The sequence below is a fragment of the Amphiprion ocellaris genome, chromosome 3 (assembly GCF_022539595.1).
Source record: "Amphiprion ocellaris isolate individual 3 ecotype Okinawa chromosome 3, ASM2253959v1, whole genome shotgun sequence".
In the NCBI taxonomy this organism is placed as follows: Eukaryota; Metazoa; Chordata; class Actinopteri; family Pomacentridae; genus Amphiprion; species Amphiprion ocellaris.
In genome coordinates, this window is record NC_072768.1 from 1,525,022 (window position 1) to 1,813,379 (window position 288,358).

The window sequence follows — 288,358 nt, forward strand, 5'->3', positions numbered from 1 at the left end:
AGGAAGCTCTGGACCTGCAGGTAACGGAGAAGAAGAAACAAGAAGAAGCAGCAAGGAGAGAACAAAATGCTTACGGTGAGTTCCCTAATAGGATGAGTTCTCTATGTTGAACATGCATTATTGGACATTATGAGAAATGATTTGATATATGATGTTCTCCAAACAGATGCTGAATTACTCCGTAATGGAAAAGCAGCTAATATTCGCTATAAAAACCAAGTGAAGGAGAAGCGTGCTCTGGAAAAGGCCACCGTCGACTTCAGGCTCCACAACCAGCAGCCTTGGAGGCAGCAGGAGTTTGATCTGAATGACCCGGACCTCTGCAGAAAAACAGATCCAGGAGATGCACAGATGATTCTCCCCGGACTGGTGGGCGAAGACCTGGAGAGTCAGAGCAGACTGCAGAGACAGCAGGAGCAGCTGAGAGAGTGGCTGATCCAGCAGCAGGCCGAGCAGGCAGCAAGAAGACGAGAAGAAAAGCTGGAAGGTAAATTCTGTCGTTTACAATACAGGACACCGTCTGCACAAATGAACCTCACTTTATCTTCTCCTGCTGGAGTTTAGAGCAGCACTATGAGAAACACAGAGTGGAGATGGACAACATAGCTGTGCAGCTTCAAAACCTGGAGATGGAGAGGAGAGAGGCAGAAACCATCGCTTGTAAAGATTACAACCTGGCCAAGGTGGGTCATTCTGGACTCAGACACCTTGAATGACGCTAACCCTGGTGTCGTCCTGCGGGTCAAAATGACCCGTTTTAAAGTTTGAAAATGTGGGAAAAAAATGTATTTTCACAGTGAAACTTCTGATGTCCACATTTTCAACATTTTTGGGAAATCTTTGAACATTTTTTGGTGGAAAAAAAGAAATGTTGAAAATGTTTCTTAAGAACATTCACATAAAAATCAACCAAAATCCAGTGAAATTCGCAGGATTTTGGTTGATTTTTTTGTGAATGTTCTTAAAGACAATATTAGAAGTTTTTTGGGGGACCAACACAATGCTAGGCAGGTGGTCATGATGTTCAGCCTGATCCGTTTGATGATGTGTCTCTAACTGTTCTCTGTGCATCTGCAGAGGACTGAGTTGGAGAAGAAGCAGGAAGAGGAACGCTACGAACGAATCCGCATGGACTCGGCTCGTGCAGCTCTGCTTCTAGAGAGGCAGCAGGCGAGACTGAACAAGCAGCTGAGGAAACATCTGGACAACACCAACGTCCAGCTGGCCCAAACACACCAAAAGCAGTCAGTAACGGTTAGAAAACACGGCGTCTTATTGAATTATTAACTTCTACACACTGTAAATTGTCCCACTCTGTTTTAAGGAAGCCGGACATAGAAAGAGGAAGAATTGATGACAGCTTCTTCTCCCAGTTCAACACCTGCAGCAGATGATGGACGACACACTGCACTGATACACGATAGGATAATAAAGAAACTGAACCACACAGAAAATCAACAGTTGTCTTTGTCATGTTTAGTTCACATTTAAATATGTCTATGAGCACACAGAATAGATGTTTCAAAAAAATAACCCTTTGTTTTTGTGCTGTTGTCTTATTAAACACCCATGATAGCTAAAAATCTAAGTCACATCCAAGTAAACGTCCTGTAAAACTGTAAAAATCCCTCAATCACAGCAGTTTAACCCTCGTGTCGTCCTGCGGGTCAAATTGACCCGTTTTAAAGTTTGAAAATGTGGAAAAAAATATATTTTCACAGTGAAACTTCTAATGTCCACATTTTCAACATTTCTGGGAAATCTTTGAACATTTTTTGGTGGAAAAAAAAATGTGAAAAATGTTTCTTAAGAACATTCACAAAAAATCAACCAAAATCCAGCGAATTTCCCTGGATTTTGGTTGATTTTTATGGGAATGTTCTTAAAGAAAATATTAGAAATTTTACTGATATATATGGAATCACTTTAGATATTTTTAGGATTTTTTGGGAAGATTTTTACTCATTTTTTGAAAATATTTACAAGAATTTTCTTGCCAAATTTGAGGGATTTTTTAAAATAAAACTTTTAAGGGAAACTTTTAAGGAATTATTGGAATTTTCTTCCTGAAGGTTGCAAATTTTCAGAATTTTTTTTTGCTGAATTATTATTTTATTTTTTTCAGACACGGAAACAATATTTTGCCTGTAAATGAGGACAACAGGAGGGTTAAAACACACAGGATTTAAGAGCCATTTTAACAAGCTGCCTGTTACACTAACAAGCACAAAGAGAAGTTAAAAGCATTTATTACATCAACCACAGCAGGGCACTGTTGGTGTCTTTTATAGGCAGCATGAACAAATCTGAATCATAAAGTGCAAATTCTTAAAGATCCTGAATAAAACTACACACAGTAAGCCTTTGATGCCTTTCATATGTGCAGTTTGGGTAACGGTTGGCACATTTAACTATTTCGCAGTGACCGTTGTATCTGCAGTTTATTTTAACTCCATTGTGAGAGTGTAGTTCCCATATTCCCTCCAACTAACCCTGTTATTCTATATTTGAGCTGACCTCAAACCGTCTCAGCAACTGTGTGTTTATTTTTCACATTTTAATTTAGAATCCAGCTGACTAGTCTTTCCTTTCTCAGAAGTGAAGACTGCTCTACGATTGCAGCATTGTTAAGTTTGAAAGCTTTAGTCTCTGTCTAAAAGGCATTTTCAGAGACAAACGTATTCCACTTCGTCTGCCACTGAGCCAGAGCTTCCTCTTGTTGCTGTGGAGTCAAAGAGCTGTACCTGAAAGACAAACGAGGAAATGTGAGAGGAACCTGATGACCAACAGCTTGTGGGTACAAACTATTCAGATGTCATCAATCACACCTCGGCTCACCTGATGGAGTTTATGGCCAGCTGTTTAAGGGAGCCTAAATGGGATCTGATGCCTCCAAAACCCACAAAAGCTTCGTAGAAGTCGTAAGAGAGGCCAGAGGCTCCGAACATGGCCGGATCATCAGAGCTGATGACCACTGGGTGATCTTCTGACATCAGTCCAGCTGCTGGATGGTTCCGCAAATCTTTCACCAACTTCATCACCTGAATTAAGACACACGAGAGGAGAAATCTGTTCACAAGACGCAAAATGATCGAACGTATAGCCAGAGCTGGAAAACATGGTTATTTTTATACCTGGTTGGAGATGGGACACACTTCCAGAGCAACCCCTCTCCTCCTGGACAGGTCTCTGGCCAGCGGGTGGCGAGGTAGAGCAAACCCATGTCCTATACGTGACGTGTTAAAGAGAAGAGCATCCAACAAGTTCTGATCCACCTCAGTGCCCTGGAGATCTGGAGAGGCAAACAACATTTATGTTATTTAAAACAGCGAGTCTCTGCCTGAGTTCAAGCCTCAGTGAAAATGAAATTCATTTAGTTTTGCAGCAGTTTAGATTCCTGAATATGATGCAGATACGCTGAGAATTCTCTGACTGATGGAATACTTTGCATTGTTGTTCATTGTTGTTCATTCAGGGCTGTCAGTAACGATAAAATACATGCACGACTCTGTAACTAATGACATCGTCGACCACCATAATCCCCAAACTCGACATTTCTCCTTAGAGCAGGGGAGTCAAACTCATGTTAGTTCAGGTTCCACATTCAGTCCAGTGTGATCTCCAGTGGACCGGACCAGTAAAACCATCATAATAACCTCTAAATAACTCCAAATCTTCGCTTTTTTTCAGTGCAAAAAAAATGTTGGGAAAATATTCACATTTAAGAAATTATCTTTTTACAAAACATCATGAACATCCTGAAATTTCTCAAGAAAAATAAATTAAATTACAGCAACATTCAGCCTCAGTTTATCATTTCCACATTACAACTTCCAGATCACAGAGTGTCTACAAAGGAACACAACATTTAGTCACAGCTATCTGGAACTGGATGATGTAGTATTTTACTTTATGATCAATATGACAGAAGTCAGACAAAAAAAGACACAAAACAACAACAAGAAGACAAAATATTACACAAAGGAGACACAAAACGACAAAAATGAGACAAAACGACAAAAATGAGACAGAAAACGCTGAAAATGAGACACAAAACAACAAAAATGAGACACAAAAACAACAAAAACATGAAACAAAGGACTAAAGTCAGACAATGAAATACAAAAAATAACAAAAAAAGACAAAATAATACACAAATGAGACACAAAATGACAAAAATGAGACACAAAACAACAAAAATGAGCCACAAAACAAAAAAAATGAGACACAAAACAACAAAAATGAGACACAAAACGACAAAAATGAGACACAAAATGATGAAACAACAATCTAGTATTTTATTTTATGATCAAAACTTGTCATGGTCTAGAAATGATTTTAAATTTATCCATCCATCCATCCATTATCTATACACCTCTTAATGCTCACTAGGGTCATGGGGGGGTGGAGTCTATCCCAGCTGACTCAGGTGAAGGCAGGGGACACCCTAGACAGGTCACCAGTCTGTCACAGGGCTACATACAGAGACAAACAATCACTCTCACATTCACACCTACGGGCAATTTAGAATGATCAATTAACCTCAGCATATTTTTGGACTGTGGGAGGAAGCTGGAGTACCCGGAGAGAACCCACGCATGCACAGGGAGAACATGCAAACTCCATGCAGAAAGATCCCGGGAAAGCCGGGACGTGAACCAGGGATCTTCTAGCTGCAAGGTGAAAGTGCTAACCACTACGCCACTGTGCAGCCCCCTATTTTAAATTTATACTTTTACTAATTTACCATCTGCAGTTAATGTCTTCTCTGGAATTTTTACACTTTAAGGGCCGGATTGGACCCTCTGGAGGACAGGATTGGAATCTCTGGAGGGCGGCTTTTGGTCCGCGGGCTGCATGTGGGACATCTCTGCTTTAGAGTGTGTAATTTAAAAAAGTATCCAAACACTTAGATGGAGTTTTCTAAAATGTTTAAAATGTTTATCAATAATGATGTGGAAACTTGCTTTAAACAGAACACACACACAGTTTGGGATAACTTCCTCTTGAAGTGTTTGTTAATATACATAAAAACAGCTTATTTTTGTGACGTGGGGATCAGGATGGATTCTGAGGACCTTGATGAACTCACTCGTTTCTCCAGCATGAAAAAAGAACGGCATCGGAACTCCTCTCTCTGCAGGCAGCGACAAGGCTTCTCTGAAATCCCACAGCGGCTTTCCACTGTCCTCCCGACCCACCTGGACATGCACAGAGAAAGGAAGCGCTTCAGTCAACAAATACAGGAGCTATGATTTCATAGCAACCACCCAGACGTGAAACAGTTTTTACTATGTGTACCAAAGGTGGAATTAGTGGAAATGATTCCCACTGCTACATCTTTTACTGCAGTTTAACAGTAATCACAGAATAAATGCTGTTGCCTCTTACCATGTCAAAACCAGCCATGATATCTGGGAAGTCCTTCTGCAGCTTCATAGCCTCCTCAACAGCTCCAGTCATCACCGACGCGTTTACTCCCCTGAGGAGACAGTATAGAGGGTGATAAATGAGTGAAGCATGAATGGTAAAATCCATATCAAAAGCAGTCAGAGCAGTCACCTGTGGATTGAAAAGATGACTCTCACTCCAAAGAAGTCTGGGTGGTTTGCTTTGAACTCCCTGCTGATGTCCTGGTAGGTCCTCAGAGTAAAGGCTGAGTCATGAGTGCTGCCGTCCAACTCGTATATCTGGGCAGCAAATAAGAAATCTCTTTAACCCTCCTGTTGTCTTCACTTACAGGCACCAAAAAAAATATTGTTTCCTTGTCTGACAAAAATCCAAAAATCCAGCAAAAAAAATTCCCCAAATTTCTGAAAATTTGCAAACCTTCAGGAAGAAAATTCCAATAATTCCTTAAAAGTTTTCCTTAAAATTTTTATTTTAAAAAAAAAAATTCTTGTGAATATTTTCAAAAAGTTAGTAAAAATCTTCCAAAAAAATCCTAAAAATATCCAGAGTGATTCCATATATATCAGTAAAACTTCTAATATTTTCTTAAGAACATTCACATAAAAATCAACTGGTTGATTTTTTTTTTGTGAAAGTTCTTAAGAAACATTTTTAACATTTCTTTTTTTCCACTAAAAAATGTTCAAAGATTTCCCAAAAGTGTTGAAAATGTGGACATCAGAAGTTTCACTGTGAAAATAGATTTTTTTTCCCCACATTTTCAAACTTTAAAACGAGTCAATTTGACCCACAGGACGACACGAGGGTTAATTAACATACAAATGAATGCAGTGGACACAATAAACACAGGAGAGAAAACATAAACAGTTAATGTAGACATTATTGTACCTCTGCAAGTAGAACCCGCAGCTCCACATACATGACGTTGTCCATGTAGAACTCGCTGAGGCCTTGGTAGAAATATTCTCTGAACACAGGAGCATACATGACCAGACCCCACAGCGCCAGGAACTTCTGTTCAAATGCTTCCCAGACCACATCCTGACTGGGATACACCGCCTCTGGTTCCTGGTCGGTGTAGAGCGTCAGGTTGTTCCTTATGCTGAGAGCAAATATGAAGAAGAAGACACATGGAACTGGTCATAATTAACAGCCTGTCTGTTTACACCAGGGGAGTCAAACTCATCTTAGTCCAGGTTCCACATTCAGTCCAGTCTGATCTCCAGTGGACCGGACCAGTAAAACCACAGCATAATAACCTATAAATAACCACAACTCCTAATGTTTTCTTTTGTTTCAGTGCAAAAAGGTACATTCTGAAAATGTTCACATTTAAGGAATTATCTTTTTGCAAAACATCATGAACAACCTGAAATTTCTTAATTAAAATAAACATTCAGCCTCAGTTTATCATTTCCACATTACAACTTCCAGATCACAGAGTGTCTACAAAGGAACACAACATTTACTCATCTGGAACTGAACCAGAGAGGATTTTACTTTATGATCAAAAGGACAAAGTGAGACAAAAACGACAAAAACAAGACAAAATATTACAAAAATGAGACGCAAAATGACAAAGAAGAGACACAAAACGCCAAAAAATGAGACAAATGACCCGAAACAAAAAAAGTGAGAAAAAATTAGACAAAAAAGTTACAAAGCAACAAAAGACAAAAAATTACACAAATAACACAAAAAAATTGACAAAAAAGTCTAACTGATGTCACACAGCAGGAGATTGCATTAGAACACCCCACTTATTAATCATATTCTTTAGATCACCACCGTCGCACACTTTAGATGCTGTCCTTCATTTGCTGTAGAAGATCAGCCTGAACTAGACATTTTTTTCCCAGTTTGCTGTTTGTTGTCAGTCGTTGGGCAAAGTTGAAATATTTTAAACCAATCATAGTCCTTTAGTTTACATCAGGAGGTCAAACTCATCTTAGTTCAGGTTCCACATTCAGCCCAATTTCATCTCCAGTGGACCGGACCAGTAAAATCACAGCATAATAACCTAGAAATAACCACAACTCAAATTTTTCCTTTGTTTAGTGCAAAAATTCATTCGAAAAATGTTCACATTTAAGGAATTATCTTTTTGCAAAACATCATGAACATCCTGAAATTTCTGAAGAAAAATAAGTTCAATTGCAGCAACATTCAGCCTCAGTTTATCATTTCCACATTACGACTTCCAGATCACACAGTGTCAACAAAGGAACACAACATTTAGTCACAGCTATCTGGAACTGATGATGTAGGATTTGACTTTATGATCAAAACGACAAGCCAGACAAAAAACAACAAAAACAAGACAAAATATCACAAAAATGAGATGCAAAATGACAACAAAATGAGACAAACGACACGAAACAAGGCAAAAGAGACAAAAAAATCTGACAAAAAAGTTACAAAGCGACAAAAACGAGACAAAAATTACACAAATGACAGAAATGAGACCAAAAATGACAAAAGCAAGGAACAAAATGACAAAAACATTAGACAAACAACAAAAGTCAGACAAAAAACAACAAAAACAAGACAAAATATTACAAAAATGAGACACAAAATGACAAAAGAACTAAATGCACCACTTTCAGAGATTAAACCCAGAATAAACAGCCTAAATTCAGGCAGTTTTGCACATTTTGCAGGCACACAACCACAAAAAAGAATTTTTGAAAGCCCAAAATTTGTGCTTCAGAAGCGTTGTTTCATCCTTTGTGACTCCATTTCCCAGAATTCCCTCCTGTAGTGAGTGTTTGAGTTCTGTGAATGAAATGCTAACAGGATGTCATGCACAAATGCAGACGAAACTAAACAATTTTCCATATTTTCAAAGAATAAAGAGCCTAGAGGTGTGATTACATGAAATAAATCTCAGTGTTTGAGTGGTTTGTTTTCTTTTCTCCAACATTATCTGAATAAAATCCTGCTACGGAGATAAAGTCACCTGTTGTCCAGCTCTGTGACGTTGACCATCTTGGCTCTGAGGTGTTTCAGCTGGATCCAGGGAGAACATCTCTGCAGAGGTTTTGGCAGCTGAGACGAGAAGATGAATCTGATGGAACGGTTGTCAGTGATGCACATGTAGCAGTACGGCCGATACGTCACGTTCTTCACCAGCCACTCTACGTCCACTATGGCTAAGTCATGAAGGTGGAGCGCTCCACCTGAAACAGTGAATTACAGAAACAGAAAGAAATAAGAACTGAGAACTTTGTTTAAATCTGTTTATGGGTTCATTCATTATTTGGAAAAATTTCCTGAATGAAGAAATCCCAACTATGTGATTTTCATTATCTTTTGAAACACTCTATGTTAGAAATTCATCATTGCTGGGATTGGGTCCTTAAATCTGTTACATATGAGAGTCTGAATCCATATTTTTCAGACTGTTATCACTACTTGTACGTTCATGATACAAATGCTCAGTCATAGTGTTGGCTGCTTACTTCCCATCCATTTTTACAAATTATTTATTAAACAGACAAAAAATGGTTTGGTCCGTTTGGTTGTAGCCATGACATTTATACTAGCACGGTTAAGTTTAGTAATTTACAATACCGCAAATTCCTGCTTTATTATTATATAAGTTATTCTCTGTAAGTAATAACACTATATGGTCTCACATTCTTATGTATTACAGTCAAGTAAAGCAGTTTTTTATATCATTTTTATAGGGTTTAATGTTCAATATATAAATTACTCAGGTATAGTCACACCTTTAATTACCCTACAGGACCTTTGCTGTGATGTGCAGTCTTCTTGGGTCAGGTAATGTATGAAAATGTCAATTTTATCTTGTTTCTGCTACGTGTCTGTGATCTTATTTATGTGATGAATAAGCTTCCTAATTTGACGTTTGTTTGTCTTCAGTATTAAACACACATGATCAAACACTATATAGACACATTAACAAAGTAAAAAGCTTCATTTTTACTAGAGGGGTGTTTAAAATCATGGCTTTCCACATTTTACATTATGAATGCAATAATTTTATTTCAAATAATGAATTCTCTACTGTGAGTCTTACAACAACAATTGATTTCATGAGGAATTCAACAGGCTACCTATTAAATGCACACTCTGAGGTATGAAATGACCATAGCAGATATATTTTGTATATCTGTGAGTGACTGCGTACCTTTAGGCATCTTCTGCAGCAGACTGAAGATGGGACTGCCCTTGATGAGGTCCCTGGCCTTGAAGAAGTGCATGGCAGGAGGAAAGTCCTCTTTTGCTGTCTCCTCCTGCTTCATTTTAAACAGAAGGGCGTCCAGCCGCTGCTCGGCGTCGCTCAGCACCACCTGCCCACCTGTCTGCATGGAGGCCTCCAGGTGAATGAGGGCATCTCTCTGCCTGGGGTCTGGGATGGACAGGCAGCTGGTCAAGCAGCACAGGAGTAAGCAAACCACATGGGGGCGCTGTAGAGGGACTGCCATGGCCAGGAGAGGGTCTGGGGTTTACAGGGTGTACAGTCTGGAGCTGGATAGGAGAGAAAACATGACAGTAGTTAAGGCAGAGCTCACTGGGACAAGGGGAAATGTGTAATATAATCATATGTAACAGAGTCAGAGGGGTATATGTAGAATCTTATGTGATAGTGACAGAGGGGTTAGTGTAGTACAGCAAGTTCACATCTAAGGGATTACCTTTTTACAAAACATCATGAAGAAATTAAGGAATTTATAAAGAAAAATGAATTCAATTTCAACAACATTATTCCTCAGTTTATCATTTCCACATTACAACTTCCAGATTGCAGAGTGTCTACAAAGGAACACAACATTTAGTCACAGCTGTCTGGACCTGATGATATCGTATTTTACTTTATGATCAAAATTACAAAAGTCAGGCAAAAAAAAAAAAAGACAAAAACAAAACAAAATAATATAAAAATGAGAAACAAAACAACAAAAATGAGACACAGTGACAAAAAAGAGACACAAAACACGAAAACGTGACACAAACGATAAAAGTCAGACTCTAAAAGACAAAAAACAAAAACAAGACAAAATATTACAAAAATGAGACAAAAAATGACAAGAATGAGACAAAATGACAAAAATGAGACACAAAATGACAAAAATGAGACCCAAACCGACAAAAAATGAGACACAAAACAACGAAAACATGACACAAACGACAAAAGTCAGACAAAAGACAAGAAACAACAAAATCAAGACAAAATATTACAAAAATGGGACAAAAAATGACAAAAATGAGACACAAAATGTCAAAAGAACAATCTAGCATTTTACTTTATGATCTAAACAACTTGTGGTCTAGAAATGATTTTAAAATTATAATTTTACTAATTTACAATCAGCAGTTAATATTTTCTCTGGAATTTTTACACTTTGAGGACCGGATTGGACCCTCTGGAGGACCGCTTTTGACCCGCAGGCCGCATGTTGGACACCCCTGATTTATGGTTTTATGTTATTTGTAATTTCTTTATTGTTGATCTGCCAATGGGACTTCTATAATCTCTCGTATTTATGTGTAAATATACATTAATACGAATAGCACCATTTAAAAAAGTAAAAATAAACATGAACTGGGAAGTCAGAGCAGCTTGTTTGGAGAACTGAAAACTGTTGTTCCGCATCAGCTCATGTAAAAATAAAGCGTCAACATCTGCTGCAAAAAGACATAAAAAGGAGCAGAGGTTTGTTCCACACACAGCCCCATAGAAAGCATTAGAGTAACTGTGTGTTTACTCATTCGTTTGAGAAGTAAACAGACTAACAAGACAAACAAATGGCTTTAGTTACCTTATTTTAATCGTAGCTGTCTCGTCTTATAGGTGGAAAACGTCTTAACCGTGAGCTAGTATAGCTGCTGTCTCTAACGGCTAGAAACTGGCGGAAGGTTTAGTCTAATAACCGACTTTACTATACTCTACTGTACCAGGGCGGATTGTAAACAAATCTACGTTTACACAGCGCATGCGCAGTCCGGAGCGTCGAGGACGTCTAGCGGAAGTTGGTGATGAATTTCCGCCACCTGTTGGACGGAAGAGGACGTTACTGACGGTCTAGTTCATTTGTACAGGGAGATATCAGTCCGTGGATTTGATTTTAAAAATTTTAAGTTGTGTACTTGTTGCTGATGAAGCGGACGTGTAAAAATATGTTTACCTACCTCCGATCTCTGACAAAGGAGGTGATTGGTCGGCGGTATCTGTTCTGCCTGGCAACCCACCTCTGATTGGTGGAAAAAACTACAAGGAAGGCAGGTTCGAATCAGAGCGCTTAAATTTTTATATTCTTATAAATAAGTAATAATTAACATTCACTTTTTAATTATATTTTGTCGTTAACTATCATAGGATAACGTTATTTCTTTTACACGACAACTCAAAGTAAAGATGGTTTTACCATCTGTCAGATGGGTCACCTGATAAAAAAGGACACGTCAGATGACGCTCTGAAGAAGACTGCAGTTGCAGTTGAAACATGTCAGCTAAGAGCACGCCACAGAAACCACCTCACATTCAATCTCCGATGCAGAGACGAGGACACAACACAGAAAAGCCTCAACATCGGACACTGAAAAAACGCACAAACCTCACAGTACATGACATTATCACACTACTCCGGGTCGTTGCCACATCCACCTATTTTCAGTTCAAAGGAATTATTTACAGTCAAAAACAAGGTTTTGCAATGGGAGATCCACTATCTGCAATAATGAGTAATTTTTTCATGGAGGACCTAGAAACGAAATCCATCCACACAGCACCCACACACTGCAGACCCACACTCTGGAAACGATATGTTGATGACATCCTGGAAATAATAAAATCTGGACACACACAAGAACTTACTGATCATCTGAACAACACGGACGACACAGGAAATATACAATTCACGCACGAAGAAGAAATAAACCGGACCATTTCATTTTTGGACTTAAACATACACCACAGAGAAGACGGCAGCATTAAGATCACAGTTTACAGGAAACCTACACACACAGACCAGTACCTCGTCTGGACATCAGAACATCCACAGCTCACAATCTATCAGTAGCTCGAACACTTTATGAACGGACCAGCAGCATAACAGATGATAAAGACAGACAGGAGGAGGAAAAACACATCAAGAACGCACTCATACACTGCCAATACCCGATATGGGCCATCAACAAAGGAAAACAACAAGCTAAAAACAAAGTAAAAAGATCAAAAGGAAACACAAACAAAACGCACACAGCAACCGGACAATAAAAATAAAGACATAATCACCATCCCATATATCCGTGGGATAACAGAACCCACAGAGCGCATAATGAAAAAACACATCAACACAGCAGTAAAACCACATACAAAACTCCAGCAGCTATTAGTCCATCCCAAAGACAAAATAGAACCAGACAAGAAATGCAATATCATTTATGAAATTCCATGCAAATCTTGCGAGAAAACATACATTGGAGAAACAGGCAGAACATTCAACACAAGATGAAAAGAACACCAGACAGAATGTGAAAAGGAAACAACTGGACGACTCACAAGAACACAAAAAGAAAAGGCCGAAGAAGAAAACAAAAAATCAGCCATCACGGATCACTGCAAAAGAAATAATCTTATCATGGACTGGGACAGGGGGAGGATTGTAACATCGGAGACCAACAAACATAAACGATGGATCAAGGAGGCCATCGAGATCAGGAAGCAGGCGAGCTGCTCCATGAACCGGGACGAGGGGGACTACACCCTCTAATACCTGGGACTCCATCCTCCAGAGACCACCTGACGGCGGGGGGCGTGGCCTATCTGACAGATTCTTCTAAATATCTTCAAAATATTCACATATACACTTCAGAAACAAACTACAAGTTTCTGTGTCTGTAGCTCCACACACACACACTCCCCTGCTTCAAATGACAGACTACATAACAGGATGTAAACAAGGGCAAGAAGCAACATCAGGTAAATAAAAAGGTAGAATTTGTCTCCATAATGTTGTCAGATACTTATCATAGCAATCTGAGCTGGTTAGTCACAAAATAAACACTTTTACTGACATAGTTTTGATGCAAGAAAGATCCCCACACAACCCCGTTCAAACTTAGTTTTAGTTCCTATCACTGAGTTGTAGCGCTGGACTACCTACCTTAAAGGTACCGAGGAGCCGGCTACAAGCATGGAGAGCAAAGCTTAAACAAAACAAAAACAAGAGGCCCATGGGCCTTGACAGTCACCTGAATTTTTGATGTAGTCAGTTTTGCTGTTTATGGAAAAAAAATATATGAATCCACATTTTGAATGGGGTGCCATGTAACTAAATCAATTTAGATTTAACAAAGTTTGCGATTTTACGATTTTCATACAGCTACAATCATGTAAGAATGCATTTATTGTGATTAACTTATGAAGTTCAGCAGTCTATATCATCGTATCACACATTCTCTTTTTAAAACTGCCTATCAGTAAATTTTAAAACATTTGAACTGCCAGTAAGTTTTGAATGATGTACTAAACGTTGAATGAAAAAGGTTCTGCAATGTTGTGGAAAAAAGGGATGTTTACTTCTGTTTAAAATTAATACCAGTAAATCTAGTCAATGATTAATATTATCTAAACATGTTAATTTTCTTACATCACACATCCTGATGATCTCTGAAGTATCCTCCGAGAAAAAACGTGGGAGACCAAGAAGGGCAGCCGTCCTCCTATTCTGATTTGTGTCCTACATAAAGTTAGACAAAAGTGAGCTCATGCAATATTAGAGTTCTTATGGAAGTTCACATTGACAAATGCCCATTATACATACCTCTTTATCAAGGTGCTGCATAACACTTTGAAAGGTCAACCTCCTGCCTGATGAAATGGCTTCTTTATACAACTGCAAGAGAAAAAAAGGATAATGTGAATCAGTTTTTAACCTATCTGCATCATCTTATGATATATTGTGTGAGTGAGAAAGAGATATTTTGGGTCCTTCTGCATGAAACTGCATTCATGTTATTAAGTATTTCTACAAAGAACCAAAAAATCTAGTCCATTAAAAAAAAGACAGGTATTGGATGTAACAAATATTTGATATTATCAGATAAGTCGTATAGAATTCCAATATTTCAATCAATAAAAATGAATAAAATTAATTTCCTCAAATTTCCCTTTTACAAGCTTCCAAATTAAAACAAAATAAAAAATACTCCACTGTTTTGTTTAATGTGACAGTGAAAATAATCTATTTGGGACAAATCTGAGGGTGTCACCATGAGCTTAATGAAGCTGTGACTAAGAGTTTTTTTAATACCATTTTCTGACCTTTTATGGAATAATCAATTTAATAACCACCAGATTAAATGAAAAATAAAATTACCTGTAGATTGTAGGGTCATTAGTAAAAGTAGAAAAAGATAAACTAGACAAGTCACACAATTCAGACAGTGCTGCACCCTGACAGAGATCTTCATCCCCAGAGCAGCTGAGGGAGAGGAGCTCCGATGTGATAGAGCGAGCAAGAGGATGAAAGAGAGGGAGACAATGCACACAGTCAAGGCAAAGTAGTGCCGGTTGTGTTCTGGTATGCCCGTGAAAGCTGAGTCACGTGGTGGAAAAAAAAGCTGTCTTTTTTTTGTCTGACTTTTGTCTCATATTTTTGTCATTTTGTTTCTCATTTTTGTTGTTTTGTGATTCCTTTTTGTCTCGCTTGTGTTGTTTGTCTATTTTTTTGTCATTTTGTTTCTCGCTTTTGTCATTTTTTGTCTCAGTTTTGTTGTTTGTCCATGTTTTTGGTGCTTTGTCTCCTTGTTGTTGTGTTTCATGTCTTGTCTCATTTTTTGTTTTTGTCGTTTTGTCTTATTTTTGTAATATTTTGTTGTTTTTGTCTCGTTTTTGTCATTTTGAGTCTCGTTTTTTTGTCATATCTTGTCTTGTTTTTGTTGTTTTTTGTCTGACTTTTATCGTTTTTAAGTAAAATCCTCTATGGTTCAGTTCCAGATGACTAAATGTTGTGTTCCTTTGTAGACACTGTGATCTGGAAGTTGTAATGTGGAAATGATAAAGTGAGGAATAATATTGTTCAAAATCAATTCATTTTCTTAAGAAATTTCAGGTTGTTCATAATGTTTTGTAAAAAGATAATTCCTTACATATGAACATTTTCAGAATCTACTTATTTTTTTTGCACTAAAACAAAGGCAAAACGTGGAGTTGTGGTTATTTAAAGGTTATTATGGCACACTTCAGATCAAATTGGGGTGGATGTGGCCCTGAGCTAAAATGAGTTTGACACCCCTGCTATAAACCTTATTTTGGGGCAAAGATTCCAAACTTCCTCTGTGTTTCTTTTTTTTTTTTAATATCAAATTTGACTGGTGAGTTTTCTGTCCCGGTGACCACTGAGGTTGCAGTTATCGCTCTCTCTCTCTCTCCGTTCATTCAGACAGCAGCTTGATCTCGTTAGCGTGGAATAGCTGCCTGGGGTGTTACCCAGATTACCTGCCTAGAACGACTCTGAATAGACCATTAAGAGACCCTGGTGGTTGAATTGTTGCATAAAAATCTCACCGCACTTCACCTGATTTATTTCTAAACAACGTCTTTTCTGTCCTCTGCAGCCGAGAAACCGCTGTTTGTTCTTCATCATCCTCTGGTTTTCTGGCTTTGCCTCACCTCACCTCCCTTTCTGCCGTCACCCAGCCAAACTCTCCACTCCCCCCTGTGGATAATTTCTTTGCTTGGGAGATGGCAGACATCATTAATAAGGACGAGTCATTAACAACGTAATTAAGGAGGGTGGGTCATCTGTACAAAAGGAGTCTCTGCAGCAGAGCATGGGAATGGACACAAAACACCAGACACACACACTTCCAGCCTGTTTGTCATGCTAGTCTCATGTTGTACCGTTAAAGGTGGGGCTCACTGATGAAAGACACACAGAACAAACAGTTGAACTTGGTCCTGAGTGGGGCTCTGAGCGTCCGAGGGGAGGAGGAGTGATTATGGTATTGATTGAATACCAACTGACTGACTGCCTCTGTCACACACACGCATCAGTGTGCATCACCAGAGCGTGTTAAACTGGACAAAAACACTTCGAAATGGAAGCAGAAAATCCACAAAATGAAGCTGAACATTCTTTAAGCACACACACACACACATAAACAAACAGACCTTCAGCTCATCCTGGACAAGTCCCACATCGATTACTGCTGACCTGACACCTTCATCTGAGCTAAGAGGCCCAAGATGACTGCTCTGGGGGTCACTGCCAGCTGCCAAGATTTAAAATGGTGCACAGCCAATCAGCGCTGGGTCCGCCTTGCCAAATATCTTTCCAACTTTACTGAACTGTGGCCCCGAGAAGCCGTGGTGGGCGTCCTTTATTTTCATTTCTGAAAGGTGGCAACCCTAGACAAAACATCAATAGGATGTAAAGCAAAACAAACAAACCAGCCATTTCCCCCAAAATGAAATGAAGGTCTATATAATCAAAGGAAAACCTGTGTATAAAACTTTAACATTCACCTGTAAAAGGAATACAAACATGTGAGAACTTGGTCAGAGACAGAGAGAAGGCTTTCTTTTCTTTTAGCCATTCTCCCCACAGCTTGAAGAGAGTTACAGGTTAAGAAGATGTAACAAAATAGTTTAAGCAACACTAAGTAGTTTTTGTTTTACACAACAGTACACTTAACAAGGCTCAAATTAATCACTTTCAATGTTCACAGAGAGTTGTTTATGACCAGTTATAGTCCCTCTGGTCATTAATTAAACCACTAAAAACTCACCTCTGTGTGTCAAAGTTAGGTAGTTATACAATGAAAGGAATAACTGTGTGTATAAAACAAGAAAATACAAACGTTTTGACTTCTTGGACTTATTTTTCTCCCCACAGCTTTAAGAGAGTTACAGATTAAGATGTAATAGAGTAGTTTCAGTAACATGAGGTTTCACTACAAGATTTAAGATGGTTTCTCTAATCCCGTGTCTTGTTTTCTGTATTTTAAAATGAAGTTACACAACATCCCACTTAATTAGGCTTAATTAAAGTCCTGTAATTATAGTCCACGCCTCATCTGCATTTTCTCTACTGCCAATTCTGAACAAAAGATCCAGAACAAAAGAATATATTAGTTGTTCTTGCGAGGAGCCCCTTGAATGAAGCCTGAAGAAGGAGTTGCTGCCTCCTGTTGGACTGACGTCACATCTCTGACTGCTGGAGGCTTGGTCTTCTAGAGGACGAGCACTGATTGGAAGTGACGGCACGAAGCTCTGATAGATTAATGCATTATCTGTCACGGGTCCTCTTGTTTAGTCTGTTTACATTTCATTACTGTTGGCCTTTCAGTTCCTTTAACGGATTAAAGATACGATAGATACAATAGACAGACAGACTTTCTAGGTAGACTCTAGATAGATTCTAGATAGATTCTAGACAGACAGATTCTAGGTAGATTCTAGATAGATCTAGATAGATTCTAGATGGGCAGATAGATTCTACGTAGACAGATTTTAGATAGATTCTAGATAGACTCAGATTCTGGATAGATTGATTCTAGGTACACTCTAGATAGATTCTAGAGACAGACACTTTATTAATCTTGAGGGAAATTCAAGAATGACCGCAACAAGCAGTGAAAATTCACTTTTCTGCTGTTATAGTGAGAAATAACGCTACAGTCACCTAAAGATGGGCATTATTACGATTAGACAAACTGTTGTTTGAGTAAAGTTATTTATTTCTAAGAAATGTACAGTATAGAAAATACTCCATTCCATTTCCAAAATATTCTATGTCAGTCAGTCAGATAAGAACTTGTAAACGTCACTTAAAAATGAAAGGGACAGGTCTTTTTTCCGATGCCACCATGCTACTGAGGTAAAAGACAACTGCTTAAAAACATTAAAAAATCAACATCGAGAGAAAAAGAAACAAACCACATTTATATTAAAACAAGTCCAAAAATGTACAAAAATTCTCAGAAGAGCAAATAAATATGATTCACATTTAATCACGCCTAAATGGTTTTCACTAGTGCAGAGATGACAGCAGAGTGAGAGTTGAACGCACAACTTCCAAACGCCTGGTGCCGAATCTACACACCAGAAACACACACACACAGACACACACACCTGTACACCATACGACAACATCGCAACCTCACAGACCTTTAAAAACAGCGTTGTCCTTCGTACAGAGACAGCGGATGAACACACTACCTCCTCTGTCAGGATCACTAAACATCCAGACGATTCCCTATTTGAACACAACAGCTCGTCATCCAGAACAAGTCCTGTGTGACACATTTACAAAACCGTCTCACAGCTTCTACGGTTTTCCTATTCCATCTTCCCTTCTCAAATATTCCACTACGATGCCTTACGTAGCTCAGACTAAGGACAGAGTAATGCTGCCAAACTGAACCCAACAGGCAGGATGTGATCTGTACAAGTTAAAGAGTCCCACATCAGAAATAAGACAACATCGTCCATCATACTTCAGAGACATTTAAAAAAAACAACAAAAAAAAACAAAGAGAATGAAAGTACAATTTCAGCTCCGGCAGACAGTGTTGAACTGACGGCTGAATAATCACATCTAGAAATCTGAAACTAAAGATGGTAAAGTATCATAAGGCCATGAGTTCGACCAGAGACAGGAAGTGGTGGGAATCTGTAGACGCCACAGACCGGCTCAGTGAGGTAGATTCATTTTTTATTTTTTTGCCATCGCTAAACTGCGCTAGTGGGCTCACAGACAAAAAGACGAAACCTCCGTAGGTCACAGCAGTTGTGAGAAAATACAAAAAAAACATGAAGAGAGCCACGGTGGTTAACTGGGATGGCATCAAATGAACAGGAATGTACAAAAACAAATCAGATCCAGTCCACATTCTGAACAAAAACCAAGAACAGGCTGGCGGCCCTGATCTAGACCCTTAAAGATTCAGCTACTTCATGAGGTGGAGAAATCTGCCATTTCCTTTATGCTGCTCCTTCTTCAAATAATTCAGAACAATACCCGTATATAGAAACTGTACACCCTGAGGAAACCTTTAGGAGGAAGCACTCAAAGAAGCGACCATGCAAACGGAAGGAACCGAGAACTAAAGCTACAGAACTTGTGGGTGGAATCAACGAACGTCGCACTCAAAAAACCAAGGAGGACTTCATGTGTTTCTTCTGAGAAGTTTCGATTACCCTCGTCTGAGGTAAGTCTCTGCGGTGAAAGGTTGTAACTAATATATAGACTTCTTTTAAATACATATATGCATCAACAGGCAAAGACTAAAATAAGACTATCCAAGGCCACTCAATTCCAGGATGTCCAGACCAACTAAACCCATAGTGCACAACAGAGAATCAGGTAGGGACGCTACCAGCACCATCCTGCCGAACCCACTCTGCTGGTCAGAGACATTCTTATACATGAAGGCAGCTTTAAACATGCATATATTGTGTGTTCACTCCAGAAGAGTCGGGCTGGAAACGGACAGTTACTGGGCTGGATGGATGATCAGTGTTTGTCTTGTTGCAGTTATCATCTACACATTCACTCATACATTCACAATGGAAACCAAGGCAACTGCAGGGGGTCTGAGAGTCGACTGGGTCAGGGTGACGGCCTCATCGTACCTCCTTTTCTACACCTGAGTTTAAAGATATGGTTGGAATAGGAAATAGTAAAAACAAACAAACAAAATAAAACACAGTCCCTCTCCTCTCCATCGCAGTCCTGTCAGGATCTCCATCAGATTGTTGACGTGGAAGAGGGCTGTCCAGTGTTCTTGAAGGCAACGTCTCCTGTGTTTGGCAGGTTGACTTAGTGGTTAAAAGGGTCCCTCCTGCTGTAGGATCAGAGTACAAACACTCAACTGAAGTGTCCTTGAGCGAGTCAGTGGATCACACGGAGCTGTTGGTCAGCCGCTGAGAGGAGGACTGTTCTGCGGGGCTCAATAACATTTCACAGTTTAATTATCGTGTTAAAAACCAGCTGCCTAGTTGGATCTTCAAGTCCACTGGTGAGCAAAGGTTTAGTGCAGCGTAAGAACATCAGCGAGAGATGTTTGTGGATTAGAATGTCCCCGTCAGAGTCCTCCGGTTTGGCTCACTGCTCAGTCCGGGTGCTAATAGATGATGTCTGAAAGGAGAAAGAGAGTTAAACCACAGGAGCCAACAGTATCACCATGTTCTTAGGATTAGATACTGAAGGCACAAATATTTAAGGAAGAACGGAAGTTTCTAGAAGCCGAGAGACAAAGTTTGAACATTAAATGTGACGCAGGATGCTTTTTTCCCCTCACTTTGATCAAACAGGGGGGTCACAATCCCGGTTTACTTCCAGGACCGCCTGGAGCAGCCATCATCTGCTGCCTGGAAACGCACAATGAAAACACGTTATACAAGAGATGCAAGTGCAGCAATTTCATTACTGATTCCACTGCCATTTATTTTAACTCGACATAAAACAGAAAGTTGTAAAAGCCCACTGCTCTTCAAAATGTATGTTTTAATATTCAAACTGATGCAACGGTGAAAAGAAGCAAATCCTTATATTTATGAACCCTAAAGCTACCTGAGACTTATATCGCTTTTCCACTACGGCTCGACTACTCGGTTTTTGAGTTTTTGGGGGGGAAATTTTGGAACATTTTTGGTGGAAAAAAAGAAATGTTAAAAAAATGTTTCTTTAGAACATTCACCGCTTTTCAACTAGCACCGACTCGGCTCGAATCTACTGGGTTTGTGGGGTTTTCTATCAGGACTAGTACCTGGAACCAGCTAGTATTTTAGTTCCTACTGGGCCAGAGTTCCCAGCGAGCTGAGTGGATCCGATAATGTGACATCTACAGAGTGCAGGCCACTGATTGGACAGGGAGTGACGACACACCAGACCTGTACCGTGGGCGAATGAAGACACTTTTCTGTCTTTGGTGATGGACCAAAGAATACAGAGAGAGCTGGACGGTGCGACTCACAACCAGAAAGTTTATCAGGAGGTCTCTGAGCGGACGGCCGTCCACGGATACAGCAGGACAATGAAGCAGTGTCGGGAGAAGCTGAAAAAGCTCAAAAGTGACTATCGGTCCATGAAGGACCACAACGGCCGGAGTGGGTCAAACTGGAGGTGCTGGAAGTGGTTTAGCCAAATGGACGACCAGCGAGCAACAGGAGGGAGAGTGGCCTCGACTCCATCACTGCTGGATTATTGGAGACCATGTTGGAGGACGGTGAGTGTTTTGTGACCACCCACGATGAGGTGAAACTCAACTGTAATGGAAAATGATCTAAACCGAGTCGAGCCGAGCCGAATAGGTGCTAGCGGAAAAGCACCTATAATGAACATTCTTACCCTGGGTGTAGGAAACGTTCTGGTGGAAGGCCCCTCTGCTGGATCATCATGCCCTGGAAGTGTCCTCCAGGCCGGGGGTGTCTGTACATGGCCATGCGTGTCTGACCCGGGGAGTACGGCAGCTGCTGGGGCCGCTGCAGCGCCTCCATCAGGTGTGGGTGAGGTCTCTGGGTGGCGTAGCGCCCTGGATCTGGGTACGCCTGGCTGGGGTAAGGGGGTCTGTTTCCACAGCCCTGAGGCATCATATGTGGTGGAGGAACGCCGCCCTGCTGCATCCCTGGGTGCAGCGCTCGTGGGTCATACATGAAACCTGACGTCATGTGTGGCTGGGTGCTCCTACGGCGGGCGGCAGCATTGTGACTGTCCAGGTCCAGGATCTCTTTAGGGCTGTCAGGTTGCTCTGTGCTCTCGCTGTGAGCCGGCTTGGCTGGGCTGCCTCCTCCAGCCTGCTCCCTGCTCTCACACTTCCCCTCCTCGGTGCCCCCAGGGTGTGGTCCTACATCATGGACAGGTCCAGGAGACACCAAACCAGTCCCACTAGAGCCTTCAGAGCCCAGAGGCGACAGACTGCTCTCCTTTGACGGACCGTTGGCTCTGGCGCTGGCTACAGGGAGGTAAGCATTGGGTGGCATCGGCTGCTGAGGCTGGTAATGAGACCGATGCCACTCCTCTGGGGGGTAAGACCCTCTACCGTTGGCCTGGTTGTGGACCTGTGCTTGGGGATGGGGCTGGGGGTAGTAACTCTGCTGCTGGTACTGATGAGGCGGGTACATATTGCCGTGAACCTGAGGGTGCTGTTGGCCGGGGATGTGGTAGGAGTAGCTCCCTCCCTGCTGGTGGTAGTTGGGGTGGGGAGCAGGATTGTGCAGAGCGTTTATGCCTTGGTTGTGATATGGGTGGTGGGCAGTTGGAGGCATGGGCCTGCTCATGTTTGTTTGGTTGTAGTGTGGATGTGGAGGGTTTCCCATGCCGTACGGACCCATAGCTCCATTCACCTGGCCCTGGGAGTGAGGAGGCACGGCTGGGTTGTGACCTTGTGGTGGCCCTCTTTGGGACTGCATACCCAGATTATTACCCACGAGCTGGGTTTGATGGTGATTGGGGCTAAAAGCCTGATGTTTATAGATAATATTCGGCTGCCCAGATGTCACCACAGTGTGCTGCGGAGAAACGGCAGTGCCTTCTGAGTCTGGCCTGCTGGTTGGCTCACTAGGTCTCTGATCGCCGTGGTCTGCTGGGCTCGGCTGGGAGGGTAACAGTGGGGCAGGGTGACTGGGTGGCAGAGAGGTGAGAGGGGCTGGCTGGGGGGGTTCAGACTGAGATCCTTGAGTGGCACCATGTGGCGTCCCGTGCATGGGGCTGTTCTGTGTGGGGCATTGTGGCGAGATGCTGGGGGGGTTGTGGTGAGGAGGTAGCAGGGAGGCGTGTTGTGTGTTCTGGGTCACCGGCCGGGGAGAGCTCTGTGGGAGGCTTTGAGGGGGGGTACCACCTGAATGAGGGTGCTCGTGTTTGTGGGTGTTCTGCTGGTGTTCACTCTGAGCTTTCTGCATTTGTTTTAAGTTGTTCTCTGATATTTGCTGAGTGGAACTCTGAGATGCTGCGACATGCAGAGGTGATGCATTCTGGGGAGGGAGTGTGGGGCTCGGGGCGTTCCGCTGTGGGCTGTTTGGTGTGTGCTGAGGGGGGTCAGTGGAGGTGGGGTTACTGGTACTGAGATGGGATGAAACAGCAACAGCCATATTCTGCTGAGGAGGACAGCAGCTGGCAGATTGTTGCTGGAGATCAACTTCCTGTCTGTGACTCTCTGGTCTAGAAGGATTCTCCTGTGACCTTCCCGGGTTCGGGGGTTTTTGCATTCTATCTTCCGGCCCGCTGTAAGGTCCTGGCAGGCTAGGGACGGATGGGCGCTCTTGGTTAAATGGAAAAATGTTTTTGTGTGTCTTGGCTTCATCAGAAGGGTTGCTTGCAGACATTTTGTTCTCTGAAGTTATGCCTGTTAGTAAAGAATAAGGAAACAAGTTAGTGTGTAAGAATGCTGTAAGGGAGGTCATTCACAGACAGTAAAAAGAGTCGGGAGAAGATCAAGAAAGAATTGAAGTTTCTGTCATTCATGCTACTTATCCAACTGATCAACTGAACATCACAAAAGCCATGAATTAAAAAAAGGACCCATGTTCAGTTCTCTCTGAACCTGAACTGATGGCTGCCGTCGCTTCTGCAAGAAATTTAATTGAACTGATGAATATTCAATTTGCCACTTACTGTGAGAGACAATTAAAATTTAAGCGTGAAAAGCACTCGACATAGAGAAGGAGATAGCATGGGGGCTGTTCTAGCAAACAAACTGAGACACAAGAGTCTAGAACAGGGGTGTCAAACATGAGGCCCGCGGGCCAAAAGCGGCCCTCCAGAGGGTCCAATCCGGTCCTCAAAGTGTAAAAATTCCAGAGAAGACATTAACTGCAGATTGTAAATTAGTAAAACTAGAAATTTAAAATCGTTTCTGGACCATGACAAGTTGTTTTGATCATAAAGTAAAATATTAGATTGTTCATTGTTCTTCTGTTATTTTGTGTCTCGTTTTTGTGATATTTTGTCATTTTTGTCTTTTTTTTCGTCTTACTTTTGTTGTTTGTCTCATGTTTTTGTCGTTTTGTTTCATGCTTTAGTCGTTTTGTGTCTCATTTTTTGTCTCTTGTTTTTTTGTGTCATTTGTCTCATGTTTTTATCATTTTGATTCTCGCTTTTGTCATTTTTGTCATATTTTGTCTAGCTTTTTTGCCTTATTTTTGTCATTCTGTGTTTTGATGTATTCATTGTTTTTTGTCTTGTTTTTGTTCTTTTGTGCCTTTTTTTGTCTCACTTGTGTCGTTTGTCCATTTTGTTGTCGCTTTGTGTCTCGACATTTGAGGTTGTTCATAATGTTTTGCAAAAAGTTGACTCATTACATGTGGACATTTTCAGAACGTACTTTTTTGTACTAAACCAAAGGAAAGATTTGGATTAGTATGCTCTGATTTTACTGGTGTGGCCCACTTACAATCAAATTGGGCTGAATGTGGCCCCTTAACTAAAAGGAGCTTGACACCCCTGATCTAAAAAGAACATTTATGCAGAAAAAGGTCAGCCTGCGTTTGAGTTCTGTCATGCAGAAATCAGACGACTGGTGAAATGGTGCAGGAGAAGGTCAGGTCTACCTTTGGGGTACGAGTCTGTCTGTGGCGAAGGCTGGCTGTCTGGGCCTTTGTCTCTGGCAGGACGCAGCAGCTGAACCTCCAGGGCAGGGGGAGGCTGTTGAGAGGGGTGAGCTGGGATGCTGCCAATTCCTGATGGGGGCCCAGGCTGCCTAAAGTTGCCTATGTGCTGACCGGCAGGGGGTCCAGAAGAGGCTGACAGCTGCTGCAGGGCCAGCATCTCTGGGCTCTCCAGCATGGAAGCCAAGCGTGCCCTGCCCGAGGAGTCCGGGTGGGGCACAGGGGGATGTAAGGACATGGGCCCCTGGGAGCTGGCTGCTGCAGACATTTGATATTGGGCATTAGAAGGATGGTGGGGGTACCCAGCAGCTTCCGGCCATGGTTTATGGTTCATTGGAGGGGGGATTCCACCGTAGCTGAAGTTGCGTTGATTCACCATGTTGGGATCTTGCATGCGCATGCCGTTATGCCTCTCCTGACCCTGATGGTTCATCCCGGTCCACATGTTGGACAGGCCCATACCAGGGGGCCTCATGCCTGGGTAGTTGTGCTGGGGTGGCCCCTCTGGTCCTGCGAATCTGTTGCCCATAGGATGCATGGTGTGGCCCTCTGGACGGTGGTGGGACGGGTACATGCTGGCTTCAGGAGGAGGTCCAGGCTGGAGGCCCATGGGACGCGGGCCCAAGGACGGGCCGTGAGTCGGACCAACGTACGGGTGCTGCTGGGGAGGCTGCTGCTGGTTAGGATCCATCGGATACCTGGGGCCCATGTGATGCTGGGAAAATAAAGAAGAGTAAGGTTTGATGTTTTGATCAGTACACCTGTACAACAGAATTAACCCTCCTGTTGTCCTCATTTATGGGCACCAAAAAAATATTGTTTCCTTGTCTGAAAAAAAAAAAATCCAAAAATGCAGTAAAAAAATTCTTGTCAAAAATGAGTAAAAATCTTCCAAAAAAATCCTAAAAATATCTTAAGTGATTTCATATATATCAGTAAGACTTCTAATATTTTCTTTAAGAACATTCACATAAAAATCAACCAAAATCCAGCAAATGTTGCTGGATTTTGGTTGATTTTTATGTGAATGTTCTTCAGAAACAATTCAGTTTAACATTCCTTTTTTTCCACCAAAAAATGTTCAAACATTTCCCAAAAACGTTGAAAATGTGAACATCAGAAGTTTCACTGTGAAAATCTATTTTTTCCGCCACATTTTGAAACTTTAAAATGGGTCAATTTTGACCCCCAGGACGACACGAGGGTTAAATTTAAGAAAGTTTAATGTAAGTAAGTACAATATATTTATATATCACCTTTCACAGATACAAAATCACAAGGCGCTTTTAAGCAATAATAAAACAAAAACAACAATGCTAAAGGTATTAAACTGTTAAAACGGGAGCAGCAGCTAAAATAAAGTGCATCAAAACATTAAATAAAGCAGTTACAGGTCAACCAAAAGCCTGTCGGAATAAAAATGCTTCCAGCTGCTTCAAAAAAACTCCACAGGAGTCGACCGATCTCAGCTACAGAGGAAGAACATCCACAGGTTTGGTTCTAGAGCTTGGTAAGTTCAGTCACTGCGGGTTTTATACTTGGAACGAGGGACAGCAAGTAACTTTTGTTGGCCCGACCTGAGAGCTCTATTCGGGGCATACGGCTGAAGGAGGTCGGAGATACGATATGGTGATTGGCCACGTAAAGCCTTCAAAGTTATCACCAGTATTTCAAAATGTTCGCCTACATTAAAATGTGTCCTACATACCTGCATGCTGAAGCTGTGAGGCAAGCGGTTCAAGTTGGGGTCTCCGTGTCTGGAAATGTGGACTGGGTAGGCGAAGCGGGGATCCATGGCCATTCTCTGGGCGTACATATGTGGTCCATGTGGACCGGGAGGAGCAGCCGGATGACGGAGCTGATAAGATAACAGTATTTCAGATGCAAATCAAAAGAAAAACATCAACCCTCCTGTTGTCCTCATTTACAGGTACCAAAAAATAGTTTCCTTGTATGCAAAAAATCCTAACATTCAGCAAAAAAAATTCTCCAAATTTCAGAAAATTTGCAAAACCTTCAGGAAGGAAATTCCAATAATTCCTTAAAAGTTTCCCTTAAATGTCTTATTTTTGAAAAATCCCTCAAATTTGGCAAGAAAATTCTTGTCAATATTTTCAAAAAATGGTAAAAATCTTTAAAAAAAAAAAAAATCCTAAAAATATCTAAAGTGATTCCATATATATCAATAAAACTTCTCATATTTTCTTTAAGAACATTCAGAAAAAAATCAACCAAAATCCAGTGAAATTCGCTGGATTTTGGTTGATTTTTTTCTGAATGTTCTTAAGAAACATTTTTAACATTTCTTTTTTTCCACCAAAAAAATGTTCAAAGATTTCCCAAAAATGTTGAAAATGTGGACATCAGAAGTTTCACTGTGAAAATATTTTTTTTCCACATTTTCAACCTTTAAAACGGGTCAATTTTGACCCACAGGACGACACGAGGGTTAAGCTGCTGATGAAGTGACAAATTAGACTCACAGGTTTTTGGAAATGCAGAGTAAAGTTGTCCAGTAGATACCTGTTGCCCTGGGTGGTACAGTCCCCTGATGTCTCGTTCATGTAGGTGGTGCTGGCCTAGATTCATATGGGGGTGAGGGGGTCCCTTAGCCCAGTGAGGGGGGAGCGGGGGTCTCGTCATCTTGTTGTCCTCTTCCTCTGAGGGTGTGCTGCCTTTGCCTCCTAGGGAGTTCCGCTTACGTTGGACTTGTTCAGTGGCTCTGATCAAACTGTCGGGTCCTAAATGTTTGCTGCCACGGTTACGCTTTTTGTCCTTGCGCTCCTTGTCCTCTCGGCTGATGTGGAACTCCTCGTCTGTGTCGCCGTCCTCTGAAGGAAAGTGTTTCAATATTGCCCGGCTAAAACACCGTTCTAGAGACTCCGCCATGATGGTGTACTCTGAGGATAGAGGGACAGAAGTTATTACGAACTGCCACATCTTGTACAGTCACACACATAAATCACATACCTGTAGAACATAACAGCTTTCATCTATATGCAGTCACTTCCTTCTTCTACACACAAATGCAGACCAACACACATGCCACATAGAGTACACAACCACTCCTCAGATCTCAGCCCAGTGCTGCCACACTACAACAACTCTAAATCTTACCAAGTCTATTCGTCTTATTTTTAGTCAAAATGTCTCGTCCCACGTGATTTAAGATAAATTCACTTAACAAGAGACATTTCAGCAGATGGAGGGACTTGTTTTAAGACAATGCATCTTAAATATCTTGTTAAGTCAAACAATCTTGAAATTATCTTGTTTTGAGTTGAATTTTACAAGAAAACTCAAAATAAGTTTAACCCTTGTGTCGTCCTGCGGGTCAAAATTGACCCATTTTAAAGTTTGAAAATGTGGAGAAAAAAAATTGACAGTGAAACTGCTCATGTCCACATTTTCAACAATTTTCTGAGTGTGAATGTTCTTAAAGAAAATATTAGAAGTTTTACTGATATATATGTATTCACTTTAGATATTTTTAGGATTTTTGGAAGATTTTTACAAATTTTTTGAAAATATTTACAAGAATTTTCTTGCCAAATTTGGGGGATTTTTTTTTTTTTTTTTTTTTAAATAAAATTTTTAAGGGAAACTTTTAAGGAATTATTGGAATTTTCTTCCTGAAGGTTTTGCAAATTTTCAGAAATTTGGGGAATTTTTTTGCTGAATTTTTGGGATTTTTTTCTGACAAGAAAACTATATTTTTTGGTGCCCGTAAATGAGGACAACAGGAGGGTTAATACATCTCAAATTAGGAGGTTACATGAAAGCAAAAATCTATTTTTGAGTGAAAAACTGCTATTTTTTTTAGCATGTCTGGCTTATTTTAAGACACCTAAGCTTGACAATCCTGGTAAAATATAGATTAAAATAAGTTCTCCAGCTAATTTTAAGATCTCAGTATTCTAAATATCATATCTTATTTCAAGAAATCTTACCAAGCCATTTTTCACTTGTTCTATCGTCAGATTTTTTCACTTATTTCAAGGTAAAAGTTCCTTGAAATAAGTTTGTTTTCTTGTTTTGAGAGGAGCATTTTTTCCAGTGCAAATGACCAGGTCAGAGGGCGTCGGTTGACCCCTGCTCCTCCAACCCCTTCCTTCTCCTCCTCCTGCTCCACCCTGGGCCTCCTCACCACTCTCCTCCCCCTTGTCCCTGGGGAGAGTATTCAGTTGGATGGATGGCTCCAGACAGGGGGCTTAGGGGCTGGAATGTTTCTCTGGCACTGCAGGGCTCGGAGCCCCCTGAGCACTGGAGCACAACTCAATCACTCCCCATTAATCACTGTCAAGGCTGCCCTGGCCCCGGCCCCAACACTGCACCGAGTCCGGCCCCCTTTCTTTAGCGGTCTCTCCCACTGTCACCCCCTGCCTCTCACCCCAGAGATGCATATATGCACTTCTTTCTCACAACACACATGTACCGAAATGAATTCGGATGCATTCGTCTTGTACAGAGACCAAGCTGGTAACGGGGGAATTGTGGGGTGTTTGTGAAACTGTTTTGCTCACCGCTGTCTTCTCCGTTGTATTCCATGCAATTTTTAAACATGAGCTTCACGTCGGAACAAAACTCTTCCTTTGCAACGTACTCGCCGTCATTGAGCTTCTTCTCAATAGTGGACAGGTCCATTGGAGTCTGAGGGGGATTGGAAGAACAGGAAAAGTAAAACAATACACACAAAACACACATAAAATAAATCCAGCGTCACATTATCAGTGAGAACAATGACAGAATTTTGTACCTGGATGATCTCGTGGTAATTGGGGGCGTAGGACTCATCAACTGGCTCTAAGAAAGGCCAAGCATCTTTATGGGCTTTCAAGGCTTCCAGCACTGAAGAATGGCGATCAGATCAGACATCAGAACAGACACGAATGCAGACTGACACAAAGCAACAGGTTTCAGTAACCGTACTGTGAGCGTACCTTTATACAGAGCAGTGTAGTCGTCATCAATTTCATAGCTGAAATGTCAAACACAGGACGTGTTACAATAAAGCAACCTACAGTGATTCAAGTAGAAAGCTGCTCTAGAGTTAACTGTAAACAGAATCCTACAATTCTTTATTCTTGCGTGTTCTGTGGACAGGAGAAGACGGCTCTAGATTGAGGAGTTCAGGCGGCAGGTCTTTTCCTTGAGACAACAACCAGGCCTTTTCCTCTCGCATCTTTCGCCTCTTTGCTCGCTCTGGGAGAAAAGGATGAACACAAGGAACAATTAGAAACACAAACAATTTAAAAAAACACCAGAATTTGGAATCTGCATTAACTTTTGTGTCGTTCTTTGGGTCAAAATTGACCCATTTTAAAGTTTGAAAATCGGGGAAAAAAATAAAATATTTGCCATATATGCCATATTTTCACAGTGAAACTTCTGATGTCCACTCTGGGGGTCAGGCGTATAGGTTCTGTAAAGCATCTTGAGACAATTTGACTGTAATTGGCGCTATATAAATAAAATTGAATTGAATTGAATTTTCATCATTTTTGGGAAATCTTTGAACATTTTTGGTGGAAAAAAAAGAAATGTTAAAAATGTTTCTTAAGAACATTCACATAAAAAAATCAACCAAAATCCAGCAAATTTCACTGGATTTTGGTTGATTTTTATGTGAATGTTCTTAAAGAAAATATTAGAAGTTTTACTGATATATATGGAATCACTTTAGATATTTTTAGGATTTTTTGGAAGGTTTTTACTCATTTTTTGAAAATATTTACAAGAATTTTCTTGCCAAATTTGGGTTGTTTTTTTTTTAAATAAAACTTTTAAGGGAAACTTTTAAGGAATTATTGGAATTTTCTTCCTAAAGGTTTTGCAAATTTTCAGAAATTTGGGGAATTTTTTTTAACTGAATTTTTGATTTTTTTCAGACAAGGAAACTATATTTTTTGGTGCCCATAAATGAGGACAACAGGAGGATTAAAACAATGCTTTGATTGCCTTTTAAAGCTTTGAAGCTACAGTTTAAACTGAACTTGCTGCCTATTGAGGCTGTCAGGGAGTCAATGGAAACCAGGCGTTGGCCATCGGAGACGGCAGCAGCTCAGATAAGCAGAAGGAGAGCGATTCATTGGCCGTCGTTTCTTAGGCCCAGTTGATCAAAAGAGCAGAACCGAGTACAGAGAGTGCATATGTATCACTGCTTTATCTTTCAACATGAAAGGCAGAGAGGCCTGCCAGCCCCCCTGCCGTGTGGATTAAAGATGTTTGAGGGAGGATTCCACATATGCAATCCACACAGAGAGTAGGCCAGGTCCTGCTGTTCATCTATAATACATTAATGAGGCTCCTCCACTGAAGCACAATCAGCAGTTCATTAACCCTTGACAGATGACATCAGAGGGAGGGAGAAGAAGAGAAGTGATCCTGTGATTAAAGGCCCTGAACATTCCCTCTCACAGTCTCTGTGTACGATACATAAATCACAAGGCTTTGAGTGCAGCTATGCTACTGCAGATTTCTCAGCCGTCAAGAGCCAAACTACACCAATGAAGATGTGAAAGACTGTGTGTGGGGTGCCCTTGACAATCCTTTCTGATAAAACCTCCTACCTGCTGCTGACAGATCGCTGATGACAGAACGTGAAATTATTGCTGCTTCTCGATATTTGGCTTCATTTATATTTTGTAACCTTTCTGCATAAAGTACCACCAAGCCTGCTCTAGGGCCACCCTCTGGGTTATTATTTAGATTTGAAAATAAGTTGAACAGCATCCCATTTGCTTCTCCGTTCGAGTATTCATCCATGTTACCCTCCACAGCTTTGATCTTCTCCATCTTCTCTCGCTGTCGTTCCTCCTGCAGAAGCCGTTCCTCCTCTCGCCGCTGCTCGGCCAGCAGGACCTGTCTGTCCAGCTCTTCGTCCTTCCTCTTGTCCTCATCTGTTACAGACTTGACATTGTCCTGGAAGCAAATACACAAGTCTATTAATCTGTCCTGGTCTCATTTTAGGTATCTCATGAGATCTTCCACAGACAACACAAGGAATAATGTAGAGAAGCAACACAGAGAAGAGATATTTTAAATCAAAAATCACTCCTCTGGGTGAAAAATAACCAACTAAAAACAGGAAACTGTTTAAGCTTTAAGTATTGTTCAGTCAGTCAGTGGAGATTGTGTCTGTCTTGTTTCAAAAAGCATGAATGCAGACACACACACCTCTTCCTCAGGTTTGATGTGATTTTCAGAGAACCGTTGAGATGTGCGAACTGGGGTTGGGTCAAGCAACTTCTGTTTCTGCTCCCGTTCCTAAACAGAGAAAAAAAGGAGAGAGAAGTTAAGTTTGTCAGTGATTCTTCAGCCTGTTCTATGTTATTCTGTAATCGAGACGTAAGCAAAAAAGGAAATTGTGTAATATTTGGAAACACCTGATTGAATTAGTCCTTGTTTTTTCATTTCTGTCACCTTCAATCACAACTTCTACTCCTTATTATTTCATAATGACATCTGTATGAACATATGCCTCTAGTTTATATCGTCAAGCATTTCTGTGAAACTTCAAGGCAGATAGACGACCACCACACATCAGGTAAGAACACTGAAAGGCCCCTGGGTGTTGTGGAGGAGCAGTGAGCACTGAGAGGTCACTGGTTCTGCTCTCCCCTCCCCCAAACCGATATCTCTCCTACCTCTGCCTCAGGGTGACAGCCAAGCTTGGCCAAGGAAATAAATCATCAACAGAAAATCACACTGAGCGTCCTGTATGATCCAATTAAATATGTGTAATAATTATCTTGTGTTGGTGTGAAGGCATGTTGTGCGAGTTTGACAATAGAACTTCCTTCAACTTTTAAACATGGAGCTTTCAATCCTGAAAATAGTCAAACATATGCATGTAAATACACCTCAATGATCTACCAGCAGGTAAAGCAGCCAGTAAGGGAGGAAACACCAGCCATCAGAGAGCTTCGAGCAGGTCCTTTGAAAGCCTGTCTAAATCAGGGACTGGCCTCTGCAGCTCATGTCAGAGTTTATCTGGGAAGCAGGACTGTGAAGACCTGCCAGCCTGGCAAAGCTAACAGCACTGAGGAGTGTCACAGTCATGCTTCTGGACATCAATAAAACAACTAGAGAGACCTGAAACCATCTACTATGAGAAGCCTCTGTGTGTGTGTGTGTGTGTGTGTGTGTGTGTGTGTGTGTGTGTGTGTGTGTGTGTGTGTGTGTGTGTGTGTGTGTGTGTGTGTGTGTGTGTGTGTGTGTGCAGGTGAGGCAGCATAAGAAGAGGGAAGATGTGGGGATTGAGAGGCAATGAAAGGAAAGAGAAGGACTCAGAGGAGATAAAAGACAAAGGAAAGACAGATGTTCAAGATCTGATCTATGGTATAAAGCCCTCCACAACTCCATCTCTGCCTTAGTGGGAAACACTGACGTATCCCCAGGCTCAGTCCTCCCTACGTTACGACCAGCACTAAATTCCCACCACCATCCACTACACACAAGATAAAGTGCCGCCGGTGTTGCTGCTCAGAGAGGCTGACAGAATCCTGCAGCGCAGCAGAGCTGTCAGTCAACAGGCTCCATCCTGCCTCAAGGTGAGCTCCTGCCAGCTGTCAGCGCCCCGTGAAATGGTTGGTGACAGCAGCTCGAGACACGTGGAAAAAAGATTGGAGAAAATGTACACACTGTATTTGGCATGCTTGTATGAGAACACCAATGTAAAGACTGGAATTTATGTCCACACATATGCGACTCTAAAAGGGAGACGGCGACAAAATAGACTGAGCAAAACACGACAACAGTTTCAGACACTTGTCTCATACGATCAAATGGTCCACTGCTCAGGCTGTGAATAAACTAAATTAGTGCTCAAATAATTTACCCATTAACTAATGAACCAATTGACAGAATATTAATAACAATTTTGATCAAAGTAATTCATCAGGAAAATGGTTTAACATTTGCTAGTTTTCTGCATTACTGCAAATTGAATTGATCTTTGAGATTTGGATGACTGATAGTATTTGCTTTGTCTTTTACTTCATAAATGTAGTTGATGTAAACCAGGAGTGTCCAACATGCGACCCGCGGGCCAAAAGCGGCCCTCCAGAGGGTCCAATCCGGCTCTCAAAGTGGAAAAATTCCAAAGAAGACATTAACAGCAGATTGTAAACTAGTAAAACTATAAATTTAAAATCATTTCTAGACCATGACAAGTTGTTTGGAACATAAAGTAAAATACTAGATTGTTCTTTTGCCATTTTGTGTCTCATTTATGGAATACTTTGTCTCGTTTTCGGCGTTTTGTGTTTCCTTTTTGTGTCGCTTGTGTTTTTTGTCATTTTGTGTTTGCTTTTGTCATTTTCGGTCTCGGTTGTGTCATTTGTGTAATTCTTTTGTCTCGTTTTTGTTGTTTGTCCATTTTTTTGTCGCTTTGTAACATTTTTGTCTGACTTTTTTGTCTCTCTTGCCTTGTTTCGTGTCGTTTGTCTCATTTTGTTGTCATTTTGCATCTCATTTTTGTGATATTTTGTCTTGTTTTTGTTGTTTTTTGTCTGGCTTGTCGTTTTGATCATAAAGTCAAATCCTACATCATCAGTTCCAGATAGCTGTGACTAAATGTTGTGTTCCTTTGTTGACACTGTGTGATCTGGAAGTCGTAATGCGGAAATGATAAACTGAGGCTGAATGTTGCTGCAATTGAACTTATTTTTCTTCAGAAATTTCAGGATGTTCATGATGTTTTGCAAAAAGATAATTCCTTAAATGTGAACATTTTTCGAATGAATTTTTGCACTAAACAAAGGAAAAATTTGAGTTGTGGTTATTTCTAGGTTATTATGCTGTGATTTTACTGGTCCGGTCCACTGGAGATGAAATTGGGCTGAATGTGGAACCTGAACTAAGATGAGTTTGACCTCCTGATGTAAACTAAAGGACTATGATTGGTTTAAAATATTTCAACTTTGCCCAACGACTGACAACAAACAGCAAACTGGAAAAAAAATGTCTAGTTCAGGCTGATCTTCTACAGCAAATGAAGGACAGCATCTAAAGTGTGCGACGGTGGTGATCTAAAGAATATGATTAATAAGTGGGGTGTTCTAATGCAATCTCCTGCTGTGTGACATCAGTTAAACGTATTGGCATACAAGGAGAACATTAGTGGAATGTGTTTCCCTTTAACCGAGCCTGTTCTCTGAGCTGATTCTAATTAATCAGAGCTTTTCCCACACTGTAATCATGTTTGATAGAGATCATAAGAGATCAAGAGAGCTGTCGTTACATAGATTTGTCTCTTAAAGTTACAGCACTATAGTGGAATATCAAGCTTTCGCAAACGTCTCTATAATACTCCTGTACTGATCAACCAGATCATCTACCATCTGTACGGGAGCTTTCACTATGACTAACCACCAGACTGCTCTACTATTATGTAAAGAGAGACGTTATACCAGGGCAGTCAAACTCATCCTAGTTCAGGTTCCACATTCAGCCCAGTTTGATCTCCAGTGGGTCGGACCAGTAAAATCACAGCATAATGACCTATAAATAATTACAATTCCAAATTTTTCATTTGTTTTAGTGCAAAAAAGCACATTCTAAAAATGTTCACATTTAAGGAATTATCTTTCTACAAAATATTATGAACCTGACATCAAAAAAGAGACAAAAAATTAGACAAAAAACTTATAAAGCCACCAGAAAAACGGACAAACAACACAAAAACAAAACAAGAAATGACAAAAGATAAAAAAACACAAGCGAGAGAAAAAGAAAACACAAAATGACAAAAATGAAAAGCAAAACAACAAAAACATGACAAAATGACAGAAGTCAGACAAAAAAAGACAAAAAAACAACAAAAACAGGACAAAATGTTACAGAAACGAGCCACGTGCATTTTTTTGTCATTTTGTGTCTCGCTTTTGTAATATTTTGTCTTGTTTTTGTCTTTTTTTTGTCGTTTTGATCATAAAGTAAAATATTATATCATTCAGTTCCAGATGACTAAATGTTGTGTTCCTTTTTAGACACTCTGTGATCGGGAAGTTTTAATGTGGAAATGATAAACTGAGGCTGAATGTTGTTGAAATTGAATTTATTTTTCTTCAGAAATTTCAGGTTGTTCAAGATCTTTTGCAAAAAGATAATTCCTTAAATGTGAACATTTTTGCACTAAACAAAAAGGAAGCAAGAGGAGCTGTGGTTATTTCTAGGTTATTATGCTGTGATTTTACTGGTCCTGTCCACTGGAGATCAGATTGGCCTGAATGTGGAACCTAAACTGGGATGACTTTGACACTCCTGGTCTACAATCTTCCTGAAGTTAACCCTTCAAAAGTCTGACGACAGGTTTGACAGGCATACTATCTTTAAACACAAAAACACCATTTATCTGAGGTAGAAACTGTAAAAACAGAAAAATTAACTTTATTTTCATCCTCGCAGCAGTGATTAAGGTACTCATCTGTTCCATTGGAAAGCTTAACCAAATCTAAGCTTAAATTTTGATTTTTTAATCAAAATTTCTTTATTCTACATGTCTGTCTCATTTAAAACAAAACAAAAAAAAAATCATAAACCATTTGCCCAAACCAGATTCTGTAAAAAAAACAAAACAAAACAGGAAATTCTGTGCTCCTCTGCACAACCACGATGCCATTAGTGACTCACCTTTTATTCCCCATCACTGATGACACTTGTAGGCACTTGCTGATTCAAATTTTTCCTCCATTTTTGTAAGATAAACAATCAAAGAAATTCGACTTTAAAGACATTTCTAGTTCTCTATATTTCTGGTCATTGTTGTGTGGTTTCATAACACTATATTTCAGTGAAAAATAAGCCAATGGTGAATAAAAATCTGATTCTTATAAAAAAATGCCCAGAAACTATTTGGGGTGCAGAGGGTTAAAGGACTGATGCCAGCTTCTGTGCCAAGCCGGTGCACAGAATTAAGGGCAGGCAGAGAACAGCTTTCCTTCTCTCCACCTGTCCTGTAGCTGGCACAGTTAAGACTCCACCATCCTAAAAACAACCACCGTAGGAGGACAGTGACCTGTGCCGGAACATAGAAGTAGCTGAACAGACAGCAGAGAGGACCACTGGGTGATTTACAGGACAGATTTTAGCTTAAGGTGAGGTTAAAATTATAAAGAAAGCACTTCTTGGCCATTTATTGGCAAATAAAAAAACAAAAACATTAGTCAGCAATCAGATTTACATGAATTTGTATCTTTAGCTGTTGGTTGGACTTTCTGTTTTTGATCTTACGCTTTTACATGTGACACATTTTGTTGAAACCGTCTCACACAAAGCGGCGTCAATCAATGTCAGGCAGTGTATAAATGCCTTGATATTATAGAGTCTGCATCGTGTCAACAGATAGAAGAGACCCACACTGCAACAACTCTAAATCTTACCAAGTCTATTTGTCTTATTTTTAGTCAAAATGTCTCGTCCCACATGATTTAAGATAAATTCACTTAACAAGAGACATTTCAGCAGATGGAGGGACTTGTTTTAAGACAATGCATCTTAAATATCTTGTTAAGTCAAACAATCTTGAAATTATCTTGTTTTGAGTTGAATTTTACAAGAAAACTCAAAATAAGTTTAGCCCTCGTGTCGTCCTGCGGGTCAAATTGACCCGTTTTAGAGTTTGAAAATGTGGAAAAATATAAATATTTTCACAGTGAAATTTCTGATGTCCACATTTTCAACATTTTTGGGAAATCTTTGAATATTTTTTGGTGGAAAAAAAAAGAAATGTTAAAAATGTTGGAAGTTTTACTGATATATATGGAATCACTTTAGATATTTTTAGGATTTTTTTTGGAAGATTTTCACTCATTTTTTGAAAATATTTACAAGAATTTTCTTGCCAAAGTTGGGGGATTTTTTTTTTTTTTTTTTTTAAATAAAACTTTTAAGGAATTATTGGAATTTTCTTCCTGAAGGTTTTGCAAATTTTCAGAAATTTGGGGAATTTTTTTGCTGATTTGTTGGATTTTTTTCAGACAAGGAAACTATATTTTTTGGTGCTGTAAATGTAGACAACAGGAGGGTTAACACAACTCAGATTAGGAGGTTACATGAAAGCAAAAATCTACTTTTGAGTGAAAAACTGCTTTTTTTTTTTTTTTTTTTAGCATATCTGGCTTATTTTAAGACACCTAAGCTTGACAATCCTGGTAAAATAGAGCTTAAAATAAGTTTTCCCAGCTAATTTTGAGATCTCAAGATTCTAAATATCATATCTTATTTCAAGAAATTTGACCAAGCCATTGTTCACTTGTTCTATTGGCAGATTTTTTCACTTATTTCAAGGCAAAAGTTCCTTGCAGTAAGTTTTTTTTTCTTGTTTTGAGATGAGCATTTTTTTCCAGTGCAGTAGACATTGTGAACTGCTGTAGGGGACTGAGGTGGTGAGTGTCTAACCTTGTGCTCAATCATGCTGCTGATCTCAGGCAGGAAGTTCTGGCTGATGACTCGGTAGAGGTGGCGGTCCTGTGGAGAGGTTTTGTCCTTGATGCTTTCTGCCAGACTGACCCACTGTTCTTCTGTGTCACACACCAGGGACCAAGCGCCTCGCTTACGGCCTGCTAGAAGCACAGAGGAGACACACTGGATCACTGACTCTGGGGCAAATTTGTCGACACAATTAAGTGAGAGTAAAAGAAATGGTGGTCATAACTTAAGTAAGGGACGAATACGAAGTCAGCGTGAAGATGACAACGCTCATATTCATGCAGTCCTCTCACCTGTGATCGGGGGAAGGTCCTCCAGGCCATTTTCTGTCAGCACTTCTGACACTTCATTTTCCACCTCACTGAAAGGAAAATAAAACTACAAATAAATCCAAATTTTTCCTACAAAACAAAAATCCTATTACATCTTCAATGCCTGTAGACACCACAGTCCTATTATCACACTTGTTTTATGGCTCTTATCCAGGTTGTTTTCTCCTCACTAGATCCTTGCTGGTATTGGATCCACTCTCAGATCTACGTCACTTTGGATAAAAGAGTATGTCAAATGAAGTTGTAGAATTATATCATGACCAGAACTGTTTTAAATATAAGAGCAACTGTCCTGCATTTTATAAATGAATACTAGATTGTTCATTTGTCATTTTGTGTCTCATTTATGTAATATTTAGTCTTGTTTTTGTTGATTTTTGTGTGACTTTTGTCGTTTGTCCCATGGTTTGTCTCGCTTGTGTTGTCATTTCGTGTTTCGCTTTTGTCATCTGTACAATTTTTTTGTCTCATTTTTGTTGTTTGTCCATTTTTTGTCGCTTTGTAACTTTTTGTCTGATTTTTTGGTCTCTCTTTTGTCTTCTTTTGTGTCGTTTGTCTCATTTTTTTGTTGTTTTACGTCTCATTTTTGTAATATTTTGTCTTGGTTTTGTTGTTTTTTGTCTTTTTTTGTCTGAATTTTGTCATTTTGATCATAAATTCAAATACTATATCATTCAGTTCCAGATAGCTGTGGCTAAATGTTTTCTGCGTTTATAGATCCTCTGTGATCTGGAAGTTGTAACATGTAAATGATAAACTGAGGCATAATACTGCTGAAATTGAATTTATTTTTCTTCGGAAATTTCAGAATGATCATGATGTTTTGTCAAAAGATAATTCCTTAAATGTGAATGTTTTCAGAAATATTTTTTTTGCACTAAAACAAAGGGAAAATTTGGAGTTGTGGTTATTTATAGGTTATTATGCTGTGAACACTGAACTGCTGTAGGGGACTGAGGTAGTGAGTGTCGGACCTTGTGCTCAATCATGCTGCTGATCTCAGACAGGACATTTTAAATATAAGAGCAACTGTCCTGTACTTTATGAATGAATTTACATGATGCTTCCATAACTGCTTTTTGGAATTAATTATAAATCCCACACACACATGGCATCAGAATATGTGCCCAAGAAATATTTCAAACAGTCACTACATTTCGGATTCAGTTGTGGGCTACAAGCAACTCAGCAAAGAACAAATAACACGTATCTTCAAATCCTGATTCTGTATTATTTTCTAGAATGTTGCAGCTTTTATAACTTTTTTTTGTTTCAGTATATAAATATACAAACGTTAACTAACATCCACGCAGCCAAAGACCACATGGCAGTTAAACGCATGCTTTCTTTTGACACATCCCGTACATCTGCGCAACACATGCATGGCTGTGCATCAGTATTTCACTACATTACCCCGTTGGCACCGACAACAAACAGCTTTTTTCACCTTAGCTGAGGGTCCTCTAACTTTCTCTTCTTTGGTGGTCTCCCCCTCTTCTTTTTCTCCGGTAATGTTAGTTCAGTTGTTTCACTGTTGAACAGAATAAAACAGCTTTTAAAAAATATAGCCTTTTAACACAAGTAATTAGCAGTAGAAGATCTGTATAATTAAGCTCTATAATGAACCCTTAACAGGCCTGTAAACATGAGCTGAGCTCCTACTGCAATTACAGCCTCACCGCATGCATGAGTTAACTGCAGAAAACATCACGACATTCATTCTTGGTGTAGATGCACATCAGCCAGTGGTGTTTACCTGAGCTTCTCTGCTTTCCTCTTGACCGGCTCCTCTTTGTACATACGAGTGCCGTAGAAGTACCAGTAGAGGGCCCCATTTCCATCTTGCCCCAGGGGTTCCACCCTCAGGCTATCTGCATCCAAGCCCTGAAAGAGGTGGGGGCAGGGACATAACATTCTTCAATCATACATGGTACCGTGTTTCTAAAATCATCAGTCATTAGTGCATGAAGTCATTTTGAGTTTCCACAGCTGTGAATAAAACACAGACATGAAGCACTTATGGTTTCTTACTGAATGCATGCATGAGTTCAAGCAAATAAATTATTTAGAAGAATGTTATCTTATGTAAAAGTTGCATGGAGGTTAACACTAATTGCACTTTAGTTTACAGCAGCACATGTATTTACCGCTATTTTCTAAGCTACAATTTAAAAAAAAAAACATAATTTTGATCATGCTTTAACCCTCCTGTTGTCCTCATTTACGGGCACCAAAAAATACAGTTTCCTTGTCTGAAAAAAAATCCAAAAATTCAGTAAAAAAATTCCCCAAAATTCTGAAAATTTGCAAAACCTTCAGGAGGAAAATTCCAATAATTCCTTAAAAGTTTCCCTTAAAAGTTTTATTTAAAAAAAAAAAAAAAAAAAAAAAATTTGGCAAGAAAATTCTTTCAAATATTTTCAAAAAATGAGTAATAATCGTCCAAAAAATCCTAAAAGAGAGTGATTCCATATATATTATATATATATATATATATATATATATATATATATATATATATATATATATATATATATATATATATATATATATATATATATATACATATTTTCTTAAGAACATTCACCAAAAAAATCAACCAAAATCCATTGAAATTCACTGGATTTTGGTTGATTTTTTTTGTGAATGTTCTTAAGAAACATTTTTAGCATTTCTATTATTCCCCAAAAAAATGTTCAAAGATTTCCCAAAAATGTTGAAAATGTGGACATCAGAAGTTTCACTGTGAAAATATATATATTTTTTCCCACATTTTCCAACTTTAAAACGAGTCAATTTGACCCACAGGCCGACACGAGGGTTAAAAGGCAACAACCAGTTTTAGGTGACCTCAGTCGCTTTGATCTAGAAAGAACCATCACGGTTTGAATTCAAACACATCCTGATGACAGCACACGTGCACACAGCGTGGTAACACTGACTAACGGAGCTTCAGCAGTTTCAGTGGAAACCCTGAACCGTTACCCACAACTGCCTGGTTTCGATTTCAAGCCACAAAAAAACAAAAGTTGACACTGAGCAAAATGCTTAAAAACTTTAACTGCTGATTTCCGTAAGTGTTGTACCTTAAGCAGGTCAAAGACGTCGGCAGCATCCAGACGGTAGTCACAAAGTCTGTGCAGCAGCTCCACCTGAGTGCGAGGTGGGAGATTCTCAAAGGGCCCCTCTCGAAGTGGGTTGGGCTTCCCTTCTTCTAGCTCCCACCGGTAGCTGATGATGTCGTCTAGGTAACTGCTGAACGCCTGGGGGCTTCACAGGAAAAGCAATCACACCGTCACCGTCTGTGTCTTTATCAATAAAATCATCAGCTATTCTGGCACAAGATAACCAACTGATTCACCCCTAATAATGTCTTTAAATATTAAGAGAGACTAAATGGGTTATGTCAGGGGTGTCCAACATGTGGCCCGCGGGCCAAAAGCGGTCCTCCAGAGGGTCCAATCCTGTCCTCCAGAGGCGCCAATCTGGCCCTCAAAGTATAAAAATTCCAGAGAAGACATTAACTGCAGATTGTAAATTAGTAAAACTATAAATTTAAAATCATTTCTAGACCATGACAAGTTGTTTGGATCATAAAGTAAAATACTAGATTGCTCATCGTTCTTTTGTCGTTTTGTCTCATTTTTGTAGTATTTTGTCGTGTTTTTGTTGTTTGTTGTCTGACTTTTGTTGTTTGTCTCATGTTTTTGTTGTTTTATAGTTTTGTGTTTCCTTTTTGTCTCATTTTGTCAGTTTGCATTTGCTTTGTTCATTGTTTTGTGCATTGTCATTTTGTGTTTTTTTTGTCTCGCTTGTGTTGTCTACTTTTTTGCTGTTTTGTTTCTCACTTTTGTCAGTTTTTTGTCTCATTTTTGTCATTTGTCCATTTTTTTGTCTCTTTGTAACTTTTTGTCTAATTTTTTGTCTCTTTTTTGGTTTCGTGTCATTTTGTTTCTGTTTTTTGTCGTTTTGTGTCTCATTTTTGTAATATTTTGTCTTATTTTTGTTGTTTTTTGTCCGACTTTTATCATTTTGATTATAAACTAAAATACTATGTTGTCCAGTTCCAGATGACTAAATGTTTTGTGTTTTTGTAGACACTCTGTCCTGTAAGCTGTAACGTGTAAATGATAAACTGAGGCATAATATTGCTGAAATTGAATTTATTTTTCTTAAAAAACTTCAGGTTGTTCATGAAGCTTTGTTCTTTACTTCCTTTTTTTCACAGAGATATGCCAATGAGGATAAAAGCAACATATTCAACTGCAAATGCTTTGTGACATTTAAAGCCAATAACACACGTTTTAATGTAAATCTGAATAATTTTATTTTAGGAAACAAGTGAGGTTCAAACTGTCACAGCGGTTGGAAACACGGAGGTGGGGCTGGAAAAAAAGAAGCAGCTTCTTTGAATGGGAGTTGGGTTGTATCTCTGCTATGAGCCGGTAAATAAATGTTGGTTCCGGTTCAGGTCTAGCTGATTAATCTGAACCTTTCAGTTCCAACTCAGATGAACAGAACAAGGGCGAGGGGCAGGGGTGAGCATCTATGCAACAGCGCAGAGAAAGAAAGACAGAAAAAATGGCTTATCTTGAAAGAGCAGTGTGCACTTTTCACACAGCTGCAGGCTACCCCCTCCTCACTACCCCGTCCCTCTCCTCCTTTCTGCCCCTGGTTTTCTCCAGCATCCTCCCTCCCTCCGTTGCCCCGCTCCGGCAGAGCGTTTAACGCGTGCGGATGAAAAGGGCAGCTCTGTGAAAGGCCAGCGCTGAGCAGCCACCCCCAGGATGCCAGCGCCTGTCCAGTCCAATAAAGCCGCCTGTCCTGCTGCTACTGGCTGCCTGCTTGGAAAACTGGATCACTCCTGCCTCTAAGCTTACCAGTGCACTGTACCACTATACTACTTTCTAATGACGGGCTACAGTAGGAGGTGCACAGCGGGGGAAACCCCACAACATATCGATTACATTTGTGGATTTGAATAGCAGCCTCTTCTATATACTCACTTTCTCCCATCATTTGATTGTGGAGGAGAGAAAAGTTTCAGTGGCTAATCTGCTTTCATATGCTGCGGTGGCAGTCGAGCACGATTTCACCACAGCACCTTTCACAACCATACGGTGAGTAAGTTCTGACTCCTCAGTCAGTTATCATAGCACTGACTCACACTTCCATGGAAGGCTCCTGGGCGCTATGACTAATCTGAAGGAAATGGAAATACTTCATTTGCCTTGACAGGAACAAAATTAACTTTAAAATGTTAATTGATTATCTTCCACTGTGCCTCAGATATTTGATTAAAAACTGGAGGAGATGCTTCCATTGCCTCCTACAGTTGTTTTAGGGTTGCTAAAATCAAATTTTCCCACATTAAGCAAGAATAAGATGGCCTATATTACCTTGCTCAGTGTCTTTCAGGATGAACTGTACCTCAAAATATTAAAATCTACCATATTATTGTTATCACTTCTTTAACTGGATGTACCACAGAGTAGTGCTGGGTATAATTCTGCATATCTTTGATAAAAATATTAACTTTGACAGTTAAATAGAGCAATATTACAGAGAAAAAGAAGTGTAAAAGTCCCTTTCTGGTGTTTTAAAGGGAAAAAAGGTTTCATATGACTGAAACATCAAAAGATTCGCAGCTTTAAGTGAGAAGAGTTCAATGAACTCATCCCAAGTTATCTTCTTTCAGCTAACCTTCTGACCATAAGCTTTTAGGATTACATGACGATCGAGTCACTATTTAGTGCTGAAACCTTTGGCCAAAGAAAAACTGCTTACTGTACTTAACCTGACCCCAAAACTCTGAACTTTGTGTGTCTCTAAATGACTGGAATCCAGTGAGTTGTGATATTTTATATGACTTGTAAATGTGTTTCCACTTTAGTAAAGCTTCCTCTTCTACCATGACTCAAAACCTGACATGACCTGGTAACTTTTGGCATTATGTTAGATTTTTTTGTCCATTTTATACTTACGTGATGTCAGTGCGCTGGTAACATCCCTGCAACAGGCAAGCAATGAGGTCCCCCAGGAAGTCCAAGTCCTGTTCTGACAGGGCTTTCTCCAGCTCCTATCGAAAATGTGGACATCAGAAGTCTCACTGTGAAAATATTTTTTTTTTCTCCACATTTTCAAACTTCAAAACAGGTCAATTTTGACCCACAGGACGACACGAGGGCTAATAAACAAGAGACAGAATAGCAGCACAGAAGGTACCAATAGACAAGAAAACACGTTACTGAATGTTGTCACAGATCAGCTGCACAATGATGGAACCAGGTAAGTTTCAACGAACAACAACTATATGACATGTTCCAGCTGCAAGTGAAGAAAAACACTCCAATATATCAGTGAGTTCTCAGCATACATGACTGAAAGTGTTGGTGTCAGTGTAAGGTAAGCTGGCAAAGGTGGGCAGCAGGAGGGATGATTGGAATTTCCAACTCATCTCATTAAGGCTTCTTGGTTTGCCAGCGGTTGTTGGACTATAGCTAAGGTTCAAGTTCAGCTATGACCCCTCTCCTGCCTGGCATTGTGTTTCCGCCATTGAGGCTTTATGAAGCGGCAGTAACTGGCAAAGCAAACTCTAAAAGACCTGAAAGCAACCAAGGAAGGACGGCAGGCAGCAGGGGCCGAGAGCTGCGACACAACCATGATCCCTCCTTTCCTCCGCTGGCCAACCGAGACACGACTTTCCAGCAAGCACTGCTCTCTCCGACGACACCCGAAGGCTCTGGAGTCGAGCAGGATGGGAGAGACGGATAGAGAAAGACAAAGCGAAGGGGGCAGAAATGCAAATGCAACTTGCCCCATCAGCCAAGTGTCCATTTCCATTAAAGGTCCCTTTTGCAGGATGCAAAGCGAACCCTTCAGGCCAGGGGTGTTGAAATCATCATCACCCAATTTAATCTCAAGTGGGTCGGACCAGTAAAATCAGACCATAATAACCAGTAAGTAACGACAACTCCAAATGTTTCCTTTGTTTTAGTGCAAAAAAGTACTTTCTGAAAATGTTCACATTTAAGGAATTATCTTTTTACAAAACATCATGAACAACCTGAAATTTCTAAAGAAAAATAAGTTCAACTTCAACGACATTCAGCCTCAGTTCATCATTTACACATTACAAATTCCAGATCACAGAGTGTCTACAAAGGAACACAACATTTAGTCACAGCTATCTGGAACTGAACCATATAGTATTTCACTTTATGATTGACAACAACAAAAGTAAGACAAAAAAAGACAAAATAACAACAAAAACATGGCAAACCATAACAAAAATGAGACACAAACCGATAAAAAAATTAGAGAAATGACACGAAACAAAACAAGAGACAAAAAAATTAGACAATAAATTACAAAGCGACAAAAAATGGACAAACGACGCAAGCGAGACAAAAAAACACAAGACGACAAAACTAAGACAAAAACACAAGCAAGACAAAAAGGAAACACAAAATGACAAACAAAATGACAAAAACATGAGACAAAAGTCAGACAAAAAAAAGAACAAAAACAACAAAAACAAGACAAAATATTACAAAAATGAGACACAAAATGACAAAAGAACAATGAACAATCTAGTATTTTACTTTATGATCAAAACAACTTGTCATGGTCTAGAAATGATTTTAAATTTATAGTTTTGCTAATTTATAATCTGCAGTTAATGTCTTCTCTGGAATTTTTACACTTTGAGGGCCGGATTGGACCCTCTGGAGGGCCGGTTTGGCCCGCGGGCCACATGTTTGACACCCCAGCTTTAGGCTGGAGCCCAACCTGTCACTCCTCAGAAAAAAGAACATGACTGTTTGCAGCTGATCACTCCCCAGCCTTCCTGGTGACTGCTCTCTAACAACAGACTTTTTCTCTGTGTCACGCTGCCTCTCATTCACAAGTACCACTGCACTAGTCCCATTGGTATTCTCTACTCCCAACTTCAAGAAAAAAAAAACTGAAATAATCAGAGGCATGTTCGACAATTCTGCGCTCACTCATTCCTTCTTACTCTGCCTCTCTCTGGAGAAACCTAGCCGAGCTCAGAGGTCACTAAAGGTCAGCGTACACACCTCCCGGCCACGGAGAGTGACGGAAGCCAGGAGCCGACAAGTCAGCACGATGAGAACCAGAAGAGGAGGAGGAGGGGAGGACCAGAGAGGAGGTTGGGGAAAAAGTTGAAAAACAGGATAAGATAAATGTTTCTGCTTGAGGTTAGAAAAGAAAAGAGCATGAAGGACAAACAAAAAACAACTTCGGCCTCAGGCTACGATCGACACATACCAGGAGAATGAGTCTGATGACAGCAGATAAAAATCCTTCAAGCCTCATGACTCCAAAGAAAAATGATTTATAACGTTAAAAGCGCACTAATGACAATTTAAAAGTCTAAACATCAACACGCTCAAAACATAACAGACTGTGGATGTCAAGAGAAATTGAACAACAAGAGGACCTAAGGTTAGGAAATGTGTTGTGCAAGTATGCCTGAGTGCCAAGAGAAAACCGAAAGATATTTTAAATCTTGAGGTAAAGATGCAAACACCTAAAGGAAACTTAAACAACATTACAGACACAGTTTAACCTTGTTGGTGGTGAATGCATCACTGGCATCCTGCATCACAAAAAAATGGAAGAAGGATCAATTTCTTGTCAAGACCTGCGCCACTGTTTCACAACCTCAAGGTATCAGCTGAAAGGGTGAGACCTTCAGGTAACATAACAGACATCCCAAACTGAAAAGAGTACAGACAGGTTAATTTACAAACTAATGAAGCAGTGTCAAACTCATTTTAGTTCAGGGGCCACATTCAGCCCAGTTTGGACCAGTAAAATGACAACGTAATAACCTATAAATAACTAAAAAATTTTCCTTTGTTTTAGTGCAAAAAAGTACATTCTGAAAATGTTCTCATTCAAGGAATTATCTTTTTTATAAAACATTATTAACAACCTCCAAGTTCTTAAGAAAAATAAATGAAATTTCAACAACATTCAGCCTCAGTTTATCATTTCCACATTACAACTTCCAGATCACAGAGTGTCTACAAAGGAACACAATATTTAGTCATCTGGAACTGAACCAGAGAGGATTTTACTTTATGATCAAAATGACAAGTCAGATGAAAAAAGACAAAAAAAAACCACCAAAAACAAGACAAAATATTACAGAAATGAGACACAAAACGACAAAAACGTGAGACAAACGATAAAAGTCAGACACTAAAAGACAAAAAAACAACAAAAACGACAAAATTTTACAAAAATGAGACACAAAACGACAAAAAAGACACAAAACGACAAAAGAACAATGAACAATCTGGTATTTTACTTTATGATCAAAACAACTTGTCATGGTCTAGAAATGATTTTAAATTTATAGTTTTACTAATTTAAAATCTGCAGTTAATGTCTTCTCTGGAGTTTCTACATTTTGAGGGCCAGATTGGACCCTCTGGAGGACCGCTTTTGGCCCGCGGGCCGCATGTTGGACACCCCTGAACTAATGCTATCAGGAGTGCTTTTAGGGACACTGGCTTTATGCAGCGTTTTCTCAAATCAAGAAAAATTGCAGGACATATCTGCCTAAATTATCAAGCCTAGACAAGAGACACAGACTTTTAACAACAAAGAGACTGACTAAAGGCTTAAATGTTGCTCAAGCTAGCACATGACTCACGGTCTCATCCCATGTACGTATGTTCTCCAGTTGGCCTAGACGTAAGCGCTGAACATTAAAAGGATAGAAAAACGCTGCATGGATCCCTGCCTACGAGTGCATGTGCATAGGATGCAGGCTGGAGATCCTGTGTCACGTTCCCATCCACTTCCAGGTCCCCTGTCAGGCCGTCTGTGGGCCAGAATGAGCCCATCCATCAGAGACAAACTGCACTTTGATCACACTCAGAAAAAGCTTGGGGCCACGGCTGGGGAAAGGGTGAACAGTCGAGTACAGCGCAGCAGAGAGGATGGCTCTCTGCAGCCCCTGGATTAACACCACCCTTCCCCAACTTTGAAGTACCACACAGCATCTCAGATGGCAAAGGGAAAGGGAATTAATGTGGTGTACGTGCCCTTTCTTCAGCCATCCCTCAGTAACCCGGTGCTAACAAACACTCAGCGTGATGGAGGCCTGCGAGGGACTCTCTGCTGCAGCTGCTAGTGTCCTGTGGAAACCTTTCCCCTCAATAAAAACACACATGGAAAAAGCAGTGGCAAAACTACGTGGGCACAGCTCACAACCTTTGTCAACAACGGACAAAAACACACACGTTTACCGACATCGAGCAGAATAAACACGGTGCAGTACTTCGGCTGCTTGACATTAATGATCAATGAGACTCAACGATAAGAGAGCTGGATAAGTGATAAGCTATAAAGAGTGTAAATCACACAGCTGAAATGTCAGATTTATCACTGAGCTACCACTGCGAACAAAACAGGCTATTCGTTTCACACACTGGGACAAAGATTGGAGGGTGAGTCAAGGCTTAGTCAAAAGGTGTGTCATCACTTCAGCCCCTCAGTAGGCCCGGCTCGCAATCAGCAATTCACCCTGAAGGTATTCGCCACTTCTCTCACCAGACTCCCCTGCTGTTTCTCTCACTGGCTTAACCTCTTATTCCTCTCTTCCACACCATTTTCCTCCCCCTGCCCTGCTGCCCAGTGTCTGTGAGGGCCTCTGAGGCATTCTATTATTCCCCTGACAACACCCTTGCTCCACTCTCCACCCCACTCTTTCCCTTTCTTCGTCTTCCTTATCTCTGCTCTCCCTCCACACGTTGCCTCCACTCCAGCCAGTTGTTGGCGTCACTGTAGCTGAGGACTACAGGTTTCTTAAAGCGAGGCAGAATATAAATGGGAGTGAATGTCTGTTTTAAAAGGGAAACTATTGCCATCCAGAGAAGCATTTTAGCTGTTTCAGATCTAATTTCCATGCATACTAATACACCTAAAAAGGCCTATCACATGATCATTCATTTGCAGAGGGCGTTACAGCCGTCGATGTAAACATGAAGCAGAATTTTGGCTGCAAGTTTACCCTAACTGGTTGTCTATAATGAAATATGAGTTTGTTTTCTTTTTGGAAAATGCTTATCAGGGAACGAATGTAGTGACAACAGGTGATTTTGAAGTAAACTTTTGAAAAAGTCACAAAAAATGAAAAGAAAAAAGTCAACTAAAGAAGTGGAAACAGCGACAAGTGCCAATCAAACCTCAATTCTGACTCTCCTCCAAGGCTTTGTTAAACGCAGGTCATAGGGCTGGAAATAATTTAATGATGCTGATGTTTAAATGTCACTTAACCAGCTCCCCGTAGAGAGAGAAAAGATAATGACAGAGAAAAAATAAAGTGAAAACATGCACAGCAATGGAAAGAAATAAAAGACTTGAAAGTAAAACCTAATTTCTAATTAGTACCAATCCCTAGTAACTCTGTGATTATGTGGTATAGCAATAAAATGTGTAACGATAGAGTGGAGTCATTTGGTAAAGGTGTGAGATTAACCAGCCACAGCCGACCATCTTAAAAAACATAAACCTTCATTCTGGGCAACTCTGCTCTAGGACGGGCCTGGATTGAATGTGATGTATGAGACTCAGGGTGGTAAATGTTACGGGACACAAAGAAAGGAACCATCAAGGCTAAACTGAAGTTAAAAAAAAAAACTGCTAACAGCCTTCAGTGCAGAGCAGAGCATGTGCATTTCCAGATAAACGTGAAATGTGCTTTTCTCAGTGGACAGTAATGGGCTCATAGTGTGTCCCAAACCATATCTGCAGAGAGAGAAAAACTGAGATAAAATGTTGGTCTGGCCAATAGAAGATGCGGGAGAAAGACCGAGAGAGGTTGTGATAAGATGTGCAGCAGCAGATTCAGATTCTGTAGTATCAGGGGGCCGGCCTCTCTGGCTACCCTCACAGCAGACACTTTCCATGCCACTGCCGTTAACAGCTCCTCCGGGGTCTGTATCACCAACAGTTGGAGGACGAGTGCCTGGCTCGCTGGAGGGGGAAGGGAGGCCTGTTTGTTGTGTAAAGGCTCCTCTCTCTTCCTCTCCTATGCTTCTTTCTTTATTTCTTCCTTCCCCACCCCCCTCCCACTTTCAGCTCACACATGGTTCCTCCAGGAGCCATCATCTGACAACACCCTCCACCCCCACACGTAACCACCTCCTGCCACATGACAAACACGCACACGCAGTCGTAACACCACAGGAAAACGCCCTCGCATCCTCAGGATGTACGCTTTGTCTGATTTGAGGAAAGCATCGACATCTTTGAGCTGTTGCCAGACGCATCTGACTGATGCATCAAAACAAGAACTTGTCAGCTGGTTTGCCTGTGTAGTCGCTCCCGATTTACAGATTGTCTGTTGGAGCCACAGTGAAAAGTTGTGTCCTCCACACCTGCATTCCCACCCCAGCAGTTGGACACATTCAAATAATCAGAGCCTCCAGGCAAGGGCACGATTTGTTCATGAAAATATGTGAACAGAAAGCACAACTACAGGTTGTTCTACATTAGCTGAACAACAATGTGGGCAACGGAGACTAAATATAGCTCTTACACTACACTACTGTCAGGTCAGTTTCAACTTTCAGCTGAGTTTTATTATAGTGCCAATGTCAGGGCCAGGTGGGACAGGTGGCCGGGCTGTAACGGAGGAGAGACTGTGGGGGAGGTGATGGATGGACGTTGGACAGGTCCTTCCAGAGTCGAGCACTCTCCCGACAGATGGAGACCCTTTGCCTTGGACTACCTCGCTGTCTATGTGGGTGAGGATCATTACAGGAGATGGGGGGCCACCCAGTACAGTCTCTCTGACTTCCACTGCCAGCTTTGAGGAAACCACATCATCAACTTCCTCGTATAAAACTGAGCTTCCTGCTTCAGCTGACATCCCAGTGGACTCGTGTATACAGACACACACACACAAACCAGCTCTGAAAAAACCTAACCTGTGCCAGATGCATTTTTTAAGGATTTTGAAATAGCAGTGTCAGCGTGTCTGGCGTCAAATGGTGATGGGCTGTAGATCTTGTACTGTGTTTAAATGCCACATTTAACAGAGGATGTGAAATGACAGAGCGCTGGGTATTGTTGGCCCGGGTTCTTTGAAGTCAGCCTGATGTGTCAAGGTCCTAGCTTCCAAGGCCCTCCAGCCTTGTTCACACCGACATTAGCCCCCGCATGAAAAAACTCATCCCCCTAATTCATCTGAATGAGGCCACTTTGTAGATGCAACAAAGGTGTTAATGCGGAGGGCTCCAGCAGGAAAAAAGCAGATTTTAGCCAGAACACAAAACAACATCTGGTCTAATTAATCCAGATGCACCTTCTTAGGGAGCTAATACCACTGCCGTTTACCTGTCATTCATTACAATGACAGATAAAATGATTGTGGTGTTGATAACCTGTGCTTAGGAAAATGATAAGCAGTCAGACTCCTGTATCTGTCACCACAACCGGCTTTTCTGGATTGCACTGGTAATTGAAACAACAAGCCCAAACCAACATAACCTGTTGCAATTTTCTACACAGGACGGTTTGAGCGTAAACGCACCCCCAGCCTACAGTGTCATAGGTGTGAAAGCAACAGGTGAGGAATAGCTACACTTAGAATGTGTCTTCCAGATATCTAGGTTTCAGCATGTGGCCTCCCTCCAATAATCCATGCAGTCAGTAAAACCTCACAGACAAACACACCTCCTCTGCACACGATCATGCCAGCTTTTTCCCTCTAAAAAAAATTCAACTCAAAGTTTTGGAGTAGAATTCCCAAATCTCCCTCCATCTTTTCATAGTTTTTTTTTTCTTGGCCTACTCTCTGCTTTCTACAGGAACCAAAAGCAACACGTTTCAGAATAAATTCTTCTTTTTTACCATCTCCCTCTATGGTGTTACATCACACACAGACAAAAACATCTGCCAAAACAACACAACAGAAGCTCTCTCTAGGCATGCTAACATATTACAGTTAGAACAGCTAACCCCACTGGATTAGATCTGGTTTGGTGAAGTTCTCCTCACACTTTTCATGTCTGCTTCACAACCAGCTGCAAAGATGCAGAGTGAGAATGCAAAACTGAAGGGATGCCGCCCCAGACTGGAGACAGAGAGAGGGAACCATGGGGAGCTGCAACAATGGAGCTGGCAGGAAAAAAACAGTGTATATGCCCCTCTACCTCCCCCTCTGTGCACACACTCCCCATGTGAAACCATCTGATGCATGTACTACTGCTCTCACTTGTCAATCACAGCTGGGGGAGGGGCAGCAACCCCTTACAAAGCCCCCCGTCACAGTGCATGCAAGACAGGGTATTAAAAAAGACATGCAGAAAGGTTCTTGATCTCTGAGCAGCACTCGGAGAGTGTGAAAAAGTTCTGAAGGTATTATGTATGGCCTGATGTGGAAGGGAAGGTGTCAGAGGTTGGTGTCTGTGAGGCTGTAAGAAGGGCTGAGCCGGGGATGTGTCAGTGGGTGGGACAGCGGGGGGAATAAAGGACCAAACAGTATAGATGTAGGATGAGAACGGATCGTTGTTGATGTGTGGGTTCTACAATCTCTTCTCTAGAATTTTCAAAGGAGGTAAAGCCGTCTAAGGTTGAAGATAAACATTATCAGTGATTTGTGCTAATGACTGTGCAAATATCATCACAAATGCTTTCCTTTTCTTACTGAAAAAAATCACTGCATCCCTCTTTTCCATTTGTTTTTGCTGGTAATATCCTGTCACACATCTTCCCCATAGCCATCCTTGGCCCTCACATCAAAGCCTCCTCTTAGAGGCCAGACTGGCACCATAAATTTAGTGAATGCTATCTGCAGTTATAAGGCACATGAAGAGAGAATCAGGAGGCTGTGTGCTTGTGTGAAGTTGGGCCATGATGGAGCAACACTTAAGCCTTGATCCTATTCCCCCTGTTAATCCATTTGCTTTCTAGACAACAGAAACAAGGACATGCTCACAGGCAGCATGCTCTCACTTATTTACCAGATCTAATAGGACTAAATCTTCTTTTGCAATTGCACTGGGGGTGTTTACGGAAAAAAATAGGAGCCCCCCTCCCCAGAAGGGCTGCTGCAGCAGCAGCTAGCACCCAGTCAGAGTGAAGAGCCTCCACCCTCCAGGGGGAAGGGAAAGAAAGAACTACCATCTGGGGTTTAGTCATGGTGATGCCAGGGGCTGGGGCACAGTGACAGGGAGACTACTGGGGCTCTAGAAGGGGACCAGTGATGGCAGAGGGGACAGGACTTGTGGAGACGTAGATGCTAGTCCGTGGACATATCAAACACAACGGGACCACTATGTAGATGGGAGTTTGGCAGTTAATGACAGGCAAAAAGATGGTTGCAATCATTCAGAAGTAGCAAAAAGAATTATTATTAAAGACATCTTCAATGCACTCCCAAATTGGTGTTTTAAATTAGTGTGGCTGATTAGACATCTAGTCAGGTGGAAGTTGGGAACACATGATGCGATCAACTCTATTACAATGATGGTGGTGTAAATGGTCCTACTCTTGTGAATCAGAACTAACAGGAAAGTGAGAGAGTTGCCAATCAAATACAAGATACGCACATCCACACAGTTTAAAAAGCAGATCTAATTGGGCAACAAAAAACACCCATGTGGGAGGACAAGGGTTGTGTGAGATGTTCAAACGTTCAGGCTACACTGAGGATCAGTGCTTATCCACAACTTTACATAGTTGCACAGTCAGAACAAGGTATGGCTGTGATTAAATCAGCAAAACTCACAAACAGGAATCAAGAGATACTTAAAAGTTTGAAAATTGCCATTTAAGATGGGTGGTATAGAGAAGAACATATTGGATCTCAATGTAAAACAGCAAAAGTGGAGACAGAGGCCAGTTTTCATCTTTGAAGTTAAGACTGATTTGTGGTCTCTTAGAACTAGAATTTCTTCAGAAGGACTTTCTGAACACATAAAGAAATATTTTTATAATCGTTCAAAACTGCCACACTGTAAGGTAATTTGAAAAGACTGCCATGAGGACACGAGACCATCTGAAATGGGAATAACATTGCTCATTTATGGACAGGGAGACATCTATAGAGTCACATACAGGTAAATACTAAAAAAAACGTTTTGAATGAAGAATACAATGTCTTGCTCCTCTTTCATCTCTGCACAGCTGATCAAATGTTGGTTTGACTTTTCACTTAGACATAAAAGTGTGTTCAGCAGGAGCAAAAAGAGAATGTCAAACAAGCAATCAGCAAAACAACAGTTCAACTCTTTCCCCACATCATGAGTATTGCAACAACCACACACACAAAAAGAGCTTCTGATTCCAACACAGGAAAGGACAACGATATCATTTTTATTCATCATTAATCAGGTCATCAGCAATGGAAACCATGTAGAGATAAGAAAATAAATAATCCACTTGAGTAATTACAAATTCATAATTTCAGTTGTTAACTTTGCCAAACAACGACATCACGTGGAAAATTAAGTCTTCACTGGTGCTACCTGAAAATAACAACTAAGCATCCATGGTGTGTGCAGCTTTCATTGTTTATATCTGCAAGGCATTAGGCTCAGTCAAAAACAACAAAAACACAAAGCAAAAATGATTAATTCACAAGAGACAGAAATAATAACATCTATCATGTAACAGAAATTGAAACTTATCTTTATCGTTGTTGGTAGCGACTGCATAAAAAAATAGCAATACGTAAATTTCGCAGGATAGATGATTCATAATAAACACGGCAACAGAAGTGAAACACATACTGAAAGTTTTGCAAAGTCTCAATAAACATCAAGCACCATCATGTCTGATGTAGGTAGAAAGCCCATAGTGGCAGCACTTGGGACCAGTGGGTGCCAGGAAGAAAATCCTTTCTGTCTTCTGTGACATGACTTAAATCAGAACTGCAGTAAAAGGATGGCTGCTATCACCCAGCTGTTCCCAGTTTACGTTTCCCATTTTTAACCTGTTAATTCATGATCATATTCATCACATCATTCAAAGCGGTTGACTTTTCTCAAATAAAACGGACGAGAAAACTGTTGTTCTTTAAATAAAACTCAAGGTGCAACTTAGCAACCTAGCCACACTGTAGGGTATGCTATCCTTTCTAGGGCACAGCATGTGTTTTTAGGCGCCAATCATGATTTACCATGACTACTGTCTTAATTTAACATGTTAGCATGCTAACGGTTTCAAAGTCAAGGCGCTGTACAGTTGAGGGTGACGGCAATGTCATGGGCTTTGCACGTAAGTACATATAAAAAGGTTTATCTGGTTGTATCAGAGTCACTGGGTAGTCATCCAATAGTTGCTCAGATACTTGAGGACTGACTTAAACCAACCAGCACTACTACCTAGAAAGCCACAGGGCCAACATAGCTAAGAGGCCATTTCAGTTTAAGCTCAGGGATTATTCTCAAACAGGATCAAACAGAGTTCCTCAGGTGTACAGTAAAGCAGCAAGTATAGCCTGTCTCAACAGGTGCCTCTTGCAAACGCTCTCATTAGCAGATTTCATCTTCGCATTTGACAGCAAAAATTCAGCCTCCAAAGACTTCAAGATTCGCGGGTTTTGTTGGCCCGGTTTTGTGCAATTTCTGTTTTTCTATTATCAATCTGTCTGTCAGTGATAAGATTCTGTTAGAGCAGCTTTCACACAAGCAGCTGTACTACAGCAAAACACAAAAAGGCTCTGGAATACAAACCGCGCCACAGTCTCATCACTAGTTCAGTAATAAACATCTCCGTTTCAGCTGGATGATGACAAGCAGCTGATGAAGATGCATGGAATAAATGCATGACGATGAGCCATGCGGGCTACCAGCTGAGCACAAACAACCGAGAAGAAGACAGGAACAGAGGTCCTTGGCATGAAGGGCTGACGTCTGGCAATAAGGGGGACACCAATGAGGATGGAGCAACAGAAGCCTGCAGTGTCTGTTGGCTGTGGGATTTCAGGCATCATTTCACAGACACGTAGCCAAGAAACCAAACGTAAGCCACAGAGACAAAAAGCCAACAAAGGGGATAGCCATGTTGACCCTGGGCCGCCTTCTTGCAGATCACTCTCTCATGCTAACATCCTCTCGCTTCCTCGCTTGCTTGCTCTCCATCTCTAGGACACTTTTCTCCACTTCCCTCCCACTCATTCTTTCGCTGCTACATATAAGCTCTCTGCTTTCCCAGCCTGCTGCCTGCACCCCGAGGAAAGTGGAAACCAGTGACAGTGAAGTGTATCAGCCCAGGAACAATGTGAAGGGGCTGTTTTGTAAGGCTAGCCAAGAAGACCGGGGCTAGACTCCATTATCACTGACCAGCACCGTAGAAATGAAAGAGCTGCCACAAGGGTACCACAGCAGCACTGCCGGACTGGATCACCGAGTCCGTCAATATCTCCGGTAGCAGTTTAACCCGCCTCTAAACGCTGTGGTCGGAAATGTGGCATTCATTACTGAATCATCCATTACTGGGAAAAGAAACAGGTGTTTCAAGAACACTATTAAGTTATGGTCTGTCAGACACATCTTTTCGACATCAGATTCACACACACTTCAAGCCATAATAGGTCAAGTGTCGAGGAAAGGCACTTTACTTCCCCTTTCAGCTCTAATTTCTCAACTATTTGTGACACTTTTCATGTGTGCAATCCAACACGATACTGCTGATGTCTCCTTGTAGGTATCATCTGATTGGATCTAAACAACTGGCTGAAAAAAAGAGCAAAATGGAGAAGTCACTGCAGACAGATCAAGAGAGAAGAAGTGTGCACATACACAGCCATAGAGCTGGAACTGAAACTTTGATGTGGTAAAAACTTAATTTGATTCTCATGTTTATCAGTGACATGTATCTATGACTGGCACCGTAGGCGTGTCATTTAACAATGCACACGTGGGGAAAAACCTCCAAAAGCTTAAACACAAACTCTGTCTGATTGTTTTTTTTAATGTAATTAAGCAGGCAGTAAGACCTCAGACTACTCACTCCTGAACTTTGCGACTAATCCTGTGGAGGCATGCATCCACACACCCTTCTTACTCATCTTCCAGAGCTGACCCCATAGGGCAAAACCAGAATAGATGTTTAACAGGGAAATCCACAGAAACTCTAACATGCAGACGTACATGAGGCCCTCAGATGCCACAACGCTGACCCTAACTCCCTAAGCCAGGGGTGTCAAACATGCGGCCCGTGGGTCAAAACCGACTCTCAAAGTGTAAAAATTCCACAGAAGACATTAACTGCAGATTGTTTTAAATTTATAGTTTTACTAATTTACAACCATGACAAGTTGTTTTGATCATACAGCAAAATACTAGATTGCTCATTGATCTTATGCCATTTTGTGTCTCATTTTTGTCGTTTTTTTGTCATTTTTGTAATATTTTGTCTTGTTTTTGTTGCATTTGTCTTTTATTGTCTGATTGTTGTCGTTTCTCTTATGTTTTCGTTGTCTCATTTTTGTCGTTTTGTGTATCATTTTCATTACATTTTGTCTTGTTTTGTTGTTTTTTGTCTTTTATTGTCTGATTTTTGTCATTTGTCTTATGTTTTCGTTGTCTCATTTTTGTCATTTTGTGTATCATTTTTGTCACATTTTGTCTTGTTTTTGTTGTTTTTTGTCATTTTTTGTCTGACTTGTCGTTTGTCTCATGTTTTCATTGTTTTGTGTCTCATTTTTGTCGTTTTGTGTATCATTTTCATCATATTTTGTCTTGTTTTTGTTGTTTTTTGTCTTTTATTGTCAGATTTTTGCCATTTGTCTCATGTTTTTGTTGTTTTGTGTCTCATTTTCATCATTTTGTGGCTCATTTTTGTCAATTTGTCTCATTTTTGTAATATTTTGTCTTATTTTTGTATTTTTTTTTGTCTGACTTGATCATACAGTAAAATCTTATATCATTCAGTTCCAGATGACTAAATGTTGTGTTCCTTTGTCGACACTGTGATCTGTAAGTTGTAATGTGGAAATGATAAACTGAGGAATAATGTTGTTGAAATTGAATTGATTTTTCTCAAGAAATTTCAGGTTGTTCATAATGTTTTGTACAAAAAGATAATTCCTTAAATGTGAACATTTTCAGAACATACTTTTTTTTTGCACTAAAACTATGGGAAAAATTGGAATTATTTATAGGTTATTATGCTGTGATTTTACTGGTCTGGCCCACTTGAGATCAAATTGGGCTGAATGTGGAACCTGAACTAAGATGAGTTTGACACCCCTGATATAAACACACAACACGGCAAGGATGGACAGAAGATGACAGCAGTCAATTTAAAATGCTGTCCATGAATAAAAACAGATGTAATGTCAGAGTTAAGATGGTAAAGAACAGAATCGGGTGAAATCACTCGACACCCTCCTACTCTGTCATGACCAATGACAGCCACTTCCTGGCCCTCTTTCACCCCCTGATTCTTAGGTAATTCAACCTACACATCCAGAGATAGAATTGCAACTGGAACTGACTGTCCTTACCCTACCAATCTTTCACAAAACCCAGTCTTAGAAGAACGAAAACTTCAAGTTGGCGAAATTTTTCAGAGGTCAAATCTAGATTGGCAATTACACTTATGTAGCCTTAATTGGCTCTTCAGTGTTTTTACCAACTGTAACAATACAAGTCAAGACAAAGTCAGCACCCAAAATGCTTCCTACATGAGAGTGCCCTGGCCAGCTTTTCTTGTTGCTGCTATGTGGCATTAAGCAAAACAAACATGTCTGCCCGACAGTTTCCTCTTATTTCTAAAACACAGACTCATTGGAAAGGAAACAGGCTCGATCCAAATGCCCAGACTCCAGAAGTCTGTGTGAATATTTTAGTTTACAAGACCAAAGTATCAATGAGGCAGGACAAAATCAACTGATTTCTTAATATCATTACATCCAAAATGCAGAGAGAGGTTCACTGTTGGTATCTGCAGTGTAATGGCAGACTATTTGATTAAAGTACCCTGCATTGGCTAATTTTATTTTTACCTTCCTCACCCTGGCACCTGATCCGAAGCCTGCTTTACATATCAAATAGTAAGGTGTAGAAAAGCAGTGCTCTCTCCACTCTACACACCTGTTGCTAGGGTGAGAGGTGGCATACGTTTCATAAAAAGCACAGTGTCCAAAATCATATTCAACATAATGTAAAATACACAGTCTGAAAGACCACATTTTAAAGTTACATTCGGGTGTCATAACAGCTCAGTACAACACAAGGGAGCACACAATTTAAGATGACCTAAACCTACTAAGCATCACTCCATTCAAGTGGCAAAACATTTTTAGATGTACATTAAAAAAAATCCAAAAGAAGAATTCACACAACAAATCTCAGCATTGTCCAGATTTACACCTATTTAAATTCAAAGTCTCCAAAGAAACACAACTACTTCAGTAACCCCAACACCAGACAAAAGCTCCCTACTTTATTCAACACAAATATTCTAGGGATAAAAACAGATGAAAGAGAGCAAGAAAAACACTTCTACAAACCGAGGAGACGGTGATCACACATATCAAATACTGAAAACTTTAGCTTGTGAAAATGTACTACCTTCAACACTGATTTATCCAAAATTTGTGATACAAACTAAATCTAAAATCTTGGTATTGAGGATCATTTGTTCTTTCACACGGATCTATAGCTGTGGTTCATTCAAAGGATTCCACTGACTAAAGTAAAGGGATTTCAACAAATACTCAGCAGGTTCTTGACTCACGCGTTGCATGGTCATCAAAATATTATCGCCTTTCAAGCCTATGAGGACGTAGAAACCAGATCCAAAGATGCAAAGCAACCATTTTGTAAACATTCAGAATCATCCAGTGGACAAACAAAATGCACATGAGATGGTTTCTGATACCACAAATATGCAGCAATAAGAGAGGAACTCACAACCATATGATCTACTTCCATTAATACTAGTTTCATGTGAAATGGAGGTTTCGGTAGACTACTAAGTTGCTAAAGTAGAACATTTCTTTCCTCTTTAAACACCTGTGCTTTCCACTGGCTTTCAATGAAAACAGTGGGCTACTATTATAAATCAGAATCAGCTTTATTTCCAAGTGGGTTCTCACAAAGGAGTAATCTGATGGAGTGTTTTGGTGCGTAAAATTAAACACTAACGTGGAAAAGGTAGGATTAAGATTTTAAAAAGCAGGTGTTGTAAGTCAGTGTTTCATGACAAAAAAGGAGGAGCAAGTGTAGCAATCCATGGAATTATAAAAGTCATAAAAACTAATAAATATTTCTCAGTATATGATATGGTAATAAAGGCTACTGCAGCTAATTATATTGAGAACCAAAGGAGTTATGACCTTGAACACTCCTGTGTCTGATTAAGATGTCAAAGTATAAGACGACTACATCAATCTCAATATTTCCTCCAGATCTAGATGAGGGCTGTAGCCCCACAAGTGATCTGCGTAGTGATGCGGTTAAATGGGAATATATCATTCACTCTGAGTTACAGCAGCACGACCCCCATGTTAAAACGAAATGCTCAAACCGTGTTAAACATTTAGCTTTAAATCACTTTAAATGCGTTGAAATGTGCAAATACTGTATACATTTAGTATTTCTATAGATTTTAAAATTAGAAGTGTTTTTATAGTACTCCTTTAATGATAATGTCACTAACCTGCCTGTCTTGTCTTTTTGTTATTTGTGTTGTTGTACGTATACTGCTAAACATTTGAATTTCCCTCAGGATTAATAAAGTATCTATCTATCTATCTATCTACCTACCTATCTATCTATCTATCTATCTATCTATCTATCTATCTATCTATAGTCTGTCTATCTATCTATCTATACTCTGTGTATTTATCTATAGTCTATTTACTGTATATCTATCTATCTATCTAGCTATCTATAGTACATCTATCTATGCAGAATCTACCTATCTATAGTCTATCTATAGTATATCTATCTATCTATCTATCTATCTATCTATCTATCTATCTATCTATCTATCTATCTATCTATCTATCTATCTATCCATTTATCGTTTGCAGAAGCATTTAAAAAAGTAAAAATCAAGAACCCATCAAGCCCATGCAACCAGATAAGTCATTGTTAATTTTAAACGTGATACCAATTTCATGCAAATCCAGCTCCACGCTCAGAAGAAAAGCAACAGCACAACACCCTGAACTTTCCTGTAAACTAGGCGCAACGCGATCCCCCATCTGGCTCGCACTTCGTTTAACAACAAAGCGATGCCTACGTGTTTCTCTGGGGAAGGGGGTGGGGATGAAGGCTGACTGATGAGACTGTTGATGCGTGTTGTTGACCTCACCGCTTTCTTTTAAGTGCAATCATTCCTCGACAGATCAAACCTTCTCCATTAATCCCGATCTGAACCTTGCATAGACGCACGTCGGACTTTAGCTCTAACTGAACTCTGAATACATATCAAGGCACTAGGGGGGGTCGAATCGAGTGATAAAGTTGAATTATGTAATCGCACTGTAATAAATTTCGCATATTGAGTGACAGAACAGAGAGCGGGAGGCCGATTTTACCTACTGTAGGGGAATTAATATGGTAAACAAGCGCTCAAAGCCTCGCCTCTTGCAACAAAATGGGACTTGGGCGAGCAAACAATGCCTGAACAGCATCTGCGTCCCTATGGCTACCCCAGCCAGATGGCTTGCAAGACAATAAACTCACAGCTCACGCCATGAACTTAACTTTATCCAGCAGAAAAACACTGCAGCACACTCCAATTCAAGTCGGGGTTTGACTTTAAGTAAAAAAAATAATTTCTAGTCATGGAAATATAATTTATAAATCAGACATTCACGTTTTGTAGCATTTGGATCGTAATATGTGGTTTAAATGAGCTGGAATAAGACATAAACATGAGCCCAAATGAAAACAAACGAGGGGGCACATGGCTGGAAAGGACCTGTAGGTGAAATCACACAGCATCCCTGGATATACAGAAACACGCGTGGATAAAACCCACTCCACGAACACTACATCCAGCTCTTGGGACATTTCTCAACTTTGAGGAACTAGCAGTTAGAGCTAGCCTTTAGCTTTAGCTCGTTAGCTAACCGGATCGCCTTAGTAACGTTAACCGACGAGAAGTTCACTAAGCTGGTTAACCCAACGGCTCGCTCCACCGAAGGCGCACGACACAAAAAGCTGACACAAACAACTTTTCATTTCCGTAATGAAACACACCCGTGTCGTTGAAAGTGAGCTTTAAGTTGATTTACCTCTATTTCAAAGTCCGGGAGGTTGAACGCCGTCCTGAACAGCGAGCAGAAGTGGGCTATGGCGGGGACTTCCCACCAACACTGGACCTCTTCCACAGAAACTACACATCCCTGGGACATTTTCGGGCTGGCGTTTACGTCTCACATCAGAAAGTGGTTTCTTCAGCGACTTATGGTGCCTCCGTGACATTACAAATAGGAGAAAAGTTGCAGCGGCCGTCCCGTTGGTTCCGTTGCCATTGCGACCCGCGGAGCGCTTCAATCTGTTTCAATCAGAGCCGCACCGGAGCTGAACAGATGGGAAGGGCGACACCACCGCAGCGCGGATAGGGGAGGACGGTTACTTCGTTTTATTTATTAACTTATATGTTAGCATAAATACTAACTATAAGATCTATTGTGTCAATTTCTTTATATAATGATTGTACTTGTCGAACATCTGCAGTATGACTTGTCTGTTTGTTACAATAGTAAGAGCCTAAAGCCATTAGCACCCCTCCGACCTGATAATGCGACCCCCGTTTAAAGGGAATGATAGTGAATGATAAAAACTAAAACGTTGAACCAGGTGAGATACAGGTAACTTTTTTACTTTAAAAAAACTTCATTCAGTGTCAAATTAGTGTGTGCATCGACAAAGTATTAGTTCTTATTTATTGACATATTGTCTGGTCTTGTTTTTGTCGTTTTTTTTGTCTCGTTTTTGTCATTTTGTGTCTCATTTTTGTCGTTTTTTGCCTTGTTTTTGATATTGTGTCTCATTTTTGTCATTATGTGCTTCGTTTTTGTCATTTTGCGTCTCATTTTTGTCGTTTTTTGTCTTGTTTTTGTCATTATTTGTCTAATTTTTTGTCATTATGTGTGTAATTTTTGTCGTTTTTTGCCTGGTTTTTGTCATTTTTCGTCTTGTTTTTGTCATTATGTGTCTTGTTTTTGTCATTTTGTGTCTCGTTTTGGTCATTTCTCGTCTTGTTTATGTCATTTGGTGTCTCCTTTTTGCCGTTTTTTGTCTGGTTTTTGTCATTTCTCATCTTGTTTTTGTCAGTTTGTGTCTAATTTTTGTCATTGTATGTCTCTGTCGTTTTTTGTCTCGTTTTTGTCATTTCTCATCTTGTTTTTGTCATTTTGTGTCGTTTTTGTCATTTTTCCTCCATTGCTTTATTACTATTATCAACTATTGTGAATAAACAAAAATATGGCGTGGGAAGGTACCACACTTTTACTTACTCACAACATTCATTTGAGGTTTACTAAGTTCATCACTATCAGTGCCTTATCAGGTCCATTTAGTAAACAAGGCTGCAGAGGGAGTCTGGATCTACAACACAGGAGCTCCCCCAGTCGTTCTATCTGAATAGTGCATGCTCTGAGACAGCAATGTGTAACAGAGACAGTGAGGGTCACTATTTTCAGAGGTAGATGCAGGTGCACGTGTTTTTTTATAAAATCATATTTTGTTATTTTTGTAAAATTGTCCTAGAGCATACTGCATCAGATTGTATTTGTTAAATGTTAACCAATAGTTGTGCAAAACGTCTAATGTTTGCCCTGAGGGTGGCACTAGAGGAAAGGTCATGGGCCATAGACTGAAATACCAACTTTAAGTTTTTAGAAGCATCAGTAAATGGTACATGCTTGACATTAAACTGTTAATCATGGATTGGGAAAAAAAGTCCTCCTGTACTCCTCCCATATGTTGACACATACACATACTCACATATATACATATTTCAAATAATAATATACAGTATATATGGGGGAATTCAGTGGAAAGTTTTTACCAAAAACCCACAAAACATTTCCCACAAAGTAACAGAGTTGCAATCAAAGTTTATTTTCATTATTGGTTATTTACTGGATTAATTGATTAGTTGTTTGGTCTGTAAAATGTCCACAAATAGTGAAAATATGTCAGTTACTGGCTTCTCAATCATCTCAAGCCATCATCTGTCCTCAACCCAAAGGTATTAAACTTACTGAAGACACAGAGAATAAAGAAATCAGCAAACATTCAAATTTAAGCATATAGAATTAGAAAATGTTGTTTTAGATAATTAAAACATCTCAGTAATTTCCTTTATTTCACTCCATATTTTTTTCATTTTTTTATTTTTATTTAGTTTTTTTTGTTGAAGCTTTAGAAATATCTGATAGTCTTAAAAGAAAATAAAGCACATTATAATTTATTTGTTTAACTGACAGTGGTCTTTCATTTAATAAAAAAGACGGCTAATCAGTTACTTGTTGCAGCTCTAAAGCATATCCTCTAATCTACATGCTGTCCTTGTCAATCCATCAGTCAAACTCTCAAAGCTTCCTCTCATTGTTTGAAAGAAGAAGCCGTTCCAAGGCAACACGCTTCTGATGATGCATCAGTGCAATGGAAGTAAGTTTACTAGTTTTTAAAAGACTTGCAGCAGCTGCTCTCTTATCAAATTCCCACTTGTATAATACAGATGAGTGACAAATAAAATAATAATAAGAATGAAATAAATAGAAATTTTAAAAAAACACCAGTAAATTTTCAAGGGTTACTGCATGCAGCCGCAACAGATTAGACGTTCTGAGATATTTTGCTGTAGACCCAAACAGACCAAATGACCGTCCAACATCACTAAAAGCACGGCCATTTGCTAGTGGGGCTTAAGAGCAGCTGAACTGACTGAGATTTGTTGCTGATTAGAGAGGAAACCTGAAAACTTGTAGCCCTTCGAGGTCTAAGGTGGTCCGGGAAGTGGTGGTCAGCCGTCACTGGGCTGTTAGGGAGATGACAGGTTACTCTCTAGGTCTCTAGGGCAGATTTATATTATATAAAAGCTGTGAAGGTGCTGGGAAACAGAGCACTCCAGTGGCTCTTTAGTGGAATACTGATTAATTCAGAGAGGCTTAATGACATAACTCAAACAGAGTGTCATCATCAGTAGTGAGTCAGGTAGAAACTTTGGGATTTATAGGGGCTTATTAATCTACATTTTTAAGTTAACCCTGTAAAACAACAAAGCAATGTGCAGGAATTCTTCTCAATGATTTCAAGTTGCAGTTTTGTCAGTCTTATTAATATATTTGTCTTTAAAACAAATTCATTTTCTTAATTCAAATTCCAAATAACTAGACGACCACTAAAAGGTAAAATACTCTTCAGAGAAGGAGATGGAGCAGATCTAGGCTGTCCGTTGTGTATCGACACGCCACAACCTGGAGGACGGTGAATGACCTGATTATATACCTACTGTGTTTAATTCACACACATAGTAATATAGTATTAATGTTCAAATTATTGAATTATTGTGTCACATTCAAATATCTGGACACTTGTACTTTGATGCTTTGGCAAAAGTCCTTTGAACTGAATTGAGCATTTCTAATACAAATGTACAAATTTTCTGATAAAACATCCATATTTTCACATTTTAAAAACAGAACCATAACTTGGGAGTATTTTGTACTGTGATGTTGCTTCATTTACTTCATCAGCGTACTGCTTCTACCACATCAAGACAACCTGATTACCACGTTCCTGATTTTAGCTGTTACCAGAACCACTTACTCCATAGCTCTAATGATACAGACGTTTTTCACAGCATGTTTACTTAACCCCAGGGATGTCCAATATCAGCTTTTTTGCAGATAACTGATATGCCGATATTGTCCAACTCTCGATTTCCAATTCCAATATCAATCGATAGTAATATCTGTGGGCTATTTAACTAATTCTAAGTAACATCACATATCTGATGTGGTGGAATTAACACATCATGCCTGATTTAATGTGATGCAATGAAGGCTTTCAGATGTAAACACTGTCTGTGCAAAATAAGAAAACTACTTCAACTTAAGTTATGGAAAAAATGACATATTTACGCAATTAAAAAAAAAAATTGTCTCAAACAACAGTTCACACTTTCCCTCCATGAGTCTGGAATAATCCAGGCATTATTTTATCGGTTGTCATGATAGGCAAAAAACCCCAATAATGATATTATATTTTTATGCCAATATGTCTCTGATATTATCGGACATCCCTACTTATAACAGTGAGGAAAGAGCAGCTCAGCTCCATAAAGTGTCCCAGGAAGACATGACGGTGGAGCAGGAAGCACAAAAGCTGAACATGAATACACCTGGTCATTATCTACTAGGACAAGTAAAAAGGCCGTTAAAAAGGTCTTTTGTAATGCAACGGAGAGATCCATTAACCAAACAGCATCTGAGCAAACAGACTCAAGCTGGTCTGGTTGTGGATTCTGTCTTTTATTAAACCTTACGCTGCTCCCACATTTAACTGATAATTTTCCTACTTTGGATACTTTAGTATTTGAGCTCTGAACCACACATATTTCACGCATTAACCCTCCTGTTGTCCTCATTTACAGACACCAAAAAATATTGTTTCCTTGTCTGAAAAAAATCCAAAAATTCAGCAAAAAAATTCCCCAAATTTCTGAAAATTTGCAAAACCTTCAGGAAGAAAATTCCAATCATTCCTTAAAAGTTTCCTTTAAAAGTTTTATTTTTAAAAAAATCCCCAAATTTGGCAAGAAAATTCTTGTAAATATTTTCACAAAATGAGTAAAAATCTTCAAAAAAAAATCCTAAAAATATCTAAAATGATTACATATATATCAGTAAAACTTCTAATATTTTCTTTAAGAGCATTCACAAAAAAAAATCAGGATGACATGAGGGTTAAATATGAATTCTAAAGAGTTTATTAGAGCATTTTATCCTCTGAGAAAAGTTTTGGTTTTTCTGTGCTTGGTGCAAACATTAGCAATGCTCTTTTTAGCTGCTGACCCTTCTGGTTATATTATTATTAGGCCACAAAATAACAAATAAATTTTCTTTTATTACTGCAGCATACGGTGTAACCACAAGTGACCTATAAAATATGATCTAGATGACAGTTTTTCTGTGCTGATGAGTGAAACTGCCATTGATAATAATTGTTTTTCCATTAAAAAGGAATCAATACATCCATCGATGCTCATGAAAGAATAGTTTAAGGGCATCGGGCGGTTGCCGTGGCGGTCACATGCACTTTTTGTTAACGTCCTTATATAATTTCTGTCCTTTAGTTACCGTTTTGTGTTGCATATTTCTCAATAATAAAGTTATAAATAGCAATAATGACATTGGATAGTAGTAATTGTAAGTCTGTGAACATTTGGAGGGATTATGTAAGAGCAGGACTGTTGAATAGAAGGCTCATTACTGATGACCTCCTTTGTTTCTGTTCATGATCTATAGACATATGTATTCATAGAAGCAGCACACACTGAGTTATAATTGTGTTTGTCTCTATTATGTGTGTTGTCTCTCTGCAGCTCCACAAGCATGAGTTTATGTTGGCTTGTGTTAGTGCAGAGCCGGGTTGCTGGGGCTGTACAGAGTCACCACGAGAGGGAGGGACTTAGGCTGCGGGACAATGCTGGTGTTTGTGCAACGGCCCCTGAGTGGCGGCTGGCTCTCTCAGATCGCTCTCGCTTGACTACCATTGCTGCACGCATTGTTGAGGTGAAAGGAAAGTGGACAGCTTGATCCCGGTGTGGGATGCGTCGGCAGAGGTAAGACCCACGTTCCCCGCCGCTTCGTCTCTGGGATGGGAGAAAATTTCAGTTTTTCTGAAAGCTGTCTCCTGGGGTTTTGTCCTGTGTGAAGTAGCTGTGTCCTCTGAGTGCAGTTCCAGGGGGAAGCTGGAGGTTCGCTCGGGGTGAGGTACCCTCGTCTGTGTTTTGGCAGGGTCACTACTGTGCGTGAATGGAGCTGAAAGAAAGTTTCACAGAAAGAGGCTCAGTGAAAGGCATGTGTAGAATGTGACCAGACTCCAGCCGTGGAAAAGAGTTCAGACATAGGAAGGAAAAAAACTATCTTGGAGATGAAATTTTTCAAGTGATGTGAAATTACCTTAAAATATACAAAGTCCAAGCCAAGACGAGAGGATGAGAATGATTGTTTCCTCAGTGGGGAAGACAGGCGAGGATAGAGTGAAGGTTTACAGCGGTAAAAATAGAGACGGAATGGAGGTGGAGAGATTAAGAGAGAGATTAATTAGGGAGCTGAGGGAAGGGGGAAGTCAGGAGGGGAAAAGGCAGAAAAAAGAATGCAACAAAGTAAAGGAAAGCAGTCGCTGTGAACCCAGATAAGGTTTAACAGCTTTTATATTATATGTAAGACACACTTCTTAGGCTAGACTACAAACTATTGTACTTCCAGAAATAAAAAAAAACCTGTCAGACATTTCTTCTAAACCACCCTTTAAATCTCCCTTTCAGTCTTTTCTAAATGCTGGATTTGAGATGTGTGAAACAGAATACCGGTAAGCCCCTCATTTTCAGTTCTGCCCTCCTCGCTAGATCAAATACCCTTAACCCTTTTAGCTGACAGATTAAAGAGACTCAAGATGTTCTGTCTCAGTGTGGTAGTCCTAGGATATGCTGCTATTCACATTTATGAATGACCAAGTCTGGATTTCATGGTGACTGACATTCAGTGTGAGGTGTGCCGATCCTCCATCCTCCTGCTACGACAAAAAGCCGCAGTAAATGTCTGCTCAGCTGGGACAGCAGGAAAAAAAGTCACATAGAATAGAGAAAGGTTTGTCTTTAGAAGTGTTTAATCCACGTTTACTGCGTGTGTTTTGTTCTTCCAGACAGTGGGAGGGAGATGGGGTTTTGATGTGAAGGACAATAAAGCAGAAAGGCTGGAAAGAGGACTCAGATCCAGCTCTGGAGGTTTGGAGAGGGTGTCCACCCCTGCAGTACCAGGGAGGAGGAGGAGAATAACGCTTCCTACCACATTAAAAGAAGCCGTGAGCTGTGTTTGCAGCGTGGGTGGGCAGGTGAGGGCTGAGCTGTGGTGACAACTTTGGGCTGAAGTCTGGTACAGAAGAGGAAGAGGAGGAGGAAGAGGGTCTGGGCGTGAAGCCCAAACACAAGCAGGATGGGAGAGAAGAAAGTTAGGTGAGTATCCTTCTCCTGTTTTTTCGGTTTAACCCTGTTGTCCTGCGGGTCAAATTGACCCATTTAAAATTTGAAAAAGTGGGGGGAAAAAAAGATTTTCACAGTGAAAACTTCCACATTTTCAACATTTTTTGGGAAATTTTCGAACATTTTTTGGTGGAAAAAAAAGAAATGTGAACAAAATGTCAAAAAAAAATCAACCAAAATCCAGCGAATTTCGATGGATTTTGGTAGATTTTTATGTTAATGTTCTTAAAGAAAATATTAGAAGTTTTACTGATATATATGGAATCACTTTAGATATTTTTAGGATTTTTTTGGACGATTTTTACTCATTTTTTGAAAATATTTAGAAGAATGTTCTTGAAATTTTATTTTTTCTAAAATAAGGGAAATTTCTAAGGAATTATTGAAATTTTCTTCCTGAAGCTTTTGCAAATTTAAAATTTGAAAATGTGGAAGAAAATATATTTTCACAGTGAAACTTCTGATGTCCACATTTTCAACATTTTTGGGAAATCTTTCAACATTTTTTGGTGGAAAAAAAGAAATGTTAAAAATGTTTCATTAAGAACATTCACAAAAAATCTACTAAAATCCAGCGAATTTCACTGGATTTTGGTTGATTTTTTTGTGAATGTTCTTAAAGAAAATATTAGAAGTTTTACTGATATATTTGTAATCACTTTAGATATTTTTAGGATTTTTTTGGAAGATTTTTACTCATTTTTTGAAAATATTGACAAGAATTTTCTTGGAATTTAAAAAAAAAACAAAACATTAAGGAATTATTGGAATTTTCTTCCTGAAGGTTTTGCAAATTTTCAGAAACTTCGGGAATTTTTTTGCTGAATTTTTGGATTTTTTTTCAGACAAGGAAACAATATTTTTTGGTGCCCGTAAATGAAGACAACAGGAGGGTTAATTAAAATATTGGAAGCAGCAGCTGAGTTAACGTTGGTCTCTTTCCTTCTCTTTGTGTGTATTTGTGTATATTTGTATGTCTGCTTGAGGGGAATCCTCCACTTTATCTGCGTCTTCGTCCATGAATGGACGCGTGGTTTGCGTGGCTTATCCTGGTGGCTGTGTGTAAACGGGTCTGTTCGTGTCTTTGTTGATCCCTTCGCAGTCTCCCTGCTAAGCTGATTAATGGGGGCGTGGCGGGCCTGGTCGGTGTGACATGTGTGTTTCCTATTGACCTGGCCAAGACCCGCCTGCAGAACCAGCAGGGCATCCAAGTCTACAAGGGAATGTGAGTGGGACTCCCCTGGTCAGAGTTAATAGGCTACTATGGTCCATCTGCACACTGTAAAAAAAAAAGAAAAAAAAAGTTGTTTTTACGGTAAAATTCTGGCAGCTAGAATGCTACCGTAAAATTACAGGAAAACATTTTCTACATGTATGATAAAGAAACATATTGATATTGTTGATTTTAGGGCTAAAATGTGCTTCGTTTCATATTTTATTGTTAAAAAAAAAAAAAAGTTTAACCTTTAGAAATTTGAAAATTTACAGAAATATTACAGCATTTTTCCATCATCAGTACATTTCATGTATTTAACATTTAATATGTGTATTCTTAGCAAAAAGTGCAGTTAAAGCTGTCATAAATATTAAAGTAAATATGTCCATTATTAACACAAAAGTAACAAATTGTATTTTTTACATGTAATAAATGCAGAAATGTTATGTGCTATAAATAGCAGCATGTTTCCAGTACAATATGTACATTTAGCTGGAAAAGACTGTATTCTTCTCAAGAAATAAATGCAAAAATTACAGTATTATTAAACATATTACTGCATTTTTCCATTAAAAACTGTACAGAAGTTGAGAAATGTATTTTTCAAGAGAAAAAAAATCTAAAAAACAAACTTTTCTCCTGATTATTTACAGTGATTCAGTGTTATATAAACTGTGTCAAACTGTTTTAGAGTTTACAGATCTTTACCGTCATGGTTTGACAGTTATTCACCCTAAAATTACAAACATTTTTTACAGTGTAGCAAAGGTTTTCCAGCAGATGTGTTTTTTTTTTGTTTTGGTGCTATGTTTTACTTTTTATTACTGAGAAAAGGCCTCTAAAATGCTGGAAAACAAAGATTCAGCATCTAAATATACGCAAGAACAACGTCAAAGTTGTCCAGATGTCTGCTTCTGGTTAACAGCTCTCTCTAATCTGAGCTAAACATTAGACGATGTTATTTAGATCACCACATCTTGCATATTTTCCCCCTGAATCTCAGAGGGTGGAGCAGCAGCAGCAAAACATTCATCCATATTTGGGTCTTTGCTTATGTGAGTTTGTTTTGATCGACTACCATCCAAATTGTGGACTTTCCTCACTAATTTATTCAACTTTCAGACAAACAGCAGCTTTTACTTTACATTATGTCACCCCAGTTTGGGACAAAGTGGAGCTCCGGGATGAAAAATCAGATCCGTGTCCTTAAACGACACGCTGACCCTGAGTTTTTAGCTGCTCACATCTGGAGGGCATCAGGACCGCTGGCTGGCTGGGCGAGGACGTCCTGTGTTCAGCAGGCTGCGGTTTTCCACTATGAGTCAGCGATGGAAAAACAGCCTGGATAACTCCGTCCTTTCAAGGCCCAGTTACAGTGCTACTTATTGTTTTATTGCTCTTTGCAAAGAGAAAAACAGAACTTCAACATAACTGTTATCACTGTTATTGATAAAACGAGTCTCTATCCTATTTGTTGTGGGGACAGAATAGATCAGAGGAGTCAAACTCATCTTAGTTCAGGTTTCACATTCAGCCCAGTTTGATCTCCAGTGGACCAGACCAGCAAAATAACAGCATAATAACCTATAAAAAAAAACCCCACAACTCCTAATGTTTCACATTTAAGGAACTATATTTTTACAAAACATCATGAACAACCTGGAATTTCCTAAGAAAAATAAGTTAAATTTCACCAAAATTCAGCCTCAGTTTATCATTTCCACATTACAACTTCCAGATCACAGATTGTCTACAAAGGAACACAATATTTAGTCGTCGAACTGAACCATAGAGGATTTTACTTTATCATCAAAACGACAAAAGTCAGACAAAAAAAGACAAAAACAGCAAAAACAAGACAAAATATTACAAAAATGAGACGCAAAAGGACAAAAGCGAGAAGCAAAATTACAAAAAAATGAGACAAACAACGTGAAACAAAACAAAAAGACAAAAATTTGACAACGAAGTTACAAAGCGACAAAAAAATGGACAAATGACAAAAATGTGACAAAAAATTGCATAAATGACACAAATGAGACAAAAAATGACAAAAGAGATCAAGAAAACAACAAAAAATAGACAAAGTAAACAAGTGAGACAAAAAAACACAAAACGACAAAAACGATGCTCAAAACAATGAATAAAGCAAAATGCAAAATGACAAAAACGACACAGAAAATACAAGTGAGACAAAAAGGAAACAAAACAACAAAAACATGAGACGAATGACAAAAGTCAGACAAAAAAAAAGACAAAAACCAACAAAAACAAGACAAAATATTACCAAAATGAGACACAAAACAACAAAGGAACAATGAACAATCTAGTGTTTTATTTTATGATCAAAACAACTTGTCATGGTCTAGAAATGATTTTAAATTTATAGTTTTACTAATTTACAATCTGCAATTAATGTCTTCTCTGGAATTTTTACACTTTGAGGGCCGGATTGGACCCTCTGGAGGACCGCTTTTGGCCCACGGGCCTCATGTTGGACACCCCTAGAATAGAGGGTCATGGGTTATGACTCTAAGGATGGGAAATATTACAACTAATCTGACATAAATGCATCTCCATAGAGTTACTGGTGAATTATATGAATACTGAACGTCTACTGTTAATTCACACAGTGTTATTTGAACTGTTTTTTGTTGTTTTCTTCAAAGGCTCGACTGTCTGGCAAAGACTGTCCGCTCAGAGGGCTATTTTGGATGCTACAGAGGTATTTTTTCATTTCTAATCCCCGTGACAAACAACACTTTCCGCTGTAATCTCGCCACCGACACTCCTAAATCTGTTTATCATGATAACTAGCATTTCCTGGTGGTTCTCCCTGGGTGTTGAGCTGTAAGCTGCTGTTTCGGTTTGTTCTATTTCTGGACCTTATTGGAGTCGATGGTGTCACCGTCATTAGCCTGCTTGTCTCCATCAGGTGCAGCAGTGAACCTCACGCTAGTCACACCAGAAAAAGCTATTAAACTGGCCGCAAACGATGTCTTCAGACAGAAGCTCTCCAAGGATGGGTAATTATTAATCTCATTCCTTCACTGGTACTTTATAAAATGCACCTACATTAACCCTCTGAACCCCCAAACACACCTGTTTCTGTAAAAGGAAAGCTATCTTTAACCTTCCTGTTATCCTCATTTACGGGCACCAAAAAATATTGTTTCCTTGTCTGAAAAAAATCCAAACATTCAGCAAAAAATTCCCCAAATTTCAGAAAATTTGCAAAACCTTCAGGAAGAAAATTCCAATAATTCCTTAAAAGTTTTATTTAAAAAAATCCCCCAAATTTGGCAAGAAAGTTCTTGTAAATATTTTCAAAAAATGAATAAAAATCTTCCAAAAAAATCCTAAAAATATCTAAAGTGATTCCATATATATCAGTAAAACTTCTAATATTTTTAACATTTCTCTTTTTCCACCAAAAAATATTCAAAGATTTCCCCAAAATGTTGAAAATGTGGACATCAGAAGTTTCACTGTGAAAATATATTTTTTTCCACATTTTCAAACTTTAAAACAGGTCAATTTGACCCGCAGGATGACATGAGGGTTAACAAAAATAACAGTAAGATTCATCAGATTTTCAGTTTTCTGATCGTTAATAACTTACTCATTTGTGACTTTCCCATCAGTGTGAAAACAAACCAAATCTAGGCAGCATAATATATTTAATCAAACTCTGCCACCTGATTATGTAAACACAAAAGACTACAACTATAAAACCATTAGTGACTCAACTGTGACCAACATTCAAAGACTGTGACTTCGATTTAGAAAATATTTGCCTGACCCGGGCTGAACTGCAGGCTGTGTTTACCCAGAGCAGATAAGAGAGCAAGAAAAGAAAATATAAGAAGTAAAATACATACTATTTATGGGCAAGCTTGTGTGAAAACATTGATTCCAGGTTTTGAATTTCTGTAAAATAAATAATCAAGGAAATCCAGAAGTGTAGAAATCATCTGTATTTGAGTTTTTCTTTAAAAAAAAAAAAAAAAAAAAAAAATTTAAAAAAAAAGATTTATGGTATTATAACTTTATTATAATGCCATAAAGACATTTCTAAGCGCTCTCTACTTCTAGTCTTGGTTGTTCTGTTTCCATAGAGGTGCAGGACTTTGTATTGCTAAAAAATGTACTTAGTCCACAGGAAAACTGTTTGGTGTTGAAAGAATTAACCCTCCTGTTGTCTTCATTTACGGGCAGCAAAAAATATTGTTCCTTCGTCTGCAAAAAATCCAAAAATTCAGCAAAAAAATTCCCCAAATTTCTGAAAATTTGCAAAACCTTCAGGAAGAAAATTCCAATAATTCCTTAAAAGTTTCCCTTAAAAGTTTTATGAAAAAAAAAATCCCCAAATTTGGCAAGAAATAAAAATTTTAAAAAAAAAATGTAAATACTTTCAAAAAATAAATAAAAATCTTCCAAAAAAATCCTAAAAATATCTAAATTGATTCCATATATATCAGTAAAACGAGATTTTTTTTCTGAATGTTCTTAAAGAAACATTTTTTTAACATTTCCTTTTTTCCACCAAAAAACGTTCAAAAAATTCCCCAAAATGTTGAAAATGTGGAAGTTTTCACTGTGAAAATGTACGGTTTTCCACATTTTCAAACTTTAAAACGGGTCAATTTTGACCCGCAGGGCTACAGGAAGGTTAAATAATCTGAAGCTGCAGTAAACAGCCTATCTCTCCATATATTACGTTAATTTGTGCAGTATGAAACAAACTGGTCTTTAGGTTTTAACTTCAAATACTGAGTCATAATACCCTAATTTGTCCAAACTCCTGTCAGGAATTAACTGAATCACCACCATTACAAACATAAAACACTGATCATCTCGAGCTGCTGTATTTGCTCTTATAAATTCCTATAAACTCCTATAAATTCCCTGCACCTGCTTCTGTAATTCTGTCACTGACTCTATTCTGCCTCCAGGCATTTGCCCCTGTGGGGGGAGGTGCTGGCCGGCTGTGGGGCCGGGACCTGTCAGGTGGTGGTGACCACGCCCATGGAGATGCTGAAGATCCAGCTGCAAGACGCAGGACGGCTGGGTGAGCTGTTTACTGGTTTTAATGCTATTACCAGGGAGCGCCGTGGGAATATTTCAATGGATACATTGCACTGAAATCCAATAATCGACCGCGGAAATTAAATTGGAAGCTCTGTCATGTATTAGTAGGAAGGTTTATTTGTTATAACCAAGGTGGGCGGATTCTCAGTCATCCAGGAGCTTTTCTTTAGTTCTTGAAGTTATTTTACTTCTTACCCAACAGAAAGACTCCTGATCAGTCAGACAGAACTGAAAAAGCCTCTTGGATGAGAGCAACCAAAAAAAGAAGTCCAGTTGTCTTCTACTAAAGCTCTCAGCATAACGGTGTTCAGGCAGTTATTTCAGGTTAACAACACCAGATCCTTATCTAAATAAATGGTGAGAGTATTAACTTCAAATTCAATTATGTGGACATAAAAACTGCATGTTTAAGCCCCCTGTTGTCCTCATTTACGGACATCAAAAAATATTGTTTCCTTGTCTGGAAAAAAATCTAAAAATTCAGCAAAAAAATTCCCCAAATTTCTGAACATTTGCAAAACCTTCAGGAAGAAAATTCCAATAATTCCTTAAAATTTTCCTGAAAGTTTTAGAAAAATTCCCCAAATTTGACAAGAGAATTCTTGTAAATATTTTTAAAAAATGAGTAAAAATCTTCCAAAAAATCCTAAAAATATCTAAAGTGATTCCATATATATCAGTAAAACTTCTAATATTTTCTTTAAGAACATTCACAAAAAATCAACCAAAATCCAGCGAATTTCACTGGATTTTGGTTGATTTTTTTGTGAATTTTCTTAAAAAACATTTTTTTCACCAAAAAATGTTCAAAGATTTCCCAAAAATGTTGAAAATGTGGACATCAGAAGTTTCACTGTGAAAATATATTTTTTTCCACATTTTCAAACTTTAAAACAGGTCAATTATGACCCACAGGACGACACGATGTTAAAATTACCAGTCAAAGTTTGATGACTTTGCCTCTAAATAAGATTTAAAATGTTTTACAGGTGATTCTTCTGCTACACAGGTGCTAATTTCATGACATGAGTGGAGAGTTTCTCCCATATGGGTTGTTAAAGGTCATATGTCTCTGTCATGGAATGTTTTTGCATAAATAAGGCAAAGTGTTCACATATTGTCTACACATGTGATCCATGACATGCATCATAGCTGGGATGTGATAGGCTGGCTGTAAACAGTAAACATTTACAGGACTACATCAGCCTCCTTCTAACCTGACAGTCCATGTTTTCATCCTTCAGCTGCTCAGAGGCCTGTTCCTGCTCCAGCTCAGGCTGCTGCTCCGGGGCCGGCTCCATCGCTGGTGGCCCCCCCACCACCGGCCCGGTCGGCCCCTCCACAGCGGCCCTCAGCCACGGGCATCACAGTGGAGCTGCTGAAGACCCGGGGCCTGGCTGGGCTCTACCGGGGGGCAGGAGCCACCTTAATGAGGTAAACAAAGGAGGAAACTGTCACCCACTCACTCACAGTAAATGCCACTGAACTAGACTCTATAACTCACCTGTAACTCTGTAAGACCCCCCAAAAAAGAGCAAAAAATAATAAAACATCCAAAAAAATAAAAAATAAAAATAAATATATATATATATATATATATATATATATATATATATATATATATATATATATATATATTAGTAAGTAATAAAAAAAATAAAACTGATGTATTTTTGCAATAATGGGTTTTACAGGGTTAATCTGTATGTTTATAGTTACTTTTACTATTTTACAACTTATGAAAAAACACATAAATGCGCTAGGAACCCATAATATCATTCCATTTATATTACAGAGCAGCGTTTCGTAAAGCATATTGCCAGTATTCGCCATCATTTTTAACTGTTTTAAACAATGCCAGACATACTTCTTATCCAGTTTTTCTTCTCTGGTGTGTATTACATCTCATTGTCTGACATATGTTGACTACCTTCATCTTTAAATACCATGCAGTACGCTCTGTCTCTCCTTCCACTCCACTCTACTGTCATCACTGCTTTAATGAGCTGACTTTAGATTGCATAACTTCTGTTGTCGTATTTCCTAACACGTCTACTAATCAACACTGATCAATAGATTCCTGCAGCTATGTCTGGCTGCTGTGCTGGAGTTGAATGGGTCCATGTCTCACACCCTCTTCCTGTCCCTGCCTTTCTCATCACCACCTCCTTTAGTCCCTATTAACTCCCAACAACCTGATTTCATTCTCTCAAACTAACCTGTAATACAGTCTTTCACTTCCTCTTCATTTAATGCAGGGGTGTCAAACTCATTTTAGTTCAGGGCCACATTCATCCCAATTTGATCTGAAGTGGGCTGGACCAGTAAAACCATAACATAATAACAGATAAAGGTTATCAAACTATAAACAAATCTTCCCTTTGTTTTAGTGCAAAAAAGCGTGTTCTGAAAATGTTCACATTTAAGGAATTACCTTTTTACGAAAAATTATTCCTCAGTTTATCATTTCCACATTACAACTTCCAGATCACAGTGTCTACAAAGGAACACAACATTTAGTCACATCTGGAACTGAATGATATAGCATTTTACTTTACGATCAAAATGACAGAAGTCAGACAAAAAAAAACAAACAAAAAAAACAGGACAAAAATATTACAAAAATGAGACATAAAATGACAAAAAAACAATGAACAATCTAGTATTTTACTTTACGATCAAAACAACTTGTCATGGTCTAGAAATGATTTCAAATTTATAGTTTTACTAATTTACAATCTGCAGTTAATGTCTTCTCTGGAATTTTTACCCTTTGAGGGCCGGATTGGACCCTCTGGAGGACCACTTTTGGCCCGGTTTTGACACCCCTGATTTAACATAACTGTTTCTTTCCAAACATATTTCCAGGGATGTCCCCTTCTCGATGATCTACTTCCCGCTGTTTGCCAACCTGAACGCTCTGGGCCGGGACAGTGCAGACGGCCAGGCTGCTGTTCAGGCCCAGGCTCCGTTCTGGCAGTCGTTTGTGGCAGGATGCTCAGCCGGATCAGTGGCAGCGGTGGCCGTTACACCACTGGATGGTGAGTAGAAGGAGAGAGGGAGTGAGAGGGTAGAACAGCTGGGATGTAATATATATAATGATATATGTGTGTGTGTATATATATATATATATATATATATATATATATATATATATATATATATATATATATATATGTGTATATACATATTTTTTGCTCATTTTTGCTAATATATATGTGTGTGTGTGTATATACTCATTTTTTCTATATTTAGGTTTACATATATATCTATATCTCTCTATATAAATCTCTATAAATAGATCTCTCTCTCCCTCTCTTTATGTATGTTTATATATATAAATTAGCAAAAAGATATATATGTATATATATTTATTTTTTGCAAATTTATATATATATGAATATATATATATATATATATATATATATATATATATATATATATATACACACATATATATATATATATATATATATATATATATATATATATAAAAACTGACGTTGCATTTCTGCAACAGTGGGTTTTACGGGGTTAATAACCTTAACATGGTTGTATAAGAAAAGTTTGTGCCTTATCACCTGAAGTAGGGCTGATTTTTACTCCATTATTACACCTTATATATTAGACACTAAATAATTTGCTAAATAGTGAGCAGTAGACTGTAATTTGTGACTCGTACATCAACGCTGCATCATCGAGGACAGCTCTAGTTCCACATGACTGTTAGATAATCTTTGTTTATAAAGTGTTCCATTGTGCACTTGTTGGTAGGAAATATGGCACATGATATGTCACGTCTTATTGCTCTACACAGTGCATGAATCCCCACACTCACAGTTCAGACATTAAAGTAAAACAGCAGATAATATAGGAATACAGGACAGGAATTAATTCCAGAAACAGCAGTTAGGTGTGAGTGACGTTACTGAGTTAATTGCTGGTGATAATTTCCTGCTGCATATTAGCATTAGACTGCAACACAGTGCCTGCAGATTGTTCGAACTGATTCTCATTCGTTACCGTGTTGTTGTAATGAGAGTGCATCTTTGTTTTAAACACCAACACAGTAATAAAGACTCGTCTGCAGACGTTGCAAAAAGGTGAAGGAGAAGACACATACAGAGGAATTATTGACTGCACGAGGTAAGACTACAGCCTATAATAAAACATTTCATATTCATTAAAGAGTCTGGTAACACTTCCTGTCATTCATGTGTGCACTATGCAGGCGCATCATGACGCGAGAGGGTCCATCAGCCTTCCTGAAGGGTGCAACGTGTCGTGCTTTAGTCATCGCTCCTCTCTTTGGCATCGCGCAGGGTGTCTACTTTCTCGGGGTGGGGGAGACGGTGCTGGGTTTGTTGGGATAGCGGCGCTCAGTGTTGTGGTTGTGTTGTTTCTGTACACATAATACACTGCTTTAATCTGCAGCGAATGAACGACACAACCAGGTACAAAGAGAAATATGACCATGATCCCCGAACCAAAGGAAGAGCAATGGGCTACATTATGAAGAGGCTCTATTTACTAACATGTGGACTGGTGGGTTCACACTAATCACGGTTCTAGAGATTTTTACATGCTGTCAGCAGGGTTCTGTAGGTTAAACAAGATCCTGTCTATGTGTGGCTAATCTGAGGATGTATGTCCCAAGATGCTGTCAGTTCATTCACCTAAGGCAGGGGTGTCAAATTCATCTTAGTTCAGGTTCCACATTCAGCCCAATCTGATCTGAAATGGGCCGGACCAGTAAAATCACAGCATAATAACCTATAAATAACTCCAAATCTTCTCTTTGTTTTAGTGCAATAAAGTACGCTCTGATAACGTTCATATTTAAGGAATTATAGTTTTACAAAACATCATGAACAACCTTAAATTTGGTAAGAAAAATGAATTAAATTTCAGCAACATTCAGTCTCAGTTTATCATTTCCACATTACAACGTCCAGATCACAGAGTGTCTACAAGGGAACACAACATTTAGTCACAGCTATCTGGAACTGAATTATGTAGTATTTTACTTTTTGATCAAAATGACAAAAGTCAGAGAAAAAAGACACAAAACAACAACACAAAATACTACAAAAATGAGACAAAACATAAAAAATGAGACAACACAATGAAAATGAGACATAAAACAATGAAAACAAACGACAAAACTCAGACAATAAAATACAAAAAACAACAAAAACAAGACAATACAAAAATGAGAGAAAAATTAGACACAAATGAGACACAAAATGACAAAAATGAGACACAAAACAATGAAAACATGAGACAAATGACAAAAGTCAGAGTAAAAGACAAAAAAACAACAAAAACAAGACAAAATAATACAAAAATGAGACACAAAATGACAAAAGAACAATGAGAAATCTAGTATTTTAGTTTATGATCAAAACAACTTGTCGTGGCCTAGAAATGATTTTAAATTTATAGTTTTACTAATTTACAATCTGTAGTTAATGTCTTCTCTGTAATTTTACACTTTGAGGGTGGGATTGGACCCTCTGGAGGACCACTTTTGGCCCGCGGGCCGTATGTTGGACACCCCTGACCTGAGGGATAATATTCTGTCTGGTTGTTACTAAGAAAGAACGATTGCATGTTTATTTTTTGGTTGTTTTTTTTGAGGCTGCTAACTAAAATGCCTACCAGTCGGACCTTTCTTTGGTCTGTGCATCATCCTATGGAAGCAGACTTTCTTTCAAGCCCAATCACTCAGATGTGAACGTCTTCTTTAGAAAAGGAGCTTGACATCCTTCTGCCTGCTCGGTTATGCATTCCTCCCACTCCGTTCTGGAGGTGGAAGTTGTAATCTGGGATTCCTGTGCCGGACTGGGAGGCGCTGCCTTTCAGTATCTATAAGGTCATTAGTTAATCTGAAGGTAATGCTTTAATCCCTGTATTAGCATACAATATACCCTCACATACAGCTCACTTCCTGCTTAAAGGCCACACAGGTTAGACTGCTACACCTCTATCTCTTCTCTGCAGCCTGCCAGGATTTACAGGAAACCTTCTGGCTGGTTTTACTGCTTAGTTCCAGTTAAAAATACGTTGCTTCAAACGATGTACGCACAATAACTGAAGGAAATGCAATTAAAGCCTTATCATTGCTGATAGTTTCTAAAGCATCAAACTGTAAGTCTTAAACGGATTCAGCGGATTTGGTGGTGTTGAATTGTTGTTTTGGTACTTGAGTCCAGTTTAGCGATGACAATTATAACCGTTAGACCCGTGGAGGAAGGAGGAAGTACGGCAGCTCATCTTGCCAACTGTTTGTCATTGGGTAGCACTAAAAAGCTTCTTTTTTTTTTTAACATTTTTAATGCAAGATACACTTGGATGTGGTTAGCAGACCTAGGCTACTACATTTTCCTCACCGTAGAGTGAACCTAGCCTGAGTAAACTGTTTGTTTACAAGCTGTAAATAAAGGTAAATCATACATGCTGATTTCTATGTGTCACATACGTTTATTTCATTTGGGTTTTAATGTGTTAATTGCATCCCCGTCCACCCACACTAAACACACACAACAAGCAGAAGTTATGCTTGTCATGTTGTCACCGTCACTGTTATGGAATCACAGGCGTACCATAATAAAAGAAAAATCTGTTTAAAAAAAGAAAATAAATGTGTAAATATAAAGAGGAATAAGTAAAAAAAATTCTATAAAAAATCTATTAAAAATAAGGAAATAAAGGTGTAAATATAAAGAGGACTAATAAAAAAATAATTAAAAAATATGGAAATATAAAAGGTAAATTTTGTCTTTGTGTTTCCCCTTTCCCTTTGTTTACCTTTATATTTCCAGATTTTTAAATTAATAATTTTTAAATGTATTCCTCTTTATATTTACATTTATTTCCTAATTTTTCAACAGATTTTTAAAAAATGTATTCCTCTTTATATTTACATATTTTTTCATTTTTAAAGATTTTTAAAATTTATTCCTCTTTGTATTTACACATTTATGTATTAACGTATATATTTTTTATTTATTCCTCTTCATATTCACACATTTATTTCCTTTTTTCAGATTTTATTTATTTATTCCTCTTTGTATTCACACATTTCCTTATTTTTTTAACATATTTATTTTTTCTTTTATTTATTCCTCTTTATTTTTACACATTTATTTCCTCATTTTTTTGACAGACTTATTTATTTTTATTTATTTATTCCTCTTTATATTTACACATTTATTTCTTTATTTTTAAAACAGATTTATCCTTTATTATGGCACTCCTGTGATTCCGTAAGTTGTAGGCTGTTGTCTGCAAAACTGTAGACAAAGTACGCGTGAATATCTTTGGTGATTTAATGATGCAGCTTGGAGGAAAGCATATTTCCAATTAAACATAAAGCAGTTCTTTAGGCAAACCCCAGGAGAGGTGAAATAGAGACCATTTAAACTTAATTAAAAGTGTTGAATTATTACTGAGTCCATCAGAGAATAAAAAAAATAATTTGTCCATGGCATCCTATCAGGGCTTTCTCTGACTGGTAGGTGCTTCTGCAGACTGTTTCTCACTGTGGAGATGGTCTGTGGTCACCTTAGATATTCCACCTGAGTCTTCTCTGCTCTTCTCAGATCCACCGTTAATCCGTGAACTTACGGTTGGGGTTGGCGCCAAACAAGTTCACTCTAATTTCAGGCATCATCTGTGAGGGGTGAAGGCAGGACACAAATGATTACGTAGAAGGAAGTAAAAGCAAAACATATTGACATGGTACTGAAGTAAACTAGTGGAAAAACGCAGATATTTTCATATTGCTTCACTTCTCCTCATGATCATTAACAAATAACAAATTTAATGTTTACATTCTTCTTTGCACATTTCCATGGATTACTGCTGTCTTCACAAAGCTCTTTACATCTGAAGGTTTGGGCCGAACATTGGTGAGAAAACAGAGAATGGCTCAGAGTCTTTAACCCTCCTGTTGTCTTCATTTACAAAAAAAATATTGTTTCCTTGTCTGAAAAAAATCCAAAAATTCAGCAAAAAAATCCCCCAAATTTCAGAAAATTTGCAAAACTGTCAGGAAGAAAATTCCAATAATTCCTGAAAAGTTTCCCTTGAAAATTTTATTTATTAAAAAAAAAAAAAAAAAAAAAAAAATCACTCAAATTTGGGAAGAAAATTCTTGTAAATATTTGCAAAAAATGATTAAAAATCTTCCAAAAAAATCCTAAAAATATCTAAAGTGATTCTATATATATCAGTAAAACTTCTAATATTTTCTTAAAGAACATTCACAAAAAAAATCAAGCAAAATCCAGCGAAATTCGCTGGATTTTACTTGATTTTTTGTGAATGTTCTTAAGAAACATTTTTTAACATTTCTTCTTTTTTTCCACCAAAAAATATTCAAAGATTTCCCAAAAATGTTGAAAATGTGGACATCAGAAGATTCACTGTGAAAATATATTTTTTCTCCACATTTTCAAACTTTAAAATGGGTCAATTTTGACCCGCAGGACGACACGAGGGTTAAGTCTGTCCTCTGTTGACCTCAGCCTCAACGTTACCTCAAAAAACCTTCCGGTTACCTCAAAAAACCTTCCCGATACCTCAAAAAACCTTCCTGTTACCTCGATGCACGACGCTACATTGGTCAAGTGCTAATGCTTAACAAAAGGAAGAATGAATGACAATGACTTTTTCTTTATGCACACACATGAAGCTTTTTGAAACAACATTCAAATATTTTCTACATGCCTATTCAGTGATAATGTTTTAGGAATACATAGCTCAAAACAAACAGAATAAAGTCTACCTTCTTACAAAAGCAAAACATAAATGATTGCAACTAAAACACAGTTCATCTTCCTGACTTACCTGGAAATCAGGATCACTTTTTCCTGAACTAACAGGATTACTCAGTTGATTATTCAAAATGTCAAATATAGCTAATAAATGTGCAGCGAGGCAGTCCGGCCTGAATTATGTGAGTCATTTTTTCCTCTTGAAACTCTCCAACCTCCAGTTAGCCTGTGCTGCCCCCCACAGACCAAAAGTAGAAACTGCATTCAGTGAGTTAAGGGTCATAAATAAATCATTTGGATGTTAGATGTTATTTAAGTTACTCTACCTGTTGTGCCATGAGTTCTAGCCTGCTCTCCAAAGTGTTGGAAACCTTAATCTTCCCATTATCGTTATAAACTTCAACACCCCCGCAGCTGTTGGAAAAAAAGGAAACATGGACTATAATGTCAGCTTAAGTGTTTCTTTTCTTTAATGTCTTCATGTAACACATTTAAAATGAAAGATGGTAAGCTAAAATTAAAGTATATTAAACCAACTCACATGCCAGAAGGAAGAAAACGTTCCTGATCGATTCTAACGATGATGTTACTTTTCACGGCCTCTTTGTAAATAGGAATGTTCTTATCAACTGCAGCCTGTCGGGTCAGAAAACACAAACGTATCGGTTATCGTGCTTTTCTACATAAACTACTACAATAACGACAACACTACTAAACTTCACCTGAACTATTTCCACATCCTGCTGTCGGCAACGAATGGTGACTTTCGGTTCCAGCAGCTGGTAGAATCCCTGAAAAGTGGAAAAAAGGGGAAAAATTGTGAAAACACAGAGAAAAAACAGAGCAAATCAACCTGTATCCACCCTTTGGTGAAGGTTTTACCTGAAGCACCAGACCTTCCAACAGTCTGGAGTACTGAGCAGGGTCCTTAGCAACCTCTGCAAGTCTTAGACGGGCCTCATTTAATAGATCCTGAGACGAGAAGGCAGAAAACAGAATCCAGATTAATTCAAAGTCACACACTTTCTGCTAATGCACACTGTCCAGGTACTGTAAAGTCTGACATAGTTCTGTGTGATCTATGGTGAGAAGTTAATCTAATTTTTCTCGGATTTGAGGACCATAAATGAACATAAATGAACATAAATGAATATATATATATATATATATATATATATATATATATATATATATATATATATATATATATATATATATATATATATATATATATACTGAATTTATATGCATGAAATTTCAGCATAACAACCAACACGTGATATTCAAGTTTGTGTATGACGTGTGCGTTGATCTCTCACCGTAATCATGTCGTCTCGGGCCTTCAGCACCTTCAGCCTCGCTTGGTTCATCAGGTTGGACATCTGGCTGTGAAGAGTGCATTATTAGAATTACTAGAATTATTAATTTCAGTCATTTTTCAACCAAAAACAGTTAAAATCAGAGTACAGGGCTTTTACGTATAAACTAACAGTGAATTTAGACAATGCTGATTAAAGCCAGGCAGATCTCTGTATTTTGAAGCATTTCGTCGTATGGGAATGAAGGGAACAACTGAAACAATAGAGATGGGATAGAACACCGTATATGTTGTAGATCTACCAACATATATACACCCACAGGAACTCTATGGAGACACAACAGCAGCCTTTTCCATTTTCAATGACCAATAATTAAACATTTCTTTTCTGCTGGATCCATTCAAGCATTATAATCTGACATAAACTATTCTGTCCGAGTCTTCACTACATCCCATACCCGCCGGAGCTCCACTTTACAACACTTTACAGGACCCAGTTTCAGGTCCTAAATAACAAACAAACGGTATAAATCTGAGACGGCAGATCTGAAACGACACAAGACATTTCATAATTTAAAACACAAAAAACTGTGTGATGCTACAGAGCTTTGGTCAGATATTTTAAGTAGGAATTGTTGAGCAATAAGACAACTGAGGAGCTGAGGCATCCCAGTGTTGGAATATCTAAATAAAGGCACTTTATGGGTGATGGGAAGCAAAAAAGTATGCTGGTGAAAAAAACCTAAAAAGCGTCCAAGAAAAGTTTCTGATGTTCCACATAAAGAAAGCTGAAGGATTACACAGGGTTTCTGCAGAAATCAACCAGTCTAATTTAATGCTTTTTAATGCCATTTTAATGCTACACTGTAAAAATTTTAATGCAACGACCGTGAACTCAATAAATTACACGGGTTTGTTTTTTTGTAAAAGATGATTTTAATATGAAAACTGTCCCTACATTTCACTATTTCTGAATCCGGAAACCACCCCTGACCACCAACGGGCTGCAGTCATTCTCTGAATTCCACCTTTTTGAGCCATTGTTGCTGGAATTAGGTCAACAAGACACAAAATGACAAAAACAAAACATAAAACGACAGAAACGAGACCAAAATGACAAAAACAAGATGCAAAGTGACAAAAACGAGAGACAAAACGACAAAAAAAAAAAAAAAAAAACACTTCTGACCACCAACAGCCTGTAGTCATTCTCTGAATTCCATATTTTCTAGACATTTTTGCTGGAATTTGCATTTCCCAGCTCTCCTCCACCTGGTCCAGTCTGCCGGACACTTTAAAAACATGCAGTTTTTGGCAATTGTACCCGACTAGCTGGAACACTTATCGCAATAGTTCAGCATGTTTATGCAGATGCACATATCTGACGAATCGCAGTCTATAATTATATATTATTATAGTCAAATATTTTCTTGAAAATTGCAGAAAGAATTTTTAATGCCACTGAGAATCAAATTTAATGATTTTTAATGCCATTTAAGGTCTTAATTTTCGCAAAATCAACTTAATGGCCATTAATGCTTTTTAATGCCCTGCAGAAACCGTGTTACAGTTTGAAAGAGAAAGCGATTGACATGGAGAACAAACACAGATTACAACTGGTGTGGCTTTTGTTACAACTTGGCTCCAAAAGCCGCAACAAAACCAGGAGACAACAATGGTGTGGTGACTAAAAAACTGTTCATTGCCACGCAAAACAACCAATTGGGCATTAAAAACCCAAACCAATACCCAGAATCATGCTACTGGAGCCCCACACAGCAGCAGCTCCTGTCAGAGAGCTTGAATGGAAGTGGGAGAGGTTAAGTGCAGCTGAGCCACTAGATCGCAGGTGTGGCTCAATCAGGTGACGACTGGAACAGGCACACCTGGTGTCCAGGTGGAGGGTCGTCACACTATTCTAAAGAGAAAGGACTGAGAAAAGACGAGGATGCCGCCTTAAAGAGGCTGACAGTTGCAAAATATTTGGAGTAGGCTATTGCATTTATGTTATAGTTTGTGTAATTACAATCACTGTCAGAAGGGGGGAGACAAAAACTCTGCACTGCAGGCTTAAACTGTGACAGATGTTCTGATTCCTGCTTTTCAAATACGAGGATTTCCTGCTTTTCTTTAACAAATATTACTGTAAACTGAACAGATTTGTGTTTAACACAGCATATGAAGCTGTCATGATTGAATCTGACAGTTTTATAAAATGTGTCACGGACTAAACAAACAAAAAAAACGCATAATATCAGGAAACAATACCCAAAGTAGTTTGTTTCATGTCTAGAAAGGACTACGTTTATCTAAGCAGCTTGTATTTTAGTTCATCCACTCAATCTATCCACTAGCTGCAATATATTCAGAATCTCAATGAATCTCCTCTTATGTATACTGAACGTGCAACCCTTCTTTCTCACTTCTTGTCTATGTGAATGTGAATTAGAAGACTATTGGATAACTATTGTTAGTCTCTATTTAGTTAATCTAAACCAACTAAATATGACTCAAAGGAAGTGAAACAATAATTTTATGTAAATTATAAACATGTTGAGTTATCTGTTCTACATTAACATTGAGTTCTTTCTTTATACAGCTGACAAGAACATGATAATTTTTAAGATATACATCAAAAAAGAAGTAAATTATTATCATTTACAAACACTTCAGGCTCCTGTGTAAAGAGGTACAGACAATTTTCCCTGACAAACACTCACATTTTCTTATGTTGTTCAATCTGCTTCTCCTTCTTCTCATAGTACTCCATGATTTTCACCCTCTGTGTCTGCACCAGACGGCCTTTCTCAATGTTAAACTCTTCCTCCGCCTGGAAAAACAAGATCCATTTACTGGCCAGTGAGGCGTAAATCACAAGACTAAGTGACAGACAGGTTTCAATTACCTTAGCATCAATTTCCTCCACTTTCTCACTGGCCTCTTGCTCGATGAAGGCCATCATGTGCTTTATCTGCAACAAGAGCCAGAAAAAAAAGCAGCTTGTTCAAACCTGTATGTCTGGCAAAGTTCAGCATTTATGTTTATCCACTCACTACAGGTTTGTACATGCAATTCACAACATAAAACCTTACTAAAACCAAGATTTTTTAGTTTAACAAAGACTTTAAATGATCTCATTTACTCCTAAAATAAACTTGGTGTGTATATATCAGATATGCAATTCACAAAATATAATTTCACTAAAACCAAGATTTTTTAGCTTTACAAAGACTTTAAATGATCTCATTTACTCCTAAAACACTAACTTGTGTATTTATATGTCAGATATGCAATTCACAAAACAGAATGTCACTAAAACCAAGGTTTTTTTAAGTTTTACAAAGACTTTAAATGAGCTAAATTTCTCCTAAAACACTAACTTGTTGTGTATTTATGACAGATATGCAATTTACAAAATAAAATCTTACTAAAACCAAGATTTCTTTAGCTTTACAAAGATTTTAAATGATCTCATTTGTTCCTAAAAGTTGTTGTGTATTTATGTCAGGGACTAATAGTTGCTTATATTTCCGACAGTTATTTCAACTTTAAACACATAATAATGGAAAACAACCGCTAAAATAACTTAAACCAGAAGGAAATAAATAGAAACATTACTTCAGAATAATCTCAAGTAAAAGTAAAAGTTTGTGATAAATTAGCCACACGTTGCGGTAGTTCAAGTTTTAGCCCGTTAGCTGCAGTTAGTTGTGTTTACATTAAGTTTATAACGGCTAAACTTAGCCTAGCTTCTTTTACTTTACCTGTTTCTGGACGTCAGCGTCGGTGAGCGCCATGTCGCTTTCTTTTAACTAAGTTTTCTTCCTTTAAACTGTAAATTAAAGTCTTCTTTTCGACCACTTTTGTAGCTCAGTGTGACAGGAGTCGTTGAGTTCTCTTCTGTTTCTAGTCGAGCTAGCTACACAAGACGAAGCACAACTTCCGGTTAAAACTTTCAAATTACGACAAGCGCTCAATATGTCGAATATTTAAAAAAAAAAAAAAAAAAAAGCTCAGGTAAGGAAACTGGGCCAATCCGACCTGAATTTTTTTTTTTTTTTTTCGATTTGTTTTTTCCTGTTCTTTGTTTATTTTTTCAGGTATTGATCCTGGACAGGAAGCCTCGCCCAAAGCTATTTGATTGACAGCTCAGTCGAGCAAGTAAAAGCAATGACACAAGGAAAAAACAACGGGAAAAGCAACGACAAAATTTACCTTTATGTTTCCATATTTTTAAATTAATTAATTAATTTTATTTATTCCTCTATATTTGCACACATATGTTTCCTTATTTTTTTAACATTTATTTTTTAAAATTTATTCCTTCATTTATTCGTCTTTATATTTGCACACATATTTCCTTATTTTTTAAACATTTATTTTTTTATCTATTCCTCTCTGTATTTACACATTTATTTGTTTATTTTTAAAAGATTTATTTTTATTTATTCTTTCATTTATTACTCTTTATATTTACACATTTCCTTATTTTTTTAAACAGATTTATTCATTTTATTTATTCTTTTTTATTCCTCTTTATACTTACATATTTCCTTATTTTTAACAGATTTATTTTTATTTATTCTTTCATTTATTCCTGTTTGAATTTACACATTTATTTATTTTTAAACAGATTTATTTTGTTACTTATCCTTTTACTTATTCCTCTTTATACGTACACATTTACTTATTTTTAAGCAGATTTTTTTATTTATTCTTCTTTATATTTGCACATTTTCTTATTTTTAACATTTTTTAAAATCTATTGTTTTATTTATTCCTCTTCATATTTACACATTTATTCCCTTATTTTTTAACATTTATTTTTTAATTTATTCTTTTTTAATCCTCTTTATATTTACATTTATTTCCTTATTTTTAACAGATTTTTTATTTATTCCTCTTTATATTTACACATTTGTTTCTTTATATCTGAACAGATTTATTTTTTTATTTATTCTTTTATTTATTCCTCTTTATATTTACATAGTTATTTCCTTATTTTTAAGATTTATTTTTTATGTAATCTTTTATTGCTCTTTATTTTTACACATTTATTTCCTTATTTTTAACAGATTTTTAAAAAGTTATTCTTTCATGTATGCCTTTATATTTACACATTTATTTCCTGATCATTATTTTTTAAAAACAGATTTATCTTTTATTTTGACACTCCAGTGACTCCATACATGTGCGGTTGCTAGGATACGCCCCAAGTATGACTAACGGCGCTTCTTCCTACGTGATAATTTAAAGTTAAAGCTAAACGGACTCGTGCATGAATTCATTCCGGCTCGTTTAATGGTAAACTTTACTGTTTTAAATGAGTATTCGGCAGCTGGTGGGTGTTGTTTTCAAGGCTGTGTTTTATTTTGAAGGCTATGTGTTTTATTTTGAAGGCTGCGTGAGGACGCTGTAGCCGCTAGCTTGCTAACTATCCAGGGCACACCGTGTACTCGTGTTTTACTGCCTGTGGAGGTCTGCTCTGTCCGGCTGCTGCTGCTGCTGTGTCCGTGTCGCAGATTATCCCCTTCGGCTTTGTCGTCTGTCAGCACCCGGTTGCCTTTTGGACAAGGACGGTGAGAAATGGACGCCGTTAAAAATAAATAGCATGCAAAAAAAGGGGTGTACGGTTCAGCTAGCTAACAGTAGCTTCCATGTGGGGTGAAAGGCTTCTTATTTGACTAAAAACTTCACTTATGTAATTTATCTGTCGGTTAATTAGCTAAGCTCTATACTTGCTTGTGAATGAGTGTGATCATAGTTATTTTTATGCCATGCAAACCTATGCAAAACTGTATTTACTTTTATTCTAATGACTCTAGCCATTTGAATATTATTATTTGTAAAGTGGAACTCCAGAGAGGTGTAATTCAGACAGCCGGTGGTGTGTTTTAATTGATCAGACTTAATGAAACTTTTGGTCCACATGGTGTCCTCTCATCTCTGCAGGAAAACATAAACTATGTGGTTCCAAGTGACGAAACACAGCAGTATTTATATTTTAGTATTTCTCCTTTAAATGCTTTCACTGAAGAGTCATTTTGAGCACCTTTTGTTCACCATGTGTGTTATGTAATTGTTTCATTATGTACTTTTGGTACTAAACCTACCCTACATGTCTTTAACTGTACCCAGAGGTTAAAAAAAACTGCATTTTAATAATTAGAATTAAGCAGACAGATTGTCAAAGTGAACCTGCCCCCTTATGCAGAGGGCATTAGGACATTATGACACTCTAGAGGACATCTTATATCATAGATGTGTCATACATGTAACAGGTGTTTTACGACATCTTCATAGACCTTTCTACATAACATCATTTAAACATAGTAAAAACACATATTTGACAGTAAACAGACATCAGTTATGTTCACTAAAAACTTACTAACCTCGTAATTCAGGCATCTAAAAGCTCACCTAAAGTGTTTTTACAGCTTCACACAGAAGCTCAAGATAAACTGGTGTAAAATACATTCACCGCAATGCCTTAAATTGTACATCTGGATATGATGGGGGTAAAATATGGGCCATACACAATGTTTTTATCAGGGAAAATGAAATGATACGTTACAAATAAAACATTTAAAACAGTCCAAAAGAGCGTATAAATGAGCTAGAGGTGAAATGCTGTCTTGTGGTTCAAAAGCAGCAAATGAATTTATTACAAATGTGTTTTATTTAATCCTCTTTATATTTACACTTTTATTTCCTTATTTTTTAGCAGATTTATTTTTTATTTGTTCTTTTATTTATTCCTCTTCGTATTTACACATTTATTTCTTTATTTTTTGACAGATTTTTTATTTATTCTTTTATTTATCCCTCTTTATATTTACACATTTATTTATTTTTTAACAGATTTTTTACTTTATTCTTTCATTTATTCCTCTTTATATGTACACCTTTATTTCCTTATTTTTTGACAGATTTCTTTTTTATTTATTCTTTTATTTATTCCTCTTTTTATTTACACATTATTTCCTTATTTTTTTACAGTATTATTTATTTATTCTTTCATTTATTCCTCTTTATATTTACACGTTTATTTCCTTATTTTTTGACAGATTTCTTTTTTCTTTTTTCTTTAATTTATTCCTCTTTATTTACACATTATTTCCTTTTTTCTACAGATTTATTATTTATTTATTCTTTTATTTATTCCTGCTTTTATTTACACATTTATTTTCTTATTTTTTTCACAGATTGAGACAGAATGGAAAAAAAACTAAGGGCTGTCAGCTTCACTAACCTCATAATTCAGGGATCTAGAAGCTCACCTAAAGTATCGTTGCAGCTTTCGACAGGAGGATATTCTCTCTTCTCTTCAAATACTTTTACCACAACGCCTTCAATTGTACATCTGGATGCGATGGGGATAAAATATGGGCCATAGATGATGTTTTTTTTTTTTTTTTTTAAGGGAAAATAAAATGATACATTACAAATAAAGCACTTAATACAGTCCAAAAGAGCATAGAAATGAGCTAGAGCAAATAAACAAGTGATCAACAGTTATTCTACAGTATAAATGTCCCTTTGTGATACTATGTGGGGAAGTAGGGATACTGTATGAGGCGACACATGTCTGAATGTGGATTTTCTTGGCTTTTATTAATGGGATTTTGGACTATAATAATCACAGTCACAGTGACACTTTATTCTTCTTTATTTCTCAAGGTCGTTCGTCCAGTTTCGACTGTAAGAATTAATGTGCCTGAGTGTCTGACACACGTCTGTTCCATGGCTACCTCGGGCTTCACCTCTTCTGCCTCCATCACTGCCGCTGTGCCTGAGGGTTTCCATTATGAAACCAAATATGTCGTCCTTAACTATCTGGGAATGCTGCCCGCCGGTAGATCACAGGCACCAGCTCTGTCTCAAGGTGAGAGGAAACACTTCAGATCTGTGACTCGTTGTGAAATCTGAGGCGACCTACGTGAAACACTTTAACCCTCGTGTCGTCCTGCAGGTCAAAATTGACCCGTTTTAAAGTTTCAAAATGTGGAGAAAAAAAAATATTTTCACAGTGAAACTTCTGATGTCCACATTTTCAACATTATTGGGAAATTTTTGAACATTTTTTGGTGGAAAAAAAGAAATGTTAAAAATGTTTCTTAAGAACATTCACAAAAAAAGTCAACCAAAATCCAGCGAAATTCGCAGGATTTTGGTAGATTTTTTGTGAATGTTCTTAAAGAAAATATTAGAAGTTTTACTGATATATATGGAATCACTTTAGATATTTTAAGGATTTTTTGGAAGATTTTTACTAATTTTTTGAAAATATTTACAAGAATTTTCGTGCCAATTTTGGGGGATTTTTTAAAAATAAAACTTTTAAGGAATTATTGGAATTTTCTTCCTGAAGGTTTTGCAAATTTTCAGAAATTTGGGAAATTGTTTTTGCTGAATTTTTGGAATTTTTTTCAGACAAAGAAACAATATTTTTTTGGGTGCCCATAAGCGAAGACAACAGGAGGGTTAAAGGTCCTTTCTATACTCTTCTTCTTCTATGTCTTCACAGTGCACACAAATAGAGTTGTGCACGCACACACACATGGCAGCAACACTAAATATTTGGTGTGTGCCGGCACGTAGCCACCTGTTTACCGGCTCAGTTTAGCTCTCTGACTTTGGCTAAGGACCGCTGCTCCACTTCAGCAGGACAAATGCAAAGTAGCTTGTGAACAAATAAACGTCATGTCAGGGCTGCCCATAAGCACAGATATTGTTCTTTCAGTATTCCAGAGCAGCTGTTATGCCTTTACAGAAACTTTTAAGACAACCACGTGCCCTGACATGGCCTCAGGTTAGGCAGCGTCTTGTTTTTCAGTTCGTTCTATTGGTGCCTGGCATAGAAAACCCTCAGTGTGTGTTTAGAACATTTGTTTGACACGTGGCTGATTTGTAATTTGTCCCTGCTCAACTATGTTACAAAAAGTACCGCAATTATATACTGACCCAATAAACGATCTCAAATACGCTGCAGCAGGGGTGTCCAACATGAGGCCCGTGGGCCAAAAGCGGTCCTCCAGAGGGTCCAATCCGGCACTCAAAGTGGAAAAATTCCAGAGAAGACATTAACTGCAGATTGTAAATTAGTAAAACTATACATTTAAATAATTTCTAGACCATGACAAGTTGTTTAGATCATAAAGTAAAATACTACATTGTGCATTGTTCTTTTGTCGTTTTAAGTCAAATGTTTTGTAATATTTTGTCTTGTTTTTGTTGTTTATTGACTGATTTTTGTTCCTTGTCTCATGTTTTTGTCGTTTTGTGTTTCTTTTTTGTTTCTCTTGTGTTTTATTGTAATTTTGTGTTTTCCTTTATTCATTGTTTTTTGCATCATTTTTGTCATTTTGTGTTTTTCTCTCACTTGCGTTGTCTGTCTACCTTTTTGTCATTTTGTTTCTCGCTTTTGTCATTTTGTGTGTCATTTTTTGTAATATTTTGTCTCGTTTTTGTTGTTTATTGACTGGCTCTTGTCGTTTGTCTCATGTTTTTGTCGTTTGTTTCTCGTTTTTGTCATTTTGTGTTTCCTTTTTGTCTTGCTTGTGTATTTTTGTCTTATTTTTGTCATTTTGTGTTTTGCTTTATTCGTCATTTTGTGTTTTTTTCTGTCTCGCTTGCATTGTTTGTCTACTTTTTTGTCGTTTTGTTTCTCGCTTTTGTCATTTATTGTCTCGTTTTTGTCATTTGTCCATTTTTTTGTCACTTTGTAACTTTTTGTCTCTTTTTTTGTTTTGTTTCGTGTCAGTCGTCTCATTTTTTGTCATTTTGTTTCTCACTTTTGTCGTTTTGTGTCTCATTTTTGTAATATTTTGTCTTGTTTTTGTTGTTTTTTGTCTTTTTTTGTCTGACTTTTGTTGTTTTAATCATAAAGTAAAATACTATATCATTCAATTCCAGATGACTAAATGTTGTGTTCCTTTGTAGACACTCTGTGATCTGGAAGTTGTAATGTGGAAATGATAAACTGAGGCTGAATGTTGCTGAAATTGAACTTATCTTTCTAAAGAAATTACAAGTTGTTCATGGTGTTTTGTAAGAAGATAATTCCTTAAATGTGAACATTATTAGAGCGTACTTTTTTGCACTAAAACAAAGGGAAAATTGGAGTTATTTCTAGGTTATTATGCTGTGATTTTATTGGTCCAGTTCACTGGAGATCAGACTGGACTGAATGTAGCTGATAGAAACAGAGCGGAGGGCTGGGTGGGAGTTTTCAGTGTTTCCTGTCCATTTTATTGTGTGAATGCTCAGAATGGGCGGAGAAAGGCAGATGAGTGGCTGATCCCTGCTTTCCGCTCGACCCGGTCCAATTTCTGACAGCCTGTCATGTGTAATCACTGCAGGATTACTCACACGCCAGTGGACCAAAGCAGAATAGTTGTCTGGCTGAATGCTGAAACAGCACCGAGCTCGGGAAAAACCAACACCGGTCCTCAGGGCGTTTATTTTGGGCTGCGGGGACAAGAGATGGAAGAGGGGGTTGTCTGTCTTGTAATTTGCGGGTTTAGAAGTGTCAGTGGAGAAAACCTGAATTCAAAAAGTCATATCAGCTGTTAACCCTCTACCAAAAAATATTGTTTCATTGTCTGAAAAACAAATCCAAAAATTCAGCCAAAAAATTCCCCACATTTCTGAAAATTTGCAAAACCTTCAGGAAGAAAATTCCAACAATTCCTTAAAAGTTTTATTTTTAAAAAAATCCCCCAAACTTGGCAAGAAAATTCTTGTAAATATAATAAAATAAAAATCTTCCCAAAAAAATCCTAAAAATATCTAAAGTGATTCCATATATATCAGTAAAACTTCTAATATTTTCTTTAAGAACATTCAGAAAAAAATCAACTTTTTTGTGAATGTTCTTAAGAAACATTTTTAACATTTATTTTTTTCCACCAAAAAATGTTCAAAGATTCCCCAAAAATGTTGAAAATGTGGACATCAGAAGTTTCACTGTGAAAATATATATTTTTTCCCACATTTTCAAACTTTAAAACGGGTCAATTTTGACCCGCAAGATGACACGAGGGTTAAACCAATGAAGAATGATGTGTATTTGTATTTCTTTTGTCCCTAATTTAGCAGAGCTCAAACCAGCAGAATGAATGGAGTCACCAGGAAATAACCAGTGTTTCTGGGTTGAATACATGAAGAAACAAAAGCATCACCCTTCTAGTTCCCTCCAGTCATAGAGGAATGTGTTTTATGTGAAAGCTCATGATGCTCCAGCCTTGCAGTCTTTGCGTGCTTCGTTACACCCCCAGCGCTGTAGACTCAACATTATAAATAATTCCTGCATACGCTGAGCAATAGGACCTTTCATGTACGCAATGACAGGGAAGCTTTTCTTATTTTTGGAGCTTCACGCTGACGAAAAACGACCTGAAAATGAAGAGTGTTAGCTTCACCTGAGCAAACAAAGATCGCTCTCCCCTGCAGGAATGTTAGTGTTTACGCACACACAACTGGTTTGTTGGCAAACTGTGTGTATTTGTATTGTATATTGTGTTTATAAGAAGGCTTCTGCTCAACTGCACAACTAAGTGCCATGATCCAGTTGGCATACACTGATGGGCCTCAATCTATAGTCTCAAAACTGTATCAGAGCATCACAAAATGCAGAGGAACCACCACAACATACATCAAGCAGAGATGGGAGAGAGAATTTAATGCTGAAATATCCAAACAACAATGGGAGAACATGTGTGGTACAATTTTTTCTACATCCTGTTCTATGTATTAGCGCGAGTTTGGTTGGAAGAATCCTGTTCGTTTTTTTGTCACTCCTAAAATGGAAGCACACTTAACCCTTGTGTCGTCCTGCGGGTCGAACTGACCCGTTTTGAAGTTGGAAAATGTGGAAAAAAATAAATATTTTCACAGTGAAACTTCTGATGTCCACATTTTCAACATTTTTGGGAAATCTTTGAACATTTTATGGTGGAAAAAAAAGAAATGTTAAAAATATTTCTTAAGAGCATTCACATAAAAATCAACCAAAATCCAGCGAATTTCACTGGATTTTGGTTGATTTTTATGTGAATGTTCTTAAGAGAATATTAGAAGTTTTACTGATATATATGGAATCACTTTAGATATTTTTAGGACTTTACTGGAAGATTTTTACTCATTTTTCGAAAATATTTAGAAGAACTTTCTTGCCAAATTTGGGGGATTTTTTTTATTTTATTTTTTTTAAATAATAAATTTTAAAGGGACGTCTTCCTGACGGTTTTGCAAATTTTCAGAAATTTGGGGAATTTTTTGCTGAATTTTTGGATTTTTTTCAGACAAGGAAACAATAGTTTTTGGTGCCTGTAAATGAAGACAACAGGAGGGTTAATCTAACTTTCAACTCCCGTCCCTGGTTGGGCTTTCCAGTAAAAGTAGACAAAGAGGACCAAAAACACTGATAAAAACAGCACAGACAAATTATAAACTACATTACACACACACGGACACATACACACACACACACACGGACACATACACACACACACACACACACACACACACACACTACACATAATGACAATCCTCAGTCAGTCGGACCTTCTAGATGTCATAGGTGGTACATTCCTGTTTTTCTTTCAGCCAATACTGAGCTTTTGCTGTAAAAGTTTTCAAATCTGCTAACATTAATTGGGTTTGCTAATGCGTTCCAGATGTGACAGCCTTTGATTGAAAAGTCTGTCTGTCCAAATGTAGTTCTGCAGTGAGATATTATACATATTATGTATATATAGATGCGTAATATGCAGTCCAGACATGTAACCATAGAATAAACTGTAAACAGCTTTTCTTTACTGGTGTTGTGTGATGTTTTGTAAAGTGCTGTGTCATATTTTACATGTCACTTGTTTTCTCTTTCAGGAGATGTCCAGAACGAGAGGGAGAGGACCAGAATGATTAAAGAGCAGATAGAGGATGAGCTGAGACGACTGGAAGATGAAATCGCTGCCTGTAAGTGGTCCCAGCCACACACTGGTTATCTTCCAGTAACACTGAGGCCGTCTGTCCTGAAAATGTCCTCATAAGGTCTGGAGTCGTTGAGTTTAGGTTAATCTTAACGGAGTCACGTCTCTGTGATGATTCAGATATCACAGTAACATGGCTTTCTGTGCACATTTGTGATATTTAACAGCATAGTGCGCTCTAAAGAAATGAAAGGGAAGAAACTATCAAAAGCTTCAACGTTTAAAACTGTTCACTCAGTCAGCTGGTCTGTCTGTGCAAAAAATACAAAAGTCAATTATTTGTCAGTGTGCAAATATGAAATGTATGCCTGTGTAGGAACTTTGGTTTCTTTACGTAACCACGCTTTCCTGAGTAGCATGAGTTGCTGCAGACCACACGTTTAGGAAGAACAAATGAGTTTTGGGATTTTTTTGAATGATGGATGTTTGATGTCAGCCTAGTTTGTAAGAAAATATTATCCTCCCTGACAACACATGCAACAATCCAAACATGTTGCTCAGACAACCACAATTAGATAAAAAATAGAACTGTTGATGAGCATCCTGTCTTTCTATTTCTGAAGGTGCAGCCTTTTAAAGAATATCTGTCTGGATTATATGAGTTCAGCATTTATCAAATCCAGAGTTGCTAAATCATTTTTCCAGTCATCTTTTTTCTCACATGAAGAGTTCTTCTAAATGATGCCCTGCTGGTCTGAGATATCACTCGCTGCTTGCAGCTTTTTCCAGCACAGGTTTTGACCGCCACACATCGCTGGTGTTCAGCCCGGCCAACCCAGAGAGCTCCATTGAAGACTGCCTTGCTGCGATGGGAGATAAAGTGTCCAGAGAGCTGGACACACACCTGACAGCAGCCACGCACACACTCCTCACAGGGTGAGTTTGTGGAGCTGAACGATTATTGAAAAGAGATCCTCTTGAAAAAGAGTTTACTGCTGTTTTTCTGAACCGCTTGAAAACAGTCAATCCAGAAAATAAGATTTATATCACATCACAAGTATTGTTTCCACTGCGTTACTTTCTCGCTACACAATAAGCACACACTATGAGGAAAACGTGAAATCTGAAAGGAATGATAAAGTCAGCACTGATATGCTGCTGGTAGTGTTCGCTTTCTTCTGACTGAACTCCTGAACTGTTTGTGCAATCAGGTGAGGAGAAAAAAGCTGTAGAGTGTGACACCGACTGAAAGGTGTGAATTCAGTTCTGAATATATGAAGATTAGAAATAGTGTGAATGAAATGATGCAAACATACATCTGCAGAGGCATTTATTTTAAAATGCACCCACATCCTGACCCTCTCTCACCAACACAGTTCTACATGGACACAGGTTTTGCTTGGATTTTTGTCTTGGCGTGCCTTTCAGTGACCCAGACTAGCATATATGTCCACATTCACGTTTACTTTTCTAGCTTTAAATGTCCCATAGTCATTGAGAACGGAATAGTCAAAGTGTTCACAAGCTCATCTCAAATGTGATGATAAATTGTTATCTATATCTAGCAGCATTTATTTCCCTTGAGTTGAGGCTGCATGACTGATGAAAATAAAACTGAAGCAAATCTCAAAGACCCACTCAAGTCAATATTTTTAGGCTTCATTTCACTAAAGCTCTATCCTACCTTACAGCATGTTGTGATGCAGGTGGTTTGAGAGAAGACTAGACTCTCCACCTTCTCATGGTTATGCTTTTTACTGATCAGATGAGGTAACTAAAGTCCTCAGTGGAATCAGGATGCTGTAGCACAGTGGGTGGAGGAAAGTTGGGTTTAAATCTCACCAGAAATGAATGCTGACTTTTAGCTTGGCTGTATGTGTGATTAAAGTGTGTGTTCATGTGGTGGAAGGAGAAAGCGCTAGAGACTTCATAGATCTGCATATTTTAAAGGAAGCAACATCTAAGCCATTTTAAGGTATAGAAAAAATATTTTTATGGACAAAATCTTCTAAATATGGAACTGATAAAGAGATGAATTTTTAGGGGATTCATTAGGGTGAAGATAGGTGAGCCAGGACAAGGAAGATATTCACCAACCGCTCCAGTAGAGCAGCTCAGTGGTCGACTGATAAGACTGTGGCTCCAACTTCCAACTGTAAATGTGTGCAGATGTGCAGAACTCAGTTGCAAAACACTGTTCCTGCTCAGTGAGCTACCTCAGAGCATACAAAAGACCGTTTTTTGACATGCAACAAATGTACAACCTTAGAAAAAGCCTGTATTAGAAACATCCACACATTTATAGCATATTAGCATATAGCAGCGAACACAGATTCATTTAAAATATGTGAATCTCAACAGTCAAATGTCAAAGAGAGGAAGTCAGCATTTTCTATAAGACCATGTTTGAAGTTGAAGACCTTTAAAAAGAGAGTTTATTTTGAGAGCAAAACTTGTATGGGCAAGAAATAAAAGTTCAGTAGATCTTAACAGGTGAACTTATACTCTTTATATTTCTGAAAATCATGATTTGATTCCATATATATATATATATATATATATATATATATATATATATATATATATATATATATATATATATATATATATATATATATATATATATATATATTTTATTTTTTTTTATTTTTTTATTTTTTTTAATAATTTTTTTTTTTTTTTTTTTTTTAAGTTTTAACAATTTTTAGTGATGGGTACAGTTCACATGTGCAAGAGTGTGCACAATATTATCATTGTTCTTTTTTCAGAAAACAAATTCCCATAAAAATAAAATAAACAGAAACGTGAACATCTTTAGGAACATTAGGGAATGACCATTACATTGTCTTTAGATTTTCAGACTCAAAATTAAATTGGGCTTTTTAGTTTTTATAAACGCAACCCATTTTTCCCAACATGCTACAAACCAGTCATATTTTTGATTTATAAACGCCGTCATCTCTTATATTTTATAAATATCCAGTGTTATGTTGACATGCCATCTCTTAGTTATAGATTTCTTACTTGCAACCAACAAAACACTCCATAGATATTTATCCTTTTTTCTCCATTCCTGTGATAAACATCCAAAATAAACAGTTTTTCTTCCAAAAGGAATTACATATTTAAAGATGTCTGCAGAGCTCCAGGAACATCATTCTACTAATGTCTAATCAGTGGGTAATCCCACAGGATATGGCTGGGTATGTTTTAATACTTCCCTAAAACGTCGGCCCTGTGTTTATAACGTCTGATTCCTGTTATTCAGACCTCTGGACTATCAGAAATTCAGAGACACAGCACTGGATCTGTCCACACACACACAAGGAGGCTGGAGCAAGGTGAGTCAGAAGACGGATTGTTCAAAACATGGAATATTTCTGCTATTTAGTTTTACCATAAATCTGATACTTGCTCTGCTAATGTGTTCTATCTTTCTGTATCCACTTCTATCTCTTTCTTCTATCTTTCTTCTCCACCAGGTCCTCGTGCCGTTGGTGCTGCTCCAGTCTTTACAGAGTGAATGCCAGTCTGTGGCGACTCTATTGAATCTTGGGCTGCGCTACCTGGAGGAAGACGAAGCTGCCTTCATCATCCAGCAAGGGGGTTGGGTGAGTTTTAACCATGAGATGAAGGAAAAACAGGATGGATGCTCTTATATTTTATTAATCGCTTGAAAAATCTAAAATAACTACCGGCTGTGTAGGATTTCTTCAGAGAATTTTGTGCAATTTTTAAAAAAAGGAATCCGTTTAAAAAACAAGTTTAACTAACTATCCCTGTGCTACGACTGAGCTTGGAAGTTTAGAATAAAACTCAAAACTTCCTGTTTTTAAGAACAACAAAATAGCATTGAAGACTGCACAGAGCTAATGAGGAGGAAACGGGAAGATGAGATGTTAAAAAATGCCATCTTGGTGCCCGTATAGTTCAACAGGTTAAGCGGGGGACCCATGTACAGGGGCTGGTCCCCGATGCAGCGGCCTGGGTTCGATTCCCGCCCACGGCCCTTTGCTGCATGTCTTCTCCCTACTTTCCTGTCTGCCTCTCCAACTGTACCCATCAAATAAAGCCAAAAGACCAAAAAAAAAAAGCCATCTTCATAAGAGATGCACGTCTCTAAGTGACCAGATGAGGGCATCAGTGAGCTACAACAACCACATTATCAAACACGTGAGATAAAAATAAATACCATAATAAACTGAATAAGTTCTCAACAGTCCATCTATAAATGTCTTGACAGTATTTAGTTTTACCGCTACGCCAGCAGCTCCTTTCTCCTGACAGACTTTAGACCATAGATTTTATAGTTCTTCTTTTTCATATGGTTTATTCATGAGAAAACTCTATTTTGAAATATATATAAGGTAATGTAGTTGTTTAGGGATTTTATAACATGAAATATGCTCAAATGAACTATTGCTGGAGGTAACATGCACACATGAAGGGAGAGCAATTAACATCTCAGCCATATGGTTTCTCACTATGGAATCACAAGAGTGCCATAATAAAAGATCAATCTATTGAAAAATAAGGAATAAATGTGTAAATATGAAGAGGAATAAATAAATAAATAAATAAATAAATAAATAAATAAAAAATTATGGAAATATAAAGGTAAATTTTGTCTTTGCTTTTCCCTTTTCCCTTTGTTTTTTCTTTATGTTTTTCCATTTTGTCATTGCTTTTACTGGACTGAGCTGTTGATCAAATGGCTTTGGGTGTGGCTTTCTGTCCAGGTGAGTAGTCAATACCTGAAAAAGCAAAAAACTGAAAAAACAAAGGGTAAAGGGAAAAGCACAGACAAAATTTACCTCTATATTTCCATATTTTTAAATTATTTTTATTTATTCCGCTTTATATTTACAGATTTATTTCCTTATTTTTTAATAGATTTATTTTTTAATGTATTCTTTTATTTATTCCTCTTTATGTTTACACATTTATTTCATTATTTATTAAGAGATTTTTTAAGTAATTCTTTTATTTTTTCCACTGTTTATTTACAGATTTATTTCCTTATTTTTTAAGGACTCCTGTGATTCCATACAAACTATTGTGTGTGCTCACTTTTTTAATATTTTTCTGATGACACAGAAACTTTTGCACTTTCCTTGTGTTTTGGATTCACGTGCTTTCAGTGAAAATATTAACTAGAACGTTGTACTAACTGGAGCACCGCAGCAGCTCTGAATGAGGTCATCGCTGACAAAGGGTCACATGACTCGACATGCTAACCGTCGCTCCAGTCGCCATTACCTCATTGTCGTGACGCTCTGCCTGTAAATGTGAACACAGTGCACTGGGTCCAAACAAAGCTACATTCTGGCCCTGGGTTATGTCACAGGCGATGAACGGATGATGGGCTGGGGCAGCATCACCGACGGAGGGATGAGGAGGAAGGAGGAGGGAGAGAGGGAGGGGAGGGGTGAGAGATGTGCACGGCGAGAGCAATGTGAAACCTCCATTACTTTGACAGCTGCTCGCGTGCACACCTATCTCCGACCAGTTCCTGCCTCCGCTCCATCTCCACGACTCGCTTGTCTTTTTGACTTTCCTGAGCTTTGACTGTTGGAGTGTAAACTGTTGGGTTTCAGCGCTTCGCTCTGAGGTAGGACGCTTCATTAGTGATGCAGCGACACAGAGAGCTGGCTGGTTATGATGTGAGATGTTTTGGAGAAATTCTCAGTAGCTGAAGTTTCCGTCCTCTTGTTATTGTTTAGTGGTTGAACAGAAATGTTGTGTAGAAGCTGACGTGTTGTTTACAGGACCATGATCTGTCTGTGAAGCCAAGAACAAAAAATAGAAAAATGCTCATGGATGCTGCATGTGATGCATAAAGTTTTATTGATCTTGTTTTCAGCTTTTCTTGAGTCACTACAAAAAAATCCTTGCATAAATTATTAAGCGTTGTGTTTTTTTCCTCGTTACATTACATTCTGTCTGTCCTGTTCTCTTCTGGGACAGAATTGCGTCTAATGCAAGGTTTGGGCGGCTCTAATGATGCCTTTGTTAGTTACATCTGAACACAATAAGGATTATTATGACCCTAATGTGATGTACACTTCATTTGGCAGGAACAAAACCAGTAGCCCTCAGACGGTGCACAGCCAGGGGCGGGTAGGAGGAGGGTGGTTGGGGAGGGACAGCACAGGAAAAAAAAAAAAATGGCCTACATGGTGGAGGAGCTTGTTGTCCTTGTGTGGAATCAGACAGCTGTCCTTCTGAAAACTGCTGCATAAGAACTGACTGTGCACATCAGCCTTTTCATATTACCGTCCTTGTGAGTGTGATGTAATACGAAGCCTGACATTTGAAAGTAACACATAGACAATTGCACCTGATCCAGAGGTTTGACCTCTGGATCAGGTGCAATTGTCTATGTGTTACTTTCAAATGTCAGGCTTTGTGTTATATCACACTGGGCAAAGAGGAGGAGATGATAAAGGCACGCGTTATTTTACTAGTTGATAGTCAAAGCAGCATATATTTAAATGCTGTTTCTGCTGCCGTGATGATGTTTAAAGGACGAGGTGCTGTAACCCTGACAGGCCACGCTGCTCTTGCTCAGTGCACCAGAGCTTCCCTGGTGTTATGTAAGCGCCCCTCACCAGCTCCAGGGTCAAACATGAGCATCGCTGTGCCGCTGCATCAGCATGAGACCGGGCCAGAGAAGAGTGGCTGTGCAGGCTGAGGAAGTCCCCAAAATAACTCTAATAATCCTCTAAAAACATCGTCACCAGGGGCCGGACTGGCCCACTTGTAGCTCGCTGAAAAACTTCCTACAGCAGCGACACATTGGCTGACTGCCGGTGTTTAAACAGGGCAGCCATCCTCTCTTCTGCCCCTGTTTCTATCTATGAATCTCATAGCTGCAACAACACCGTTAATGATGTAAATTACGGAGCAAAGATGACTGCATCACTTTAAAAAGGAGTCTGACAAAGGCTTGTCTGAGTCCATAAACCCATTCATATCTCAACTTGTCATATTACAGCGCTTGCAGCAGGCATTCTCATGCTGCCAGCAGCTGGGATTCTGTTTATATATTAAAACCCAGTGTGACACAATAAACCTAAACACAATGATAAAATACGAATAGATTCTAAGGATGCATTAGCTTTAAACCACCATTAATTCAAAATGTGCTGCTGGAGAAGAGCGTGGTTATTAACAGTGTGTTTTATTGGTTTGTTGTTTATGTCGACATGAGAATATTCCAGTAAAGTAAATAAAATGGAAAAATTAAGCTTTGTCTTGCATGTATCTCCTTATGTGAAATATAAGAAATCAGGAGTGCCAAAATAAAAGATAAATCTGTTTTAAAAAAGGAGATAAATGTGTACATATAAAGAGGTATAAATAAAAGAATAAATCTGTTAAAAAATAAGAATAGAATAGAATAGAATAGAATAGAATAGAATAGAATAGGTCTTTATTGTCACTGTCACTCTATGGAGTAGTGAGAGTGCCAAAATAAAAAAAAATCTATTAATGAATAAGGAAATAAAAAGATGAATAAATAAAAAATAAACAATGTTGCTATACAAAGAAATATTAAAAAAGGATTCCATCACAGAAAAGGCTTATAAAAGTAGAAATATAAAGATAAATAAATAAAATAATTTTTAAAAATAAGAAGAAATGTGCTTATAACTCTTTATATTTCCACATTCATTTCCTCGTTTTTATTATCTTCTTTTATTATGGCACTCCTGTGATTCCATAGTAAAAAGCTTGCATAGCCACTCTTCTTAGTAATAAATTATTCTGAAAATAGTCAAATTGTCTTGTTTTTTAAATGTTGATCTAGTGCAATCCAGCAGTTCTTTCTCAGCTTTTTTAGGCAACTCATTATCTCCTGCAGGACCTCTTGCAGGACCTCTTGCAGAGTTTGACCGTTAAGACCAGCGATGATATAATCCTCATAAACATGGAGTGCATGTGAGCCAGCAAACATTGTTCTAAATAATCCCTAAATGACATGCCCTGGCTTCAGACTGGATGTGGACGAGTGTAGTTTGATGTTTTGGCGATATGGAGAGTTGGCTTTTTGTAATGGTCCAGATGTGACGTTTGTATTTGCAGAGGGGTGTAACGTGTTGACTGTATGTGACAGTCATGTGCCAACGTAGCAGGAACATGTGAAAGTCACACACATCTGCCATCGGTTTTCCTCTCCTAAAGAGCCTGTTTTCAGGGATTAGTAGACCAGTTACTCAAGGGATCGCTCTGAGTGTAACGTGCAGCTCACTGGGAGGGGAAGGCAGAGCAGCGACAGGTAGGCTGCACACCTTTGGCTCGACAACAAGAATGTGTTCTCGTTTTATAGAGCCTAGGTTTGTCTTGGGGCAAGGGCGGAGAACTGAACCTGACTACAGCAACACTGAGTGTGTTTCCAGCTTAGGCAGTGAAAGGACTCATTTACAGTCAGCAGATTTAGACCAAGATCGAAGTTTTGTCTTCTCAGGTACGTTTTTTTAAAAATTGTGTTAAATTTTTTCTTCAGCTTTCAGAGTCGTTTGCTTAAGTTATTGTTTTCTATTATAAATCTCTGGGTTTGGGTTGTGCTCTGACTTTAAACTGCTCAGACATTGAGTTTTTTTTTATTTTTATGTGAATGTTCTTAAAGAAAATATTAGAAGTTTTACTGATATATATGTAATCACTTTAGATATTTTTAGTTTTTTTGGGAAGATTTTTACTCATTTTTTGCAAATATTTACAAGAATTTTCTTGCCAAATTTGGAGGATTTTTTTAAAAAAAATAAAACTTTTAAGGGAAACTGTTAAGGAATTATTGGAATTTTCTTCCTGAAGGTTTTGCAAATTTTCAGAAATTTGGGGAATTTTTTTGCTGATTTTTTTTTCAGACAAGGAAACAATATTTTTGGTGCCCGTAAATGAGGACAACAGGAGGGTTAAACTGGTCAGATAGTGAGTATTTCCTCTCTAATTCAAGTCCTTTTAGTTGCTTTGAATGACATCGAATGTGTAAAAAATTATGTTAGATGGGTTATAGTTTGTGAGAAACAAAGTTGATGTTCTTTCTTGGCAACAACATTCTTTTAACCATCGGTCTGATCTTCTCTGAGGTTTAATATCAGTTCTGATGTTAAATCGCTTCATAACAGTAGAGATTTCAAACTGTAAATACAGAAGCATTACATTTTTCTGCATGTCCTTGCTGCTGATCTTGTCCCACACGGTGACCTTGTCCAGTGGTGTCCAGCTGATGGGCAGGATTTGGTGAAACACTCCTGCTCTTCCACATGCAAATCAGCTTATGGAGAAAGCGAATGTTAGATAACGACGGAACGCTGTCAGATTTAATCTCTTTCCTGCCTCCCAGGATGCATCTGCTGTGCACAACACTGAGCGTCCCTGTAAGGAAAATAACCTTCAGAGCTTAAAGGCTATTTCAAAAGCATCTTTACATGTATGAGGACTAGTCTGAGCAGTATATGTTTCACTGTATGAATTAGATTCATGTTAATGTTCAGGGACTCTGTGAAGAACAGCATGACTCGTTATCACCACTGTGTTGCTCTAGGAGCTGGTTTCTGCTGTCAGAACCTTCATGTCTGCCGCTCACACCAACACTCACACTCCCTGTCAGACAGACACTCCTGTCTGTTTGAATTTAATTCAGGAGGCGTTCTCAGGTCACACCTACATGACATGCAACACGACAGAGAGCCCCGCTGTGACAGGTTTAACTTTATCTCAGGAACAGTTCATCAGCTATTGTCTGCAAAGATGCACCTGCTCAGACTGTTTTTATCTGTGCAGCAAAGTGGTTCTGTGTATGGAAATGTTGGTCTAGCTGTGACTCAAACCAGGCTTACTGGATGGAAACTTCAGCGTTATGCCGACCATTTCGGCTGTTTTTTTCGAAATTCTCAAAATCCCTTTCACTATGAGAAATGGCAGCTACCTTCAAGCAGCAACTTACACGTTGAAAACTTTTTTTTCAAAATTTTGTGGGAGATTTGGAGCACTCAGTATGACATTCCTGCTTGGGTTTTTGAGTAAATCAGTCACTGTTTAGCAGGAGCACTGGCAATGCATCCAAGACTCCAAAAAAGATGATTGGGACTGGTTTAGAGCAGGGGTCACCAACTTTTTTGAACCTGAGAGCAACTTCAAGGGTACTGAGTAGTACAAAGGGCACCTTGTTTGATACAAACTTCCTCAATAGCAAACTTGCGCCATCACCTTTAAACAATAATAATAATAATAATGAAAATAATATGTAAAAAGACTGTCTGATCAAATTTATGTTAATTATTCCTGACAGTAATTATTAACAACGATTTCCACAACAATGACGGTAGGAAACACACACACACACGCGCGCACACACACACACACTCCAATATTCCAATATTCCAATATTTAAAAGTCAGAGGTATCGCATCTCTGAAACTTTTGTAAATATCTTTCTTGGCAGTTTTGTATGAATCAGCATATCTGAAGCATTTTGTTCAAAATCACACCAGTTACATTTCTGTGGAAATTGTCACTTCTAACATTTTTAGGAAATCATTAACTGTCATCAAACCATGCTTCATTTGTACAAACCACTACCTTTGTAACATTTTTGAACAATTCATGAACTCTGTCCCATGTTTGTACAAATTATCAGTTATGCAAGAAAAAAAATCAACTCTTGCACATTTTGAAATGAATCCTATCACATTAGTACTAATCACCAGCATTTTTCACCAGCATTGCAACATTTTTAACAGATCATAACAACAAATCATTACATGTTTTCAACTAATTATTTTTCCCATTTTTGTGTAATGGCACAGTGTTTTGAATGACAACATATGTTACCTCTTTCTCTGTCTGTAAATGTGTGTTAGTGGGAAGCCTGGCATTGCAGAGCTTATCATGTCTTACCTTTACCTTGCAGCTCACAGTTCAGATGGTTCAGTTTCCCAGTGATGTCCGTTAAAAATGCAAGGTCAAGAATCCACTCAGTGTCCTCAAGCAGCGAGGTGTCTTCCCCTTTGGATTGCATAAACTCTTTGATTTCGGCCAACAGTGACAAAAAACGCTGCAAAACTGGTCCTCTGCTGATCCATGGGGTTTCTGTGTGTAGTAACAGGTCACCATGTTCATCTGACAGCTCCTCCAGCAGCACCTTCAATGTCCTGGTTGTTTGGCTTTGGAGCCATTTATGATCTTCACGACACGAGTCATCACATGATCAAATCCGTCCACTTTTGTACATACATATGTCCTGCTGGTGAATGCTGCAGTGGTAATGTAGGAATGTTGGGAAGTATGGATCACCTCTGCATCGTACAATGAAGCCTGCATGGCGACCCGTCATGGAGGAGCCCCATCTGTCGTCACTGAAACAAGCTTTTCTAATGGTACATTTTTCTCCACGAAGAAACTTTTTGCCGTGTAGTAGATGCCAAAGCTACCTTTAAGTCCCGGCTTTTCCTGTCCGTAGTGCGCATACAGTCTATGTGCGCTAGCAGGTGGCTAGTTAGCATGGAAGCTTTGTGGTGGCTAAAGCAGCGTCTCTTCACATTGTGCCGCTTTGCCGACGCAATAGTCGCCCCGCGAATAGGACACATACATTTATCTTTCACTGTCGTGAAAAAGAACTCTTTTCACTGTGAAAATAGCGTTTTCTCTTTCACTTCTCTATCCCGTTTTGGGGGTAAAAACCACAGCTAACTTCCCAAAGTGTCTGCGCCCGGACGCTGCAGCAGAGTGACGTGGTGGTGTGACATGCGCAGTGAACTCTGACTCGGACAAGGTCAAAGTTCATTTACACCGAAGACATTTTTGTTTTTTGTTTTAAAAAACAATATATATATAATAAATATTGTAATTTAAAATCTGCATTAATGTAAGTATTTTTGATTTCAAAAGAACAGCAACTATAATTTTTTATAAGGAATTTCATGGTGACTAGTGTTATTTTTAGAACATGTGTCACGGGCAACTTACATGTTCTCTGCGGGCAACCAGGCGCCCGCGGGCACCATGTTGGCTACCCCTGGTTTACAGAAATGTAAAGAAGGCAGTGACGATGAGATGCAGTCAGATCATTCTCTAGTCTTACATACAGCTGTGGAGATCAGACCACCGTTGCCTTAGCTATTTTTAGATTGATTGCCATGAACTTTTGTGATCCCCACAGGATGGATTCTCTTCCTCTAGCACTCATTTGTGATCCAAGAGGAAAGATTCTAATGTATGTCAGGTCCAAAGTTGAAACTTTGAACTCTCAGATTTTACTGTTTGACAACCTAACAATCATTGTGAGTCATTGGCTTTCTGAAAATAATCTCACATAATAAAAATCTGTCATTCTCAGCTGGAATGGTAACTCACTACTACTAGAATGTATTTCCTTCCTTGTAGTCGACAAAACAAAGCAGCTTTAGAAACTAGTTTGACCTTTAATATCTGAAGGTCAAATGTCTTTTCAACTGTCTCTGCAGTTTTAATAAATTCACTTCAGTGTTTTTCCTGAGCAAGCTCCTGTCTGTTATTCATACCCACATGATTATATGATGTTCCTGTTATATAATAATAATAAGATGGATCTGATCTGCTGTTGGTCACTAGGTGGCATAGAAGGCTGAACTTTGTACAAGTTAAGACTGCTCCATATTGAAAGTTATGTTTTAATGTTTTCTTTCATTTCTATACTGACCTGTATGATTCTTTTTCTCTTGATTTTCTTGGGTGAAACTATCCTCCATAATGTTGCACCTTTATGAGTCTTAAAATGATCACCCTGACCTCGTTAACTCTCCTATTTTATATAGTACAGAATGTAAAAACCATCTTTGTTCCTGTCTTTCTGCCACAGGGTGAAGTATTCAGTCTGGTGTCAGAGGAGGAGCGAGGCGTGACCATCGCTGAAGACAGCAACGACATTTACATCCTCTCAGGGGACCACCATCCGGACCAGCTCAGCCCTCCGTCGTCGCTGCTCTGCACCGGAGAGAACAGCAGCGAGCAGAGCTCCTGGCAGACGGAAAGCTTGCCTGTGTCTCTGGCCGGCCACGAGTCCTGGGCACAGGTTGGAATGATGGATCCCGAAGATGTCAAGAGCTTGGACAGCAACGAGGGTGTGGCTCTGGCTGAGGAACGCAGCGAGAACAACTCCTCGAACTCGGACATTGTCCACGTGGAACGCGAGGAGGCCGAGCTGCTGGAGGAAGGCGGTGAAGCCGGAGCGATAGAAGAAAGCATGATGAGCGTTTTAGGCACTGAGAGCGAGCTGGCCGAGCTCAGGGAGGAATTCAGGGACCAGACTCCACCCGTTCCAGCATCGGATCAGGCCGACTTCACGCCTCCAGCTTCCTTGATTTCCTTAGAGGAGCCGGTTGTGATAGAGACTCCTGCGAGCTTGTCTGCAGAACCTTCCCTCATCTCCTCAGGACCAGAGCTGCCCCTCCCTGAAGCCGCCCCTCCTGCTGAACCAGAACCCGCAGCACCTTCACCTGTTCCTGCAGTAGAACCAGAGCCTGAGCCAGAACCAGCTGCTGCCACCGCCCCCGTGCCTGCTGAGGTGGAGACCCCGCCTCCAGCCAAGGAGCCCCCAGTACCAGAGCCTGAACCCACAGCAGAACCAGCTTCTGAACCAGAGCCGGAGCCCGTCTCAGTGCCTCAAGTACCAGAGGAGCCCCAGCCAGAACCAGAGACTGTGGCCGAGCCTGACGCCACGCTGAGTGAGCCTCCAGTCCCCCAGGCTGCAGAGGCCCCTGCAGAGGCCCCTGCAGAGGCCCCTGCAGAGGCCCCTGTAGAGGCCCCTGTAGAGGCCCCCGCTGAGGAGGCCCTGGTGCAACCGGTCCCAGCATCAGAGCTCCAGGTCCTGCTCTATGGAGGCGCTGCCCTGGCGGTCCTCGCTGCTGTCATGGCGTACGGCGTCATAAGATTCAGAAGGAAGTAGAACAGAAAACCATCATGCAAATGTTAAGGTAGAAATAAACACATGGCGGGACTCTCCTTACAAACGGTATTGGATTTATCAAAGGAGGTTTTTTTTTTAAATCTAATATACTTTTGAAGGTTTTATAATCTGTGAAAGCCCCCCTCCCCTACCATTATCCTCCCAGCAAACCAAAACTTCACCTCATCCACAGCCTTGTGTCGGTGTTCCTGGCTGTCATTCGACCAGGTGCTACCACAGAACGGGGAAAACGATGCACTCCACTGTTCTTCTGACTTTCTCCATGTTGTCTTTTCAGTTCTTTTTAACTCCAGCCTTTCAGCTCGTAGCTCTCCTCCTCTGCTAGTTTTGGTTTCTGCTCTTCTGTTGCGTCTGTGGCTTTTCTGTTTGCTACCATTTGAGTCATGGAAAACTCACTGACAGTGCTCCCGTACATAAAGTAAACCTCAAAGTCCACGTGTGCTGCTGCTGTGTCACTTGTTATTTTCTAGCTCTTCCTGTTCCTATGCAGCAAAGTGCCATTTATATTCCCCCCTGTATGATGCTTCCTCTGATAAATGAACCAAATGTAGAATTTAGAAATTAAATCTGATTCATTTTGTGTCGATTTGAAACCACTTCCAATAAAATCTGGGTTTATTAGGTCAAATTAATGTTACATTTTCCCACAAGGGATGTGTTTTACTTCAGGTGTTTAAATTGTTATGTGTGGAAACATTAAAGATTTTACCCCAGGATGGATGAAAATATTTAACCCTCCTGTTGTCCTCATTTACAGGCACCAAAAAATTGTTTCCTTGTCTGAAAAAATCCAAAAATTCTGCGAAAAAAATCCACAAATTTCTGAAAATTTGCAAAACCTTCAGGAACAAAATTCCAATAATTCCTTGAAAGTTCCATTAAAAATTTTATTTTAAAAAAATCCCCCAAATTTGGCAAGAAAATTCTTGTAAATATCTTCCAAAAAAATCCTAAAAATATCTAAAATGATTCCACATATATCAGTAAAATTTGTAATATTTTCTTTAAGAACATTCACATAAAAATAAACCAAAATCCAGCGAATTTCACAGATTTTTTGCGAATGTTCTTAAGAAACATTTTAAACATTTTTTTTCCACCAAAAAATGTTCAGAGTTCCAAAAAATGTTGTGGACATCAGAAGTTTCACTGTGAAAATATATTTTTCCCCACATTTTCAAACTTTAAAACGGGTCAATTTTGACCCGCAGGACGACACGAGGGTTAAATGTGCCCTAAGGTAGAACACTACCGCTGCCACCAGTGTGTGAATCTTCTGATACTGTGATGGTCTAAAAACACTTTATTACAACAAGGTAGTACTTCTTGTTGCAGTGCGGTTTTGTCACTGGTGTTTCATACGTACAGTACATGTGTTCCTTTTAAACTGCACTACATTTTGATGTCAGCTGCTGCTTGTGCTCAACAAAACAAAGCGAGTGCAGAAAGAATGTGACCGCTGCACGTGAATTCAGTCTTCCCTTTAATCAAAATGCACAAGAAACTCCACTTCCCCACTCCAGAATCATCCCCTTCTCAGCCAGGTGTCTTTAATCCCCAGTGTTTCCCCCTTCTGCTCCACAACTCGTATTTCTGACTCCTGTCCCACTGACAGGATGTGAACTACAAACCCTCCCCAAGTAGTAGAAAATAAGTCAGTAGGCCGCTGAGAGGTGTTGAAAGCCAAGCCAGATTCTTCAGTGACAATCAAAATTGCATGTTTCGGTTTCGGTTTCACGTGTGCTTAGAGGATGGTGTTCCAGATTTGATTTCTAAGTGATTGTAATAAATAAAAGTGAACTCAACCTCTGATGGTTGCTATGAATTTTTTTTTTTTGCATTATTATTTCACCAAGCTAGCAAATTCTCTGCAGTTATGAGTGATAAAATGGATATTGGAGAAGTTCTTAACCCTCCTGTTGTCCTCATTTACAGTCACCAAAAATATTATTTCCTTGTCTGAAAAAAATTCAAAAATTCAACAAAAAATTCCCCAAATTTCTGAAAATTTGCAAAACCTTCAGGAAGAAAATTCCGATAATTTGCCCCTGAAAGTTTTTTTTTTTTTAAATCCCCAAATTTGGCAAGAAAATTCTTGTAAATATTTTCAAAAAATGAGTAAATATCCTCCCAAAAAATCCTAAAAATATCTAAAGTGATTCCATATATATCAGTAAAACTTCTCATATTTTCTTTAAGAACATTCACAAAAAATCAACCAAAATCCAGCGAATTTCACTGGATTTTGGTAGATTTTTTGTGAATGTCCTAAAGAAACATTTTTTAAAAATTTCCCAAAAATGTGGACATCAAAATTTCACTGTGAAAATGTTTTTTTCCCACATTTTCAGACTTTAGAACGGGCCAATCTGACCCGCAGGACGACAGGAGGGTTAAAGGATTACTGTGAACTCGTGTGGTGGAAAATCCCTCGGCCCCTCTGAGATCCAGTTTAGAAGGAAAATTTGTCACTCTGCCCTCTGGAAATGTGTGTAATTTAGTTGTTAGCTATGATATTAATAAATGATTGGTTAAGTTGTATCGGTGTAAAACAGAAATTGTGAATGGCTGGTACAGCGTGGTGATGAAAATAAAAGATGTTTTGATGTCTGTCTCAGTATTCCACACGGGAATCAACTCAAACAACCTGCTTTCAAAGGGAAATGAGTACAGAGCAGGAAGGGAATCAAAAGGTCCTAAACGCAGCACTTTGTACTGAGTTTCCTACAACATCCTGTGTGAAATGAGAACAAAAAAAAAGGTTCAACTGCTGTCAAATCATTCCATAGTGGTTTATTATTATTATTCATGTTCACGGATACAAAATACATTTTCAAAGTATTTTAAGATCGAACACAAATTCTGGGAAAACACTTTTTTTTTGTTTCCAAGTTACACAATATAACAACTAGACAAATCTCCCAAAATCAAAATAATTCAGTACAAAAATAATCACGTTTCTTCAAGTATAAAATGAAAACAAACGCTTTTATGCAGGAGTGAACCGAAGCGACACGATTTAAAGCACATAAAGTAAGAAAAGAATTCAAGTGTCAACTTTCAATTCCCCCTTTTCTGCACAGGACCGTAAACACAAATAATTCATTGTTCTCCTTAGGTTAGTGGGTAAGTGTTTGCTACTACTGTTCAGTCGACAGCTCATTTCACAGTCGGCCGATCACGAGGAGCAGACGGAGCTTGTAATGCAGCTGTCCTCCAGAAACTTCACCGGTATTTCCTCTGAACCTGTAGAGTCACCTGATGCACTGCAGCGCCGTGTTGAAGAGGCCCCTGAGCAGCCGGGGAGCGTTCTCACAAACCCCCTTCACCAGGGTGAGGGTCAGGGCCACCGCCACCCGCTCCTGAGGGAGGTGCTCCAGACCCACACCCTGCCTCATCACCCGCTCCACCTCCCTGGAGAGGAGGTGTTTCCACTGCTGAAAGTCGGAAAAACACAAGAAAAACACAGGGAGACATGAGCGCATAGGGCAGGGGAGTCCAACATGAGGTCCGCGGGCCAAAAGCGGTCCTCCAGAGGGTCCAATCCGGCCCTCAAAGTGTAAAAATTACAGAGAAGACATTAACTGCAGATTGTAAATTAGTAAAACTATAAGTTTAAAATAATTTCTCAAACATGACAAGTTGTTTTGATCATAAAGTAAAATACTAGATGTGTCTCATTTTTGTTATATTTTGTCTTGTTTTTGTTAGTTTTTGTCTTTTCTTGACAGATTTTTGTCATTTTGATCATAAAGTAAAATACTATATTGTTCAGTTCCAGATACCTGTGACTAAATGTTTTGTGCCTTTTTGTGGGTCCACTCTGATCTGGAGGTTGTAATGTGTAAATGAGAAACTGAGGCATAATATTGCTGAAATTGAATTTATTTTTATTACAAAATTTCAGGTTGTTCCTAATATTTTGTAAGAAAAGATAGTGAATTGTACTTTTTGCACTAAAACAAAAGAAACATGTGAAGTTGTGGTTACTTATAGGTTATTATGCTGTGATTTAACTGGTCCGGTCCACTGGAGATCAGACTGGAACCTGAACTAAGATGACTTTAACACTCCTGGCATAAAGACAACATTTTGGTTATTAAAACGATAAAGACTGATCTGTTAGTCGTATTTACCTCAAAGGGGGAGGCTTGTATGTTACTGCTGAGGTTCTGGGTGGCCCGGGCCACAACGTTGTGTTCCAGCTGGGCTGCAACTTCTCTCAGGTCCTCTGCAATCCTCCGGACGGCTGCTGCTTCTGCATGGTCCCCTGCAGAAAACCAGAATCACAGAAACATCAGTGCACTTTAGTCAACATAAGACTTACTGTTTGTTTAATTACGTCCATCTTCTGTACTTTGACATAACACATTTCCTCTCTGTACCACACAGTACATGAGAGACATGGATGAAAGCATCAAATGGTCGACAAACCGTCACTTCCTGCTTTCACTATAAATCACCAGTTGTTTTGTAGCTGCAGCTGGAAACCACTAGTGAGATGCCATCTACTGTAGTCTGAAGAAACAGCTGATCTGATGCAATAGTCTGTGGTGTGTGAATGAAGCTGACTAAAGCTAAAGCAATCCTGACACAGTTGTTTTGATCATAAAGTAAAATACTAGATTGCTCATTGTTCTTTTGTCGTTTTGTGTCTCATTTTTGGAACATTTTGTCTTGTTTTTTGTTTGACATTGTCATTTTAATCATAAAGTAAAACACTATATCATCAGTTCCAGATAGCTGTGATTAAATTAGGAGTTGTGGTTATTTATAGGTTATTATGCTGTGTTTTTTCTGGTCTGGCTCACTTCAGATCAAACTGGGCTGAATGTGGAACCCCTGGTCTAAAATAAGTGAGGTAGAGACTTACTGGGCCACCGCAGCTCCACTAAGGGCTGAAGATCCTGGAGAGAATCCCTGATGCTGCTCTGCAGGTGACCATCACATTCAAGGCCTTCATCCTCAGAGCTTTCTTTCCAGGACCCGTTGGAGTTGATGTCCTTTGTCAGGTTTAAGTGAGAGCTCAGAGAAATGAGCTCCCTCCTGTACTCTGAGTCCCAGCAGTCGGCTTGAAGGAAGGCCAAGACGACAAGAGGGGCGTTCTGTCCATTGAGATTCTCCATCTTCAGTCAGTCTGGCCTTCTTCTTCTTCTTTTTTAAGTAAGCAACAAGAGAAACAAAGTTAGTTTCCGTAATTTCGCAATTCAACAATTTCAGGCACCAATTAACGAATATTTACAAGCTAATGTCGTTTAAAAACCACAACTAAAACTAGTTTCAACAAAAACAAACTAAACTAACTAAAGGAATTTGTAATCTCTCAGAGTTGTCTGAAGACGTTCAAGCTAATGCTAACGTTAGCTTTCGAGCATCAAAGTTGGTTTCGTTGTAAAGAAAAAGTAAAACCGGCGACTATATCTACCTCCAAATCTCTTTCGAAGCGAAGACTCGTTCGGTTAACGTCTCCTCTGTCGGCTACATTAATTTTACGTCCTCCACATAAATTACAGATGCGCCGTAGACCGAAGTCTTCCAGCGTCTGCCACAAAAACAACAGCCCGGTCTGAACTACTGCGTCGTTTGGAGGCTGGACGCTGAGTGCATCACGGTGCGTTCAAACACCCTCGGAAATCGCTGTTATTCAAAACGCGACGCTCCACTGACGCTTAAATTTAACTGGAATCCGTTGCGGTGAATTCCCACGAACTCAAAAAACGTCAAATAGACTTAACCCATCGTCTTTTACAATTTAAAAGTAAAAAAAATAAAAACAAAAAATAACTTTTATAATACGTATTTTTGTCATCACGAGGTACTAAATAACATATTATATGCATATTCAGTTAATGTTTTATCATTAAACAAAACAAAATAAAAAATGTTGGTACTTTGTATGTTATAGTTGTGCCATTTTTGGAATATGTGATTTATTGTAAAAAGTCTAAAATTATTTTTTAACCATAAACGATGTAGTCACGTGACCTGCAATCAAACTAATATTTACAGTGTGATACTTCATCAAACTGTAAAAATAATAAACATAAAAAAGTTAAATATGCTTAAATATGCATCTTCGTGACTCACTCATACTTCCTTGGTCACATTCAGTTGACTGCAGCTAAAGATAAGAACAACACTCCACTGGAAAGTCCCTGCACTTTGTTTTTTTTTCTTTTTTTGGATCACACAGTAGGCAAAGCGCTGCCCAGACAAGTTAAACATACAAGAACTCGTGATAAAATTAGAAAAACAAAGAGACATAGAATTGATAAAATGCTTAAAATGTTTATTTACAGTTTTAAAAAGAAATAAAAGAAGCTTCTGACCAGATAAGCATATTGGTCCACAGCAGTTAGATGAAGCTGAAATTATCTCAGATTTGTCCTTTAAAGATCAGTCCACTCAGAAGACACAAACAAGGACTGTCCATGTCGTCATTTCTGGTATTAATCCTGTTTAGGGAGTCCTATTTTCCTGCCTCAGTGTTGTTGCAGAAAGGGCCACATCCCAGTGGAAGGACTGGCTTCACATGGTCCCCCGTCAGTGTCCGTAACCCGGGCAACCAAAGCTCATGGATCGTCCCGTCTTCCTCCCAACCAGCCTCCTCCCTGATCCAGGCAGGGACCCCATCCTAGCTGCGGGTTTCAGCCCTGGAGGGAGGTTCTGCTTGGGTGACAGAGCTGCCTGACGGGCCTCCTGGAGCTCTCTGCAGGGAAGAAAATGAAAACGTTAATGTCAAGACTATTTTTAAGGATAAATCTAATGGACAGATCAGAAAGGACCACTCAAGTATTGCTACCATGATAATAATAATAATAATAACTTTATTTAAATAGCACCCTGAAGAACAGCATTCACAAAGTGCTTTGACAGTTAAAACATACAACACGGAGACAATCCAAATAGATACAGGAGACAAGTCAGAGCAGTCAATTAAAAATAAATAGTAAAATTGACAATAAATTAAATGAAGTTTGAAAATTAAAGAACAAGATTGAGGGTTAAAATTAAAAGTAAAAAAGAAAATAGAGAATTAAAGAATTAGAGAGATGACATCACACCAAAGAATCAGTCAGCTAAAAGTAAAATAAAACCAGAGAGAACACCTAAAATAAACAGAACACAATACAGAATAAAACACTAAAACAATTAAAGATAAACGTAAACCTCACATAAAAGCAAGTCTGTAACAGTGGGTTTTAAGAAGTTATTTAAAACCATTGGGTGGTTTCTAATTAAACATGAAACTGCACCATCTACTGGTCATACTGAGGTAAACCAGTACAGTAAGGAAGCCTTGGAAAGAGGAAGTTTCCTTTCACTTGGAATAAAGCTCACCTCTGGGTGCTGTACTTCCCCAACTGGATAGGTTTGTCACGGGACATTTTTAAGTACTTTCAGTTATTTCATAGTTGTGCAACACTGCATTCAAAGCTCTACAAAACATTCATATACACAAAGAGCCTTTGTTAGATTATCACAGTTAACATTTTTATTATAAAAACACCACAAAGGTTGTCCTGGCAGACAAAAAAAAAAAAAAATCCTGAAATGTGAACATTTTCAGAATGTACTTTTTTGCACTAAAACAAAGGAAAAATGTGGAGTTGTGGTTATTTATAGGTTATTATGCTGTCATTTTACTGGTCCGGTCCACTGGAGATCAGACTGGGCTGAATGTGGAACCTGAACTAAGATGAGTTTGACTCCCCTGCCATAAAGCATCATGTCTATGTAGCATTTGCAGGTGAAACTATCCTCAGTTATTTCCCTCTTACTTTTCAAGCATGGCTGTCCTGAACTTCTCCACGTTGAGCTCCCTGCGTAGCTGAGCCGCCAGCCTCTCGGTTCTCTTTCCCCTCAGGACTGTGTGCTTGCAGAGCTCCCTGGCAGATGGACGCTTCGTGGGGTCTGGATCCAGCAGCAGCTGACAAAGAAAACATGCGATTCCAGTCGCCTTTTACACAGGTGGCAGTACACAATCCAGTCTCTTTATGTATGTTGAATACATGTTAAATCTGAAACATTAACTCAGTGAAGGGAGTACCTGCAGTAGACCTCTGAAGGCCGGTGAGAGCTCCTGAGGCAGTTTGGGGAGCCGCCCCTCTCTGAGACTGTGCCACTGGTCTCCATTTTGTGCCAGAGGAGGAGCGCCGGCTGCCAGCAGCACTGTAAGGCCCAGAGCAAATATGTCCGCCTTGGGGAGGTGGCTGTAATCCTGGAGAACAGAGACAGAAACGAGAAACGAACACTCAGAACAACGCAAAACAGGAAGGGTCTACGCCAGGGGTGTCAAATTCATCTTAGTTCAGGTTCCACATTCAGCCCAGTCTGATCTCCAGTGGACCGAACCAGTAAAATCACAGCATAATAACCTATAAATAACCACAACTCCTAATTTAACTCACAGGTATCTGGAATTGAGCAATATAGTATTTTACTTTATGATCCAAACAACTTGTCATGGTCTAGAAATGATTTTAAATTTATAGTTTTACTAATTTACAATCTGCAGTTAATGTCTTCTCTGTAATTTTTACACTTTGAGGGCCGGATTGGACCCTCTGGAGGACCGCTTTTGGCCCGCGGGCCGCATGTTGGACACCCCTGGTCTGTGTTTTTTCGGTTTTCCTGCGAGTAGGAAGAGTGTAAATAACTCCAGTGTTGGTTAGATGACATTTATACCTCATGTAGAACCTCGCTGGCTAGAAAGCGGCTGTCCCCCTCCTCAACTTGAGGGCTGTTGCTCGATGTAACGTGACCCAGATCGCCTGAGGAATATGGCAAAAAAAAAAAAATTGATTTGGTGGCAAAAAGTTCAGAATCAACATATGCTCCAATGTCGAATTTAATACCAATTTTGTAAATGACTCCAGCTGCGGCGCCTCCATCCTCTTCCTCCTCACTCTCCCCCTCACCCGGAGCACTGCTGCTGGGACGCTGGCAAATGAATATATTACCTAAAAAAGAGGCATGTTTGTAGGCAGATTTAAACAATGAATGCACATCCGAGGTGAGAAGTGATCAGAGAGACATACTTGGTTTGATATCCAGGTGCACAAGGCCTGAGCTGTGGATGTATTTCAGACCCATAGACACCTGTAAGAGCAGATCCTTCAGCTCAGCCTCAGTAAAAAGCTCCCCCTGGACCTCCTTCTTCACAATGGCATTATTCAGACTTCCACCTGAGAAACACAGACAGGATGAGGAAAAAAACCACATAATTAGATGTCTTACCCAAAATATTACAATCCATTTTATACGTTATAACCAGGGGTGTCCGACATGCGGCCCGTGGGCCAAAAGTGGTCCTCCACAGGGTCCAATCCAGCCCTCAAAGTGTACAAATTCCAGAGAAGACATTAACTGCAGATTGGAAAGTAGTAAAACTATAAATTTAAAATAATTTCTAGACCATGACAAGTTGTTTTGATCTTAAAGTAAAATACTAGATTGTTCAGTTCCAGGTAACTGTGACGAAATGTTCTGGTTCTTGCTTTTGCCATTTTTGGCCTCGATTGTGTCATTTGTGTAATTTTTTTGTCTTGTTTTTGCCACTTTGAAACTTTTTTGTCAAATTTTTTGTCTTTTTTTGTTTTGTTTCATGTTGTTTGATTCATTTTTTGATGTTTTCTGTCTCATTTTTGTCATTTTGAATCAGATTTTGTAATATTTTTTCTTGCTTTTGTAGTTTTTTTGTCTTTTTTTTGTCTGACTTTTGTCCTTTTGATCATAAAGTAAAATACTATATCATTCACTTCCAGGTAGCTGTGACTAAATGTTGTGTTCCTTTGTAGAAACTCTGTACTCTGGAAGTTGTAATGTGGAAATGATAAAGTGAGGCTGAATGTTGATGAAATTGAACTTATTTTTAAATAATTTTTCTTCGGAAATCTCATGTGCATAATGTCTTGCATTTGTTCTTTTTGTAGAAATCTTTACAAAAAAATTTACAAAAAATGTGCAAGTGGCAGCATAGAAATGATGCCACTTGCTGATTTCTATTTACGTCTTTTACTTCACTATTTAGTCATTTTTTAATTCTTATTTTATTCTCATAACTTCTTTATCTTCTGCGTAAAATGACAATAAAGCTTTCTTATTTTATCTTAAAATAGTTCATTAAAAGTGAACATTTCCAGAATGTACTTCTTTGCACTAAACCAAAAGAAAAATTTGGAGTTGGGGTGATTTATAGCTTAGTATTTTACTAGTCTGGCCCATTTGAGATCAAATTGTTCTGAATGTTTGACACCCCTGCGTTACACAATCGATGTTATTCTTAAACCTACCGTCACAGTATTCATTCTGAATAATCATGTGATCATCCTCTGCCCATGCGGAATAATAGCGAACAACATGTGGGTGGTGTCCAAGAACAGCATGTGCATAAACTTCCTTCAGGGCCAGCTGCCTGAGAGGACAGAAAAGCACCGACACTAATAAATCTGATCAATTAAAGGCACCAAAATAATAAGGTGATCTGTTTTTGGCAGAGAGAGCAACGTAACACTGACTCACTCATTGGCAGAGCCGGCCAGGGGTCGTCGAGAGCATTTTATGGCGTACAAGCAACCATCCAGCCTCTTCACACACTTGTGAACTGCCCCGAACTCGCCCACACCGATGCACTCGAGCTCCAGGAACTCGCTCTCATAGCGCGACAGCATCAAGGGTTGGACGGCTCGTCTCTGCCAGATACACAGATGGAGGGCCTCGTGGTAAAACAAAAAACATTTCTAAAGAAGGAGCACACGTCACGCTGCTCGGTCACGAGTTTGCCTTCAGAGAGGAAGATCCGTGGGTTTTTATCTGATGCGGCACCAAATATGGTAATACTTCCACAAGGAAAGTGTTCTGTGAAGATTGTGACGGCAGCTTTGTTTTTTAGTTTTTTCCTGGAGATTCCTTTAGAGAATCCCCGGAAGTAGGACTGGCAGCATGTAATTTTTGGACAAAACAAGGAGTGTGGAGGCAGCCGAAGATGACAAAGCCTGATGATGAAATCATATCAGAGGGATCTGAGAGGGAGGGATAAAAATAGCTGTACCTTTGGTGGGAGAAAGGCTTCATCATCCTCTTCAGATGACGTTAGGCTGTGTTTCAACCTGCAAGATGGAAAGGGCATTTAGACCATTACATAGTCCAAACATGCCTCTCAGTGGGGCACCAAAAATACAAGCAATGAAGAAGCAATCCTCAACTTTATCGACTATATTTAAAGAGGACACAGAGACCTGCGCCCATAGTCGTCGTCATCGTCACTCCTGCCCTGCGGCTCGCTGTTTCTGCGCACTGTGTCCGGGGTGAAAGGATTCACGTTGACGGTTGAGGCGAATCGTAGGGTCCTCTGATGGCGACTAATCCTAGAGCTGGAGCAAGGCTGGGACGACTTCGATAGCAAACTCTACAGGGAGAGAAGGAAAATGGAAAGAAAGTAAAACTGATCTGACATTTGAAACTCACTTTTAGATATGGACCAAATAAATGTAATATTTTATTAAATCTTCTCTATTCTCTGTTCTAACATGAGGTATTTGTTGTAGGACGTCATGAAACAATCAAGCAGACACCATAATGGAGGTGATCATTTGCACATCAGGAGCTGAGTCAGAGTCCAGAAACCACAAGTCGCTCATCTGTGATGCATAAAGTTAACAAGGTTTCTAATGTGGAATGTTCTCCTGAAGGACTTTGTGAAGTTTACAGACATTTTGAGGGAGCAGAACACACTGTAGGACAGGAGTGTCAAACTCACCTTAGCTCTGGGGACAAATTCAACCAAATTTGATCTCAAATGGGCCAGGCCAGAAAATACTAACTTTTAAATAATCACAACTCCAAATTTTTCCTTTGTTTTAGTGAAAAAAGTACATTCTGACAATGTTCAAATTTAAGGAATTATTTTTTTTTCCAAAACATCATGAACAACCTGAAATTTTTGAAGAAAAATAAATTTAATTTCAGCAACATTCAGCCTCAGTTTATCATTTCCACATTACAACTTCCAGACCGCAGAGTGTCTACAAAGGAACACAACATTTAGTCATCTGGAACTGAACCATAGAGGATTTTACATCATGATCAAAACGACAAAAGTCAGATAAAAAAAACTACAGAAACGAGACGCAAAATGACAAAACTGTGAAAAAATAACAAAAATAGACAAATGACGGAAACGAGACAAAAAAGAAACCCAAAATGGCAAAAACATGAGACAAATGACAAAAGTCAGACAAGAAAAGACAAAAAACAACAAAATATTACAAAATGAGACAAATGACAAAAGAACAATGAACAATCTAGTATTTTACTTTAAGATCGAAACAACTTGTCATGGTCTAGAAATTATTTTAAACTTATAGTTTTACTAATTTCCAATCTGCAGTTAATGTCTTCTCTGGAATTTTTCCACTTTGAGGGCTGGATTGGACCCTCTGGAGGACCGCTTTTGGCCCGCGGGCCTCATGTTGGACACCCCTGCTGTAGGACATCCACAGCATCATGATTGTCTGTCACGTTTAAAACTAGTTTCTTGCTAAAATTGTGGACATTTTAAGTGCCTGGCTACAGCCCTAACTGCCAACAGATGGTTCTTGTGTTTCTCTTGTCATCTGTGCCATTTGATTAGAGCTGCATTTTAAGGTGGCCTTTTATAGTCGCTGGTCAAAGGTACTGTGTACTAGTTGTGCTATCTGATCATTGTCTCCTGACATGGGTGTGGATTAACCCAGCAGTGAAGACTTTGTCACCAGCTGAGCTCCTTAAAAACTTCATGCACAAGTGGCTGAATTTAACCCTTTTCTAATCATAGCAGAAATTACATCTCTATTTGTTCAGCGTATACCATCCAAGAACACAGAAAAATGCTCACAAGGACAGTCAGTTGAAATGATTCCCCACCTTGGGAGTGTTTGGAGAGTCACAGAGCCTCAGCTTCCTCCAGGCAGCATAAGGAATGGGGCTGGTGAGCTGTAAAGGAGAGGACACGGTGCGGCTTCTGCTGCGGTGGCGTTGCACTACGGGCGTCCTGCAAGCAGAGCCGGGGCTGCGGATCCTGGGGCTGTGGATCATGGAGGTGTAGTAGTCCGAGCTGTTGTCGCTGCTGCTGCTCCCTTCCTCCTCGCAGCTGCAGAAATCCAGCTGCTGGCTGATCCCATCCAACAACGTCACCATGCTTGGGGCCTGAGTTTTGGGAGAAGGTTTCCTTGATTAGTAGTGATAATAACAATTGTAGAAGAACATTCACAAAGTGCTTTGACAGATAAAACATAAAAAATGACCAAAATGTTCAGAATGGATAGCTGATTAAATGTTCAAAGATTTCCCAAAAATGTTGACATCGAAAGTTTCACTGTGAAAATATATTTTTTTGCACATTTTCAAACTTTAAAACGGGTCAATCTGACCCACAGGACGACACGAGGGTTAAGAGAGAAGCTGAAGAGGAAATAAAAGACAGAAATAGATGAAGATCGGGAGGTTAGAAAGAGGGACTACAAGCAGGGAACATTTTAAAAGGGATAAAAAGGCAGAGAGTGATGAACTTTACTGGAAGACGAGTCTATAAAAGTGAGTTTTAAGAAGAGATTTAAAAGAAGCTAGTGATTCGGCGAGCCTTATCTCCAAAGGCAAGTCATTCCAAAGCCGAGGAGTCCTGACGGAGAAGAGTCTGTCACCCTTAGATTTAAGCCTCCACTTCAAAACGATCAGAAGGGACCCACCTGAGGATCTAAAGATGCTGTGGGGACGTACGGGGTTAACATTATTAACATTATGATTGACATAAAATCTTCAAATCAATTCTAAGACGTACAGGGAGCCAATGAAGAGAAGCCAGAATAGGGGAGATGTGATGTCGTCTGTTAAAACCAGTAAGAAGTACTACACTGACAGCACGAATACTGTTTTAATCACTGGAACGATTTTTATGTATTAGATTATCAACCCTGCATTTAATACAGGTCTCAGATCAGCTGAGCTAATTACCCAACCTCTCAACAAGGAGGCCTAGATCACTAGAAGGTCCCTGTAGACTCCCACAACCACAAATCTCCTTATTTATCAGCCTATCATCAGTACAGTTATGAGCTTGATATGACAACCCAGAAGCTTCCAGGCCAAACTATGATGTTCTTCAGCTCTCAGTGATGCTAAAATAGGGGATTTAATTCCGACTTTACTCACGAACAAGTCGTTTTCCACATCACCTCCTCCTCCACGGGCACGCTTGAATTTCGCTGCACATATGTAAAAGACTTCCTGTTTAAATAAATGATGTCACCGGGTTAAGACGTCGAGCTGTCTGATTGGCTGAGCGGTCTCCAAGCCACAATATTAACCCTCGTGTCGTCCTGCGGGTCAAATTGACCTGTTTTAAAGTTTGAAAATGTAGAGAAAAAATATATATTTTCACAGTGAAACTTCTGATGTCCATATTTTCAACATTTTTGGGAAATCTTTGAACATTTTTGGTGGAAAAAATGAAATGTTAAAAATGTTACGTAAGAACATTTATAAAAAAAAAAAAAATCCAGCGAATTTCGCAAATTTTCAGAAATTTGGGAATTTTTTTGCTGATTTTTTGGGATTTTTTTCAGACAAGGAAACAATGTTTTTGGTGCCCGTAAATGAGGATAACAGGAGGGTTTAAAAAAAATAAATACATTTAAAAAAAAAAAAAAAAAAAAAAAAAAATATATATATATATATATATATATATATATATATATATATATATTTTTTTTTTTTTTTTTAGGTGCTTTTAATAGCATAAACAGCTTTACAGTGAATATATATATCAATCTAATTATGTATGAATGGTGTGGCATTGACACATAAAAAAATACAAATTCACTTTTAAATTAAATAAGTGGAAAAAAAAACATTAAAACTGAGTTCGTCTATAGTTATGGTTGAGAACAGGTTTGATGAAGTTTATTAAAAAGGCCATAATAAAAATTAGGTCACCGTATAAAATAGTAATATAGACACGTGGGCGGAAGTGAGCTACGTCATCACAACAGCGAGACGGGAGGAGCAGTCCGTCCGTGGATGTGACACGCTTACAAATACATAGAAAACACCATGATCCGGCTCCAGCAGCGCGTTTAGTCCGTCAGGAACCACCGGAGCTCTCGGTTTTCTGTCCTGTTTCCCCTCCGTGTCCTCGGATCCAGCAGCAGCAGCACCATGGTGGAGCAGTCGGACCGAGCCCCGCTGCTGGACTGGGAGGAGATCCCACCGCCGGACCCGAACCAGGCGAGCCAGCCGCCGCCTCGGGAGGAGGACGCGGCGGCGGAGAAAAGTTCGCAGCCGGCCGGGAGGCGCACACCGACCGGCGCTGCGGCCGGAACCACTGGGTGGAGCAGCACCACCACCAACACCACCGACACCATCATCACCTGCAGCCCCACACGGAGCCTCACAGCGGTCGTTGCCAGCGGGGACGCGGGGAGCCCGAGGCGGCCGAGGACGGAGCTCTCTGCATGGGATCGCCCGGAGCCTCTCGGCACGGATCGGGGCGTTCCCTTCCCCGGCCTGGTGCGGGACCAGTGGGAGGAGAAGGACCAGATCGTGGCCGTGTTTGTTGTTACCTTTGATACGAGATCAGGTGAGCGAGCGGAGCTTTTAGATAAGCTCTGGAGTCATGTGGCATGTCTGGGTTTGGGCCTAGAAGAATAGAAAACCCAGGAGAGATTCCACTGATGCACTGCAGACACTTTACTGCTTTTATTTACCACAAAAACAGAAGATTTTACCAAACAGTAAAGTGGCTGCATGAAATTTGAGATAAATCTCAACAGAATATGCTGATAATAAATCCGATCAGACGATGTTATCTCTATCTGATGTGCTTTAATCTATTATATTAAGTCAGACAAATGTAATTTATTTAGATTCACAACCCCAAAATTATGAAATAACCCCAATTATGATGTAGCAATCTTCCCAAAATGCGTTAACTTCTTAGTCTGGCTGTTTGCAATAATGTGTGGTTTATGGCATCTAAAGCAGGAGAGTCCAACTCATTCTAGTTCAGGTTCCACATTCAGTCCAGTTTGATCTCCAGTGGACCGGACCAGTAAAACCACAGCATCATAACCTAGAAATAACCACAACTCCATATTTTTTCCTTTGTTTTAGTGCAAAAAGTTCACATTTAAGAAATTATCTTTTTGCAAAACATCATAAACAACTTGAAATTTCTGAAGAAAAATCAGTTCAATTTCAGCAACATTCAACCTCAGTTTATCATTTCCACATTACAACTTCCAGATCACAGAGTGTCTACAAAGGAACACAACATTTAGTCATCTGGAACTGAATGATGTAGTGTTTTACTTTATGATCAAAATGACAAGTCAGACCAAAAAAAGACCAAAAAACTAGACAAAATATTACAAAAATCAGATTCAAAATGACAAAAATGAGACACAAAATGACAAAAAATGAATCAAACGACACGAAATGAAACAAAAAGACAAAAAATTTGACAAAAAAGTTTCAAAGTGGCAAAAAAATGGACAAACGACAAAAATGAGACAAAAAAAATCACACAAGTGACACAAGGCCAAAAATGGCAAAAGCGAGAAACAAAACAACAAGAAAACACGAGAGACAAAAAGGAAACAACAAAAACGAGAAACAAAACGACAAAAGTCTGACAATAAACAGCAAAAATCAGACAAAATATTCCAAAAATGAGACACAAAATGACAAAAGAACAATGAACAATCTAGTATTTTACTTTCTGATCCAGACTACTTGTCATGGTCTAGAAATGATTTTAAATTTATAGTTTTACTAATTTACAATCTGCAGTTAATGTCTTCTCTGGAATTTTTCCACTTTGAGGGCCGGATTGGACCCTCTGGAGGACCGCTTTTGACCCATGGGCCTCATGTTGGACACCCCTGATCTTAATGGAATCTATCTTTAAGATCCACTGTAGTATTTAATAAAAACAGACAATATATAACGAGTACAACAACAAAGATATTCTATTCTGGTGTCTGTTTCAGCTTCCTATAAGAAGGAGGTCAGACAGTTCCAGTAGCTGAGTCACCGCTTTTCTTACTGTCCTTCATGTACAGAATAAGAGGAAGCAGCCAGAGGAAAGTAGATCGTATGTAAAGTGAAGTGACTTCCTGTTTTATTGTGTGTGAATGAATGACAGGGAACATGGTGGAATGGTGTCTGCCTCACGACATCAACCTGGACGGAGTGGAGTTCAAGTCGATGGCCAGCGGCTCCCATCGGATCACCAGCGACTTCATGTACGTCCTCCCACCAGCCACGAACAAATCCGGTTCTTCAGGATAAATCTGCTCAATCTTAGTGTGAAATCTCTGTGTTTACTCTTTGTTTTTACCTCTGGGTAGATATTTCCGTAAGGGCTGTTACTTCGGGCTGGCCTGCTTCGCTAACATGCCTGTGGAGAGTGAACTGGAGCGAGGAGCGAGGATGAAGTCTGTGGGAATCCTGTCTCCGTCCTACACTCTGCTTTACCGCTACATGCACTTCCTAGAGAACCAAGTCAGGTAAGAAGAGCGCCTTGTGTTTTATTCTTCCTTGTATTCCTTATTCCTCACGCAGCCCGTCTTCACGTGTGCCTCTTTATGCGCTTCTTTGTTTAACCTTTGGGTCGTCCTGCACGTCAAAATTGACCCGCAGCGAATTTCGCTGGATTTTCTGAATGTTCTTAAAGAAAATATTAGAGGTTTTACTGATATTTATGTAATCACTTTAGATATTTTTAGGATTTTTTTTGGAAGATTTTTACTAATTTTTGAAAATATTTACTAGAATTTTCTTGCCAAATTTGAGGGATTTTTTAAAAAATCAAACTTTTAAGGGAAACTTTTAAGGAATTATTGGAATTTTCTTCCTGAAGGTTTTGCAAATTTTCAGAAATTTGGGGAATTTTTTTTTGCTGATTTTTTGGATTTTTTTCAGACAAGGAAACTATATTTTTCGGTGCCCATAAATGAAGACAACAGGAGGGTTAAAATGTTCTCATCTATTAAACATGAACCCAGCTTTTGTCACAGGAACCCATTGACATGCAGTTTTTTATTTTATTATTAAGTCGAAGCACAGAAGTGAAAGAGACCCTGACAGCATCTTTTCTCCTCTGTTCTGTAACGCTGCTCTTATGCTTCAGTCTTCTCATAAAAACCCTCAAATTCTTATTGAATATGTATAAATGTATGACACGAGCACAGCTTTTGGAAGTGGATCTGCCTCGATGGTAGCTTTTAAAATGGTGTCATAAATGTAATGCAGCTGACCGCAAATGATCCCAGGATGCAATCTATCAATCCCAGTGGTTACTAACCAAGCACAGTGTGTAATCCTGCATTATTTATAACCTTAATGCTGTCAGATGCTGACAACACAACTCCAGCTCTACTCAGACTCCCCTTTGCTGTGTCTGAGAAACAGTGATGGAGCGATTAATTACAGATGCGAGCTACAGCGCTTTAGAGATGATGATGAACACGCAGCGAGCTCAAAACTGAATCAAAGACGTGTGATTTCATTAGAGAGACTAAAGCAAACTTCGTCACTCATATCTGGAATGACTCACACCTTTCTTCTGTCTCCTTGCAGACACCAGCTGCAGTGTCCAGGCCAGTATTCTCCACTAGAGGCCTTCTATGAGGATAAGAAGGCTGTTCTCCCCCCAACAGGAAACGGTCTGGTCAACGCCTGTCCCACCTGGAGCGTGACCACCATCAACCGCTGCATGCACCCAGAAATGAAGGTCTGAATGCACCAGAACGCACTTATATCATTGCTGATGACACATTTTTGCATCTATTTATTTATTTGTGTGACCATACGAAGCGCAAACAAAACATACAGTAATGACAAAATGATAACACACTGAATATAAATGGTACACCAAATGTTAATTTAATAAAGGAAAGAGATTCTTCAAAAGAGCACCTATTAAGAGTATTCTCCCCTTTGAAAGTTTTCTTACTTTAGTGCTTTTTAACATTAAATCGTGGTCAATTTAATTTGGCTTTTCTGGACAAGAATTTACAAAAATGTGCTGTTTAATGTCAAAGTGAAAACATTTATAAAAGTAATGTCAATTAACTAAAAATCTAAAATACAAAATTAGAAAGAGATTAGTAAGAGAGGCCACCAAGACACCTATGACTCCTTCAAAGGAGTTAAAAGCTTTAGAGGCTGAGAGGGGAGAGACTATCCATACAACCCTCTCTCCATTTGTTGAAACTTCTTCAGAGGAGTCATAGGTGTCTTGGTGGCCTCCCTCACTAGTCTCTTCTTTGCACAGTCAGTCAGTTTTAGAGGATGGCCTGACTAAGCAGATCTGCATATGTGGGATATTCCTCCCATTACTTAATAATGGATTTAACTTTACTCCAGGGAATGTTCAGTGACTTTTCATTGAGTTGCTGGCAGTGTTTTTTTTTTTGCGTTCATGGTGAAGTTATAGCTAAAAGTACTGATTGACCTTCCAGATACTGGTTGGCTTATCTGATTGAAATAACTATATTAAATGTAACAAAGAAATGATTGAAATAATACTTTGCAAAGTACTTTTCTCTATATTTAATTACACTTACATTAAAAAAAAGACACTTGTCTCCAACACATTAGCACAAATACTGCAAATTCTCTTTATATCTTCCCACCTTCTGGTGCCATTCAGTTCAAGCCCTTGTTTAAATGTTTACACATATATCACATAATAGAATAGAATAGAATAGAATAGAATAGAATAGAATAGAATAGAATAGAATAGAATAGAATAGAATAGAATAGAATAAAATAAAATAAAATAAAATAGAATAGAATAGCTTTATTGTCATCATACATGGGGGCATGATGAAAATATAAGTAGCTGCCACTGAAACAAGCTAAATTAACAGCAATAAATGATAAAATCAAATGTACATATAAAACAAAACTATATTACCGTATGCAAAAGAGGCAAGATATATACAGTACAGTGAGGAGGTAATGACTTCAAATAAAAAAACAATAAAATAGAATAAATATGGGCAGGAGATAAGCAGCATTATTAAATGTGACACTGTGCATTATTGCTTTGAGTTCAGAAGTCTGGTGGATCATGGGTAAAAACTGTCTCTCAGCCTGTTTGTTCTGCATGACGTCCTGCTTCGTTGCTCACTTCACCACTTTCAGAGGAAGTGATCTTTTGGCCTCCGTTCAACAATTTGCTTCAACCAGTTAGACTCCTGTGTGAGCCAGAGATAAGACAAACCACAATCATCTAATGTATACACAACCTGCAGGGTCACGCAGACACTGTCATATTGTGCAAGCCGAGCAGATAATTATACATTATTTGACTGAGTTTAGTTCCTTTACCTTCTGTTGGAGGCTTGTTTTAGTGGCAGCCTTTAATGAACCGTTACATTTCCTAGTGACACTAAGATATTTAAAGCAGTGATGAAGCTCTAGAATGTCTCCACTGCAGACAAACTTTAGTTTTCTATTATTACATTTTCTTTATTCTTTTTTTTTTTGCAGATGGCACACAACCACTGTGATGTTGAATCCTGTAGTCCATCATTTGTTAATGTTAGTAACCCTGTCATATCACCACTTGTCCCCTGCAGATCACCCACCCGGCTGGCTGTATGTCCCAGTTCATCCAGTTTTTCGGGGAGCAGATAATGGTTTTGTGGAAGTTTGCTTTACTTCGGAAACGTCTCCTCATCTTCTCTCCTCCGCCTGTAGGCGTGGTCTGCTATAGGGGTGAGCAGCTTTGGGCCTTTTCATGGCTATTATTGTAGTTACAGTAGGTATTAAATGATGCAAACCTGTCACCACATATGTAGGAAACCTACAGTATAATATGTGCATTCTTTCCTTCTGTTTCCTTGACGTTGAGGTGCTTCATTCAGTATTTTCTCCTGCTCCCTCAGTGTATTGCTGCTGCTGCCTGGCCAACGTTTCTTTACCTGGAATTGGAGTTTCTGTGCCTGAATTGAGGCCTTTCTTCTACATCAACATAGCCGACATCACCACCCTGGAAACAGAGATGTCCTACGTGGCCTGTGAGTGACGCTTTAATGTAAACGCTTAATTCACCATCTGTCAATAGAAATGATTCCTTATATATCTGGACATGTTTACAATTGTTTGAAGGCACCACAGAGAAGATTTTTGAGGAGAAGAAGGAACTGTACGACGTCTACATCGATAACCAGAATGTGAAAACTCATAGAAGCCATTTGCAGCCGCTGCTCAGACTGAATGCAGCAGATAAGGAGAAGTACAGGAAACTGAGTGAACAGAGGTACAGAAAAACAGTAAAACACAGAAAAAACAACTTCATGTTGGCTGTAAACTAATCCAATCAATCATGCAATGTTGTAAAATATGCGGCAAAGGTAACATGGATGATAATAAATACTGGCTTGTTTGGTTATTCTGTGCAAAATTCTGTTTTATCAGAAAAAAAATGACACTAAAGGGCTTTTTTCACGTTTAATTAAGATAATTGGTGTCTTTTTCCACCCAGGCAGCTGTTGCTGTATTCTCAGGAGGTGGATGAAGACTGCACGTCAAACGAAGAGGATCTTTTCATTCTGTGAGTCCTTGACAAGTTTATTCATCACTTGAGGCCTCCTCAAACAAAACAGTCTGTTTAAGAAGTACAGAGTTTGGTTTTATCTGTCAGGGAGCTCAGTTTGATTTTCTAGTACTATACAAACAGCGCTAAACACATTTATTAGACCACCACCCAGTGTCAGGGGTTTGCCACCGCTGATTTCTGATTCTAATGGTTAATCCGCCAGTATCTCTAATGCTAAAATGTAATTATTGTTGTTATTCATGAATTTTCAAATGTACCGTTTTACAAAAAAGCAGAAAAAATATTGAAGCACATTATTATTTTTGATTGAGATGCCAAATTACAGTTAACAGAAAAATTAGTTTTAGTGGTTGTTTGTTATTCTTGATTAATATCTGGTTTCTCATATACGAACAAGAAAAGCACTCAGAGCATGCAGCACTGAGCCAACACTGTTCATTCCCTGACCTGGCACTGAGTACAGGTGTGTGTTCTGCATGTGTACATTATGTACAGATACTGGATCACGTGACCTAAATATGTAGCAGGTGGCGGGAAATGATGGGACTCAGAAACACCCCCACAATTTAATCAGTTGTTCCTTGGATCATTTCTGATGGATAAGTCCCGATAAGTCCTCAGTGGTGGATTTGTAGTAGGATCACAATCATGTGATCATCAGCAGGCAGCTGATGTAGTGTTCACTGGTTGTCATGGTTACAGTGACGCCGTGCTGCTATCTCAATGGGAAATCTTTAATAAATTCATGGATCTAGAATATAAGCATCACTGGCAAAATCTAATGAGGTGGTCCTTGTGTCATTTCTGACCTTTACTGGAAATTTGATTTTTTGAGTAATGTTGTACAAGGAAGGAAGGAAGGAAGGAAGGAAGGACCCCAATCGTCACATAACTCCGCCGTGTTCCTTGGCAGAGTAAATATTAAGATTTCTGGTTAATATGTGTAAATAAGGACTGTTTAATTGTTCCAGTTTGTTATCTGCCAAATAAATAACAACACAATGTTTAGTTTGAAGCAAGTATTTGACAGATTTATAAGATATCAGTGTTTTCTTCTGTAATCCTGCCCTCAGGTTCTTCATGGAGCTGAATAACCGCATCTTCCAGACGCTGTCGGAGGTAGCAGGGAGCAGCGATCCCTACCCTCACCGCTGAGCATGTGAGGGCGATGGGGCTGGACCCCCAGGCTGATCGCTCCTTCCTGGTCGACCTGCTGGAGGTGTACGGCATCGAAGTAACGCTGGTCATAGACAACCTCTGCTGCCCCTGAACCCTCTTTTTCACCCTGAGAAACTTGGATACCACTGGATTATCTGTGCCTACACGGCCTCTACACACACACACACACACACACACACACACACACACACACACACACACAGACACACACAAAGACACACAAAGACACTGAAGACACTGCCTCCACCCTGGGACTTCATGTGTTGCCTGCTGTCCCCTCCTGGGTGTCTGTTTCCCGTCTGTGTGTCTCATCCGACCAGCAGACAGTTTTTTTCTACCCACAGTGGGTGATAAGGACACCTAAACGTGATACACTGGTTCATGGTGGCTGATAAAGACCTGCCTAGAGGACAGCTGCAGCTCTTACAGCCATTCTCATCTCATGTCACTCACTCGGTACTGTTGTTGTCGGAAATATGGATCTCTTCTGTGTGTTTGACTTGATTCTGGCCTAAATAGCCAAAACTGAAGCACTGGATGGAAATATTAAATATCTTCTTGGACTCTGGTCCTGACCACAGGACGACTGATTGTTCTCCACGACACTTGTTTCAGTTCAGACGTCAGTCTCACCATCCTGCAGCTTTATGTCCACTTCCAGCTCGTCTCAAGGATAGATTTATATTGGGGAACGCTTCGAATTCCTTCTCTGGAAAACCAAACTTCTGCTGTCGTCCCGTACTTGGATGTCTTTTCTTGTTCTGGTAAAATCGTAAAAACGAAAGCTTTTTCACCACTTTATTTGCCTTTTGAAAGGAAGCAATAGGAGTCTGTGTGTTCAAAGTGTTGCCCTTTGTATGTAAATTCACCCTCGCAGCCTCTTCTAGTTTTTGCTATTTCTTCCTGAGTGTAACTGAACGGTTAGACTACAAATGAAATATTTTGTGTGCTATCCTCTTTATAATGGGGAGGGTTGATTAATATGAAGCTGAATAAGAAGAAAGAACCTGCTGTAAATGTTCACCTTAATGCACCTTGGACACAGAGAGGATCTGATCGTGTTGCTCTGTGTGATTGGTGCTCTCTGGAACTGTTTTTTTGTTGTGTTTTGTCGTTTGTCGTGAGTCGGTGGAGGGTTTTTTAATGAATGTGATTCTGGAACACTATGTTTTCATGAATGCTGCACCGTGTCCACCACTGGACAGCTTCCTGACGTACACAGTCATGCTTAATGCAACGTTTTCTGTGCTGTGTTTATGATTTGTAGTCTATGAAAGCCTGTTTCTGTCACTTGGAGAAAAAAAAGTCACATACTATCTCATAATCATGAGATAGAAAGTCATATTTATGAGATAGTAAGTCACAATTATGAATTACAAACTCAGAATTCTGACTTTCTATTTCATAATTTTGACTTTCTATCTCATAATTATGACTTACCATCTCATAAATATGACTTTCTATGAGATAGAAAGTCATATTTATGAGATACAAACTCATAATTATGACTTTCTATCTCATAATTATGTGTGTCTCATAATTATGAGATAGTCATTATTATGACATACAAACTCAGAATTTTGACTTTCTATCATAATTTGGACTATCTATGAGATAGAAAGTCATATTTATGAGATACCAACTGATAATTCTGACTTACGGGTTTCCCTAACAATCTGAGCCAGCAAGTAGCTGAATATTAGAGTTTTTATCCACTGTAGAGCATCAGATAGCACCAGTCTCTTGTGATCCTGCTGAGTGAAGAGCCCTCGATGGAGCCGCTTTTAGTCTTACTTGTTGATCAGCTTCAAAGAGATGCTTTCTGCCGGAGACAAAGATCTCTTTGTGTGTGTTTTCTGTTGATATCCTGACGAGAGCCGAGCAGAAGCTTGAACTCCTCCTCTGTGGGCAGATTCTCAGAAAGGCTGGCGTCTGTTCCAGCTGAGGGTTTCTCTCTGTCCTTTCATCGTGGTCCCATTGAGCCAATGCAGCTTTAGAGATGCGCCAACTGTGTCTTTTGAATCCGCTGGCAGACGGCTCTCAGTTCGTCCATCACGTTGCCAATCACAGCGATAATTTGTTCCATGTTGGAACACATGAGGCGAGTGTTTGCCTCGTATAAATGTGAGGTAGTGGTTCTCAACCTTCTCGTGCCCCGATGCAAGCTAAAACACCAAGTATTTTTTAAATCATGTCTTTTTAATCAACATTTTTTTCATTCTCAAATTAAAAAAATAGAAAAAAGAATCTTATGGGGGTTCATCCCCAGGTGAAGAACTGCTGATTTAAAGTGAGTTTCTAGCATGAATTGTTTCTTGAGCTCCTCAGGATGCTTCCTGGTTTGGTTAAAAATAAAGAAAGTGCACTAAATGTTGTCTGAGAGAACAGGGCAGTTGTTGAGCTGTGTTTCTTTTAAATGGGGCCTTATGAAAATGTGACTTTCTCAAACTGATTTCTGTGCATCAACATTATTTGCTGAAAGATTAAGCTCAGTCATTAGCACTCCTGAATGACCTTTAGTGTCTCCACTGGAACCTGCCGGGTCTATTTACTCGTCAGCTGATGTGTTCTCTCTCCTCTGACGGCGTTTGCTTTACAGGTGTCTGTTTAATGTAAAAGGGAATGTACACAACACACACCACTGTATAAAATGCCTTCTTTGTGGAGCCGTTCACCAGCATCAGCTAAACTAATCGTCTGTACAGAGTCACTCTCCTGAATGTCAGACAGCGAACGTATTGCACACATGCAGCAACACATCCAAGTAGTGTAACCGTCTCCTTCTTTATTGTAAATCAAGAATAGTCACAGAATAACGAATAAGTCTTCACCTTTACTAATGTGAAACACTGTAAGAGATGTCAGTAATGTACACATAAACTCAATAGCATGAGCAACTGTCAGTTCCACTGTACTGCCATTGTAAAACAATAAAACATTGATACTGTTGAAGCATTATCTAATCCTCTGCATGACTGTTTACCTCTTTCTGTTTCCTTCACCCTATCTAATGTAAACCTCCCTTTTCTCTCTTGCACATTTTGTGCTTTGCACAACTTGCAGAATGATTATGGAAATAGAAAAAATGAAATATTTAGATCCTGTACTTGAGTAAATGACTGGAGTATTTCTTATGCAGCAAGAAATATGAGATTTTACTATTTAATTATTACTGTTGGTAACTGATTTGTATGCAGTGTTAACCGTTCTTTTTTTACTATATTATTCAGATAACTCTACCATTTTATTTATTTTTTATCATGAGAAGTCCTACTAAGAGCATAATATTTCCTGTGGCTCAGAAGGAGATTGAAAAATTATGTTGGTGACATTTTCAGAGCTTGAGTGTGAGATTTGTGCTATAAACTTCCAAATTGTTAGTAAGAAGTCATGATTGAGGGAGGAAAGTAGAGTCTAATTAAAGATGCTAACCAGTTGTACATTTGAGTCCCGTAACTGCATTAAAGTGCAACTCTAAAATAAAGTAGAATCTTTGAATCATAAGCATAAACAATGCTCTGGGGTTTAATCTAAAAGGAAGTTTATTTTTGCATGAAAAAATGCTAGATATAGTAACCAGTGTTAAAAAAGTAAAAATTACACTATTCCCCACTAAAATATTGCACAGAGGAGTACAAAGTAGCATGTAATTATAGTTTTAGTACCTTAAAAGATGTTTTCCCTCTACATGGAGCCAAACCAGAGTAACAAAGAGAGCATCTCTCTTTGTTTTCCTGAACAACCAGATATGATGAAGGCCCTGCAATGCAGCCACCAGCTTAATCCTGCAGATTTTCTGTCGACACCATCTGTCAGATCTGACCCAGACTCACCAGGCAGGGTGCCAAAACTCCTGCAACACATTCACAACGGAGCTGCGTCTCTCTGTTCTGTATTAAATTGTCCAAACACACCACAACCTCTTCACACTCCCTTCTGATCTCACATTCATCTCTCAGTTTCCCTGTTTCTTCAGCCCGTACTCCTCGTTTAAACTGCTTGATGCTATGTTAATGTCACACTGGTAGAAAAACAGCTCAGGTGGACAGATTGTTTTTATTGACGATAAATATGATGGCCATAAGAAACCATTCAGTAAACCTGTTTCTGTGAGACCATCCGTATCTGGTCGCTGGCTTAGAAAACAAGCCTTGGTCCTGTAATGTTATCTTCTTTGTGACTGGTTAAAAATAACTGAATATTTTCGGTTTACGTGTCGTAAAACAGATTCAAACTGTCAGAAAACTGCTGGAGAAACAAAAGTCCATTTCTCCCAGTGAACTCCGGTTGCGATGGCATCTGGTCCTTTTGCTTTTGTGTGTCTCTCAGAATTAGTTTTTCTTGCTGCTGCTATCGTCTTCCCTCTGGTTTTACATTTCTCATCACTGCATCTGAGAGAGGAGCTGCTCTCGGCGCTCGGCACTGATGAAGAATCGCAGTTTCCGTGGCAACAGCCTCACCTCCACAGGCATGGCCTCGTACTCCTCGTTATCGATGTTGTAGAAGCCACCGGCACCCTGCGGGAATCAGGGGTGGGAAGTTAAAAACATTGAGCTTTAGAAAGTAGCCTGACTAAAACTGGCACAGTCCTGAAATAGACTTCATCTGCTCTGATGTAGCAGTGAATCAGATAAAATCATTTAAAGGAAGTCTGACCTCTGGCAGGTGCAGTTGGCAAGCACTGGCTTCCAGTTTTGTGGAGTTTTTAGTGAATAAAGTCGGGTCCTCTTCTTTTTTATTTCTAAAAAGAAGAATATTTACTCTCAGAAATGTCAAAATACACTTTCAAATAACATGCACTGCCTCATCTGTGCTGTCTGTGTGCAGCAGACTAATAAAATAAACACTGACCCAACAGTAATGAACTCGCCCACGCTGAAGTTGTTGGGTTCGGCACAGATCATCAGGGAGTCGTTTACGCGCTGCACGGTCCAGTAATAAAAAACAAGAGAGAGAAAGTATGATGTGCCGTGGTTTCACACAAACAGAAGATTTTACAATGATTTTAAACCCACCCGCTCCACTGGATTTTTATTGTGAGTTTGAATAAAGAGCTCTAACGTTGACAGCTGCTGCTCCTCCCACTGCTCTGGCTCCTCCTCTTTTGGAGGCTCTGAGCGCACGCGCACACACAGGCACACACACACACACACACACACACACAGACACACACACACACACACACACACACACACACACACACACACACACACACACACACACACACACACACACACACACACACACACACACACACACACACACACACACACACACACACAGCAAAAAGACAGTTAATAATAACACACATCATGCTGTGGTTCCAGTAACAAACCAATCACATCCACTCACCTTCCAGTGGTGGGCTCCAGTAGTTCTTCAGTCTGCAGATGATCCGGTACAGCAGGTTCGGTCTGGGGTGCTTCTGAGGAGGCTGGTCGGGGGGCCGAAGGTTGGGGGCCAAGTAGGAAACTGAGACGTCCCGGACCAGGGGCCACTCCTGAGAGAGTGTGGTGGAAGATTAGAAAACAATATTTGGACAGTGACACAATTTTTATGATTTTGCCTCCTGATTTTGCCTCAATAGAGTCATCAAGACATGACTGAAGTGTAGAGTTTCAGTGTCATTTTCACAGGGTAAATAATAATAATAATAATAATAATTTACTGATGAGCAAGTTTTACAGTCAGATGTGACATGGTTCCTCGTCAATTCATCACAACATAAAGATAACGATAAAAGGTCTGAAGATAATTATTAGCCGTTTATTGTATTTTTATTACTCTTATTTTCACTTCATTTTCTGTTAATCTGCTTCTCGTTATTAGTATACAGTTTACATCTTGGACTTGTATTATCGTATTATATTTTCTTTGTACTTTGAATTCTTTGTTATTTCTATTTTACTACTAACCTCTGTGTAATTGTGTATATTCCATTAACCATTGTTTACTGTTTATTGTATTTCACTCTGGCAAAATAATTTCCTCCGGGATGAATAAAGCAGATCTTATCTTATTGATGTGACTGCAGGATGAATTCTGAAAGCTGCACTTTTTGCTCAGATTCAGTCAAATGCTGCTAAACTTGTCAGATGGTGCATCACAGTATAGGTTCATAATAACCTCAGACATACAACCAAAGTAAACCAAGAGGTTTTTAGGGTTAACAAAATAGAGAATGCCCTTTAACGGCTGAGTCAGTCACCTGAAGTTTACCCACCTGAGCTGCTTTTCAGTAACTGAAGTCAAACTAAAGGCAGAAAAACCCACAAGGCTGCTCCATTAAAGACCAGACAAAGCAGCTAAAGGGATGAAACGATGGGTTCCAGACTCCACAAAGTATTAAAAATAATCCTTATATTTTTACTTTACTTTAGAGCCTGTGAAAATGGACACTATGAGGAAAAAATGGCTGTAATTCTTCAATGGTTAATGCAATATTTATGTTAAACCCCTTGAATTAAAGCTAGAATTCTACACTTCAGCCACTTCTTGATTGATTTATTTCAAATATCTTAAAGACTCTGTCACTCAGCAGACAGAATCTTAACAGTCTATGTCTATCGTGACTCAGAATTCAAGGATAAAAAAGGTTAAGATCTTCCTTATAACTTATGGCTTAAATGAAATTAAACATTGCCATTATCAGACAGTTTATAGCTCGAAATATTAAGGTTTCTCAAGCATGTTTAGGGAAGAAGCACAAACTTACCCTTAACGTGCTAAACCAGTGAGCTGCGTTCGTTTTCAGTGGTCCAAGGTACCAATATCTGCAGGGAAATATCATGGTTAATTATTCAAACATGCTGGAAATCATATAGTCATTATTTCCCAAAGGTTACAGTCTGAGGAGTCTTACTTGCTGATGGTTGCAGCCACATCTCTAAAAGCTCCCCAACGCAGCCCCATCAGAGCGAAGACCGGCTGCTCTTTCTCTCCCTACAGAAATAAACAAGCATTCGTTTATTTAACCTTTAACATTTCAAATTCAAACTACAAAGCATCAAATGTAAGTATCTGTGTCCAGGACTGACACCAGATTCCTGACTTTCATGCTGTGTGGAGTTTCTCACTTTGATTTGGAGCACGTCCAGAGGGACAGTTTCTCCTTTCAGAATAGACAGTGTTGCTGATGTGATGTCCCTGGAAAATTAAGAAGATGGAAAAACTACTTCAGTGACAAAATCTCTACTGTATAGTCAATAAATGAAACGTGTCCTGTGTAGTTTATTGTGCACATGTTCGGTGATAAAATCTGGATTAAAAAAAGCGTGATATTAAAGTTACTTACTTGACCTTGTTGTCGCTGAGCAGATGGAGACTCGGACTTAAAGAATTGTGAGAGCCGAGTGGAATGAATCCAATTGGTGTGTTGCTGAAGGTGTCCTTTAGTCAGAAAACATTAAGCTATGAGAATTCCAATTAATGAATGGTGACAGAATGACAGATTAACACACTTACTTGATCCGGCCTCCGTAGTAAACCTGTAATGACTTCCTGTAGCGTGCCGTCTCCTCCAGCCACGATCAGCATGTCTGTTTGCTCCATCAGCTCTATCAGTTTCTTTGCCTGGCCTTCATAATCCGTCTGCAGAGGAATGTGGAACATAAAAACACGATGTCATGCATGCTGACCCCCTCTCAGCACCACTAACTACTAATATATTTTAAGGTAAAATACAAAATGATACCTTGACTATTGTTATCTCCACACCAGCCAGGTGTAAAATCGGAGCAGCGTTCTTTTCAAACAGGTTGTTGGCTTTCCTGTAGAAGAAATGAAACTGGATGTTGGAAGTGTTCTGAGAAAAAAAATGTTGTCTGAAGTCTAGACATGAGTGTCAGTGAAACGTTGTGAGATTTGTGTGTTCCTCTCACCCACTGCAAGCCGCGGGGTTTAAAATCACAGTAGCTTTCCTCAGTCGCTCCTGAGGTGCTATCTGTTGACGGCCAAATTCCTAACAGACATTAAGATAATTAGGAACACAGTCACTGAAAGACCACTTACAGTTACACTAAAAAGTTAAAAGCATTCATATCCATAACAAATTTGGATTTAAAGTAAAATTTATTTAATCGGTGGGTTGCTTTTGGCTGGAAATAGCATAAATAAGTGACAACAGGGTGTAAGTCATTGTGTTAGAGAGCTAAAAAAAATTTTTAAAAAACTATTTCTGTCTTTTTTAAACTTTTTAACTAAAAATAAACTGTTCAAAACTAATCTTATGCCTTGACATTGTCCCAAATTTTTGAGAAAGGTCAATCTTCTATTCTGTTGCAATTGGATCTGGTAGTTTTTAATGTTTTAAAGCATTCTTAGATGTTATAAACTGAGAACAGCTGATGTTCTCTAGTCAGTTAGTGATTACTTCCAAGTCACGGCTACGACCAAAGAGCTTTGTGAGCTTGCTGTTAGGGTGCAACACGGAGACAGAGTTGTGCAGCTGATGATAAAACTATATATCATCAGCTGCACAGGTGTTTTGAAGTGTCAGAGGTCGCAGCACAATCCATAATCAAAAAGGACAAAGAGTTCCATGCTGTGAAATATCGAAGAAAGCATGGTAGGAAGCCAAAATTGTTTCCAGCACTGTCATGCAAAAAATAAAACAGCTATAGCTAATATGAATCATTAAAACGCAATCTGTAATCATAATGTGTCACTTGTTTAGGTCATTTCCGGCCAAAAGAAACCCAATAGTCAAGAAAAAATTCACTAGAAATTTAGCATGGATAATTTTGGGCTTAACTGTATATGACATCTTTGGTTGATAATCTGTGAGATAAAGTAAGTAAAGCCTCACCCTGGCCACCAGACAAGCCTCTCTGCGCAGGACACTGTCACTGTTCAGACACAAAACACACAATTTAAGATAAATGAACAGGCTTACACCCAGCTGTTTTAAATCCATAATCTGAGCTACCCACCAGTGTTTACCATATAGCCAGTACCCCCCATAGGAGAAGACGCACACAGCAAACGTGGACTTCTTCCAGTGGTTCCGTAGAGTCCGGAACACTTTGACAACCCGAGCCATGGTTCCGGTTTATCCTGAAATACCCCCAAACCCTCTGTTTTAATGCGGTGCTACATTCACGGCGTTACACACGATTTAAAGTGTTGAATGACAGATTTGTACCACAGCGGTCACAGCGTCTAGCATGGCTATGTTGGTGTAACGTCGAAACGGCACGGGCGGAAACGAGGCGGAACCGATGTTGGTGCCGCATCAAGTTGATCAACATGTTTCAATACAGCTGGCTTTATAAAAGTGTTGCAGAATATACTATTGTAAATCGAGACAATTTTATAAAATAGTAAATATAAATCAAATCGACGTAATGGCCATTTAAATTGTCTCTTTATATAAAAAAACTACAATTCCCTTCCGGGCTGGCCGCTCAGGCAAGACGGCTCTGAGGACCCCGCCTGAAAAATTTATAGCATTAGCGTTATGGCAATATTTAAGTTATAAATGTGTCTTAATGACCGACTATACACTTTGAATTAAGATTGTTGAGTTTTTTGTTCAATTAACGTGACCAAAGCTTTACAGAATTAATCATTTTAAATTTCACACAGGCACAAACCCAGAAGCTTCTGTCCAGTTTTCCGACAATATCATGGCGGCACAAATGGCGGTAAATTCAGGTATTAATACGCATTTCTTTAAGTAACTGTGTCCCAGTTTATTTCCAGTAGCATAAAATAATTGTTGATATACACGTAAGTACGAATATATCAGCTTTGTATCTGCAGTTTAATCGAATATGGTTTGTTTTGACCGCATGGTGTTCAAGTTGAAGCTAACTTAGCCTAGCCCATAGCAGATATACGTTTGGTTTGCTCATGTTGCTATCGGAATTAGTTATGGTCATTTATGTTTGAAACATTTTCACATTTATAGCTAAACAGTGGAACAGTATGACTTCTTTGATGCAGCACCTGTCAGATGGGTTAGCTGACCGGTTTACTTATTTGGAAGTAAAACTGAAACTAACCTATTATCAGAGTTTGGAATCGACACCTGCTATAGCTTTCTGCACTCCTGGATCTTTTCTGTGGCACTGCGTCTGAGTTATTTGGAAGTTTGTGCAAAGTCCAGGCTTGAACTTATTTCTGGTTTGGTATACATCTGCCAGTGAGTCAATGCTAATTGTTTAGTTACATGTATACCTTCTGGTAGCTCTATAGATAGTAGCACAGTTACCAGTAAATACAAAATCTAATTATATAGCGAATCTGAAACTACAGGAACAAACACTTACAGTTTGGGCTATGAGTTCTTGTATACTAAATACACAGGTAAAGTCAGCTATGTCTTTAGTCTTTTAAAGCTGTGTTTATACTGTTTAACCACACCTGTAGGAGCTGGAAGACGTTCACAGTATAAACTTTCACTACATAAGATCTTCCAGAGATGGATATCGCACATAGTAAATGGATATTGATTTTGTAAACAATGTCTCTAACCTAATTTAATTAAGATGAATTCTGTAAACAATGGTTTTTAAGTGCTTTGATGGATCATGTAAAAGCAGGATACCCAGAATTAAAGCAAAGAGACTATTACACAGTTTAAAGAATAGTCGTTTGAGTGGTGCAGTAGAGAAATATGACTGGTGTTACACATTTTTCTAACAACTTTAAATATTAAGGCTACAATATTGTTAATTATGCATTTTTTTTCCAGACTAATGTAAATTTTATGTCTAGCATCTGCAGTATTATTTAAAATAAAACCTTTCTCTGTTAAGGTTTTGACCATACAATATTACTAATTCTAAACGTTTACTTGACTGGTTGAAATATTAAGGTTCGATCCCTGCAGCATTGTTATTTAAAAGAAGCCACTGATTCTGATTCAGGATGACAAAGTCACCTTTACATTTTACATTTAAGCCTCAATCTTGGAACAACCAGACCTGAAATTTTAAGGCTGTGAGCTGGTTCAGATGGGGTCAGCATTTCTCCTATATAGCTTTAGGACACTCATTGTGCTATTAAAATGACCAGTGAAAGTTTTAAATCAGGGAACACAGAGCCAGTGGAGAGAAGCCAAGATTGAGATGATATAATCTTGTCTTCTACAATCAGTAAGAACCCAATCTGCTGCAGTAGTGGAGGGAAGCCAGGGACATTTAGTTTTGCCAGAAAGAAGTGGGTTCCTATAGTCAAGCTTAGATTGGACAACTTAATTTGATCTGCAGTTTGAAGCTTAGATCTGAATCAATTAGTCATAGAAAAGATTTATTAAAAGATAGTAGAATTATTGATTGATTAAAAAGCAAAGATCATTGAAGCCCATTTATTCACCCAGGAGCCAGTCTGTGGGGGCCACTAAAAGAGCTATGGGAAACGGTGGACGGGGCTGTGTTAAGGAAACAGCCGGAGAGCGTCCACCTCCTGGACCTGCAGCTGAAGAAACACAAACCGCACTTTCTGTCACTCTTTAAGAACCCGGTGAGTTACCGTGCAAGCAACACAGCTTTTGTAAACCATCATATTTTTGAATGTTGAAGAGTTTTGTTCCTGTGTAGTCTGCCGTCCTTAGTTTTGACATAAACTACCGTGATACACAGCGTGTCTTCTGGACCGTAATGTTATTAATGTCTGGTCTTATCATTGTCAGCCAAAGAGTGCCGAGCAGAGAGAGAAAGTACGTAAAGCCAGCACAGAAGGCATCGCCATCCAAGGGCAGCAGGGGGCCAGACTCCTTCCAGAACAGCTTCTGACGGAGGCTTTCATCCTCAGCGATCTGTTTGATATCGGAGAGTTGGCAGCTTTGGAGCTTCTGCTGGCAGGTAAAGTGGACTTAAGGAAACAGGCATGAGTTGTAAGAGAATTTATAGAGGAAGTTAGGCAGTAATTTTGGTGACAGTGCATTTTCTTCTATTTGTGGCAAAGATACAGAAAAACTGATCAAATTCACCATTTAGAGACAAAGACTTTAAGAAGTGCAGACATTAATATTTAACACATCTGACTGTCTAAATATGCTTTTCTTTTTCTAGGTGAACAACAGCAGCCCCATTTTCCAGGTCTGACACGAGGTCTAGTGGGTGTGTTGCTCTACTGGGATGGAAAACTTTGTATGGCCAACTCTCTACGTACACTCATCCAGTCACGACACGGCAAGACCTTCACTCTGGATCTGAGGTAAGAATCTTATCTATTAGTAGTACAGTCAGACATTAACTGGTGCTTTTAAGGGTCATGTGGTGGATATGTTTTTGTCCAGTTAGTTTTTTTCTTTAACTCCATATATGAATCTTTTGTTGACACATGCTGTCCTTTGGTTTGTCATTCAGTGGAGAGCTGGTGGCTTTGACAACACGGTTTACAGATGAGCTGATGAGCCAGGGTCTGACCAAGCGCATCCTAACCCTGGTGTCAGAGATAAATGTGACGCGGGAGTTTGAGCGGCTGCAGAAGGAGCGAGGCCTGGGAAATGAAAAGCACAGGAAGGAGGTGGGGGCAAGTCTTTTGTATCAATTTTAAACGAAAACATCAGTCATCAAAATACATTGATTGTAACTCATACAGAGTGTGTGCAGTGTAGCGCTACTGAATTTGTGATTGCACCAGTGGTAGAAACATTGAGTGGAAGAATAGAAGGATGGATGTGGACGGTGTTTAATTCCTGTTTCTGTCACCAGGTTTCTGACCTTATCAAAGAATGCCGACAGGCACTCGCAGACAGCTTGTTTTCTTGGACCTGCCAGTCACCCTTGACCAAAGAGGACACCCTGGCTCTGATTGGCAACCTGGAGACAGTGACAGCTCAAGCTGATGGCTCACTGGACAGTGTGAACCTGTCCCTTGTTATGGCGCTGCTCTACTGCCTGGATGTCAGCTTTATAGAGCAGGGGACTGAAGACAGAGAAGGTGAGGAGGTGTAATGCAGTTTACTGTTTGTTTAGGCCACTGGTTAGATCTGTTATAAACGAGCTGCTTGTGGGTCTGAATAAAGCTTGTTTTATGCTTGACGTGTCTGCACGGTCCGTGTGGCTCCATGTGGACGGATTTCGTAGTTTTAGCAGCCATGCCCCCTCACACAGCCCTTCTCAAGTGGAAAATTTCTGTCATGCACCTCCAAATTTTCTGACAACACAGACGGAGACTTGCTGATAACTGGCGGAAGAACAGGAGCTCCTAGCAGCAGAAGTTCAGAAATCCAGGCATTTATACGATTCATCACACAGAGATCACCGTGGTAACCAGGTTATGAACAATTCATGGCATGAAATTAAAACTAACTGCTGGAATGCAGCTATTGGGTAAAATGCCAGGTTTTAAGTGGTGTAAACAATGGCAAACTTCTTCTACTCTAGTACTGTGATAGACGTGTGTTTATGATACACTGCCCCCTGCAGTTTAGGAGCAGACGGAGCATAAAGCCACACACATTGTCTCGAGCAGATTTACAAGCGTCTCATTTCCACGTGTCACGTTTGTGCGGAAAGCAGAACCCAGCCTTAAGAAATGCTCCTGGTGTTGGTGTTGTGCTTGTACAGGTGTTGAAGGGTTGTCTGTGTCGTGTTCCGTCAGATCTGCTCCAGGCTCTCCCTCTGCTGACAGAGAGGCAGTATGTGTCTGCAGTGCACAGTCGTCTGATGGACGGTCAGCCGTGGAAGCTTCCAGGCCTGCAGGCTGTGTGTCGACTGGCCTGGGCTCTGTCTCTGAGAGTCCTGTCCCAGCTACCACAGGGCTCTGGTAAGACCTGTTGTTCTTTGACCTTTATTATGAATCCAGTTGTCTGAAATGGATATCAGTTCCCTAAGTTAGGAGGCTAAAATGTAATTTCTGTGTCCAGCTCTGGTCGAGTTCACTGAGGCAGATGAGGCTCTGGCTGATCAAGCTCTCCTGGGAGACGTCTTCCTGTTTATGAAGGAGGGAATGCTGGGATGTGAGAGTTTTGCCCGGGAAGAGTTTTTCATTCGCCGCCTCCATTCACTCATTACAGACTTTCTGGCACTCATGCCAATGAAGGTGAGAGAGGCTGTTAGTGTCCACTTTTACTGAAGCAGTCATTTATTTGTACAGATAAAATATTGTTAGAATTAGGTGTTATCTAATTAGTTATTGGATTGAATATGTTTCTGTTTTGCATATTGATTGAAGTATTCTACTGTCATTTCTTGACTTTCTGCAGGTGAAGCAGCTTCGTAACCGTGCCGACGAGGACGCCCGTCTGGTGCACATGTCTCTGCAGATGGACAGCGAGCTTCCATCATCGTTACGCAAAGACTTAGACCACCTCATGATTCTGGTTAGTCCATTATACATTTTAAGGATTTAACTGCTAATATTATAGTCTAATAGACAATAATAATAATAATAATAAACAGTAGAAAAAAATACAACGGCTTCTATGGGATGTCACAGTGCTGGTTGGTCTTTTCAGATTGGAGAATTTTACAGCAAAGACCCATTTGGGCTGGAGATGGGTCTAGAGTTCTGGTGTCCCACAGAATCTCTCCAGCACACTTCCCTGCAGGGATCCTACTTGGGAATGGCCCTGCAAAGGCCTCCACATAAACAGGTAAGGGTCGTGATTTCTGGGCATGAGTTACATTAGAAACTCTGATTATCTCCATGCCAGTAATTGTATTAAAAGGGAGTTGTACGGGGTTGTAGCTTGACCCTCACACCTTTACTTCTTTCTGTTATGTTTTTTATCTTCTTGTTCTTTGCTGCAGGTGGTTTTGTCCAAGTTTGTGCGTCAGATGGGAGACCTCCTGCCCTCCACCCTGTATATCTCCTATCTCCGAATGCTGAAAGGCCTCGCCAATGGTCCTCAGTGTGCCCACTACTGCTTCAGTCTGCTTAAAACCAACGGAGCTACACACAGTAAGATCAGATTGGTTCCATCTATCATCAAAGGCGATTACAAATTTCTACAATTAGAGCCTCAAGTATTTCTGTTTTATTATGTTGTTCATTGTTTGTTAGTTTAACTGAGTGATTACCAACTAAACTCTTGTACATCTGTGCAGGTGACAACATCCAGGGAGTTTCAGGCAGTCCGGTGTCTTGGGAACATTTCTTTCACTCCCTCATGCTGTACCACGAGAACCTGCGACGAGACCTTCCAAACCCAGACGCAGCCCACTACCGCCACCCACCGCTCAGAGGAATCACCCAGAGAGAAATGGAAGGACTGACTTCATTTTTGCAGTTGCTCACCACCATCATCACATGGGTAAGCACAGCATACAGCCAGGATGTTTTATTTTGTCCTCATATTATTAAGTGAAAGTCAACTGAGTGATTATTTCTTTCTTTTTTTCCCCTTTAGAGTGAAAATGCTCGACTGGCATTATGTGAGCATCCCCAGTGGACCCCGGTTGTGGTGATGTTGGGGTTGCTCCAGTGCAGTGTTCCTCCCATCCTGAAGGCTGAGCTCCTGCATTGCCTGGCAGCTTTCGGGAAGTCACCAGAGATCGCTGCCTCACTGTGGCAGTCACTGGAGTACACACAGGTAGAATAGAACATCTTTACTCAATGATTTTTACAACAAAGGAGAAACTGCCTGTTTTTAAAAAGTCAACATCATTACTGTAAGTTTATTTTTTTACCTATGCAATGCTCAAGGTTGAATCAGTGATGCGTTGAAATGAAAATATACTGTGCTTGCTGCCTTTTTTCTCAAACCCTTTGTGAATCTAGTTTTGCTGAATAAACTTTCCATCTACCGATAGTCTATGATGAGGGGAGTCCTCATTAGTGAAGCATCTTCTCTTTTATAAATCAAACATGAAATATGATAAAAGTCACATGAAGCATTCAAAATCATATTCTCTGGCAGCACTTTTCATTTTCTTTTTAAGTTTGTCAGATGTGATACTGTAATTTTATGGCGTTCAACAGAATTTCTTCAAAGTTCGGGCAATGTTCTGAGCTCAGCCATCAATTTTTAGACCTCATGCGTTCATTTCCAGCGTGACGACAAACAGTTGTTTCACAAGCCTTCAGAAACTCATGCAGGTCAAATTGGGATAATTAAGCACTCATCATTAACAGACTTTAAAACACTCACTAGCGTCACAATGTTAAGACTTCAAGTAACTCAACAGATTATGTAAAGGTTTTAACATATAACTGTCTGGTTATTCCCAGAAAAAAAACTTTCATTCTTTGACCAGTACAGTATTTGTGCCAGTATAGCCATTATCACTGCATCTCTTCTATTTTTATCTGAAACACTTGGTAGTGTTTTGACACTGTTTCAAGTGTTGAAGCTTGTTATGGTCTCAGATTTGTATTTTTGTAACTATGTTTTTTGTACCACAGATTCTTCAGACAGTGCGAGCCCCAGGACAGAGGCAAGCAGCAGGAATTGAGGTGAGTGAATGTGATGCTGGATTGTCTGAAATTTCAGTCTCTCTCAGTTCTGCTTCCCTCAGAATGTTTCATGAGTTTATAACCCAACTAAGTTGACACCTTGGGGATGCCTGGATCATTTTTTAATTAAGAATTTGGATCATGACCAAGGAGTAAAATTGAACTGTGATTTTTGGAACGAAATGTCTTGTTGTGATATAAAGTAATGCATTTATGATATCAGTGTGTTAGTGTATTTAAAATGCTATGTTGTGGGGAAAAAACTGCACTTTGCACAGTTCACTTGTAATTGAGGCTCCACTGCTGAAATTCTTCAAGGAGAATTTGTTTCATAGAGAGAATAAAAACTGACTTTTTTCTGCTGTCAGTGTGATAAACGTCATTTTTGTTTTCTTGACTCCCAGGTGGAGCTGAATGAGATCGAGTCGAGCTGTGAGGAGTACCCACTGACGCGAGGCTTCTGTCACCTGATCAGCACATTGGTCGAGAGCAGCTTGCCCGTTAATTTAGGGGCGGGGCTACGAGTGCCAGGCTTTCAGCCCTACCTGAACTTTCTGCGTGATTCTGTATTCCTCCCCTTCCCCACCAGAGCGTATCGTCGTCCAGCTGAGAAGGTGAAGTTCTCTTTTCCTGTCAGGGGGTAGACGTGTAGCTGACGCAGGCATATGTTAACTTTTGTCTTCTGTCTCTCAGTGGGAGGTGGCCGACTCTGTCCTGGAGGTGTTCCACAAGCTCCTCCGGGACTACGAGCCCCAGCCGTCAGACTTTGTCCAGGAGGTGGTGGAGCTGCAGGGCGAGCAGGTCCCAGCTCACAAGCCCCCCGGCCACAGCATCATGTTCCATCTGCTCAACGACTCGCCCATGCTGGCGCTCTGCCTCAGCCTGCTGGAGGAGGGTGTCCGCCAGCTGGACACCTATGCCCCCTTCCCTGGTGAGAGAACATATGCTGCTGCTGTCACAGAAGTGAAGATGGTGTGTGTGTGTGTGTGTGGTTGTTCTGATAACACACTCCTCATTTACAGGTAAGAAGCACTTGGAGTCGGCAGTGCTGCACTGCCTGTGTCTTCTGGACTTGGCTCTGGAGAAAGAGGTGGTGTTCATGGACCTTCTCAGGGAGAGCCAGTCCTCCCTGCTGGTCTCTCCTCTGGAGCAGCTCCTCCAGGGGGTCAGTCCTCAAACACGAAGGGCAGATCACATTGTCAATATTGCCAGGTAACACACAAAACATATAAGCTAAAATACTGTATTTTTACTGAGTTGACAGATGGTTATGCATCAAGTAATCAGACTTGTAAGTTTGCTTTTTGGGTGTAACTTGTGATGCACTTTGTTTGTCCCTGGCAGGTATCTGTATCACAGCAGCTCAAACCCAGAGGCTGCTTTCCAGAGTGCCAAGATCCTGCGCCGCATTGCCAACTACCCCAACATCCAGATCAGGCTGGTGGGAGATTTCACACACGACCAGGTAGGTGAAAGTGTAAACAGTTTTAAAGTCCCTCTTACGCAAATCTGACAACATTTTCAATAACAGACAAAAATAAACCATAATCATAAACATTGTGTAACTGGTATAATTTAAAAAATCTATATTCGAAATAGAGTAGAATTAAATACTTAACGTAATTCTACTTTTGATGTAGCCTCTTAAATATGCTTTACCTGAGATGGACTCATATGAAGACATATATATGTATTTGTGAGGGGTAATTAGCATTTTAGCCCTTATCCTTTGAATTAAATCAAACATAAGAAATTTAGTATGTGCTCTATAAGTATATTCATTTTTATACATTGCTATCCAAATTACTTGGAAACAGGCTTTGGGAAAAGGTCAGGTGGTGTGCTTTTGTGATTAGGCTTCAACGTGGTCATGTGTGAAGCTTTTGCTGTGTTTAAAGCTGAAATAAATTCATCTGTCCGTCCTTCAGGCTGTTAGTGACAAGCTTATGGCAGGATTTGTTGAATGTCTGGACAATGAAGAGGCAGAGGAGGAAGCAGAGAAAGGAGACGGTGAGAAAAACATTCCTCATCTACTGTTTGTCGTCTCGACAACATTTCACGAGCCTTAAAGCTGTACAGTCTTCTGCGTTGGATTCAAATCCTGCTGTTTTAATTCTATGTACTACACCCCCCACGCTTAAACTCACCGTCTTCACTTTTAGACTCGGACGCACAAAAGAAGGTGGCAAGAATCCGACATGAAACCCAGATCCATATCCTGAACCTGCTTATCACCTCACTGGACCTGAAGACACCCAATCTCGCCCTTTATCTTTTGGGTTATGAAGTCAAGAAGCCTGTTTCATCCACCAACCTCCAGGACCCAGGTGAGGGTCTGGCCTTAGCAGATAAACCTACTGATTTTAGTAGTTGTTGTGATCTTGACACAGTTTGTGTGGCTCATCTGTTCCAGGTGTGTTGGGTTGTCCACGTAGCTGCCTGCACGCCATCCTGAGTTTACTGCAGAGAGGCACTGAGAAGAGATCAGGACCTGTCCTCACACAGGAGGCCCCACATCTGGCGGAGCTCTGCTACCAGGTAAGAACAAAACAATGCTCTGACATGGAAGTCGGTCTCTGCAGTGGGAGATGTATAAATTCAGTGTATCAGAACTTTCATCTGTTGTTTCTCAGGTGATCTACCAGCTGTGTGCCTGCCCAGACACATCTGGACCCACCATGCGCTATTTGAGGACCAGCCAGGACTTCCTGTTCTCTCACCTGCAACACCTCCCCTTCATCCTGCCCGGTGAGCTCAGAATCCCTGCTGGTTTCATTGCTCTTAAAATAGAGGATAAATGCGCTATAGATGGAATGAATTAAACAAAAGAGGCAGGAAATAACACAGCAGTTCTGATATTAAAAGACACTCATTGTTTTGTGTCTTCGCTTAAGGGAAATAATGAATGGAAAAAATGCATCCTAAATATCAGCAATGGGAATCCCCTTTATTTTTTTCAAAGCTATATTAAAGTTTAAATGTCAGGGTATGTCTTTATTTGGTGGAAATCTGCTTTTTCTATTTATTTTTGGCAGCTACTTTTTATATGATGAACGAAAATGTCTTTCATGCTTGAACAAATGAAACCCCAATTTCCAAAATGGCTAAAAAAACCACAATTGTTTTGATTCTCAGTTCTTATCATTTCAACGTGGGCAAGTTTCCGTTGATGCCAAAAATTCCTCTACGCAAAATAAAACCCCAAATGTATTATCTTTTCTTGTCCTTACCTTGATTGTGCTCTTTCTTTTCCTCAGGCAACCAGATTGCTGCTCTCTCCCAGATGTCTTGGCTCATGAAAACAGCTGCAATTGAGCTGAGAGTGACTTCACTGAACCGCCAGCGATCGCATACGCAACGCCTCATCAGCCTCCTGTTGGACGACCAACCACACACACAGCACACAGGTATGTGGAGTGGAGTGTGAAAGGTTGGCTTTCCAAAATGCCAAAAAACTGATTCTGAATATTCTTCTAAGTCATTGCTCCTCTTTTTAATAGATGAGTTCACTGCAATTTATACACACCTTTTTGTTTGTTTAAATTTTTCATTGGTTTAGAGATTTTTTTAATCTTAATAGAAACTCAAAAGAGTTTTGAAATGTGCAAAAACCCTTGCATGTGCACTCAAACTCACAATCACCATGATTGCACAGCAGGGCTTATTGATTTATACACCTAAGAACTTCATATTTCATTTAATTTAATTTCATTTAGCAGACGCTTTCATCCAAAGCATCTGCAAGTAGAGACAACACAGGCGAGGATCTATTCAGGAGAAAACAACTAGGATTAACAAGTTCAAGTGTATATGTCAGGGGTCACTAACTGGTTGACCGCGGATCCGGACCCAGACCCCGTCTTATATGGACCCGGACCTGTGATCAGTAAACTGTAACAGGATTTTAAATTTGACGGGTTGCTTCTGTTTTACCGGTGCAGCTTTTCCAGTGTTTACGGCATTAGTTTATCAGGAAACACACAGACCAATTAGGTACGAGTTCAGCCATCCCATCTGACGCTACTCAGCCAGGTGAGATGCTGCATTGCAGACGCTAAACTCGCAGCTCTGTGATCAGAAAACAGGTGAGAGGTGAGAGACAGACAAAAAAGAAAAATAAATAAAGCGTCACCGAGAGGAAATTAGCCCTGCACATGCTGACCATGTTTGGATCGACGGCTTTCTCAACTATGAACATAATCCAAACTAAATCTGGTTCCAGACTCCCCAATGAGCTCCAGATGTGTTTGAGAATGATCCTGACACCATTCAGACCACGATTCAGAATACTGGCAGCTCAGTTCTTCCATTAAGCAGCAGGAATATAAGGGGAGGGATAGAAGACAGGAAAACATGTAAAAGTCTTCAATAGTTTAAATTATTTCAGATTTAGGTATTGTTATAGATGTATATAAGTTGGTTCAGGTTGTTCAGTCATTATTTTTTTCAAGTTCTGCACTTTATTTTCAGATGTACAGTTATATCAAGAGTTATTTTTGAATGTTGTCAAAATGTTTTTGAACCGTACTGAATTTATTTGATTTGACGGTCAGTTATTGATTACATGCAGACACTAATAAAAATACTAGGAAAAATCAACATATATCACATTAATTCAAGTTAGACATTATGATGTTCCGGACCTTTGCTTTATTACATTTTCTCTGACTGGACCTCTTTGAATTTTAGTTGAATACCCCTGATATATGTCATATGTTGCTTTTTAGCTGATGGGGAATCAGGCATGGAAGAAGAGACCAGATCCGTCAGCGGTTTTCTGCATTTTGACACAGTCTCTAAAGGTTTGTGCTGCAATCAGTTCAAACGATGTTAATTCTCCAGGCCTCTTTAGACACTTACTAATGAATTCTTCATGTGAGCTGTCAATTTAGGTTCTTTTTATGAAATATACCAGATTGACTTTGACTTTTTGTCATCAGTGCGCAGGAAGTTGCTGAGTGTGCTGGACGCCATCCATTTCAGTCAGGACATGCCTGAGCTGCTGCAGCTGGATTTCTTCGAGCGCACTCAGATAGAGCAGGTGATCTCCAACTGCGAGCACATCAATGAGCAGGGACACACTGTCTGCAACGTTAAGGTGGGTGGTTTTCTGTTTCTCTGATATGCTGTTTTTGAGTTTGATCTTCTGCTGATTCTTGTGTTTGTTCTGATTTTCCTCACAGTTGCTTCATAGAGTGCTGGTCGCTGAGGTGAACGCGCTGCAAGGGATGGCAGCAATTGGACAGAGGCCCCTGTTAATGGAAGTAAGTGAACTCCATCTAATGAGACTGTTTTGTTGTTTTTCTATGTGCGAGGCAGAAATACCCATAAAAGGAACCATTTCACAGTGGATTGTGTTTTTTAAAATTTTGCTTCTAATTGTTGTTACTGAAAAATTTACTTAACATTTTGCACTTAAAGTGCTCTAAAAATTCCACTGGATTTCCTGTCTCTAAACCTGTGGATCCTTTTTGAGTTTGAAGCTATTTTTGCCAAACATCATTACCATCCCTGGGTATATTCTTTTAGGAGGTGAACTCCATCCTCCAGCAGGTGGTGGAACGTAACCGCGTCCGTCGCAGTCTGAGCGCAAAGCGACATGCACTGCAGTCCTGGAGGAGCCTGGTGGAGACGCTGCTGACTGCCTGCCCAGTCGATCTCATACCTGCTGATGACAGGCAGCTCATCATCAGAGACCTGCTGCTGGACCTGCATGATAAGGTCAGTGACGATGAAAAGTTCCAGTTAAAATCACCTCACAGTGGGGAGCACGTTCAAGGATATTCCTGGTTTTGTTCTGTGCTGATTTCATGATTTAATGTTGCTGTGCTCTCTCCAGGTGCTATCTGAGGATGCAGCAGGAGAACTGATGCCCATTGTTGCTGGGGCAGTCTTCACTCTGACAGCCCACCTCAGCCAATCAGTGCTGTCTGAGCAGCAGCAGGGGGTGGGATTAGAAGCATCCTCAGGCTTTGCCTCCATCGCCAACTCGGCCCTTCACCTGATCCTCCGCAAGCTGCTGGACTTCATCCTTTGTACTGGTTGGTGATTTCTTTAAACCCTTTGACTCATAAACCTATATTTCTCACATGCCTCATGCTGTCAGGATAAAGTCTGGTCAGAATACAGAATACAGTGGATGTGTGATATAATGTGTTCTACCCTTGAAGGAGGTGGATACCAGCGTCTGCGTGCTCACCTCTATGGCTCTCTGCTGTATTACCTGCAAATTGCACAGAAACCTGAAGAACCAGACACTCTGCAGACAGGTACGACACAGAGTCTGTTAGTCTAAAGTTCATTTTTATTATCATCATCGAGTTTCCTTACAGATTATTTTACAGATTGATACCAGCTGAGGCATCGTATCATTTCAGAGTGTTCAGATTTTGTGTGATGATCTGAGATATCTCTTGCTTGCAGCTGGGAAAGCGATGTGGGAGCGTCTCACAGCCCCTGAAGATGGTTTCTCTAAACTACAGAGGGAGAACCTCTCCATCATTGAGAGCTATGGCCAGGCTCTGATGGAGGTCGTGTGTAGAGATGCTTGTGACGGCCATGAAATCAGCAGGGTAAGGTCCTAACTATACGCTCTCTCAGCGTGTGTTTCAGCCTCATACTGCACGTTTTGTGATATTTTGTTCCTGCCAGTTCTGATTGCATCACATCTGTAATACAGGGGGTCCTCGGTCTCTGACGTCCTCAACTTACGTGGTTTCACCATTACATCAGAATTGATTACGGGCGTTCCTCAGTTTAATGTAAGGCGTTTTGTCGTTACTTCGGAACTGGTTACGTGGAACTGGGTACGTGGAACTAGTTGGCGAACGGAGCGGATGAATACGTCATCACACGGCGCTATCAGACAGCTTTGTTTCCATTCTCTGGTTGTACACCACCTTGGATTGTGCTACATTCACTTACTTTTTGTCCTTCATTATGGCTCCCAGCGTAAGTCAGACTCTTCTGATGCTTGGAAGAAAAGGAAAGCCGTCTCCATGGAAGTGAAATTAGATAGGATAAAATGCTGGGAACAGGAAGAAACACCGACCAACATGGGTCAAGTTGTAAAAACAGGTCAACATATTGTAGCGACCCTCTGTGATGAATGAGTGAGACTTTATCTGGTTCTCTGCTGGTTTATTGAACCTTCACACAGGCTACTGTGGGCCGTAGCCAACGCCAGAATAACTAGAAAAACCCCATAACTTAGCTCCAGAATTAGCCGCCGTTCCCAGCTCTCTCTACTGCTGACTCTCAGCCAATCAGAGGTGAACTAACTAAACATGGCACGTTCACTGACATTAGGTAAATCTGGAACTGAACAATAAACACTGAAACCTCAACATCAACAACAATCTCAGTTCATTACAATATTCTGTTATCTTCTAGTAAAATGATTCATACATGCATGAAAGTCGTTGGTATTCATGACTTTTATGAAGAACCGATCAACATCGTGATGCACGGAATGGCTTTGTTTACATTTACGCCGGAGTTCTGACTTGCGGCGAAAATCGACTTATGTAGATCTGCAGGAACGGAACTCTGACCTAAGTCGAGGACTTCCTGTACTTACTGTGACTTCCCTCTCTGTCCACCAGATGCTGGCTCTAGCAGTGCTGGACCGTATCCTGTCTATAGACCGTCAGAATCAGTGGCTGGTGTACATCTGTAACAGCGGCTACCTGCGGTCTGTAGTGGAGAGCCTGAGACAGGATGACGCCGCCGTGCAGAGCCTCCTCACACCTCAGCCTCCCCTCCTCAAACCGCTCTACATCTATGAAAGCAAGATGGTGAGGAAGTCATTATAGAGACAGAGTATTTGCATATTGTTTGAGTCTTAAAGCCCCTTATGGCCAGTGGAGTGTGCCTAAAGCCTCTGTAAGAACAGGATTATGGAGGTACTAACAGTGTTGTGTGTCTGTAGGCTCTTCTGACTCGTGTGGCTAAGACAGGCCAGGGAGCAGTGGAGCTGCTGCGCTGTGGCCTGGTGGTGCAGCTGATCGAGTGTCAGGTGTTTGACATGGTACCTGACAGCGATGCACACAGGTATGGGAGGGGGAGAGCGGCTGGATTAACTATTGTTTTATCACAGCAACACTTAGATGCAAATTTTTAACTTGGTCGTTTGTAAGAAGGAAGATAATTTCCCTATAAATTCCCACCCACTTCCTAGACTTCTGATTTGAATAATTTTTCAGAAATGTGTATTAACTAAGAAATAAATACCATGATTGATAATTCTGGACTAAAGTAACTAAACTAAAAGTGCCCTAGTCGGTCAACAGTTTGCCCTTCAACAGAAATTTCTCTTTTTTTTTTAACTCTGTTTTGTACATTTAACTGACTTGACGTTCTTTGTCCAGCTGAGCTCTCCTTTTCAGGAGTATATTTGTATATTTGTTCTATCTCTTATTCTTGTCTCTGTTCCCCTGTACATTGCAGAGTAATGAGGGACCCATCAGGCTTTATCCCCAGTCCCATGGACCGCTACAGGCAGATTCTTCTACCAACCTTGAGGCTGTTTCAGGTGATCCTGACGTCTACCTCCATAAATCACCAGCAGGGGGCAGCGCAGGTAAGCACAAAAGGCTGTTAAATCTCTGAGACAGCACTCAGCGTTTTGGGATTTATGTTTTAACCCTCTGAACACAAAGCACTTTCCTGGCATTTTATTTCTCCTGTCACAGTTCACTCACTGTGGACTCATTTTCACTGCAATCTAAAATCATGCACATCTATGGAAACAGCACAACCATGGTAAGAAGTAGAAAGACCTGAAAATGTCTGAATCAACATGGACAGCATTTCTCCAAGTGCCCACAGGTGTTAGATATAATTGGAAAAATGGCTGCTCTACATTCTATAGACATATTACTACTTACATATTTGATTTGTCTCCATTCTTGTCTTCAATCTGCCCCCTGTAAACACAGTTTGAAATTCAGCCAAAAAGTGCCTAAAATATTGTCAAGCTGACTGATTTGATCTGGTTTCTGCAAACAACTTCTTTATGTAAGTAATCAAGAATTAAGCCATTGAAGTATCAAGATTTTAAGAAGATTTTAAGCATAGAATTGGTTGTTTTTGCCAACGAAACCAAATGTTACACATAATTAGTTCAAGGACCGTCTGAAAATTGAATGCCAGACAAATCATCCTGTTTTTACCGTTTCTTGTTCTAATAAATGCTGTAGTTTTGACAGTAAATTAAAAAACAAAACATGGCTTTCAAAACCACTGTTTGGTTTTCCTATTGGGTTTACTGTGCTAGTGAGTCTGTCTTGTTGATCTTTACTGGGATTAATGGTTCATCTGTGATTAGCTGGCTAACAGACACAAAGTAGGATTTGAAAGTGTATAATTAACAATGAGGGTGTGTGTCTGTCTGTGTCTGTTCAGGTCCTCCAGTGGCTGATAGTTCATGCAGACACCATCCAGTCCCTCCTGCGCTGCCAGGAGCTCAGCATGGGAGCGCTGCAGGAACTCTCTTTACTTACAGGCATCATCAGTAAGACGGCTCTGCCAGGTACAAACATAACCGCTCACGCCTTGCTCTTTAAATTCACTCCACCGTGTTCTCTGCTTTCCTCATTTCCATTCAGCAAATCACATATTTCCATATCAGCGGTCTGGTGTATGATGTTCATGTCCTGCTTGGTGTCATAGGTGCCCTTGAGATGGGTGGAGAGGTCAACAGTGCTGCACTCATGGAGTTCCAGGGTCACATAAACAGATTCCAGGTCAGACAGTTTCCAATTGGTTTAATAACTGTCATCTCCAGGGGTCTAATTCAGGGGTGTCCAACATGCAGCCCGTGGGCCAAAAGCGGTCCTCCAGAGGGTCCAATCCGGCCCTCAAAGTGTAGAAATTCCAGAGAAGACATTAACTGCAGATTGTAAATTAGTAAAACTATAAATTTAAAATAATTTCTAGATCATGACAAGTTGTTTTGAAGTAAAATACTAGATTGTTCATTGTTCTTTTCTCATTTTGTGTCTCATTTTTGTAATACTTTGTCGTGTTTTTGTTGTTTTTTGTCTTTTGTTGTTGGTCTCATGTTTGTCGTTTCGTGTTTCCTGTTTGTCTCTCTTGTGTTTTTTGTCTTATTTTTGTCATTTTGTGTTTTGCTTTTTTCGTTGTTTTGTTTCTCATTTTTGTTTTTTGTTTTTTTTTGCCTCATTTTTGTTGTTTAGATTATTTTTTTTTCCCCATTTTGTTTCTCGCCTTTGTCATTTTTTGTCTTGTTTGTGTCATTTATGGAATTTTTTGTCTTGTATTTATCATTTGTCCATTTTTTTGTCTCTTTTCTTGTTATGTTTTGTGTCGTTTCTCATTTTTTTAACATTTTGTTTTTTGCTTTTGGCATTTTGTGTCAAATTTTTTAAAAATATTTTGTCTTGTTTTTGTTGTTTTTTGTCCTTTTTGTCTAACTTTTGTTGTTTTGATCATAAACTATATGGTTCAGTTTCAGATGACTAAATGTTGTGTTCCTTTGTAGACACTCTGTGATCTGGAAGTTGTAATGTGGTAATGATAAATTGAGGCTGAATGTTGCTGAAATTTAACTTATTTTTCTTTAGAAATTTCAGGTTGTTCATGACATTTTGTAGAAAGATAATTCCTTTACATGTGAACATTTTTGCACTAAAACAAAGGAAAACTTTGAAATTGTCATAATTTGTAGGTTATTATGGTAAGTGCTTTACTGGTTCAGCCCATTTGAGATCAAACTGGCCAAAATGTGGAACCTGAACTAAAATGACTTTTGACACCCCTGGTCTAATTTGTTTGTATCCCTGTTAATTCACCAGCTTTTCCGCATACATAATACACGATCTAAAATAACTTGTCTGTTCTTTTTTTAGCGCCTCTGTCTGTCGCTGCTCGGTCGTCTGGCAGGAGGTGAACGGGAAAGGTTGCTAAAGCAGGCTGAGATCTCTGCGCCTGGAGACTCTGCAGAGCGACGAGAAGAGATGGAAGTGGCCATGCAACAGGTTTTACATTAATCACTCTGTAAATATAAGAGATGTCAGGTGTATTCTCAGTGACAAACCTCCTGTTAATCAGTAGGAGGTTACCAAGGACACATTTTGAGTATTATAACAGTAAAAATTTCACTGAGGGAAGGGATAAAAATAGCACCATAGCCACGATTATTCAGTTGTGCCTCGTCAGTGACCTGAGCCATGCTGTCCTCTGTCCCTAGGTGTGTGCTAACATCATGGAGTACTGCCAAACCCTCCTGCTGCAGAGCTCAGCCCAGGCTCAGTTCAGCATCTGCCTCTTCAGCCCGTCAGGCAGCGAGCCAGCTGGCAGGGACAGAGGACGCACCGGTCAGTGATGTTCTGCCCACACTTAAGAAGAGGAAAAAGGATTTAAATCACTGTTGAACATGCCGTGTTTTCCGCCTTTACAGTACCGGACCTCTTCTGTTTGTGAAATGTCCTTTTCCGGATTTGAAAACAGTTTAGAAATCCAGAATTTCTATTTTCAGAAACACTCATCCACTTGCACAAATATGATACTGAACTGTGGCTCTTGTTTTTTTTTTTCAGATCTCTCATCCACTCTGCCATCAGTGGCGTACTCCAGAGTCCCTAGTCTGGGTCTGGTCCTGTACCTGCTGAAGAACAGCGCTGCAGATTTCTTCAGGTTCCATCAGAGTCACAGACAAAGCTTGGGGAAGCTGCAGAGCCTGGATCAGCTGCCTCCTGAGGAGCTCAAGGAGGTAATGTTGGACCACGACATTGGTCTGTTTCCCAAATAATAGTTAACCCTCCTGCTGTCTTCATTCACGGGCACCAAAAAATATTCTTTCCTTGTCTGAAAAAAATCCAAAAAATCAGCAAAAAAATTCCCCAAATTTCTGAAAATTTGCAAAACCTTCCGGAAGAAAAGTCCAATAATCCCTTAAAAGTTTCCCTTAAAAGTTTTATTTGAAAAAAATTACCCAAATTTGGCAAGAAGATTCTTGTAAATATTTTCAAAAAATTAGTAAAGATGTTCCCAAAAAATCCTAAAAATATCTAAAGTGATTACATATACATTATATATAAAATTGAATTGAAAAAATATATATATAATTTTTAAATATCTAATATTTTTTTAAGAACATTCAAAAAAAAATTTATGTGAATGTTCTTAAACATTTTTAACATTTTTTCCACCAAAAAATGTTCAAAGATTTCCCAAAAATGTTGAAAATGTGGACATCAAAAGTTTCAGTGTGAAAATCTTTTTTTTCTCCACATTTTCAAACTTTAAAACGGGTCAATTTTGACGCGCAGGACGACACGAGGGTTAAACATTCTTTATTTTATGCACCTTATTGGCTCCACTGCTTTGTCTTCTGTTCTAACCTCAGACTTCTCCTCTGTAGTTGTGCCAGGGCCTGGTGTCAGGCCCAGGAGGGGTGGAGAAAATCTCCTCAGTCCAGAGGAACTTGCTGGCCAAGAGACGCCTGGTCCAGCTCATCAACAACAGAGCCAAGCTGCTGGCCCTCTGCTCCTGTATCCTTTGGTCCCTGCAGACACTGCTGTAGTCACAGGACTAATGGCGTTAAACTAAATAAGTTTCTGACTGAGTTAAAAATGGACTCCTTCACTCTCTGTCAATTGATTTTCTATAATTGTCTGAAGGAGATGGTATCATAATGAGGTTCTGTTAAAATGCCTTGACCTGCCTCTTCTTCAGACGTCATTGAGACCTGCTTATTTGTGCTGTGGCGCCACCTGGAGTACTACCTGCTGCACTGTACCCCCACTGACCCCAAAGATTCCCTGTTGCCTGGAGCCGGTTTATTTAGGTCACGCCTGACAGATGGTGAGAAAATATGTTCAGGATAAAATGCATGTATGAGCCAGGAATGCGTTCGTTTTACTTTCAGACTGTTTGTTAAAGCAAATTATTCTTAATCGGTTAATGAGGGCAGAACTGACAGAGCTAGAACCAGTTAGGACTGTTTGTGTTCCTTCGTTCTCTGGTTTGTTCATGTTAAGTTTATTTTTCAGACTCCTTTGGCGGGTTGCAGGCGAGTGGAGGCCGTGGACTGGGCCTGTCCAGAGTCAGTCAACAAGACCTCGACCTGGTAAGAGATGTTTGTAAACTGGCAACTACCTGCATGTGTGTTTGGCACACTGAAGCATAAGTGTGATGTTTGTTTACTGCAGGGGTGTTAAACATGTGGCCCGTGGGCCAAAAGTGGTCCTCCAGAGGGTCCAATCCGGCCCTCAAAGTGTAAAAATTCCAGAGAAGACATTAACTGCAGATTGTAAATTAGTAAAACTATAAATTTAAAATCATTTCTAGACCATGACAAGTTGTTTTGATCAGAAAGTAAAATACTAGATTGTTCACCTTGTCTCGTTTTTGTAATGTTTTGTCTTGTTTTTGTCCTTTTTTTGTCTGACTTTTGTTGTCTCATGTTTTTGTTGTTTTGTGTTTCCTTTTTGTCTTGCTTGTGTTTTTTTGTCTTATTGTTGTCATTTTGTGTTTTGCTTTATTTGTTGTTTTGTGTATCGTTTTTGTCATTTGTCTCACTTTTTTGTCGCTTTGGCTGTTTTGTCTAAGTTTTTGTCTTTTTGTTTTGTGTCATTTTTGTCGTTTTGTGTCTAATTTTTGTCATTGTTTGCCTTGTTTCTGTTGTTTTTTTGTCTGATTTTTGACGTTTGTCTCATGTTTTTGTCGTTTTGTTTCCTTTTTGTATCGCTTGTTTTTTGTCTTTTTTTTTGTCTTTTTTTGTTGACACAGGCATAATATTGTTGAAATTGAACTTCATTTTCTTAAGAAATTTCAGGTTGTTCATGATGTTTTGTAGAAAGATAATTCTTTAAATGTGAACATATTCAGACTGTACTTTTTTGTACTAAAACAAAGGAAACTTTTGGAGTTGTGGTTATTTATAGGTTATTATGCTGGGATTTTACTGGTCTGACCCACTAAATTGGGCTGAATTTGAATGAGTTTGACACCCCTGTTTTACAGTTTGAATGCAAGCTTAGACGAACATCAAGCTGTGTTAATAAATGTTATAAATCTTGAAGTACAGTCTCTCTACAGCTACATTATTCCTAATCCATCTGTCTTTGCTGTCTGTGTGAACGCAGCTGAAAAGCGACATGGCTGCAGGATTCGGCGAGGCTCTGCAGAGGAAGCTGCTGGAGGTGGAGGGTCTGTACAGCCAGGTCCGCTCTCGCTACACCTTCATACAGGCCCTCGTCCGCAGGATCCGCGGCCTCCTCCGACAGCCCAAAAGCTGAAACAGGAATACAGAAAGACTGGCCAAAACCCAAATCCTCCCTCTCTTACCGAGCTGATTTCTCGACCATGCAGAAAAATGAGCAACACCAGAAATCTTCTAAGGACTCCGACTTTGGGTTAGTTTGCTTTTTTCTGGCGACACCAATCACTTCTATCGCAGGATGTTAAACAATGTGTTGGGACTTGTGCCACCAGTTCTAATTATGTTGACTAACTGTGTACCAGGAGCATTTTTTGAAGAAAAAATGCAGATTTTTACTTGTTGAGAGGAAGTTTGATATTATTTGTTTGATCTGATGTCTCCTTTTTTCCCTTTTGTGAAAATAAACGTTTTCTAAATCTGTTAAATACTACGTCTAGTACACACTCAGCATTAATTAGCTGTTTATTTGTAACAATGGCAAATTAGAGTTAAATGCCTGTTGACATGTACTCGGTTGAGTATGATTCAGACTTGTGACATTTTGACTTTGCTGATACCTGATGATTTTTGTGTCAGATTGTTATCACTGATTCTTTCCGCTGCAGACTTGCATATAAGACTGGGTTGACTCATTGTGAGAATCTTCTTATCAGGAGAAGCAAAACAAGGAACCAAAACAAGACTTAGTTTGTGAAAGTAGCATCACAAAAACTGACAGAAGTAACCACAAGTGTCAGACACACCGTAGACCGACCGAGTTCTGACCGACCAAACAAGCTAGATTCACAGAAATCATTTAATCTCATTTTATTTTCCTTGAAGGTACACTTTTTAGACCGTAAAGTGCGTAGCTTTGCAAATCTTTGGGGAGGGAATGAGGGGACACATACAAATCTGGATATACATTCAGAGCTAACAGATGGAAGGCTTGTGCTCTTGTTTTTTTATTTGAATACTGAGGAAGGGGGTAAGGAGTTCAGCGGGGTGAGACTCAGGTGAGCACCAGCATCGAGCATGAGGGGAAACTCCGCGAACAGGACCATGGGTGTGAACACTGTGGAAAATATAGGCACATTCCCCCCCCCTGCAGTCTGTCCAGTTTGCCACTGGTCGCTGTGACACATTTCATGGGTTAGTGGAAAAAAAACAAGCATCTGTTCTCAGAAAAAATAGTATCTACCTAATGCACTTCTTAGTCAACAGTGAGGGAAGGAATTTGTGCTACGTTTAACAGATCATGCTTGTCATACTCTATAAATTACTTTAAATAATAAAATTAATTACAGCATTAAAAACACATTTACATTTGTCGCACCTGATTGTGCTGCATTTACAGCTGAACAGAAAACTCTGCCACACAAAGACAATGGTGATCGTTGCTCATCTCTCTCACCGTGAACCGACTGCATTTACAATTCAGTAAATGATTACAAGTATTAGAATGTGTGATTGCAAGGTGTAGTTTTAAATCCATGGCTCTTATCCAGGTTGTTTCCTACTGACTAGATCCTTACCTGTGTTGTTTCTACTCTCATATGTATGTCGCTTTGGATAAAAGCGTCTGATAAATGTAGAATTGTAGAACAACTGGGCGAACAACTCAGATTTTAAAGTCTGTGAGCTTGTTTGTAACCCAATAATGTCATCTTAATATCAACAGGTCCATCTTCTGCATTAAGCAAATGGAACTTGAAAGTTTGGGGAATTCACAGACGAGGAAGTTGATGCGTTCACAACTTCACCGTCAAATCTATGGGATAAATCCTCACAAGGTACACGCTTTATACCATTGTTATTATTAAAATGTCCTTGTGGAAAATGTTGCAAATCAGTGATATTGGAGTTGCGTATGCTTTAACGAAGCAAATACTTGACAGGCATTCGATAAATTAGATGAGCTAAAAACAGACATTCACATTTGGTCTTGTTAGATATGAGTTTCTTGGTTGAATTTGTGGAAAATGTACTGAAAACAGAAAGACTTCATCTAAAATCACCCACCAATTTAACCAAGCAGCTCTTATTTTCGACTCCTGGACAAGAGGGCACCTGTCTTTTGAAGTTCCTTTTAGCTTAACAGACTCCATATTCACAGATTTGTCCTGAGTGCATCCAGATTCTGATCAATCTGTTGATTAATTGCTCACTGGGGATAAGAGGAGAGATACGACCATAATTATCCAAACACACGATCAATGCTACGATTTCTGAACCGTCTTCTCAAGCAAAGAAAAGAAGAAATACTGTAAATAGTTATATCACACTTAGATATTTTCTATTTTATAGAAACAAAGTTTAGGACTATTTTCTGTACATACAAACACAACTGTTCCTTTGTGGAAATAAAAAGAAATCATCCTGTACAGGTACACAGAGTTACAGCACCAGCAGACTTAGTTTGATTCACATCCGGGGTGCTTGGTTAGTCCGTGGTGGTCCACCGGCTCAGGTCCATGAAGGCTGGCTTTTAATAGTGCCCGTTTGAGGGAAGCTGATCCATCCTGAGAGCCCCTCTGCTCTAGTGTTGATTGTACCAGAAATGTCCGTTAGTAATCCAGCACGACTCTAGCAGGGAACAAACCTCCAGAAGAAAATCCAGGCATCAGGGGAGATAGGAGGAAAGGCAGCTTCTCCAGCACTAACACTTTGTCTTTATATTCAGGGACAGAATGGGGAGTGTGTGTGTTTGTGTTTTGTGCATGCAGCACACATCTGCACATCCCATCTCTCTGGTGCAATCCAACAGCAGTTTGTATGTAAAAAAAAAATCCAAACGTCCGACAGCAGTTTGTAGAAACACAGCCTTATGTGCTGTCAGTACTGGCTTCCTGTGAGTTGTTGTTGTCCAATGCATTGCTGCCGTTGGTGTGAGGCCGTTCTGGCAAATCTCCCGTCACCGCCAATCGGATCACTTTCAGCCAGCGCTGCTTCAGATCCTCGGTTTCAGCGGCGAAGCTGTGGACGGACTTGGACTGGGAGAGGCGGAAGCTGGCCGGAGGGTCGGTGGGCCGGGCGCTGTCATCCACAGAATACCCCAGCAGGGGGATGGAGCACTGGGCCTTCACATCCTGAGAGGAAAAAACACACAAAGAGGAGGATGTTAGCTCTGTGAAAGCCTCAGAAATCTACATGTTCGGTCGCATTTTTGCTCCTGTTGTTTCACCTGCGGCGCTCCGTAGAGGTAGAGCACCAGACATTCCTTCTCAGGGATCACACACCAGACCTTCTGCCAGGGTTTGCTCTTCTCTGAGTACTGCAGGAAGCCACACACGATGCTGCTGTCTGTGAACTGACCGGCCTCGATCTGCATGGCCAAGAGAATCCCACAGATCAGGACAAGAATACAGAACAACTAAAGATCGTGTGAGTGGTGTTCATTTTCTCTTCATTTCTAACTCTGTTTCAGCTACTAGACCTACTCTGGGTTAGAGATAGATGTATGTATTCAAACATCACCTCCAGAATGCCCTTCTTCTTGCCCTCGGCGATGCCCTCTCCCTTCAGGATGGAGTAACAGTCTCTGCACACCTTGTTCACCTTGTTGCCGTCATATTCCAGCGCCACCTTATTGTCTGAGCATTTCCAGCACACCACCTGGAAGAAAAACGAGATCCGTCAGTGTTCTGGTAATATCACAATACAAAGTGTGTGCAAGGCAGCAAGATGGCAATGTAGAGCTTTTATCATAATATATTTTATGGTTAATACTTATGAGAGGTGGACAGAGTTCAGCTCTTTTGGTTGAGTAAAAATACCAAAGCTTCACTGTAAAATTTAACAGCCCAATGTTGAAAATAAGCAAAAATACTGAAGTATGTGCCGGCAAATGTGTGAAAGTACTAAAAACTAAAGTAGCGGTGTTATATACTATATTGTTAGGTTGATATTGCTGGAGCTTTAATGAATAAATAGGATTTTACTGTTTAAGTTGGTCACAGTTGAGCTAATTCTTAACTATTTTGTATTGAACTGCAACCAAATATTATTTTATTAATGGGTTAACATTATTTTCTCAACTGATTGATTTGATTTGTAAAAATCAGTTACACAGTACCCAGACCATATAGAGACACCACTGCAGTGCTTGGTTTGCTAATAGTCCAACCTTCAGAATGATTAGAGATTGAATTAAGAAGATTCAATTTAAGCTGAAGTAAAATAATAATAAAAAAAAAAACTAGTAGCTGAAATTCACCTTACATGCTGTTAACCCTGTAAAACCCACTGCTGCAAAATACATCAGCTTATTTTTGTGTGTGTGTGTATATATATATATATATATATATATATATATATATATATATATATATATATATATATATATATATATATATATATATATATATATATATATATATATATATATGCATATGTATATGTATATATATGTATATGTATATATATGTATGTGTATATATATGTATGTATGTATGTATATATATATATATATATATATGTATATATATATATATATATGTTATATATATATATTACTTTAGTTTTATTCTGCAGATTTTTACATAATAAACATTTTATTTTAGAAAATAAAACAAAAAATTCTATATTTTTATAGGGTATAGGGTTTAAAATTTTTTTTCTATATATACATACACATATATTATTTTTAATTTTATTTTATTATGCTCATTTTTATATACTAAAAATGTTATTTTATAAACATAATTTTATTTTTTGTTAATTTCTACATTTATATATATTTATATATACATATATATATATTTATATATACATATATATATTTATATATACATATATATATATATATATATATATATATATATATATATATATATATATATATATATATATATATATATAAAAAAATCTTTTTTCAGTTTAATTTTTTTATGCTTTTCCTATACTTGGGTCGTACAAGGTTGAAAAGTTTTATTCTTTTTAGTTTATCAGAAAAAATGGTATTTTATAAGCATTTCATATGTTTTGTAGGAAAAATCCTAGTTTTATAAAGTAGCTGAAGCTGTTATATAAATGTAGTCGAGCAAAAACTATAATATTTCCCCCTTAAATGTAGTGGAATAGTATAAAGTGGCATGGAAATAGCATATTAAGTACAAGAACCTCAAAATTGTCATCATTATTACCATACCTCTCTGGAGCAAAGAAGTTCCAGAGGGAAGTGAGTGAGGGTTACGTACGTATCCACAGGCTCTGCAGTGGTGTCTCCGCCGTGTCAGAGCGTTGAAAGGCTCCTTACACTTCATACACATCGTCACTTCATTGTCACGGATCCAGCGAGGAGCGCGTTTCCCCAGCTCGGCTTTCTGTGTTAAAATAAAAAACAGTCAGTCTGACGGCACCACGGCGTGTCCACAGCTTCACCTTGTACAGTTTTGACAGAACGCTCACCGACACTTCCTCTACGTCTTTCTGAGCGTTCTTGAATGACTCATTTTTTAGCTGGAAGATCTCAATGGTCTCCTGGAAAGCCTGGGAAAGAATAAAAATGTCAAATGAGGGTATCGTTCTAAATTAGCTTCAAAAATACAGAATAAAATGTGAAAATGATTGTACCTTAATCCAGTCTGCCTTGTCTTGCTCTGAGCTGAGGAGGAGGGAGAAACAGAAAAAAGGCTTTACAACAGTAAAAATGTCGAACCATCACTTGAAATTCCTCTTACAACACCAAGACAAACCAACGTAGCAGTTAGCGGCGGTTCAAGGATTTTTCTAAGGAGTGGTGCTCATTAAAGTGGTGTTCCAAATATATGACAGAGTATGGGAAGCCAGTTCTGTGTAATTATATACATTAATATAGGAGGAGATTAGATATTTTTGTTCTTCCACAAGGTTTGAGATAAAACATGTACAGCAGGAGTGTCCAACATGCGGCCCGTGGACCAAAAGCGGTCCTCCAGAGGGTCCAATCCGGCCCTCAAAGTCTAAAAATTCCAGAGAAGACATTAACTGCAGATTGTAAATTAGTAAAACTATAAATTTAAAATCACTTCTAGACCATGACAAGTTGTTTTGATCAGAAAATAAAATACTAGATTGTTCATTGTTCTTTTGTGTGTCATTTTTGTAATATTTTGTCTTCTTTTTTTGTCTGACATTTGTCGTGTCTCATGTTTTTGTCATTTTGTTTCTCGTTTTTGTCGTTGTGTGTTTCCTTTTTGTCTCACTTGTGTTTTTTCTCTTATTTTTGTCATTTTGTGTTTCGATTTATTTGTTGTTTTGTTTTTTTGTCTTGCTTGTGTTGTCTATTTTTTGTTACTTTGTTTCTTTTTTGTCATTTTTTTGTCTTGTTTTTGTCCATTTTTTTTGTTGCTTTGTAACATTTTTACCAGATTTTTTTGTCTCTTTTTTGTTTTGTTTCATGTTGTCATTTTGTGTCTCAATTTCATAATATTTTGTGTTGTTATTGTTGTTTGTTTTTTGTCTTTTTTTGTCTGACTTTTGCTGTTTTGATCATAAGGTAAAATAGGAGGGTTAAGAAATTTCAGGTTGCTCCTAATGTTTTGTAAAAAGATAATTCCTTAAATGTGAACATTTTCAAACGTACTTTTTGGCACTAAAACAAGGAAAATATTAGGAGTTGTGGTTATTTATAGGTTATTATGCTGTGGTTTTACTGCTTCAGCTCAAACTGGGCTGAATGTGGAACCTGAACTAAGATGAGTTTCACTCCCCTGATCTTCAGTTTTCAACCTCTCAGTGAACTGTGTGTGATATTTCTGCTCATGTCGTACCTGGCCTGGAGCTCCAGCGTCCTCTCCTTCCCTGACACCTGGAAGGTATGAGGATAGTCCTCATTGGTGGTTTCCAGGACCTTCATGCCGTCGACGCCGATCCTCGTCCTCACCGTGTACTTGGTCCCTCCCAGACTGAATTTAGGGACGCAGTACAGCAGCATGTTGTTGAACTGGCAAGAAAAAAACAGAAGAAACAAAAAGCAGCTGAGCAATGTGGACCTGTGAGACAGATGGATCAGCACTACAGGACTTTCTCTAATTGTTTACTTGGAAAGGGTGCAGCCTTAAACTCAGCAGGTAACCTGAATTACACGGCCGGGACACATTCTGCATGCAGCTAATAAGAAACAACCAGAACATAATCACATCATCCTGCAGTCTGTAAATTGAGAGATTTGTTTATGGGCCCCTGATGTGTCCTTCAGAGAGGCTTCCTGCCATGAAATGATTCACTTGTTTTAAATGACTGGTGGTGGGTAGAGTCTCGGCTCAGCATATTTCCCTGCAGTGTCCTTCATTAGGCGTGAAGATGTTCGTTCCTCTCACCAGGAAGAGGTATCGCTCCATCGCTGAGGTGTTTCTGGCTGCCAGCTTCAGGATGTGGCCCTCTTTGATGAACTCGTTGGAGGGGTGAACGATGTCCTCCTCCTCACCCAGCATCTCGTAGATCTCCATCAGCTTCTTTAGATTCTCCTAAACAATCAGTTTGCTTTAGTAAAATGGTAAAGTGTCAGAGAGATTCTCTGAGGAGACTGAGGAGCGCCTTTACTTACAGATTTTCTTATGGCACTGTTGGAGTGGGTCGCTGCTGTGGCGATGATTTCCAACGATTCTGAAAAGAGAAATGGGTTCAACTTGTAAAATAGAGCCAAATTCTAAAATATTCTTCAAAATGACGCCTTGTGAGTTTATTTGACTCACTTTCTGCATCCCGTCGGTCAGAGTCGTCCTGAGGAAGCTTCTTCAGATAGTCTTTAAGCAGCATCTCATACCGAGGAACTCTCTGGACCGGCTCCAACATGTGATGCTGAAGCGTCAGACAGCCGCAGACCTCCTGGCTCTGTCCAGATTGAACCACAAAGATTAAATCACCATACAAACACTTCATTGCGACCTTATTTCTGTATTAAAGTCACAGAAAATGCCTAAATTCGACCTCAGTCATATGAAATCCTCACAAATTCACTGCAAAAATGGCATTTTATAGAAGAGCATTTTTCCATATTGGATCCTGACAGTATTCACCTGTATCTCCTGAATTATGGCCTTAAACTGAGGCGAGCGATCGTTCCACTGTTTGAGCAGCTCCATGGCCTTGTCGAAATTCTTCACATACTCTGCATACATTTTGAGGAAGGGTGTGAGTTTCTGCAGGATGTCCCCGATGCGAGGTGTCGATGCCCTGCAGGGAAGGAGGCAGTGAGAATCTCTTAGAGATAGATGGCAGGACTTTGTTTTTCAATTTTTGTCCAACTTGAACTCCAAAAAGCCTCAAAATTGCTCATCTTGACAACATTTATCAGCTCTAGTAGCAGCTGCTCATCAGTTCTACATTTCCAAGCTCAAACTCACCATTCTCCCATGCGTTTCTCCAGGTCTGGTAGCAGAAACTGGCTGTGAAAGGCGTTGATGGAGGAGATGTTGGAAAAGATGTTCTTCACTACGTCCACGGGGAATGTGCCTTTATTTGCCTCCTCCATTAGCTTAGCACAGAACACCTGAAGAGGCACATGCAGTTACAGTCAATTGAGGTTTTATTTATGCAGCAAATGTAAAGCCCTCGATTGCGTGACATGGTGGGAAAAAAAGCAGAACTTTGAACGAGTTCCTCACCTGATCCAGCAGGTTGAGTCGTGCTACGTAGGCCTTCTCTGTGTGCAAGAGCTCGCTGGCGATCTTAAACAGCTTCTGCTCATTTGTTTCCTGAAAAAAGAGAGTATAGTATTAGAATTATTTAAATATGTTCAAGGGGGACGTTTTCAGCTTTTGGGTTTCTCTTTTTAAGACTCCAGGGTCTTGATCATACGACGTAAAGTGCCTTGAGATGACATTGTACGATTGAAGTGGATTAGATCTGATTATTATTGAATTCTAGAGGTGTGAAATCATTCATACAGTTTGTGAGTGTGCAGCATAATGATGGTTTCAGTCTCTAATGGTCATGTCTTGTACGGATAAGAGGACCTCATGAGGCGTAGACACAGAGAATGGAGTTAAATAATGTGGAAAAAATAGTCTATTTTACAGTTTATTCAGGGGTGTTAAACATGCGGCCCGTGGACCAAAAGCGGTCCTCCAGAGGGTCCAATCCGGCCCTCAAAGTCTAAAAATTCCAGAGAAGACATTAACTGCAGATTGTAAATTAGTAAAACTATAAATTTAAAATAATTTCTAGACCATGACAAGTTGTTTTGATCAGAAAGTAAAATACTAGATTGTTCATTGTTCTTTTGTCATTTTGTGTCTCATTTTTGTCAGACTTTTGTCTCATGTTTTTGTTGTTTTGTGTTTCCTTTCTTGTCTTGCTTGTGTTTTTTGTCATTTTTTTGTCATTTTGTGTTTTACTGTATTTATTGTTTTGTGTATTGTTTTTGTAGTTTTGTGTTTTTTTGTCTCGCTTATGTTGTTTGTCTGGTGTTTCATCATTTTGTTTCTCGTTTTTGCCATTTGTCCATTTTTGTCGCTTTGAAAATTTTTCGTCTAACTTTTTTGTTTTCCTTCGTGTCGTTTGTCTCATTTTTTGTAATTTTTGTAATATTTTGTCTTGTTTTTTTTGTTTTTTGTATTTTTTTTGTCTGCCTTGTTGTTTGGATCATAAAGTAAAATATTATATCATCAGTTCCAGGTAGCTGTGACTAAATGAGTTTCTTCGTAGACACTCTGATCTGGAAGTTGTAATGTGGAAATGATAAACTGAAACTGAATGTATTAGAGATCAGATTGGACTGAATGTGGAACCTGAACTAAGATGAGTTTGACACCCCTGGATTAACTTATTATTTATTCCCACGTCTTTGTCATTTTAAGGTGTAGCTTCACGTTTTCCTGCAAGTTGCTGTTTCTTATTACATAATGATCTTTTTAAATGGCCATCAAAGAGCAAAAAGTGGAAGAACAAAAAGACGTTCATGGCTTTTTGTGGCTTCAGCTCCACGGTCACTTTTGGAGCTAATATGCAGTTTGTTCCACAGAGCTGCATGTATCGCTGGTGTGCACGGCGTTAGCACTGGGCTGCGGTGTAGTGGAGAGGCTCTCAGAACAGGAAATGAAAATATAGGAGAGGGGAAATGACACCAAATCACACAAAGACAATCTGTAGAACTAAACCTCAGGTGAAACGCCAACAACTAGTAAAGCCACGAAACCATCACCAGGACACACCGGGATTATTACATGTGATGTTTTTGTTGCACACTGGGACATTTTAGCAGCACAATGACAGCTGAAGTGGAATTTTTCATACTATGCGTAACCACAGTGAAACATTATCTTCCTCTCAGATGCTGGTCTGAGACAGAAATCAGCCTCAAGCTTCCACATTTCTCAACACATCCACAATGTTGCAAATTCTCTGAGAAGTTATTTCTCTCAAGGTGACGTTCTTCTGTGTTCTTTGGGTTTCCAAGCATGCCGTGTTTGAGAATAACAAGAAAGCAGTTCATTCTGGTTCTGGAGAACACTTCATTTGAATGCTGCAGTTTCACATAAACAGTATAGTAGGAAGTAAATACTTTCACTTAAGCTCAGTAGTCTAGTGAAGTTTTTTAACTTTAAGCTTCTTATTTAGTCAGACTACATTCTGAGGAGAATAATTTACTTGTCAGATTAGGATTTTACATGATAAGCTTATGAAAAACAGTAAGATTAAAACAGCAGTAAACAAGCTTTCTGACTTGCTATACCTTAGTTTCATTTCAACAAATGTTTGAGGTATTTGTTCACCAGAACTCTGTTATTTCTTCTTTCCTACTAAACTAATCGTCTCCTAACTGAAAGGGACCTTTAAGTTAGGAAATGCACTGCTAAACTATTTAGTTACACATAAAGTAGTTAAATCAGCTCATCCTCGACCAACTACTGCAATAAAATGCTGCATAAAGTGCACGTTTCAATGCAGGAGGGTTAATCATCTGTTAATGTACACAGAGGTCATTTGCCTGCACAACACATGCTTTCACTTTTCATACTCTAAAGGGAATGTCACCGATATTACACATCAACATGCTGCAAGTGGGAACAAGATCTGTTGGTGTGCAGTTACACAGAAGTCATGTTTTGTTTTTCCAAAGCAGGAAAATCACAGGTGGAAGTAATAACACCAGTGATGTCTCAGTTCCATTAAGTGTCCCAGTGAGACACGACAGCATCGACAGCAGCCCGACCCCGAGTCATTATTAACACGTGTGCCTTTCCCATGTCAGAATATCTGCTGTAAAAAATGTGAATCCTGTCAGGCTTAGCTGCTGCTCAAAACACTCAAATGTGTCAGTAAACTGTCAGCTGCAGTTGAGCTGAATTGTGGGTGATGTAGGCACCAGGGCGACTGAATACAAAGAGATGCTATCTTTGGTTCTGCTGCTTCGATCATGATATAATAAGTAATGAGACCAGGCTTATGTAAGTTGAACCGCGGTGCACAAACCATATTGTATAAATGGAACGACGGAAAAGTGTAGACAACCTGTGAAAGCGTACATCAGCTTGAATTAAATAAACCTCGCATATATATATATTTTACTGTCTACTGCCAATCAAAAGTAGCAGAGAACTCTTTTTTTTGACTGCCGGAATGCAGTAAAGTATTTTTTATTGCCACTTTTTATGGTTATTGTGGTTTTTTACTTAAGTGTCCTTGTTCCAGAAATGCAAAGGGACACATAAAGCACTGAGAAAGTTGTTTTGTACCAGACAAGGAGAAGTCAAACTGTCTGCACAAACAAATAATCTGATTAGAAATCCAGTAACTAGAAGAAAGCCACTCAAAGTGAAATAATCAAACGCCTTCCTTGGCTACTAGAAGGACATGCAACGGCTCAAAGTCCAAAGCAAGAACAATCAAGTTCATCACCAAAGTTAAGCTTTAACTTGCTCCCATTCGGGTCAACAACTCCACTATAAATATGTGTTGTTTTGACGGAGAGGCATGGCACTAACCATGGAGCATTTAGCACCACTGATGACTATAATCTTTGGCACCACTTGTGGCTTTTTCCTCTCCCACGCTGCGCTGTTCTCATCACTCAGAAGACAGAAGATTGATCTGAACCTGAGATATTTATAATCTCTAGACAACAGCAGGCACCAGAGTTTCCCAAAGGAGGAGGGTGTGAATTCACTGAGGCACGAACTCAGCTGCTCAAATGTTCGACATCTGTTCAGGCCTTCACAGAAAATAACCCCTCTGAGACGGCCACTAACGTAATGAAGGAAATATACACACATGCACGCTTCTGCCCTGGTAACCCTATCCATGCAGTGTTGAGTGACCCAGAGGTGAAGTAGTTCAGAGGATTTAATTGTACTGAAAGCTGAGAAACTAAATAAACGCCACTGCAGAGCTCAGTCAGAGTAGAAATACACAACACCTGAGTGCAGAGGTAAATAAGCAAACATGACAGATCAAGCCGCAATCTTGTTCTTACCTTCTGGTCTGCGCTCCCTTCTTCACTCCTCTGTTCACTTTCTGTTCTAGTCCCACCGTCCTCATTCCCAGAGTGGCTTTCTGAACCAGTTCTGTCCGTGTGAGCTGTTGGTGAATGATGGCTCTGCTCTGCGCTCCCCATATCTCCATTAACCAGCTCGGCAGTCTCTATCCTCACACCACCGTGGTTCTTCTCCTCCTTCTCCTCCTTCTCCTTGCCCTGCTCCATCGGCTCTAGCACCCCATTGGCTGCTGGTTTGTGGGCATCCTGCTTGGCGGCTGGCAGCGAGGAGTGGTTCTCCTGAGTCCTGCCGCTCTCCGGCTGCTTCTGGTGCTGCCGGTGAGCCGGGCTGCAGTTGGAGGATTTGCTGGTGTGTTTGAGCGGCGAGCCGTCTCTCTTGTTCTCTGTGTTGCTGGAGGAACAGAGGAAAAAGGCAAAGGAGGAAGTGGGTCAGCTCGGTGAGAACACAGAAAAAGAGTCGACTAACAGTGTCCCCAACCAACAAGAAGAGGAGAAAAAGATTACGGGAGGCTGTTTAGTGGCTGCTTGAACCGGTGTGTTATCAGAGAGAGTGGGGGCATGACGGAAAGCAGAGCTTCTGCACATGAGTGTGAGAGTTAAAAATAAACCTGAGGAGATGCATAAACTTCCTGCTGTCTTATGAAGCTGCTGAAAGCTGCTGTAACACAGAGGAAGCGAGGGCAGAGCAGAGGAGGATGGAGGTACAGTAATGAGAAAGACAGGAGTGGTGGTAGTAGGAGGAGGAGGAGATGTACGACATTTCCCCCATGAGGCAGATGCTGTCCTACTTCCACACACAGACAACCTGCTGCATAAATTGTGCCCTGAGATTGATTCCATTCTTTGCTTGGACATGAATGAAATGGAAAAACACTTTGCTCAAGTGAAATACAGCACAGGAATGGAAGCTAGACAAAAGCAAGCACGCGTGCACGTACAATGCCTCCATTCAGCTGCTGTACATCCTGTAGCAGCAGCCAGTGCAGCTGTTTCCCCGTGATGACCCACCGGACCTCCAGAGGTTCTACAAACTGCAACAGTAGCCACATGAGCTCGCTTTAGCTCATCTCAGTTTTGTTGCAAAACTGGCCACAAATATGACCTAAGGCACGTAAAACTTCTATATCTGCACTCTGATGCAAAAACACTCAGACAAGTAGGTGATGTGTGGCCTCAGCGACGTTCTCTGTTGCCCAGTTGAAACAGGAAGTATGTCTAAATAGAGGAACAACAGCAGGCTGGTGAAAAAGTCCACAGATGAATCAGTTGTGGGCTGTCGGCCACCTGAGCTGGGCGAAACAATACATGTTCACCTCCCAGAGGAAGACTGAATAAAAGCACGATTAGCTGTTGAGAGACGCTGTTTGACAGTCTTAAGAGAAACACACACTTCACTCAGTAGGTGCACACATCAGTTCCTCTTTGCATATAAATAGCACAATAAGTGTTCCAGGACATGACAGTGTTTTAAAACAGGCTGAACCAGACAAGAATTAAGAGCAGCTTCACTCGCCATGTGGCTGTCTTGGTGCCTTTAAGGCAGCCAAGTGCCATGTGAACCAGATTAGTATATTAGTAGGCTAATTCTGTTCTCCGGAGCTGTGGGCCTTTCTCTTCTGTGGGTTCTAGGGCCACTAGAGGGATAATCCCCCCGTAGCCCGGCAGAGAGTGAATGAAAAAGATGCACCGGATTGCTCTGATTAACCTCATTTCACATGAGAAAATGTGATGAAAGGTGTGGAGAGAGCCGGGAATCCTGGTTGGATTTTGTCTGTTTTGTTTTTTTTAACAAATCCAAGCTGAAAATTGCAGAGACTGAAAAGGCGAAGTGAGATTTTTAGTGGGCTGCCACTGCTGCCGACTGGATATTTTTCGGGTGTTCGAGCGGTTGGGACAAGGGCACCATTGTTGCACCACTTTTACTGGGCCTCTTTCACAGACACAAGACAGCAGCCACATTCAAAACTTACATGAGATGGAATAAAACACAATGCACAAGAAAGACACATACACAAAAGTGATAAAAACTTCTTCTCAGTTCCATTAGAAGACTCAGCTGTTGTTCTTTTTGAGCCAACAGAATGCTTAAATCACCAAATAACTATGAGGAAACTAAATCAGAGTAGATGCATGTAGGCTGAGAGGACAGTTCCTACCTCGTTCTCCTGGGTTTCATCTCGCAACACTGAATCCCGTCCCACAACTGAATGAGGACCTGTGTTTGCCCTCGCCTGTACAAATCTCCTTTCATCCCCCTCGCTAACGCTTGGCTTGTCAGGCACCGACTAATCTCCACTCGCTCTCTCCACAGCTCTCGTCTGAGGTACAATCAATGAGTCAGGGCTGAAGAGTTTGATCGAGAGACTTCTGCTTTTCATCCTTGAAATAGCCGGTGTACGAAACATTAGGAAAGACAAAGTTTTCCGTCACTGCGATTACAACAATGAGGCTGTTCTTTATTACAAAAGCAATGAGGTGACGTGGATGGAGTTATTCAACCAGAACCAATCTGTCCTGGTACAAAACACTGCAATGCAGGCCACAGACTGAGGATAATGTTTTGTGAAATTACACTGAGTGAGGGGAATACTGAAGAGCACTTACAGAGCAGATTTGTGTGCATTTAATGAGTCTTCACTGAACAAATCCCATCAAATAAGCACTAAAGTCTTCATTTACAGTCTGTGCATTCAGTCTGTGGACATCAGGAAAAAGACAAACGCACATAATCAGAGAGATTGAGGAGCTCCTACCTGTTTTCCTCAAAGCGGCTGATCAGGTCTGAGACTTTGGAGTGTTTCTCCTTCGCCCTCTCCCGGTTCACAGCCCCAGTTTTCCCGCCTCCCTCCTCCATGGCGGCTCTCAGCGGTGGTTTCTGGATGCGGCCCAGCAAGGACGAGAGCTCCGTCACTGGGCTCTGGAGGTGCAGCGGCTTTGGAGGCACTGGAGAGGCAGAAGAATTGCAAAAAACATGAGCAAAGAACTTGAATACTAATGATGAGCGGCTCTCATCAGGGTATCAGGTCAATGCAGTCTGAATGTGGAGCTGAAGGGGGCAGTATAAGCTACCCCAACTGATGCAGGAAAGTGAGCTGTAATAAAAACCCTGAATGCTAACAAACAGGCAGCACAAGTCGGACTTTTATTAGTTCACAAATCATTGGTTTGCAATTGAATTTCCTGCTTGATTTACAGCAGCAGAGAGAAGAGCGTAGCCCTGCCTTCAGTCTTATCTGTGTTCAATGATTTACTCAGTTCAAATAAAAGAGGAACGAGTCTCCGGGTCCAAAGAACTCAGGCCGTTATATAACTCCACTCCTGTTTCAGCTCTTTTATGAAGTCGTGCACAGCCGTGTAGTGTACCATAACTCCTGATAAATTACTGAACGTACACACAGGACAGCATTAAAGCAGCAGAAAGGTCACTCTGAAACCAAACAATGACTCTGTGTGTGCCAGTAGTTTCACATATGAATCACAGCTCAGTGATATTCGCCGTGGCAGTTCCACCCTCTGACCTTCCCACTCTGCAGCTGAATTTGCTGTTCTGTACCTTGCGGTTTAGACTGCAGCCGAGGCCTGCTGCTGGAGCCTCTTCCATTGAGCCCTCCCCGGCTGGCTTCAGTCGTCCCTCTGTTGGCTCGGTTCAGACACGCCTGCACACTGGGAGCGCTGCTGGGACTCCTCACTGGGCTGCTGCCTAAAGCTGAAGGACAAAGACAGAAAACATGAAGCGAGAGTGAAGATGCACACTAGAACGTTTTTAATTTCGGGGTTGTTAATTCAGACATGTCACAATATCGTAACGGCAAAAATTAAAACCAAACTGAATCCAAAATCTGAAAAACTGTCAGAAAACGAGTAAGATGAAGTGCAACTTATTGGTCCTACTCGCTCCATATCTCTACATCCTACTGCTGCTTTTATACCTCCTCAGAAAACCACACGTGACAAACTGGCATTGTCCCATGACTTGTGTGGTTACTGCAAAATGCATGACATACTTTTGAAAACATCCAATCAACGCATTTTTTTATTTTATATATAAAACAAGATTCCTCATGAATTCAGCCACCTAAAGTCATTCACAGCTTCAAGCTAAAGGACAAAATATGACACAAGTTTAGGAATATTCTCCTTCAAAAACACCAATTTCAACAAAGGAGTTTTCTTTTTTAATCTTGTGTTAACAGATGTGTCAGGCAGAAAACATCTGGACTCCAGTGGGCCTGACGTTTGATCACTTTAACATCTGCTCAAAGCATCTTCACATTCTTTAGTGGAAAAAAGTAAGCTACAAATGTTTAGTTTTTTTTTTTTTTTTTAAAGGTAAACTTTCCAGGACAATTCATCTAGGTGTGTGTAAATTCTAAACAGGTTTATATCAAGAATAACAAAATAAAACAAAAAATATATAATATAGCAGTGCTTGGAAGCACACCTGGCTCATTTACCATTCCACGTTAAATCTTCTTCTGTATTCTTTTTAAAATTGTTTTATAGTTGTTCTCATTTTGAGATCATCATTCTGACTATGCCATCAGTTTACCCCACAAACTGACAAACATCTACCCTTCATGGTGGAACAAGCAAATAGCTTTTTAAAATTTAAATTTAAATTTAAATTTCTTCTTAATTCTTTGTAATATTGCTCCTGAGCAGTTGTATGTAATCAGAGAGTGACTGATTGTAGGCTTCGATGACACATCAACATTATCACCAATTAGTCACTCAGATGATACTAAAACATTTCTGCATCTTATATAAAACATAACTGGGAGAAGGAACTTGACATGGAAATTAGAGATGATGATTGGCTTAATATGTGGAAGATTTGTGGATTTGGAGGGAGTTCTCTTTGAAAAATTTGGCACGCTTCTTTATTACACCAAAGATAAAAAAATAAACTGTCACAGCCACAGCTTAAGGCTGTGGACTGTGGTAGTGCTTCCTGTTCTCTCTCTCCTAGGTGTGTTCTTGGTGAAGCTAGCAGCAGGTGTGCTGCATTGTAATCAGCAGATGAGCTGCAGGTGGAGCTGAATGATTGGTCTCTGAACGTCTCTATAAAAGCAGATGGCAGCCGTCATTTGAAGCTGGACTGTCGTCTAATCTCCAGTTAGTGCTGGGAGTAGAACTGTCTTTGCCACCAGTCTAGAATTACCAGTAATTCTGTTTTCTGTGTTCAGAAAGCTGATTCCTGCCTGCTGAGTTGCCTGGGTTCCTTCATCTGCTGGTTTCTGCCCTACCACAGATTCTGCCTTCTTCTCTGGAGGATCTCCACCTGTCGCCAGCTTAACCTGGGAACATCAACGTACACCTGGAAAGAGGACTTTCTCTGGGAACATCTGCCACGACCGGGTTCTACAGACACAACCTTACCAAGCACATGGTGAACACCTGGAGGGAGAGTTCTGGATGAAGCCAAACCAAAAGGACTGTTCTCAACTCATCAAAGTCTCCAAGCCCTAGTATCACCAGACTATTTGTGTCAATACGTCGAATTAAATAATCAGCGTTCCGTATTTAATGTATTTTATGCTTTGCATAGGATAGTTTTAGTCTGGGGTTTCAGTTCATAATTAGTCTAGGTTGGGTTAGTTCTGTATTTTCAGTTGTTTCCCTACCTTGGTGTTACCATACGTGGGTTAACCTTAGTTTCAGTTTCTATGTTCATGTAGTTATTCCTCCGTACCTCTAGATGGTTTTTTGTTTTTGAGTTCTAGTAGTAGTTTAGTTCTTCTTTGTCTAAGATTCTAGTTCCGATTCCTGTATAGAGTTTCTTGTTGTGAATAAAAGCATTGTTAAAACGTTCATGCTGGTATTGTTTCATTTCCTGCTCCTGAGCCTTTTGAACCTGCCGTAACAAACAGTTTAACCAAATCATAAATGTTGGAGAAGTTGATGTAGATCACTCATGTTTTCTGGAAATGTCAGAAAATAACTGGGTTTTGGGAAACTGTGTGTGGAGCTACAACAGATAATGGGTTATGAGATCCCTTCAAGTTATGGTGTGCTTAATCTTTGTAATTTCTCTGAAGACGGTGTGATGGGGAATGACAAAGTACTGCTAGTTTCATGTTTAAAAAAAAAAAAAAAAGCCATAATGAAAAACTTGGGGAAAGCAGGATCACCAACAAAAGAATAATGGTTGAAAATAACTGAGGAGATCTACATAATGGAAAAATAACTCACAAACTGAGACTACGGGAAGCACAAATGGACACAAAATGGACTAAATGGACAGAATGCAGGACTGGAAATGGTGACGTTGGAGGGGAAAATGATTAACAGGACTGAAGGGTGATGGAGATGCTCTGTTAGGACCCAGGCATTGTTCAGTTGTTTTGTTCATTTGTTTGTGTAGTTGTATAAAAATACATAAAAAACTTGCGTGAAACAAAACAAACCATGGCTGCATCATTTCCTTTATCCTTTCAAAAATCAAACATTGTTCTGATTTATGGCTGTCCAATCTCATGTTTTCATTGGTATTTAAGTCGACTTCATATTAGCAGCTTGTTTCTCTGCACCTTCCTGCATAATGTTGGATCTGATCTGAGCTGAGCTGCTTTATTAGAGCAGTTTTCTGCAGTGGATGGATCACAGGAAGACTGCAATATTTTGCATATCACAGAAACACCACTATCAGATAATCACCGCTCAAACCTGCTGTTTCACAGATATTCTAGGTGCTTGTTTGCTATTTGGATCTTCACTAGCTTCCACCACAGATAGACTTCCTGGGGTCTACAGTCATATTCACAAAAGCAGATATGAAGATGCACGGAAGTCTCCTAACGAGCAACCCGAGGAAACACCAAGAAAAGCACCATCACACTAGACACAATCAGTCCTATAATAAGGGATTTTTATGGATTTCTTGCAGGTGGGGATTTGGATAATGCTTCAAAAATAACTTTTTTTTGAGAAAATTATTGTTTGCAAGTGGAGTTATTAAACTGGAGTTACTTGAGAAACGTGTGACCATATTATGTGCCATATTTGGATGTTGGAGTGGAGCAGAATGAGTGGAGTGTACCAGATTAAATAGTTTTACATATATACACAAGTTCTCTTCTATACAATCTGCTTTAGTAATGCTGGTGGAACTTTTTCTGCAGTAGCTGAAGTCTGTTCAGGTCTTTCTTATGACTGAGTGATACTCCAAATGACACGACACTAATGAACTAAAGAGAGTTTTCATGACTAATGAGTGACAAAAAAGAACATTTTCTGGAAGCAGTTATACCGTCTCTCATTTTCAAATTATATTGCCAATGTGCTCAGACCACAGAAGATTACAGTCCAGAGTCATTCCCAGGAATTTGCTCTAATATGGAGTCCTGTACTGAGAGAACATATCAAGTCTGTCACACTGGATGTAAAGGGAACGCTGTAAACATCAAGTTCAAGGGGTTGAATCTGCTAATTTTATCAACTCGTTTCAGCTCATCTCTGTTTATGAAAATCACATATTTAGAAGCTTTTTTTTGCATGAAAATAATCCCTTCATATCTTAAAATGCCAAAGATGTCACCATAGTCCTCAGTCCTCCCCAAGAATGCACTAAACTATGAATATGCAAATTAACCTCTGCCATAACTCCACCCACAACTCCACCATTTGAACACACCAGCTCATCCATGACTGCTGAACCTGCTAGCTGACGGGCTTGGCTCAAACCCAGGAAGTCTGGGTCAGTGTTTTTGAGACCGCCATTGGTCCACTGCAGCCACGGGGTTGACTGTTTATTACGCTCATGATGTGTCTTCTAGCATATAAAAAGATGCTCACAAGGCTTAAAATTGGATTTGCACTGAAGAAACTCTTGAAAGATAAAACATTTATTTCAAAAACCTTCCCAACCCTAGACGGTTACAGGATCTCTGTGCCTTTCACCAGAAGCTTTTATACATCCCACATAAGGAGAGATACACCCTACTATACTTTAATTGCTGCAAATATAATTAGGATAAACAGCTGAAGACTAAATATTAGAGAATGTCAAACACTTCAGCTGATTATCCAGCTAATGATCCAGCTGATTATCAGCACCAGTGAGACTTTTTACCCCACCAGCTGGCCACAGATGGTGCAGCGTTGGTGTTTAGACGGAGCAGACAGACTGATTTAACGGAGCAGCCGACACAGACTAGCAGTGTTTACAGTCGCCTAAATCTCTCTCTGTCTGTGACCTAAAACACACACAGGCTTGTAAAAGGAGAGCAGCCTATAAGACGAAGGTCCGTATATGGACAGAGTGTATGCGGTCTCATTATTTTACATGCCGTTAGTCCATTAGTTTCCATTTAAGGTGGTCACTTAAACAGGTGAGGGTGATTTAACAGAAGGCACTGATGTATAGGTGGGATGCAGAAATCAATGCAGCCTCGTGCTCAGCTAACTGGATAAACAGTGGAATCTATTCCAGAAGCTGCACACTGGAGCTAAAGAATACAAACTGAACTTGTGTCTTTTGTGTCGGTTCTGTTTTCGGTCTGTAGTGCAGACAGTGAAGAATAGTCTTCATCTGCACTGATTCTAATATGGGAAGAGAAATTTCCCGTTCTCGTACCATAAATCATTGAGAAGAGGTCTTAATATCTTGATAGACTTGGCCTCTTCTTGCCTAAAAATAGATCTGCACTTTCACAGAAGAACATCATCCTGCACACTGATGCCATTTCAGAAAATAATCTTCCACCTTCAGTGACAAATTTGTGAAGTAGATTAGAGCTGAAGTGATTAGAAGACTAGCAGAAAATAAAACACCGGCTTTTCTGCGATGCAGTATGACTATCTGAAGATGCATTTTATACTATTTTCTCACTCAATTAATCAAGATGATGAAAAAACTGCTATTTGCAGCCCGACAGCATACAAACAACCGGCACTACAGTGAAAAATATACGTACTATATATGTAGTGAACCCTTCCAGATGCAGTTTGTTTACAAAAAATGTTGCTACTACGTGCCAAAATGGAGCCAGAATCCCCATATTTATTTTTCCTAGACTGATCTTTATCTTTACCAATCCTGAAACAGAAAGAGAAAAAAAAATGACCACAGAACCATACAGTCACCGTTTCTATTTTTAAATCTGACCGTAATTAAAGACAACAGCTCGAGCGACTGTCTGACTGGAAATGGTCCCACGCTGTGTTTGGGAGAGCAGACGATCTAAACATGGCCCAAAATTACCAATCAATTATGAAAGCAGCCTCAGGAATTTCCTTTAATTAGGTGCTTGGCTTCCCCTGGAGGCCACATTAAGAGATTATAAGAAAACATCCAGCAATAAGTTATGCACCATATTATAAATATATGGACTAAAACCAAGTCCCTGCCTGCAAACTGCACTTAACATGTGGCGTTTATCCTGAGAGACTGCAGGAGGTCCAGTCTCCTCAGAAATGACTCTGTCCCTGAGGGTTGTTCAGTCAAAGAGCTGCAAATCCTTCCTGTCCTTTAGGCTTCAACCTGAACCTGAGCCAGTTGTTGTTCAGGTATTTTAAGTGCTGCTGTTCGAGATAAGGAAAAGTGAGATGCAAACAGAGATGTAAATGCAAAAAAAACTTTCCTCAAACCTTACATGAATTGCATGGGAAAAGATTTTAAGTTGGGAAAAGATTTTAAGTTGAGATCAGATCATCTTTGTCAAAGCTCTGATCTGAATCATGAGAAGAATGAAACGCCTTCGCTGCTGCTGTTGTTCCAGTAAAAATAGGATGAACTCGACTTCCTTTCTCATAACTGCAGTCGTTGGCAGGAACTGTTGCTCCTGGTAACATACTCATTCTGGCATCTTCTCATTAAAACTGTCTTGGCACAAGTGACAGACCGCTGTGTACAGTAAATTAGAAGCAGTCAGCCGCCACCCAGCAGAAAACACTTTGATTCTCCTTCTCCATCTGGGTGACAGGGAGGGAGCCCTGCTGTCTGGAGCCCAGACGTTTTGATGTAAACAGCGGGGGAGCTTCTGATGGACGGGGAATCAAAGCACAACCCGTGTCAAATGTGAAGTCAGATCATGTCTTCATGTGCTGTTGTACTGTAGAAGGTAATGTGGTTTTCATAGAAACCGAAACAGTCGGAGCAATCGAGGAAGAGAGACCCTGGTGAGTCAAACTGAAACCTGACTTTTGTCTCCGTTCTTGTTGCAGGATGGTGAGACACGCAACCATGGCAACGAGCCTCTTACTTTCTGAAGATGCAAAATTTATTTCACTACAGACTCCAGTGAGCCCAAAGGCATCTATCTCAATAAATCCAAAGCTACGAAACAGGCCCAAGAGAGGAGAAATGCTCTGTAAAGGTCAGCCATCAGTAGCGGAGCAGAGGTAGAAGCAGTGAGTGCAGACTTATGCAAAATGTTGCTTTACATAAATAAACTCCGCTCTTATCTAACAGGAACAGCTCCTTCTCTTACTGTGAGATTTATCAGTAGCACAGAGCTAATGTCACATTAGTGGAAAAGTGGAAAGAATCCTCTCTGTGTGGTTTACCTGAGCTCAGTGATGTGTGGTCAGTGCTGTATAAAAGCCACAACATCCACCTGCAGTCCACAGCCCTCCAGCTCTCACACATCACAGCAGAAGTGAAATAAGTTTGCTTAGGAGGCCGACAGAATGCATCACTTGAGCACAAATATCTTCCTCTGCAACAAAAAAAAAAAAAAAAACAAGCAATGTCCGAAAATAATGTATCATCCAAACTAGGGTCTGAAATAGCTTGGCTCCAGGCACAGCGAGTTCTGCCAGTTTGTTGGTCAAACACTCAAGTTTTGGATGGACTGCCATGAAATGTTTTCTACAACCGTGATGAACCCTGATGACTTCTGAGCTTCAGCCTCTGCAGCTGCAGCGAGCTGAGTGGGCAACTAAAGACTCATTTAGGTGCATAAATTATGAAATAAATCATAAATGAACTTCAAGCACCAGGCTTAACTAGAATGTTGACATGCTGATGTTATTATGCTGGACTTAGTTTTAGCATCTACAGCAGAGCCTGATGGAACTGTCTTTTGTTTTTCAGGTATTTGATCCTTAACTAGACAAATTGAAAGTCTGACCAGAAGACTGCACTCAATCATTAATTGCATGTAAAAAACTAAAAGGCTAAAAAGTGAAGCCACTGCAGAATCTGCATTCTTTCTACGGGCCACCAGGGGGCAACTTCTCTGACTGCAAAATAAGTTTAATTGTACGGAAGTCTATGTGAAAATGACCACACTTCTCCCTTCATTTGTTACTTCAGTAAACATTTCCCTAACAGGTTTATGATCTCAGTAGCTGGTTTCAGGTCTGTTTCAATACATGGTGTTTATTTTGTAAAGTATGGCCCCAATTAGAGCAAAATAGACATGAAGCGGAGTATATGCAGCACATCTTTGGATTTTCAGTTAGATCCACCTCTGGCTAATCACATCCGGGTTCCAAATTAAAGATTCAAGGTATATTAACGGTATTCTACAAACCAATGAGTGACCTCATGGTGTCTAAATCTATCTTGTAAATATAGTCTCCACACTAAGTGAAAAGAGAAATAAAGTTTTTGCATTTCATTCCAAAGCAAACATGCACCAAACGTCATCACTATCAGTTCATGACAGACTTAATTTCCCTCCAGGGATTAATAAAGTCAGTCAAAGTAATAAAGTCAGTCCATGACAATCCAACCAATCGATACCAAGAAAGTAATCTTATAACTACACTATAAGCTTCTTAGGATGGTAAAGTTGATCACTCTCTGATAACGATGAATGTTTGCTTATAATTTCATGGCAATCCATCCAATAATTGTTGAGATATTTTAGTCTTAACCAAAGTAGTTTCTCTGCTGATTCTAAGCATTTCAGACTGAGACGCTCTCTTGATAAATCATACTTCTTGTGTCTTTGCAGGTGGGCAGCTGGCACCAGATAATTATTGTCAACTCAGCCTCTCAATCAAACACTACTGAGTGAATGTTGAAGATATTTCTGCCATGTGCTCATAACATCATCACCTGACAGCAGGCCTGTCTGACTCGTCTTTTACGTGTCCCTCTGGCGAAATTTGTGCCGATACTCCTGATAGAAAACAAAAGGCACACCTGTATGGGTGGCGCAGCATGTCCCCACCCTGCCAGCAGCTCAACACCAGGCGGAGGAGTGTCTGAAAAAGCTTCAAACTGAGGCTTTGTCTTCTCGCCTCGCTGCCCCACAGGCGTGACACTCGGATCACAAAGAATGTCTGAGAGGACTCTTTACAAATTCTGCTTCTTCATAATAAATGCGGTGGAATATTAAAGATCGTCTGGGTGACTTTTACAGTCGACTTCAAGGAGACCATGGATAGAAGAAATCCAAGAAAGAAGCAATCTCCACAGTATCTTTTGGAAAATCCTTCACATTTTACTCGGCCATAGAGTAGGTTGCAAACAGCCTGCAATCGTGTTTACACATATAGTCATCATATTAAAGGCTCAGACAGTTTGGGAGTGCAAACATTGCAACAGTGTCATAAATCAACTCATCAACAAGCAGGTCAACATGAGAACATGCACAATGGTCTGTCTGGCTACAGTCAAAGTGTGATCAGGAGGTTTTAAATCAAATTCTACAGAAGTCTGTGCAAAGAAAAGTGAGAGAAGACCACAGTCAGGAGAGATGATCCAAGAAGAAGCATTAAATAAAAAGTAGCAATGAAATGAGCCAAGCCATGAATAAACTCACCCTGTGTTTGAGACACAGAGGAAAACAGCCGATCTTCACTGTGATGTGAGTCTGAGAGCGTCCCAGAAGAGCACTAAGTTTAGTCTCCATGCAGTCTTTCCAGGCGCTGCTGCTGTGAGTGACTCAGCTCAGCGAGGAGACTTTCAGAACAGAACAAGACTCCTCCCTCCCTCCCTCACTCACTCACTCACTCACTCACTCACTCACTCACTCACTCACTCACTCACTCACTCACTCACTCACTCACTCACTCACTCTCGCTCACACACCCCTCATTTAAGTGGCTTTTAAAAAGTACAAAGTGAAGCACATCAGAGGCTCATAACAGACAACTATGAGCCTCTGAATGGACAGAATCTGCAGATTTAGACTTTTAACAATCACAAATCTGCAAACGACACCAATGAGGCGAGATCAAATATGTACTTCTGCAAGGACAATATTTCACTCTTTATTGTTAACAGGTACAAATGAACAGTAATAAAACAATAAAATGCAGCCCTGCTAGCTTCCTCTCACTTGTTGATCTCATTTGTTTAATCGGATTAAAAATGAAAGAAACAAATGAAACAGAGCGCTGGTATTAAACGGAGCTTATATAACTGCACTTCTAGTTCTGCCTGCTCCTGCTATCAGTCAATTAGTCTGATCAATGATTGACAAACACACAGCTGCCAGGAGTGTTTAACACTGGCTTCATCATCCGCCTGCAAATATCTAATTGAAGCCCCACAGCATCCAATCTATTGTTCCATCCACTTCTCCTCCTGAGACACGTTACTCATACAAATATTTAAAGCAGCAAAAACAAGACGACTGAGAAAAAACAGTCAAACTAAATCGACACACAAGAGTTAAATCTAGAGTGTATCCTGTAAAATCCACAAAGAAGAGTTTAGCTCAAACTTAACCCACCTGAAAGCTCCCAAGAACATGTTCTTTATGAGAATAAACGACTTGTACCTTTTGCAGAAGTCGGCCCACGGAACTGCGACTTCGACTTCTCCATATTCTTTATCTATCCTGTGCTGCAGAGCTGCTCCTGAATGTGACAATAATGCTGAAAGGTATCTGCTCTTCTGGGTAATTGCTAAACTGCAGCATTATACATCAATGTTGAACTATCACATGGCTCAGAAAAAAAAGGAAAAAAAACACGAGGCTTAATTTTCGTCATGCTAACGGCAACAACATGACAGAAAGAGTTCTTGTCATCTTGCTCCCTGGGAACATGCGTGTGTGTGTGCTTATACACATGTGAACAGTGCACACTTTGTCAAACACCTGCATGCTCACTGATGTGTGTTGTGTGTCAGCAGAGCAGGATTAGAAGGAATGACAGCTATTATTTTGCTTTTACAGGAAACCAGTCCGACCGGTAGAAATTCCACTCGCCGAATTCTCGTCTGAAAAATTCCAGGATGGCAGAGTTTGAAGCACAGCTCAGTTTATGATCAGATTCACTCTGTACCAGATTACTGAAAGCAAAAATCAACCTGTTTTAAGTGCTCAAGTTTAATCTTCCCACAGTGAAAGAAGCCTCAATGGTTGTGCAAGAATGACCAGAAGTGCGCTCTCATGTCGCCTCGCAGTGGTGCAATGATCAGAGATGCCAGCAGCTCAGCTCTGCAGATGTCTGCAGCCGTGTTTTTGGCAGGTTTCACTGGTATCTCAAACACTACAGACAGGATTAACCAACTGCTGCCAATGATATTTGACCTCTGAACCAGGGGCTACGCCAATCTACACACAAATGCTTCTGGTTTCACAAAATCCAGGTCAGTAATCTGATCTGTTTAACTGTAATGTGACTCTGGATTTCATTATTTTATCTCTGAGGGAATATCTTTTGCTTTAATCCCTCAGTTGTCCAAGCAGTTCTTTCCCAAACATAAAAACACATACGTAACCGGGAAATCTCCAGCTGATATCTCGTCGTATTAACCTGCTTCTTTCACCTCAATTACAGAAATCTGCCATCTCGAGCTTAAGAAACGAGGCTGCTGCAGAGACACAAGCATAACCAGCTTAGTTGATTTTAATAGTGAGGTTTCTGCAGGATCCTCTCAGTTCAGTGCTCTGCTGACACAGTTAAAGTACTGAGACACACTAACTGCTGCTTCCCTCCTTGCTGACATAGTCACACATGTGCAAAAACACACACAGACACACACACAGACACACATCCCAGTTTCTTACCATTTCTGGTGCCCTAAATCACTCAACCAGATTACAGAGTGTGTAGTTACAGCGCATGTTTGGTTGTACGTCGAGTACACAAGGTGTTCATTGTGCCCATCATGCTGGCACAGCCTCCGTGTGTGTGTGTGTGTGTGTGTGTGTGTGTGTGTGTGTGTGTGTGTGTGTGTGTGTGTGCGTGTGTGTGTGTGGCAGACAAAGTGACAGATAACCATTACCACCAGGCAAGAGGGATTAGCCGATTGTGTTCAACTACGCAGACTTTCTTCAGATTAACCCTCCCTCATCCTCTAATCTGAGGGTGAAATTAGAACCCCAGTCTGCTTCGAAACAGGAAGCATTTCAAGAGGGGACACAAAAACCGACGGGACACTGCGATGAAGAAGAGGATGGATGGCAAACAGATGGACTGATGGACAGAAACCTGCAGATGTTGAGGTAAAAGGAAGAGATGGAGGGTAAAACACAGGAAATAAGAGTAAGAAGAGACAAGCGTAAAGAAACCATGAGATGACAAGAGGAGTGAAAGGATGGAGAGCTCTGCAGGAGAGAATTAGATGATAAAAGAAAAGAGAAAAGGTGAAAAATAGGAGGACACAGGGGGCTGGAGTAAAGCACCCATTCATCAAACAGAAGCAGACCATGAGCTGTGCACGCACACACACAAGTGTGATACAAAAATAGAGCAGAGACCTGCAGCTTTCTTCACACGCCTGTATCGAGCTGCAGGGAGGAGTGTTCGTCGTGCCCTTCACAGCATCGTCCTGCATCTTCGCTGTGCATATTAACTTCACTGTGGCCGGTTTGTTTAGCAGAATTACATGATCCTGCTAGATTTCATCGAGCTTAGAATCACTGTAACTCCTGCATGCTACTGATTTTAAATGCAAATATGCGTGACTCTCCTGCTGTGAATCAGAGGTGGAGACTGACAAGTAACAAAGCTTTGCATCTTAATAGGGGCTCACGGCAACTCTGTACCTCCCACATGCCACAAGATGAGGAACAAGAAGACGTGCATGAAGGGACGACTCCAACACCAGTTCACACAGACGATGAACAACAGGAAATTAGCATCCTGGTCACATGTGCACACAAGTAAGATGCGAATACCTGCACACCCTTTAACCATCTGAACTCAAAAACCCGTCGACTGGTTTGACATGCATGTCTGATATTTATAGAAATGCCTAAAGCTGCACCATTTATCAGAACTGGACACGGTAAAAACAGAAAGAATCGCTGGATTTTCAACTTTCCCATGATTCTTGAACTAATTAACGTGCCCTTACATCAGAAACCTTAACAAAATCTAAGCTTCAAATCATGATAATAACTCAAAATCTACGTTTCACTTAAAAACGACCAAAAATTTACTGTCTGCACAAACACGAGGCAAAAAAATAATTTAAAAATATGTAATCTTCAGTGCAGGTTTGTGACAGAAATCCTGTGATTTTACAGCTGAACTGCAGGCAGCAGACAGGACAAGTAAGGACATTAAATCAAGATAGAAGTAGTAAAATATCCACAGCTTGTAGAAACACCTTTTTTTCAGTATTGTTAACATCTGTGGTCACTTGGAAAAATGTTGTACTTGTTAATTTCAGTTTGTTTTTAAATTCTGTAAATAAATAATCAAAGAAGTTAAACTTTTTTCCAGCATTATAACTTTATCATTCTGCACAAAAGATATTTTTGAGCTCTTCTAGCAGTGGTTGTTCTGTTTCCACTGAGGTGCAGGACTTTATATGACATATACTTATATAAAAAAAAGATAATTGTACAGGAAGGTGACAGTAAGGTGAGTGGAGGTGATGCTTCCTACCTCTGGAGTGTTCGATCTTCACGGCCACGCAGGCCTCCTCATCGGCGCTCCTCGTCTTGCAACAGGCGGTTTTTCCTTTCCTCTCTGCAACAACAAAAAACAAACACCAGATTCAACACACAAAGAAGCCGACACACTGCTGAGTACGAGCAAACCAGAGAACAGGAGGATATTTTAATCCTTCGACCCGCGTGTGATGCAGGAGCTTTGAGCAGTTTCAGGCAACCCCATGTTTTATTGAGGAGGAGCACCAACTCAGGAGTTAAAGCTGAAGATGTGTGGGATAGGAGGCAGGAGGAAGCGTGCCGTACTGTTTTATTCTCCCCACAGGCTCTCTGGCTTAAACAGCAGACGCAGCAATAAAGTGGCCGTATTCAAATCTGCACGTTTCGGAGCTCCAGTCTGGCAGCTGCATTTATCAGGATCTGAAATAGACTTGTGTTTGTTTAGAGAATGAAAAGGAAAATACCACCCCTCGGAGATAGAACCCCTAATCAGTCTGTCTGTGATATGTAGGGCATCGTCTGTGGGGAGTGCTAACACTCTTTCAACACAGCCGTTTAATATGCACATAAAAGATTAAAGAGAAAATAGCAACGGTCGTAAAAACAATAATAGGCTCACGAGTATTAGGAAGTCCTCAGACACACACACACACACGCACACGCACACGCACACACGCACACGCACACGCGCACACACACACACACACACACACACACACACACACACACACACGCACAGACACATATAGAACTCAGATACAATTAAACAGACTATAGCACACACACAAATCTGATCTAATATGAGGCATCAAAGCTGTGGGATGATCAGTGCAAATGTTGACAGGCGGCAACATGTGCAAGCAACACAAAGCACAATGTTCCAGCTGTGCAGTAGTACAAATTAAAGCTAAGCTGACTGGATGTTTTACTGCCCAATGATGTGCCGACATTTACGATGCAGTAAAGATGAAAATGACACCAATCAGCAGTCATGTTTCAATAACTTTCTCCTGCTGGTTTTCTTTAGGGTTCTTTCACGCCTTATATTTGGAGGAAAGTTAGCGTCAATTTATGTTTTCTACGCTGCCAATATTAATGCAAGACAATCTGATTGGCTGATAATCACAATTTTAAAAAATGCAGCAAACTATAGAACTCATTGTTTATATTACAGCTTTTGTTGTTGTTTTGTGTAGTTTTATTTATACCTATTATTTAGAACATTTTGCATTTCAGTTACAATCACTGTTACCATACTTTAAGGAAACTTGAAACTTGAAACTTGACTGAATATAAAGATGGATGAGCCCTCCGTGATGTTACCCAGGTGACAAACGTCTCTTCATTTCCAGCTAATCCAGAAAAGAGCAAAGGAGTAGAGGCTGAACAGAGCTCACAGAACCAAGCCATGCTACTGTCTCTGGGTCATAGACTGTTCTGTCTGTGCATCATTTTTAGCCTTAATACAATTTAAACGAGTGCAATATATAAATAGTCACCCCTGTGAAGGTATTATAAAGGCAGAAATGACCTATACAGACCTAATCTATTTCTTTTACCAGGCTATAAACATGTTTATTTGTGCTGCCATTTTAACATGAGGGTCTATGAGGAGGGCTGCTTCCTCCCACAGTCCAAAAATATGCTGAGGTTAATTGATTATTCTAAATTGCCCGTAGGTGTGAATGTGAGAGTGATTGTTTGTCTCTGTATGTAGCCCTGTGACAGACTGGTGACCTGTCTAGGGTGTCCCCTGCCTTCACCTGAGTCAGCCCCCCCCCCCCCCCCCCCCCCCCGCAACCCTAGTGAGGATTAAGCGGTGTATAGATGATGGATGGATGGATGGGTCTATGAGGATTGACTCAAGCCTCAAGTGGCCATTTGAGGAACTGGGGTTTCTGGCACCTACATGTTGGCCTCACTTTTCAGCCTCAGAAGTTGCCACATTGCAAAAATGACTGGGTGGATTGCCATGAAATGTGATAAACAGAGTCATTTACACCAAATGAACTCTTTGCACATCTATTTCACGCGGCAGGTGCGTAGGAGAGGGACGAGCGTAGCCAAAAGATTCAATCAGCCTCCCACACTTTTCACTGCTAGACCTTCATTAGGCGGATTGTTTTGCCTGATGAAGGTCTAACAGTGAAACAATGCACTAATAAATGCATCTTTGCAAGTTGGACATTGTGCAGGAGTCTGATTGAATCTTCAGTCAAATTGTAATGTTTTCTAGTGTTGATTAAACAGATGCTACCCAACAAATCAGCACCAAAAACACAGTCTGGTTACACACATTTTTTACATCTTATTAATAATAATGACAAAAAATTGTGTTAACTGTAACTGAGATACGTAGTTAGCATTTTTGGCAGCATTTTTAGTATTATTTCAGGACAGGCATGTAGAAATAATAATGTTTTTGGTTACTTTTCATTTAGTATAATGCTGTATAGTATTTTGGAACGATGTGAGCTACAGGCAATATTTTTTCAGACAATGTTTAAGTTTATTCTTATTATGTGCTAAACTTTGCTGATTTTGTGAGATTTTTCTTACTCTCAGACTTGTCGACTAGTGTAGATGTCTGATTAATCCACAAGGAAATCAGTCAGGAATATCTCTGATGCTTTCACTACGTAAAGAAACAATATGAATAACAATCTGTGCTGATTTCTCTCAAAAAAGGATGGAGAAGACAGTGTGACAGGGTAACAATATGACCCTACTTAGATACATTTTGGTACTAAATTTATCTTTCACCAGATTGTCCGTGCATCAATTTGCTATTGTTTCCAGAATTAGATTTTGCATCAGGAATTTAGCGCCGTCCGTTAGGATGCAACGACAGCAGCGTGGAACTGACGTAACATAATGGAGTGTGGATAATGAGACATAAAAAGAAAAGTGGACAATCTCAGCGGGAGGTCGTGCAAACAGTGGAGAGGAAGTACAGATGACGTTGTGATTGTATGAGTGTGTGTGTGTGTGTGTGTGTGTGTGTGTGTGTGTGTGTGTGTGTGTGTGTGTGTGTGTGTGTGTGTGTGTGAAGGGGGGTATAATATCCTGGCTGAAGGATTAAAGGAAGGCTCTCTCCACCCACCATCTGGACTCCTCATGACAGGCCTGCCTGCTGTTCACGCACACACACACACACACTAAACTTATTTTACTGTTCACAAGTTGAACCCCAATCTGTTATATAAGTTCCCTGTTGAGAATCTAAAACATATAAGCAGCTTATCAGCAGCATTATGTTCATATCAGACTCTTCTCCACAGAGACGACCCACTCAGCTCCCCTCCTCCAGCTGACTCTCAGCCGTGTGACCAGAGTCATCGCCGCCTATTGTTTCCTGAAGTGGGGGATGTGTTACTATAGGCAGCACTGCAAACACACACACAATCAAAAGAGAAAATGCCACATGCTATGCCAGAAACTAAGTGACTGCATCAACGAGGGCCGATAAAGGTTGAATGAGTCAGTTTCTGGGATGATGTATGACGAAGGGAGAGTCTGGAGAGCTAGTGGCCTGATCCCGAAAACTTCCTCTTCCTGACCGTCAACGTCCTGTTTTTAAAAAAATATTCTATAGTCTTGATGTTTCAACTCTTCACATAAGAAACTCTGAAAACTGACCAGAAATCACATGCGTATCTATTCACAAAGTTGATGCTGGTTTTTTGGGAAGCGATGCAGGACACAGGTCACGTAAAGCTCTGAACACTGAGAAGGAAACTCAAAGCCATATCTCATATATGAGCTGACAAGATACTGCTGAAAAAGAATGTCTGTGAATTACAGTAACAGGAAAAAGGGGGCATTTATTGAAATGAGTAATTGTGGAACTGAGAAAGTTGGGTAAAGCTTCTCCACTGAAGCCTGAGGTTCTTGCCAGTTACAGTAAATATAAACTGCACATGCAGAACTTCTCATACAATTATGTTATGTCTATGTTTTTGTTGAAACAACCTGTGAACTGGGATAAAAATCTTACATTATTCTCATTTGATCTTCTGTCTGGATTAAACAGGCATCAACAAAAGGGGGAAGGTCATATGCTGGAAGGCACATTGTAAATGAAGTCAGCAGTCAACGCCTTGCTGAGCATTTCTGCCTTGAAACTGCAGCATACAGATGACAAACTTTATTCAGGCCTCCAGGGTTTCATACATAACAAATCTAAGAAACCAATTCTGTCATTTTGCATCATTAATCTCCTTTGGAATTTTTTCATGATTTGAACATAAAGGGCTAAATTTCTCCAACATTACAACTTGTGTGTTTAATATTCTTAGATTTTATTTGTTGTTTACAGAATCTGGTGAGAAAAAATGTTTATTATTGGCAAGTTTTTAAAATTCTACAAGCAGAATAAATTGATTTTTATTAAACATTTTGTATATTTTAAGCTTAGTCTGGTAAAGTTTCCTGACCAAACGACAACAACTGATGGGCTAAAAATCTGTCCATTCTTACAGTTTTTCCAGTGTTTGCTCTGATAAATGCTGTCATTTTGTCGATTTCTTTAAAAGACAACATGCTTTACAAACCAGCTAGTGGGATTTGGGGTTTACAGGGTTAAGATCAGAAGCATTCTGGGTTTAATCATTCACCAGAGAGGGACTTAACCACCACTATACACTGGTGGTTTGTGTTTTATATCTCAGTGTGTAATGATAGGGGCTTATCTGTGTTCTCCTCCACTGCTACAGTATGATCTGTTTACACAGGATGGTTAGTGAGTTATGACGTTTATCAAATCTTTGCATCTATACGAGCATATCTGCAGTATCTCACAACCAAAAGTGGTGCAACAACCTTTTTATCTAATAAGTCAACTGGGTGGATGCTGTTTCCATTGATCAGTTCTATAGCAACGCAACGAACGCAGAATGACTCATGACCCGATTCTGACCCACATCTTAACCTCTCCACAGTCACCGCTTGTCTTCTCTCCACCCTCTTCAACATGTCTAGCTGTTGCATAACTCATGTCAGAAAATGTGTTTTGGGTTTTGGTTGACTTAGTAGAACCACATACCAACCAGAGGCGAAATAAAAGATTCCTCTTCATCGGAAGGATTTATATCATGATAGAAAAACACACAAGAAACATTACTTATCTGAGTTGAACATATGTTTAAAGATAAGACTGGCAATATACTATTATCTTTATTTCTATATTATCTACCTGATCCTGAGAGGAGACCAAAATCAACAAATAACAGATCATGTTGTCCAAAAACCCATTGAAGTCACCCTGAGAATGAGAAAAACACCTTTAAAACAGCGGTTTGAATCATCTTTCAGCAGACAGGTGTGAATAAATGTCAGCACGGTTTCTCATCAATAGACAGTCTGCATGTTTAGAATGTTTTAAAGGTTGCTGCACCCACACGTTTGGATAACTTAGTCTAGCAGCAGCTGCTAGTGTGTGTTTCTGTGTTAAAAGTCACACTTCCTCCCCTTAGCGGTTTACCAACAGCGTTCACCTCGAGACCCCATTCTGAATGTAAAACAACTGTACCTTTCTACACTGTCAAGCCTCCTCACTGCCAAAAAACAACATCTCTACAGTACCTGGGAGTTTTTCAACCAAGCGAGGCTGGGTTTTCCCCGTCCTGTCAACCACACGATGTTTATCCATCTTGGAAACCTCTTTTCACCTCAGTATTATCGGCATCTATGAGGAAATTACAGGCCTTTTCTTCAGGCAACACGAGCTTCCCTGTTGGCTGATTAGTCCATGTGTGTATCTACCATCCAGCCGTCGCAGGAACCTTTCCTCGTCACTGCACAAACCGGTTCCCTGGAAACCAGAGTCGCCAGGTGAAGGAGGAGAATAGCAGGAAGGGGAGGAGGGAGAAAGTCGTCCTTCAAGATGTTGATTCACGGTCACCTTTTGAGCATTTCTGCGTTAACATTTTGAGGGTTAGCCAGCATTCAAGGACAGAGCGAGGGGTGGGAAAGACGAGAGAAAGCGAAGGAGAGGGGGGCTGAAACATTAAATCACTGGTGAGTAAAGGTGGAGGAAGGGAGGGTCAAATGGAGAAGTGAGAAAGATGAAAATGAAGCAGCTGTAACAGTTCATATTTAACTATCTGCACTCCTGCCAAATACTCAGCCGATTATTAAGCATATTTCCTATTCTGCTATCTATCTAGCCTCTGTGCCAATACATCCCAGCTAAATTTTCTAACTGTATTACCCACTGCACAAACTCCCCAAGGCCCAATTTAACCTAATCTCATCCTGGATTTACTGCAGCAGAAATGAATGTCGCACAAAGAGATTTAAAAATTAAAGAAACTAAGTTACAGAGGAGTGTGCACTTATCAGCCCATAATGATGAGAAATAGATGCCATTAAATATCTTAAAAAGAACCATTTCTGCCCATAAGGACACAAGAATGCAAAGTAACCTCAGCTTCATTTGCATGGCTGCCCTAGATTGAGATAACTACTATTCAGATGTAGCTCATAAATAATGGAGAGGGGAGACCGTATTAACATGCCAAGTCACACCCCTTTAATCATACTGATGTTCAGGCTGCTGATAATATGTGTGGGTGTCTGTCGCAGGGTTTTTATGCTTCACATAGAAGAGATTGGCTACTGAAAGGGACCAGATGCGTCTGTTTCAGCTCCGTCCCGTCCTTCCATAATGGACAATTACCAAAGAGTGATGGCTTTCTGTCACAAACATAATAGAGTGAAAATTAAAAGACCCTGTAAAAGCCTTTATGTGGTCAAGGAAACCAGATGAGACCCCGGCTGATGGTGCAAACATGGAAATACAGTATGGTGTAGTCTAACCTCTCCATGTGACAATGTATCTCTCTAATGCAGAGAATAAACTCATCTAAATCTAAAAATATAAGTCCACCAGACACTCCTGTCTCTTGTTTGGGTCTTCTTTTACGAAACATCCGGCTTGTTAGCTGCAAAATGCTTCATTGTGTCCACCTGCTAGTTGCTAAGTTTGTTGTGTCACACCAGGAGAGGCTCTCAGCTGAGAGCAAAGTGAAACAAAACATTAAAGTGGAAACTGCAAACAATGAGAGGCAGGGCTCTGCGGCTTCCACACTTAAAATTGAGATTCTTTCCCATGCAAGTGGTCATGGAAAGATAAAGATTATATAATTACAGCAGCTTTAAAGAAACAAAATGAACAACAATTTGCCCACACAAAACTAATAGTATAATGTTGATTAGAGAAGAGGTGCTTAAATACACATTTTGACCTCCAATAATCAGTCTTTTTAGCTTTTTTTTCTCTCTCTTGAGGGAATTAAACGGCTATTTAGCTGCTAAATGTTCCGCTACGTTTACTGACTAGTCACTAACTTTCTCCTCTTGTTTGATGCTGAGCAGTGGGAACTTTTCAGGTCGAGAATGCAGACATCATCAGCTCTTTCTGAATGCGAGCAGTGGGCCGTGGTATTGCTTGGCAAACTCAACTCCCCCAGAAAGTCCACAAAATGACACACTTCTTACTTCTTCCTCACATTCCACTAACTTAAACATGTGCCTTGTAAAATGTGGACATCACGTCCTGACGCCGTCCATCTCCTGCAGGTTTCCCAGCATGCTCCCTACACGGACCCAGCATGTGAAGATAAGCTCTTAGCATGATCTGAACATGCTCTCTGGCCCGTCACTAATGAGGGCAGGCCGACTGGGTGAACCGAGCCCCACCCGCCATAGCTGATCTAAACAGGTAAAAGCTGAGTGGATATTAATAAAAAGGATGAAGTTAGCTGCCCCATAATTGAGGTCCAAACTGCAGCGTGGCCTCTAATCACTGGGAAGTGAGAAAGATTGATTGTTGGAGTGAGGGTTTGCGATACCATCGACACGCAACACTCAGTCTCTCTTCCTCTATCTCCATTACTTCCCCCCTTTCACTGAGCCTCTTTTCTTTCCACTTCCTGCCCTTTGACTTATTCTCCATCACCTTCTTTCTCTTTCCACCTCCTCCTCTTCCTCCTCCTCTCACCCCCCATGACCTGCCTGCCTGCCTACCTTGGAAAACAGATCACAGCTGCTGGGCTGGAGCTCCCAAATGTGTCAATCAATATCCTGTCTGGCCAATTACCACGTCTGACTGGGTCCCAGCAGACCGATGTGTTCGTAAATGAACAACAATGCTCATTCACAGCAGGCTTTCTTATGATAAGAGCGAATCAAGCGGACTTGAAAGGTCTCCCAGATTAAGTGCAGATATGCGAAAGCGACCTATATCCTGCATAACAGACCACATATAGAGATAAAGGAGATAAAAATGTGCCTATATAAGGGAAAAAGCCCTCAGTAAACCAGCTGCACTAACATACAGAGAACACTGAGAATATTTCATCCTACAAACCAACTGTTTACTGTCACTGTCCATGCAGGGCATTTTTAGGGAAAAATGTCGACAAAAATAGCCATTTAAATTTCCATCTGCTCAGCAAAAGTAAACGACTTCCTGCACCTAAAATACAGCTCCATCCCTAAAAATAACCCCCATGAGAAATTCCCACAGACTGATGCTGATGAGTAAGTTGTTCTTGCTCATCCGACGCCGGCTGCAATTCACCAAAACATTGAAATGCACTTAGTAATAGTGTAATGCACCGAGTCAGAGGCAGCAGACCACAACAGACGCATCGTAGTACACAAGACGAGCAACAGCACGTGACATTTCAGAAAGGCTGAGGCGGACAGATATCCTGCCAGCGATATTTCAGAGGCTGATTTATAACTGTGATGCAATAAGTATGATTCATGTTGCAGGGAGGATTACGCCAAACATCATTCCACTGTTTACCGTTTGCAGCAGAAACCTTGAATGAAACTGTGACCCAACTGTTGTTTGCTAAAGTCATCAGCAGTCAGGCTCTGGATGGCTGATGAAATCCAGTGCATTAGGGCTTTAAAAAGAGCAACACTGAAGGTTTTCAAAATGAAGACATAGAAAAGAAGAAGCTTAATAAATTGGGTAAGCAGTATATCGTCATCTGTACTTTAGAGACATTAAGATGTCTCGTATTTTGGGGTTAGAGGCCACATCCAGAAAAGGTCAGTTCAGAAAAGCACATCAAAAGTCTAGAATTTCTCCACTTTTTGGAAGCAACTTTCTCAACCTGTTGAAGGAACAAAGCTTAGATTTGCCAACAGCATTTTCCCCTAATAGTGAGTCTTTTAAAAAAATATTACAATTGAAACATACTATAAGAAGTCATATCTCTTTGTGGAAACGGAGGTTAGCTTTATTAGCTTATCTTCAGCCGAGGCCAGGAAAGTGGATAGTCTCTGATTTGAAATAAGAAGCTTTATTTTAGCATAAACTTTATATAAAGGACAGATATATATATAATTTTGTATATCATTTTGAAGCCTTGAATTTGGAATTTTGTCGTCATTTGGTGTTTTTGAGACCCAACGTGACAATGCAGGCAGATTTAACTGAGAACTCTAACCACATGGGAGCAACTTATTAATCCCAAGGTGTCCCTGCCCTAAAGCATAACCTGCTTTATCATCTATTTTAGTTTAAATAGGAACATAATTTACAAAGAAAAAGACTTTGTAAAAATTGTCAATTAAAACCCTTAAGTCATTAGACAAATGTTTAGTGAAGTAATAAATCTAGTGAAAAGCTGGGTTATTTTCTCATAGACTTTTATATATTCTGACTCCTTTTTGAACCGAGAGGAGTCGCCCCCTGCTGACCATTAGAAAGAGTGCATGTTCCAAGCACTTCTGTGTTGACTTCTCTCATTAGATCGAAAGACTTTGCCTATCTATCGCATACAATCTATTGCTTTTATCTGCCAAGTTTCATACCAATGACCCAAACAATTGTTCCAGATCTTGAGTATTGATGTCATCTGCAACTGTTTTCATGCAGACTGCATTGTGCTGCATGAGAATGGAAAGCCTGAGCACCAGCGACTAAAGTGGGGCAGCTCAAAACATCACAGTCCAAATTAAAATACTCTTGATGAATGCTTCATTTTGCGCCGTCTCAAGCGCCTCTTTCTTTATCTCCTATTGATCCTGAGGAAATGATAAACAAGAGAGTTTCATTAATGTTGAGCAGATTCGACTCGATGCATTATGGATGAAGTAAATAGATGCTGAATATAATGCCAATCAAACAGCGTGAGTAAAGACTTGTGCCTTAAACAGGATCATTGTGCTCACAATGAATGAGCCCTTCTGACTGGAGGCTCTGGAGCCCATGTTCTCAGCACTGAGCTGGAATGCACAGAAAACCCTGTAAACCCTGAAAGCCGGCCTGCAGGCGAGCCTGGAGCCAAGGCCGGGGAAGCTAATAAGGAAGAAGGGGAAAGACAGAAAGCAACAACTACCATTTAGCATGACACAAACTTCCGCTGACCACGCGTTAACTGAAATTATTTTCCTTCTTCCTCATTTCTGACAGCATGTTTGTCGAAAGCAGTCTCTGAAACCAGATCTGCACATTCAGTGTTTAAATGCTGGTTTTGACACTTCATCTGACAAGGTGGAATAAAGTGTCAAACAGTATCAGCATTTCTAGGGTGTCATGGGAGGCTCAGCAGAAAGACAAACCGCCGTACACACAGGGAGGGCAAAATGACAAATATGAACAGCTGCCAAAAACTGAAGCGGTGATACCTTTGTAGGGCAATGACACAGCAGTTTTTATGTTGGACAAGAAGTAAAGGAGAGAGAAAGGAAGCAGGCAAGGTGAGAAGGGTGAATCCCATAATGATGGAGCTGCAGCTGCTGACGGAGCACAAGATTTAGATCCAAACACACTGAAATGTGCAAAACATGCAAGACATAACATAAGGAAGCGAGGCTACCTTTATTAGCCTTCACTGATGAGGATCTGAACACTCCTTCCTCCTTTCTGCTTCTCTTTAGAAACAGCATGCTCTCTCCTCTCTGGTCCTATTTTTGGTCACATTATGTATCGGGTCCCTGCTGCTCTCATGACAGGTTACATTCCCCTTAAGTTAAGATCGCACCTCTATCCTCCTGTTATTTGTCATGCTTCTACTGCACTAGACAACAGACGGTAGAAGATGACAAATAGAGAAAATAGAAGGTGGTGTAGGTCTGTTGACTTACAGATTTACATATGACTTAGCCTGCAGCCTGTCTGTTTTGTGCTGAAACATTTTTGAGTAAAACTGTAATCTATGCTCATAATTCATTACTGTCTGGAAGATTCATAATCTCCTGATGAAAGTTATTAATGTGACACATGATAGATGAGTCTAGTGAGCAATCAGATACTTGGAAATGCAACACCAAACACTCGCTCACCATCTAAAGTCAAACCACAGAAGCTCTCACCTCTCAAATAAGAAGCTCCCTGTGTTTTTTCATGGGCTTTTGCATTTGTTTTGTGACTTCCTTGAGCCTGGACGAACCCCCTGATTGGGATCACACACAGAACCAGCCAGGAGGCCTGTTAGGGACCTCTCAGCAGCTGCAACATGAGCGGCAGGATCTGATAGCACCACATCCAGCGCCTGCCTGTATGGGAAACCAGGCTGAGAGTGGAGGAAGCAGTACAGAAAATATATTGCTGCTGATAAACTTAATGGTTTCAGCTGCAGAGATAGCTTGCCAAATGAGTTACAGTGAATGCACAACAGCGGGGAGATGAAGTGGGGAGATTGATCCCGAAGAAAAAGGCATATTCTGTTAGTTTTTTACGTGTCTGCTAATAAAAAAGAAATTACTGCAACAATTTTAGAGCAAAACTGGTGAACGCAGTTAAGATTACATCTGTCGTTATGAGACTGTGATGATGAGAAATCACAGTTGTGCTTGTACAAGGTTCAGCAGGAGCAGGCCACAATGCACACACAAATGCACACTCACTCACCACACACACACACACACACACACACACACACACACACTCTTACATATTTTCCCACCGTACACTGTGGACAGCTGAGGCCGATTAAGCCAATCATGGCAAACAGAGTTAACGGAAATCAACAGTCTCTACATGCACAAACGTGTGTGTTTGCACGTGTGTGTGTGTGTGTGTGTTGCGGGTGTTCAGAGCATTTCTTGAGACAGGCTGCAGCTGAAAGGCTCAGTCAACGCCGCCTTACGGAAAATTAATAGTCCCCTCCAGCCAATACAGCTCCCACTGCTTAGAGCACCCACAGAGCTCACACACACACACACACAGACACACACACACAGACACACACACACACAGACACACACACGCACGCACGCACGCATGCACGCACACACGTCCAACACCGCCACGCTTATCTACAGCAGCCGCCAGAGGAACATCCTGTGGTGAGATTTAGGGTTTGTCTTTTGTGATGTGTGCTCCTCCCTTTGTTAACCATCATCCTCAGCGTGCACAAACATGAGTGTGTGTGTGCGTGTGTGTGTGTGTTGAATAGCAAAACAGCATTTCCAGTGTGTCTGTGGTCCTGAAGCACACACATCTTGTCTGTCAGCCCTGTCAACCCAACGCCCCGCCACTGCATTGTGAGCTGCATGGACGCAGCGCACCGACCTGCTGGCTGATGAACCAGTTTAGAAACAGAGAGAGCTGCACCGACCTGCTGGTGTCCGGTGAGGTGGAGTCCAGAGAAGAAATCCACTGATAGACTGAAGGGAAAAGACCTCTCCCTCCTCTCTCCCTGCGCTCTGTCGCTCGCTCTGGCAGGTTCAGGCTCGTGTTAAACTGCTGCCTCGCTGCATTGGTTGCATCCTCCCTTCCTTCCCTCTCTCTCTCTCTCTGACACACACTCTCTCTCTCTCTCTCTCACACACACACACACACACACACACACACACACTTCTACACCCAGTGACAGACTGACTCACCCTCAAGCTCAACCTCTTGATGCTTTATTTCTTCTTTTCGCCGCTCCGTCTTCCTCTCTACGGCGAGTGAAAATAATCACATTCCAGCGGAGACGGGGCATACGGCGGGGGAGCGACACTCCAGCCTCACAGTAAAGCCCCCTCTGTGTGTGTCTGTGTGAGTGTTTGTGCAGATGCTACGTGTGTGTCGCATGGACAAGCGGTCCCATTGTGTTGGTGGAGGGGAGGGCCAGTGAGAGGGGAAGAAGCCAATGGCCGTACTCATCTGCTGTCCCTGCTGCTGCTGCTGCTGGCGGTGGCAGATATGGGTGCTGCTGACATACAACAACCCCCTCAGCAAGAAGAAAGAGGAGGCTGGGCCGGGGTGGGGGCACCAGAGACACAAGGCTTCTGGAGACACACATGATGAAGAATCGATCTCTGTGTTAGAAGCCTGATGCATTGGTTTTTATAGAATTTCAGTTACCATTTGTCATCTTCAGCCGCGCTCAAATGTGAGTGATGTGTTTTTAAAAGTCTCTTCTTGCAGGATTCACGCACTCAGTAGCAAAATGTGGGTTTGAGGTAGTCAGGGAAGTGGAAATAAAGAAATAAAGGCCACCAACGCTTCACATGACATCAAACCCAAAAGGAGACACGTGGAGATTTGTTTCGAAATACTAGGAAAAAGCTCAATAAAGATCTTTTTTGGGACATTTTTTAAAGATTTTTTATATCGTTGAATACAACTTGCATTAACCCTTTTTTTTGTTTTGCAAATTTTAAGAAATTTTGGGAAATTTTTTTGCTGAATTTTGGGATTTTTTTCAGACAAGGAAACAATATTTTTTGGTGCCCGTAAATGAAGACAACAGGAGGGTTAAAAAGACAAAGAATTAAAAAAAAAATAATCCATATCTATGTTGTAAAATATTTTGGGGCCAGAGTTAAATCTCAGATCTTATCAGGGCGACTCATGTCTCAACTACTTCCAAACAAGTTCTCCTTAAGAACCTCCTCCTTTTGAACTTCATCCATTACTGGGAAGATGCCTTCAGATCAACATTTTGTTAACAATAGTCCTCTGAACAGTAATGGTCCTTGATATGAAGCTACTTGGCATTTCAGAATAAACAACTTTAACTGAGTGAAGTTGATTGTCTTCTATCTCAAAAAACGAACACGCTCAACAATCGACAGATCTAAAGTCTGCTGCAAATCTTTGAATATTAACCTTTAAAAACAACACTTATACACAGCTGCCCAGTCTCAGTCTATATGCCTCATGATTAAATATTCAATTCACATCACAAAGCAGGGCCTGCCTACCTTATTCATTATTTACTTTAATGCCACTCTACAGGGGTCCAACATGAAGCAGGTTCAACGCAGCCAGACTTTCTCTGTGGTTCAACAAAACCTAAGTCTCGATCAGAGATGCAATTCACAGCAGTGGCTCTTTGTTAACATTCATCAGTCATCAGTCTGTGCACGCTCCAATAAAAGGGGGCGTTGGATGCTTCATTTCAATCTTCTTCCACACAAAATGGATCAATTTCATTCCGCCTACTTCAGCTGAGAGGAACAGGTTCTTATAATGGAGAGTTATGAAGAATATAAAAAATGTACCATGGCAAAAAGTGCCGCTGCTGCAAATAAAGCAAGAGAGGAAGGCTGGGAGAAAACTGACTCGTGTCAGGTAATATATTCATTTTACAACTCAGTGTTCTCTCAATTTCTGCTTTATTTCCAACATGACAGCTACTTATTAGAGCTTAAACTTCATGCATTTAAACATGACACTGAAGAAGTGCGTTTAGGTCTGACATGAATAACACGTGGAAATCACTTTGGTTTTCAACTCAGTGAAATTAATGCGACTGATTGAACATTCTCTGTAATAAACACCAACAGACTGATCAATTTTCTCATTTGTGTTCTATTAGCTGCACTATTAAGTGTTAAATGGACTTGGCAGCAAATAGGGATGGAATATTAAGATAAATTTATGCATTTTCTGCATCACCAGCTGAATGCATGTAGGTTTCTGTGGTAACGCGATAAACACAGGGTCAACGTATTTGCATATAGAACATATAGTTTTCCCTCAGCTGAGAATCTACAGTATAATCAGAAAAGTATTTGGTGAAAGACTGGCACCTCTTACAGCCAATTTAAATCTGAAACTCTGAACAGAACCTTCACCTCTGGAGCAGATCAGCTGTGCATCCGTTGCCATAGTGATCAAGCCAATTTAAAAGTATGTAGTTTGCAGTCAGTGATAACTAACAAATGTCGCAATGCATATGATAAACTTGGAAAACATTCCTGACACACACAAAAAATGATCAATAATCAATGATAGGAAAGTTCCCCATAGATTTCTATGCAAAGTTTAAATTGTAATGACAGAAGTTTGGGGGAAAAAAAGGGCAAATATTGCAAAAAAGAAAAAAAAAGTTGGTGCATCAATAAAATAATACAAAGAAAATCAGGATGTTCAGTACATGAAGCTTCCACTGTGAGGAAGAAATGCAAAAGTGCAGCAGATAAAACCATAAAATCTGCATGCAGCGATGAGAAGACTATAGCATTCATCACATTATTACATAAATCAAAAATAAATACGATATTTCCATCATGTTTTCTGCATGCACTGTCTGGGGTTCTGCTCTGTCATCTTGTTGTGCCTTCTTGTTCTTCTTCTGCAATAACTTTCTGCCATCAGATTAAAGAAGTAGCAGACGCTTATCTTGATGCACCAACTGCAGAGCTGCAGCGGTGGAAATGCATGTTATTTTGCAGAGTTTGTGGCAATTAAATTTTATGCTAAATTTCAATGGAAACCTGCACTGAGCTCAAAGTACTGCTACTGTGTTAGAAAGTAGAAAATTGCCAGTAGAACTTTACAGAATGAGCAGAACCTGTCTGGGACTTTAGCACGTCTCAGGTCTTTGAAAGTCAGCAGTGAGTCAAATCTCACAGCAGTCAAATCCAGTTTAAGCCCCCGGTCTGCCTCAGGTTCAGCTCTCACATTCACAGCTCGTGTGAAACCCGCTAAAATGTCTTCATTTTGGGAACTAACAAGGTTGGGGTTTTTTTTAGGTTGATGACGTGCAAGTTTTTTTTTCCCACCAGCTGTAATGTGATTTCATAAGGCTCATAGTGCAACCAACCCGTAGAAAACCACCAAAAGAAGACAAACTAAAACTGCACTGCATGTAAAGAGAGTCTTCTCATGAATAGATGCTGTAGATGTTGTGTTATTCACATCGTCTTCCTTGAGCTCTCTATCAGCAGCAGAACAACACACCTACAGAACAGAGATCTCAGCTGTGGTTGGCTTTGGGGGCTGAAGTGTTGACACGGTGAGAAAGAGCACTCGACTGTTCTCAGACCTGTCAGAAAACATGACTTGCAGGCCCTGATGAGTGTTACAGAATTGCGTAGGGGGTAAAGTGTGGCTTTCACAAGCTTTGAAAACATGGTTTTAGTTGAGTATGATTCACGCACAAAAGCACACAAAGTCACACTGCTGGCACTGAGCTGTGAAAAAACTGTCTTCATGTCGAGGAGCCTTCACTCTGTCCATTATTGCTCTAACTCAGACTGGCAGCCATCACCCTCCTGACCTCCTCTTTATTCTTCTCTGTCACACACTAATCGACCCACCACCCCTCTTCTTTTTTTTTTTACCTCTTTTTCTCAGCCAGTTCTTCTACATCTATTTCTGTCCTCTTTTTCTTTTCACTTCCCAATTTCTAATGTTTAAACATCCAACACGGAGCCAGTCAGCCTCAGTATGAAGCTCCAACACCACCTACACGGCTAAGCCTCCATAACCTGCGCCGGACGTGAACACCCATTAAAATTAAATACTTTCAGCAGCTCCATGAAATGAGCTGCTCGCGCTCTCAGCCTCACACACACACACACACACACACACACACACACACACACACACACACACACACACACACACACACACACACACACACACACACACACACACACTTAAAACACACTCCAAGTCTGGCTGGGTCTTATTATACAGCACAGTAATTAGTGACTGGAAGGTCTAGAGAGCAATAACTATATCCAGACCTCACCATCAGCAGTGTGCAGCGCTTCCTGCACATTTCTGTGGACACTGTGTGTGTGTGTGTGTGTGTGTGTGCGTGTGTGTGTGTGTGTGTGTGTGTGTGTGTGTGTGAACTGCATGCAGGAAATCAGGGTGCTACAAAAATAACAGCATGTTCAGCTTCTTCCTGGCCATTTACTGCAGAGCTGTTATTGCAGACAGGTCAGTTTTTGCAGTGAACACACAGAAACATGCAAAGACACCTGCAGATTCAAAGTCGAGGAGGGTCTACGTGGCACGTTTAGGGATCCATAAATCAGAAATAGTTAAAAATCTGCCACTAATAAGCAACAGGAGAGAAACCAGCAGCCTTTACTGTGAGCACAGGGACTTCTACAGTTTTCTTTTAGAGGTTATTGGTCAGTTTTGGGCAAGTTACTCAAAAAATGTGCTCACTTACTTATTTACAAATTATGCATCAGAAAAAGCAAAATCATTCCAGAAACTGTCATGGACTGTGTGTGACCCCCCCATTCCTGTGGTTGGCTCACTGGTTTCTGCCTCTCTGTCTCTCTGCTGGGCTGGTGATCAGCGCAGAGGGAGAGCAGCTGTGACTATCCACACCTGTGGGGAATGACAATCACCACGGCTTTAAGAGTGAGTCCATGCTGCATGCAGTGTGGGATTGTACTGTTTGTGCAGTGGGAGTACTGTTGGTACGGAGGAGACCTCCAGCTAGAGGTCCTGGACCCCCGCCTAAGTCCTGAATCAGCACTGGCCTCCAGACAGAGGACGTGCCCCCCCCCCCCCCCCCCAGATGGCACCGATCAGCTCTGCCCCACAGCCGAACCTCCAGAGCCTGCCTGCCTTCCCCCCTTCCCTACTGGTGAGTTTTCTTGCCATAGTGGCTAATTATTGATTTTGTTAATCAGAAAGAAATCTGATTACACCCTCCTGTGTACCTCTCTGTGTATTTCTCACTTCGGGTTCTCAAGAATCACACTCACTGTAACAGAAACACTATATAAGAATACAAAAGCTATTCTACGTACTAGAGTTTCAAGGTATTTGCTCACATAAGCAGCTAAGTTTAGCTCAGACTGGTGAAGTGAATAACACTGATTCTGTTTATTCATAAGAGATGAAATATATTAGTCAAGGGAACAGTTAGTTTTTGAGGCATATGTGTTGGAAGCAGGAAAAGTGGCCAAATGTTTGGATGTGAGCGACTTCAATAAGGGACAAATTCTGACAGCTAGATGTCTCTAAAACAGCAGGTTTTGGGGGATATTCCTGGTATGCAGCTGTTATTAGTAATGTTCTGCTGTGAAATCATGAATCCTGGCATTCATGTGGATGTAATTTTATTACATATAACCTTTCTAAACATTAGTGCAGACCACATACTGCATGTTTCTCCATGGTAACTACATTTTCTAATGGCCTTCACCTGGATAATGCACCTCGTCACAGTGCAAAACTTGTTCAGCAAAGAGTTAAAGAACATGACAAAGCACAAGGGGAGACCTAAACAATATCCGGCGGGTGATTTTAATGTTGTTGCTGACCGGTGTACAGGCAAACTCTTAAAAATAAAATAAATCAGAGAATAAGCCAAGAGATTTCTATGAAGATAATATATATGTTTTATATCATGTGTTTATGTTAATGAATACTGACCAATAACATTTTCAAATATTATTATTTGTAAGAGTCTCAGGAATCAAATATTACTTAGGCTAAAATAGTTGTATTCTTAGTCACACTGTGTTTTTGCAGTCGAACTCTAGATGTGTCCAGAAAGTTCTAAAAAGAAATTTTTAAAAGGATCTCAGCTGACGTCTGTTAGCTAAATCATCCTAGTGAAGATTAAAGGTCAAATGATTAACCGACTAATCAGATTGTCACTATTTTGATAGTCAATTAATCAGTTTGTGTAATTTCTTATCAAAACAAGTCAAAATTCTCTCAGTTCCAGCTTCTTAAATGTGAATGTTTCCTGATTTCTTTACTCCTCTATTACAGTAAACTAAGTAGCTTTAGGTTGTGGACAAATTGACATTTGAAGCTTTTTCGCTGTTTTCTGACATTTTACAGATCAAACAACTGTTTGATTGATCAAGAAAGTCATCACCACAGCAGCTGACGATGAAAATAATTGTTAGTTGAAGCCCTTTATCAGGTCAGCGAGCTCATAAATCACTGGTGCACATGAAGAGCCTCCAATACTCTGCTCAGGATTATATAATTTCCCAGGAAGCTGCAGCACTAGATGACAGGTAATGAATCACATGAAAATCGTCTGTCAAGACTGTTCAGGCCAAAAACTGTCTGTGAGAACATCTAGACCACACACACAAATGTATTTTCAGCAGCATTTCTATTACTAGAGGTAGACTAGAATATATGAAGGTGCTGCAGGCCCTCAGTCTGCTAGAATACACCTTCATGGGCTTGTAGTTTTGTAATAATAAAGCAATACTGTCTCCTCTTGTCTTTTAGATCGTGTACTGAGTTTATTGATGATGTTTATGAACTGTTAATCTTCCAATTCAAGAAAACCACAGCTCAGGAGTTTAGAATAAAACTGGAGATCGTCCAATATCGTGATGTTTGCATCCAGGCTTGACAACCGTGATGTGGGACCTAATTAAGCACTACTGTTAATGTCTTAACCAAAAGTGACAGTGGAGGATATTAAAAGAAGCCCTCTAACTATTTAGTCACATCTATCCCAGTGTTCAGTCCCTGTCGGCTTCCTAATCGCTGCTAAGTCCGTTACAGACTCTCAGGATTTGTGAGACTGATTATGAAAGCAATGTTTAGTCTAATTTGGGCTATTTGGGGAAAAATGTGCTACTATTCTCTCAGAATTAATGCTATGATATACACAGAGGAGTTATGTGACACATCAGCAGAACATCTGGCATTCCTGGCAGCGGTTCTTAGTGGAGAGTTCACTTTTACAAGAAAATGACTGAGGGTGGAGAAAACATGCGAATATTATGTTAGCAAATGAGACTTTCTTAACGCACTCATTGATTATCACCAGAAGGATGTCCTGTTGTTTCCACGGCGACACTTAAAAGACGTATTGGTTGTCAGACAGTGACTGCTCACAGCCGTGCATGCAGCCGCTACTGTCATGCAGATGCACGCTGCCTCCTTTAAAGACAGTCCACAAATCCATGGATCTTATTTACTCTGGGTTCATGCACGGAGTCTGCACAACACGCACACACACTCACACACTCCCGCACACGCACACACAAACACAAACTCCAGCTAATTTAAACTCTATCTGTTGGTATCAATTCAAAAGTGATAAAATACATCATGAAAGATTATTACTACAGACGTTTTCTCTGCCAGCAGCATTAAACGCTCCTTCACTTTATTACTATAAAAATACTCATTAGAGCCACTTTAGGGCTCTGGCCAAAATCCAGTTGAGTGTATCTGTAGAAAACTTTAAAATATATCCTCCTGGACAGACTTAATTTTCTATATTCAACCTGTCAAAGCTGCTCACATTTTTCTATATATGACAGAAGCATGAAAATGAAAAGAAACACCTTCAATTTAAACTGATTTCAAAGGACTAAAACTTACCTGGTTTAGTTGACTTTTAAAACTTAAATTCCCATATTCCATATTTATTGTTTTTCATATCTGGTGACCTTACTTTCAAGCCTGTAACCGTAGAATATATGTGCATGTATTTCCTCCTGTCTGATGCCTCACTACCTTCCTCCCACACACTGCCCATTTCACACTTCTTTTTTTCTACCTCCTCACAGCTGCAGCTGGCATTTTCCCTTTCCTCTCGCCATCTCCCCTGTCTCTCTATCGCATCCATTTACCTCTCGGTTACTCCATTCCATCTCTCCCTCACACCATCCATCTCTTTTGGCCTGAGAATAGAGGAGAGGGGAGGAGAGTGTTGTGGCTCTGGGCCATTACCCTTCATGTCTCTATACGTACAAAAACCCCACAGACCTCCCACGTACGCACCATTAATTAAACCCACATCACTGAAAATGAGCATGTTTTTCTGACAGACACACATTGAGCCCCTCGCTGTTTTTATTGACCGTGCACATTATGAAGGTCAGTGATGAATGATGGGTTTTGTCTGCACACACACACTTACAAGAACAAAAGCTGCAAAGACACAACAAACAAGGTCCAGAAGCTAAAGCACCATCTCTACAGCAGCGAGGCACATCTGACATGAGAGCCCCACAGGCAACAACCAGTCGGCATCTACCCTCGTGTCACAGCGACAATCCACCCTGGACTGGTTCCCATAATCAGGCTGGCACGCAGATCATCATGCCAACCCTGCTGTCAATCTGCCCCCTAAGAAAAAAAAAAAACATTAAAAAACGGCTAAAATCAATACTGATCGTAGGGCGATGGTTCCAAGCAGCACTGCAAGTGAGATAATAACACGGCCAGACAATATCGTGTATCCAGACACCAAATTGATTAAACAATTAGTTTACTGAGAGCGAGAAAAGCATCTTGGCGCAGAAGATGCTTGGATGCCTTCATTATCCACCTTATCTTCCCCATCTTTCCTGGCAGTAAACACACAGAAGAAATCCCACCATAATCCAGCCTGAGTTAACAATAAGAGTAGAGAGGGATCACTGAGGGCGATAAGGACTTCATTATTTTCATGTCTGTGAGCAGCACCAACACGTGTGTGTGTGTGTGTGTGTGTGTGTTTAAAGCTGTTGATCTTATAAAAAAGGTCATGTTCTGAAGCCAAGTGCCATTCAGTCATGTATTGCTGACTTCTCTTTGCACGCAGGTGAAACACTGAAAGTGTTGTGTGAAAATCCCTCCTGCTACGGATCTGCTCTGCCGGCTTCAATTACTATTCTGTGAACGCTTTGCAAATCACGTCCTGGCTAACAGGATTGATTACGTTCCCCTTTCCACCATTTAACTCTCTCAATCTCATCTCAACCTGCTGGGCTGATCAGTGCTCAGCTCTGACGGATTGCAGGCAGCGTGGGATGCTGACATTTCACACTGAGGCGTTCAAATATACAACGTCTTCTTTCACAGTCTGGCACAGTGGAGAAATCTAAGGTGTAAATATATAAAGCAGTGATAAATGAATGTTAATTTGCGGCTTTCGGTTCAGGTGTTGTGCGTACGGCCTTGCTGTTGAAATGAACAGAATCTATGCTTATAATATCAGCGACACCTGTGACGAATAAGCATGTCCTGGGCTGAAGCACAACATTCTGCTTGGTGTTTTTGCACATCAGCAGCCCTCAGGTGGCCACAGACAAAACTGCATACAGCAGCTTCTTCCTTTTCCCCTCTAGAAAACATCCAGTAGCATTTATGTGTGAGGCCCGTTCAGCAGGAAGATGTTGAATTTTATGCATTAGGAAACAAGAATGCAGAAGGAAAAAAATCTTGTGTGTGTGTAAATTTCACTGAGATAAGCACAACAAAATCCTGTATCCAGCTCACAACTATGCTGACAACCAAAACATAAAGCAACATTTTTGATAACGGAGGTGGGAAGGAATGGGTAAGCTCTGGTAGATTAGATAGTGGAGCATGGTTGTGCAAAGAACAACACAAAAAAAGCATTAAATCCTCAAGGAAATCTGTGAGACAATATATATAAATAAATAAATATATATGATATATGCACATCTGAATGCAGTCTTAAATGTATCCCCTTGACAAATATATTCCTCTACCTGTCTTTTAAAGCTCAAGAATGCACCTCCAGTTGCTTCTCGCTAAACAATCACGAGCTTGATGACAGAAGTGTGGTATGTTAGCTGGAATGGTGATCAATAGTGAGAGAAAGAGCCAAAGATAGAGGCAAAAAAAAAGAGAGAGAGAGAAGCTTTAGAGGAAAAAAAGAGCAAACAGATGATGTAGGAAGGACAGAATTCTTTTCTCTAGGAGGAAGAAAAGATGTTGACAACCAAATAAAAACAAACAAATGGTGCTAAATCTGGCTCAGCATCTTCACATGATACCCCGTCCAGGTGCAACATTCTGTCTTGTTGAAGCTCATATAAAAGCTTCAGCATGACCAAAATAAGGAAGTAAGATCAACCAGTAAAACCCCTAAAAAACTATGCAGACTACATAATACAAACCAGAAAATGTGGATGAAACGCATAGAGTCTCACTAGAAAATACTCTGAGACCTGTGATAAAGCAGAAGTTAAAGAGTATGTCTTATCATCATCATAAATGTCTGGACATGATTTAATTGCAGCTCAGACAGTAGTGAGAGTCTTTTCTGGGCCATAATATTAGCCACAGATACTAACCGACCAACACAGCTATATTCAGATTGTTGGTTATTACAAAACACACACATCCTTCATTAGCAGCTGACACTGATTACTGTTGAACATTTATTAGAACAAAAACCACACCAAGCAGAGTCATGACTAACACATACGTCTATCATGTATTTATGAATGAAAAATGTTCATGTAACTGTTTTTGTAGCTGTTTTTTGTAGAGCAGAATTGAATTAGCTCGAGTCTAAATTAAAATGTTTTATACATGACTGTCAAATGCATCATATCTCTCTGATTAAAGACCTTTTCATATGATTTCAATATCTATCTATCTATCTATCTATCTATCTATCTATCTATCTATCTATCTATCTATCTATCTATCTATCTATCTATCTATCTATCTATCTATCTATCTATCTATCTATCTATCTATCTATCTATCTATCTATCTTGTAGCTCGTCACATTTTCACATTTTTGTAGAGCAGCATCACTAGAACTCATCCTGCATGTCTCACACTGAGCAGTGATCTTCTCACTAAAACGTTGTACTGCAGGAATAATTAACACTTCTGACTGAGCCAGGGAGAACGAGTGTCACCACTGTATATCTGTTTAATTTATCAGTTTTTTGTAGATTGTCAGCAGCCTGCTGCCTCAGTACCACCACTCTCCCCACAACTAAGGCGAGGGAGAGGCTCCCTAGTCCACAGGTAACAAGCTGTAGAAGCTGCTAGAAGTAAAGTAGGCTCACTAACATCTATCTATCTATCTATCTATCTATCTATCTATCTATCTATCTATCTATCTATCTATCTATCTATCTATCTATCTATCTATCTATCTATCTATCTATCTATCTATCTATCTATCTATCTATCTATCTATCTATCTATCTATCTATCCATCCATCCATTATCTATACACCGCTTAATCCTCACTAGGGTCGCGGGGGGGGCTGGAGCCTATCCCAGCTGACTCGGGCGAAGGCAGGGGACACCCTGGACAGGTCGCCAGTCTGTCGCAGGGCTACATACAAAGACAAACAAGCACTCTCACATTCACACCTACGGGCACTTTAGAATAATCAATTAACCTCAGCATATTTTTGGACTGTGGGAGGAAGCCGGAGTACCCGGAGAGAACCCACGCATGCACAGGGAGAACATGCAAACTCCATGCAGAAAGATCCCGGGAAAGCCGGGACGCGAACCAGGGATCTTCTTGCTGCAAGGCGAAAGTGCTAACCACTACGCCACTGTGCAGCTCTATCTATCTATCTAGCTCGAAAATTCGCCTTTTCTGCCATTGAAAGCTATAATAAATCATCATAACGCATAATATATACAATAAAAAGTCAATAGTTTAGACACACCTTCTCATTCAATGCTTTTTATTTGTTGATATTGTTTGCTACATTGTAGATTAATACTGAAGATTAACACTTTTTTGTTTACAACATAATTCCATATGTATTCTTTTAGAGTTTTGATGTCTTCAGTATTAATCTACAATAATTAAATAAAAACCATTGAATTAGGTGTGTCCATATATATTGTAATATCGTCATTCAGTCCAATACATCTCAGATAAGCTCATTTATCACCTTCCTCCTGCTATTGACTACTCACTGAACCTATTAACATCAATAATACTGACCATAAATTATCATAAAGTAAGAGGAAACTCAAATTTCACAAACACACATCTCAAACTTTCCCCAAACTAGACTTTCTTTTTAAAGCTCCAGTGAAACTACAAAATGAAGCCAGCTAAATACGCACCCTCTCCCACGTTGAAACAATAAGTATGGTGAAAGGACGAGGGCACGCTGGCGTTCCCAGCCTTTTCCTTCCTGCCATGGAGAATGAAAGCAGAATGCCTCACACTGTTTTCTCTGTAGTCCACTATTAAAGAAGGGTGACTCAAACCCACTCACCCACCGTACACGGCATCCCAGAAAAAGATGCACAGCTGAGGGGGCTGCGATGCTACAACACACATCCTCATTTCCAATGCACTACTGCACCAACACAGTCGGCTAACGGGGGCCGATGGGGATGCTGCCAAAAGGCCAGAGTGGTTGGAAGAGAGTCTTAAGAGGGGGGCAACGGTTCCCAGGCCTCCGAGAACAAAACTGTCCCTTTTTTCCCAGCATGGTGGATTTAAATGCTCCCTCACATGGAGAGCAGCGCAGCGGCTCAGTGAATCACCACTCAGAGCACTGAACATGACCAGTAATAGAGTCAGCGTGCATTTACCAAACATTCATGTTGGTAAACTGCTGACTGCTAACAGAACCTCATTAAAATGAGAATTACACACGTATGCTGCAGAGAGGAGGAAGCTTTTAAGGTAATTTGTTTTGCGCAGCAACAGCATTTCCAAGAAACACATGGTCAAGAGGAACAGCAGCACAATTAATGGCCTTTGTGGGAGTGAAGATGAAGAACATCAGAAACTGGATCTTGCTTTCTGGCTGAAAAGACGATGAGCTGAATGCCAGTCAGACAGAGCAGCGGTGAACGAATCGAGGGGAAGTTTAATGGTGATGAAAAATGAGTCACAGATGAGTTTTGTGAGAGGATGGGCAGGAAAAATACAACTTCTAACATAATCTCATCCCTGTACTTTTTAAATGTCTGCATGAATCCAAAGAGGGAGGTGTCAGATCTTACCATAACAGCAGAGAAGACACATCTTTGAGTTTTTACCTTTCCGGCTCCAAAACCAATACTTGCGGCGTCGTTTCATTATCAGTCCACTGTCTTTCATTTTGAAAAAGAATGGAAAAAGAAACCCCAGATCTCCTTCTAACACATATATTCAACTATTTAAAGCGTTCATCTTCAGTGCAATGTGTTGTCCAGGATGTAAGGATCACCTACCCGAAGGAACATGTCTCAGACGGGACCTCCGGTATCTACTGGAGAGGCAATCCATGCTGAGTCCGTGTAAGAAATGACAGCGACAGTTTCCCTTTCTACATGAAAAGCGTCTTAAAATACCCCTCTGGTTGGTACTTTCTCCTCTTCCTTCCTTCCTCTACCTCAGTGCACTAACAGGCAGAGGAGATCCTTTGACAGGAACTATTCTGTACTAAACTACACCTCAAGTGAAGAAAAACAAGCCTGAAGCTGAAGATGAATCATCCAGACACTGACACCTTCACATCTCTCCCTCCTCTTGCACACAGGATGTTGTAAATTTCGTAAAAGGTGAAAAAAAAGGTTTCTCCATATTTTCCTCTGTGTGAAATGACTTCCTCAAAGCGTCCCCTGGTTCCTCGGTGCCCAGCAGGCCAAAGCAACAGGTCTGAATCCTGCTTTTCTGAGCGTCGGGCTGAGCCTGGAAGGTGACAGAGTACAGTAGCTTTCTGGGAAGACCCTTTTCGGCTAACAATGCCAGTCAGGAGGTGGGGAGGGAAACGACACTCACTGCAATCAGGAAGCTCTGGCTGGTGCATGGAAATAACAGCGTCCGGGTGGAAACGCGGCAGGCATTTAGGTTTGGAGTGACTGAGCATTCTGGGATTCAGTGTATCAAACCCAGGTGATAAGGTTGGAAGGTAAAACAGAAATACATTTATAATAAACTAGAAATCCTATTAGAGAACAGGCTGACCTCGAATGGTGACTGATATAGAAAGTGACTTTACGCTACCCGCCCACTTTTCTGAGGAAATTCTACACATTTTCATACAAACAGTCTAAAAGTAGCTCATTGTTAGTTTCCTCTTTCCTTCTCATTGTTTTTCCTGCAGGCTTGTCCCCCCTGTCTTCTCAGAATCACAGGAATAGTGTGTTTGTATGTGTTTGTGTCACAGAAATACACTGAAAAAAAAGAACTGTTGAATCAGCTTAAATGAATTAAGTTAAAAATTAATATGAATGCTGTTGATTTAAGTTAAATGTACTTAAAATATTTGAGTCCTCTTAAATGAACGGCTCACATCGCTGCAACTTCATTTGAAGGAATAGTAGCTCGACGTTTCCAAGCATTTCTGTACCCAAACATAAGAAGCTAAAATGAATTTTGTCATTAGTTATCGTCACTTCCTTTTCTTTACTCTGTAATCCTACTTCTTTTTAAAGTTTGAGGAAACATAGATGTTAGAGTGCTAAAGAAACAACAAAGCTATTATTTACTGTTTATTTACAGTTCACAGTATATTTTCAAGTTGATAGATTCCACAAACATGCCTTTGCCAAAGCAGAAACTTTACTTAACTTTACAGCTAAAATACACTTTTTACAGTGTATAATGACGACACAATATTGGCTGATTTTATGAAGACAAACCTGCAGATTTTTTTTCTTAACTGATTAGGGAGCAGCTGCACAGTATAACGCCAGAATATAGTCCACATTTCTCTGCATCACACTCTAATCAACCTTCAACTCTTTCACCCTGATGGCTACAACATTTCTGGGCATTTACTGCCCCCTACTGGAACATCTGCAAACTGCACCAGTACCTTCCGTAATGCCCATATGTAAAAAGTACGTGTGTGCAACTGCTGAGGTTCATTGCACAAACACACTCAGGTATTAGACACTTCCTGCTGCACACACCCACTGTGATTATCAGCTGAACAAACCAACACCCACCTCCACACCTTGTGGAATCACAGTCTGAGACGTCTCTAGACAAACGGCAAACTCGGGGAAAAGACCCACATGATGAAAAAAAGTAGCTCTGTGTTTTAACAAAGATCAATAACAGGTTTGGTAAGGAGGTGGATTTTAGCCAATATTCAACAGTTATCTCATGACAACACCAGACCTTTGAACATTGGTGCAAAACATCTGATAAAATTTAAAAATCAAAGTGATGAAGATCAATACATTGACAGAATATCAGGATGTTCTGAATGTACAAAGAACAAAGAGGGAACAGAATATATTCAGAGAGCATAGCAAACAACAGGAGCAGGAAAATGTGTGAAAGACATCAATTTTAACTCAAACTGGGCTTTCTGATAGATATCCAGGAATAACTGTGTTGTGTGGTTTCAGTTTCTGTCTCATCTTTTTGTTTTTTCACTCTCAAAGCAAGAAAACCTGAGAAGGCTGAGCAGATGAAATGTTCTCAGTAATAAACAGGTATACTGCTTCTCTGCTTTAACACACTATATCTTGTCTTGTGGCTTAAAAAGTTGAATCCGTGCACTCAGTCTCAGACAGAATGCTAAATTTAAAATTCCAAGTCCATTTTAAATTATAGTTTTGGTTGAATTTCAATACACTGTATGGTGCTTCAGTTATTTTCCAATTTCTAAATGTTTTTGAATCTACCTGAGCATGATTCAAACAAGGGCTAAACAAGCTGGGGAAAATATGTAATTGTGAATATTGTCATAGATATTGTGACTGCTCTGACTGTTTTAAAGTCAAAAGTCAGTACTATATTCATTGCGGAACAGTTGTAAACATATGATTGAACATTAACACGTATAACAACACCAAAAGTGTGATTGTCACAGCAGGAGGATGGCTAAGACTTGCAAAACCATTGATAGGACAGTTTAATCCCTGGGTCAGACAGGTTTCATAGTATAAATTTAATATTGTAATTTTCAGCTTTTGCCATTTCTAGCATCTAAATGCTTCTGGAAACAAGGATAGTGAGAATAAACCATAACAATAAAGACTAATTTTTTTTTTTCAGATACTAATATACATTTGTTTAGTGGAGCTCCAATTAAAATCATTCTTTTATATGTATACCTGTAGATACATAAATTAAGTTACTATGTTTTATTATGACAATCATAGTGACCTATACTTGTGTAGCACAAAAACATCATAGTATAGTAAATATAGATATTAGGAAGAACTACATTTATGAAAGTAAACATGTGCTTCTGGTTCATGTGGGAATTCTTTATCTTCTCAGCCTGGTTTCTATTGTAAGAGGCTGAGATTCCTGTTCTCATCTCAACTTATTTACAAAATGTAACTTTAGTGTAACCACAGAGTTAGGAGAAATGAAAATGCTTTCCAACAGGCCTTCTAGAACTCAAAAACCGCTCCATAGCCAGGGCTGTGATTTGTGGCTGGTTTGTAATGATGTGTTAGAGCAAAGCATGGCACATAAAAAGTAATCATCTTTAGGCCACCATGCACTGAGCTGCACTATTGAGTGGAGTGAGTTAAAGCCAGTGGAGGACAGTAAGAGGGTTCAGCTGTGGATGAATGGACATCAGTGCAGCAGAACAATAGCAGCAGCAGCAGCAGCAGCAGCAGGCTAGCAGCCACACAGCTTCTGATTCATACAGTCCCACTGCTTCTGTCCCAGCAGAGAGCGAAAACAAACAGCTCCATTGTTGAGACTGACACAGCTGTCTTCACAGTAACATCAGCACAAGCCTGCATGTTTTAAAGCTACTGGGACCAAACTGTGAACACATGACCGAACATGTAGAACTGTGCTTTGGTGGGATGTTTACGAGGGAAAGACGCAGCAGAGAAAACAGATTACTTATTGCAAACTTGACAGATACAATTCCACCTCTATCCAAAGAGAGCACAGTGCTGATATTTATATTTCACGTTTGTGCAACTCAAATCTGTTCCACTGACAAGACGAGACAGGCGCTGACAGATTGTGGTCTACATTCAAATGAAAACACAGCAAACATAATGGCTTATTTTCATACCATTTATCCAGGAAGATGGGATCAAAATAGACAGAAATGAAAACAAAGCAGCTTCTCCAGCGTAAAATAAGCTCCTGAAGGGCCAGTGAATCTTCCAGGCGGACAGAGACAGAGCATGACAGATGATTAAAAGTAAAAAATTGCTTCTCTGCTGAAATTCAGATGATATTTGTGGCCAGCCATAATAAAAAACACTGGATCATTAGGAGTCAGACTAAACTGAATGAAAGCAGTAACTCCTAACTGTGGCAATGGAGGTTTACTTATTGGTTGGATTCAGTGCTTTAACTGGATAAAATCCTCCACAGATTCATGATTTGTTTGAAGTAGCACAGTAGGACATGGATGATGATAGAAAACCACAAATCCTATTAATTCTTGGAAGAGATCCGCCTTACTGGATTAAAAGTGTGCATTGATTAGCCAAAGCTTCATATTGACCACATTATTATTTATGGCCACACTAAAACCTTGGATTCAGCGCCACATTTTTTTCTTATCTCTTGGCCAAACAAAAAAGCAGATGAAACAAAAGCACAAAATGCACTCTGTAGTCTCTACAACAAGGTTGTCAAACTCATTCTAGTTCAGGTTCCAGATTAAGCTCAATTTGATCTCAAGTGGGGCGGACCAGTAAAATCACAGCATAATAACCTATGAATAACCACAACTCGAAAGTTTAATTACAGGTATCTGGATCTGAACAATATAGTATTGTACTTTATGATCAAAATGACAAGTCAGACAAAAAAAAACAAACAAAAAAGCCGCCAAAAACAAGACAAAATATTCCAAAAATGAGACACTAAATGACAAAAAAAGAAAAAAAAAGAAAAAATATGAGACAAACAACACGAAACAAAACAAAAAAAGAGACAAAAAATTTGACAAAAAAGTTACAAAGTGACAAAAAAAATGGACAAACAACAAAAATTAGACAACAAACTATACAAATGACAAGACAAAAAAATGACAAAAGCAAGAAACAAAACAGCAAAAAAGTAGACAACGCAAGCGAGACAAAAAGGAAACACAAAATGACATAAACCAGAAACATAACGAGACAAATGACAAAAGTCAGACAAAAAAAACAACAAAAAACAAACTATTACAAAAATGAGACACAAAACAACAAAAGAACAATGAACAATCTAGTATTTTACTTTATGATAAAACATCTTGTCATGGTCTAGAAATGATTTTAAATTTATAGTTTTACTAATTTACAATCTGCAGTTAATGTCTTCTCTGGAATTTTTACACTTTGAGGGCCTGATTGGACCCTCTGGAGGACCACTTTTGGCCCACGGGCCTCATGTTGGACACCCTTGATCTACAGTATGAGGTGATATTGCGCAATACAAGTGGAAGCTGCTGTGATGAACACACATTTTTCAGAATATGGCTCCAGTATTGCACAAATGCTGTGATTCACTGACAGATAACATCCCTGCTGGTCTTCACCTCACTTCCTGTCTTACATCTTATTACCCTCAGACCTGCTGAAGCCACTCACCTGATCTCAGCAGTCGGTGGCACAGAGCAAAGTTCACATCTTACAGTGTCTTCGGCTGCGTGTTTGCACAAGTACACTGCAGAGTTTGCGAGATAAGACAAGTGGTGCGGGGCCTCCTGTGTCCGTTGGGTCACGCCTGAACAGAAGACTGACATGTATTTGGATTCATTTTTGGTTGAGGAATATGGAAAGTGAAATTTGGAGCAAGGCCTGGGCAAATGTTCAGTTACAGCTGCCACGATGCAGCTCTGAGGGATCCATCTGGAAGTCAGTAAGGAGACGGGCTGTGGTACAAAATGCATGGAAGTCTGTAGAGAAACTGTTCTTAAAACCTGAGCAGACGGGCCTCGCTGCAATTTCATTTTAAGGAATAGTAGCTCGACGTTTCCAAGTATATCTTTACCCAAACATAAAAGGATAAAAACAATTCTGTCATTAGTTATCATCACTTCCTTTTCTTTACACTGTAATACTACTTTTAAAAAAAAAAAAGGTCACTGAGTTGCATTACAAAAGCTTGAAGGAACATAGATGTTACAGTGCTAAAGGAGGAGTAAAGCCAATATTCACAGTTTTGCTGATATTAAAACACCAGTTTAAAGGCACAAAATATATTTTCAAATTGACAGAATCCACAAACATGCCTTTACCAAAGCAAAAACTTTACAACTCAAATACACTTTAATAACTACAATTACGACACAATATCGGCTGATTTTTTTGGAGACAAACCTGCAGATTTTTTCCTTAATTGATTTGGAAGCAACTAAAGAGTGTAACGCTGGGATACAGAGTACGTTTCTCTCAACCTTCAACTCTTCCACCCTGATGTGTAAAACATTTCTGAGCATTGATGAACACTATGATGAACACAGAATACATGGGAGTCTGTTGATAACTGTCCTTGCATCCTGAGCAGACAGGGTTCTAGGACCTGGAATGAGTGGTGTTCTCCAGAATGAAAGGAAAACATGCCCTCCAGCCTGCAATGGTTACACAACAGGTTGGGGCTTGCCTTTGAAAGCCTTCATTCCTGCTGAGCAGTCAGTAAGTCAGCAGTGGTGTGTAAACAGGCTGTAATGTAGGTGTGTAGCTGCAGTCTGACTATTCCATGCTTTCCCAACCACACCGACCAAAACACACGATGGATAAAACACAGGATCTCTGACAGCCACAAAGTTCCAGCACTGGGTCACTGTGATCCCAGATTGGAAACGCACAGGACGCACATGGAACCTTTATTCTTAATATTAAATAAACTATCAAAACCAGACCAGATCAAATACACAACATGAACAAAAAACAGCAGTAGATGACAGTTCTAGTACTTAATTATGAAAGCTGCTTCCCAACATTCCCATGAACTTACCTGTTTCATTTGGATCCGGGAAATCCAAACTTCGTTGTTTCCTCCGAAAAGCGACTCTGCTGAAGCCGTCCATGTCTCTCTGGTGTACCGACGGTTCACGCATCCGGATCCTTGAGTGAAAAGCTTTTTAAAGAGGCAAAGCGACCTAGAGAAGTTGGAAAAACACAATCCTCCTGTTACAGTAAACTGGTCCAGCTGCACGTCAGCAGCCCATGCGTCCTCTGATCAGTCTGTCAATGAATTACTTAAAATCACTAAAAAAGAGAGAGAGGGACAGAGAGGGAGCGTAAAGAAACGCAGCAAACTGTACACAGGAGACACGGATCTCCATCCAATGTCACCTTGCTGGTGGTGTTTCTCCTCCTGGAGCCCCGCCCGCCTCCCAAACCTCCTTATTACCATACCCAGACAATGTTCACTCTGTGGCACGGACGCATACTTGACACACACACACACACACACACACACACACACACACACACACACACACACACACAGGAAAAACACGTGACAAACTACAAGAAAAATTCTTGTGTCAATATTTTTCCAATAATAACTTTATTAAATTGGATAATGCTCATCCCAAGCATGCTTAAATAGTCATTTGATTGATAGCTGAGTCTAAAATAAACGTAATAGGACCAAATATTGTCACTGATCAACTATGAATTTCATTTCTGCTCTTATCTTTATGTGAGAGGGGAATAGAAAACTTCCCGTGTCCAGTGTTAATACACTCAGGAAAAGAACATATTTTCTGTCAGATGCTGCTGATGTCTCTCCTGTGGTCTAGAAATCACTACTTAAGAGGCTACAATATTGTTTGTAATAAAAATATTCAGGTTAAAGCCATACAGTGTTATACACTACTGTTCAAAAGTTTGAGGTCACTTAGAAATGTCCTTATTGTTGAAAGAAAAGCATTTTTTTTTCGATGAAGATACCATTAAATGAATGATAAATCCAGTGTAGACATTGTTAATGTGGTAAATGACTATTCTAGCTGGAAACAGCTGATTTTTAATGGAATATCTCCATAGGGGTACAGAGGAACATTTCCAGCAACCATCACTCCTGTGTTCTAATGCTACATTGTGTTAGCTGATGGTGTTGAAAGGCTAATTGATGATTAGAAAACCTTTGTGCAGTTATGTTAGAACATGAATAAAAGTTGGAGTTTTTATGGAAAATAGGAAATGGTCTGGGTAACCCCACATTTTTGACAGTGTAGATATAATAGACGCTTACCTGACAAGTTTAAATATTAATTCTGAGTCCCGCCAGTATTTAAGTGCTGCACCAAATTTCCTGACGAATTTAAAAACCTTGGATGATATCCTAATAAATTAGGCAATTGAGGATTCCTGACAAGCGAGCCTATTGGTGACAGCAGAGATATAACCAGAAGACAGCTTCTGCAGAACCAGGCTCAGGGAGAGCAGCAGTCTGCCTCGACTGGTTAGGGTGAGGGTAAAGAGGAGAGAGGAAGTGATAGCAGAGGCACAAAGAGACAAACAGCAAATAAGAGAATGCTAGAGTCAAACACTTCATCACCTGTTAGCACTGTAGAAAAAAATCCTGTGAAAAAACTGTGAAAATCTGGCAGCAAGGTTGCCCGAGAAAATATATCAGACACCAGACATCTCAAAGTAAAATGACTGTGTAATTTTACAGCCACACATGATAAAAGAGTAATTTAACATTTGTTGGAATAAAGGATTTAGAGTTTTGTTCACAATTTGGGCCTTTTGCCCCGAATTGCTTTGTTAATACCTTTAGTGTATGATTTTACCAAACATTCTCTGTAATTTATCAAAAATGGACAACCTCAGGGTTAACAGTTAAAAAATGATTTACCATTTTTCAATCCTTCAATATACATAATTTTTCTTTCAAATAATAGCAGATACCTGTAAAATCTTTTTTGTTTTTTATGGTTTAAACAGTAAAAAAAAAAAAAGAAATCGAGTAAATTTACAATAAAACATTGTAAAAGAATGAATTACTATTTATAAAAATACAAGTTTTTGATGTGGAAGTTGTTTACAGTTGTGACTTATTTTTTTAAAGTCAGCACATAAATTACTACTTTTTTCTGTGATTTTACTTAATGTTTCAATCTATCAAAATGAGTAAAATCTATAAAATAATTGCTAAAAAAAGATTATTTTTCAGTCCTTTATAGACTTTTTGAGCATTGACAAATACCCACAAAATAATATTTATTTATTAAAAAGTTTTTAAAAATGTGTAATTTTATGGTCAAATGTAGTAAAAGATCAAATTACTATTTGTGAAAATACAGATTTTTGATGTGGACATTATTTACAGTTTTGGCCTGTTTTTGTTCTATTTTCTGTGACTTTATCTGATATTATCTGCAGTTTAACACAAGAGAAAATCTGTAAAATAACAGTGACCTTATCAAAAAATCTGTTAAAAGCTGCAGTTTTTTTAGTGTGCAACTTACTGGTAGATGATCTTCTGTCCTGGTTGAAGCCACCATCTGTGTGTTGTGCTCTGAGTGTTATGCTTTAAATCCAAGGAGTACCGTCTTCAAGTACTTCTACTTATTTTCTGCCGTCTGCATGGACATACAGAGCCTTACAGGTACCAGTTTCAGTAAAAGAGCGCTATTTTTTGCTCTCTAGTTCATTCAATACAAAAGACAGAAAAAGACACAAGCACAAAGTCACATAGAAATCCAAGGACAAGTTGTTTATTTACTTGTGAAACCAGTTAAACACTGTTTAGAATGGCAGAGAAACTGTAAAACCCACTGTAGTACAGCATACAGCTAGCCTTCTGTGTTTTTTTTCTCTCTATCTTTGCAGTCAGCAGATTAGTCTCTCCATCCACAGCTAAATTGTGCAAACAAACCATGAGAGTTAGATCAGCGATGATCCTGCACGGGTTCAGAAGATACTTTTGGACCACAAATGTTTTCATCACTTTGCAGTTGCAAAAGCGACCATTTACAGCGGAAACACAGACAAATCCAACAAAATGTACACGAACAGAGAACAGGAAGAGTCCACTCATTCATCGCTGTCATCACAACACTAACACTGGCTATGTAGTTTGAAGCTCTCCGTTTCATATCCATGTGGCAGAAGTATTTAGTGCAGCGAGGAAGACTTTAACATTATGAGGGAATAAGAAAAATTATTCAACGAACGTCACAAGTTACATCCATCTCAGTGTTTCGAAAAGAAACAATATCTTGGTTTTGTCAAAGGAAAGTGCTCTGACTGTGCCCTGTTTTGTTTTTTCTCAAGAAAGTTGGCGACACTCCAACTGTTTTATCTTTCTTGCTGGTTAGTTCATGACAACAGAAACGGTTGAAAGAACAAGTGAATCTCAACCAGATCAGTCTACAACCAGTGCTACTGTATTGCTCCAATGCATAGTGCATAATTGTGCTTGTACAGAACTGCATGTGGGGACAGCTGAACAAGGAGGTGTAGTGACAACAGGTATGTGTAGCTGGAGATGCTGAAAATGACATGGTGGTAATGACAGTTTTCTGGGTTTCTGACCAATACAGTGAGACAAAGAATACTTTATGGTGTCAATACAACATTGACATGAGGGTGACAGTAACTCAGGAAGACCTTTGGGGAATCCTCTGGTCTTTAATGTTAAAAAGAAGGAGGTCAGTTCACTCTATGGTCATTTAAACCTGTGCAATTCAAAAAGGCAAAAACCCCAGGCCAACAGCCCTAGTCCTGATCTCTCATCTATCCCAGTCTCTGAAGAGATCTGAGCTATAACAGACACAAACGCATCACCAGAGTCTGCTGTAAAAATAAATATAATAAATAAAACCAGAAGGAGGTATAAAATAGTCTTTATGCTTTTGATTTGCAAAAAAAATCTGTGTAAAAAAAAAAAAACAAAAAACACAAGCATCCCAAGAAGGACTATTGACGTTAGAAAAGTAGTTGAAATCCACCCACCATCACCACAAAAAACAATTTCCTTGTACTAAAATGGTTCATTAGTGTCTGCAATGCCAAACTCAATGTACTCTAACACTTCTATGTAAAAATGGCATATATGGTTTATGTTTCGATTGTTATACTGACAAAATCTAATATTTTAAATGCTGTATAGTATGGTTAGGCAAGTTTCAAAAAGAATGTTGTTGATAAAGAAGTTCTGTTTTTGTTTGTATTGTTTTTTTTACGTGTGGAAGAGAAACTAAACTGGCCGTGTACAGCAGTCAATGTGCTAATCTGCCTCTGATCACTTCGTCTTCATCACAGCAGGAAAACATGTCATGATTTCCATCTCGCAGGATGACACAAAAAAAACCCCACAAAAAACATACAAGTAATAAATATCCCAGAAATAAATAATCAACAGAGTAAATAAATTATAAATAAATACTAGTAGGAATAAAGGGGGGAGGTTCCAGTGCATTGTCACTGGCATTTCTGCCTCAGTTCAGTCATTTTTTTGTTTTGTTTTTTTTTACTTCCAGGACCAGAAGCCACATCCAGAGACGAGGAGGAGCTCGTCCCGCTCGTCTTCTGCGACCCAGGTAACCAGGAGGCCTGCCAGAGCCGGGCCACGTTGCGCTTTGGGGAGGTTCACAGAGTCCAGGAAGCACCAGGGTGGACTGCTGGGTTGAGGGGAATTAAACCGAGATAACTCCCCATCCAGAGTGTCTCTGTCTCTGCAGGACTCCTACCAGACCGAGGCTCGGGGCCTGAGGGCTGGGGCGGCGTGGTTAGGTGCCGGGAGGGTGGGGTTGCTGGGCCAGGCAGTTACGGGGGTCGCAAGGGGAGAGAAGGCTCCTGCTGCTGGACAGGACTACTCGCTGTTCCTGGAGGTCTGCCGCAAATTTAGGACTGGAGGGAGGCAGAGACACAAGAGAAGAGAATAAATACAAGCGTGTGAAAAAATAGACGATTTATGGACTAGAAAAGAGAAGAAAACTATCGTTGGAAGGATAAGATTATGCAGATATACAACAACAAAAAAAACAGCGCCAAGTCTAATGTGGTTTCCTTGAAGAAAAGTTGGACATTTTTTGGGAAAACACTTCAATGCCAAGAGTTGGATGAAGATCGATATCACTTCTCTTCATACAGCAAATCTGATGCCATCAGTAGCCAGTTAGCTTAGCTGAGCACAAAGACTGGAAGTAGTCAGAAAACTGGTAGAGAATGTTGAAAGTTAAAGTGTCAGGCCTAGAAAATGCCTTTTTCATGCAGCATTTTTTGTGTAGTTGACACAAACTAGACCTAATATGATAACTAGTGCTGTGAAACAATTATTTATATATATATATATATATATATATATATATATATATATATATATATATATATATATATATATATATATATATATATATATATATATATATATATATATATGTATATATATATGTATATATATATATGTATATATATATATATATATATATATGTATGTATATATATATATATATACATATATATATATATATATATATATATATATATATATATATATATATATATGTATATATACACACACATATATATATATATATATGTGTGTATACACACACACATCTGACTAAATTCAACAATGAGAATAACACCCTACAAACTATATCATATAAATTTATGTGACTGACGTAAAATATTATTTGGAATAAAGATTTACCAGACCAATTGAAATACTAAGGTTACAACCCTAAAATGTTTTATAAAATACAAATTTAATATCAAGACACCACAAAATTATTAATTAGAGAAATTTAGCTTCAGGGATGTTGAGTCAATCTGCGCTGCAGATGGGTTAATTGCGTTAAAATTTTAATCTGATTAATCATGATGATGGATTAATCAGCATTAACGCATTAATTTTGACAGCCTTAACGATAACCAATGAATTTTTGAGGTGTTGATTGTGTTACATTTAAGTCTTAAGGTAAGTTGTAAGTCAGTCTTGAGGCTCAACAAAGACAACTGACTGTTACTGGCAGCTTCTAAATGAGTGTACAGATGTTAGACTGGTGTCCTCTTCTCATCTCATTTTAGGTGACAAAGCCAATACATATATTTTTCCAAAAAGTCCAACATTTCTTTTAAACCACCGCAGAGACAAAGGAAAAGGCTTCTCATACATCAGGACAAAGGATCTGGTGATAACATCACAAATAAAAACAGGGTTGTGAAGGCAGATAACCAGCACAATAACAGAGTCAAACACAGCATCAGATATATCAGCAGCTGCTTTGTGTAAGTATTCCAGTCTCGAAGGCCATCAGCTCCCTGTTGGCCTGCTACCCACGTTATTTACTCAACGCAGGGCTCAAACCACAGACTGTAAGTCCATGGCTTAAGCTAATAGACCTTCCTTCAAGTGGACCTCTTGACTTGTCAAACACAAGTTTAATTAATGATGCTAATTATAGATAGCGGCTATCTGACAAGGCTTAATGGGACTCATTTCTATTATAACTGGAGCTACACCTGCACTTTCTGAAGTCAGAATGTCTGCCTTGAGAGAAGCCAGAGAAAGAGAAAATGAAAGTCCTCATCCAAAGTTATAATTATTACAACATAAATGCCAAGCATAAAAGTGAAAATAACTCTAGAAGCTTGTCTACAACACTGCCATGCAAAACTACACATGCAAAGTGAAAAAGTTTCTTCACTCCCTGGCTCAGTCAGAAGTGTTAATCATTCCTGCAGTACAAGTGTTTTAGTGACAAGATCACTGCTCAGTGTGAGACATGCAGGATGAGTTCTAGTGATGCAGATGCTGCTCTAAAAAATGTGAAAATATGACAAGCTACAAGATAGATAGATAGATGTTAGTGAGCCTACTTTACTTCTAGCAGCTTCTACAGCTTGTTACCTGTGGACTAGGGAGCCTCTCCCTCGCCTTAGTTGTGGGGAGAGTGGCGGTACTGAGGCAGCAGGCTGCTGACAATCTACAAGAAACTGATAAATTAGACAGATATACAGTGGTGACACTCGGAATTAGACAACAAGACAGAGAGAAACAGGGTGGACAAGACAGGGGAAGGCCTTGTCAGAGACACAGAGACTGAACACTGCGGTAACTGTGACTGATCCTGGTCTATATACAGTTAATCTAATGGCACTACTGCAGCAGAATAACACACTTGAAGCCAGAATGAGTTTAATCTAAGTGGCTGCTGCTACTGTATGTCAATCATGTGCTTCCACTTGGTGAAAATAAAGTAAGCCAGTCTCATCTGGCCACACTGACAGGACCGCTCTCTGCACTGCTAGACAATCAGGTGGAAAACACAAAACCCCCACAGAGACAGAGACACGGACAGATTTACACACAAACACACATTATTGCCAATTCAATATTGTATTGATTTGCAAAAGCACAGAAAGAGAAGGACAGATACAGTGGGACAAATGACGAACAATCCTGCTCAACTTCAGAACATCTGCTCCTCCGGTTCCACTGGGAAAGTTGGTTAACACTGAGATGATGTCTTGATTTCTTAACATTTGAAGGGTTTTGCTTCTGATATACATAATTAGGACCAGGAAATGGGAACGAGGGAGAAGGTCAAACAGCATTTGACAGGAAAGTCGCTAACGGGGAGCAGAAATATGTGATCTAACACTGCCATCTAGTGGGAAAAACTAGCCATGCTGCAAAAGTGGTTTCTACTGGAGTTAAGTTCATTAGTGTGGGAGTGCATTGGTTGATTTTTAAGTGGTTTACTTCTTCTTTGCCTCCACAGAGGATTGAGATGCACCCTGAGCAGGGTGAGGCACAGAGAGGAGGTCTCACTGGTTTCCATAATACTCATAAAAAACAGAAGAAAACTACAAATTAATACACTTTAAACCTGTCAAATGCTTTATAACAGAATGCTAGATGTGACAAAATAAGGCATGCACTTACACTTTAAGATGCAGTTCACTAAATCTACCACAGAGAGGCGCTCTGAGTCACTGAAATAGGAGCAGATGCTGCAGCCATTTTTGCTTTGTTGCCAGTTTAAAACACTTCCTAGAACTGTTGGAGAATAAAACATGATGTCACATTTTAAAGCAGCAGCTATTCTAATGCGGAGGAAGATGCCTGATATTAAATGTGTAGCCGTATATTAAAAACTCTCAACCTTAACGATAGCAAAAAGGCCGTTGGGTGCTGTTGTGAGGATGGAGCTCAGTGTCAGAGGCTCCTTCCTCCTCAGTGTTCAAACCAAAGACACACGAAACCAGTTTTCCTTCTCTCTGCATCCCACCTAATCCAGAGGCTTCAGTTAATATTCCTGCTGGGTGTGACCATGACGATCAATCATCGCCTTCTCCGGAGGAAAGAAGACAGCGAGGTGCTGGGTCTGTGAGATGGCTGCTGTTGACCTACGTCTTGTCTTGAATAAATGAGTCGTCGGAACTCTAAGGTTAGCCACTCAGGGTCTACCACGACGGGCCGAGACAGATCGACATTATGCAGAGCTGAAGCTGAGTTCTGGATTGTTTCAGAAACGGAGTCTGATGTCCACACAGACATGGACGGACAGGCAGTTAGCTCTACAGAGGGAGGACTACTGAGGGTCAGGGTGGAGATGATGGAGTGGCTGTGGAGCCTGGTGGGACTGGAGGGAGCTGTGAAGGCACCTCTGTGACTTACTTTAGGCGGGCTGCTTTTTATCTTGGGCACTTTGGCGCCACGGCCGCGGTGTGTCTGCTCATGGTCAAACTCCAGATCCTCCAGGCGTTGGGTCAAGGCCAGTTTCTGCTGGATGGCCATACGGAGGAGGGAGTTCAGAGTCTTCTTCTCATCCTCGGCTGCTGCTAGCTGCCTCTGCATCTCATCCAGCTGGGTGACGTACTCATCACACCTACACAGAGACAAAGATTCAGCACAATATTTCATTAGCTACAACTCAATACTGACATTACCACATCCAAATTGTCTACAGTTTCATTAAACAAAACCTTTGAGTAATTATATTTGCATCTTGGCAGGTTCCTATCTTTCTCACCTGGTGGCGAACATGGCCCTGAGGGAGGAGAAGGTGGCAGCGTCTTCTTTCAGAGCCTTCAGCTCATTCCTCAGCTTCATCATCGTCTCCGTCACCATCGCCTTTTCATTCTCATACTTGCTCTTCAAGTTAGCCAGCGCAACTTCTGCTGTCTGCAAAGGTGAAAATTTCAGATTTAATCATTCAGTTTCCATGGAGATTACACTTCATGTCTTTTTAATACTGTATTAACTTCAAAGACAAATCCCTTTTCACCTGCTTATTGGCCTTGAGCACCAGCCTGAGCGTGGCTATCTGCTCTCTCTTGGTGCTGAGCAGAGACTTGAGCTTCAGTATCTCCTCCATGCAGGACTCTTTGTCCTTGTCCAGCATCGGTGCCAGCTCCCGGGCTGCAGCCCTCTGCCTGGACAGCTGCAGCGAACGGTCGACGGCCCTCTGGAGGTGTTTGATCTGGTCTCTGATGATGGCGTTCAGGTTGTAGATATTCATTGGCTCCTTCCGCAGGTCTCCTCCTGCATCCGAGGGCACCGGGGACGGGCAGGGAGAGATGCTGATGACCGGGGAGCCGGTGTGGTTGCGCGTGGGGCTGTTGTGGCAGGATGGAGAGTCTGCAGAGGTGGTTGTTGCCTCACTGTGGTGGGCGTCTTTGGATGGGGAGTCCATGGGGCTGCGTGGAGACTCGGAGGAACAAGCTGCAGCTGCTGCAGCGAGGCGGCGTGCCAGGCGAGGAGAGAGCAAAGCCCGGGGGTCGTCGGAGCCTTTGAGGCTGCCGCTGCGTGTGATGCGACTCTGCCGATAGTAGTCCAGCATGACGCGGTTCGGCGTCTCGTTGTTGCACAGACAGACGTGGTGGTAGAGCTGTGCCAGCTCCTCGCTGAAGGTCACCAGCTCATCCTGCGCTGCGTTCAGCATGCCTTGGCTCTCTGTGGCAGTGCTCGTCGCAGCTCGGAGCTCTGCCTCCAGGCTCGCCACCCTCTCCCGGCCCTCACGACAGCTCCGCTCCAAATGTGTTACCTGCTTCGAAAAGAATGATAGCACAATGGAAATGGAGGAATGTCAGGATTGTCCAATAAAGTAGAAATTCTGTCCAACATAAACAAACATATGACATTGACAAACCTGTTCACTCAGTGCTTGGACCCGGTCGTCATTGTGGCCGTCTCCCTGCCCCTCCACCGCCTGGTTGTACTTCTCCTTCAGGGCCTTGAGCTCTGCTTTGAGGTCGATCACCTCCGTTACTGCCACCTTGTACTTACACTCCAGAATCTCAAACCCATGGATGTCTGGATCATGGTGGCTGTTGACCGGTGGTGACAGAGAACCGCCATCAGGTTTCTCACTCTCTTGCGGGTCGTCGAGCTCTTTGTCTCCGTTGAGATGCTTCATGGCGTTGACGTGCTCGGTGAGGCGGTGGACTCGTTCGTTCTGCTCGGTCAGGGCGCCCTGTGTGTGCAGCAGCTGGGTCTGAGACTCCTGCAGGTTCATGAGCAGCGCTGCCTTCTCACGCTCCACCTGGAGGAAGGAAATACACAAGTGGTGTTTCATTTTGTGTGTGTGTGTGTGTGCAGCTTTCAGATAGTAAGAGATCAAAATATCTTACTTTGAAGTTTGGAGGACAAGCACTAGACTCATGATAGACAAACGCATAACAAACTTTCAGAAGCTAGTAAGGATAATTTACAAAGTAACACGGACTAATAGTGCACTGTTCTGAAATATGTATTGTCATGTGGTTCCGCTTGTTTTTCCTAAAACCTGTGGGTGTGTTGTTCAGCTGCTTCACAATCAGTCTTGCCCACTCTGTGCTAATATAATAAAACTTTCTCACAAGAAAGCCTCTGAATAAATTAAGAATCAAACATTGGAATGTTAATTTGTGCCTAAAGTAATGCCTGAGATGAAACCGTGAATGTTTCTTAACAGTGTCTATATTGAGAAATTCTAAACTGATTTTTGCAAAGTTCAACCAGTGTTTCTAAGCCTGATGCTGCAGGCGTTCACGTCCTTCCCAGACTAATCAACTCCAGAGAGAAAATTGATTAGCCAGTAATTGTGTTTACAGAGAAGGGGACTCCGCTAATATAGCAGCCACTAATTTAATTTTCTGTTTCCCTCTGGAGCTCAGCTAGGGGGAAAATGTACAGTAATGACTTCATTTGATTTGAGCTTGAATTTGATCTATCTTTGAGTTCCATGTCATTTAGCATAAATAATTCCCCAGAATGGCCTGTTAATGAGTGTGTGCTGCTCTCAGGTGACTCAGTGTGTAAGTTCCTGTGCTGTATTATATAACCTCTATTTATACTGTTTATTTTGACACAGGTTATTGCACTGCAGGGCTGGAACTACTTGTCCAAAACTAACATAAATGTGCAGTGCCTGTTTAGATCTATACGTCTGTCACCATGCATTTAAAATAAAAGCAGAACACAAGTCATTTATGGACCACAGCATGTGCTACAACTATACTGTTTGGAAATCCAGTATCCATTAAAGCCTGTGGGGTCACATGGCATTTTGCTGTTTTTCTTCTGTTTCCAAAATGTCATTACTTTACTTGCTGTGAGCAGGTCCGCTCTCAAACTCCATCAATCTTCACACAAAAAACTGAAATATGCTGTGGAAAAGTGGATCAATCGAACCATCTTCTAATCTGCTGTCTGCTGCTGGTTTCAACCCAGAAACACTCTGTGACGTCAGTCATCCTCGAAAGTGAAAATTCATTGAGACAAAGAGTCTAAACAGAGAAGCAGCTAGTGGCTGAATGTCAATATTGGGAGTGTAACTGAACTTATTATTTGCTCATTAGATTTATTCTGGGATGTATTGTTGCTATAATAAGTCATTTTCTTCTGACCCACCTGCAGCAGCTGCTGTTTGAGCTTCTGCATCTCTGACAGGTTCAGCTCACTGAACAGGTCCGGTACAGGGTGGAGGCCATCTCCCTTTCGGCCCGGTCGGTATTCCCCGTTCATCTTGGCCAACCCCGTGCCCGTGTGGAGGTGACCGTTGCACCGGTTGATGTCTTCATTGTTGCCGTTAGCAGCAGGGATGGAGCTGCCGTTGGAGCCGTTTGTTCCGTTGGTCTCCTCGGGGAACTTGAGGCCCTCGACGCCAGTCACGGTGAGCGCCAGATGGGCCCCTGCTCCGTAGACGCTGTCGCTCAGGCTGATGTGGTGGGCCAGTTCCTTCCTCAGATTGTTCTTCTGCTCACGCTCACTCTTCAGGGCATCCAGGGCTTCTTCTAACTGGCCCTCAGAGATTTCCTTCAGGCGCAGTGCGTCTTCCAGCTGGCTGTTGAGAAGGACAGTCTCCTCCTCCAGCACTTTGATTTCATGTTTTAGTCCTTCGTACTCCACCTGGGGGAGAAGCAGAAAGGACACATGGGAACAGGAAAAAAAGGGACTAGAAAATATTTAATTTAACTACTTGATTAACTACATAATTAAATTGCCTATTTGTTCAAAAAAGGTCAGTCAAAAATGAAAAGCCCCTTTAAATCTTTGTTTTTAATATAAAGGATGGTTATGAATAATAAAATAGAGCTGCATCATGTGCTCAAAAGAATTGATTTGTTGGCCACTCAGGTAAAGGCTCCTTTAATATAACCTTTGGGATCAGTAAAACACATTATTCCAAACACAACATCTAAGTCTTAGATCATAACAATAACTTAGATATATGACCTTGATCTACTTCATTACTGTCAAGGTAAAAAAAAGTGGGTCTGCAACCACAGAAACTATTTCAGACACTGTCCGGCTGTGTGTTACTGGAAAGGGTGATGAGTAACTTGATGAGAGCATGTTTGGTTCACCGCAGCCTGGAGTTAATACTGAGGATGAGTAAGTGATGACAAATCTTCAGGGCACTAAATCTGCCTGTGTGTTGGTATAAATACAAATACACACAATGAGTGACACAACGACATGTAAAATCCAAAGCTATCAGAATGCAACCCGCTGTCTGTCCCACTAACCTGGCTTTGCTTGAGTGTAGACACCAGTTTCTGCAGCGTGATGTTCTCCTCCTCCAGCTCTGTGTAGTCCTGAAGCAGCCTGGTCTCTCGAAACTTGTACTCCTTGATCTCCTCCCTCATCCGGCTCCGCTGCAGCTCCAACATTTCGTTACTCTGGGGTAAAAAGAAGGTGGAAACATACCAGCAGGGGGTGAGAATTCACAAGAAGAAGAGAGGAAGGAGAGGAAAAACGTGGAGATACAGGTCCACAATTGGAGAGCATGCATCGCCTCAACACGATTTTGCACACTGAAAAAGACATTTCTATACAGTACATACTTCTCCCCTCTGATTGCATGCAGATTAAGTTTATGTAACTGTTTCATTATCTTATATACGGTGAGTCAGCACCCGCAGACTCCCAGAAAGCTCATTAGTTCAGGCTACCTGCCGTGCACAGACAGAAACCTGAGCATATGTGTGACCAGATAACTGTTGGTGGGAGAAATGCACCGAGCACAAAAGTCATAAATCTATGTACAGTAGGAGTTATTTGGTAGCTTTGGGAGCATACTGAGACCTCAGCAACATCGTCTGCACTCACACAGCTAGGATAAACAGAGAAAGGCTAGAAAACAGCCTCTATAAACTCAAAAGAATCCTAATCTTCCTTTTAAAAAAGCGTACCTGTTGATAGTGGTGATTAGGGTAATTTAAACAGTTATTTCTTTATTTTTCAATCCTTTAGAATGCATTAGCTTCTTATTACACTAGCAGAGATTCCTAAAGATTAACTACGGAGTCTTTTTTCTGTCAAGTCAGAAAAGAAGAGCAGGAAGTATGCTGGTATTTTTACATGCAAACATGACTAAATGTGTACAGAACAATGCAGCTACTGGGCAGAGTAAAAAAAATAATGAAACCTTTACAGTATTTGTGCGTATGTGTGCACTTCTCTTGCTGCAGAGCTGCCTGCAGCCCCCTGCAGCTCTCGGTACATATGGCAGAAGTGCTGACCCAGAGACAGCATCAGGAGTGGGACGATGCACACACAGGAGGGGGAATGGATGGACCTGAGACTCATATTAAACCTCCACAGTGTGTGAGTCTGTGTGTGTCTCTGTGTGTGTGTGTGTTGGCAGCGGCAACAATGCTGCTTTTGGAAGTGGCAACTGGACTGAAACTAAAGGCCATTATGAGACACTGAATCTTCTGATTTGCACAGTGGCTGACAGCAGCTCCCATAATCTTGAGGCTAATGGAGTAAACTGTAAAGTCCACAGAGGCCCAGTAGAGCCGCTTCTGCAACAACACTGGAAATACTTTTATACTAATCCGAGTACGACTTCCTGGAACTGGACATCTCACTAAAAACACATTATTGGATGATGTATTACTAATTACAATGACCTTCCTGTGCCACATGTTGTTGTGTTAGATTTTCATGACAGCGTGGGGAATTAAACTGAGCAGGGTGTGAAGTATTCAGGATTAGAGACCAATTATGAGTCAGGAGGAGAAGGGCAGAATATCAGGGGCTGCAGAGGTCAGGGACAGCGGCACAACAACACTGGCACTGAGCCTGATGCAGGGCAGAGCCGGTCAGCCAAACCCCTGACCTGGAGTTCACATCACTGTGTGGCCAGGAAAGCTTTGACAAATGATGAAAAGCACAACAGAACCTCAGGCATTCTGCAGTCATTCATTATCACCATCGCTGTTGCTCTGCTAATAAGGGAATGAATATAAAATGCTAGCACAGCCTGAAGACGTAATATGTATGAAGTTGGTTGCACAAGGACATATTTAACCCTGTAAAACTCACTGTTGCAAAAATATAACATCAGTTTTTTCTTTTTTAATAATATTTTCTATTATATATATCATTTTTACTCATTTGTTGCTCATTATTTTCTATATTTGGGTTTATAAACACACACACATACATACATACATACATAAATACATACATACATACATATATACACACATACACACACACGTGTGTGTATGTATATATATATATATATATATATATATATATATATATATATATATATATATATATATATATATATATATATATATATATATATATATATATATATATATATGTTTATTTTAGTTATTTATTGTTTGCTCTTTTTTTCTATATTTGGGTCTTACAGGAATTAAGTGTAAACTGACTGTTGTTTTAAAAATGTTTTGTTTTCCCCCAGGTTAGGGCCCATATTTCTTTCTTGGATCATATTAAGAATGATAGAGCTGCTTGTTTTTCTTCATATTATCCTCACTGTATGTAAAACGGTTGCAATAAACCCGACAAAGAGTTACATGGAAGGAGTTGGGGTTCATTTAAACATATCACTTATAATATTTACAACTATCAGAAAGAGTTTAACGTCATATCAAGTCATTTTATTTCTCTTATCTTCTGACTACAGACTACAAACACCAGATGCACACTTTTTCTACGTAATGTCAATTTCTTGAAATCCATGTTAATCATGTTTCTGAAATTCTTCTTCAAACCCTTTGATTCGTCGTGACCCGAGCCAAATGAAGCCCCCGGTGATGATGCAACACCTGCTGCTCCACGATGAAAGGGCTGCTCCACCTCATTAATGGCATCACATGCGCAAATGAGGATTTCAAAGAGAGGCAGAAGGCAGCTCATAAACATGTAATCAAAGAGATATGATCCTGATTAATGCAGGTGACATTTGGAGCGACTCATCCTGAATATAAATCCAGCTTCTAAATCAACATATTGATTTTGTTTTTTATCTTACTAATGTTGTGATCTCTGCTGACATTCGCCACGACATTTGACACATTTTGAGAGTAACGGTTCAACACTGCTGCTCGATTTAGTGAATGAGGATGTGTGTCCCGTGGGTGTAGTGAAGCCAACCTGACTCGCTGTGTCCCTACACATGTGCCGAGCTCAGGGCATTTCACTTATTCCCCAGCTTAGCATCGGATTTGCCCCCCACAATGGGGTCGTGGCCGCAGTGTCTGACCCCAGCTCGAACTCCCACGTTTCCTGACACAGCGGCTGCAGACGTATATGCTCGCATAAATGTGCACTTTGCATGTACGAGGGAGGGAGGTTTGACCCCATTCTGTCAGTCACAGTGACCTCTTGGCCTTCAAAAACACAGATCTCATGTAAGTTAATGCACTATAAATAATTCTGAGCACATGGTGGAACAATATTCTGTACTTATAGTTTGTCTATACAGTTTTTGCTATACTTTTCACTATCCTGAGTTACCTTTTTCAAAACTACTATCATTATTTCAACCAGGGACTAAGGAGAATATATTTTTTTAAATTTGTAGGATGCAAAATCTACTCAGGTTTCAAAATAAAAGACATTTTTACGAAGTACCTGCATCAACAGGTTAATTTGCACAGATTAAATTTACAATAAACTTAGACACTGCTGCTTTTCTACAATACACTTCTGAAGTACACATCCAGGGAAAAAATTGCAGTCATAAAAACAAAAAAAACTTTTAAGAACTAAAATAGTATGGCAAAAACAGCAATTTCCAATTTAACCTTTTACCATGTGTATAAATCAATCAATGCATGTCCAGATGCATGACTCCTGCAGCCAGATACTGCACTGCTGTTTTCACACATATTCAGCAAGCCTGATTGCTTGTATTTTCCTGGTCCAGGAAGCAATAAATCATGTGCCTACTGTCTGGTATGTTGACAGACTCACCTCTCGCAGCTCCTGCACCAATGCGTTGAGCCTCTCGTTCTCTGCCTGGGCATTGGATGCCACAGATCGGCTCAGCGTCACCTCCGTCTGCAGCTCCAGCAGCCGGCCCACGTAGTAGGCCTCCTTAGAGGCCGACTCCTGCAGCAGCGTCTCCTCATTGGTCTCCCCGTCCTCTGCCACCTTCCGCTGGTTGGTGTAGGCTTGGCCGAACGCCTGCAGAGGTTTGAAGAGGGAGGGAGGGACAGTCAGAGGAAGAGGGAGGACTGTTGTAAAGTCAAAATTAAAATGACACTGATCCAAATCCTGTCATATTGCATCGACTTCCTAATCCATGTGAGGGGATTTGCACCCACTGCCACCAAAATCTATTGCATCTTTCATAGTTTTGGCCGCTGGGCATACTCCTGCTGTACTTTTGCCCACTGGCAGCACTAACAGCACGGTTTCAGGGACTGTCCCAGCAAGGATACCTGCTGTCTGTCTGTATGGCTGATGTTTCACTGTGATCAATAGACACAGTGTTCCCATTTTCCTGACACAGGTTTTCACAGCACCGAGAGCTGACTTGTCATGATAAAGGAGCTGAGGCTTGATTGAGAAAATCAAAGCAGGCATCAACAGGAACAGCAGGCCAGCTATAGCAGACCTACTGTGTTAAATTAATGCAGTAACAAATGCACAAAAGCTCAGTAGTCTGCATGGAGCAAAAACATGCAACATAACGGGAATAACTTAGTGCCTACACTGCATGAAGCTGCAGTCCGGCACTATATTGCTGAAGAGGTTTCTGGTGCATTTCATGACTGGTAACTGCAAACTACATGACATCCATGCAGCAGCTGCTTTAGTGGTTCAATAACTACTATGAACCATCCTTCACTTTATACACATATCAGCAGGAAAAAAAAATGCGTATGGTGTCCGCAGTGGCCTCTGAGAGAGACAATGGATCAATATGGCACCATCTGAGAGGTATTTTATGGTCTACAATTACTAAAAGAAACTGTAAACAATACAGCATGCATAGTTATTTCAGTTTTCAGGATGAATTTCCTGGAGAGAGTTACTCGACTAAATCGACCATGCACCCGGAATGATAAGGGAGTCGTATATTTTGGACTAGATGTATTAATAATTCACTAACAGGCTTTCCGATCCCACCTCACTATAATAACAACCCTTTCTCTGCTGCAATGAATCATTTATAAGGTACAAGTATCTATTATTTGGAAAAGACGGAAGCCCATTCCATCTTTTCTTGCCACTACACAAGTTGTTTATCTGCTTACTTGCAAACAAACAGGTCAGAAATATAACTGAGAGCTTCCTCCACTGCTGCTATGAGGCTGAAAACTATTTGTGAGTGAATGAGGGGATGTGATTTATCACTGGGGAGATCTGAGTGCCATCCAATTAACTTTATTGACCACTTCCCTCAGTCACATTTAACCTGCTGTTTGTCATCATCAGGAACCAGTGGGGCAACAGTAAAGGCCGGTCAAACAATAGATCCAGTCTTTGTCGTCGCTGTATCGACAAAATCATTGCAGCTACGGTCAAAGAGCTCAAATAAATTAAAATAATAGACACACTATTCCATTTTATTTACATACTGTACATGCAGTAAGCAGAGCAGTGTTCATTAAAGGGCATGTTTATTTAAAATTAATAGACTCTTATTATTCCTTTGAAATACAAATGTGTCTGTTAGCATATGAATAAGAGCGTGTAATAATCTAAAAACATCTATAAATGCAAAAAGCATTTAGCTAATCAATGGCAACTGTCCTCAAGGACTGTCTTTGTGATGACTAGAAGCACTCGTGCAGTAAATACTGTATTATAATTCATCTCCATTTTCCCTCTCAGAGTCCCTCTCTGCGCCTTTCTTTTATTTTTTGCTTTCTTTGCCCCTCTGTTGTTCGTTCGCCCCAGTGCCCCTCTCCAGGGAGGCACGGTGTGATTCTAGTGACTGATTAAGAGGAACGGCCTCTGGAACAAAACAGCTGATTAATTCAAGGCACAGTGTGACTGAAAGAACTCATTCTGGCCTCACACGAGAGGCCGTCGATGTCCGAGCAGCTGAGACCTACAGGAGGGGTTTTAAACAAAACCCTTTACAACATTTAGCACAATATGCAAGACTTTCAAAGTTGCATTTGTTTTTATTTCGAAAGAAAATTGCTCTGCGACAGACCAGTGACCTGTCTAGGGTGTCCCCTGCCTTCACCTGAGTCAGCTGGGATAGACTCCAGCCCCCCCCATGACTCTAGTGAGGATTAAGCGGTGTATAGATAATGGATGGATGGAAGAAAATTGCTGATTTTTTATTCTATTTTCAAATTTTGATTTTTCTGTAAGTTGAGTGTACAGCAATAGCAGCTAGCAGCTGCCAGTTAGCATAGCTTAGCACAAACACTGGAATTTGATGGAAACAGCTACAATGAAATTTGAAGTGTTATGGACTGGAGTCAGAGGTTGCCAGTTTAGACTTAACAAAGTTACAGATCCCAGCCAAGAAACAGTTTGGCACATAATCTTCTCTGAATCCACAATTTGTCATTTTTATTTTTTGTAAACAAAGGAGACGTTGATCATTGAAGTAGATGTCAGTCCAGCTTTGTCTTGTTTCCCGTTGGTGCTAAACTAAACTAACTGGCTGCTGGTTGTAGCTTTACATTTAAAAGACATATCAGAGACCTGATCATCTCATTTAATTCTCTGCATGAAAATAAATCTGCAAAGCTCAAACAGGAAGTGCAAAAACACTGGCCAACATCCAATACTCAATATTTACATTTTCCAACACTCAGCTGACACATCTTCATTGAAGCTTTATTCCCAACTAATCCTATTGATAAACAAGGAAGCTGATGGAACCATACAGTAACAAACACAGACAGATGGACTCATTTGCAGGTGGTGATTCAGCAGCTACTCATCCAGAGAATCAGTGGACACACAACGAGAGGCAGATGGTTTCATAACAGGCCTCCTTCATGGGATGAGCTGGGCTCCTCCAAGTCCTCCATCTGTGTGCTGCTCCTCGTCTTAAAGGAAATCACTGTGAATGACACTAATAATGGTCGTGGCTCAGTGTTCTCTCATAAAGCAGCCCAGTGTGCTCCAGCCCTCCTGTAGCTGTGGACCATAGAGCTTCTGGTGGGCTAAAAATAACAACATGACAGGACTGTGTTTTTCATGCTAATTACATGAGCAGAGCTGACAATACTGCATGCTATAGTGATGTATCCACTAATGTATCTGTGTCCTAATTGGCTGTGTAACATGTGAAGAACATTAAAGTTTAATTCGTCATGAGGAGTCCCCCATTGGTGGCCTGTTTGGATTTGTGTTCTGAAAAGCACATAATGTATTCAGTCTTGAGGCGGCATATCGGCCTTATGTGCCTCGATGGTTAGAGTCCAGACAATAGAGTCCCCTTCTGTAGATATTCATCCCCGGGGCCATGGCAGGAGGAGCAACCGCTGCATCAGCTAGAGGAGTGTAACCCTGAAATCCTTCCCTGTCTGCTGCAGTCCCTAATGAGGAGTCAAGGGAGGCCTCTGGGTGTGTGAGCTGATGTACAGCAGGAATCTATTTTTACACCCAGTAGGGAGAAGTGTGGACTATTTCTGCAACAGCAATTAATCTTCACCAAACTTCCATCATTAAAGGGAGGTCTAATCAGTAATACAGACTGTAACAAGAAGGTTATTTATAGATGATAATCTAAAGCTAGTGAAGGGAGACAGACTTGATTACATTTTTCTAAAGTCAGAGAGCAAAAGCTTGGAGCTTAATGCTGAAAGTGCGAGTGCAGAAATATGGATTTAGGTAAGCGTAATAACGAGCAATCACATTTTATGATTTATTTACGTCCTTCTTGTCACAGCCACAGCTTAAGGCTGTGGACTGTGGTAGTGCTTCCTGTTCTCTCTCTCCTAGGTGTGTTCTTGGTGAAGCTAGCAGCAGGTGTGCTGCATTGTAATCAGCAGATGAGCTGCAGGTGGAGCTGAGTGATCGGTCTCTGAACGTCTCTATAAAAGCAGATGGCAGCCGTCATTTGAAGCTGGACTGTCGTCTAATCTCCAGTTAGTGCTGGGAGTAGAACTGTCTTTGCCACCAGTCTAGAATTACCAGTAATTCTGTTTTCTGTGTTCAGAAAGCTGATTCCTGCCTGCTTAGTTGCCTGGGTTCCTTCATCTGCTGGTTTCTGCCCTACCACAGATTCTGCCTTCTTCTCTGGAGGATCTCCACCTGTCGCCAGCTTAACCTGGGAACATCAACGTACACCTGGAAAGAGGACTTTCTCTGGGAACATCTGCCACGACCGGGTTCTACAGACACAACCTTACCAAGCACATGGTGAACACCTGGAGGGAGAGTTCTAGATGAAGCCAAACCAAAAGGACTGTTCTCAACTCATCAGTTAAGTCTCCAAACCCTAGTATCACCAGACTATTTGTATTGTTAATACGTCGAATTAAATAATCAGCGTTCCGTATTTAACTTAATGTATTTTATGCTTTGCATAGGATAGTTTTAGTCTGGGGTTTCAGTTCATAATTAGTCTAGGCTGGGCTAGTTTTGTATTTTCAGTTGTTTCCCTACCTTGGTGTTACCATACGTGGGTTAACCTTAGTTTCAGTTTCTATGTTCATGTAGTTATTCCTCCGTCCCTCTAGATAGTTTTTGTTTTTGAGTTCTAGTAGTAGTTTAGTTCTTCTTTGTCTAAGATTCTAGTTCCGGTTCCTGTATAGAGTTTTTTGTTGTGAATAAAAGCATTTTTAAAACATTCATGCTGGTGTTTCAGTTCCTGCTCCTGAGCCTTTTGAACCTGCCGTAACACTTTTGTATTCATGTTGTAATTTATGTGGATTTTAATGAGATGATTCATTCCAATATTGCCAGTGACACTCAGAATACCTTTAGTTGTTCATCATTGTACAGTGTAGAGCTTAATGATGACTGGATTTTTGAAATTTTTAATGGAATATCTCCATAGAGGTACAGAGGAACATTTCCAGCAACCATCACTCCTGTGTTCTAATGCTACATTGTGTTAGCTAATGGCGCTGAAAGGCTCATTGATGATTAGAAAACCCTTCTTATGTTAGCACATGGATAGAAGTGGGAGTTTTCATGGAAAACATGAAATTGTCTGGATGACCCCAAACTTTTGAATTAATAGTGTATGTAGACTCCCTGTTTATCAACTATCCAGGAATATTTCACAAACTTGTTAGCAGCTTCCAATAAAGTCACCACTTGCCGTTGCACCACTGTCTGCTCAGCTACTCTGCTACATGTGCTGCAGACTGTACTAAGAGTAACAGTCTGGCGGACATACTATGACACATTTCCAAATTAGTTCAAGCTCTTTCTGCATTATGTTACGTTAAAAATAGTGCTGTCAAACGATTAAAATTTTTAATCAGATTAATCATGATGATGGATTAATGCTCATTAATGCATAAATTTTGACAGCTCTAGTTTAAAAAAAAAAAAAAACAACAAATCCTATGCTATACTATACCGATACATCTGTGATAAAACAATATTAAAAAAAAAACAAAATCTGCCAACCAATACACCAGTCAGGCTCTAGTACACCCAATAATTAACACAAAACTGTTAAAGTGACAAAATACGAATTTAAACAGTGCCGTGATGAATGTGGATTAGAGGCAAATTACAATCAATTACTTGCACTAATCCATTTATGTTTCATCAGTGTAAAAGATGACAAATGTACCACATTTAATACTCAGGTTGAGACACCACCACTGTGTGACTGAAATATCAAGCAAAACGCAGCTTGTCAAGCTCTAATCTCTGCTACTGCGAACAAACATGATAAGTTATGGGGAAGCAGAAATCAGGGTTTTAGTCAGCCCATAAGAAGCAAAAATTCTTATGAATGACATAAACATGAATAGATACACACACAGAGTGTTGTGTCATGTCCAGATGGTCAGCCAGCCAACCACATCAGGGATTTCAGTACCATGGAGAGAGACAAGCAGGACCAGCTGAGAAGCCACGCAGCTGTCAGTGTGTGTGTGTGTGTGTGTGTGCAAGCGCAATCAAACATTGTGAGGATGATGATATAAATAAACAGAGGAGAGAAAAAAAAGCATGTTTCCTGCTGCAGATCTGCACTTGCATGCCAGAGCATCGCAGCAGCTGCACAGGTGGTTTCATTACTTTATTTTCATTCACTTTTTCCACTCACTTGTGTGATGATAAATTGTAAATCACGCCATGGCACTGTCACAAGCATTCGAGACTGAGCCAAATAATTCATTTCCTCAACCCAAAACCGAAATGAAAACACGGCGTGGCTTCCAGCAGCGATAAAAACAAAACTGCCCAGAATCTCATAAATGATCACAAGAGCATGAAGAACACACCGAATGGAAAAGACAGAAGTCAGGAGCAGCATGCGATGTGTCAGCCTACATCCACAACAAGGCTTCACACACTAACACACGTAAGAAGCAGTGAGTGGATGAAACAAAAATACACAAGCTGCACTAGTGACTCACCCGCTTGCACAAGTCTGGGAAGGTAAACATCACAGCAGAACAAGAGGGACATGTTTACATCCACTTTACAAATCAAGTGTTTTCTATAGTACATCTGATCTCATATCCCGGTTCACATCCCGGTTAGGGTGTCTGGGATCTTTCTGTGTGGAGTTTCCATGTTCTCCCTGTGCAGCTTGAGTTCCGTCCAGGTTTTCCAGCTTCCTCCCACACTCCAAAAACATGCTGAGGTTAATTGGTGATTCTAAATCGTCCGTAGATGTGACTGTGAGCGTGCTTGATTGTTTGTCTCTATGTGTAGCCCTGTGATAGACTGCTACCTGTCCAGGTGTCTCCTGCCTTCACCCTAAGTCAGCCGGGATAGACTCCAACCCCTCGTGAGGATTAAGCGGTGTATAGATAATGAATGGATGGATCTTATCTAATTTCAAATGAAATACGTAAAGAAGTTTCCCCAGTTTTCTTTTTGCAAACTCACAACTCAGCACGTCTCTTTCTATAAACAAATATAGTAATCTAGGAATTCACTGTTCGCAGTGCAGCTGTTCTGAATTGGGGGACTTCAGCTATTTAGCTTTACCCTTCCATTAGACTGGGGGACTTACAAGATTTTTCTTTTTTTAAAGTCTATTTTCATTTTTACTTAACCTATATTTAATCAGAAAAAGGCTCAACAAGATCAAGAATCTCTTTTAAGTAGCATCACAAGTGATTATAAACAGATTATAGACATAAATCAACTTAATTATATTTTACATCAAGATTAAGAGTGCATTAGAGCACCATAAAATTGCAAATATATGCGTCACAAGTCATCTATGGTGATCATCAAGCAGGGCCATTGTGAGTCAGTCAAAACATGGATCTAAAAATCAACTGCTTCCAAGTCGTACAAAGTTTAGGCTTTAAATCTATTGAGTGAGATCAGCTTTTTAAAAGTCAGGCTATTTATGCAATTAATTCGAAGCAAAAAGTTACCTAAATTCCCTTTCCCCAATACAGTAGAGGTGCCAGGAACAGATATGAGGAGGAAGATTTGGGAGCATCGAGCCTGAGACAGTCGGTCTTTATCTTTCTATTACGGTTCAAACTCCAGAAAAACTGCAGGTCATCTTTGATTGAAGCCTCTCTGTCTCCTGGATGTCCGCTTCCTTCAAACCCTACACCTCCGTGCACTAATGCAGTCTTTGTATTAGCCTCAAGCACACGGCGAGATGACTCAGATGAGATCACAGTGATATCATCAGGGTTATTTTTCTTTCTCCCTGCAGGGCCACAGAGAGCAATAAACATGAACATTTTCATGATCCCAAAAATAAACTTTAAGCATAAAATCTATGCAGGGCCTCTCTAAACTTACTAATAAATGCAACCACAGCAATCATATTAACATATAAAATGTCCTTTTACTTTAATTTGCTCTGAGGATACAGTACTGTGGAACCAGTGAAGATGTTTTACGGGAAATGCTCCCCTGCCATATTTTGTCCTCAAACAAGGACACAGAAATGTCCCCATGTGCTTCTCAGCTACGGGGAAAACTGCCAAGTCAAGAGATCTGTCATCTATAAAAACACACAAGCACATTTCCACAAGTGAGGGGAAGCTGGGTAATCATAGCCACAGCAAGAATGGAGGTCAGTGACACAGGAAATATAAACAAGCACAACAGAAGCTTCACAGCAATTACATCATCAAAAATCCATGAAGAAAATCCTGCAATTCTGAAATTATTTTGCTAATAATCGATGCACATCCATAAATCTGCAGCAGGCATGCCTTTGCACGTGTGTGTGCTTTAAGCTCTGTTTGTTATTGCAGTGTAAAGAGCTCTACTGCACCATTTAAATCCTTTACTTTAATTTCCTGGGTTGGCAGGGAGCTCCTCTGTTCATGAATTATGATCTACACCAACATGACATGAATGTTTTACAGAGAACAAGGAGGCTGAGCTGCTCTGCTTTCTGCTCCTCCTCACTGAATTGCTATTTATTGCAGTGGAGCCTATTATTCTTCTGATGACAATATGCTATTATGCTGACACTTGAGGAAAAAAGGAGTGCAGGCTAACAGCTGAAAAACGCCTTAATGGGCTCTGCAGTGGAAAATCCATGCCACTTACAAGAAATCCACAATAGAGCCACATCTGTTGCTCACACACTGACACAATGTGCACAGTGTGTGAAGTGGAGAGGTCTGCCAGGGGACAGGCGGCGTTTTGTTAAAAACGATGTGGTCTGCTCAAGTGATTCAATTTGGCTCGTCTGCTCCTGATGAGGAAGATGCTTGGATTATTTCCCAGAATGATGATCACCTTTTAGTGCTCAGCCTGGTGGTCTGAATGGACGGACACCGAATGGTAGGAAGAGGCAGCTGGGCATCAGATTATTTTCTATTTTCTTCACTTATCTGTGAATTCAAGCTCAACAGTTGATGACATTACATCATGCAGGAATTTCTGCTTCGACACTGAGTAAGAATTTGCAACCAGAATGAGTCGACTGGAGGAAGCAAACTCACCAGAGGACTAACAAACTGCACAGACTGTACCAGCTGTAACTGTGTCATTCCCATCGCTTGCTAATGTGCCCTGCAGGAGATCATGAGCTAGTCAACCACAAAAACACACGGCCCAACCTCAAAGCCATTCCACCGCACAAATACATGCTCAGAAACACACACGGCTACAGGCGCAGTCATACGTGCACTTCACTGACTCCTGCCATTCATCTGAGGAGGGAACAAGAGCCATGAGGCTGGAAAGGGAAGCAGAAAAGCAGTGAATGAGAAAAGGAGGAGAGGAAGCTTTAATGCAGAGAGGAGTCCAAATGTTTTAAGATATGTGAAGGGAAGGAAGACAGCCAGGAAGTAAGAGGGAAGTACACAAACACTGGTGCTTCACATTACAAAGGTTTAAGATGTTTTTTTCATAGCAACTGCTTCTTATTTTGAAGAAGCAGAATGAATAGATTTACAATCATTTGTGTAAGGAGAAGGGGTGGGATTAGATAAGCTTCCACTTCTTCCCACTCCTTTTTGAGCAACTTATTGTCTTTTGCTGCTGTTTTCTTTTTATGGTGAAATGTTCAAAATAAACTTTCAAAAAAACAAAACAAAAATGAAACAAACCAAAACTCTGCCAATTATTTCTTGATTAATAGATTCATTGTTTAGTGGATTAAATGTCCAAACTGTGAAAATTTCAAATCACAAACAAGCAAATGTTTTGGATATTTGCAGATAAAACCAACAAATTATTAATAATTTTTTTTTGCTTCACCTCCATAAATTTCACCCCCTCTTTTACAAAAAAGACTAAACAGTTGGAAGCATTTTGATTGTTGGACTCTTGCAGTGATTCCTCATCATGTATGTGCTCCTACAGACGACACAGAAAGTAAACTAAATAGCAATTTGTGTCACAGCCACAGCTTAAGGCTGTGGACTGTGGTAGTGCTTCCTGTTCTCTCTCTCCTAGGTGTGTTCTTGGTGAAGCTAGCAGCAGGTGTGCTGCATTGTAATCAGCAGATGAGCTGCAGGTGGAGCTGAATGATTGGTCTCTGAACGTCTCTATAAAAGCAGATGGCAGCCGTCATTTGAAGCTGGACTGTCGTCTAATCTCCAGTTAGTGCTGGGAGTAGAACTGTCTTTGCCACCAGTCTAGAATTACCAGTAATTCTGTTTTCTGTGTTCAGCAAGCTGATTCCTGCCTGCTGAGTTGCCTGGGTTCCTTCATCTGCTGGTTTCTGCCCTACCACAGATTCTGCCTTCTTCTCTGGAGGATCTCCACCTGTCGCCAGCTTAATCTGGGAACATCAACGTACACCTGGAAAGAGGACTTTCTCTGGGAACATCTGCCACGACCGGGTTCTACAGACACAACCTTACCAAGCACATGGTGAACACCTGGAGGGAGAGTTCTGGATGAAGCCAAACCAAAAGGACTGTTCTCAACTCATCAGTTAAGTCTCCAAGCCCTAGTATCACCAGACTATTTGTATTGTTAATACGTCGAATTAAATAATCAGCGTTCCGTATTTAACTTAATGTATTTTATGCTTTGCATAGGATAGTTTTAGTCTGGGGTTTCAGTTCATAATTAGTCTAGGCTGGGCTAGTTTTGTATTTTCAGTTGTTTCCCTACCTTGGTGTTACCATACGTGGGTTAACCTTAGTTTCAGTTTCCATGTTCATGTAGTTATTCCTCCGTACCTCTAGATGGCTTTTGTTTCTTAGTTCTAGTAGTAGTTTAGTTCTTCTTATTTAAGATTCTAGTTCCGGTTCCTGTATTGAGTTTCTCGTTGTGAATAAAAACATTTTAAAACGTTTATGCTGGTGTTGTTTCAGTTCCTGCTCCTGAGCCTTTTGAACCTGCCATAACAATTTGCTGTGAATGCATTCTTGTTACAAAGCAAAAAAAGTGAGTGTAAAGGGCTACAGTAAAATCTTTTCAGTAAATGTTACTAAAAAAAATTAACACTAAAACATTATCAAGTTTGTAATTTGACTAATTCTTTATAGTCTACAGGAGATAATAGCATGTTTCTCTCTCTGTGTTCTCAGTATTCCAGCCTTTTCTGTGGGACGTTTGCTGCAGCCAGATAACATTTCAGGCCAGAATTGGATATTTTCTGCTCCTGAAGGTGCATATGTTCGTGTGTGTGACTGGATTTGCTACCGCCGTGAGGTAGAACTGTGCTCCAGACAAACCTTCTCCCTCGGGATCCAACCTGATAAACACAGTGATTCACTGAGAGGTTAATGAGCACTAAATTAGCAGATTAAATCTGGCTAATGCAGGGATGTCAATGATGATCGCTTCTTGAGTCAAACATGACGGTATAAACCGCCTGTTTTACTGTGCAACTATGAATTCATCTGTTCCTGAACCCTCACAGTTGAATGGTGTGTTTTCATCCATTCTCGTCTCTAAGCGGTTTCTCCCTGCATTCTAATGAAAACGGTCCATTTTCATTATGACTCCTGAGTCTCCTCGGTCTTTGGAGTGTGCAGGAACTTGCCTGGGGTGAAGAAGAGTGAGAGCACTAATGTAGGCGGCGTGGACATCGACCTACTCTGTCTTTTATGAGCTACACCTCCCTCATCGCTCCTTCCTAGTGTCCTTTAGGCATTTCGTTGTGCAGCAAGAAACTAAAACATAAATGCAACACCAAAACAGATATGAGAAATAAAAAAAGAGGAAGGCGTCTGAGAGCTCACGGGCTGATTGATATTCTGTATTAGTTCCAGCAGACACACCCAGACAGGCAGCCAGGGGCACAAGAGAGTGAGAGACAGAGCAGATTAAACTGATAAAATTGTCTCCTCTCTGCAGTGGGTCTCTCCTGATAAAGAAGACTTAGCCAAGCCAGACTAACAGAGACCACAATGGAGAGGTTGGGCTGCACACAGTGACCCTCTTGGTTTTGACACATGGGGCCTCTGGGTGACTCAGTGCTTTTGTGCAGCCACAGGAGAGCCTCCATGCCAGGCCTGCAGACCTGTGGGAACTCTGTAATCCACTGCACCGCTGCTAATAAGGTGCTAAAGCACATGGACAGCTATTTTTGGCTGCATTATCTATTGTTGTTCCTTCTTTTAGTAAAAAAAAAAAAATCCACTTATTTCTTGTCAAAAAGGCTGATTTTAATTATTCCACTTGGTAACTGACTGCTTGTTTGGACAGCCAGGCTAACAGATTAAATCAGGGTGTCAAACATGCGGCACCCCAAAACCGGCCCTCCAGAGGGTCCAATCCGGCCCGCAGGATGACTTTGTAGAGTGTAAAAATTACAGAGATGACATTAACTGCAGATTGTAAATTAGTAAAACTATAAATTTAAAATCATTTCTAGACCATGACAAGTTGTTTTGATCAGAAAGTAAATACTAGATTGTTCATTGTTCTTTTATCATATTGCATCTCATTTTTGTAATATTTTGTCTTGTTTTTGTTGTATTTTTTTCTTTTTTTTGTCTGACTTTTACCATTTTGTTTCTCGTTTTTTTTTATTTTTTCTCTCGTGTGTGTCATTTGTGTAATTTCTTGTCTCATTTTTGTCGTTTGTCCATTATTTTGTCGATTTGTAACTTTTTTGGCCAATTTTTTTGTCTGTTTCGTTTTGTCTCATTTTTTGTCATTTTGTTTCTCGCTTTTGTCGCTTTATGTCTTTTTGTCATTTTGTGTCTCATTTTTGTAATATTTTGTCTTGTTTTTGTATTTTTTTTTGTCTTTTTTTAAAAAATATTTTTCAGTTCCAGGTAGCTGTGACTAAATGTTGTTTTCCTTTGTAGACACTCTGTGATCTGGAAGTTGTAATGTGGAAATGATAAACTGAGGCTGAATGTTGCTGAAATTGAATTTATTTTTCTTCAGAAATTTCAGGTTGTTCATAATGTTTTGTAAAAAGATAACTCCTTAAATGTGAACATTTTCAGAATGTACTTTTTTGCACTACAACAAAGGGAAACATTAGGAGTTGTGGTTATTTATAGGGTATTATGCTGTGATTTTACTGGTCACTGGAGATCAAATTGGGTTGAATGTGGAACCTGGACTAAAATGAGTTTGACACCCCTGGATTAAATAATTACATCTAATAGTTTCTTTGGTGGCCACACAACAAAACAATCTCAGACATTTTAATTCCAGTTACGGCAAGATTCAGCGTTTAATGTGCATAAACCTCCTGTCAGCTCCATGATCTAACCTAAAACCAGCACCGTGATGGAGGACGGTGTTGATAAATTAGGTTAACTAGGGGGATGAGTTAATACCCGTCTAGCCCTATGTATCCTCTAAGTGGGTACAAGTGACAAAGACAGATCTCTGACCCTATTCTGTGTCACACACCCATCACTAGTGCATGTCTGGGTGTGTGCACGTGCTGATGCATGCTAGTGTGCGTGTGAACTGCAACAGCGATGAAGAGGGGAGAGGACGGCCAGAAATATACTCGTTCCCAAGCGCCCTTTGCTGGATGTAATGGCCTCTGGTCATCTAGATAGGAGGCTTCTCTTCCCCTGCTTTATAGAGACGATAAGCACAGAATAAGACGGTACAGTAGCTGAAAGTAAATGGCTCCGTCTAGACAGAAACCAAGACAGTCAGCGATTAAATTCCTTTTTGAGAACAAAAATTAGATTCATGTGAACGATGGCGACAAATTTCGACAGCAGACGGCACAAGCAGAGCTCGTAAAGTCACACGAGGAAGATCTTTCAGGTTGTGAAGACAAAAGTTTCTGCCTCATGTGAGAGCATTATTTTTTTGCTATGCTTTCAGAGTTTGCAGCACACACAGCTAAAGTAGATGACTAATCAATACCGCAGGCTGCAGACAGGGGAGTCCTGGTCCGACTAGATTTCACTGCAGCAAAAAGGAGCTTTCTGATGGAAAAAAAGAAACATTTTCTGCGCAGGGCTGGAGAGTCGATTTAGATTCACCGAGTATCTTTTTCTCTTTCATGTGAGCATCAGAAGGTTTCAACAGCAGCAACAGAAGGAAAGAAGCGACAGACAAATAATACCATCTCCTTGTGTTCTGTTGACAGTCCACACTCCTCCCCATTTCTCCATTAAGTCAACACAACCATAAAAACCTGAAACAACAAAGAGACCCGACTGATGGGCGGGAGTCACTCAGCACCACCAGCTCCATCCTGCCGCCCCTCCCTCCACAACATCTGCACCCAAACCCCCAACCACCTCTCATGTTACACATACAGAAACAAAAGAGAATGAAAAAAAGTGGTCATAATGTGTGACTCAAATACAAATGACCTTCAGTTTAGGCCAGGGGTGTCAAACTCATCCTAGTTCAGGTTCCACATTCAGCCCAGTTTGATCTCTAGTGGGCCGAACCAATAAAATCACAGCATAACAACCTATAAATAACCAGAACTCCAAATTTTTCCTTTGTTTTAGTGCAAAAATGTTCACATTTAAGGAATTATCTTTTTACAAAACATCATGAACAACCTGAAATTTCTGAAGAAAAATAAATTCAATTTCAGCAACATTCAGCCTCAGTTTATCATTTCCACATTACAACTTCCAGATCACAGAGTGTCTACAAAGGAACACAACATTTAGTCACATCTGCAACTGATGATATAGTATTTTACATTATGATCAAAAAACAAGACAAAATATAAAAAAATGAGACAAAATGACAAAAACGAGACACAAAACAGCAAAAGCGAGAAACAAAATGAGACAAACAACACAAAACTAAACAAAAAAAAGACAAAAAGTTAGACATAAAGTTACAAATGGACAAAAAAAAGGGACAAACGACACAAAGGAGACAAAAAAATGACAAAGGCAATAAACAAAACAACAAAGAAATAGACAAGCAACACAAGCAAGACAAAAAAACAAAATGACAAAAATAAGACAAAAAACATAAATGAGACAAAAAGAAAACACAAAAACGAGAAACAAAATGACAAAAAAGATTAAAAAAACTGACAAAATATTACAAAAATGAGACACAAAATTACAAAACAACAATGAGCAATTAGTATTTTACTTTATGATTAAAATAACTTGTCTAGAAATTATTTGACATTTATAGTTTTACTAATTCACAATCTGCAGTTAATGTCTTCTCTGGAATTTCTACACTTTGAGGGCCGGACTGGACCCTCTGGAGGACCGCTTTTGGCCCGTGGGCCTCATGTTGGACACCCCTGCTTCAGGTGAAAACACACAACCATGCTCCATATGAACTACCAGAGGGATCCTTATCTATACACTCCACTGCATCCCTGCGCCTGTTGCTGGGGTCGGAGGTCGACTTCACCCAAACTGCAGCTCGTAATTTATTTTGACGATCACAACTTCCTGAAAACACCCCCCGCTACACCCACAATAACAATAAAAATTATCACACCGGGCGTAAAAGTCGGTGGGCTACATTTCATAAATAGCATGAATGCTGTTAAACCTGCCTTGGCTCCATTTTGGCGGCTGGCTGCCACCCAGCTGACGTTCTAAGGTGCCAAAACACAGCTTCACGTCGTCTCAGAGCTTCACAGGTGACCGACTCTACAGCTGTTTGGTGTGACACGCTATAAAGACGTTAAATGGGAATCTGTCAGACATGTTTCACCAACATGTTCTGATTCCAACAATGCACGCTACACTACACACAATAGCTTAGCTCACACATGATACATTTCCACCACACAGAGCACAAATCGATGCATAATTCACTCTTCTTCTTCACTCCAGTGGGGGGAGGCCGTAGGGGATTGTGGGGGAGGATAGGGGGAGATAAGGAGGAGGCTTGGTGGGCTGGTGGTGTAGAGCTGAAAAGAAGGGGAACAACACCAGCTCAGGAGGTATTGATCCAGGCCTTTGGTCTGTTTACTGCCCTTCTACGAAGCCCTGCTAATGTGGAAGAGGAGGGAAAAGGAGAGGGAGGAGGAGGAAAACCTCTAATGCATCCTTTCTCCTCAGATTTACAACCACAGCTGCTCTCTTCTGCAACTGTCTCAGTGCTTTAGGTAGGTTAAGAAATGCTAATAAGTAGTCAGGTTTTGCCAGATGTGCACAGCAGGGTCAAATATTCTCCCCAACTCTGCTGCTCAGCTACTCCATTCTGCCTGTAACTGCATATTTTAACTCCTCTGACTCTTCATCTCTAATACATTCACATTGTGCTGCTCCTTCCTGCATAAGATCTAGAAGGTTTTAGACACAGTGTGACTTTGTGTGGGTTCTTCAACACGCTCCGTAATTTATTCTGAAGGAGGAGGGTACATCAAGCAACAGTTTCATCCCCTTATCACCAGTCCCTGATGGCTGAGCAGAGGCATGATATTAACTTGACTTATGCAGATGGTGGCAGTGGACCAGATCCCAGGAGGATCCACTGACAGCTAATCAACCATCGCTAGCATGTTTAAGTGTGTTTGTGCTATTTCTAGCCTGACAGCAAGCCCTTTAGAATAATACATGACGATGATCAGGGTTTTTATGCACGCGGGGATTTTTGCTGCTCCATAAAGAAATTTTAACCAGGGTCAAAGTGATGAGAACTGACGACAGGACAGGAGCTAACAGTTATTTATTGGTTGGCAGTGGTTTGGTTCATAAAATATCAGAAACTGGTGACAGATATTGATTACTGCTTTCCAAAGCAAAAGATGAAGATGTTCTATTTAGTGTCAGAAAGGAGTAAAGAAACCAGAAAATCTCTGGTAGTTTTCACATTCACTTTAGGTGGTTTTTGACTTTTCCCAAAACATGTTAATGAGCTTCATAATTTGTGGTGTAGCGAAAATTGTTGTTTTCACCTCAGAATAGCATGAAACGTGGTGAATTTCAACTGACAAGAAAAAATAATTACAACTTTCTCATTTAAAAATAATTACTAAAGATCATTTTTTTTCTTCCTAGATGCCAGTTTTGTGTATTTCCCCCCAAAATATTAGAATTAAGACATTTTTACTTTTTTCTTTAAAAAAGAAGATTCAAACCAATTATTCATCGATTCTTAAATAATTTAACAAATAACAACTAATTACTGAACTTTGCAGCTCAATTGGGAATAAAAACAAATAAATAAATATGGAGTCTCATTTACTAAAGCTAAACAGACATTAATTTCCTTTACTGTACACAAACCAATCATGTTTACCGTTCACAGCCTCAAAGGCCCATTCCAACCCGGTAAAACCCTCATGACAGACCTTCTACTTCAGAAAATAAAGTCAGAATTGATTATTGATGGTAAGAAATCAAGCAGAGGTCTCTGGGGACCTGCTGTCCACTCTAACCTACTGGATACGTTCTGTTTTTAGAACATGAAGTTTGTGTTGTTGACAATATCTTGAAATCAGCTGTCGGATGAGAAATCTCATGGCTCTAGTTAAATATGACTATCTGGGCTCTGCTGAAATATAAAAACTCTGCCTACCAGCACATCTTGGTTCACAAAATAAAGAATCTGCAGAAAGTCACCGCTCCTGAATTCTAAGCTAAAATGAGATTATCCTTTCACCATCCAGGCTTCATATCTGATGCACAGACATGAGATTGGTATCAATTTCTCATCTCAGTCTTTCTCATCTAATTTCCATTATTTCCCACAATGTCAATTTTTTACTTTCACATAAATACAGAGACAACAAATCATGGGATTATTATACAGAATATTAAAACTATAAGGAGACGGCTAGACACAGCTGCAGAAAAAAAAAGACAAAACATCCTGTTAGCATTACTGTTTCTGCAAGAAGGAAGTATCATGATGAATCATGACTGAATCTTTTTTTATTTTTTTGTATGTGAAGTTCCCATGTATAGACTTTGATGCAGATCTCAGCTGGCGTCTTCCTCTGCCTACAGCAGCGAGAACAGAACTGACCTGTGAACTGCCTGTTCCCAAACCATCACAAATGTCAATTCATCTGCAGGCTTCTACTCTAAAAAAGCTCAGAGATGAGTTATGACAGTAGCTGATATGACCAAGTTATTTTTCACACATCTCTTCAGATCGACGAGTTGTCCAAAGCAGACAGATGTTTTTGGGAGTTATGTGGAAGACGGAAGCAATGAACCTCCAAAAAAAAAAAACAAGAGAAATCCTCCAAGATTAAAATGACTTCTGACTACCGTGCTTCTCCAGGACGAATGCAAGCTTTTCTGACAGTGTGATGAAAATATCACTAGAAAGCCATATGATGTTACTCAGACCACAGAGCTGCAGGGATGGCCTCCTCCTCCTCCTCCTCCTTCTTCATCTTCCTGTGTCCTATCTGAGGGTGATCTGCCCGGAGACAGCACTAACAAGCCACAACCACGGGGCAGCGGCGTCTTCTCCGTCAGCGCTTAGGCAGCTATCCAGAGACATACAGTACACTCTGGGATAAGGAATGAAGAGTGATTGGGCCGTGAGGCAGAAGGGAAAAAAATGTATAGGAGTGGAGAGGACACTATAGCGCAAGAAAGCAGTTTCTGCTTTCAACATCAAAACGTGCTCTTAGCGTCCTGTTTCAGCTCATGCCCTGCAGATAGCAACGAGATGTTTGCTGAGTTAAACACAAAGAATCACACAGACACTGATATGATGACATCCAGTGAAAGAGCACCAGCTTTATAGTTTCCACAAAAGCTTGAGTATGCATAAAAACAACATGTCTAGAAAGCAGACTTTTGTAATAGTAATGTTCTGTATTTGCTTCTATGGTTACATCATTACGACCTCCTGCTATCATTATATTGTCAAGTCGCAGCCAGATACACAAAAGTGTTGTAAAGCACGACCAAATTAGTCCTGTATTACAGCAGCGGTGGCACCAGTGTCTGGCAAAGATTAGATTTATTTAATTTGTGAGTTGGACTTTTGGAGCCCAACCAGAGCTCTTGTCAATTCCACCAGCTGAGGTCCTGAACTGAGGGCAACAGAAGGAGCAGGATGATTAGGACGCATGTGTGACCACAGAACACATGCAAACATGGAAGGAACACGCGTGCAAGTCCAGATACATACACTGTAAAAAATGTTTGCACATTATACGGTGAAAAATTGTTAAACTGTGACGGTAAAAATCTGTAAACTCTAAAACAGTTTGATGCTGTTTATATAACAATGAATCACCATAAACAGGTTAATCAGGAGAAAAGTGTATTTTTTTAGATTTTTTTTCTCTTAAAAAAGTATATTTCATGACTCCTGCACAGTTTTTAAAGGAAAAATGCCAGAATATGTGTAATAATACTGTAATTTTTGCATTTAATTCTCGAAATAATACAGTGTTTCATAGTTAAATGAACACATTGTTGTGCTGATAATGGAAACATGCTGCAATATTTGTAACAAGTAACATTTCTGCATTTATTACATGTAAAAAATACAGTTTGTTAGCGGTCAAATTGAGGTAGTTTTTTGTTAATAACAGCTTTAACTGCAATTTTTGCTAAAAATACACATATTAAATGTTAAATACACTAAATGTGCTATTAATGAAAAAATTTAATATTTATGTAAATTTTCAAATTTTTAAAGGTTAAAACTTTTTTTTAAACAGTAAAATATGGAATGAAGCACGTTTTTAAGCCTGAAATCAAAATATCAATAGATTTCTTTACCGTAAATGTAGAAAATGTTTTACTGTAATCTTACGGTAGCATTCTGGTGACCACAGCTGCTGGAATTTTACCGTAATGATTTTACAGTGTACAGCACACACCTGCACACCCAATGGCAAACACAGTGTGGAAGCTACTGCATGTATGTGGATCAAATTCACGCTTCATGAATGAACTAGCTGTTTGCAGAAGGAGCAAATATCAGAACCAATCTCTTCTCAAATAAAAGAGAAAAGGAGATGGAGGAATCTTATAATGAATTTGTAGTATCTTTCAGTCAACAGTTACGAGACACTTAATTCCACTCAGGCCCAGAAGCAATTCCACTTTCCTTCTGCAGTTTCCCTGCCCTTTTATAATGCACCTCTCCGGAGAGCAGACGTGATGTTATTATAGTGGCAGGTCTGGAAGTGTGCGACAGACAGATAGGAACCAGGAGGTGTTTTATCAGCAGAAGTAATATCATGTTATGGAAAAATGCTTCCTCTGTCTGGCGAGAGCTCACACAGACAGGCAAGGCAGGTGGAGAAACATGAAACAGATGACAGATCACAACAAAGAGCAAAGCTGCTATTGCTTTTTAACTGAAGTGCAGCTGAAGTCGATGAGTGATGGAATCAAAGGTTTGCTGCACAGGTTTTTCAGCTGTTTGACTGAAATTCTGCACGATGAAAGAGTTGTCATGGTTTTCTTGTGCTAGGTTTCTCATTTAGAGGCTAATTCATTTGTTGGCATTAGTACTTATCATTGCCACTATTTTCCCTCTTCTCTCTTCTCCTGCACAGCCATCACCTTCACATTTCTGCCTCTTGTCTGATCATATTCTCCCCCATCATCCAATAATCCATAAGTGTGAGATATCAGCCGGACAGTGCCGTGCTGCCGGCTGGATCTGGCTGTCTCCTCGGCTTAATGCTGCTGTTATCTGCACAGAGATCACTCTGATTCTGCATGAGAGTCAAAACAACACCTTCAAACTAAGCAGAGGAGTGAAAGGGCACGGGAGAATGAAATATGGTGTAAATATATAACCACACATGCATAAAGGAACACGGTGAGTGCCGCCTGACATACGGTAACAGGCTGGCATGCGAGTTTATCATGATTTTTTTATCATGAGCCAACTGTGCAGGAAAGGCCACTGATGATGACATGACTCACACACTGGAAACAGCAGAAGTCATTTTTAATATATAAAATAGCAGTTTGGGTTAGATATAGATTTTTAATGGCCATTTAAGCTGAGTGAACCAGGGTCAATGCAGTACTTAAGGATTTAATGTGGGAAGACAGGAATATTATCTAAGAGGTATCTGATGATCGCTCTTGAATTTAAAGAAAGAAAAACTGCAACATAGTCTCTGATAGAAACCATGACTGCATTTGCTTTTTGACTTTAATTAACAGGAAAGTTAGTCACTTAGCCTTGGCTGAAGCGACACACATGGGATCTTTTCTCAGCACTTTTTGTCGCTACATAACTTTTCATCTAACACACATGCACAAAAATCCATCCATCCTCCAGCTCCTTTTCTCTCCCTTTGGCTCGAGCATCTCCACCAGCGACCTTGAGCAACGAAGCCCCGTCAGCATCCGCCTCTTGTTGCTATCTACATGTGTGCATTAATGAGTAAAGCACACCCAGCATTCATTATTTAGGCTGAACCCAGCAGCACTTTTCCCTCCAATAAATCTCATGTTGTCCTCTCAGGACCAGTATACAGATAACTGGTGAACATTTTGCAACAATAACAACTGGATTTAGAATCAAAGAACTTGCTCTGCCTTCATCTTCTTGTATCGCTGCACAACCTTTATCCTTATCTTGTAATTTAGATCATTGTGAAGAACTGTGAGGATCCAGTTACTGAGGGATTCTTGAGGAAAAATACACATCTGGAGATAACACCAAGAGGCTCCCAGCAGAGTTGCCTGAAAATAATGACTTTTCTTCCCACTGAAGGAGTCTTGAAACAATGAAACGCTGCTGTGGGAGGTGGAGTGGACTGTTTGCAGAATCCTGAGCTTGCAGAACAGACACTGATGCTTTATTCACAGCATAAACAGCAGCTCAGGTTATCCATACAGTTGTTTCACTCCTTCTCCATCACATTTAAATCATATCAGAGCATTCCTCCTTCTGCTGGGGAGCAAATGGAGATGGATTCTGCTTCCCTCACCACTCTGGCCTCTCTCTGAGCTTTACACAAACCCGCTGAGCTCATATTAACAAACAAGACATCACTCATATTATTCATGCTGATCCCACACACCTGACCGCAGTGCGCCTCTCTGCCCACGGTGCCAAAGAAACGCAGCAGAATCCGGCGCTGCTTACCTCTTGTAATTGCTCCAGCTCCTTCCTGAGAGTCTCCTGGTCGGTCTCCAGCTCTGCATACTTCTGCTTCAGCGCCTGGTTCTCCTCCAGGACGACCAGACCGCACTCCGCAGCCCGGATCTTCTCCCGGTTCGCCTCGGCCAGCTCCTGCGTAAGGCGCTCCACCTCGGCCCGGTACTGATCCACCGATTCCCCGCATCCTGCACCGGCGGCCATCGCCCCTCTATCTCTCTCTCTCTGTCTCTGGCTGTGTCTCTATACGTCCCCCTCTTGTCAGTGTGCGGTGCTTCCCGGTCTCTCCACCTCTCTGGACAGAGGCAGAGCCAGAGATGCGGGCGGAGGCTGAGAGATGCTGATATTCCCCCCCCCCCCGCCCCGAGCTGCAGCCGGGACTGAACACAACAAATTAAAAAAAACAAAACAAAACTCACCTCTCCCCCTCCAGTGCTGCCATCAACACCTGGCAGATGATAAATAGAATTTAAAAATGATGGATGAAGCCGTACGATCTAAAATCAGGTCAGTGCTGTCTTCAATAGGAGACTCAGCAAAACACAGATCCTCATTTCTGCTTATTCACGGGTGGAAGGGCGCCACCTGTGCGCTGCTTTGACGCATAACACTTAAGGCCCCAAATTATTCATACTGCTGCCACATTTCCATCTATAATTGATTTTTATCTGACAAGCAGCTTTCATCAGCCTGGAAATGGCATAAGCAAGTGATAAAAGATGTTAAGACCACATGTCAGAGATATTGATGATATATTTGACCCATTTCTATGTATTTTTGGTAACAGTTTTCCTTAAAAAAAAGCTATTTCTCAGTGACAAATCTGTTATTTTGCCTCCACATCAATTAAACTGGGATTTTTGATCACTCCAAAGAAGAATTCCTTGCCATCACAGTGGTTTTCAGTTCAGGTGTGAACTTATATGTCCTCTTTTAGCCATTTTTTGAACACTGTAGTTGTACATTCCAGATCATCGTCTTGTTTTTCTGCATAATGCCTGATGTTTTCCTCCAGAATCTTGCTGCAGTCCTCTTTTTCCATGATGCCATTTACTTTGCCTGGACCACTGACTGAGAAATATCTGCAACGCTTCACATTCTCACCACCATGCTGGACTGTGAGGATGTTGCTCATGGGGTTGAACCTTCTTTCTTTCACCAAAAAAAGAAGAAAAAAGCCACATCTCTGTGTTCAAATGTTGCAAGGAGGGCTGTAGGTAGCCTGGTGAGGCATGAGGAGGACAAACATCATGCTGGCAAAAAATGTGTGCTGAAAATCAGAAGGAATTAATTTTTCTACCAATTTTTAAACAAACAGCACAAACTTTCAAAAGGAGGAAAAAACTTTTAAGAAAACTGGCAATTAGGAGTGCCACATTGTGCTACAATCTGAACAAACTATTGCCCACACTCTAATGTATAGGTCAGGTTTAAACTGGCCAATCAGGACACATCTATAATCCAATCATATTTGAGGTCCCGCCTACTCAGGGAACCAATCACAGCAGCTGCTTTAAAGGTGTGGGCACTTGTTGACTTCCTGGACAAGATGGAACCTGCAAGGATTAAACTCAGGTGATGACTTCTGCAAACTTCATGTATGTATTAACAGGCTGATTGCTTTAATCACACAAAAAAATGAATATGAGTTTTCTCTGTAGCCACTGAACTAAAGTAAACAGAAACACAAAGTAGTGTCATTTATGTCCACCTCTCTACACTAAAGATCTGCATGTGCTCAAGTAGGGAGCTTTCTAACATCAAACAACTCAATGTTTGAACAGCAGCTTTCTTCATTGTCCAGTTGAGCTTCTTCTAACACTTGGTGAGCTTTGGGTGTTTTTCTTGGAGAAGTTCCTTCATTAGCGTCTCCTAAGACCAGCCTTGTTTAGTGTCTGCTTTGAGATGTTGGCACCAGAATTGCTCAGATTCATCAGGATGGCTTTGGTGGTGACCCTTCATTGTTTTTGACTTCTTGTATGACCGTTACTTCCAGTGCAGGGGTCACATCTGACTTCGTATCTCACGGTTTGATATTTTTCATTGTGTGGAACTCCTTGTGCTTTTTAGTTATTTCTTTGCACTGTGGCCTCTAGCACCTGAAAACACCTGAATATGATTTTATAGTCTCTCGCAGTGATGCACCCTAATAGAAAACACACTAAGCTGTTTGGTTTCAGCCATGTCTTGCAAATGACTTGTAACTGACTGGAGAACTGCTGCATCAGCTGTTCTCTGTCTAATGTGTTCGAATGTGCTTCAACATAGTAGAAATTTGGACCTTTTGGAATGGTATAGAAGTCTGCATTCTCTCAAGTGTTTCTTGATTTTAATGGATTTTAATCATTTTGGACCTGGCATTTTTAGTAAATGCAATAAAAGCACAGCACAGACACACTTAAAAACTCATTAACATGTCTGACGTAGAGTCTTACTCTCTTATCATGCACATATCTCTGGAGTTTTAGCATAATAGATGCTGCATGTTAGAGACCAGTTCAGTTTTCTTTTAGTTTTAGTTTGAATGATTACACTGAATCTTGCTAGTGGAAGAATATACGTTCTACTAATGAAATTTACTCCATAACATGAAACTTAACTGATTGAAGATGTGTAGGTCTGCTGGCGTTTATGTCTGGTATTATAAGGCATTAAAACAATCTGTATTTATGGTTTGCATACAGTTTTTCCAATGTCTAAATGCATTGCAGTACATTCATAATACAGACATTATAGCAACTTCTCAAAATGGATGTGCATCTACTATACTTAAACGATGAGGTTTTTATTGCTTCACTGGCACCAGCATACTTTAAAAAGTCCTGCCAAAGCAAGCTGTTTCTTCCAGTTTTAAATTATCCTCCACTTACAAACAAGACCTGACAGATTTCTGAACCACATCAGACAGGCCAGTGTTTGCTGATCCCTTTAGGAACCATGTGTGGATTCCTGTTTGGCAGCTTTGATCAATAACACTGTCTAGCTTTGACGTGACAAAGCGCTGTGTCATAAAAGATAAAGGAAAGACAAAGCAAATAGAGACGATAAAATGTCAGAAATCAATATGCACACATTCGATGGAAGCCATTTACAGCAGCTATATTTCAGTGATAGCAGACCTCTATATGGTCCGTGTGTTTATGATTTACTGCTGAATAGATCATCCAGAGAGTAGCATCTGGAGCAAAAGTAACATGAACATCTGATAAACTGCACTCTAAATGCCAGTTTGTAATACCTGCATTATGATGAAATTATGTTACAGAGTACATGTGTGTTTTCTTTTACACCGACTATTTTTTTCCTCTCTTTAACCCCACCCATGTTGGCAGCAGTGCAGTTTATCTTACTGCAAACACATGCAATAAAAGCAGATATGAGCGGGGTGAAAAGTTTAGCCATACTCAGAGACTCGGTTAATGTAATCAGTTATGGCACTGTCAAGTCACTTATTGGATTGATAGGGAACGCAACGCTGTGTTATCTTTCTTATAATTGGTAATTATTTGAAAACTGGCCTATGTAACACTTAGAAAGACGGTGGCCAGTTAGTGTTGGAGGTTCCAAGGTGAATGTTAGGGAAGGTTGTAGAAGACACTGAAGTGTACAACTGGTTTAAGAAAGAAGCAAACATGAGTTATGACATTAGTATGCTCATATTTCTTTTGTTCTTTTTTCATTTATTTCCATACATCCACAGTCATAATACTTGCTGTTTCCCCTTTGATCTGAATCGACAGCTTCTCTACAATCCCCAGGTGACCCGCCAATAACCTCAACTTACAAGCCCGAATTAAGATAAGGCCAGGTTGTCAGAAAGTCAAACAGACAAACAGTTCATGGCAACGCTGTATCTTATCTCTGACAAGGAAGTGTGGTGTCATGAAAAAATAAATCAAAAATGCTGCACAACAACACTGCACTGACACAGCTCTCCAGCAAGAGCCATGTCACAGTACAGAGTGCCCTCAAACCTTGATCAGTACAAATACATCAGTACAGACTTATCACCAGATCGCTTTATCGCAAAGAAACAGCGACTACAGAGGGGGCGACCGATAGCTGAGTGGGTAGGAAGTAGTCCACAATGGAGCAAAAGCCTTCATTCCCCTGCTGTCTCTCTTCACTATAACCAATACGTAAAGGCAGAAAAGCACAGAAAATAATGAAAGAAAGGAAACATAATGCTTTTAATAGGCAGCTTTATTTGGAAATGGAAAAAGAACTTATTCTAGTGGGACAGTCTAACAATAAAATCATTCTACAGATCAAATTCTGCCTTCATTTTCTGCATTATCAGACACTTTGCACCACATTTAACCCTCGTGTCATCGTGCAGGTCAAAATTGACCTGTTTTAAAGTTTGAAAATGCAGAAAAAAATATATTTTTACAGTGAAATTTCTGATTTCCACATTTTCAACATTTTGGGGAAATCTTTGAACATTTTTTGGTGGAAAAAAATGTTTCTTAAGAACATTCACATAAAAAATCAACCAAAATCCAGCAAATTTCACTGGATTTTGGTTGATTGTTTTATGTGAATGGTCTTAAGAAAATATTAGAAGTTTTATTGATGTATATGTAATCACTTTAGATATTTTTTGCATTTTTTGGAGGAAGATTTTTACTTATTTTTTGAAAATATTTACAAGAATTTTCTTGCCAAATTTGGAGGACTTTTTTTTAAAAAATAAAACTTTTAAGGGAAACTTTAAAAGATTTTTTGGAATTTTCTTCCTGAAGGTTTTCACAAATTTTCTGAAATCTGGGGAATGTTTTTGCTGAATTTTTGGATTTTTTTCAGACGAGGAAACAATATTTTTTGGTGCCTGTAAATGAGGACAACAGGACGGTTAATTTAAAAAAAGAGAGACTTAAACTGAAGGATTTGTAAGAAAACTGAAGGTGCTATCGTTCCATCCCCAGCATGTCAAAATAGAGAGTCCTGTGAACTGGGAAATGTGTCAGAACAGCCGGCGTCAACGTTGATCTGAAGTACAGCCTGGACTGGAGAGGTTCAGGACGGGAGCAGGGCAGCCAGCACACCGTCTGCATGGGGGGCTTCTGTGACGGCACACAATACAATTTAGACACTATAGAAAAGACTCTTTATGGATAAAATAGGGGAAGAAATATCTGTACTGTTAGCAGAATGAATCTATCTCCTGTTACCTCATAATAAAGCAGGTGGTGGCTGGCTGAATGTACCTGCTGTCTGGTCACCGCCTCAATGTCCTTCAGCGTTTCAGCCTTCCTCCATTTGGCTCTGCGGTTCTGGAACCAGATCTGAACACATGATAAAAATAGATTTCATCACAATTTAAAATGTTTTCTTTAATTTAAAAGCAAAGTATGTACAGAGCGTTTGCAAGACATTAAATGTTTCTGCATCAGAAATTCTCCCACTTTGAGTCAGCTCTGAAGTAAGAAAAATGTAATTTTACTCGTGTTTTTTGACCCAGTCTCAGTCTTACTTTGTCTTCTTACTGTCTTGTAATGAATCCAAATTAAAATCTAGTCTAATTTTGTTAATTGAGCAAAATGAAGAACATGGGATGGTCAAAATTGCAAGGAATGCAAACAATCAATAACAAAAAAATCATATTTTGTTTGTAAAAGAGCTACAGTAGATTATGACAGTTCAGAAGCATATGTTAGTTGTTATAAATAAGTCAACACTTGGTAAAAACTAACTCTTGTCTTGGGTGATTTGTGTGAAATTAACCTACTTCATTGGCCTAAATTTGTGCAGTTTTTGTCTGATGATTTTCAGTGTACACATCAATAAATGATCCATTTTTTAAATTTTATTTTATTTTTTTTACAGGACAAGTCATTCTATTCTTGCCTAATCTTATCAATAATGATTTAGGAGGTGATGCCTTACGTAAGCATCCGTCCAAAGACCACTACTTTGGCTCCACGGATGACTATTTATTAGAATTCATGTATTATTTGAGATTATTCACTTCACCTTCCTCTGGTTACAAATAAAAAGAAATGTGGGCAATAAATCAACACTGTGTGTGTGTTTAGTATTTGCTGATTTGGCCAAACTCAAATTCAATAAAAATGACAATGAAGGCTTTACGAGGCACACCAAGCTGTTAAAGTTGTGCAAATAAGAATACTGCTTTTATCTTAACTTTATTGAATATTCCCACATTTTAAGATATTGTTATGGCAGTATTTAGAGTTACACAATGTAAAATAGAACAGGATATTCCCACAGTGTTTTTTGATGAAGCAAAAACCAAATAAAACTAAATAAAAGCAGCAGGATGTTTAGTTTTACCTGTATTCTGCCCTCAGTGAGGTGCAGGCGGGAGGCTAGCTGGTCTCTGGTGTTGATGTCAGGATAGTGAGTCTGCTGGAAAACTTTCTCCATCTCCTGCACCTGGAATGGCGTGAACGTGACCCTGGTTTGCTTCTTTTTCCTCTGACCTGTAGCCAAATAATCATGATATTTTCATCATTTAAACATAAGATGCTACAGATTCTTCTATGTATATTTCTGACACTCACTCTTGCAGTCTGTGGTGGGTTTTGGAGACTCTTCAAGGAGCCTAATCTGTGGAGTTTCTAATGGCAAAGAAAAAAATTCAAGATTAACAAGAATCTATATTTTCCAATCATATTTCAAGTCTGATTTTTAAAACAAGTACAGAAATTCTACCTGTACATGAGTGCTGGTCAGATATTTGTCTGTTTTCCCTGATCACAGACCAGTTCCGATGAACTCGACTCTCATTTCTGATACACGTGGGCCTTCTTAGGATTTCCTCGATTGAGTGGGGTATTTTTTTGCGTGGTTGAGATTCCAGTTTTTGATCCAAGCAGGAGTCTTTTTCTGTGTCTTCTCTAGTCCACATGTCCAGTAGTTTATCCCCTGCCATCAGCACATCTGTCATTATGTGTCCCTTTAAACAGATGTGAGTCACCAGTGGTCAGCAGGATCCCTTCAGTTTTGTGAAGATTTCTCCTTTGAAAACCTCTCGGGGTGAGGAAACTCTCAGATTTCTTCTCTCGAGGATCTTTGTTGCACTCTGCAAGGTGAGAACATGCAGTTGTCCTTCCTCTCCTGTCGGCCTGTGTTTGACCTGCATCACATGGTCATCATGGAGGAGGAGGAGCGACTGGCAATATGCAACTCATACTTCTAGGAAACCTGTTAATCAGCATCCATTAGCATGGACCTTTCCTTCTTTCAGTGCCTCTGTCATTACTTAAGGTGTGCTCACTGTAAATACATAAATGAATGTTGTTACTATTCATCATTTTCACTCTTCACTTACAAAGTTGAATGGTTCTCTGTTCTTCTCTGCTCTGAGGTTTTATTCTCTTCAATATATTACAGAAATAACAGCAAACGTGGTTTTAGGACCAGACTCGGACTTCTTCTCTGTGCTTCTGCAGCTCGTTTAGCACTTAGATAATGTTTTAGACTGTAGAACATACTGGAATTGTTGCTTCTCTTTCTTATCGCTTGATTTATTGCACAGCTAATTGTTATCACCTTGGCCTCAGTTTGCCCTCTCACACACTAGCTCACCTCTCAGAAGCTCTGGAACACCAGGTGATAGGAGTCCATGTGGTCTGTGGAGGAAAGGGTTTGTCTCCATCTAGTGGTGCTGGTGTCAAAGTGAAATCAGTTTGGATTATCTGGATATAGGAATGCTAAATAAAGAGGTCTGTATCATATTAAAGAAAGAGAAAAGGAGAAAGCACATATTTACTCAAATGGCCAGCTAATGTTGCACTATTTTAAAAAAATCCATTACAGATAAGAGTACTACATAAAAAACTCAAATAAGTAAAAGTATGTAGGTGTTATCAGCAAAATACTCCCTATCAGTGTTTTTAGATTTATTGCCTTTTACTACAGCAATAATGTGCATGTTATTTACAGGATATTAGTAAGGTTAATTTTAAGTATTGCTGTTGTCAAATCTACAGTATTATATCTTATTCTATAAGATGATCGTGTTTGTACCATTGCTGTGCAGTAAGACTCATAAACTTTATTAAAAGTCACCTTTTAATGAGCTCAGAAAAACAGTTCCACTATCAGATTTGTGACAAAGGATTGTCCAGCAAATTCAGGGAGGATTTAAGGTTATTAGGTGAAGAAGTAAGAGAACTTTATCAACCCATAAAAGAACATTTAATCCTTCAGTTTATCACAGTCATTCAAAATCACCACATCTGGAGATATTTACAGGAAAGGAAGGAAATTAAACATTGTAAATGGTAACTAGTAAATAAAACTGCCCAAAAATGAGAGATGTGGAGACACAGATGTATAAAGCTGCCTAAAATGGAAACATTGGTTTCAAACTTAATGTCAGCCAAAAATTTAGCCAAAACTGTTTATAGACTTCACTATCAGGGGCTGCACAGTGGCGTAGTGGTTAGCACTTTCGCCTTGCAGCTAGAAGATCCCTGGTTCACGTCCCGGCTTTCCCGGGATCTTTCTGCATGGAGTTTGCATGTTCTCCCTGTGCATGCGTGGGTTTTCTCCGGGTACTCCGGCTTCCTCCCACAGTCCAAAAATATGCTGAGGTTAATTGATTATTCTAAAATTGCCCGTAGGTGTGAATGTGAGAGTGCTTGTTTGTCTATATATGTAGCCCTGCGACAGACTGGTGACCTGTCTAGGGTGTCCCCTGCCTTCACCTGAGTCAGCTGGGATAGGCTCCAGCCCCCCCCGCGACCCTAGTGAGGATTAAGCGGTGTATAGATAATGGATGGATGGATGGACTTCACTATCAGACCTTCATTTAAAAACTGTTCCTCGTGTAAAAGAATCGGTTAGTTGCAACTGTATAGAACTTAATTCAGAGGTCAGTGATGCATTTTTAAAGTACACAATTTAAAAATAAAATTCTATATTCTCATACATAACACATTAACATCCCTAAATTCAATGGCATTATAACTAATTTCTAAATTAAACAGATATTTGTTGTAATATAAGCCTTGCAGGATGAAAAGTGTCACTGGCAACTTGTGAGTTAAAAAATGTGACCCACATTACATCCCTTAAGGCCTGGAGGTTATCTATCACACTCAGTGTGGAGTCATGATTAGTGCTCATAAAAAGAAGCAAACACAAAGAAAAAAACACTTAAATCCAAATGAAGCTTCCAGTGATTCAGTTACAGTCAGCTTACACTTAGCCCCAGATATGGTGATTAAAAAAAAAATACAATTATGAAGAACAGTTTGAGATTTCTGTGAAGTATGAGAGTAGAAACAGAAGCTTATGCAACCTGAAGCTGCATTGTGGGTAAAATTAGCAGTCACAGGACGCCACAGGGCAGGAGATAAGATCAAATATTTAGCTTTTTTTCCTTCTTTCTGAATAATGAAACCGTGTCCCTGGTTGCTTCTCCTCTGGACTTCCAGCACGCCACAGGAAGGATACTCACTTCATTATATCTGATTGCTATTTCAGAGAAATTACATTATTTTTCTAAATGTTTAGTGTCCAATTAAACCTGATCAGTTTCAGAGAGTTTAGTCCAGGACAGAGGATGGTCCTTAATGGAGTGTAACCATCCATATTAATGGGATGGACACAAGCAGACGGTGACGTCCCTCCAACTAATCAATGAAAAATGAAGTTCAACTCATCCATTCTGACTCACAACTCCAATGAATTCCTCATACTTCATGTCATTCATCGTAAGATTTCCAAAACAAAGCTTTACAGTGGAGCAGGAAAAATCAGAATGGGACCAGAGAAGATTTTCATGCTATAATAAGATACTTTATTATCACAAAAATGAATTAATGTGACATGGAAGTGTCATGTTGTAAATTCATATTTATATCATTTTTATAAAATACATATTTATTTTTAAATCAGCTTTCTTAAATTAAAAACTATTGGTCATATTCTGACCTTCCAAATATTATAGTTATGACCAACACCTCTCAAACATATGGAAAATATTTATCTGGTACTGAAAACTCATTTTTAAAATAGAAATATTTTGTTGATCCTTCAGGAGAACTTCTGTTGTTACAGTAGCAAGCAGAAAGAATAAAGTGACCACAACCACATTACAAATAAATAGGAAATAAGAAAAAAATTTGCTCTGTATCATTGTGTAAAAGATTCCCAGTCCTCTCACCCTTTGCCCAATTTGATTATGGAAGTCTCTCAGACGCACACGTTAAAAGGTACAGTGTGTCTGTGGCCTAATAAGATCATCTACCTCTGAATTACAGTGTGATTGACATGGTGGACAATTAGGATGAAAGTTCAATGCAAACAACAAGAAAGAAAGAAAAGTCCTTCTTTGCAAAATTGGCACACATTCCTGAAGATGGTTTACGTGAAGACAGTCATGAGCTTTCATTAATAAATAAGCTGGTAACGTTGTGATATTTTATTCGACCCATTAATGTGAGATTATAAAGCATTTAACATGTATTTGTGGGTACTGATGCAGTGATTCTGGTCTTCTGCAGCCTTTGTTCGGTCTTTTGTAAGAATACTGGCCCTGACTACCTGACATGTGATGGATCCTCCTGCGCTACGTTCAGTCACATGCACTTCCAGCAGACCTCATGATGCCTCAGAGCTGCTGCTCTCTGCCGTCCGCAGATTTCATGTGAGATCAATTTCCTTCCACTGCTTTATTTGGGGCATTTTTTCCCAAGCTCCCATTTCTACTGTTTGATGAGTTCACAGCTGTCAAAACAAAAACGTTTCAAAGTAAAGAAGGTTTATATTGTTTTTAGAGTCCTGTTCAGACTGTTGAATTTAACAGAAAATAATCATTTAACATCAAGATTTTAATTACAGCAGTCTAAACATAGACTTACAGATAATGAATTAGTCAAATTTCTTCCCGCATGCAGGTTTTCTGTTTTTATTTGTTGCCGTCCCAGCTAGACATTCCCACGACATTGGCTAGTGTGACTTATAAAGAAAATGTTTTTTTCAAGTGTTAAACATTTTTTAATTTCAAGTAATGTTCTTTCAAAGTTAATATAGTGTTTAATGCAATGTTCAGAGGATGTTGTTGGGAAAACAGATAATGTTCCATAATAACAAAAAGATAATTTCTTGAAACGTGATTTATTAACAAAAGTGGAACGCTCTTCCTGCGATGTTCTCAGAATGTTTTGGTTAACACATTAGAGAATGTTCTTCTATGAGGTGCTGGGAAAGAACGATGTTCTCAATGCAACAATTTCCAGATGTTTTCATTCAGAAAGTTTTATAGAATTCCAGTTATGTATTATATTAAAAGTAGAACATTTTACCTTTTTTAAGGGAACGCATTTCAAACATTCTGCTCGAAAACGTTCTCACAGTGTTCCATGATAACAAAGGAGGAATGTTCTCAAACCATTGTTCAAAAAAACGTATTTCAAGGTTTCCACCACGATAACAAAGGTCGGATGTTGTCAAGGCAACATTTAAAAAACATTTTCCATTCCTTATGGGACAGTCCCGTAATGTGATAGATTAACAAAGGTGGAACAACCTGTGTTCCCTTAACAATATGTTGTTAAGGGAACACTTTATAGAATTTGTAAAATGCTCCCATAATGTTCCACAATGATCCAAAATAGCAAAGGAAAAAGTTCTCTAACATTACATAAATGTTCATCAGATGACAGAATGTTCTTCATAAAATGCTCTTTTAATGTGATAGATAACAAATGCGGAACAATCTGCTTGCAATGTTCTGAGAACATTTGGGGGATGTCGTTGAGGGAACACACTATAGAATCTCTAAAATGTTCCCTCAGTTCAATTCAATTTTATTTATTTGTCACCAATTCATACCACCTGTCATCTTATCACACTTCACATATTTTAAACAAAGAACAGACAACCCAACAATCCAAAGTTGCTTTTGGGTTTCCTCTGAACAAGGTGACGGTTGGAAGGAACCAAAAACAAAACAAAACCAACAAACCCTTTAATGAGGAGGAAAAAAACGTCCAACAGAACCAGGCTCAGGGAAGGCAGCCATCTGCCTCGACCGGTCGGGGTTAGAGTGGAGATGTTCCACATCGTTCCATGATAATAAAAGAAGAATGTTTTCAGTGTTTTGAGAATGTCAAAACAAGGGTCAAACCTAATTATCACCAAACATTTCTAGAACATCTTTAGTTATCCTACCTTTGAGAAGAACATTCTAGCGGATAATTGAAAACATTTGCAGAAGTTTCTCAGAACCTTTTTGGAATAAAAAGAATTGTAGCTGAGATGCTGGTAAAACGGTTACAGATGGTTGTCAGAGAGTCGCCTGGTTGCTTCACTCAAGACTGAAATATCTCAACTGTGATTGGAACGGTTGCCATGACAATAGAGCCTATTTGCATTTGTGATTTTGAGCAAAATGTTTGCACACTGATTAAATGGATTATTTTCTTTTTCTGGACATCCATGTCCCCTGGGGGGTATTTATGATCTCATTTTAATGATTTTTCATAAAGCGCCATCAGCTGGTCATGTTTGTAGTTTTCTTTTTTCCACTGGTGTCCCAGAACTGCCCTGGATCTGGAGCATGACTTTGGAATAAAGAGCAATATGTATTTGTAACAATCCTCTGACACAGGATGCAGAATCATACCCACATAGAGATGATCTATGTGAACTGGTTTTTAAGGCCATCTTAATCATCTTAATCCAGCAGATGGTGCCTGCTATCAAACTCTTAATTTAGACTAATAATGTAATTTCATTTAAAATGAAATGGAGTTGCATTGTGAATTGGAAAATGAAGTTAACCTTTACAGAATAAGATTCATCAATAACTGCTTTGTACTTGGTGGTAGTTTGGTGGCACGTGAGAGTCAGAGAGGTTCGCCCTCCTAAAGCAAATGTTTGGTGTTAAAATTAAAAGGAAAGTAGGCTGGATAGGGGACTTACACAAGCAGAGGATTGTATTTTAACTGTTAAGAACCTCTGATTACAAAAATCCAGGCTGAAACTACAGTAAACAATAAGTTTTGCTGTGAAGAATTTGCTCTCTCAGCTACAAAACCTATGGACAGTACATTACTGTATACACTCTCAGGTCTCTCAAATGGTTCTCAGTATAAGATTAAAACTCAGCACAGAGACTGTATCTCCTGCCTGTCAAATGCTGGTTGGTCAGCTGCTGTTACTGTTGTAATTTGGTTCACATGAGCTGCTGCTGGGTCTCATTTCAATCAACAAGAGCTGCAGTCTCATGTCTGAACTCTGCTTTTTCATTCCACGCTGTCTGTCCACCCCACCCCTCGGCCGTCCTCCCACCTCCCAGCTCCGTCCTTCCTCTATCTGATGCTCATGTCTTCTCCGTCTGCCCTCCCTCCGCTCTGACTAATGTTTCTTCAGTTTTCTGTTTTCTTTCTGGGCTTCTCCACGGACCTTCAATACCTGAACAAATAGGCTGAAGCTGAAATGACTCCAGAAAAGGAAAGTAATGGACTTGACAACTATGCCTTTGCGGTGAGTGAAACTTTTGCTTCATTTTCTGCAAAGATTTGAACATCTAAGACTTTACGTTTGACTCCACAGAGGAAACTTCAGAATTTTTAACCACTTGACAGAGGATTGCATTGAAAACTTTCTACCTTTGAATCATCTTCATAGATAAGGAATAAAAATATATGGATTATTTTTGCAGATATTACCATTACCAAATGATACATGCATCCTAACTTTGTCTGCTGGTGCAACAGTACAAAAATAGATGCTATGGGTTGCAGTTAATAATTGACACTTGACAGAAAAGCTAATAAAGGAGGAATGGATACAGAGGAATGTACTTGTTTACATTCCTGCTCCTCCACGCTTAAAATCACATTATTGGAAAGATAAGCATCACACTGTTAGGTGAGAGAAACAGGAGAAATGGACGATGTTTTGCTTGATGCCTATAGAATAAACAGAGTAAAAGTGTTGCCCAACACTATTTTTAACCTTTAACAATGGACATTTAGCCCTGCTAGTAAAAAATAACTACTCAGCTGACTGCTTTTTGTTTCCATTTGACCCTGTAATGTTTCACATGTGATGAAAAGGAAATTAAAGGAAATACACCATTTATTTTTATCACTGCTATGTAAAAAAGCATTTAATCACGTTTCCTTATAGGAACATTCATGGGTATTCCACAGTTGTTTACCTCATTGAATACCATTTTCATTTAACCCTCCTGTTGTCCTCATTTACAGGAACCAAAAAATATTGTTTCCTTGTCTGAAAAAAAAATCCCAAAAAATCAGCAAAAAAATTCCCCAAATTTCTGAAAATTTGCAAAACCTTCAGGAAGAAAATTCCACTAATTCCTTCAAAATTTCCCTTAAAAGTTTTATTTAACACAAATCCCCCAAATTTGGCAAGAAAATTCTTGTAAATATTTTCAAAAAAAATGAGTAAAAATCTTCCAAAAAAATCCTTAAAATATCTAAAGTGATTACATATATATCAGTAACACTTCTAATATTTTCTTTAAGAACATTCACATAAAAATCAACCAAAATTTTTTTTGTGAATGTTCTTAAGAAACATTTTTACCAAAAAATGTTCAAAGATTTCCCAAAAATGTTGAAAATGTGGACATCAAAAGTTTCACTGTGAAAATATATATTTTTTTCCCACATTTTCAAACTTTAAAACGGGTCAATTTTGACCCATAGGATGACATGAGGGTTAAGCTCTGTTGTTGTTGTCATTGTTTTGGTGAGAGAAACAGTAGAAATGGACACTGCTTTTGCTTGACCTCTATAGAATTAACAGAGTAAAAGATTTTCCCAATGGTATTTTTAATCATTTTAGCTTTGAACCTTACATGAGACATGAAAATTAATCACTCAGCTGACTGTTTTCTGTTTGCATCTGACCCTGTAATGTTTTACATGTGATTAAAAGGAAATTAAAGGAAATAAATCATTTATTTTTATCGCTACCATGTAAAAAAGACTTTGATCACATTCATTTACTGGTATTGGCAGGATAAGAACATTTATTGGTTTTTCCATAGTTGTTTATCTTTATGGACAACAGATTTAAACACCCAGTTGTTGTTATTGTTTGGAATTTTTGGCAATTAATCAGATCCATGGTGCAAAACAGATAGCCACAGAGTGTCATCGTTTGAAATGCATCTCTGATTGATTCCTGTGTGGCGTTCTTTCCAACTCAAAGCTGGAGGGACGTTTCTGTGATCTACCCAACGGAGGAGAAGAACTAGACTCCTCTATGGACGAAGACAGCAACAAGCTAGCATACTGTGTGACAGATGTTCCTCCCTGGTACCTGTGCATCATTCTAGGCATCCAGGTACGTCAGCAGAGAGCTGCTGTTTGACAACGAGGCTCCATTTATTTTCCATTCAACATGGCTTCTGATGTTAATAACAATGCAAACATGACCGTGGTGTCACATGGAGGCATCTGCTTGACAGTTCCTTCACGCTTGGTTGGATGGTTTGATTTATGAAGGCCAGATTGTGAAATTTGCTTCAGTTGAGTCCACAGACTGCAGTCGTACTGGGCCTACAGAGTCATGTCCAGTGGTGTGAGGGTTGGTTTGAGTGTGGATCACGTTGCTCATGGTTTTCCATTGTGTGTACATGAGACGATGATTAAATGAATCCCTCCATTTCTTTCTCCATCTTTGCTCTCTCAGCACTGTTTCACTGCATTCGGAGGCATCATCGCCATCCCCCTGATCCTGTCTCAGGGTTTGTGTCTGCAGCATGACGGCCTCACACAAAGCCACCTCATCAGCACCATCTTCTTCGTTTCTGGCATCTGCACTCTGCTGCAGGTTACCTTTGGCATTAGGTGAGAAAACAAGGAGAACGATGTGTTAATAAGTAGGAGGACTGCAGTAATTAATTGTCCCGTGGGTTGCTGGAGTGTTAAATGTGTGGTTTAAGAAGAGATGCTTGGACTTTCTAATTGCAGGATGATTTACATTAATTAAGTAGGTGAGATTTATCTGTTCTTTTGCGCCCTCACACAGTAATCCAGCAGTACAGCAGGGTGCATTAAAGTGGAATTAACCACGCTGCTCCTTCTTATTAAACAAACGGAACAGATCAACCTTTCGACTTTTCTTCTTAACCTCTTTTGAACTGTGAAGCCTGCCAAAATTAGTGTGCACAGCGAACAATGGCATATTTTACTGTGCTAGCTAGTGGACTCAGATTCTTTTAAGGGGATTATCGGAGAGATAAAGCATCAAGCAGCTTTAGTTTTTACAATAAGATGATTTTGAATGTTTATATGAATGTTTTGAGTCCAGTGGAGGTTTTACGTCAAGACAAACACCATCTGACAGTCCTCATGTTTACTTAAATACAGCACAATGCAATGACATGAGCTAATATTAGCACCAGAGAAAGTCTTGTGTGAATGCCAGAATGGAAACTCACTCCCGTTGTGTTAACAGAGGCCTGAGGTGACACACAACACGGCAGAGTAAACATGACTCAGCGCCTGGTTTTATTTTGGAGAACTACAAACCTGAACCATGTTTTGTAACTCCGGACCTACATTCTGTGTGTGCACTCTCAGACCGCTGGAATATCGGTGTCACAGTTGGATTAGCTGAGGAATTTCCATCTTATTATGTTTGGAATCTAGCTCTTGCTAAACCCACATTCTCCTGGCTTAGCACCACTGATGCTTTCTTGTCTTTCTCCAATTACCTGGAAGTCAGCTGTGAGGAAAAACAATCGCCGTGTTTGTTGGCTCTCTGTTCCAGGCAAACCAAAAAGCAAACAATGTTAATTATTTCTGCCCCTGTGGCTTGAGAACATTATTTTCTCCCATTAAAACATATTTCCTGGCTGTGTGTCTCTACTATCCCCATGAGTCCTAGGCTGCTTCTGTAATTTACTGCTGTTGTGTTGGAAAGTTTAAGTTCAGCTGCAGTGTGATGGGAACTGTTGATGATAAAGTGAGCAGCATGATGAGGATCATTACACAGCGTATTACTTTAACTTACTTAGCCTTCAGTCTAACAGTTTGTCTGATTAAGGAGTCACTCTCTGTCATCACATGATTCAAATTAGCCGCTTCCTCATATTTAATTGGAAGAAATATGGACTTTCAATACAGATAGAGATTCCTGAGAAGTCCTGAGAGCTTTTCCCACTAGCTGGGGTGGTTAAGACAAAAAAAGGCAAAGTTAACCAAAAAAATCTTTATTACCTGCACAATATCAGACACATGGTGATGTATGGCCTGTCCTATGTTTGTCTGACTCCCATCCCTTGCCTATCTCTTTGACCTCTATCTTTCTTTTGCCATCTTTATCACCAGACTGCCCATTCTCCAAGGTGGTACGTTCACACTGTTGGCCCCCTCCATGGCGATGCTGTCCATGCCAGAGTGGACGTGTCCTGCATGGACTCAGAATGCCAGCTTAGTCAACACCTCCTCCACAGACTACGTAGAGGTGTGGCAGAGTCGAATGAGAGCAGTAAGTAAACTGGGATTATTTTCTCTTTTTTCATCACAATTTTCAACTTATTGAACCCCAGTCAGCAGCTGGAACAAGATAATAATCTCTTTAATTACACGGTGAAGCATGTTGTAAACATGTGAGTGTGACTGAGGGTGTTAGGATAGTAGATGTAATCAGCATTTTTATCAGTCCTGGTGACTGTGCTGCGACATACTCATTGTTTCAAGCTGCGTAAAAGCAGTCATTGTTCTGTTCATGTTATATATGGTCATATTTTGTATGCACATTTTATTCTTTCTTGGAGAGTTCTTGCTCCAACGTATTTAAACATTAGCTATGCAGAATCACAGTTGTTGTGGTAGCTGAGGTTGTGTTACTTCAGTGGGTAATTGTCGTAATTGTCGTAATGGTCGAAAAAGATTCCCAACTTGCAAAAACATGTAGGGGTGTAGGTCATAGATTTGTCAGAATATCCACAATAATAACAGAGAAATTACCGTTGAAGACATTAGTGCATCTCTTACAACCTTTACAGTGCACTTTAGATTGGTTTACAGCATGACATAGCCAAAAGAAATGGGAATGCAATTTTTTAAAAAATGTAGGATTGGTGGAATGATAGACTTAAAGAGAATTGGAGTATCAACAACATGCCCTCATCAGCAGACCTACAAACACCAGGAAACAACAATGGTAACCAGAAGAATTTTAAAGAATTGTGATCTCCGTTATTAAAAAGTCTAATCCTGATGTTAGTGTACCATAAACACATTTTCCAACCAGGATGTAATTTACAGATCATGCCCTAATTTCTGCCAAAAAGCCTTTCTACAAAGACTAATGCTACCGTGACATTGCTAATGCACTTGTGTTTCTTTTCAGCTACAGGGATCCATTATGGTGGGCTCCCTCTTCCAGGTGTTTGTTGGTTTCTCAGGCCTCATCGGCCTCTTCATGCGCTTCATCGGACCTCTCACCATCGCTCCCACTATCTCCCTCATCGGTCTGTCCCTGTTTGACTCGGCTGGTAGCAGCGCTGGGAACCACTGGGGCATCTCTGCAATGTGGGTAAAATCCCTGAACATAGACTTGTTACATGATTTAAAAAAGAACAAAAGGCAGAAATCTGTGTTGAGTCTGTCATTATGTTATTTTTAAAGTTCTCATGCTGTTGCACATAATACAACCCCTGTAAGTGTTAGACAGCAGCAGAATGGACTCTGGGCTCGACAGAGATCTCTGCAGAAAGGAGGTCATGCCATTTTAATGCGTTTTCCTCACTCAGTTATGTCCAACAAGTTATGTTTAATCTGCTTCTGCCAATGCTTGGAGTACAGCCAAGTTTTTAAAATATAATAATACTCTGGCAATCTGGGTAAAGTGTTAATCTTAAGTCAGGGAAGGAAAGCCTATTAAACATTTCTTGCATAGTTGCTCTACTTTGTTTTCTGATGGTTAGATCTGGACCTGCTTATATTCAGCACTGTGAATTTTACAGTTTTTTCATCTCTGTCTGTTACAGGACCACAGCACTGATCATCCTGTTCTCACAGTATCTCCGTCACATATCGGTGCCTTTTCCTACTTACAGCAAGGATAAAAAGCTGCACACCTCTAGGGTCTACGTCTTTCAGATTCTTCCTGTACGTAGAACACGAGCTGTTTTCCTACTTTGAAATCAGAAATTTACTCTTAAGGTCAATTGAAAACACAACTAATGTGATTTTTTTTCTGTACAACTTAAGGTGCTGCTTGGAATCACGCTGTCTTGGCTCATCTGTTACCTTCTGACAATCTACAATGTGCTTCCTACTGACCCAGATCAGTATGGTTACCTGGCGCGCACTGATTTAAAGGGAGATGTTATGAGTCAGTCTCCCTGGTTCACCTTCCCTTACCCCGGTAAGATAATGGATATAGATATAGATATTTCCATGTGAAGACAAAAATCAACAGATTTGTCCTACTAAGTGCTGGTTTATGTCCAAAGCCTGACTTTCTTTCTTACAAAAGCAACTCTCTAGAAATACAGATGAATGTGATCATGAAGCTACTATTTTTTGTAATGATGTAATATGTCATATTGTGGAATAATATGGTCATAGTTTTTAAAATGCATTGATATAGATGGACTTTCACTGCACAGATGAAGAAGCTAAACAAGGTTTTCGATACATAGACAGCAGTTGTGTCAATTCCTTGTTGGATTTGCTCTTTTGAAGGGATTTGTTGGCAAGAATAAAAATATAGAACATCACCAAATTCATCTTTTGAGTGAGTTTTTAGTAACTAAATATTACACCTTATGCATACTGTATCATTTTCTGTTTCTTCATGTTTGAATCCAAACTTAGGTCAATGGGGGATGCCGACTGTGAGCCTGGCAGGCGTCGTCGGGATCTTGGCTGGGGTGATTTCCTCCATGATAGAGTCAGTCGGGGACTACCATGCCTGTGCGAGGTTATCTGGAGCTCCACCCCCACCTAAACATGCCATCAACAGGGGTATTGGTATTGAGGGAATCGGCTGTCTGCTGGCCGGTGCCTGGGGTACTGGAAATGGTACGACTTCATACAGTGAGAATGTCGGAGCCCTCGGGATTACAAAGGTGAGACAACCTTCTATGTTAAGGATAGAGGTTACATTATTATTTTACAGAGTACTGATGTGATGCTGTGTAATTACTTATATGGCCCTAAGCAAAATGCACTGTAGCCGTGGATGTATTAGAGACAAAGAACTTCAAGGTGGTGCCAAAGCACTCAAATGAAAATTGCCTGCTTCTTGGATGCAAAAACAGCTAGCTTCTGAGTTTGCTTCTCTATTTGCAGCCAACTGGACATATGCATTAGTATTGCCCCTTCAGGCCCCATCCATAGGTTCTCATTTGGCTGTTAGACTTATAAAATAAATTTGTTGTTCTAGATGAGGAGGAGGTTTGAATCTGAATCTTCTGTGTTTCTGAGATTGTTGCACTGCAGGTAGAAATGCTCTGTCATGGTGTTGACTGCTGATTTTGCTCATTATGTATGTCTTCTAACATTTTACAAATACACATTAACAAGATTTAAAATGTGATTTTTGCTGTAGGAGGTTCTTGAAGAAAACACATGCTGCATTTAGGGGAAAAATGCAGAGAAATCTAAAAATGAGACAGTGTTTGAAACCAACATTTTAGCAAAATTTCCAATGTCTTTGTTTACTACAACAACTTCACACCATCACCATGGCAACCACAAATGTGTTCCAGACAGCGTTTTCAGTGTCCCCCTTGGAACATTTCCAATATAATCTGTGCTACTTGTAGTTTGTGTTTCAGTATTGGCTGTGTTTTTGTACCTTGATTACATTTCACTTTTTAGTTTAGTTATAGTTTTTGTTTTTTTTTGTTTTTTTAAATCTTACCTGAGTTTTGTCTATTTACCCATGACTGAGCTCTCAGTCACACTGCAGTTTATGCTTAAAACTGAAATGTTAAGAGAATCTCTTCCCATCTTTTTTGCAGGTGGGCAGTCGCATGGTGATCGTGGCCAGTGGTGTGTTGCTGGTTGTCATGGGTGTATTTGGTAAAGTGGGTGCAGTTTTCACCACTATCCCGTCACCTGTCATAGGAGGAATGTTCATGGTCATGTTTGGCGTCATTTCTGCAGCAGGAGTCTCCAATTTGCAGGTACATAAACTAAAACCAGAAGTGTTTGTTGGTTACATTTGTTTGTTGCATTCACATT

At 39.9% G+C, this 288,358-nt stretch overlaps 14 protein-coding genes and 2 long non-coding RNA genes across 37 annotated transcripts in view; 8 read left to right on the forward strand and 8 right to left on the reverse strand.

Annotated features, from left to right (window-relative positions):
* Positions 1-1,454, forward strand: part of ribc2 (RIB43A domain with coiled-coils 2) — a 4,067-nt gene extending 2,613 nt beyond the window's left edge. Inside the window, exons 2-6 of the mRNA XM_055009171.1 lie at positions 1-75; positions 167-487; positions 565-711; positions 1,058-1,244; positions 1,325-1,454. The exon at positions 1-75 is cut by the window's left edge and continues 7 nt beyond it. Coding sequence (XP_054865146.1) covers positions 1-75; positions 167-487; positions 565-711; positions 1,058-1,244; positions 1,325-1,394 — 800 coding nt within the window. The 3' untranslated portion in view covers positions 1,395-1,454. The remainder of the gene's footprint in view (positions 76-166; positions 488-564; positions 712-1,057; positions 1,245-1,324) is intronic.
* A 2-nt stretch (positions 1,455-1,456) lies between these two features.
* ada2a (adenosine deaminase 2a) lies at positions 1,457-11,382 on the reverse strand. The gene is made up of 10 exons (XM_023269113.3): positions 11,199-11,382; positions 9,566-9,906; positions 8,372-8,591; positions 6,301-6,514; positions 5,563-5,690; positions 5,392-5,482; positions 5,093-5,201; positions 3,135-3,292; positions 2,839-3,041; positions 1,457-2,744 (listed from the first exon to the last, which is right to left on the reverse strand). The coding sequence occupies exons 2-10, from the start codon at positions 9,861-9,863 to the stop codon at positions 2,654-2,656; spliced, it is 1,512 nt and encodes a 503-aa protein (XP_023124881.1). The 5' UTR covers positions 9,864-9,906; positions 11,199-11,382; the 3' UTR covers positions 1,457-2,653.
* Positions 11,383-18,100: 6,718 nt separating this feature from the next.
* LOC111567816 (chromatin remodeling regulator CECR2) lies at positions 18,101-63,272 on the reverse strand. Of its 2 annotated transcripts, none has more exons than XM_023269145.3 (19): positions 63,002-63,272; positions 44,739-44,833; positions 41,841-42,024; positions 40,511-40,638; positions 40,202-40,285; positions 38,716-38,783; positions 38,393-38,553; positions 32,168-32,257; positions 31,762-31,912; positions 30,064-30,193; positions 29,932-29,969; positions 29,748-29,839; positions 29,515-29,641; positions 27,515-27,891; positions 26,700-26,849; positions 24,935-25,706; positions 21,738-23,730; positions 20,689-20,758; positions 18,101-20,525 (listed from the first exon to the last, which is right to left on the reverse strand). In XM_023269145.3, exons 1-18 carry the CDS (start codon positions 63,119-63,121, stop codon positions 20,707-20,709), a joined length of 4,812 nt encoding a protein of 1,603 aa, XP_023124913.2. In that variant the 5' UTR covers positions 63,122-63,272; the 3' UTR covers positions 18,101-20,525; positions 20,689-20,706. The 2 variants fall into 2 exon arrangements, with proteins under 2 accessions (XP_023124913.2, XP_023124912.2); XM_023269144.3 differs by having other exon boundaries at positions 38,393-38,556.
* A 5,147-nt stretch (positions 63,273-68,419) lies between these two features.
* slc25a18 (solute carrier family 25 member 18) lies at positions 68,420-82,757 on the forward strand. 2 transcript variants are annotated; one of them, XM_035947625.2, is made up of 11 exons: positions 68,459-68,565; positions 69,274-69,317; positions 69,651-69,960; positions 71,090-71,212; positions 73,873-73,928; positions 74,139-74,229; positions 76,159-76,274; positions 77,539-77,728; positions 79,163-79,335; positions 80,365-80,440; positions 80,526-82,757. In XM_035947625.2, exons 3-11 carry the CDS (start codon positions 69,941-69,943, stop codon positions 80,665-80,667), a joined length of 987 nt encoding a protein of 328 aa, XP_035803518.1. In that variant the 5' UTR covers positions 68,459-68,565; positions 69,274-69,317; positions 69,651-69,940; the 3' UTR covers positions 80,668-82,757. The 2 variants fall into 2 exon arrangements, with proteins under 2 accessions (XP_023124911.1, XP_035803518.1); XM_023269143.3 differs by lacking the exon at positions 69,274-69,317 and having other exon boundaries at positions 68,420-68,565.
* Positions 82,758-83,601: 844 nt separating this feature from the next.
* atp6v1e1a (ATPase H+ transporting V1 subunit E1a) lies at positions 83,602-90,315 on the reverse strand. The gene is made up of 9 exons (XM_055009027.1): positions 90,157-90,315; positions 89,298-89,363; positions 89,113-89,222; positions 86,394-86,460; positions 85,957-86,046; positions 85,797-85,865; positions 85,616-85,710; positions 85,401-85,488; positions 83,602-83,969 (listed from the first exon to the last, which is right to left on the reverse strand). The coding sequence occupies exons 1-9, from the start codon at positions 90,187-90,189 to the stop codon at positions 83,907-83,909; spliced, it is 681 nt and encodes a 226-aa protein (XP_054865002.1). The 5' UTR covers positions 90,190-90,315; the 3' UTR covers positions 83,602-83,906.
* A 1,496-nt stretch (positions 90,316-91,811) lies between these two features.
* bcl2l13 (BCL2 like 13) lies at positions 91,812-115,090 on the forward strand. Its single transcript, XM_035947626.2, has 7 exons — positions 91,812-91,971; positions 94,073-94,277; positions 99,281-99,370; positions 100,104-100,260; positions 102,593-102,665; positions 102,807-102,935; positions 112,172-115,090. The coding sequence occupies exons 2-7, from the start codon at positions 94,136-94,138 to the stop codon at positions 113,255-113,257; spliced, it is 1,677 nt and encodes a 558-aa protein (XP_035803519.1). The 5' UTR covers positions 91,812-91,971; positions 94,073-94,135; the 3' UTR covers positions 113,258-115,090.
* A 4,455-nt stretch (positions 115,091-119,545) lies between these two features.
* wee2 (WEE2 oocyte meiosis inhibiting kinase) lies at positions 119,546-128,384 on the reverse strand. 5 transcript variants are annotated; one of them, XM_023269139.3, is made up of 13 exons: positions 127,469-127,545; positions 127,006-127,022; positions 126,185-126,466; positions 124,519-124,688; positions 124,332-124,389; positions 123,803-123,996; positions 123,574-123,695; positions 122,320-122,466; positions 122,137-122,241; positions 121,967-122,052; positions 121,329-121,499; positions 121,060-121,208; positions 119,546-119,987 (listed from the first exon to the last, which is right to left on the reverse strand). In XM_023269139.3, exons 3-13 carry the CDS (start codon positions 126,455-126,457, stop codon positions 119,822-119,824), a joined length of 1,641 nt encoding a protein of 546 aa, XP_023124907.1. In that variant the 5' UTR covers positions 126,458-126,466; positions 127,006-127,022; positions 127,469-127,545; the 3' UTR covers positions 119,546-119,821. The 5 variants fall into 5 exon arrangements, with proteins under 5 accessions (XP_023124907.1, XP_054865182.1, XP_023124908.1 ...); XM_055009207.1 differs by lacking the exons at positions 127,006-127,022; positions 127,469-127,545 and adding an exon at positions 128,252-128,384; XM_023269140.3 differs by lacking the exon at positions 127,006-127,022 and having other exon boundaries at positions 123,803-123,972; positions 127,469-127,619.
* An 89-nt stretch (positions 128,385-128,473) lies between these two features.
* On the forward strand, positions 128,474-139,025 carry dennd11 (DENN domain containing 11). The gene is given in 10 exon segments (XM_023269111.3): positions 128,474-128,894; positions 130,461-130,560; positions 130,666-130,824; positions 131,897-132,050; positions 133,906-134,044; positions 134,215-134,346; positions 134,438-134,588; positions 134,814-134,882; positions 135,962-136,025; positions 136,027-139,025. Coding segments are annotated over 10 exon segments (1,521 nt in total). The 3' UTR covers positions 136,159-139,025.
* Positions 139,026-140,104: 1,079 nt separating this feature from the next.
* Positions 140,105-145,266, reverse strand: agk (acylglycerol kinase). Its single transcript, XM_023269112.3, has 14 exons — positions 144,998-145,266; positions 144,874-144,913; positions 143,948-144,027; positions 143,761-143,836; positions 143,532-143,657; positions 143,362-143,456; positions 143,144-143,213; positions 142,930-143,009; positions 142,783-142,840; positions 141,420-141,567; positions 141,083-141,180; positions 140,919-140,989; positions 140,724-140,808; positions 140,105-140,584 (listed from the first exon to the last, which is right to left on the reverse strand). Exons 1-14 carry the CDS (start codon positions 145,105-145,107, stop codon positions 140,450-140,452), a joined length of 1,272 nt encoding a protein of 423 aa, XP_023124880.1. The 5' UTR covers positions 145,108-145,266; the 3' UTR covers positions 140,105-140,449.
* A 301-nt stretch (positions 145,267-145,567) lies between these two features.
* On the forward strand, positions 145,568-167,030 carry nup205 (nucleoporin 205). Its single transcript, XM_023269116.3, has 42 exons — positions 145,568-145,721; positions 147,391-147,533; positions 147,703-147,874; positions 148,085-148,229; positions 148,382-148,541; positions 148,730-148,958; positions 149,622-149,786; positions 149,887-150,062; positions 150,226-150,342; positions 150,478-150,615; positions 150,773-150,923; positions 151,070-151,275; positions 151,372-151,554; positions 152,367-152,417; positions 152,822-153,031; positions 153,111-153,348; positions 153,440-153,629; positions 153,762-153,882; positions 154,346-154,427; positions 154,580-154,744; positions 154,831-154,955; positions 155,051-155,165; positions 155,675-155,824; positions 157,145-157,219; positions 157,358-157,515; positions 157,601-157,681; positions 157,947-158,138; positions 158,257-158,458; positions 158,588-158,686; positions 158,841-158,989; positions 160,022-160,213; positions 160,348-160,469; positions 160,866-160,998; positions 161,823-161,949; positions 162,090-162,163; positions 163,289-163,417; positions 163,630-163,756; positions 163,979-164,151; positions 164,803-164,932; positions 165,117-165,245; positions 165,434-165,510; positions 166,529-167,030. The coding sequence occupies exons 1-42, from the start codon at positions 145,694-145,696 to the stop codon at positions 166,679-166,681; spliced, it is 5,982 nt and encodes a 1,993-aa protein (XP_023124884.1). The 5' UTR covers positions 145,568-145,693; the 3' UTR covers positions 166,682-167,030.
* Positions 167,031-167,397: 367 nt separating this feature from the next.
* On the reverse strand, positions 167,398-228,801 carry fgd4a (FYVE, RhoGEF and PH domain containing 4a). 7 transcript variants are annotated; one of them, XM_023269123.3, is made up of 18 exons: positions 228,507-228,801; positions 195,746-195,829; positions 182,556-182,708; positions 181,756-181,945; positions 178,982-179,393; positions 175,173-175,262; positions 174,912-175,057; positions 174,585-174,741; positions 174,261-174,399; positions 174,113-174,171; positions 173,886-174,032; positions 173,337-173,509; positions 172,159-172,189; positions 171,994-172,074; positions 171,783-171,908; positions 170,062-170,199; positions 169,769-169,909; positions 167,398-169,673 (listed from the first exon to the last, which is right to left on the reverse strand). In XM_023269123.3, exons 1-18 carry the CDS (start codon positions 228,607-228,609, stop codon positions 169,410-169,412), a joined length of 2,634 nt encoding a protein of 877 aa, XP_023124891.1. In that variant the 5' UTR covers positions 228,610-228,801; the 3' UTR covers positions 167,398-169,409. The 7 variants fall into 7 exon arrangements, with proteins under 7 accessions (XP_023124891.1, XP_035803513.1, XP_023124892.2 ...); XM_035947620.2 differs by lacking the exon at positions 228,507-228,801 and adding an exon at positions 221,849-222,157; XM_023269124.3 differs by lacking the exon at positions 228,507-228,801 and adding an exon at positions 221,639-221,675.
* LOC129348546 (uncharacterized) lies at positions 182,704-184,813 on the forward strand. The gene is made up of 2 exons (XR_008601126.1): positions 182,704-184,117; positions 184,254-184,813. It is a non-coding gene; the product is annotated as an uncharacterized LOC129348546 (long non-coding RNA).
* A 2,402-nt stretch (positions 228,802-231,203) lies between the features above and the next one.
* Positions 231,204-267,747, reverse strand: bicd1a (bicaudal D homolog 1a). Of its 8 annotated transcripts, none has more exons than XM_023269118.3 (10): positions 267,180-267,713; positions 245,190-245,402; positions 241,475-241,627; positions 240,357-240,854; positions 238,615-239,007; positions 237,751-238,509; positions 237,496-237,647; positions 237,141-237,351; positions 235,368-235,453; positions 231,204-233,362 (listed from the first exon to the last, which is right to left on the reverse strand). In XM_023269118.3, exons 1-10 carry the CDS (start codon positions 267,393-267,395, stop codon positions 233,242-233,244), a joined length of 2,802 nt encoding a protein of 933 aa, XP_023124886.1. In that variant the 5' UTR covers positions 267,396-267,713; the 3' UTR covers positions 231,204-233,241. The 8 variants fall into 8 exon arrangements, with proteins under 8 accessions (XP_023124886.1, XP_023124885.1, XP_023124888.1 ...); XM_023269117.3 differs by having other exon boundaries at positions 237,751-238,512; XM_023269120.3 differs by having other exon boundaries at positions 235,368-235,443; positions 267,180-267,712.
* On the forward strand, positions 255,089-257,558 carry LOC111567809 (uncharacterized). Its single transcript, XR_002746086.3, has 3 exons — positions 255,089-255,701; positions 256,088-256,160; positions 256,304-257,558. It is a non-coding gene; the product is annotated as an uncharacterized LOC111567809 (long non-coding RNA).
* A 3,629-nt stretch (positions 267,748-271,376) lies between the features above and the next one.
* On the reverse strand, positions 271,377-274,522 carry LOC111567811 (intestine-specific homeobox). Of its 3 annotated transcripts, none has more exons than XM_023269135.3 (5): positions 273,870-274,522; positions 273,719-273,775; positions 273,489-273,637; positions 272,402-272,479; positions 271,377-272,257 (listed from the first exon to the last, which is right to left on the reverse strand). In XM_023269135.3, the coding sequence occupies exons 1-5, from the start codon at positions 274,102-274,104 to the stop codon at positions 272,102-272,104; spliced, it is 675 nt and encodes a 224-aa protein (XP_023124903.1). In that variant the 5' UTR covers positions 274,105-274,522; the 3' UTR covers positions 271,377-272,101. The 3 variants fall into 3 exon arrangements, with proteins under 3 accessions (XP_023124903.1, XP_054863493.1, XP_023124901.1); XM_055007518.1 differs by having other exon boundaries at positions 271,377-272,254; positions 272,366-272,479; positions 273,870-274,520; XM_023269133.3 differs by having other exon boundaries at positions 272,366-272,479; positions 273,870-274,377.
* A 5,868-nt stretch (positions 274,523-280,390) lies between these two features.
* slc23a4 (solute carrier family 23 member 4) overlaps positions 280,391-288,358 on the forward strand; it is a 9,997-nt gene continuing 2,029 nt past the window's right edge. Inside the window, exons 1-9 of the mRNA XM_023269132.3 lie at positions 280,391-280,658; positions 282,360-282,494; positions 282,843-283,000; positions 284,486-284,645; positions 285,513-285,694; positions 286,153-286,273; positions 286,376-286,532; positions 286,985-287,238; positions 288,136-288,300. Of these exons, the coding sequence (XP_023124900.2) occupies positions 280,611-280,658; positions 282,360-282,494; positions 282,843-283,000; positions 284,486-284,645; positions 285,513-285,694; positions 286,153-286,273; positions 286,376-286,532; positions 286,985-287,238; positions 288,136-288,300 (1,380 nt within the window). The 5' untranslated portion in view covers positions 280,391-280,610. The remainder of the gene's footprint in view (positions 280,659-282,359; positions 282,495-282,842; positions 283,001-284,485; positions 284,646-285,512; positions 285,695-286,152; positions 286,274-286,375; positions 286,533-286,984; positions 287,239-288,135; positions 288,301-288,358) is intronic.

Bases quoted from the DNA above. Each gene is read 5' to 3' on its own strand.
- wee2 (XM_055009207.1), bottom strand. From the start codon at position 126,457: ATGGTGACGTTGTTGGATGGGATCAGCCAGCAGCTGGATTTCTGCAGC. The intron at 122,467-123,573 runs GTAGGTTTAAGA...TGTGTTTCTCAG, and splicing joins TCAGAATGAATACTGTGACG to GTGGAAGTCTGAATAATGCC. The intron at 121,500-121,966 runs GTATAAATGTCA...TCTGTTCTCCAG, and splicing joins CCAGCGAGGTTCTACATGAG to GATTACAGCCACCTCCCCAA.
- slc25a18 (XM_023269143.3), top strand. From the start codon at position 69,941: ATGGGAGAGAAGAAAGTTAG. The intron at 76,275-77,538 runs GTGAGCTGTTTA...TTCATCCTTCAG, and splicing joins GCAAGACGCAGGACGGCTGG to CTGCTCAGAGGCCTGTTCCT. The intron at 80,441-80,525 runs GTAAGACTACAG...TGCACTATGCAG, and splicing joins GGAATTATTGACTGCACGAG to GCGCATCATGACGCGAGAGG.
- nup205 (XM_023269116.3), top strand. From the start codon at position 145,694: ATGGCGGCACAAATGGCGGTAAATTCAG. The intron at 152,418-152,821 runs GTGAGTGAATGT...CTTGACTCCCAG, and splicing joins GGCAAGCAGCAGGAATTGAG to GTGGAGCTGAATGAGATCGA. The intron at 155,825-157,144 runs GTATGTGGAGTG...GTTGCTTTTTAG, and splicing joins ACCACACACACAGCACACAG to CTGATGGGGAATCAGGCATG.
- bcl2l13 (XM_035947626.2), top strand. From the start codon at position 94,136: ATGGCTACCTCGGGCTTCACCTCTTCTGCCTCCATCACTGCCGCTGTG. The intron at 94,278-99,280 runs GTGAGAGGAAAC...TTTCTCTTTCAG, and splicing joins GGCACCAGCTCTGTCTCAAG to GAGATGTCCAGAACGAGAGG. The intron at 99,371-100,103 runs GTAAGTGGTCCC...CGCTGCTTGCAG, and splicing joins GGAAGATGAAATCGCTGCCT to CTTTTTCCAGCACAGGTTTT.
- ada2a (XM_023269113.3), bottom strand. From the start codon at position 9,863: ATGGCAGTCCCTCTACAGCGCCCCCATGTGGTTTGCTTACTCCTGTGC. The intron at 6,515-8,371 runs GTGACTTTATCT...ATTTGCTCTCAG, and splicing joins GTCACAGAGCTGGACAACAG to CATAAGGAACAACCTGACGC. The intron at 3,293-5,092 runs GTGAGTTCATCA...TTGCCTCTCCAG, and splicing joins TTTTCATGCTGGAGAAACGA to ATCTCCAGGGCACTGAGGTG.
- LOC111567816 (XM_023269144.3), bottom strand. From the start codon at position 63,121: ATGTCCCAGGGATGTGTAGTTTCTGTGGAAGAGGTCCAGTGTTGGTGG. The intron at 26,850-27,514 runs GTATCTACTGGA...TTATCTTATCAG, and splicing joins TGTACCACCCAGGGCAACAG to CTCCGTCATCCGGCTGCTCC. The intron at 23,731-24,934 runs GTAGACCTGACC...CTTTACTAACAG, and splicing joins GACAGACTCGTACCCCAAAG to GCATAACTTCAGAGAACAAA.
- LOC111567811 (XM_023269133.3), bottom strand. From the start codon at position 274,104: ATGACAGATGTGCTGATGGCAGGGGATAAACTACTGGACATGTGGACT. The intron at 272,480-273,488 runs GTAAAACTAAAC...TCATGTGTTCAG, and splicing joins TCACTGAGGGCAGAATACAG to ATCTGGTTCCAGAACCGCAG. The intron at 272,258-272,365 runs GTAACAGGAGAT...GTGCCGTCACAG, and splicing joins ACCACCTGCTTTATTATGAG to AAGCCCCCCATGCAGACGGT.
- agk (XM_023269112.3), bottom strand. From the start codon at position 145,107: ATGGCTCGGGTTGTCAAAGTGTTCCGGACTCTACGGAACCACTGGAAG. The intron at 143,214-143,361 runs GTAAGTAACTTT...TTAATTTTCCAG, and splicing joins CTCAGCGACAACAAGGTCAA to GGACATCACATCAGCAACAC. The intron at 143,010-143,143 runs GTGAGAAACTCC...TTATTTCTGTAG, and splicing joins TGGACGTGCTCCAAATCAAA to GGAGAGAAAGAGCAGCCGGT.
- fgd4a (XM_023269123.3), bottom strand. From the start codon at position 228,609: ATGCGTGAACCGTCGGTACACCAGAGAGACATGGACGGCTTCAGCAGA. The intron at 182,709-195,745 runs GTAGGAAGCATC...TTTGTCCTTCAG, and splicing joins GAAGATCGAACACTCCAGAG to CTTTAGGCAGCAGCCCAGTG. The intron at 169,674-169,768 runs GTGAAACAACAG...TTTTCCTCTCAG, and splicing joins ACCTCTACGGAGCGCCGCAG to GATGTGAAGGCCCAGTGCTC.
- atp6v1e1a (XM_055009027.1), bottom strand. From the start codon at position 90,189: ATGGCGCTCACCGACGCTGACGTCCAGAAACAG. The intron at 85,711-85,796 runs GTGAAGTTTAGT...CTGACCCGACAG, and splicing joins AGGATGTGGAAATAGTTCAG to GCTGCAGTTGATAAGAACAT. The intron at 85,489-85,615 runs GTGAGTTGGTTT...TTTTTCCAACAG, and splicing joins CGTTTTCTTCCTTCTGGCAT to CTGCGGGGGTGTTGAAGTTT.
- bicd1a (XM_055009305.1), bottom strand. From the start codon at position 267,395: ATGGCCGCCGGTGCAGGATGCGGGGAATCGGTGGATCAGTACCGGGCC. The intron at 241,628-245,189 runs GTGAGTCTGTCA...TTTTTACCCCAG, and splicing joins TGGTGCAGGAGCTGCGAGAG to AGTAACGAAATGTTGGAGCT. The intron at 240,855-241,474 runs GTTAGTGGGACA...CTTCTCCCCCAG, and splicing joins CTACACTCAAGCAAAGCCAG to GTGGAGTACGAAGGACTAAA.